General features: G+C 35.3%; 1 protein-coding gene across 3 annotated transcripts; it reads right to left on the bottom strand.

Moving 5' to 3' along the window:
• Positions 1-952: 952 nt before the first annotated feature.
• CDH18 (cadherin 18) lies at positions 953-156771 on the bottom strand. Of its 3 annotated transcripts, none has more exons than XM_065752086.1 (11): positions 156544-156771; positions 119795-120089; positions 110947-111066; positions 60842-61009; positions 50912-51099; positions 43378-43631; positions 30446-30582; positions 18974-19095; positions 14369-14486; positions 3223-3474; positions 953-1639 (listed from the first exon to the last, which is right to left on the bottom strand). In XM_065752086.1, the coding sequence occupies exons 1-11, from the start codon at positions 156769-156771 to the stop codon at positions 1149-1151; spliced, it is 2373 nt and encodes a 790-aa protein (XP_065608158.1). In that variant the 3' UTR covers positions 953-1148. The 3 variants fall into 3 exon arrangements, with proteins under 3 accessions (XP_065608158.1, XP_065608159.1, XP_065608161.1); XM_065752087.1 differs by having other exon boundaries at positions 953-1651; XM_065752089.1 differs by lacking the exons at positions 110947-111066; positions 119795-120089; positions 156544-156771 and adding an exon at positions 56174-56180 and having other exon boundaries at positions 50912-51088; positions 60838-60998.
• Positions 156772-288358: the final 131587 nt, after the last annotated feature.

Here is a 288358-nt window from a genome sequence, read left to right on the forward strand (position 1 = left end):
CCATATGTTTGAAATTGGGAGAAAAAGAGCCTGTTCTGCTTAGATAGAAATTACTCTGTGAGAAATTAAATATCTATACATTGAACTGAAAAGAAAAAATATGATCATTTTCATCACCTTAATTCTTCTCTGTTCCAGTGAATTACCAGCAGCTCTGTTTTGCTTTTAGACACACACAGAAATAGACACATTATGGTTAAGAGCTCTGTCGTAAGGAGACTGTTGTAACTCCTGGATTAAGATCAGTGAAAGACTTCAAAAGCTCTATCTACTGATGTAAGTGAAGCACGGTGAACCAAGCAACTGCATACTTCAATGGTGCTGCCATTCTTGTTTTTACTGAAAGAATCTATGCTTCATCTGCTTGGCTGCATAAAGAGCACTTCAGACCCATTCCATTTACATGAATGATGTTCCTATAAAAAGATGCATGCACACTGAAAGCAACAGTTCCTCTGGAGTGGGTCTGGAGTTATGGTCTAGAGCCATGTTTGCACTGACAGCTAATGATGCTCCCCTCTGCTAACTGGTTAGGGATAAAAAGACTATGAGGGACATAATGAAATGACATTTTCACATTGCAACCTGCTAATTCAAACAGATTAAACCATCAAAGGACCATTTATTTTAGAGGACAGGTGTGGATTATCCCTGCTGTTAAAGGAAAATGACTCCTAGACTTCTCACTGATAGTAAACCCCATTAGCTACTTCACATTGGAATCACAAAGCCTAGAGTACGGCTAGCACGGCAACCTTAAAACCATTTGCAAATCCTTTGTTCTTCCATTAGCTATCTTCCTAAACAGGCATGATCAGAAACATACTGTAGCTTGGAGACATTAAGCATATTGCAATAAAAGTGTCATTGCCCGGCTTTACTTTAGGTACTGTTATGGATACGGTACCACAGACTTTATTGAGCAATTAAAAATATACACAAGGGACAATTGTTTCTTTTTCTGTATTTTTTTTCAAAATTTTACTTTCTTCCAATTGGAGAACCCAGTTTCAAATATGAAAAGGGCACTTGTTCTACAGTAACTGTGCACAACTTGCTCAGTTCCAAGTACTGTATTCATCTGCTGTTACCATTGCTGTCGTTCTATCTCCAGCTGTTTAGGAACTTCTCTGTTCTGGGAATTACAGCTAAGTTGTTCTTTCTGATTCTATTTCCCCATAGAGTTCAGCTAGCTTCTTGAACTCAGGACCCCAGTCTCCAAGGTAATTATAATCCTGGTCAGATTGTGTTGTGACTGAATCCAGAGAGCTGATAGATCCAGCTTCTGATCTATGACCCTCATAGGCATATGTCTGTAAGGAGTCATACGGGGGCACGCTGGGGTCCAAATCAGCCTCTGCAAGTCTTTGTTTAATGAACTCCTGAACATTTATACTGTCAAGGCTTGAAGAGGGATGATGCCTGGTTGCAGGCTTAACTTCAGGGCGGACATCCCTCCGATATTTTAGCTCTTCTGCAGCTGATGGATTACGTAGTGCTGTGATATCAAATGCTTCTGTGTCTTCTTCTCCACCACCCTCATCGTCGTATGTCACAACATTTTCTCGGACATCTTCTTCTGAAATGATCAAGGGCTCCTTCTTGCTACGTCTTAGAGTGATGAAAAGGACCACAATCGCTAAAGAGAAAACTGCAGATATTAGATTAGGTTTAAAGTTTACAGTTGAAGTAAGAAGACATATGCTTTAGAAACAGTAGCTACTAAGTCATGAATACAGAATAGAAATACTTTCAGTCTAGTATTTGTACTCTGATTTTACTGAGCTTGATAACATCAAGCACATACCTAATTTGGAAGAGAGCGTTATTAGGGTCACAAAGTGAACAGTACATTTTTGTGCAATGTTATATGAAATTACATGAACAAAGATTACTTTATGTCCAGAAAGTACTCATGAAAATTCTACACTGTTGTGTTTCGACATATCAACATGCCAAAAAACAACAAATAGAGACCACACACAATTAAGGAGAAAGTCAATAATGCTACTATAAAAGTACAAATGTCCAACACAGCCTTGTATTCCAAAAGGATCAGTAAAGGACACATTTCTATTTACTTTGCAGGAATACCGAAGGTTTCTTAAACCAATAATTAAATCCACTTGTTAAGATTACTATGGATCTCATATAGGACACAGAAAAGGATAATATACTAGCAGTTAGATGAGAAATGAGTAGCTAAGGTTGACATTGTTCAGAAGCATTGTTAAAGGTTTTCAGAAGTTCGTTAAGACTAATATTCAACATATATAATTAAAATGTACAAATTATTTTTCTCTTATAAATGTTCAATCTTGTATAAAATACTAGATTAAAAACTAAATGTATTACTATGCATTTTATTTTATTTTTTCAGAAAGAAGTTCTTAAGGAAGATGTGATAGTAGGATAGGAGTACTTTTTAGAAAATGTAGAATCTTAAAAAAAAAAATCCTCAAAATGCCCTGTGTGAGTCACAGTGTGATTCTTATTATTTCCTCTCCATCTCTACCAGAGTTCAGAGAGGCACCTGAATGGATATATTCATCCATTTCATCATCATTCATACAGAGATATGTACCCAGCACGTTTTGCCTTTGCCACAAAAAAAAATATTAACTAATTGGTAGCATTCAATTAGGCCTGGGTAGAAAATGAACAAACAAAAAAAATATATAAATTAAAAAAAATAATAAATACAGCTCTTGTAAGAATGTAAGGACATCTATCTACCGGAGCCATCATATTGTCTCATGTGTCCCTTGCCCGAGGAGTATGTTGGGCATTGCTATCAGTTCATCCCACAAAGGTAATTAATGGCTTTTGCATTGTGCTAATGGTGTTTCTTACAGTGTAATGCATTTCAAAAAGCTTTCCTCATCATCTCTTTTCTATCATTTTTTGCACTGCATGGAATTAGTCAGTGCTTTTTTGAAATCTTTTCAAATTACAGAAAAATGATCTGCAGTGCTAATTACTTGATAACCTCTGCAAAAATATTTCTAGTGAATTTCAGATATTCATGAATGTGCTTTAAAGGATTTTTTTCCTATTAATTTTAGCTGAACCTTTCCCCTCTAATCACAGCTATGTGTTTCTAATTACCTCCTACTACCAGGCAGCTTCTGGTTCAAAAACATATCATATTAAAAATTGCTGCCCTGTCACATTCAGAGAGCCAGCAGAAGATGGCAGTACTTAATATCAAAAATGACTTACCAAGAAGAATGACAACACAGAGCAGGATTGCTATTAAAGCTCCTGTACTCAAGCCAGCTGAGGAGAGGAAAGCTTCAGCATGGCATGTTCTCACGCGTCCATCTCTCTCACATGCACAAACCCTAATAGTGAGTGTACTGCTGCTGCTGAGAGGGGGCACTCCACCATCAGAAATCAAAATTGGGAGGTAATAGATATCTTGAGTGGTTCGACTGTATCTCCTTCGTCTTGTCAGGATGCTGGCTGTGTTATCTACATTATGATAAAAAAGAACAGAATCAGATGCAAAATGAAAAATATTATTGACTGTTCATTTCCTATCTAGCAGAAGTACTGGACATTTTAATATTCCACAATCCTAATCTGTGATAATGCACAATCTAGATTAAAATTGAGTAAGTAGCATTTCTGGTCAAAGAAGGAAAAAGAGGAGGCAGAAGAATGTAACTAGAACAAAATAATTAAGCCTTATTCAAGCTTGTGTATTAAAGTCAGTGGATTTTGACAAACATTTTGAACCCAGATTGGAAGTGCTTTAATCCCATGATAAACTGTTGAGAATATATGGACACTTGTAGATGTGAATACCTGGAATTCTGCAAATCTCTGTTGTGGAATTTATACACAACAAGAAATACTTTGTAATCTCAAAGTAATATTTAAATATCTCTACTGGAAAGTTGAAATTCAATTTTCATACGTTACTGTTTGTGATAGATTTCATAGATTAACTGAGCTTTCAGAAAATATCTGAAAGGACTCCTGCAGTAGGAAGAAGAGAGAGGTGGAAGAGAAGGGAAAGGGGAGCTGCAGAGAGTGCAGATACTAGATATTTTAAACTGATGAAGATATAGGTAGATAAGGATGAGAGAGAAAGTGATGCAAAATTTTGTCACTGTTACGTTCATCTGGCATGTATTACAGCAAATGGGAATACTAAAGCCTACTACATGTGCCTTGCAAGAGCATTTATCAGCACTAGTTGGGATGGTAAACTGCCACCCATATTCCTTCACATCCAATAAACCTAAGGAGCATAAAGAGAATGCAGGAGAAGAAATGCTTTGATAATATACAGTTACATCTTAATTTCAAACATGTAATATTTCATTTCAGTTTGTTGCCACCTCTTTAAAAGAATGGGCCTTTGAACAAGAGTCTACAAATAAAGCAAACAAAACTAGAGACTGTGAGATACTGTAAGTGTGAGGGGATCTAGAGAGACACCATGACCAAGAAGCAGGAAGAGAAGTTAGTAGAAAAGAGCTCTCCTCTCATGCCACTTGCACGTGATGTGGATTCCCAATGGCAGGTTTGTAGTTCTAAAGTTTTTTAAAAACAACATAGAGGTGATAAGTGCAAAAAAAATTCTGTATTTTTCTTCCTATTACAAAAACAAACAAACAAACAAACAAAAAGAGCACAGAAAACTTATTTTCCATCACCACTGTAGATACAGCACTAAAAGGGCTTCTCATAAATTATGAAAAAAAGAAGTCTGGCGCACTTTGTGAAAATTTAGTGTGACATTACATCTAATGTGTTATATTCCAGTCCATAAGACTGCTTATTTTCTGCACAGGTATTTGAACAGAGGAGTTAGCTTCAATCTATGTTGGATGCAAAATCTATACCAGGTGATTATTTTTCATGACACATCTTCTGTCAAGCTCTGTACCAAACTTTAGAACATTAATTTAAAGCCAACTCTCTATATTTTATTTTCGTGAATCGCCCAATAATAGTACTGATAAGATCTGTTAGTGTAGCCCACAGGCATAATATCATAGAATATTTGGTGACAGCTTTCACATGAGAAATACGTATGAAGTAGGAATTACCCAAGGTCACAAGGGAGCTAGGCTGCTGACCCAAAAACTGCAAAATATCACATTCTCCTGCATTGAAGCTGATTAGTTATCACAACATTGTGGAAATAATATTTGCAAGAGTTTATAATATATCTTTGATATATTCAAATGGCATAATAAAAATATTTTCAATAGCCAGCAGAAGACGTTTAACAGAGTTGATGAGAAAAAAAAAGTAAATCACTTTTAATATGGGCTTATGAAAATGATTCCTGTATAACTGAAATCTTATGATATGCAGAAGTATTTATTTTATAAACATTTTGTTAAACTTTAACACTACTCCATATTACTTAATCTGGGCCTAGGAAATCCTATTCAAAATGCTCCTGATATTCTCAGCAACACTGAAATTTTTAATTATCATATTGATAAGAAATAAATTATTCTGCACCTAGACTACGGAGTGAATTGTTTTGTTTTATAAATGAGTCAAGTGAAAGAAGAAATCATACTTGATAACATAAAAACTCAGACTGCATTTATTTGATAAGGAAAATTCTTCCCTAAAGCAGAGTGAGCAGTGGTCTTCAGTCCATAATTACAGTCTCTGTCCACCCAGAGAGATCTTACTTGGTTTTCTGATTTAATTTTAAAATACAGGGAAAAATGTAATTTAAGAAAATTGAACTAACTTGTTCTTTGCTACAAGTGTGGTCTATGCTTGATTAAATGCAATTCCTGTACAATCAAAGTAATATATTTTTAAATGCTCCCCCAAAAACCCAAATAATGTTATGGAGCACAGATTGCAGGTGGATTACCTAGATGGCTTTTGAATTTTCAGCACATATATTGGTAAAAACAGAGAGTAAAGTAAGCTGTTTCAACTTTCAGCTACCTAATATTACATTAAAAAATTATATATTTTTTGTTTAATATATATAATATCTTTTCCATTTGCCACTTTCTCCAATTTTTTTAGACCTAGATTGTCAGTCCCTCAGCCCCAGATTCCCTAACAGTTCTGGAAGCATGGATAACAGTCTTCCAAGATTCAAACAGAATACAAAATGACCTTCATTTTTTTGGTCCATCAGCTGCCAAAGCAGTGGCAGATTAGACTCTGGACAGAGACCAAGCATAGAAAAAACAAAACAAAACAAAACAACAAAAAAAAAGCAACCACATAAGTTTGTGATTAATTGGGAATTTCCAATTAATGCATACTTTGCATAAAAAATAATGTAGTCTTTATACACACAAAGTATTGATTGCTGCTTCTGCCTTTCCATATTCAGGAAGAAACTCTTCATCCTCTTCATCATCTTCCTCACATATACGATAGACTTTACTAACTTTCTGGTTGTTCAGTACCCAATTTATAACTCCTTCTTCCTTGAAATGAACCTTGTTATAGCTTATCAGCAAAGCTCCTCTCTAACAATTTCTTTTTTTATCTCTGTCATGGTTCCATGGTTTTTCATTGTTATTCCACATCATGAAATCATGCAGTGCATGGGAAGTAAAAGTGTTAATGCTGCAGTCCCATGGACTGTCAATATACTTCATCTATTTTGGTCTCCTCATCTCAGAAAAGAAGAATTAATTAAAACTCCTGGAAGATTTTGTTTTTCCATTTCCATTTTCCACTTGGAGGGAAAGATAAAACAGACTGGAAATCAAGAGACTTCCCTTCTTTGCTCCCTGGTTGTTTACACCCACAGAATTAGAGTAAGGACTTTGGTTTTGGAAACTCTACTTTTCTCATTTTGTTTGGTTTATTAGCCTCAATTCCAATTACATTGTATTATATAATTATTTTGTGTAATCTCACATTCTGCTACTATATTTAGTTGGTTTTTTTTTCTTAGCTTGTTGCCTCCATTATCATTAATCCAAGCCCATCTCACTACCTTTTCCCTTCCTCCCCCCCCCTTTCCCAGGACATGGGTACATGGGTCCCTTCGCCCCCTTGTCACAGAACCTAGGCTTAACCAGGATGAACTGGACAATCTTCAGTGCTTTGCAGACTGTTAAAAAAACAAGGCTGGGGAGCAAGCGAATATCAGAAGAGTGATCATTCACACTGCTGACTTTTAGCACTCTCCATGGGATGCTGTTGTTTGGGTCAGCTAAGAGTATCTTACATAAAAACCCAACCTAAGGTTCTCATGTGCACCAAGGACCTTCCCAGCAGGCAATGTGGATGTGAGTGCACCAGTTTGCCTTGTGGTGAAAAAGGAAAAAATGAAGAACATTTCCTAACTCCCACCTGACTCTCCCCAGATGCAGACCCATGACATTTCCTTGGGCCCTGTCACTGTCACCAAAGAGCAACCCTGTGTTACACTCTTTAGCATGTAGTTTCTTTTCATGTTATGGTAATACTGTTCTGTTTGGCTGCAATACAGCTTTCATATTATTTCATAATCTCATTAAAAAAAACAAACAAACACAAAAAACAAAAAAAACAGCAACAAAAAAAACAGAAAAAAAAAAACCCACCCATAATAATGAGATCTACTCTCCATTGGGTCCAGAAGTACAAGGACAACTACTATGCAGTGTTCACAGTAAAACTGTGCTATTAAGCTTCACTGCAAGAAAACGGGCCTAGATTTTATTTTAAGTTACACTTCTTAATGTTTTTTCCTCCTCAGCACCAATACTGCTACAATAAACTAAAGCCTGCTCATCTAGAATTCCCCCTGAAGTCATCAGAGAGGCCCACCACTCCCATGTGCACATTTTAGGGCACATACTATCAACAGGAAGAGAAAGAAATTTCAAAAAATTTTTGAGGAGAATTATATTTCAAGTTGCAACAAATAAGAAAATGACAATCATACAACAAAGTTATCCAGAACTAATACTTTGAAAACCTAAGGATGTGTTCAAGCACTTAGCTTAAAACTTAATTTCCTAGTTCCATATCCATAAGCTGTGCATTAACATCTGTCATGTCTTGCATTCTTGAAGAAAAAATTCTTAGATCTTACTCTCCTAACTTCAAAAGTTGACAGCAAAAGTTACTATGAAGAGTAAGAACAATATTTCATTTCTGCTTAGAACTTTACATTATTTTTGTTACAGTTTACAAGCCCTGAAGACTTCAGTTCAGCTACCTTGTCCATTTACTCAAGAAAATTCTACAAATTTGGAGAAGTAAATCTTCCTGGGCCTGTAGCCAAAGGAGGCCCAGTATTCAAATTTGAACAGGAAAGCAAAAACTTCTCCTTCGCTCTCGCTGGTACAGATCTGAAAAAGAGTGAGTAAATCAATATTACCTTATACCTATAGAGGTAATTATGAAAATACAGGCTGAAAAACATCACTGACTTAGTATATTAAAAAAAAAAAAAAGAGAATTCCTGATCAGGAAATATTTCAGTCACTGATAACTAAAAAAATTTGTTCAAGTTTAGCCAAAGTGCATTACCAACTACATCCAGGCAGTCTGATGTTCTAAGCATTCATCTTTTATTGAATTGTTTATATTCTGTATTAAAAACTATTGGAGGACCCATTGAGATGGCAAGTAGGACAAGACAGGTCATGACATGACATAAGAAATCCCACAAAGAAAACTAAAGGCAGCCCAGTACTAAGATAAATGTCAATCTAGGAAAGAGCATACTGAGAGAAGTAAAACAAATTACTTTGCTATATCAACAAAATTAGTTGGAAAGAGGGTATTTTCCATTGAGAAATTTCTTTGGTAGCTGAAAACTTGTACAACAGCCATACAGGGAACAGCAGTACTAGTGTGCTTGGAACTATAGATCTGATTCTTCTAGGCCTGGAAATAAAGTTATTTTTCTCTATAGATTTAAACTGTGAACTTTGCCCTTAGAAGCTGGATAAGAACTAGGATTTGCTGAAGATGAAAGGGCTGGCTGCTAAGGGAAAATTAACAGCAACATGGGGAAAGAAAGAATCGTTTGCTTCACTGTGGTGCATGCTGCCCCAGTGCATGACCACTAAGTCTTCTCACATTTAGGCTGTTACTTTGCAAACACAGCAAGTTAGAACATAAGATTCCTCTCCAGTGGATTTGAGGTTACAGATGGGAAATTCTGCATGGCTGTAACACAGCGCCTCTTCACGCTCTGAAGATGTGACAGTTTGTTAAGCCAGATTGCACACTGCAGGCAAGATTGTTACCACATTCCTCTTTCCATTATCTCTGTCTTTTCTTGTAGAGTTTCTGAACAAAGAAAAGACAGAAAGGCATAGGAAAATCAAAGAAGCTGAAATACAATGGTAACACCAAGGAAGGTGAGTATTTGGAGCACTTTGGAGAATACAAATCTATTTATTATTCACAATTTAGAGTTTCTTTGACACATTATATATTACAGGCAAGCACAAGAGAAATGGAAATTAATAAACAGAGTAAAACCTTGTTTATAGATTAAGACGTTTTAATTTTCAGTTACGAATGTTTTAAGTCATAATTAATAAAACACAAAAAAGATAGACTGGAATGAGAGGCACTTCTAAATTGAGATCATGCAATTCATTTATCTGAGACTATACTGGTAGGCATTTCTTTTCCATTTCTTTACTGATAACTCCTGAAAGTGCCTTTCTGTTTTTTATTGTTTAAAAAAATCAAGACACCAGGAGGTAGCAGCACTGAAGAAGAAGGCACATAGAACCTGTACACTATGAACTAACTTGTCTCCTGGGTCAATCTTAGAACCAATTTCTTTTAATCAAAAAAAGGTTGAAGATGTTCACAGATCTGAGGAAAAAAATCCCTTTTTACCATCGTATGTTGACTGTGTGATAACTGCTTCCTAGGATGGCACTGAACCTGTTTATAGTGACAGATGTTCTACAGATTGTGCTTGCGGTTATCATGCATAATGCTAATTTTGCGCTATACTATTTGTCTTTTCTACATGATTCTCCTACAGTTACAGCTTCTCTTCTTTACAGGATGATACTTCATTGAAGGGCAGTAAGAACATACACTATTATAGAACTTGAAAGAGCATGCCATATCTTTGACATAAATGAAGGAAATAATTTCATAGATGTTTCCCTTTTATGCTGGGTAGCAAAAAGTAGGATTCAACCTGACTTTTAAGCCACTTCAGATGTCCTAGAGTGGCATGGTGTTAAGATCTTCCTAAATAACAGTCATGCAAGGTAAAACTGATTCTTTTTTTACCAAGTTTTGATCTCCAACATAGAAAAAACAGTAATTTGCATCACAGTCATGGTGGATGAATGCATTACAAATTTCATCTTATTCAGATACTGTAGAGTTACCTAGATCTTACCCAAAAGCATTTCACTTATGTGGATATTAAAATAACTTGTGACCACAACGTTACCGAACATTAACAAAAAACAACCTCCGAAGAGTCAGAATTAGATCAGCCCACCTTTGTCTCAGTTCCATAACATTCCCCATGACTGGGCAACTTTCCAAAAGCTAAATGTTTGGGAAAATTGGGCAGATGGGAAAAAATAAAACTGCTTTTTTTTTTTTTTTTTGGGGGGGGAGCAGGGAATTGAAACCTGTGTCCTGAAGAAATAAAAGGAAAGCAGAAAAATATCCTAAAAAAAACAATCCTAAGAATTCTGTGTTGCCCTTCCTTGAAAGTAAGGTGAACTTTGTCTTGCTTTGTCAAGAGAATGTACAAATCTTACTGGCAGTTTGGGTGAATTTGTACAGTCTGCACACAACCTTACTGTCCAAGAAATTTACAAGACCTATTGGAGCATCCATTATAGACTGTATGTCTTGTGAAAAACATACCACCAGCAAAGCATTGCTTTATAGTGCATAAAATTATAAGTGCTCTCCGGCACCAAAGGGATCTGTCCTCTGTAGATTCAATATTTTGCTAATTCCCTTAAAAGTGTGGTGTTCAAGGCCAGGTTGGTTTGGGATTTGGATAACCTGATTTAGTGGAAGGTACCCCTGCCCATGGCAGAGGAGATAGAAGGTCCCTTCCAACCCAAATGATTAGAGCTCTAAAATTCTATAAACAGCTCTGCTCAGACGAGGCTCTTTCACCATAATGCCCAGGCAAATTTTAAATTGGACTTGAAGTAGCTGATATTTTTGATGAGGCAAAAACTCTAAATTTAAGGCACTACTCAAAAATGATCAGGATTTCAAAATTATCTACTGTAATGTTGTAAAAATCAATGTCAGAAGAACATGTACAACAAATAACTCAGGTAAGTAGTATTCATACTGTAAGATAAAAGCACTTCCAAATTAAACAACAATTTGGTTGTTCAGGTTTTAATAGAAACTGCAACACTTCCCTTGACAGAATGAATTGTAAACAGCCCTGCTTTCATTAAAAAGCCATCATAAAGTACAATTCTCAAACAAAGAGGCTTGTTTCCTGGGTTTGCTTTCTAAAATTGCAGACTTCAGGGAATGATTACAACCTAATGCATTTTCTTTGTACAGCAAAGAAATTTTATTGCCATTCTTGTTTGTCTTGCTTACATGGGTATGGATACTGCATCATTTTGCTAGCTGTCTTCTTGCTCACACTCACTCTTTTTTTTTTTTTCTCTCTCTGAATTGTCAAAACATAAAAAACTTCAGCCAGTATCAAAGAATGTACTATAGCATAAGGTAGTCAGTAGGGAAAAGTATCATATTCAGTCATTGTTTTCTTTCCTTTAAGATGAAAATCATAAACACCAACAGAGTCCAAAAGGTGATCCAATCAATTCTTAGGTTCAGGTAGACTGCATATTTGATATAGCTCGATATCCTCTTCTATGGGTTATAGCTTCTGTATTTTGAGGGGTGTACTCAAGAGCCGGAGCTTTAAAACTACAGATTGTTAATGAGTAAAGGCTCAAGCTTAGGCTCAAGAGATATAACTTTACTTGGTCATACAATCAATTGTATGGACTGACAGTTAAATATCTATTTCCTATGCAGAAACAATGGTATAGTACTAATCTGAATCATACACATGTTGAGATTGAATATGCAGGCATGTAGGAACAAAATAGGAAATGTTATGTTTGTGTAACTCTTCTACATTTCAGTTAAGGTTTATTAACGTGTTAAAATGTGTTGGATGTGTTAAAATTTAAGGATCTAATTTGCTACTGTAGTCTTTTATCTTGTAGCTGTTCTGGTAATGGAGTAGAACAGAACATTCATGAAGTAATGCACTGTAGCTCAAGAGCAGTATTCTGTTGTTTAGGGTGGTGAAAGCAAGAGAAGAAAATATCTCCTGAGATTTTTGTGAAATTAATCATTAGTCCTGAAAAAATAAAAAGAGAGGATGATCTGATCCAAAGAAGTCTGTAACAGAAATACAGCTTTGCATTCACAGGAAAAGCTATTACTGATCACCACTTGAAGGGAGTGTATAAACAGGAGGGGGAATGATTGTTCACATGGGTTGACAGTGAGAGGACCAGAGGAAATGGTTTTAAACTAAGACAGGTTAGATACTGGGAGGAAGTTTTTCACTCAGAGGGTGGTGACACACTGGAACAGGTTGCCCAGAGAGGTTGTGGATGTTCCATCCCTGGAGGCATTCAAGGCAAGGCTGGATGGGGCTTTGACCTGCCCACAGCAGTGGGCATTGAAACTAAATGATCTTTGAGGTCCTTTTCAACCCAAGCCATTCTATGATTCTATGATTTCAATATGACTGAGCTTTTGTTTTTCAGCATTTTGCAAAACACTGAAAATGCTCTTAAGGCAATTGCTGACAAATTTCTACACAAACCAAGCCAAACCAAACCAAAATCAATTCCTAGAATCCCAGCCTGTATTGGAGTACTAAATGCAGAAATAAAATAGCCAACTTGAAAAAAAACCATAAAAAATACTTCTGCCCAGCATTTCTCAGCTTTTTCCTGGAATGCAAAACAATAGAAATTAAATTTCTGAATAGAGATAGGCGATATATAAGACAAGTGTGAATAGAAAATAACTGGTTATTTTGAATTTACTGTATAAATTTTACTTGTATTGTACAAGTATTTTATTACAGAGAAAGGTTTGCCCAAAAGGGCAGTTCTTAAACAACAGACTAAAGTGGTTATATGTTGAGTAAAACTGTACCAATTCTTTAGTTTCAAAGTTTTCTGGTGGTTTATCAAGTTGGATTTCTTGCTAGGATTTAAGCTAAAATGTCTTTGCACTGAAGTATATACAAACTGGAAGTATTTGGAGTTTCTGTTTGTCTAGTAGTTTTATGTGAAATGTTGCAGGAAATGCATACTTACTTTTTATCTCCTTAGGTGAAATAAAACCCAATTTTAATAATTTTCTAATATTGATAGCTTTATTATTTTCTGTGCTAAAAACAGTTACACACTGGAACAGATTCCTGAGGGAGATTATGCAGTCTCTCTTCCTGAAAAGTTTCAAAAACAGGTCAAAATATCTTTGAAGAATAGTTTAAACATCATGTATATTTTCTATGTACAGTGATGGAGTTAATGCTTCTCAGTCATGACAGATGTGCAGTGTTCTGTAAGACCGCAGGAAGTATCCCATGGTATTATTGCAGAAACACAACTACAGTAAAGCCAACAACCACATATTTCCACACACATGTATGAACAAAAGCAAACAATACACTCCCACACTAAAAAACCCCAGAGGAAAGCAACAGACAACCACTTTAAGTCTAATCTCATTTTCAATAGAGTGCAAAATGGAAACAATTATGTAAATTGTATAGTTGATTTTTCTTTGGTTGGCTTATTTTGTTTACATTATTTATTTATTTATTGAAAGGCTAGATGGTTCTTTGATGCAAGAAAATTTCAGAAACATTCAGCTAGATGACTCTCAAGGCACCTATTTGGTGCACCCATTGTGTACCTAGAAAGTATTGAATGTAGATTTTAACTGCACCTTATGAGGTAGGGCATGAAAAGGTAGACTACCATTCAGGATACACTGAAAGACCTACTCTTGGTATCATATTCATAAATGCTAGCAAAAATTAAACTTTTTATTCACCTTGAATTCTTAGTTCCTCCCTTAAGGAAGGCAATAACCTTGAAAGTAAAACCTTGAAAGTTGGCACTGCCTACCAAGAAACAGATAAAAATGTCAACACATTTCTAATTAATCCACTTTCTAAAACCATTTGTGAATGTATGAGCTACAAATGCTAAAATGAATAAAGGAAAAAGAATTTCTGATATTTCATGTTTTGCAGTATGTTGTAATGTCTTTGATATTAATCAATTTGATGATGACATATTAATTTTTCCCTTTTGTCAACAAATGCATGGAAATAGTTCTGCTAAATGAGACATCCCAGACAAAACAGAGATCCATTTTGTACAGAACTGTGTGTTTGAGTTACCTTCATTGTCCCTTAGAGTAAAGTTGGGATTCAAAGAAAGCCCTTCATCAAGAGAAAAATGGAATCTGGCCCCATTTGCAGAGTTATCTTTGTCAGTTGCAGTGATGGTCTGAATTACCTGAAATAAAAATTAACAGTAAAAGTCTGAAATTTGAACTTGACCTCAATGTTACCTGACCTTAGCAGAATGATCAAATTTTGCTTATTTTAATTTTCTACTTGACTGCTGCTAAATTCAACAGATTATATGACTGGGTCATTAACTTGATTTTTCTAGCGTGAAATGTTCAAAAGATAGATAAAAGCATCTAAAGCACCTACACTTTCCAACATTCAAATATGGTACAGGTGAAAATCCTGGTATGGAGATTTTCATCATCTGTGTTGCTTCCTTCTTACCTTTAGAATTACACTTTTGCCTAAACTTTCATTTCTATAGAGTCTAAATTCAAGCTGAACCAGAACGGTCTATCCAGTGCACCATATTGCTTGACAACTTATACAATGAGACGTAATTTAGTATTAGGAAAAGCAACCTTTTAAGAAAAAAGGCAAGCTCTCTTTAAAATTCTAGATAAGAATCAGTTTTAAAATTGTCAGATAACAGAAAATGGAAAACAGCCACTACTCCTGGGTACAGTTTGGTTTGCCCCAAAGGAATAGAATTAGACGTAGTAACTATGTGCAGGAGAGGTATTATTGAAAGGTAAGACCTTTACCTCCAAAAGCCCTGACGATTTTTAAAATTTACTTTCAACTAAACTGAGCTAAGCTTTGGGAATGTGTGACCAAGCAATATTTCTAACTCTGCTTTCATTTTTGTGCTGGGCCTGGAAGCTCAAGTGATAAAATAGAATTTAATAAAAATTGGTCTTGTGATATATCCACTGAAGCCCACATAGAGTGCTGCACAGAGCTGATAGATATCCTGAGGGAAATGTAAAAGCGGGAGGGAGAAGGGCTCCTTTCATGAGAATTTTTCTGTTCAGTGTTCATCTGCAGTCTGTCTGGACTGAACCTGAAGCATAAACAGTGTGGGCTCCAGAGGGTTGATCTATTTTAAAATAAAAAGACAGCACACAGTTCTCTAACTCCATTCATGTACAAGTAGCAAAACAAATACATTTTAAAGCCAATAGACTACAATAATAATTCTACTGAACATATACAAGAAAGTATATTCTACAGACTACGCTTTTTTTAAACAATTAGCAGAACTACTGAAAACTGCCTAGAATTTTTTCTCACAGTATTTTTTAATTGATCTATAGAAGAATAAGATCAAATTGAAATGTTGATAATCATGAAGTTTGCCAAAGTCATGACAATACAGGTGAAAACATTAAGTAATAGCTACTCTCTCCTACATTTTGAAAAGATGCACATGAAACTGAAATAAGTACCATGCAAAAGTAGTCAAATTTATCTATCTTATATACGTATTTTAAGTTAATCTTGAAAAGTTATGAGAAAAGCAAGACAAAAACAGAAGTTGATGTAAGAATATTTTCAAGACAATCAGTTTCCATTATTACTCAAATACTAAAAATACAGACATATGCAATTCATATATAGCTGCAATAAACTCAGATCAAATCTTAAAACAATGTGAACTGTTAAATACTACTCATAACTCATATGTATTCTTTATCAGTGAAAGATATGTCACTTAGCTATGTACTTTCAGGTTTTATTTGAAGGCCTACTAGATCAACTTTTGTCCCGTTGTCCTCTCTGAAATGAAATGTTGCATGATATTTTACAGAATCTGGCTTCAGGAATATTCCCTTTTGCGACAAAGACGCTTTTGATCAAGACCTCACTAACAGAAGACTAAAAATAATGAATAATATTCATTAAAATCCAGCAGTCTATGTATTTTCTTAGACATGGAAATTTGAGTATCCCCTGAATACAGCAACATACATAAAAAGTACAATATCACATGATACCGAAACCATGCTTTTCCAAATGGAAAATGGACACTGTATGTGTAATGGGACAGGTCAAAATAGCATCAGAACGATTCTGGAAAGAAAAAGGGCCGTGTTCCTTCAGAAAAGCTCTTGATTTCCAAGGAACAGATTTTGACAATAGTCTTCTAGAGGTGAAGAACAGCAATGTGCATCCATTTGACATCCGAATGTACTCTGGTCCCTTTTCTAATTAATAGGCCAACTAATTATTAGCCCACTAACAGATGTAAACATGCACCTCATCAGAGCTGCTGATTAAAATAAAAATGTAGACAGAGAAATTCAACTTCTGTTAACCTCACTGACAGTACTAAAGAGATTAAACCAAAAGGTTACACCATTTTTTTAAAAGTTGATCAGAAGAGAAAGAATTTTGGTAATGAAGGAGAACTAGTTGAAAAGGACAGATAGCAGGTATTTCCTGTTCAGATGCTTTTCAGAACTGAATCAATACACAAGAAAATATACATTAAATACACATATGGCCAACTTACAGCAGAGGCATACCTTGCCATCTATAATTCACTTCCTTTCACTATCAGAAATACCAGTGTCCAGGACAAGGTAGCTCTTCTTGGCAGCACAATGTTTATACACCCTGATTCTGAAAAAATGTGCGTATGTGCACATGTGCATGTGTGTTACATACAGTAATAAATGGTGTCAGGGAAATGACATTTCATTACTACTAAAACTTTTTTTTTATTCCTATCCTGAAAAACACCCAGAAATAATTTTATTTTTTTTTTACATTAACATGACTAGTAGACCTTGTAAGCATTCAGAAAACTGATAATTCACCCCTGCGCTTTCCATAACAAAGCATTTAATTTGCTCTCATTTTCTTAAAATTAATAAAATGAGTCTCACCTGAAACAAAGGAGAATTTCTAATAGTACCTCATGGAAAATTATAAAATTTCATTCTCCTCTATCAGCTATATTTCACAATCATACAGAAAATGAGTGTATTTCTAGAACTCAGGGTTCTCCAACTCTGTATAACATCTGTGGTCAAATCACAACTGTTTTAATTACTTTAATATGTGAAATCTCTTCAGCTTCATCTGGAAGCTGTTGAAGATACAGAATTTAGTTTCTCTGTAAGTGACCACTAAAGGAGAAAAACTATCACTTCATTGTGGAAATTATCATCTTCTCAAAAACATTTTTGAAATGCTTTAGGGGGGTTCATTAATGTACATTTTCTTAAGTTTTATTATTATTGTTTTGGAAAGTAAATACATTGAGCCATGGCAAGAAAAAGAATCAGGAGTCAGATTCTGTCTTTGATTTCTCTCTGTAGATGCCTTTTCTGAAGATAAATAAGTAAACGCAAAAAGACTGCAAATGACAAGCAATCAGTATATTTTGTACATAATAAATTCAAAATAGATATGCTAGCACAAATGCCTTCAATGGCTAGGCAGCTTATCTCCTTACTGCTGAGGAAAGAAACAAGGTCTCATACAGGATGGGACAGGGCTTCAGCCCAACTTCAAGTATCAGTCAAGTAGCGGTACCTGGTAGTATCTGACTTGTATTTTAGTGATATGTTGTACTACTCATTCTTACCAAATGAAGGATAGTTCAGAATAAATGCTGTCTTTATAGCAACTCAAAACTATTCACCTGGACACATTTTCTAGCACAGGGAAAGTTGTTTAATTCTGCAATCTTTGCTTATTTGTTATTCTTTAATGTTTGTTGTCCATTGACATTTCCCTAAAACAGAGAGCAAAATCTTCTGAGTAAGGGAAAGGTACTTTTGTATCTTTTTCTTGTTGTTGTTTTCATGTTTTTATTTTGTTTTGTTTCATTTTTACAGCCCAAGGATGTTGCAATGTCTTCTGAAGCCTAGTTGTATTCTGCATATAAAAGTCAGAGTATGTCACATAAGGGCATGATGCAAGCTCACAGTTCCAACCTATAAGCTATGTAATAATGCATAACTGGCATAAAGATCTGTGTAACAACTCAGTCTATGCAAAAAAGGCACTTCTGGTAAAAAATAAAATCTTAGTAAAGTTGTCAAATCATGGACCACAATGTCATCCATCAACCATGGAGCAGTAGCTGGAAAGTAATTGTTTCTTAGTCTGAGTTGCAACCTTCCCTCTCCTCATAGTTGTGGAAGAGCTGTTCAGCATGTTTTGCATAAAGACACTTCACAAACAGGTTCACCCTCACTGTGACTTTCCATCAGAACCCTTCTGAGCAACCAAACATGCAAAAAGTGAGGACAGCAGCCAGAGTAATCAGTCATTCCACTGAATTATATTTTAAACCTTTCTCCCACATGGCACTCAGTGAGAGCTGTTAAATCTGCTTCATCAATTTGTTATGGGATAGTGGCTTTTTGAATTCCATCTGACAAGATTAAAGTTTTTGCATTGTATTTTCTTGAAATAACAAGGAAAGTACCTTGAATGAATTCCCAATCTTCTGCATTTATTTTAAGACAGTTAAAATACAGACTAATACATTTAAAAAGTTGGGTCAAATGTGATACATGAAAATGAAATCAGGAAGAAATATGGTGTGTGGCCAAAGTTAACTTTTAACACATGTAGCATTAATACATAAAGTAATTCTTCTTTCTCACTGAAGAAAAGATAACTGTGAGTTACCTGACCAGGCTTTGCATTCTCACAGACAACTACGTCATACTCTCTGGCAAGCTCCGGAGGGTTGTCATTGACATCTAGGATTCTAATGCCTACTGGAACATGGCTCACTAGCCCAGGATTGTCTGAAAAATACACAAAGGGTATTTATATATATTCAATATTCACATAATTAATTATATAATACATAGAATTTTCAATACTACACAGCAATATATTCAATATTATACAATATTGAATACTATATAGATATTATTTTACAAATATAATTCAAATTATATTATTTATTCAATATTTAGTGACTTCCTCAATTAAAACATGATTTCTTAACACAGTAACCGGATGAGAACTGGATACAGTTGCAAAACTTTAGGAAGCAAGATAATAAAAGATGCCTCTTGCTGTGTGAGGTAGATATTGGTGGAATGGCAGCAGAGGCAGAACCTTCTCAACAATACTCCATTACATTTTGTTGCCAAGTGACAGATAGTAGCAGAGTGTCAGCCTGACAAAATAACATCAGACATGGAAGTATGGATGAAGCAAAAATGTATCACTGAATTCTTCCGTGCAGAAATAACTGCACCCACTGATATTCATTGATACTTGCTGAATGTTTCTGTAGACCAAACAGGGCATGTGGGTACAGTGAGGCAGTGGTTTTCAGCAACATGAAAGAGAAGACACATTCCAGATGTCCATGCATAGCCATCACACCACAAAATGAAGAGTGTTTCCATCAGCTCATCCATGAAAATCAGTGGATTACAACCAGGGAATTGTGTATGGAGCTGAACATTGGTTCCAACGTATTGGAAATGATGGTGATAACATTAGAATAACAATATTTGTGTCAGGTGGTCCCATGAATGCTCACATGGGAACAAAAACAACACCATAAGTTTGTCAGGATCTACTGAACCAATAAAAAGCTAAAGGTGACAGTCTGCTGAATGATATAATTACCAGTGATGAGACATGATGTCACCACTACAAGACAGAGTCAAAATGGAGTGCATGGAGTGGTGACATGTGAAATCCCCGTCAAAAAAGTTCAAGATGCTGCCCTCAGCATGTAAAATGATGTGTGCTGTTTTTTAGATAGGAAAGGAGTGATCCTTCTGGATTTCCTGGAAAGTGGACAAACCATCAACTCTGATCACTTAATAACAACACTGTCTAACCTGAAGGCTCGAGCTTCCAGAGTCAGGCCAAGAGGAAAACAACTTTTCTCTTGCCACGTGATAACACCAGGCCCCATAACAGTGTAAAGACCATGGAATACAATGCCAATCTTGTTTGGATTGTCCTACAACAATGTGGACATAGCAGCTGTGAAACAGTTGGTCACCCCTGCTAGTGCAGATTTTTATGACTGTGGCAAGCAAACTCTTGTTTATCGCTGGTGAAAATGCATAGCTAATGATGGTGACCATGTTGAACAATAATGGTTTGTAGCTGAGAATTTGCTCTATCAAATTGTGCTATTGTGCTCTTTGCAGCAGTTGTAGTCTCCATGGAAATAAGCAGAAGGCATTACTTTCATAGTAACATATGTAAAATTCAGAAATAATATAGAAATAGAAGCGTATAGGTTTACATAAACTATTCCTAAAGCAGATTCAAACTTCCCCACTAGTTATCATGTTGTTACACATAGAAGACAACGAGTCTTGTATATTCTGTGAAAATCCAGCATCAGTGACACATTAGTTGGAAAATAACTAATGTTGTCTTAGTATATGATCTATAATTCAAAAAGAGATTATTTGCAAGAACCAGAATTGATTTTTTTTTCCAGTGAAAAAACGCTTTCTGTGTTAAGTTGGGGAAAAATAAGAGTCTTGATCCATCATTCTTTTGTTCTTACTACTATGTGTCGAGACATTTATATTTGGTTAAAAGAATTATATATTGAGAATATTTCAAAATTAGTAGCAATATATCTTCCAAAGCCTGTGTAAGTATCTACCTTTTAGATAACAAACTTCATTTTGCTTTTCACCAATTAAACTATCAACAGAAGAAAGTGAAGTCAATCATTCACACAAAATAAGTTAGAAAAATGGTGTCTTACAGATGTATTTTTTTAACGTGCATGTTTTAATGTACATGTTCATGTGAAAGAAAAAGAAGCAGAAACATTAAGGGTCCAAAGTTCACCTGTCCTGGTTATTTCTATCTATATTTACCCGCATTATGTTTCCATCCAAAAAAAGAGTATGTAAAATGCTTCAGATTTTTTCATGCCTTTGAGGGCATTTGCTCAGAATTCTAAAAACCCCTTCATTAGTTTAGACATATATAGATTCAAAACCACCAGAATATTTGAGAACATTGGAGATTATTTTGACAAAGTGAGAGATATATCCTTGTATGTTTTCATCTGGGATATTAGTCACAGAGCCTGGGGTTTGAAAGTTCTTTTCAGATTTTTCATATTCTCTTCTTGATTAATATGACTGTTTGCATGATGATTTTCATTCACTTTTGGAAATTAGTCATCCATCCCCACAAAAAGGGAAAAGGAGGGAAATCAAAATAATAAACAGAAAAAGAAGACTTAATTTGGATAAGATAGGAACCTACCTCATTGTCATTCCCAATTAACATTAGTATTAAAAGTTATAATAGATTCAGAAGAGTTATAAACTCTCCAATTCTATTTTCTTGCTGTGAAAGCTCAGTTGCAAAATTAGGAATAAGTTTAAAATATGGTACTTTAGTAGTCTAGAGGAGTGTTTGAATGCTGTGAATATACAAAGGGAAAGTGAAGAACTACTGGCTGTTTGCTATGCAGTTGGATGAAAGAAACCATCCATCTCAAATTATGAAAGAAAGAAAAGCAACCTTCTCTCCAGGACTCCCTTCGAACTTAAGAGAATTAAATGAAAAGATGTTTGGGTCCTTCCTTGGAGGTAGGCTTTAAGATTGTGTGGAACAGCACAGTAGAAAGCAATAAAGATTGAGTACTTGTTAATGCTCAATAGTTTAGAAAATATTTTAGGTAGCTTGTTCTGTCAATGCTAACAGACAAAAAAATTACAAAAAATTCTATAATCACAATTACAGGATATGATATTGAATAATAGATGCTCTTATCTGTAGGTTATCAAAATGTTCTTGAGCCTGGGATGCTCTAACCCACAGTCTGTGAAGTATAGAATGATATAATCAAAGAATCATTAAGGTTGGAAAAAACTCTAGAATTGCCTAGTCTGACCATTAACCCCTTATCACCGGGTCCAACAAACCATGTCCCCAAACACCTCACCTTTCCTATTCTTGAAAACCGCCAGGGATGGTGACTCCACCACCTTACTGAGCTGTTTTTTCCAATGCATTACCACTTTCCAAGAATAAACTTTCACTAATACCCAACCTGAATCTCCCCTGGTGCAACTTAATGCCATTCCCTCTCATCCTGTACCTGTTAACTAGGGTAAGATGCTGATCTCTACCTTGCTACAATCACCTTCCAGGTAGCTGTAGAGAGCTATAAGGTCTTTCCTGTGACTCCTCTTCTCCAGAATAAATAATTTCAGGCATATGAACTAGAAAGAGTTATAAATTACAGCAAAGATATGAATTAGGCAAAGGAAGAGCACACAAAAGAATAATACATAGATCAAAGGCAGATATTATAGTAAAGGGTTAAGGAAGAAAAATACATTTAGGAGTGGCTTCATAAGATTTAGAGAAAGAAATGAATATTTTAATATTAGAGAAAGTCTGAAGAATTTGCCAGAAGGAAAAAGGATTTGTGACAACTAGATAATCATAGAATCTCAGCTGAAAGGGACCTCTGCAGGTCATTGGTCTAGTCCTCAGTTCAAAGCAGCGCCATCTTCAAAGCTAGAAGAGGAGATAATAGATCTAATAGTAAGGAGAAAAGAAATCAGGAAGACCACAGGACAAAAGATAACAGAAAAAGAAAAGTGTTCTGTTGATCTGGCATGTTTGGAATATTCACTGAGGAAAGAAAATCAAATGTTTTAGTCCAAAGCGTCCTGTCTGGCAACAGATAGGTAAATTCTTTTGTTTAAGTACAGTACATCCTAACTCTTTCCCAATCTTTAACTGTGCCCTCCTGTACACGTCACTACTTTCCAGTGCGTCTTCCTCCAGTCTGTTGAATTGCATTACTTTCACTGATATTTCACAGAGATTCAGAGAGTTGTTTTTTTGTTTGTTTGTTTGTTTTGTCTTACTTGTCTTATCTTTCTGGAAGTAGTTATCTTACAGGATCCCTGACCTTTGCAAGCATATTTCCATACTAACAGCCTACCTATTACAAAATGCTAATACAGAAAAGTATTAACACCACTTTCCACAATGGTCTTGAAGTTTGTCAGATTGTGTATACTACATCAATGTGTATAAGAGATGATAACATGGCTTATAAGGCAGGGAGAGAATAAGAACAAATTGACAAGGTCCTTATGAGCAGGTTGTATTTTGGTTTTTATTATTACAAAATATTTACTTTATTACAAAACAAATATAAATTACAGTCTTTTGCAGGTGTGCAGTTCACCTGCTATCCCCAAAACAACTGATAAATGATCCCTTTTTTATTAATTAGTCAAATGTATTGCAGTAGTTTGGCAGATTTCCAGTTTTGAGATAATCAGTGCCGACATATATTTCAGGCATGTGCATTACAAAACAACCAAATACATTCTGTACTCTATTAGCATTATGCCTCAAGAGTAGACTTTTCAACATGAATGCTCACTGTTTTAAGGGATAACTGAAGCAGAAACATTGTTCTGATTCACCTATGTCAGGGGCTTGTTTTCTTATGCTTGAGATTTTTCCCAGAATAAATTGTTCTTCTGCCAGTATATTAAAAAACTCATACAGCGATCAGTTCCATTGAGTATCAGTGCTTCAGCCAGGGAGTTCTCTCTGAAGCTCTAGAATTCCTTATCAACAGCCAATATGGAAGCCTAAATCTTCTCCCCAGTTTATTTGTGTGGGAAAACTAAAAATCCCATTTGAGAACAAAGCTGTTTTTTAATACAGCTTCTGTTGTCTCAGATTACTTTTTCAGATTAACAAAATTTCCATGAGCTTTAGGAAGATAAATTCAACTTGAGTGACATTAACAGTTCTGATGTCAATAATCTTGTGTTATTATTTATTTATTTGTTTTGTTTGTGTGCGTGAAGTTTCAATGGTATAGTTTTGCACTAATTATGAAAGTTGAGTGAACAATTTAACACAGAATAAGCATGAACTATTTTTACAAAGTAAAGAACTTGGTGAAAAAAATATTTTTCCACCTTTTCATGATCTAGCACATAAATCTTCACCTAAATTAGTTTTATGATGAATGTTCATGCTTTATCATGATTAGCATTAAATATCAGCAATAACGTTTTCTTCTCATTTTGACAGCTTTTCAAGACCTATGATGCAAACTAATATTTGGGAAGTTCAACCAGCTATCTTTTCTGGTACTTTTCAAAGAGAAGTAAAAGGTGCAAATCTCACCTACAAGTACTGATTAGTTTTGACAGAATATAGATCTAGGATGGATGAAATATATTAAGCAGAATTAAAATAATAAAAGAATGCTTTATATGTAAGTGAGAGGAATATTCAAAAAATATGAGTTTAGTTCAGAGTGGTGACAGTAGTAGAAGTAGTAAAAAAAGCAATAACAAAAAAAAAGTAATAACAGCACTGCAGCAGACTTAAACATTCAGTGCTCTCAATCTGGCTACTCCCTCTGCCTTATTGCAAGCAAAAATCTGCATCTCATTGACAATACTAGTGCTTACCTCCTGAGTAGACCAGGGCACCACAAACTGCACTGGTTCTGTGGCCAGTAGTGGGTCCATTTCGGGATTCTGGTACTGCTTTGCAAAGCCCTGAAGGGGAAAATGCCAGATGACCCCAAATACTGTCTCTTCTTCAGAGACCCCTTTGGTAACTACCATCATCAGGATCATTTACCATCATTTATCATAGCCCAGGGAAGCAGCTGAATGAACTGTTGTAAATGCAAACCCAAGTGGAACAACAAGGGAGGTTAGAAAGAGCCATAGCCTATACCATCTTCAGATGATGTTGTACAAATACCAACTATCTTTCCACAAAGAAACATAGGAAAATAAAATACATCTTGCCTATGATGCAATGACTAAACAGGGAAATAAGCATTGAACCTAGCATTCGAGGAATCACTTGTTGAGCAGGATGGAGAACTAACTGCCTCAAGACAATTGTTTTTATAAAGAGTTTTGTGCCAACTTTACTTATTGTATAAGAATGCAATGGCAGATTCTGCTTCAAACAGGATTATTATAATTTCATGGTCCATTGGTAGGCAGCTTACCAAGGCTGGAAATAAACTGGGTCACTGGAGAATACTAGCAGAGTGCTGGAATAGTGTCTAGATCTCGCCATTAAAAAGATGATAGTTTGTTACTACTTCATCAGCAAAATAGTCTTAGAACACAGATCTTGTATTTTTTAAAATCTACTTTAACTTGGTCTTCTTCTAGGGGAAAATCTTTGGCAGATTCTCTTTCTCAGAAAATTAAAAAAAGAAAGTAAATGTTATCAGTATCAAAACTCCTTCTGAGTTCCAACTGAACTAGCTGGCAGAATGGAAGTGAATTAAAAATGAAGAATAAGTGTGATATTTTTTCTTGAGTCATGGGAATTTGTGGGAAGTGCTAGCCTTAAGGTAGCACTAGAAGGTCTGGCTTTGTAACGCATATAATAACAAAGACAGCAAAAGAATACATAAGAAAAAATGCCTTTACTGATGTCAAACTAAATGTGTTCTTTTCATTATTTATACATACTTCATTTTGCCAAAAATAAAAAAAAAAAAATTAAAAAAGGTTGTCAAGAAAAAAGTATGGACCAGAATTCACTCTTAAAAAATCTACGTTCACTTTAAGGAAAAATTCATTTTGAGGAAACCCTAAGACAAAGCTAGCAGCAAACGCACTTGTATTAAACAGAGTCACCTTGCTGTCCACCAGATATAGAAAGTTAGGAGATTACATCACTTTGCTCTGACTTATATTACTTTCTGTTAGATCCTGAAAAGATTTCAATTTATTTTTATTATCATTATTATACAATTTTTTTTACACAAAGTATTAAAACTATTCTTGGTTATGGAAAAATGGTAAAGTGAGAAAATAAAATGTCACCAATTCTTGCTCTTTTCTAATTCTTTCAATGCTATGTGCCAGGAAGATATTACTCCATAGATTTAGTTCCTTCAGGCAGTACATATGTTGTTTTCATGTGTTTCAAAACAAAAAGAAGAAAAAATTTGTCGTTTTTTTTTATTTTTATTTTTTTCGGCTTTTCATTTTACTTCTTGTAATATAAATCAATGCACTTTAAATAGTGTTAACAGATTAATTCTGTTTGTTTTACTCCTTCACTCCATCTTCCATTCTCATTCCCTATATGACTGTTAACATCATGTGAATGCAAGATCTAGTAGCTGTTTTTGTCTATTAAGAAGATATTGGACATGCTTAGCTTAGTTGTTATAATTAATACCTAAAAGGACTTTCTTTATGCAGTCTATCTTGCAGTACTTCCAAGTATAAATTTGTACTGAAAGATATTCTTGCTTTATTTCTCAAACCAAGCAATTTTATAATTCTTTCAATTGTCACTGTTTGTTTCCATAGCTGTAAGCGCTGCTTCTTGGGTACGAAGGCTTCAAAAATATTATGATTTGCACTTGTTTGCATCACACGCTGCTGGGAAGAGCCAAAAGGGAAAAGACAAGGACCTTGTGACTTGACAACAGTTTTATCTTTCCCTCTAAATTGAAAACAAAACAAAACAAAAAACAAACAAACAAAAACCCCACAAAGTTACTCAAAGTCCTCTGGGGTACACAGTTCTTCTTTTCTGAGAACTAGGAACCTGGAAGTTTGGAAGTCCATGGAACTGGAGCATTAACTCTTTAACTCCCAGTGTCTTACACGATGTTATGATGTGGAATAACGATAACAAAAAATCACAAAACCACAACAGAACTGTATCTAGCACTAGAGATATAATTTTAAAGTGTTGAGCAGAGTGGAAGGGTTACCTCTCTTGACCAGCTGGCAGTACACTTACACATGCAGAGAAGGATGCTGTTTGCTACCTTTGCCTCAAGAGAGCACTGCTGAATCATATTCAACTTGTTGTCTGCCAGGATGCTCAGTGGGGTCCTTTTCTGAAAAATTGCTCTCCAAAGAGAGTGCCCTCCATATGCACCGGTGCATAGGGTTACTCCACTTGAAGTGCTGGATTCTACATTTCCTTTTATTGAAATTCATAAAGTTCCTGTTCATTCTTTTCTCCAGACAACATGTTGAGTTCCTTCTGGATTGCAGCACAACCCTCCATTGTATCAGCCATTCCTCCAGCTTTGTGTCATTTGTGCACTTGCTGAGTGCACTCTGTCCCATTAACTAGGTCATTAATGAAGAGATTAAACAGTACTGCATCCATTATTGGCCCCTGTGGTACTCCACTAATAACTGGTCTCTGGCTACACTTCAGGCTGCTCATCTCTTTTCAGCTCTCAATTTCAGACAGTTTTCAGTAAAATTCACTGCTCATTTATCTAAGACATACTTCTGTATGTCTTGTTCTTGTGTGAATTCATCTCAATCTTTCTTAATTTTTACTGTGTGCGTTACTCAGTAATCTCAATCACCTGTTCCTCATTTTGTGTGTGCTATCATTACAATAACTTCTAGTTGACACATCACAAACTACTCCTTAAAATAGCTTAACCTTAGCTCATTCCGCTGTCAAAGGAACAACCATTCACTAAGGCGATACTTCTTTTATCTAATTTAGTCTTTCATCAGTTATAAAATTATGTTCTCTTACTCTGTATTTTCCTATTTCTACTACTTATGTCAAACACTTGATCAAAAGTCTTTAATTGAGACAAGTAAATTCTATCCCCTTTCTTTCAAATACTATTTTATAAACTTTTTCAAAGAATTCTAAGCTAATGAAACACGGCTAATTTTAATTGAAACCCTATTTTTAAATGCTACTACCAACAACTTTTAGCCCTTTTCCCTCACTACAAACACAGTCAGTAGAAACTTCAGTATAAAATATTGTATTGTTTTAACATCTTTCTTGTCCTCTAATGCCACAAGATTTCAGGAAGTACTTGTACTGAAACAATCAAAGAAACAACATTGATCATGTGCTTTGAACACCAAAATCCCAGTTTTCATTCACCACATGCTGCTGTGGAAGAGTAATGCATGTCAAAGATGATAAAAGACTGTCCCATTTCACTAGCTGTGAACTCTGCTGTGCTTTAGACAGCATCTATGCAAGCAGAAAATTCACCATTCATTACACTAACATTACTTTCAAAGAGGAGAGTAGAAGTTCCACCAATTTCACAAAGGCCATTTGAGCAATGTAGAATGCATTTGACTCAGTAAGTCTTACAGAGAAAGCAAAACTCTTCCTAAGAGTTCAGAAACAAAGTAAGAAACGTGGCTATCACAGACTTGAGGCTACAAATACAGTCTTGATGCTGAATTTCCTTCACATAAAATAAGCACAGCTACATGTAGATTATCCATAAGGATTGTCAGTGAAGTTTGGTGTTGAGTAAAGAAGAAAACACTTCAAGAATCTAACTATAACAGTAATGTTATTTCAACAGAGCAACTCTCATTTTTGAGGCAGAACAATCTTTCTGGGCTTTCCAGATTCTACAGTGCTCTTGATTAAGTAAATTGCTTCAGAAAGATATAAATGCCTTCCACTACATCAGACAAACTCAAAGATTGCCTCTCAGACAGCCAATGCACATTTTGGTCACAGTGCTACGTCTCTTTTTCAACCCTAGTCTTAGTTCTGACATGCTTTGTGGAGGGAACTGAAAATGAATGTCATAAAAGAATGTAGATATGTAATAGGTAGCGCTTACAATTTTGGGCCTTCATGCTGTATGCACAAAATATGTTCCTCCTTCAATCATATATCCAATTACTGATTTCACAGTGGAGTTGGAAGGTTGTGTCAGTGTTATAATTTTCAAGTAACTTTACATAAGAACATGTCAAAGAAGTAGGACAAAGAAAGTTTATATCCTACTTAGGCTGCCTTTTAGTCTGTCTGCTATCCATTTCTTCCACTCTGTTCTCTCATATTTTTCACAACTGAATTGCTATCCAAAATGACAGTACAGATTTACTTATCTTCCCAATCCCCACTTTAACACTACAAAAGGCAATGGAAGGGAAAGACTTGTGTTTTCCCATAGCAAGTAGCACCTTAAATGGAGAATTCTAAGCAGGCTTCCTTACCAAAAAAAAAAGTAAAAAATAAAAAAAAAATTAAAAAGTTACTTCATCCTCATTATCCATTCAGTTAACTTTTAGATATAATTTTCTTCAGCATAAGTGCAATACCACTCACTAGACTATGTGAAATAAATAGTATAAAAAATACATTTCAGTATAATGCTATTGAATTTGATTCCTGCAAAACAATATTTGGATGGTTTCCATTTGTGTTGGTGACACTTGTTAAAGGCAAAAAAATGTAGATAGTTATCTGGCAATGATGGAATACACTGAAGAAAACAAAAAAAAAAAAAAAAAAAAGGAAAGAATATAAACAGATTCTCATAGTTTTGATCAAAATCTATTTCCATTGAAAAGTGGCATCACTAAGAGTACTCAGAAAGTCTGGATTTACTGATACCACATGGGACTTTTTTTTTCATTTGGTTGGTCAGGTTTTTTCCTCTGAAACTTTGACTGTGTCAAAGTACGTACCCTGAAATGGAAAGGTTAATCTTTATTTCTTTAAACTGTCCCTGCCTCATGTAAAAATATTAATCTGGGATATTTATTTAGACATTTCTGACAATTTCAATAATTTTTTGAGGCAGTGGAAATTCATCACACTTTGAGGCCTTTTAAATGTAGTGGGAAGTATTTTTTGCCTCTGCCTGTTAAAAGGCCAGATAAGCACAATGACAATGAGCAACTACTAGATAGCTGTCAGAAATAAATTAATATTGGCATATTTGACAAACATAAACAGTAGTTACAAGAAGAAAGGATTGATTTCTCAGACAGCACTATACACTAGTGTCTTCTGAGATACATAAAAGTAAGATACACAGACAGGGCAAGCTATTTATTTTAGGCCTTTCAAGGCCCACACTATTCCTGTGTAATCAAGTCCTTCTATCACACACAGAAAAACACGGTAAACTTCCATAGGTGGACTCACACAGGCTTGAGGGGTTTTGTTGTTATTTGTTAGTTGTTCTGTGGAATTAAGGAAGTTACACAGACACAGAAAGTTCACCATTATTGTTATCATTAAAAAAGTAGCTTTGTTAAAAAAGAACCTAACACTTCAAGATAGTGTTCCTTAAAAGTAAAATCTTAATATTTTCCTTTCTTTTTTTTAATACTCTGTGCCACGCATATTATTTACCTATCTCAGAAGCAGCCACCGTGATGTTGTACCAAGATGTTTCCTCTCTGTCAAAGATCTTGGCTGTTTTAATGGTTCCAGTATTAGCATCAATGGTGAAATATCTATCTTCTTCAGTGTTATGATCAATGAAATATCTAAGGAGAAATAAAATAGTAAATATATACTCATTGTAAAAAGTATGATCCAAGGTAATAGAAAGCTACATAAGAATACTTCTTTCAGTCTTTCAAAGACCATGGAGATTTAAGAAAACATCCTAAGAAAAATTCCTTATTATGGAGATGCCTGTAGTATCATTGTCTTTCTCTCCTTTCATAATACTATTTGATCTTTTGATATATAATAAGATTTCCACTATGAGTCACAAATACATAAATTAATAACAGATGATATTTTAGACAGCAGTGCACATTTCTCTCAAAAGACACTAAACACATTTACTTTGATTATAACATATGATGGAAAGGCAGATAAGAAAGCAAGAAAAATATTACTCTGCTTAAACAGCCTGCTCAGTCCCAGTACCAGTTTTGAAGCATGTCTTTTTGACATAAGGCATTTTAAACATGAATATTACTAGAAGCATAAACAGCTGATTCCCAGAGCTGCTGTTGACATTGGCCTAGAAGCAGGCCTCCATAGCTTCCTTGGCTTCTGGGCACTTTGCCTAACAGAGAAAGTAAAAACCTTTAAGTGAGTAATGGAAGCAGATGAGAACACAAAAGAAGAGATTGACATTTTTTTCACAAATTTTCTAACAAATGGATCAATTGCACACTCCTGTTAAATCTTCTTTTAGACCAGATGAAAAAATAAGGAAAAGACAGAGATTTTATATACCATAACTGTTTTTCTTGATAATTTGCCAGTCTTGCTTTCATTCTGAGATATTTTTAATACAAGGAAGCTACATATAGATTAAAATGATTTATTTGACCCATCCAACTGCTCTTATTTCTACATCACCAATAGTAATTGCCAGCTAATAAAAAGAGCTGTGTACATAAAGGCTACAAAGCTCAAAAAATTAAAAATAACTTCCTCTCATAATGTACTTATTTAGACTATTTACTGAAATGGAAAACAAACAAGCAAGTAAACATTTGGATGGATGATTCAACAAAACAAGATAAGTCTTGTTAAAAAGCAAAGGAAATAAAGCACTGAAGGAGGAGGCAGCAATTTGAATGAATCACCTTAACTGTTCAAAGGACAGCTAAGAGTGGAAAAGTCAGCTAGGATGTGATGACTTAGGTTAGATTTTCCCTATTAGAGAGAAACTGAACCAACTCTTCTAGCTGCAAGAAATATTTTACATATGCTTACAGTAGGCTGGTTTGGGTTGAGGCATTCAGGTTTTGTCTTTCCACATTTCCTGTATTTTCAAGAATTAAAAATATAAAGACCAGGCATTGGAAATCAGATCAGATCAAACCAGGCTAGAAAATCTTTCCTTTTGGCCTCATTGCATCATTCCTCTCACCATCCTGAAGATTGAAACAACCCCCATAAGATCACGGGCGTTGTCTGAGCAACAGGAGACCTTTATGTTCCTCTGGAACAAAAATTTAATTACTATCTTCTATCTAAATCAACTCAGAACCCGTGACACATCAACTACCAACACTTGGGAACACCTCATTATAAAACATTTCAAAAGTACTCAGTGATGAGACTTAAGATGTAGAAGATAGCAGCGGAAGTTGCTTCAAGCAGAAAAAAGAGATTCAAAATGTCTCCACATTAGAAGTAAACTGGCAAGATCTTGAATATGTAGGAGATGGGGGAATTACTTTTGAAGAATTCAAGTCAGGAAGTACTCTTCCAGATAACATTATTTAATCAATGTGTCCTAAATTGGATGGAAAAAAAAATCAAAGCAAGTAACATAGCTAGAAAAGAATAATAATAGTAATAAAATGATATATTACTAATTGCTGAACCACAGAGCTTGTTTCAGACACACTTTAGAAAGTTGATATGCTTAGTAAACTCAAGAGATAAATTAAAAGTAAATTATTGACAGTCGCTGATCATGACAAACTAAATGTTACAGATATCCAAGCAAATCTGTGTTGCTTTCAAGGAATATTGAAATTTACTGTTAAATTTGCAAAACAAACAAAAAGACCTTCACAGCTATCCTCTTGGCATTATTTTATCTAGCAGTATTGGTCCAAGCTACTATGCACTGGGAATCAGGATTTGCTTTTGAGTTTCAGAACATTTGATTTTACCTGCGTTTCTGCTGCTCTTAGGCTGCCATGAGAAAGAACTGCGCAGAGTTGATCCACTCTGAACAGGATCTGCAGGTTCTTCAAGCAGTAACTTGCTACGGAAATGTTTTGAAAGATTGTTCCAATGTCAGTGGAAAAGTTTTACTTCCCATGCAGAAAGATAGCCCTGCCTTTTCCTAACTACAAAGAAACTTTGTAGCCAGAGTGGAATCAAACTCTTGAAAGTACATACAGCTGCCATGCTTGGCACAGAGCTGTGCTCGGATTTGAAGTTTATCCAGAAGATGCATGCTTCAACTGGATCAGTGCCTTCCAGCCTTATACTTTATACTTGGCAATGAAGACAACCTGACAAATTTTTGGAGCATGTTCAATGTACTATTGTTAAGGCAGAAATAATGAACGTCTAGTTGTGTTCAGCAAGATGGACAGCGCATGCATACACAAACATCTTTTACAGGAGGAACTGGAATGCTGACAGAAGAAGGATAGGAAGAATAACTGTCCCCCAGATAATTTTCCTAGAGACCTCAGCAAGACACTTTACTGTCACAGTTGTCTGTCAGGTATGTGGTGATAAAATTTAATTCCTTCTCACTGACTTCAGCCTTGTTCCTGACTCTAGAGGTCTCCTGAAAATTACATGAATTATTTGCTGGAAAACAAAACAAAACAAAATTTTCACTGAGCTATTCTTATGGAATATTCTTAGTCAAAAAGAAAAATAACATAAAATAATAATACATGAATCTTGTCTCTGCAAGTGTTTACTACTGTAGGCAATGTTCACTTATTACCATCAGAGTTACTACTCTGAGAGGCAATATTGTGCTAATAACCATAAAAAAGTAGGAGCATTTGCAGACATTGGCTTAAAAATAGACATAATGTCTAATTGGGATTAATGCAAAAAAAAAAAATTAAATTAAAAAAAAATACGAATACACTGCTGCTTTTGTGCGTGTCTGGTTCACAATCACAACAAATTATTACTTTTCCCTCTATGAGGAAATAGCAGAACCAAAAAGAACAAGTATCTCTATCAGATACGAAGCTTATGTAGAAAAACAGAAGCTCAACTCTGCTATGAACTGTGACTCCCTAACACACCATTTTCATAGACATATAACAAAACATTGTCTTAGTTCTTGAAATATGAACAGTTTTTTTTTCTAAACGATGTACTTAAATGTATTCTATAGAAGCTGAAAGCTCAGTATTTGATGAATAATTTAAATTGCACTTTCTATGTCATAGAAATAAAACAATTCTGAGATGACTTATTCAGTAACACTTTCATTTCCAGTGACAACAGAAAAATAAATATATGTTACCAATTTATCCACAGTAGCACATTCTGTTCACATTCTAACTTTTTCATATAGTTACAGCATACTAAAACATCTAGAGCTCAACGGAATTTTTCTTAATCATGTATAAGTAGTGCATAACAGTGGCCCAGTCTTAGGATTTCTTATGATGTCATTTTCCCCCATTAATCCATACTCTTCTTAGATACTGCTTTCTATATCATGTCTAAAGCAGCCATTTGCACTACTGGGGCTCCCATCCTTCACGTATGTCTGTGTGATACAAGTTATAAATGACATTCCCAAAGAGCAAAGGAACTAAGAATATTAATATAAAGCTCTACTCCCAAATGCCCTGAAAATATTTTGTAGGATAAACACCCTTCATAGAGCCACTCATTCCTATCACATGTAAGAGGACATTTAGAACGTTTCATTGTATTTATAAAACACAACATTTTATGGCTTTATATAATATTAACCACTCAGTTATCCGTGTCCTGATTTTGGCTTGGATAGGGTTAATTTTCTTCCTAGTAGCTGGTATGGTGATAAAGGTTTTTTTTAGATTGCAATGAGCTATAGTGCAAGTTTAGATCTTCCAAGTTATGTCAAAAGTAAATTTGCATCATGACTGTGCAACTCACTATTCTTTCTTATCCATTTAGAATGCATACATTTAAAATATGAATTTATAATATTCAGTTTGCATATTTATTTAAAGACATTTACTCATGACAGTGCTGTGTGAATCAGCATACTTATAACTAAGAACTTGACACATCTGAGTTGCAAGGCACATGTCAATAATGAGACTTAATAACAAGATGTGCTCAGGTAAACAGCTCTCAATAAACTGTTTACTTCCAGATCAGCAATAGAAAGCCCTCTTTAAAAAATTACATTTAAAATGATTATGAACACAGAAAACCTACTTATTAGACCCAGTTCCCAAAGAGTGTCTGAAGGAAATTAAATTTCAATACTACAAGCAATGGTAAATTCAACATGTATCACCTATTTTTTAGGCAAAATCAATGAATGGAAAGGCATTACCAGCCTCCTTATTCCTGCTTCTGACCAAACTCCCAGCTTCTGTGACTTCACATCTTTTAGTGAAACAGCAGTTCAGTGAGGATAGACAGTCCCACTTTTATAAAATAATAATAATAATAATAATAATAATAATAATAATAATAATAGTATTAACTTTTTTAAAAATCAAAAGTGAATTAGGAAATAAAGATAAATTTATGTGCAAGATGGCCTTAGGCACTCTTGACATATAAAGTAGTTTTCATTTTAAAGTAGTTGGGTTCTAATAGTACAGAGAATGCTTGAACATGAAGAAGGTTCTAAAAGATGCCAAAGGAGTTTAATGATAATTACTGAGCTTTTTAGAAGGGTTTCCAAAGTTAAAACTCCTTTTTCATAATCTAACTAAATTATTCAGCTTTGAAATAACATTAAAATCTGTTAGGTGACTGAAAAATAAGTGGTACAGTCTGTTAAAATTCCAGTGTCCTTCCAGTTGTTATGTTTTATAGTAAAACCTTGAATTTGAGATTTTAAAGAATGTTTCGAGCTTTTGACTTGTCTTTTTTTTGTTGTTTTTGTCATTAAACAAGTCTAAGACATTCCTTCATTATGCTATTACTATTTATCACTAGAATTTAAAAAGAGTAAACAAGAACTCCTTTAGAAATTTCTACCCTGACTACAAACCTCTCAGTTCCGATTAACTTCCAAAATCACATTTCAGGCAGCTTTGGATTTGCAGTTCAGAACACCACTTCGAGCTTGTATACAGAGTTATATCTAACAGTCAGCTCTCTAGTAACAACAGAAATTGGTTACAAAGAACCATCTACAAAAATTAGTGGGAATACTAGCCAAAATGATCACTCATACCATGTAAACACTATTAGAAATCAAATACTGTTACAAAGAAGTCTGTTGGGCTGGTTAAAAATGTTAGTGAATAATCTCTCAGAAGGAAGATAGCCAGATTCAAAGGACAGAGAATTTAAAAACAAACAAAAAAAATACGTGAGGGGCAACTACACATTCTATGAGAGGTATACCGGGAAGAAAAGCAAGGAAACTGACTGGCTGCAGCTCTCTGTTTTTGAGTAGCTGGAAAGCCTCAGGAAGTGTCCCATGGTGGTCCTTAACTCCAGTACATGGCCTTCATCTTCTGTCTCCCTCCTGGCAGCAGCACTGCCAGTGGACCTTGAAGACAACTGAGGCGGTGGGAAGGCAGTCTGCCTGTTGCTACACTTGTCTTGTACCACACTGCCTTCCTTCCAGGGACGGTCTATATCTCCATATTTCAAACAAACTTCTCCGGGAGAGAAAAAAAAATTGGGAAGTGTGACACAGCAGTCGTCTGCCAAAACAGCAAGTAACCAATTTTCTCCCTGCAGCATGCCTGGTAAATTAAGGAGACATTAAGATGTTCCAGAGTTCTTCAGCACCTTCAGCTGCGCTTTCCAGTTGTGAAAATGAAACACATTTTGAAGAGAGCTTGGAGAAGATGATTTCTCTGTTTACCATTCTTCACTAATTTCAGATAGGCATAGCATGACTTTGAAGAGAACACTGCTCCTCTCGCAGTGCTTGCAGGATGTGCTGTTCCCACTGAGTTAGCTCGGGTGCTGGCTGCCAGCTGATCAGCAGTACCTTGACATCTCCTGCCCAACAGTCCCGGCTCACCTCTTGTATTGAAATCTGTGCTTGGCAGATGTGACAGAGCCTTCCTTCTCCTCGTCCCAGGAAGGTGAGGTAGCAGGTCCCAGGAGGTGTGGGGGTTGCTGCTTCCCTCCCAGCCAAGCCTCTGAGTGGCAGCTGCTGCTGGTTTGCATTTCATGCAGAAGTTGGCTCCCGGCTGCTGCTCCCATTCCCGTTGCCTGAGCACTGCTGGCACACTGCTCACCTTGGACACTGGAAACCAGGAATGCTGTTCACTTGAAGGAAATGAGACATTTCTGTACTGCCATCTTTTCTAGCTGACAATTTCTGTCTACATGTGCTAAAACTAGTTATCATCTTTCCTAGCTAATTCTGCCAGTAAATGTAGGCTAAGAACATCCCACACTCTCAGAGGCATAATTCAGAAGTCAAATCAAGATGAAAGTTTTTCTTCTTTTCCCGACTCTATGAATTTCTTCAGAGGATTTCAACTGTCCAACTGTATTTTTAATAGATGTGTTGACGGTAGAACTGTTGCATCACAGTTTATTTTTATTCAGAGAGATTAACAGAGATTCTGACTCCAATGTTGCCAAGAAATAAAGTGCAGTCAGTGTTATATGATAATCACTTTTTGTTCCCAGACCTTTACCATCTAAATAAAGGAATTCTACTTACATATCATTATTTTTTTCTGAGCCATGCTAAAGAGCAAACCAAATAAAAACAACATAAATATTTTTATATGTATTTATGGGAGGTGAATGGCACCTACCAAAAGACTTCATTACAGAGATTATCAGATATAAAGGCCAACTCCAACAAACATAAAAAAACTCTTAAATATCGTGGGCACTCTGAAGCCAGTGGAAATTATACTTAAATCAATCAATCAAACAAACAAACAAAAAAAGCTGATGCCTTGAAATGAAAACTCAGGCTCTCAGGCATGGTATAAGGATGTTCTGTCAGTTTTTCTATCACAGATTTAAGTAAGGGATGGAGCTGGTTCTGGTTGCTATAAGATGTTGATCACCATCCTGAACTGGATGTTTCCCAGAGAGAACAGCTGTCAGAACAGCTTACCAGCTCCGGCACAGAGAGGTAGATGTTTTTGTTAGCCAAATTTGTTTTGGGGATGGCAGCAGCGCCATTTCATGGGAAAGTGGGAGGCCTGGGACATGCAGCTTGACAAGAATCAAAAATAAATTGAGGCCTCAGGGAAAAAGTCAGCAACAGACATCCAACCTCAACACTATAAAGGTATGTTTTAAAATGGCTGCTCCCTGTGAAGACTGATAGAGAATCAGAAGAAACTGGAGAAAAAATCTGCTCCAGCTTCAACTGTTTAAAAAAGGATGTTCTTGGTCTATTTTGATTTACATATGCTCTTGAGGAATAATAATACTGAAGGAATATAGAAAGCAAATGAGTGAAGAAGGAGGTGAGATGAAGGAGGTCACAGCTCATCTCTGCTAGCTGCAAGGCATTCACATACTCTAGAAAGATACCATAGTATCTCTGTAGGTGTTGGTCACAGGATCGTAACAGAGTCATGCCTTGAGGACTTGAGCAAAGAGGTGCCTCCCTCCACAAGCTCAGGGACAGCAAGATCTGGGGAGATGCTTCCCCTTTGGGCATACGAGGAAGGGCTGGTCACTGTACCAAGTGACACTGTTCACAGCACGCTGCCTTAAGTATAGCTAACAAAGCATCCTGTGTGCAGGATATAAAACAGCAAACTGACTTTATTCAACTCACAGTACATCTAAATGACAAGACACATGAATGCAAAAAGATAAAGAGGATTCTTATATTTTCCAGCAGGAGATAGGTCTTATCCTTTCTTCCTAGTGACAGTAAAGGAATGGAATAGAAACTGATACTGATCTCATAGGACAGGAGGAAAATAAATTGAAAAATATAATTTTCATTTTCTATGTCCCCAGTCCCATCACATGGCTGAGAGAGCATTTCCTTCCAGTAAACATGCCAATATTGCACAATCAAAATTTGAGTGAATGGCTGAATCAGAATTTTACATTTTATCCCAACTCCAGTAAATATAAACTTCACAGCAGAAAAATACAATATAAACTGAATCCTCTGCAACATCTTTATGCCTTTCTTCTATTTTTAACACAAAACAAAACAGTCTGACATTCACAAAAACAAAAAGGTCTTTTCTGATTTTGTGCGGGTTAGTTTTGTTTAATACTTCATTTTCATTCTTTCATTATCAGTTGGCTAAATCTGCATTTCCTGGACTTAAATAAATGGTTTTCAATGATGCTAAGTTTTGTTTTGTTTTTCTCTGCTTATTACTTATTTTTTGGCAGTAGTGACAAGAGAACAGAGAAGAAAGTTAATTTTCAAGTGACATTAGAAAGTCAGTAAGATTACTCCAGTTTCCTATAGCTAATCAATTTCAGCCCCAGCTAATAAAATTCATTATAACAAGGTAAGATTGCAGAGTGGCCAGGGTCCAACATGAAAATGATTAGAATTTCAATGTATTAATATAACAAGACCTAATACATTGCTTCTGTAATAGTACAACTTATTTCTCATAAACTACCCTTATCAGGATGTAATCAATGTTAAATAAGACATTCAGTTCCTTTTAAGACAGTATCAGCCTGTGATAAAGTTAATATGAGAGAATTTGCCCGTCATTCAATTATTTTCACTGTTATATCAGAGTTCAAGAAAGTTTTGTCTTGAAAGTATGCCTTTACTCTTTTCTGACCCATTAACTTGAAGGGGGTTTGGGGAATGGCAGCAATGGCAGCAATGTTATCTTTCTGAAAAGCATTCCACTGAAAATAGAGCAGATGCAATCGGAAAGCTCCAAGGAATGTTGTGAGCATGCACTGTGGCCAGACAGAATCACTATCTAAATATCACCTATAGAAAGATGGCAGGGTTTCAACCAGCACAACTGCAGCCCTGAGGCAGTATTAGCAGCCTAGGGCTGCTCCCATTGCACATATGCATCCTGCCAATTAAAAGCTTTTTCACCTCTAATCTCCACAGAATTCTTCTGTGTATGGCTTCAGGAAGAAGAAAGATTACATGTAAGTAAGTACGGGGAGATTTAAAATGAATGATATATTGAAATAAAATGACAATAACTGAATTTAATCTTTATCCATTCTTTCATGTTATATTGGCACCTTTATAGACTTGCTTGCACATCAGATATTATATAAGTGTTTTACATAACCCTGATTTTTAAAAGCAATAAAATATTTTTTGTTTTGAAAGTAGACTACCTGACACATATGTAATCAGACTGTAATTGAATAATTAATTGTAATTAATTGAATAATTACAATTTCGGATATTTTCTATTGATATAGAAGACAAATGGTTATTTTTCAAACCACTTGTTAAAAGTAATATATGATGAGGTTTCTATATCTGTCTTTCTTGTGATGAGTATGACTGTTTACTCAGTAGAATAATAATCTTACATTTCAAAATATATAACTTCAAAGGAGTTTCATTGAAAATGCATTTCTATTTATGCAAATAAAATATTCACTTAAAAATCCTTTAAAACTGTCAAACTCTCAATCAGATAACGTCTGAATAAAATAAATCAATAATAGCTACTGTTTATATTACAGAGGTTCTTTTGTCAGGATTGGAAAAGTTAAACAGTAGTACAAGGACTGGCTCCAAGTTAGGGCCCTCTGAGATGACTTGGTTCAGGAGCAAGATGAAATTACTGGGATGAAATCCCGGTGAGAAAACAAGAAAAAGTCTTCCAACTCTTCACCACTGATAACAACAGAGGTCCTTTTTTTTTGTTATTGTTGTTGTTTTAGCTTCAGTAATTAAAATTTAAAAGGATTTCCCTTCAGCATTGTTAATTACTGTAACTACTCCTCTCACCATTATTCTAGTTATACGAATCATTCCAGCCACCAAAACAAAGTGTTAGATAAATGGGGAGTTAATAAATCACAGTACCATATCTCTTTTAGCAGACGGACAACAGAGAACTGATATGGCTGAAACTGTGTGTAATGCTTTATCAGACTCACACACAGTAATGAGCACCCATACAAAGCAGAAAGGATGCAGAAGTGGATCAGAAAAAACTGTGAAGCAAAGTTCTGTAGCTGTCCTGTAGACTTACAGCATTCGAAAACGCATTCAATTCATTTGGCTGAGGAAACATTATTCCATGCAGATCAGCTGTTCAAATTTCACTCTCTAGCTATCTTCTGTGGAGACGATATGATCTGTGGTTTCACATATTGAATCTTTCTGTCTTTTAATTCTAAAACAACTTTTTTTCTTTTTATAAATGAACTTGGAACTGTGCAGGTGTAAAGGAAAAAATGTGATCTCTCAGAATCATTGGAGTTTAGTTGAACAGTGAAAGAGACTTGCAAACTGGCACAGGACATAAAGGTATTGCACACACACTTCTTAGAAAAACCACCTCCTCAAGGCCTACCTTCAGGATCTGCCTCCAGCCAAGCACTAGTTCAGTCCAGCCAATCTGCCCGGCCCTGGGCTGGTGACATGTCACATTATTACATGTTGTGGATATTTGAGCTGCTAAGAACTGTCACATCCTCTCCAACATGTAACTGAGGGCAGATTCCTTTCAGAAGCAAACAATTCAGTACGTTCTGCTAACACTTCATATATTTTCCCAATTCAACAGAAGAGATGGAAGGGAAGGCACAAAAATGGGCAGAAAACAGGGAAAAAAATCAACTAATTTATTGAAATGATACAGTTATTTAGTGTTCTGGCCTCAATTATTAGTTACATATTTCTATTTGGGAAAATAAAAGCCCAATCACAGAAGTAAAATATTTGGAAATTCCAGTTCCTCTTCCTACAGAGTACTTCCTCTTTGACCAAAAAAATCTATTTCTGCCCTTCCCAGACATTAACTGCAACTTTCCTGTCACCATTATTGTCTTTTCTAGACAAAAATTTAAACGGCCACAGATGGCTAAATTATGGTAGAACCAGACAGATCTGCACTTCTCCTTTCTACTTCCAATCAACTGCAACTACTGGTCTGGCAGTGTTAGCTCCTGTTTCAGAATTATACTATTAGAACTACAGGCACTTAGGAGTTGTTTTTAGTCGTATTTTCTAATTTGTGTTACGATTTGGATACAAATAATAGAGTGCTGATTTTTCAAAGGCAATAACTTTCCACTAAGAGATTGTATATATTGATTTTCTGACACTAAGCATTTTGAATCTTCAAACAATTCACACAAGAGAACCATAAAAACCTGATTATTTCATTGTTCTGCAAAAAATGTTTCAACCTACCAAAACTACCACACATATCCAGCAGATTTCACCTCAGTCAGGAGACTAAAATGCCCAATTAACTTCTGAAGCACTATTTTCCTGAGTATATTCTCATACGATGAGAATGAGTATATTCTCATACGATTTCCACAAAGGCTAGACTATTTTGTAGGAGTGTCCTCAAATACATATTCATGAATACTTTTTTTCCTCAAGTGTTTTAAATCTGGTACCATACACAAGACAAATATTTCTCCATTGTTCACGAAATTCTCACATGGTATTTCAGTTTAGAAAGTAAGTTATCCTGCAAATAAAGCAAGTAAATTATGTTATCAGATTACAGGGGAAAATATGCAACTGAAAACTTTCTTCTAAACTGGTAATGAATTCAAGCCTTACTTCCAGGGCAGTCAAGATTAAATCGATATGCACTTAAATTTAGAAGAAGCCATATTATCATCCATATGCATATTTTTGGCATCAATATTTTTCCAAACTTGCTATGGGGGAATTTCCATTATGATTTCAGTTCCTTAGTTCAAATCAAGACTTATTTCCAACCCAGTTCTGTTGCTATATGAACTATTTCATCCTGGGCAATACAGAATTCTTCCTTTTTTTTCTTTTTCTTTAGTGAGAATATTTTCTTTAAGAATAAATTTCATTAAGAGGCTATCAAAAAATCACCTTCCAATTACTCTACATTTTTATTTAGTTTTCAAATGATACATCCGGTATTACAAGAGCTTACAACTCAGCACTTTTAATTGCACCAAATCTTGCAATTAGAGATAGCCTGAGATAAGTTTAGCAGTGTCAGTGTTATTTAATTTTTTCATTATGCTACTAAAACTGTAGTATATAAGAAAATAATGTCTTCCTCTAGAAATATAATTTTGCAGCAAATATACTGCATGACTGTTAGGAAAAAAGCACCTAAAACAGCTCCTGTCTTGCACAAGCAAGTGTGGGAGGAGTGCAAAGCTCTATCACAATATCTGCATGAGTGACAGGAAAATCAGCATTGAGATCATGAACTGATTTATAATGTGTGGTACAAGACTCACTGGCATCAGGACAGTAAAGTACATAATTTTACATTATGCGTAAACATGCACTGGTCTTGTTTAGTGGTTTGCTTGGAGAAGTACTGCTGACATATGAGTACACATACATTTCTGCTCAGATTGATGGCTAAATGATGACTTTATGTAAAGCAACAAAATGTTCAGTTTACATTATTAAATCAAATCCACATAGGCAGACCATAACACTACGATTCCAACATATTTTTTCCTTGTGTGTACTAAAACAAAATAAACTGTTTCACATAACCTAGATCTCATTGAACATTTAGCAGGTGGAATTCAATCTAATATAACTTGTACTATACCTCACTAAACTGTTGGCAGTGTCAGGATCTTGTGCTGTTACAGAGCCAACAGCTGTCCCGATCTTCGCATTTTCATAAACTTCCATGACATAGGAAGGCATAGCAAAGAGCGGAGGTTCATCCACATCACCAACTATGATCTTCAGCATTGTTACATCTTTGAATGGTCCCAAGTGCGAAAAGCGGAAATCAAGATGAGTATTTGCTCCTTCTATATTAAGTGTATAGGATTTCTTTTTTTCATAGTTGAGCGGCTGTTGGCAGAAAAAAGTATTTATCATTACAATTCTGTGCTTCAGTTTAGCCTGGTAGCTAACTATATCTTTTCAGTTTAGTTTGGTAGGAGGTTACTAGGAAGGGACAACTGTCTGTGATATTTTCACAGTCACTGACATACACTGTAAGTAGAAGGCTATACATGGAGCAGGATGGTTCAGGTTCTCTCTCCAACAAAATTTTTTTCAGGGTACCAATTCTGACTCAGGGTTCAGACTGAATATCAGTTTCTTCTTCTGTGATAATGCAGTTTCTGGATTTAATCACTCTTCAAATTTTAGTGGTCATCACTAGATGTTTAAAAAGTATTCCAAATTAAATTCATATCTCCAATTAATATGTTCATTAGACAGTGGTGGGGTTTTGGAATTATTTTCACAGAATCGTAGAATTGTAGGGATTGAAAGGGAACTCTAGAGATCATCTAGTTCAATCCCCATGCCAAAGCAGCTCCCTAGACCAGGCTGCACAGGTAGGCATCCAGATGGGACTTGAATGTCTCCCGAGAAGGAGACTCCACCACCTCTTTGTGCAGCCTGTGCCAGTGCTCCATCACACTTACTGTGAAGAAGTTCTGAAAACACATTTGTGCAGAATTTCTTACATTTCAGTTTGTGGCCATTTCCTTTCATCCTATCACCACACACTGCTGAGAAGAGTCTAGCCTTATCCCTGCGCCTCCTGCACCTTAGATATTTATAGACATGGATCAGACACCCTCTGAGTCTTCTTTTTTCAAGGCTGAACAGACCCAGGTTCCTCAGCCTTACCTCATAAGGGGCGTTTCACACCCTTCATCATCTTCATAGCTCCCCACTGGACTCTTTCGAGGAGATCCCTGTCTTTTTTATAAAGGGAAGCCCAGAACTTGGGCTTATACCTATAGTCTAGACCATTTTCTTTTAAATTCTTTACCAGCAGCAACAAGAGAGACAACTCTTCATGCTGTCTTACTATGTGCTGCCTCACTGCACATGGATTAAACAGCCATAAATGGAAAGAATGTTTGCAGCTGTAGACTAGCCTTCTACAGGGCCTAATGTTCAAATAAAATCTGACAGAAAACAAATCCCTGTTTTTATCGTCCACCAGAAGTGCTATTGCCTCTTTAGTCTTACCTTTATTATTAAAATCATTAATTAATTTTATTAATTAAAATTATTAATTAAGGTTTTAAAATCAATAGATTTTCACTAGAAAGAACTCCCTACTAGAAAGAAGTTGGTTTGACTCATGTATCACATAGCACTTCCTTTCTTAGGAGCAGTATTTTTAATTAGCTATTTACATGTCAAAATTTAATATATCTCATTCTTTTACAGCTTTCCTAATCTTCTGAAATGTTTTAGGCTTACTAAGAGACAAATGATGGCTTTGCAGATCATGAAGATGAAATTCACATATGCAGATTCAGCTGGACCCTGTTAAATAATAAGCTTTGTAGACCATATTTTGTAACAGTGACGTTGAAATTACCATTAAAATCAGAAGCATGAACTGGCTAATAGTCTTCACTTTTTGTGCAATACAGGAAGTTGTGCAACCTTTTACTGCGGTTAGAACCAGTCTGAGCTCACAGGATGGACCATGACACACCCAATGACCAACTCTTCCAGTGTTAGATAGTTATGTAGTGGGGGGAGACTGAGAGGATATTTAAATAAACGTTGCATCAGCAGACACAGAAGTGTGTTTTTAACACAAAGAGGACCTCAGTTGTTTTGAACTGTTTTCTTTCATGTCATTAAAATAATTTTCTACTTTTCAAGGCTAGTCAATCAGAAACTTACTGTAAGATGTTACCCTTTCCATATATTGTCTGCTAGTGTTTCTTACTGAAATGGCTACAGAAAATAGATTTTCCTTTTAGATGAATTAAACACCTTAAGATATTGATCTCAAAACCAATAATAAATAGCAAAAAGTATATTATGTGACGGGTCGCACAAACTCTACTTGCAATAGTTTATAACCTGAGAGACCAAATTTTTTTTGGCTTTGCAGAGAAGGATAAATGTGTAAATGAAGAACTATACTTGTACCACACTGACCATAGGGACTAAATGCAATGATGAGGACAATACTAGCATGAGAAGAGCCTGAGAGAGCTGCCATAAAAAAGGCACTTTGGACCACAGCTATTTAAATGTACAAGTATCAAGAACATTCCCTGTTGTAATTTTTGAACTTTTATCAGTGTCTGTCCGCAATTACATAAAGTTCAGCAAGTTTCCAGGAGTCAGATAGACCCAAGAGGCTATAAAGAATGCCAAGTGATCATTCATCAGTCTCAAGAAAATATGCCAGTCAAGGCAATCACTGAATCGACTTCAAAGCTTAACACTGTTATATTTTAAATGCACTCATATGAGTACATTTAAATGTCGATGAAAGGTTTTACCGGTTTACAAACTTCTGCCTCAGTCAATATACAAAGAAGGTAGTTAATATATATTGCTATGCTGAGCAAAGCAGATAGTTTGTACAGATATGTGCTACCATTAAATTTCAAACAGTTTCAGAACACAGCATAACACTGAAATTATTTGCACATTCGCATAATACTATTTTACAATAGAAATATAGATCTCACTAGAAAAATAGATCTCAAAATATTATACAAAGTAAATGTATATTCTTCTCTTCTAACTCCATCACCATGTTATAGCCCACACCAAATAAGATCATGATATAACACTGGAATCCCAACAAGTAACAATTCTGGCATGACAGAATTCCATTAAAACCAATACTGCGTGGACCCAAAGACTTACTGAACAGAAATCAATAGAAGGGTTAAAGCCATTGATCAATGATAAACTCTTATTTCCTATCACTCTAGAGTTCAAAATTAATACTTTAGTCAAGAATTAAGAGAAACTCCATGTGTGATTTGTCAGTGTATACTTTGTAGATAAAATCTATAGTAAATTTGACTGTTGATATTTAAGAAATATAGCTGGTCAGGATTTCTATACGTTATATATTTATTTGATTTCTCCTCTTTCTGTTGAAGAAAAACAATTTAATTCTCTTATCAATTATAGGAAACGAAAAATGTCTCATACTTTCTCATCTCACTTTCTTCATTATACAAATAAAAATATTAAAAGCTTGGAAATTTACCACTATGTGACAATTTTTTTGTGTGAAGAAAATCAGAGCTAAAATTACAACTCTTAACAACTCAATTCATACAGAAATATATCTCATAAACACAATTCCGTATATTCTATACAATTTTAATTCTCTAAAATTCTGTACCCTGAATTTAGATATCATCCATTTATTTATATTGTATTACGGTTATGAACAAGTATAATATTAAATAATGATTTGCACTTCCTTGTAGCATATATACTCTAAGATTAAACATATTTAAAATTAGGATGGCAAATTTTAAATAGGAGATTTTGGAAAATAAAATTTATACTGGTAATATTTGGATTAAGTTGTACAGGAGTATTATTTTACCTGAAAAAACACTAGGCATAATACAGACTCTAATGTCTTGTTTTCTCTTATGTAGTTATTAAATTGGACAATACTAATGCTATTTATTTAGAAGTACAAGAATAATTCAGATAATCGGAAAAAGCTGACATTTCAAGGAGCCTAAGGTTCTCAAACTCCTGTATAATGATTCACAGAGGTAAAATAAAATAAAAATACTACTTTCAACATTCTGAATATACGAAAAAATACTACATTCAACATCTTGGAGACAAGATACACACTGAACAATAGACTACTATTAACAGGGGTCCCAATTAGTACTGATTTTTTGTTTTTGCTTGTTTTCTCCTGAGAAGTAAGAAAACTTTTAAACAAAGCAAGTCTGATTCTACGTATTTGAATAACTCACTGGTACTTTTTATTGTATATTTAATAAAATATTCAACAACTGAAATCTGTTTGCAATTTGAATGTACATAATTTTATTTTGTTGGAATACTGCTTAAAACACTGTATTAAAACTGACATTTTACATTTACAGCTTGTTTAATGCTGTGCTAAAAAGTTTGCTTATCTACTGTTTCATGTAATCTGTGCTGTTCAGCAGTAGAAGGTTGGCTTTGTTTCTTTTTTGTTTGTTTTGCTTTTCTTTTTTATTTGATATATTAATAACAAAATTTGGTTTTAAATATCTGAACTACTGCAATTTGGTAAGAGTTTTGGCATAAAAATAGTAAATACAGATTATTAGCATTACTAAGAAATTATTTCTACTGCCCCATCAGATTTACAGAAGGGTTCATTTATCTACAACTAATCACACTGAAAGATGTGGTTCTGTTCTTTCTGCCCCCTTTCTCTCCCCAAAAGAAACAAATACTCAAATGTAAATTGGAAACATATTCACTCAATGTGTAAAGCAGTCCTCATTAAACTCATGGAGAAGCCTTGCATTTCGGCCACCTATCTCAGACATCAGCTGCAGCTATAAAATTAGAGATTCCACCCTTGTACTAACTCAAAATCTATGTAATAATTTCTGTACTTACTTAAAAATTGTCAAAAACTTAAGATCATTACCTCTTTCCTAAAAATAAAACATAACATTTAAATTTCAGGTGGACTTAAACAGAATTTTTGTTCACGTTACTTTTTTTCTCAAAGAATAGTATATATTTAAGACAATTACCTGCACAAATTTAGTATGTATTCAGCTGTTATTCAGATTTTTCAGTATTTTTCAGCCCAATCGAAATTACTACATGTAGCCCAAGTAAACACTCACAGGACTAACTGGAAATAAATGTTAATTAGAATGAAATATACATCCATAATACCAGAGTCCAAAAGGGAATAATAGAATTTCATGAAAAGTGAATAGCTATTTCTTAAGATTTCTGGTCTCACTATATAAATATAAAAGATACTTGGGTTGTTGAGACTGTTGTTTTTTTTCCTTTTTCTTTTTTTTCCTGTGAAATCTAAATGATCCTTGCCGATCAGCATAGTCTGATCACACTTCTCCAGATGTCACAACAGCGGAGAATGTGCTGACTCTGAAGGATACAGGCAAGTTATGGATTTCATTGTATTTTGTTAAGGTTTTTCCAGTCTCCCACTTAAACACAGAATTGAATGAGGCATGTATATGGGTCATGGAGGCAATGAGAAATCTGATTTTTGCATTAGAACCTCAAACAAGAGAAACTTTATAATGATCTAAGGAAAACTTCAGATATAGAGTCACAATAGTACATTTCCTTCTGGCTTTTCTGATGTGTCTAACATATATTCTTCCAGAAAAGTATTAGAAAGAGGACAAATCACTTTGTTCTACTGTTGTCATTGGCATTTGGTGTACAAAACCAATCCTATTCTTAGTGGAGATTATTTGTTTCAGATAGATTATTAAATTCACTTAACTTCAAAAACAATCTAAGTGAAAAGTAAATATAGTGCACATTATAAACAATACTTATTAAACTGCATACAAAGTCTGAGGGAAAAAAACCAAAATTTAAAATATGAGATTACCTTTCTGTACTGTACTCTTCAGGGAAATAGTAAGGTTTTTGTTTTTTGTTTTGTTTCTTTGTTTTTCTGAGGAACAGAACTATTCCACACCAGCCTCTGAATTGTTAAGTGCTACATTTGTGTCCAGCTGACATTAAATACTAACCCAGTAAAATGTACCCTTTCTTGTCGTGATGAGAATGGGACACAAATTACTGTCATGTGTACGTAAAGGAAACATATGCTTGTGTCATATTCTAAAACACAGTGATATGTCTATCAACAGCACTAAGAAATGAGATTTTACACATTTGATGTATGGACTCCTTTGTTCTGTTGCAAATTCCTCCTTTTTTCTTAATGTTCTTAATATGCATCTCTTGTGTGTAATGAACAATAGGCATGGTGAACTTTTAAGCAGAGAACAATGCTCATTGTGAGGAAGCAATAACAGATTATAGCATTACCTCCATCAAGGTTGCCATAAATTTCATTGATTTATAACAGTTAAGAGCTTTATTTTTATGGCCAAAAGGCTAAAATACACCAAATTAAAGCTTTTTACGATTCTGAGAGAGAAAGAAACAATTTTTAAATCATTATAAATGATGAAAATAACATTTATTCCCATTACAAATGTATGCATATGTATCAGACGTAAAAGAAACCCAACATTCATTACAATATTTTTATTTATTTATTTGCTGTTTTCTCACAGTTCCTCTTTCAGAGGTTCTGGTTTTCATTCATCCTAGCTTTAGTCAGGAGCAGAATATATATACGCTAAATGCAAATGTAAATAAACTTCTATTTTTTAGGGCACATGAATATAATCAATGCCTAAAAACAGTAACAACAAAGCCATGTGAGAATTGCTAATTAATGTCTTAGTCAAAATGAAAAAAAAAAAACAAGAAAGGATTTCCCCATGTTGGAAATGTTCTGAAAATAAATAAATAATAACTCAACTTTCTGCCCTATTATAAAAGTAAATTTAAGTGTAACCATAGAAAATTAGCAGAACTATGCAAATACTTCAGGAAATATTCTCTATGAACTCATTTCAAAGAGTTTAATACACAGATGAAATTATCTGTGGAATTATATTTGGGTATGGAATTCAGTTAAGAATGAACTTAAATGGCAAGAACATTTTATGAACAGTAGTCTAAATATACAAATTAAAATGCAGGAAATTCACATATATGGCAACAGTGTGATGGTTAGGACACTAAAGTTTTGAGTCTTTGTAAGTTAATGTCTGTACTATACAATGCACAATACTTGACACGATAGCCAGCTAGCAAGAAATTTAAGCAATAAAAGTATACATAAACTTAAGTATACATTCATTTCCATAGGTAATCTTTCCATATCAAATTTCATGCAGTTCAGTATAACTTAAATCCAAATTTCAATTTTCTTTTTTTTCAAGGAAATTTAATGAGTAAAACCTCAGCAAGATTAAAATAATTTTAATAAACAATTCACTTACAAATGCTAGTTATGACCATTTAAAAGAAAATAAAATTTAAAACAAGCAAAACAACAACAACAAAAATACAAAATATATAAATGCATCTGTCCTTGAATTTTTTTCTCCCTGCATTCTCTGCAAAAGTTTAAGGTGTTCTAGCAAGCACTACAGATATGCCTACACAGCTGAAGTTAAAGGTACAATAGAGAAACATAGTAAAACAAATATCTTAATTACAGCACCTGCTTATTTGACATTCAACATAACATTTTTAATGACATGCGCTGGGAACTTTTAATGTCTGCTGCTTACCTTCTTCAGGGAAAGAATTCCTTCCCGTGTTTCTTTGTCAGTGGATATGGAGAACACCCCAGCACCATCACCATTTATAATTGTGTACTTCATGTCAGCATTTGAGCCAGTGTCTGCATCATTTGCCTTGATTTTGCCAACTGCTGATCCAACCTGAGCTGATTCAGGGACATAGAGCTGATAATGTTCTGAGGGAAAAAAATAAATAAATAAAAAAAATAAAAAACAACTCAGACATTTTGTAGCCAAAATAAATTAAAGAACCATTATGTGCCTAATGCATGTCTATGAAAATGGGACATTACTTCATATGGAAAGTTGACAAATAAACCTATGAGCTTATTTATATTCCCCAAAGAATCCAAATGCAAACTCTTTCATAGGATACTTTAACTCAAAATCCAAATGACCTAATGCAGTGTCTGTTTTGGTTTTTTTTACAGCTCTTTTTGCTTCTCATCACATACCACAGAAATTAACCCTGAAGTTTACTTACAGGATTTTTACAGCATTTTTAAAAGTCAATATATATATATTTATATCTTCATTAATTTGCCATCAAAGGAATAAGTTCAGGAACACTTTTCTACTGGAAAAAACTTTGTATACCGTATTAACAATTTGTTTTCCTGAAATTTGATCAGCTGTCTTAGTAACTTTGTATCAACATTTTTTTTTTTTCAACAGAAAAATGTAATGAATTCCTAATGCTTTACCATTATTGCCCCTTTGAACACATTTTTCCCTTGGTATCCAAAGTAAAGGAAAATGAACATAATGGATATATAAATGAATTACAGAATAGTGTCTATAAAAAACACCATAACAACTTTCAGTGTTTTTATGTTAATCATTGGAAAATAAATTCTTTGGATGATAAATTTCTTAACTGCCAGTATCATTTTGGATTAAATTTTATGACAGGTACAAAGTTGCCATTGTAACACAAAGGTGCTAAAAGGAGAAAAAAGTCATATATAGCCAAGATGCAATTATGTAAAACTCAATTTCAATCTGAAACTAGGCCAGTGAAATGGCTTAAAGACATTTTATCCAGTAATATTAGCACTGTAACACAGCAGGGATGTTGAAGTCATGTTTTTTCAATAGAAGGTATCCACATACAAAAAAAAACTCCACAAATCTCTCTTTTATGACCCTTTTAACCATCTAGAGTTTGCATCACATGTCAACCTTCAACACAGACAAAAATGGCAGAAAGTCAACTTCAGTTACTATATATCTTCTGAAACTCTAGAACTTCTTCTAACTTAAAGCATTCTGCAATACTGACTGCAACAGTGAAACACTGAGGCACTAGAGACTGGATCAGAATATTCTAAATAACAAAGCTAACACATTGTTACAATTTACTGGGTTTAAACCAGATAATATTACCGCAGATGTGTTTCAGTAAGCAAATAGAAAGGCGAGTTTTAAAATGAATCCAGAGACTCTGTGATTTTATGACTACACGTGCATTACGGCAGAAAAACACTGATCAGTGAAGAAGAAACCTACAAATCTACAGAAGTTTCAACTGCAAAGGGAATGAGAAAAAAAAAAGAAAAAAAAAGAAAAGAGGAAAGAAAAGAGAAGAAAGAAAAGAGAAGAAAGAAAAGAGAAGAAAAGGAGAAGAGAAGAGAAGAGAAGAGAAGAGAAGAGAAGAGAAGAGAAGAGAAGAGAAGAGAAGAGAAGAGAAGAGAAGAGAAGAGAAGAGAAGAGAAAAGAAAATACCAAATCAACTAAATCTCAAGGGAAACAAGAAATCTCCAGCAGGATAACCGAAAAATTTAAACTTACCACACCAATTATAAAATGGCAACTCTCATGCAATGAGAAAATTTCTGCTCAGTTGTTGATTCAATTAAAATGCACAGCAGGTTCTTTGATATGCATATACAAGCCATCCTCACTAATTTTTATATAAATGCACTTCACTGAATTCTACTGCAGTGTTTCATGCATATAGATGACATTTTCACACTGCTAGTTGCTTTACTTTGCACATAAAATTATAGTGATGAGACGGGATTCATTTTGGAATTCGCTTATTGTTAAAAAAGTAAAATAAAATCAAAAATTAACACCCCCCCTCTCTCAAAACAAACAAACAAACAAACAAACAAAAAACAAACAAGAAATGCTATCTTTTGACACTTTATCTCTCTGAGACTAATGTATTCCAAAAAAGAAAAGAGTAAGGCCATACGGATTATGTTACATAACCAAGACACTTCAGCAACTGGGAGTGTTATATTCCATATGATAGGGTGAACTAATTAGAGACTTCCAAACAGTCAAGCTAGTTCAAACATATCCACACAACACTACACTTTGCTTTATAATCATACTCTAAGTGTTAGCCATCTGTTTCAGAAAACCATGTTACTGATACCGACTTCAAACATTCTGAAATTCTAAGTTCTCATGTAAAATAAGCATCTGGAATCACTCACTCATTAGTTACCTGTCAGTATTTGTAGAATGGAAATGTTTTGAAACAAACAAACAAATAAATAAATAAAAAATGGAATTAAAACAGATGAAAATTAAAACTGCTGGATTATGAAGTCAGAAAAGACAATTTAACCACTGCTTCACATAGACAGCTTGAATGTATGTCATACTGAAGTGAGCCACTTGATAATTACAAACAATATTATCTAAAAACAACACAGAACAGGTTAAGATTCAGCAAGATGAAGGTAAGATATATAAAAAAGTAAATTTTAACCACAGGTGGAAATCAGAAACGTTCTTTCTAATCACTAAATAGTTGCAAACTAACTGGAGAGTAGAGGAATGAACCAGTGTCATAACAACATTTCCTTGGGCATGAGCTACATTCTGATAGTGCAAGTCAAAACAAAAGGTTTGTGGGATGAGTATACCACGAATTCATGATTCGTTACCACAAGCTATGAGCCTATATCAGTTCCTTTAAAAAAATAAAAAATTAAAACTGCTAAGGATCAGACCCTGCTCTGTATCAAAACTGTTTCAAAAAACCTGCCTGTGTTGAACAGATTGTTCCCACACTCCTAGCATCAGAGGCTTCCAGCAGTTTCTATAAAGAAGGAATTTCAAAGAGTCTTGGGGATATTCTATGATGCTTTAGGAGGCCTTCTTGGTGGCTTGTAGATAATGATTCTGAAGTGGCTGATTTGGTTCCTCGTTTTAATGTCAATGTTCAGACAGATGCATTCACATGGATCATTAATTTAACACTATTATCCTTTTAATGTATTGTAAAGGATAGTCACACTACTACACAAGGCTTTAATCTATGCTAATTAAAACACTGTTCAAATACAGCAAGAGATTTCTTTCAATAAACTATATGGTTTATCTGTCATTACAGTACAGAAACAACTTATTGATTTGTAAAATGATTTACTTCCCACTTCAGTTTGCCTACAGGCAACCTTTAATAACGTTTTACTCTCAGAAATACTATTTATTTGTCTGAATCTCTTAAAAAAAGTAATATAACAGTATATACAGCAACTCAACAAGTACATTATTCATTCTATTTATTAATCAATTTTCCTGATAAATATGAACTACCTTTCTAGTTTGTAATGTTCTGTGGAACAGTTCAAGAATAACCTCCTTTAATAAAGGAAGGGAGGACAGACATAATACTGGGCTGCCAGAAAAAAATAAGTAAATATTTGGCCTGATGCTATTTGTTTATCCAAGGTACAGTTTGAATAAGGTTTATTGTTTGTTGGTAGTGGAGGTTCTTTTTTTTAATTCCTGGCATTAGCACAGCCTGGATTCTACTCTCATTTGGGCTTAACTTCATGAAAAGCATGAAAATTAAGGTACCTCTGAAGAACATCCCTTAAAATTGTGCAGTCTTATTTCCATTTCTCCACTGAGTATACAAACAAGAACTTGCTTAACTCTCCAAACCATTAATGCCTCAAACATGAAAATGACTTCAGAGTATTTCATAATGTTTTTGTTGATTATGTATGTATGACACATGTATTGCATAATCTATCTTGTATACAGAAATCCCCATATACGATACCTCTGAAGTGAAATAAAAAAAAAAGCAGTGCTAGCTTTTAGATATAAAGTTGTGGCACATAGTTGGCATTAAAGCTCACCATACTGAACTTATATTCTCCACAAATATTTAACCAGACTTTGATGTAAACATACTTCTACCCCACCCAAGATTCCTTTTATATTTGAAGTCTATAAAAATGTGTTGTCAAATTTCATGAATTCTTGTTAGAGGAGAATTTTATAAAAACAGTTAACTGAAATTGTTCTCTAGCTTTAGGAGAGAAGCAAAATAATTGTTAGCACCAGAATTATGCCATGTGACTATAATGCAAATATGTACTACATCCAATTTTAATAGCTAATCCCAAATTTTCATAGTAAATCCTAAAATGTGCATTCCCCATGTTTGTGTTGTCAGAATTTTACAGTAACCTGAAACACAGTCCTACCAGCAACCTTATCAAAATAAAATCTTGCTACTTTTCTTTCATTTTGCAAAGAACTAAAAATCTAATTTATGTAGACACCATTGTGCTTTCAAAAGCACATGTTGAATTACTGTTTATGTCTTATCAACACTAAAACTTAAACTTCTAGGTTATAAGCATTTACTTCTAGTGTTTTTTTTTTTAGTATCAAAGTTCACCTGTTATTTATGACTACTTAAGTAATACATTAAAATATTCTAGATTAAGCTGAGATTAGCATGTTGGGAAAGAATACATTTATGCAGAAAAATTTCAGTATTAACAGAGATATTAACAATATCTAAATATTAACATAGCAAAATGGAAGCCTTAGTTTTTCTCATGAGACGCTACCTGTTAAATCTTCTTGTAATGATTTAATTTACAAAACAGAATTAAAATAAAAGAAGCTACATTTGATTTCAACCTGTCTCAAGCCTAAAATAAATCAATACAGCTGTGTTTCTCTACCACCTACAAATACATACTTTTCTCTATGAAGTGTACAGAAAGAACTTAATCTTCCATTGAGAGATTAATAATGGTCTTCTAGAAGACTGATCATGCACATCAGGCTACTTGAGTACACCACTTATACAAAGAGCTGTTTCTGCACCTGATTTTGTTTAAATTATAGGAAAGAAGAGTGTTCTTTAAATATTAGACAGGAAAATACAATCAAATGCATTTTACCATTTAGATTTCTTTAAAGATGGAAAATGCATGGAAAAATGTTGGTAATGTCAAGACTTGAAGCTTTCTTGAACAAAACATGTAAACTATGACTTTTAAAAAACATGCCTCGAATTATGAACCACCTGGAAAGAAGTGCTAAATATGGTACTACAAAAAGCTCATGTGTGGAACATAGAAATAAGAAATTTCTTCTCTCTTGTAACTAGTGATAGGACGAAAGGGAATGGCTTCAAGTTGCGCTAGGGGTGATTCAGACTGAATGTTAGGAAATACTTCTTGGAAAGAGTGGTCAGGTGCTGGAATGGGCTGCCCAGGGAGGTGGTAGAGTTACGGACCCTGGAGGTACTCAAGGAACATTTAGACATTGTGTTGAGGAACGTGGTTTAGTGAGAATGACTGGAGACAGGTGGACAGTTGGACTGGATGATCTTGTAGGTCTTTTCCAACTTTGGTGATTCTATGATAATACTCTCTGGACACCAATTCATTGCTGGACTCAACATTAGGGATGCCATTCAAAGACGACTTGATAAACTTGAAAAGGTGGGCCCTTGTGAAACTAATGTAGTTCAATAAAGCAAAGTGAAAGGTTTTGCACTTGGTCTGAGGCAATCTCAGATATATATACAAACTGGGAGAAGAACTCATCAAGAGTAGCCCTGCAGAGAAGGACTTAGGGATTCTGGCAGACGAAAAACTCAACATGAGCCAGCAGTACGTGCTTGTAACTCGAAAAGCCAATGGTATCCTGGGTTCCATCAGAAGAGGGATGGCCAGCAGGGCAAGAGAAGTTGTTTGTCCCTTTTTATTCTGTCCCCATGAGGCCCCAGCTGGAGTACTGTGTCCAAGTCTGGGTCCCTCAGCATAGGAAATGTATGCATGTCTTGGAAAGGGTCCAGAGAAGGGCCATAAATATGATCCAAGGGTTAGAGCACCTCTCCTATGAAGATAGGCTGAAGGAACTAGGCTTGTTCAGCCTGGAAAAAAAGAAGGTTGTGGACAGACCTCATTGCAGCCTTCCAATATTTAAAAGAAGTTTATAAACATGAGATAAATCAACTTTTTTCATTGATAGATAGTAACAGAACAAGAGAATGGCTTTAAACTAAAGAAAGTGAGATTTAGTTTAGATTTCACAGGGAAGTGTCATACTGAGAGAGTAGTGAGATGCTGGAACAGGCTGCACAGAGAGGTGTTGGATGCCATGTCCCTGGAAGTGTTTAAGGCCAAATTTGATGGGACTTTGAGGAACCTGATCTAGTATTTGATCTAGTAGCTGACAACCTTGCCAGTGGCAGAGAAGTTAGAACTTGATGATCCTTGAGTTTCCTTCCAACCCAAGCTATTCTATAATTCTGTGATTCTGATTCCATGATTCTATGTTATAAAATGACACTGTAAAAAAAAATGAGGTAAAACAAATTTTGCATATACATAATTTCACATTATTTTTATAGACTGCTATGACATGATGAAGCTTCAACAATCAAGCTTTATAAAAATGGTTTCTTTCATGAGTTATTCTTAAATTCCACCTATATCCTAAAGAACAGAGTTAGATTTATGAAAGAAGAAAATCTACAAATGGAGAATCAGGAAGTCATTTTCTTGTAAAACTGGGCTGAAGACGTAATACTACATATTTCCTACACACTAACAGGACTGTAGTCATTAGCATTTGATGTACAAAACATGTCAGTGGAAGCATATGCCTAGTGTGATGATCTTGATGCAATCAGAATGTATTCATCCTAAAGAAAGCAAAACATGTCGAATCTATTCATCCTAAGCAAGACCAAAGAGAATTAACAAAATAAAGTATACAGAAAATTCTTATGTAAATCAAGTTTGATGACACTGTGTCATCAGTAGACAAACATTTATTAACGGATTACTGAAGTAGATTCATGACTACGAAATTTGTGCCTTCAACTATTAGCTGAATGGGTCCATCAATGCTAAAACTAACAAGAATTGAGTGATGCTGATTATTGAAAAGACCTTCCCATGCAGAATGCTGTCTGCCAGCTTACATTACATAGCTAGTTCATGTATAAATAGACTCTCTAAAAAAAAAAAAGAAAAAATAAAGAAACTTGTGGTGATAAAGGAAGAATAAATTAGAATTGTACAAGTGCAATAAGTAGTTGAAGAGCAAAATGCATTTGAAGATTCAGTTCATGATTCTGATGAAGTCACAATCTCTTGCCTACTTCTGACAAATAACACCCTGTTTTGCAAACAGAATTTTTCAGATATGAATCTTATCTTACCAGATATTATTATAATAATCTTATCAGAGATTACTATTACCATCTATTCATTTCTATTTCAGAACTGCAATCATCACACTGATAAGTTTACGCAGAAAAGTCTTGTAAACTTCATAATTTTTTGTTATTTTGGAACACTGTAGTTCTTTCACTAGTAATTTCTTTGAAAGAAAAACAGCTATATTTTGAATGAGTACAGAAAAAATAAAGTAAATCCATATAAACACATATATATACATATATATTTCAAGTTTTAATTAGTTTTTTCAGGGAGTTTATTTACAAAGGACAAAATCTAGCATACCTTAGTCCATATGCAGGAACAGTTATCTACACGACCAGAAAGACAGACCTTTTAAACTAACAGAAACACCAATCAGACATGCTTCCTTGCTTGAACTGAAGTAAAATATTCCTACAGTTACAGTCAGATTCATAACTCACAAGTACGGCAACAGAAAAAAAGAAAACTAACCAAAAGAGAATCTGTGGTTTGGCTGAGTCTCTGCATGTCCCAAGATTTATACACTTGAAACATATAGTTTTTGTTAGTACTTCCCTTGAGTTAAATTCTGAATGTGACAAACCTCAGTAAGTGTCATTTAGTATTCCATCTAATAAGGAAATTGAAGATAAATTTAACTGAAAAACATACGAATAAAGGAGAAGAAAAATAAACAATGACGTTATTTTTATTACGGTAACATTCATGCATTATTGCAATAATTCATGATGGTAAAATGGGCTAATTTTAGACAATGTGTGCTTTGATTCTTTATTACTAACATACAGCTTCCCTTCTTTTATAACAGCTTTCATCTACACTCATTGACAAGAAGTAGAAAAGTAATGTTACAATCAAAGTTGTGGTACGCTAGTTCTGTGTAAGGAAAGATAAATGTTTGTAACCAACAATAGCTGTTTCAGGATTAATATTTTCTGGTAAAAAATGATACATGTAAAAACACAGGGTTTTTACCCTGTTTTATTAAATAATGTTTTTTCTCTAAAAGAGAAATTCTGTTTTGTAGTTTTTGAAAATATTTTATGCAATTACTGTATTTCCTTAAATCGTATAGAAGATAATCTGAAGATTTTATATTTCCTCAATTTCTTATAAAATACTAATACAAATTAAGAAATATGTGTTCTAATATACACTTCTGCACGTCAGCTTGCCAAAACTTTCTGCTCAAAATAAAAGGGACCAGACACAGGGATCCACTTGTTCCTGAATTTGCAGAAAACCTAGGACTCTTTCTGTACTTTAACAAATTTATTTTATTTGACCAGAGATTATGGTCTTCCTTCTGTCTTTCCAAAAGTTTGAAATTACTAAACAGAGCTCAGAGCATGACAATTTTGTGAAAACTAAAACCAAATATACTTTATTGAACGTTGTTTTCAAAAGCCTCGCATGTGTGTGCACACTTGCAAGGCACCAAAAAAACCCACTCTTTTCTAACACTTTTAATGAGCTTTCTTACAGCTTATCCACATTTTACATAATGTGTACTGCCAGGGAACTTTGTTTTTCCCTGGAGCTTTTTGATCTCGTCTATTGTTTATAAATTTCCTCATTCAAATAGCGTAATGTATTTCCCAGTGGATGCACCTACAGCTACAATTCCATTATGTTATACAAGGGCTCATGCAGTGTCTGAGTCCAGATTACAACATTCTTGTTGGCCCTGAGCCAATCGGCAAAGGGAGTAGGTTTTGCTATGCAATTTCATTCTGCCAGACTTTCAAATAAGTTGTCAACCAAATTCTGAGTACTTACCTGGCCCCAGATATTGTGTCAGATCAGTGTACACAAACTATCTGGATAAAAAAACGAGCTTCCTATTAGTGTTCACACCGAGATTTTCTAATGAGAGTACTCTGCCATATACTTTTACATACATGAATACAAGACTATTCAGTTTGACATAAACACTGACAAATCATTTAACTCAGAGAAGGACAGACTTCGCTGTAGTTCATCAATTGTGAACAGCTTAGGTTTTGATTGTCCATAATATAAAAAGTGATCTTAAGAGTTTGCAAGAGTTCAGAAAAGGAGACAGAAGAAGGAAAATGATATATGTATATGGAAACAGCCAAACGCATGACAGAACTGAACTTTGAATGTGTTACTTTTTGGGTTTTTTTGTACCATGGATTAACAGAAAAGACTGGATAACAACCCACGTGCTACAAGAGTATTTACTTGTCTCTCATCTCTCTCAGTGTTTAATTGAAAGAAATCTTCATTGGTTCCAGTATTTCAGTTGTGCCATACCTGTGCTTCATATGAAATCAGGAGATAATTTAAACAATTAGGAAAAACAGTATTGGTGAAATCATACACTTCCTCAGTTGCCTTTTCCCCATGAATTTGAATTTTAATTGATTTCACTAATAGCTTCCTAATTCACTGATAATCAACACAATTTTCAAAACAAAATTTATACTGAAAATGTACATACTCTGAGGAAACCTGGGTGGATTGTCGTTGACATCAGTGAGTGTGATATTTACTGTTGTTGACCCTGACAGCCCTCCGACCTGCCCAGCCATATCTTTGGCTTGAATGACAACGGAATAATGCTCTCTGGCTTCCCTGTCCATGTTATGCAAGGCAGTCCTGATGACTCCTGTGGTGGAAAGAAAACAAACAAAAGAAAAGTAAAATGAGGATTAGCTTGTTCTAGCAAAGGGAAATGCTAAGCATAACTGTTCTTTTCAGGAAAGGTGGAAGAATGTAAGATTTTTTTTGTGGAAACACAAAGCTTCTCTGTAATCCAAATAAGCTGGGTTTAGCTGATATTCATGGTTAAAAGCCAACTGGTTGCCTCCTGTGTGTAAAAAAATAACGAATAATGGATTATATACAGAGATGTTTGAGAGTGTTTTTGAGTGCAAAAATGCCAGATGTTAGCTGGTCAACTTGTTTGAGAATACAAAAATAAAAATAAAAAAAAAACAACTACACAAAACCTACATAGGTTGCTCTGAAAGTAATGCCTTCTATTTGTTTCCATGAAAATTTCAATAAAAAGTACAATAGTTCCACCTGACAGAGCAAATTATCGGCTACAAAACACTGTTTTCCAACACAGTCATCACCAGTAGCTATAAATTTTTTGCCAGCAATGAACAAAAGCATGTATGCTGCCCTTGCAAAAATCAGCTCAAGCAGAGGTGAACTACTGTTGTTGCTGCTGAAATGTACTACCCAGTGCCTCACTGTGTTCACATCCACAGTCTGGTCTCCAACAATGTTCAGAAAGCATTGATGAATGTCAATGGCAGCCATTTTTTCCACAGGGAGGATTTCAATGGCACACCATTGCTTCATATGCACTCCCATGTCAGTTGCCATTTCACATGGCAACAAAATATAATGGGATATTGGTGGGTAGGTTTGACTTCTACTGTCATACCACCAACATCTAACTCTGACACTGTGGGCCAACACAGATAGAAGGCATCACTTCTGGATCAGCTCTCATATTTAAGAACAAATATATTAGCATATTAAAAAAAAAAATTATTCCAACATTCCTAAAATGCACTATCTCAGTTACAATAACTGTTTAAATACCTACTTAATACTACTAGCAATTGAGAATTCATACTTCAGAGGAGAAGCCCCAGATTCCTATCTTTTAAATAAAAGTTAGTTTTGGAATAAAGCCACTTACCTTTTAAAAGTACTCCAAACGTATACTTTCTTAACTTATTAATCATGCACACTTATCTTCGTAAGTGTAAATTATTTAATAATTCTATGTGAAGTGAAAGATAAGGTTTATTGTTTTCACTACTGTACAGAGAGAAAAGTAAAACTGAGTAAGACAAAAATTCTATTTATCTTTATGCATCACAACCAGAAATTTATCTTAACATTCAGTTTGCACAAGCAAAGATTACAATAACAGAGTAACAGTCAACGCTGTGGGTTCGTTCCAGTGTTGGTATATCTTTAGTTCACACTGATGTCTGTAAATTGTAATTTATTTCATCACAGACTGACAGAAACTTCATGGAGTTCAATAAATGTAAATGTCAAGTGCTTTGAGAGGGAAGGACTAAGGCGAGGCCCCACCAGTCCATGCTCTGGATAGATCAGCTGGAAAATGCAATTGAAAAAAGGCAGTTGTAAGAAAATTCAGGTTTCTAAAGTACTCAATCGCTGCTGATTACTTAAAATTCCCCAAAGGTTTCAGCATCTGGAAATGTTTTGATTTAACCTGGCAGGAGCTCAGCACCAGCTGCTTGCTCACTCCCCCCTCCTAGAGAAATTGAAATAAAAAGCTACTTACTGAGAAGTTAAAAGAAAAAAATAATAGTATTAGTAATTATAATAGTTTATATATCCAAACAAAGTGATGCACAATTCAATTGCTCACTACCTGCCTACTAATGCCCAGCCAGACCCTGAGCAGCAGCTGTAGCACATTCCCATGGCCTATTTGCTACTATTTTATAGTTTATTTTTCATGATGTCATCTAGTATGCACTAACTCTTTGGCCAGTTTAGGTCAGCTGTCCTGGTTCTCTCTCCTCAAAGCTCCTTGTGCTCCCTCAGCCCCCCTCCCCATCAGGATATCACAAGAAGTTGAAATATATTTGGCTTTGTGCAGCCATTGCTCAGCAACACCTAAAACATCAGTGTGTTACGAACACTGTCCTTCTCCCAAAGCCAAAACATAGCATCAAGCGAGATAACAAAGAAAAACTCAACAACGTCACAAAATTTAAACCAGGACAGATGGGACAGTGCAAGTATTTCCCTTAAATTATAAAAACAAGTGAGGAAAACAAACAAACAAATGTATTTAGCTGTAATGATCTGAAATTAATCACACCTTATTGGTTGACTCTTCCAAAGCAAACAAAAGTTTCATATTCAGTTTATAACTGAGTATTTATTTTCAACAAAATCAATCATAGAATCCTTAGAGTTGTAGGGGACCACTGAATGCCATCTAGTCCAACTCCCCTACAATGAACAGGGACATCCACAGCTAGATCAGACTGCCCGGGGCCTTACTCAACCTCATCCATCCTCAGCTTGAAAGTCTCCAAGGATAGAGTATCAACCAATAAGCTTCACAAAATCTGATCCTACCGCACTGGAATTTTATTTTGCAAAAAGAAATGTAAACTTAAAACAAGTTACTTTTGAGGTAGCAATTGCCCCTGAATTTCAGTGTATTTGGTTAAAAGCTAATACAGCACACAAGAAGGCAGAAAGTTCACGCTAAAGAGGGACGTCTGCCTATCTAAAACTGCAAGCCAAGAATTTGAAGAAGAAAACTGTCACAGGCCTTATAAATTTAAATATATTTTGAGTCTGGTATTGTTAGGCACTACTTATACCCTGTTAACAGGCTACTTCTTGGCTATGCTTCCAGTATTTATTTATCTTTATTAAAAAGGGAAATCAAGAATAAAAATTAAGATGTATTCATCATTACAGAAACTCCCGCATACTGTTTCTGGTATTAAGGAAAGACTTTTGACAGTTGCATTAAAAACTGCATACACGATGTGGAAGTTTAGATCATGAAGCAGAGTTGTGGACACAGCTCTGGATCTTTTGACTACCTAGTCTAGTCATACGAATTTCCATCTTAAACTATGTGAGATCTGCTTTCCCACATGGAAGGCTACTCCAGGACACATTTTTTCCTCAAACTTGTCTGAATTTATACACCTCTAAATCATAGCATTTTTTGTTGTTTTATTCTTTTCCTTGATAATTTCTTGTCTTGAATTGTACATTTCTCAATTTGAGTTTATCATTCTTGACCATTAATGACCAGATACTTCCTTGCATTACAGGTCAGATTTTATAACCACAGTTACCAATTACAGCTTATATTTTCATTTCATTTTTCAGATTGCACACACGGGTGGTTTACCTAAGACAAGAGCTTCTCAGGACTTTCTTCACCAGTGATATTTCTAAATTAATGAGACCAGAGTTATTGTGTTCCTATAATTAACCCTGTAGCATGGTGTTTCATTACGTTCTTCTTGCTCTTGACATCAAAGACAAAGTTCTTACTCTTTCCTCACAACTCCCAAATATTTTTTGGCATAAAAAGATTTCCTAATAACAGTCATCCATTTATCCTCCGAAGATCAGACAAAATTGACCAAGAACATTATAGTGTCAAGCTCTTAAAAAAAAGATTGAAGTCTACTATTCTGGATGTCTTCTTTCCTTTTACCCAACACACTGATTTGAGAAAGAACAGAAAATATTTTTATTTTTGTAAGTTTTATTTCATTCTCTAATCAGACTCTCCAAATCCATTTTTAATAGTTTACTACAGAAATCAAGATATTTTAGTCAAGTGCAGACAATTATTAAGAAAATGTCTGCCACAATCAAGTGTTTAATTGTGCATTTATTGAAGTTTTAATTATATTCTTACCTGACAGTGTGATGCACTTGAAGTAATTTAACTTATTGCTTTTATGTAAGAACTTACTTCAGGTTCAATAACCAATGTACAAATTTAGTCAGCTTTATCTTACAGCCTATTCCTGGAAGATATGCAAATAGAACTTTAGCTCAAAGGTTTTCTACCTAGTGAAAAATAAATAAATAAATAAGATAAAATGCTTTAATGACAATCTAATTTGTCATGTACAATTAAGGGGGTTTTTTTTGTTTGTTTGTATGTTTGTTGTTTTTTTGTATTTGAAAATATCCATCATACTGTCACATCCTGCTATCAGATGAGATTTTCTGAAGGGTCAATAGATCTTACTGGATCTATTATGCTCTTGTTTATATTTGTCTGTCTTCTCATAAACATAGCCACTAAACTGACTGTGTAACTTTTACTAATTACTGAGAAAAGAGAAATGCTACAGATGGCAATTTCATGAGTATTACTCTTATTTTTCAAACAAAAATATCTAATTTTATACTTGTGTTGATTTAAGCTATGTAGCTAGCTTTTCATTTTGACTTAATGTTCTGAATAAATTATATATACTAACACACATTTCAAAATCTAGTACTATTCTACCTTGAGAGAAATTGACATATTCCCTTTATGAGAATGAAGCAGGACTATTGTGGGTTTTGACTTTCAATTTATTATTAGTGATTAAACCCTCTTCATAAATCTTAATAAATAACAGCCTGAATTTAGAAAGTAAAAAAAATCTTCTGCCAAAGCCTCCCAAATTAAGGAACTGGAAGAGATCTTCACTGATTGAGCAGAACATACACCAATTTATGTGGCAAATGCAAGGATGCCAAATGTAATCATAGCATCTTCCACTATTTTCATAATGTATAACATAATCAAATGAATTAAATTAAGAATCTGCTGCCATGCTGCATGCCAGCAATCACAGAAGAAACACAAATCTGCCACACAGAATTGCTGCAAATCAAAGGAATATATAATATAGAAATACCATAGCAACTGGCCACCCTCTATTTGAGCAAGAAGCTGTTATTCTTTCTCTTGTCAATACTTAAAGCATATGCATATAGCTTCCAAATTTGTCACTTCTGATCAATTAGAATTGTTCAGATTTTCTGAAAAAAAGTAAATTTTTTCTCAGCATCTGGTAAGCTGGTTGAATCAGGACTCTACCATTAGGAATGTTTTACCACTGAAATGCTGTACATGTTCCATTGACTTCAGAGCACTGCTATTTCCAAATCACTGCCCTTTGGAAAGGTATTTACTGGATTTAGCAGTATTGGATTGCTGGTTTATTCCACTCCGATTATAGTTATTCGTGCAAACATTAACTCTTCCCTTTGGCTCAGAAACCTACATTAAAGTTATCAGCTAATACAGCATTGAAATAAAACCAACATTTTGGTGCAAATCTCAGTATCTAATAATATAAATGATTAGCCTGCTGCACTGACATTTCTATGCTGCCTTCATACTCAAATTCTTTCATCAAACCTAGGCCTGGCGTGACTCTATATGGCTATAAAGATAGGGGGATATTTTATTTCATTTTTCTGTTGAAACAGCTCAAACACAGCTCTCTAGGCCTAATGACTTCTGTGCAGTAAACTTGAGTTTATAGCACATCTCCAGTGGTAGTTGGTAAGTTGTCTGGCAGTAAACTGAAGTCTGGTGTATAATTATTTGTGTTTCTGTTTTGTAGCAAGAAAGAGTTAAACTCGATGAGTAAAATGGGTTGATAACATAGTATATTGAAGATAGTAATGTTTCTTTTTAACAGAAAAATGAAGATGGAACAGAATGAGATGCTCCTACCATAATAATGATACACAAAAATATCGACTCATTAAATTTTGTTGGGAACAGTATGACGTGAAGCATCAATTCTGTAAATGTTTCCAAGTTCAAGGGAACATCTTAGAATTGTAGAATCAAATATATCTCCACTGGTTGCCATCAATGTTCAAAAGGTTCAGTGTCAATGGCAGCCATTTTTTCCACAGGGAGTATTTCAATAGCATACCATTGCTCCATACACACTCCCATATCAGATGCCATTTTGTGAAACTGCCCCTCGGTTGCCATGTTTCACATTGCAACAAAATGTAATGGAATATTGGTGGGAAGGTCTGAATTCTACTGTCATATCACCAGCATCTGTCTCTGACATTTTGGGCTGGCACAATAAGATAGAAGACATCACTTTGGGAGCAGCTGACATATAACAGGTTACTTCAATTGTTTAATGTCATTTTGCTGGGATTGAATTAGTGGTTCTTCCATGGCTCTGAAGAAAGATATAGTTAGAAGTAAACAGGTCTCAACAGTCATTTTTTTAACTTCAAGAATATAGCAGTCAAATTCTGATGTGTTCTTGTTAAAGCAGTATGGATGTGTGTTAGGTAAAGCAGCCCTAGGCAATTCTTTTCCTTTTCTGAAAAAGAAGTTTTGGATTTTTTGACAACTTAGTTAAAATACATATTCAAAACTGAACAGTAGTCTAGGGAAAAAAAACAGAACAAACAAACAACAAAAATAAAACCACACCAAAACAACAAAAGCAAAGCCAGGAGAAAAAAGAAAAAGAAAAGAATGATGATTGCTGAAAGCCCGTGATTAGTTAATATTGCCTGTGTAATGGAATACTTACATTATTATGCCCAAGATAACTGCATATCAAAATAAATATATCCTGATACAGGTATACAAAACAACTAATGTATCACTTTAATGTTGTTTGGTTATTCAAACTTTCTCCATTACAGATTACTTGTCATGTTGACAAGCATAAGGATCAAGCATATGATGTGTACATGAACATAAGGAAAGGGCAAAAAACACTGTAAAGGTGGGAAATTATTCATTAAGGGTGATTTCTTCACAATGTGAACTTGGGGTTGCATTTAATCCGTTAAAGACCTTATGACACTTGAGAAGAACAAAACAATTATGTAGAAAGGGGATGCTTCAGTAACTGCTGAACACAGCAGATGGGAATTAAGTACTAAAACCTTCTGAAAGGAAATCCCATTTGACAAGAAAGAGCTTAGAATTACGTGAAGACTGATTGCTTATATTCACCAGCTTTGAAATACCACTATCTTAGAAAAGAAATAGTGTTTATGACTAGTATCAAACACCGCTTCTTTTAATATGCCTACATGTCCACATACACGAAAATCTTTTTAATTTGTAGTTCGAATGAAATGACAACAACAGAGAGCTCAAGGTTAAAAACACCAACATTTCACTCATAATCCACAGATCCTCCATAACAGAAAGGAAAATCGATTGAATCACAGACATTACTTTATATTTCTCATCTATTATAATTAAATTAGACTTCCATGCAAATTTAACTTTTTGTCTTTAAGAAGCATATGAGAATGTATCTAAATAATTTGAGATAATTAACATAGTTGCCCATGAAGTTGAATAATATTGTGATTTCTTTTCAAGCAAGTCACCTTGATAAAGAGGGACAAGGAGACAATGATTATTAGCCTGACAAAAAAGCTTTTGAATAAGGTCAAAATAGCATCCAGCTAATTAAAATCTGAATGCAGCCACACAGTCTTGGAAAAAATCCACATTGAACAGAATTTCATATGCTGACTAATTTAATTACTATTGACAGACAGCGTCTAGGTTTATAATTCAGATTGTCTGTTAGTAAGAAAGCTTGCTTAGCCAACAGACCAAGGTTTTACATGACTGTGCTTTTTTTCTACTCTTGACACTTACTCATGACATACCCATGAGCATGACAATCTCAATGCATAACTGTCCCATATGTAGACTGTTAAGAACCTTATAGCAATATAGCTTAATTTATATGTAGGAATAAGGTACTTAGATTTTGACATTATAAATAAGCATACTTAAATGCTGACTAAACTTCAAGAGCAAGTGAAATACAGTGAGACTGATGTCAATGTGGGAACGAAAGAAGATTTTCATTTATAACCTAGGTACTCAAATAACAATGAAAATAATTATGCTCCATGTGATGTTATTGTGGCCTTGCAAGCTAATGACTATTCAAATAAAAACCACCAAATTTAATTATCAGCAAAATAAAATCAGCAAAAATTGTTCAACTTAAAAATTTAGCACAACTGAATGTAACCATCTATACATTTAAAACTACATACATACATATAAGTGAAAATGATTACATATATGATTAATAGAAGGAAAAATCTTAGAACCAAAATTTAACTTATATTTTCTGAAAGAAAAACAAAAAACCTCATCTTAAAAAAAAGGAACACTGAAATCTTAGTACTTACAAAGTTCCAATCTATTGAAAAATCAAAGTTCAAACTCCACATAGAAGAAATGTGTAAGACAGAATGCTGACTAAAGAACAACGGGAGTTAATAGATATTTTTAATGCTGAAAATGTGCAAACAGCGCATTTTCCACAACTTTTTTTTGCACGTATAAAATAGAATGATTTTATATATACAAAATTTAAAGATACGCTATATTAAAACTTCTGATACGCATGTGCACAAATGTTATTTCCTTTCTTAGACCTAATACTCACAGAATCTTTGCCTATTAGGTGACATAAATGGTAGTTATTTACTTCTGTTGCAATTCAGTTGGGATGCATTTATCTGAGAGTTAGATACTGATTTGGTCTGAGTAAAGACAAATCTCCACCTAGAGGCATAATAAATCATATAGTTGGCTGAGAATAGTAGTCTGTGTAGTTCCATTGCTATGAGTGCACTGCTATCGAGAAAACAACTACTGAATTAGTGAAGTGCTGCAGTATGTTGAAAAGAGACACCCTCACACTGAAGTGAACTGAAAAAGCATCAAAATAATCACACAAAATACAGATATGATTGCTTCATGACAACACACAGATTTAAAAAGTTGTGTTTCCGATTTGACTGAATACATTATTGTGCAAGGTGATCACCCTCTGCCTGAATATAAATATTGAAAACACTTCTATGTTAAAACTGAAGTTTGCCTGCAATTGAAATGATTCTGCATTGAGATAAAGCAAAAATCTGAAAATACAAAAGTCTCCCCTTAAATACTCTTACTGAATACTAACACTTCTGGGAATAACTTCAGATGTACTTAGTCTTCAGCTTTGGGAAAGCCAGGACTTTGCTGCAGATCCCATTTAGATTCAAGAAAGCAACTTTATTAACCAAGTCACAGACACCACAGTTTTATGCAAACTTCTATGCTAAGTGCTGGAAAATAAACAAATAAACAGAAGTAAAAATAAATAAAATCATCTTTCTTCTTCCTACCTGCCATTTTCATCCACAGTTACTGAAAAAATGTAATAGCTTTCACAAGATACGTTCCAATTTCTGTTATTTCTTTGAGAAGATAATAAAGCCTATCAACTTAGAACTTGATTTATTTGATCAACTGGCAATCAGCTTTATAAACTGCACTGATCTACGTGACGTCTTCAGATGAACACATGTATATATTTGCAAAACAAAGGCATAAGTATGCCTTTTAAAGCTCAATGTAGATAAATTAAAATACACAGATTCAACTAAAGATTATCAAGCCTGAGTAACTGGTATGTATCTTTTAAGTGCTTCACACTTTATACAGTTTGACTGTATTTTGTCAGCTTAACATATTACAGTATTTCAAACCTGCACTGAATCAGCATTAGCCATTTAAATATTTGACAAAATGCAATCTTGAATAAAGATGAAGATGTGAAATTCAAATTTTTACAGACAAATATTTGGGAAGATGTGGAAAAAAAATGAAACAATTGCTGGAAATTTCCACCGACCTTTCAAAAATAAGATTTTCCTAAGACTGATACCTTGAATGAGTTTATTTGTCTGCGTAATTTATTTGTGATCTCACAGGCAATAGAACAGATAAGCAGCAGTGCTATGAAGTTTTTTTTCCTTCTCTATTATTATTTGAAGAAGAATTATATCCTTCGCAAATGTTTGCCTCATGCAGGCCTGGAATGAACAAAAATGGGGATGTTAATATTATCTAACTGTCCTTTCCACAAGAATTAAGATTTCCTAAAATTGTATCTATTTTCTCATTTCTTTTTAATGAATCCACAGTACAGTAATATAGAGAAAAGATAATAGGATAACATAATAATAGATGAACCATTTAGAATGAAGTCAGTGACTGTTTAGCAAATGTATGTTCTAAGTAGTGACAGGAATTAATATGCCAAACTAAAACGGAGATTCAGAGCAGTATACCAGTTTTTGCTCTATATATTATTCGCCATGTTACTTTAATCAAAAGAAGCACTGAAACATATCATTTTCCTGGAGTTTTCTTTGTATATGCTTGCAGAGGAAGACTCCTCTAAACTCCACCTACAATGGTAAGCTTCCAATGTAGCTCAGTTCTCCAGAGTGACCGTAGGTAATATGAAAATATATCAAAAGCAACTTAAATGTACTTACATATATGGTAACTGGTAAGTAAATAAATGTTTTAAGAAGAGCATTTCATTTCATGTACCAAGTTAGAACCTGTAAAAATCAATGGGATCAGGTCAGCCATAGTAAATCCTAATTCAAGTGGACAGCAGCTTTCCTTGCACAGAAAATGCAGCAATTATGATTTGCCATGTTTGGAATGGTAAAGTGTTTTTCTTGTCTGCTCTTCTTAAGATCTTAACACATACATAGAATGAAGATACATAGAATGAAGCAGGAGCTCACATTGTTGATCTCAATCTAGTGTAAATCCACACACTTCAAATAAAGATAATGCAGCTGCAATGATCTACAACAATAAATAATCTTATCTTTTATTTTTAGTTGAAAAAGCTTATTACTATGATTAGGGCTAAGTTGTCAACACAGTACTCTAGTTGATGAATTTTCACACTTCACCTATTAATAGCAAGAGGAGCAGATGTTAGTGAAGGTTGCCATTATGAGAAAGCTCCTGAAAAGCTGGCCAAAAATGGAATTTTTTTAATCCTATTATGTTAATACCATTATGTTTTCTGCATGCCTATTTGGGCCATTACCTTTCTCTTAGGCAGTTCAATTAACTTCTCTTTACTTCTACTCACAATCATACATTTTCTTTCACGTTTGTATTTAAGACAGTAAGGAATTTTACCATTCTGTGGTATCAGAGAGAACTCGGTGCACCTGAGATCTGCTACAGCCACAAAATGGTGCTTGAATACACAACATGCAATAATTATCAAAAAAGACTTTATAAGCAATGTATTTCTGCTGATGAAGTGCATCTTTTGAGACAAGCTGTAAATAAACCAACACTAAGAGTGTAACTGGAAGAAAGCTCAGTTACTATAAATCATCCTGAATGTAGAAAATTAAAAAGGTTTATGTTGGGAAATGTCTATGAAGTACAGTTTATTTCCTGGATATAGTGTAGTTAGTTGCAGGAAAGTTAGTTGCTGTAACATTCAGGAAAGTGAAAATTCAAATGAATCATATATATTTTAAGTATTTCAGACTTGAATAAATGACATCTAAATTCTGCTGCATTTAAGAAGTTTGGCTGGATATGTTACAAAACTTAACTTCCAATATATATTTGTCTAGAAAATTGCAATGGTGCTGCTTCAGCACTGGTAGAGGTTGAATATTTAAGTCCGCAATACCTTCTTAGTTTTGAGTAAGACTTTTAGTACACTTGAAAAAGCCAGTTTTACTGAGGAACATTTTCCTATGCATAGGACAGTTGTCAGCTTGACCTCAGAGAACAGAGTATCCTAAGAAATCCTTTTTAATACTTCCCAAACTTAGTAAGAGGCAGCATTCTAAGTGTTAAAGTCTGAAGAGTAAAACTCAAAACATATTTTGACATGCATAAAACTTTTGCATTGTGATCCATTACAGTTATAGAATATCACTTAGATTGTTTATGAACTGTTTTACAAAAACCATTTACAAGAAGATTGGAGAACAGACTTTTATAACCCTTTCTAGAAGATATCATTTATCAAATGGCAAATGGCACACAAATCCTCAGAATCTTAAGAAAATTTAATGGGATACACATACATAGTTTGCAAAGGACACAACTATATCACTCTGCTTTGAATGTATTAATATATTTTTCAAGAACAATTTTCTAAAAGCTGTCTCCAAGCATTAGATCTTCTATTTTTTGCTCCCACCACTATGAAATCCCTGCAAAATAGTTTTCCTTACACAATAGCAAGACAATGTAGATAAAACCAGTAATTTCCAAGCATAAATGTCTGAAAACAGTCATTTAAAAACATAGCCTCAAAATAAATGTGCCCACTTATATCTGAGAAATCATACCTAACACTAGGCAATGATATTTCAAAATACTGACTACACCATTAGTTCCCTGTATCTAAAAGATTGATTTACAGCAGAATACAAGTCACAGGATTAAAGAGTCTGTTTACTATATAAAGCATGGGAAAATTAATAGCGTTTATACACCTTACTACAGAAAATAAAATAACTGAGGGTTCCATCATTTATTATGCCGTATCTTGGATGATGTTACCATTTAGGACCATCTGATACTCTTAGTAACTATATTTACAGTTTGTGACAGCATGGTTAATAATACTTAAATGGTTAGAATAAACTTAGTAGCATAGTCCAAGCATTCCAATTATGGCCACCTTCTCACTTAATGTCATGTGAAAATCATTAACTGGGACTACCCCCATCCAGAGGACTGACTGCGTGCCCACAACACCTAGTCCTGTGCAGAGCACTAGATGAACAAAATACAGTCCTCCTTATTCTATGTAAGTGTTCCTGGAAACTTTAAGAACTATTTGAAGCAAAGAGTAAAAGACACTTGTATATAACAGTCCCACATAAACACTACAACATTATAAATTCAGCTGTAAAGATGGCATGTTCATTTTCTATTGTAAGGCTCCTGTTATTATGAAGAATATAAAAAGATTGACTTGTCAAATCTGGGCATTCTTCATTAAATCTATCCTCTGAAACTGTACTAAGAACATTTTATAATTAGAGATCTGTTTACTGAGTGTAATATTTAAAGAGACACAAGCAGCAAACAGTGAGAAAATACAGTGAGAACTGAACCTCATCTCAAACTCCAAAGAGCTTAAGTTTTTTTCCCTTTACACGTCATATTTAAAAGGCTGAATTCCAGAGCTCCATTTTTATCCTTTCACGTACAGTGATACACAGGTTGAAGCCCTGGTTTCAGAAATATTTGAGTCCTAGTCAATCACTACATTAAGATTTTTCTCTCCTGACAGTCAGTGTTCTGACTGTCCAGCTATCCGCTTGCATAGAACACAATAATATGAAAATTATCTGCCTCTTAAGACCGCACTCAAGGATCCCTGTGGTCTCTGACATTAAACACAAATTTCTTATGCAAAAGCATGCCAATCCTGTAATTTATCAGAGGAAAAACATGATTCCCAGCAGCTGTACACTGGAAGATAGCCCCCAAGCATGAAATATAACAAATAATTTAAACCACTTAACAAGAGTCTTTACCTGAACGTTATGCAATTTTATTTTAAATATCTTCCTCGCTAACTTTTAAATGGCTAGAAAAATATCAGTGACTGTGGTAATGTTGCTGTTTGACAGGACTTGGTATAGCAGTGCATGCATTAAATAGTATAAAATGCAAACACTGCATATTTGAAAACAGAAGGTAAACTGAGCCCGGCTTGGCAAGTCCTCCTTTGGAAAGAAACTTCATAAGATACATACCAGAGAATTCTTTATTTACTGTGCATGAGTGACTGTCATTTTATTTTATCAGTTCATTTTTTATTTTTTAATTACTAGTCCTGTCATTATAAGCTATGCAACAGCTTTTTGACGTGCACTACACTTTCTGTGGAGGAAATTTGACCACTTTTAATGATGCAAACAATATATTATTTTACTATGTCTATATTTTAAAGGATGGTACCAATCAAATTGTGCAGCCTGGTGCACTAGAAGTGTTTATACAAATGACAGAAAAAGTTATTTCGCTGTCTTTCAGCTTTACTGTGAGCAATTATAAGTAACAAGAGGTCATCAGTGAACAGCACATTCAAGAACACAGCAAGTCTCATGAAATACTCTGATATTATGAAATACTTTATTACAGATATTCCTTCATAAAAAAACCTCTTATTTAGATTTTATTGCATCGTGCTACAAATATTTTTTGCGCTGTTAAGAAGGAATACTAGGTATACTGGCTTAAATTTTGGGTAATCCTTTGTGAATTCAGGACCTTGAGGATCACTTCCAACTCAGGTATGCTATGACTTTATGTCTTTGAGAAAAAAAAGAAAAAAAATTTCATCTGTCTTGTGAGCTAAGGAGAAAGCATTCTACAGAGAAAATCACCATGGCAGCAATGAAAACAAGATGAACTCTATCATCCCTATAATACAAATTGACCAGCTGGAATTATTCTCTTGCATATAGATGAACATAATCGAGTACTAGTTTCAAACATCAAGCCTTTCTGCCAGAAAGGTATCTACCCAAGTATAAAGTAAAAGAATGAAAGAGAAACAATGCAGGAGGAGCTATGTTTTCTTGTCCTGTGAAGGATAAACTATATTTGAAACACTCTCAACACACATTTGCCTACCATACTTTAAAGCTAGCTAAGAAAGCTGGCATTTCTTAATGAGGAAAATTCTTTTTGTCCTTTAATAATTCTTTTAAAATTTTCTTTAATATATATCCTGAATCTTACCAGTTAAAGTACAAATTCACAATTATTATTTTTTGCCTATTTTCTTAAAACAATTTCAAGGAAATACAAATGGGCTAGATTATGTATCATCATTTTTTTTTGTTTTGTTTTCCCTAGGCAGAGATTCAGTTAGTATTTTTATAATCAGAATCCACCTTTAAGACAAGTATCTTAAAAATAAATTTGTATACAAGCATGCTACCAAAGGATAGTACTATCTTCTCTTTTTTTCTCCATTTTAAACATTTCTAATGACAATAAAGACTAATTTGCTTTTTTTTAAATTATTTAGCACTGTGTCAGCTTTATCTATATTTCATGCTTTTCTCAGTAGTGATAACTGAGAAGAGTTAACTGTATCACACACTACATTCTAACATAAGGCTGTTGAGCAACACTGAAATCATTTTCCAAGCCATTAGGTGCATTCCCCACCTAAAAGACTTGTATGTTGATAATAGAATAGAGATTATTCAAATAAGTACATGCAGGTGGGAACTTGTAAAATGACGCTGCAAGTATAATAGATTTTCAGCCATCACTTATAATACTCTCTTTGAATGCAATGCTTGTTTTTGGTAAATTTCTCCTGTGCAGCTGGCATATCTCTACCCCACAATAACAGAGCACTTGGAGAGCCAAAAGAAGGAAACTGGATTCTGGTTGAACAAACTGAATTTCACAGAGAATTCTGGAGAGAATGGAAGGAGGAGACATAACATTTTTCAGAGCCAAATGATACAGTTTCTCTGGTATAAACAATATGACTATGTTTACATGAATAAGGAACTCTCAACTAGAAATAACAATCATTTGTTTCTCGATAAGTTGTGGCTTTGTGCCATTATCTCTATTCAACCATGCAGTGTTTCAAAACACATAAAAGAAATAAAATGTCTTGACATATACTTATGAAAAAAGGAATCAGGAGAGCTCAACTGTGGTTACGGCCAAAATGAGTAGCAAAAAATCCTCAAATCCTTAACTCTTCTGATGCATTTTCAACGCCTGTCCATTCAACTCTTTAAAATCTATGATTTTCCAAAACCTAACAGGTTCACAATTCATATGCAAAAAACTATAATGGTTGTTTGCAATAGATACTGCAGCAAATGAAATGACAGTGTTGTACAGAAACCTTAGATTCAAGCTTCCAAAACAACCCTTCCAATGTGTAAATGTTAGAAGTCAAATTGTCTTGAATTATTGTAGCCAGAATACCCTCATTTGATACTACATATTTCTAGTTTATTATGCTTTTTACAAGGAGCACAGCTAAATAACTCTATAAAAGAACATTGACTGCTGAAGTTCCTAAACTAATCTGATACCCATTACACTATTTGTACTATTTTTCCTAAGCCTCATATTTAAATCACAGACGATCCTGAATCACAGCACAACCTGGTTACAATTTCTGAACAGTCTGCCATGCTCAGAAGTTCTGTCCTATGTGCAGGTATTCCATACTTATCAAAGGAAAGATAATCTAGTTACAGTAGATCAAAAGAACTGCAATTTGTTTCAGCACACAGAACAAAATGCCAGCTAATTCACAGTTCATGCTGTGAACTAGGAAGATGATACTGCCTGTCTTAAAACTTGAAGGCATTTTGATTGCAAATATTTATTACATAGGTTGCTCTAAAAGCAGTACCTCCAATTTATTACCACAGAATCTACATCTGCTACAAAACAACAGCACTATTAAAGTGCCATTAAAGCTATTAAAAAATACGAAGTCTTTAATTTTTGTGCTCACATATCTTCCACCGGGCTTTTAATCTTTTTTGAAAAATCATGAAATCAGGAAAGAGTGTAAGACTGATGAATAAATTTGTAGAAATGTATTTAAAATATCCACATGAATCAAATAGGAAAGAAGTAGGAAGCAAATTAGGCGAGCAGGGACATTGCACACTGAACTGGCATTATAAATGTCCAGGGGTTTCTCTATTTCAAGCAACTAATCCACAGAATGCTTTAAAATACTGACTGAGAGAATTGTGTAAAACTTAATGGAAACAAACAAATAAACAAACAAAAACCCTAGCAACAAAATGAAATTCCGAAATGTGCAGTCCCATGCATCACATAGAATGTTCTTAATGAAAATTAAGAAATTAAAGGGAAAGGACAGCCTTAACTTTGTTTTCCTTAACATTTCCCACTGAAGTTTCATTCTCATCTTCATGCAAACGTTTAGGAACTGTGAATCAAATAATTACAATGCTGTTACAATCTGACGGTGAAAAGAACACACAGAATGCATTACTTAAATATAAGGTTTTAAGTCACAGGCCTGTGTTGGTAACAGTCCAAGACAAATCTCAATTTTTGGCTAAAATATGTCATTCTTCAGTGCCACAAGTTTGCGTTTTATTTATAGGAAAAGCTCTTGCTAGTTTCACGTATGATCTCCTATTTATTTTGCATTTAAACAGCTGCCATGTTATATTTCTCAATAGCTTTTCACAAATATTACCATAGTTCTCCTTCAGGAAACATGAAATTAATTCCTGTTCCTTAAACTACAATTGAAAAACACAAATGGAACTGTCATTTGTTCTGTCTGGTTCAGAAAAAAAAGTTACTTTTTGAAGGCATAGAGGTGATTCTATCTTTCTTCTGCAAACCTTCAAGCTTATTCTCAACCATAGAAATACACTGTCTAGCTAATAACATCATGACAGTTGTGAAACCAGATGCAGAGATAAAACATAACGTTATTTATAATTAGTTATTAATCATTTCCTTAGTTACTGGTACTATTATTTCATGTATGCTGAAGGGACATGGTAAAATAGGACCCTGATTATGGCTTCTGACATAATCTCTGTTACATCTCAAGTATATTTTGGAACTGTATCTCTTTGTCTGGAAAAGCCTGAAAGAGCAAAATATTTCCTCATCCAGAGTTACAATGAAAGCAAAACAACCTCAAGAATATGCTAGAGATGGCAAATATTGAAGAAGTTTGTTTTACTAATGCTAAATCCTTTTCATTTGAGTGGAATTCTCACAAATATTAAAAATGTTTTTGGAAGGCTTTTTTTATTTGTTTAATAAAACAATATTGTTTTGATAGCAGTCATCTAGGCTTTTTTAGCAAGAATTTATTTTCTAACAGAATCGTGTTCAGCAGTCATGTAAAACTGTACATATTTAAAAGCATAAAGAGGAATATCTTGAGTCACAAAATTCTTATTTTTATACATTGATATTTTTATATCTTGACTTGATGAGAAAAATACACATCTGTTAAACTAAAATGTCTCAATAGTGAAATTTCCCACTGGACATGAATGTTGGCAGCTTTACAGTTTTTACTACTGTTCAATTATCATGTGTGCCTTTCAGTGTGGCTGCCTAGAAGGTGGCAGATTTAATTTGTATTGTTATTTTTTGTTAAAAGCCTCTGATAGCATAGCTCCTAGTTATCTGTCAAACTTCCTTCTTGAGTCTTGGCCTGCTATGTTATGCTTATATAAAATTACTCATTACAGATCATAGCTAAATCTACTTCAAAGCAAGCAATTTTATCTATACTGTTGTATTAGCACAGATTTGTGCAATTCACCCTCCTATGGCTTCCATTTCGCCTTCCCTTTCTCCATCTTACAATTGTAACTATTTTCCAGATGTACCACAAGTTGTTCACTTCTTAATAAACTTTCCCTGCCAGTGAAAGTGTCCTGTTTTGCTTAGCTTTTAGGCATTTTGGTGAAGCAGTAGGAACAAGTTGCTAAGAAGTACTTCTCTTCCTAGAGATGTGATAAAAGAGAATTTGCATTGGAACACACTGTGTTGGAGAAATTATATATAACCAGATTTTAGCTCTGCAGCTATCTTACCATAGTCTCTCATAACAAATACACTTTATAATCACTGGTTCAAGGCACAGTTAAAAGAAAAGTTTGTGCAAGAACCTCAGTGATTCTACTGGGAAAAAAATTCAAGTTAAAGTGCATAGATCTACAAGTATATAAATGTGGAACAAATGTAACAAAACACAAATTCAAGGATTGCATGAGCTCACTGCAGAATTGGTCAAGAAGTGCATTACGAATGCAGAACAAGTCTTCCCTGATCAACTTAACTACAGTCTGTGGAAATTAACCCATGTCCATATTTGAAGTGGTAAGAGACTTGCTAAACCATCCAATTGTGACATGGTGGTAACTTTCAGCAACACCTGGCTTTATTTTTACTTTCCTTGCTTACATGTAGTTGGTAGAAACTATCAGAGTACTTTTAAACAGTAATTGCCTCATGATAATTACTGGAATCTGAAGGAAGACTAACAGAATTCAGTGTTTTCCCCATCTCTCATGAGAATCAGTGACAACAGAACACTCTTTTTTCTTACAATATAGGGACAGGCGTGAAGGGATTGAATGTACTGGGTAAAGGTCAGATCACACTGCAAGAAAAAATACTGTTTTAAACCAGCTGGAAGTCAGCATTGTAGCTCAAACTGCTCTGTGCATGTTTGTGAGAGAAAAGAACGAATAAGGACTCAATGCAGAAATTCTGTTCATTGGTCACTACAGCACAAGTTTATGGGACTGAATTCCTGAGCAAGAAAAATTCTGTATCGGTTTCAATAACATATCACATTCTAAATAGATACTGTATCTTTGTGAGTTATTACATGCATTATTTGCAAAAAAATATTCAATACACACTACCTGTTAATAACTGATAAACAATGCTTACATTAACACTACACAGAAAGCAAACTATTTTTAATTTGATTATACCTGGTTTCACAATGCCTCTTAAAAATGAAAAACATTAAAAATATTTATATTTCCCTCATCTACAGTCTGATTTTCCTCCTTGGACACTAATGCACTTAATCGAAAATCAAGTAAGCTGAACAAAGGCAGACAAAGGCTGATACATTCATCATACTAATTATGTATTGCATGGTATGTTTCTTCCATCAAGTGCTTCCTACGTATTTGATATAAACCTTTCAAATCAAAAAGAACAAAAATGAAAACAAGTCTGTAAGCCATGCTACATGATTGAGAGCATCACTTATCCTAGTGTCACTGAACTACAAAATCAATTAATGTCTTCTATCGTCTTCAGAAAGCGCTATCTAACAGTCAGGCTACAAAAACTACACTAGATATTCCAGAAAGCAATTTCTTCTTCCATTTAGGATTAGGATGTAGGTAAATTGACCCTTTCTCTGTATGCTCACACTGTAAGGGAACAGGTCACTTTTCTTATGCAAACTTTTCAAAAACGTTCTGAATGACATGATAAGATGAATCACGGTGTAATTTAAATTCTGGCTCAGGAACTTATGAAGGAACATTTAACTGAAATGTAATTTCTATGTAAAGTAACTTTCAGTAGATGCATTAGTACATTATATAATTTACACAGTGGAACTGACCTTGCTTCCAAATGGATCTAAAAAATAAAAAATAAAAATCAACCTAGACAATGTTTTCTTGAATAAACAAATCTGCACTGCTATTTCATTACCATATTCAGTATCTGTTTTCTCTGTTTCAATTCCCCAAATAAGAGTAATCATCTCAGTGTCAAGATATTTCATTCCTTCTTCACAGAATTTCCCCAAATTCATCTGACAGTATATCCAAGCTTCACAGTACTGACATCTTTCTAACAATAAACCCTTCCCCCTTTCCACTGTCTGCTAGGAAATAAAATGTATTTCCTAAGATAAGTGGAAGAGGATTAGTATTATGGCTGAAAAAAAAAAAAAAAACTGCCTAGAAGAAAACAGAGCTCTTTCTTTCCTGCTCTCACTGTAGCATTAGACACAACTTTGTTCTGAACATGAGGGTACTTCTATTTACTTTGCAATTTTGTCAGAAGACCTTTTCTTACCTGTTTCTGAATGAAAGTCAAGCAGTTCATCTTTAGCTGCAACACTTCATAATGTAGGTACTGACAGTCAGAAAGAATTTCTTGCTTTCATTCACCATTTCAGATAGCTGAGTTATCTAAGATAGCATTCACTAGCTTGAATTAACATTTGGAGTTTAAATCTGGCAATTTCCAGTAGGAGACCTTTGCCTGAAAGCTGCACAAATCACATGTGGTTTTGCTGATGCACATAAACTGCTGCAAAGCCTCTTTATGTATAAACTTTCCTTCTGTGACAACAGATCTATGACAGCAATCTGCTGTTTACATGACACAGACCAGTATTATGTTGTGAGTAGGGAGAAATAAGAAATCTGCACAGTTTTCTCTGCCTTTCTTTCTCTCCAGCAGGGTCTATGCATTTCCTTCCTGCAAGAAAGAAAATGTCTTGAAGGTCAGTCTATGTCATTATGCTTCTATTAGTAACACATTCACAGGTGATGTTCTTCAACATTTAACCTATCTTAAACAAAAAGAATGAAATACCACTGATTGATTTCCTATTTTGGTAATTAGGGCAAGGCATAGAAATATAATCAGTTTCTCCTCCTGGGTGGCTAAATACTCCATTTGGGATCAGCTTTAACATATGATCCACTCACTTTTTCTACGTTTAAATTCAAAGCATAATATAACACAATTTTTGCATGAAGAAATAAACTAGTCTACTTTTGGCTGGCTATTTTTTAAAGGACATCACCTAAGCTGTGAAAAACTAAGGCATTCCATGACTAAATATCCTGACGTGGCTCAAAAATACATAGTACCTAAATAGTTATACACAAGTACGAATTTAGCAGATAAAAAAAACACAGAGTAGATTTCACAGTTCTTTACATAATACTTGTTTTAAATGTGTCATTTGTGCATTCAGTGCAGTTTTTCCTTGTGTAGATAGTACATCACTAACCCTGTAATTGAATGTTTTTAAAGCCAAAACAAAAATTAAATTTTGGCAATATTAGACAGTCTTTAAAAAGTCTGAGAGGAAAAAGGTACAAGATCCAATGGAGTTACAATGTTCCAATTTTCCTAACCTCAAAATAAGCAATAGCTTATGAGAATCTTTCATTCCTCCTCCATTCTCCTTCCTTTTGTCTCAGGGGCCACATAAAACTGTGACCATGCTGCTAGCTAAAAGAGCTTGGGTACAACTTCAGGTGTCTGCCAGAAAAAGGATGTTTCTGAATGACATATAGTATTCCCAAGCTTCAAGGGTACATTGGGTTTCTCTGCAGTAGTGAATATTTATATAGAGGATTTTGCTGCAGTGGAACAGGGAGGGAAATACTGCTATGACTCTTTTTGCTGAATTTTTATATTGTGACAAAAATTATATTTATTATTCCAAAAGAAGCAGTAAAACAAATAATGCACCTGGATTTACACACAAGATCTTTAGACAAGATTCACTTCAGCACCAATCATTCTTACATGAAAGTCATCTACATTCCATTTAAAGCTACTGTACCTATTCTTCATATACATACATGTACACAAGCTGCAACATACTTATTTTACCCCGACATTTTTAAGTACCTTCCATAAATCTTCACCTAGGCACAAAACTGTGAAATGGCAAGTGTGAATTTCATGCAAGAATTATAATAAAATTCTTAATTCTTTTGTGCATTTTGTGATTATCTGCAGGTATGCAAAAGAAAAGGATGTGCAAAGAATGCAGCTGACTGCCTAAGTATGACGTGGATGCCACCCACATCAACAGTTGCCAGTTAACTCTATTCTTAGTACAAATACCATCCAAGTCACATTCATGTCAAGTTGTTTCTTGGGGAGACAAATGAAGTACTGCATTGATCTTCTTGCTTAGAGGGAAATAATGCCCTTCAGGTTTTGTTTGTTTTTAAAATAAACTGACACAACATGATACTTAAAGGAAATACTTGCCAATCTAGCAAAGATTCAATCTTTTAAGAACTGCACCATACATTCAAAACTCAGAATGAATTCTTCAAAGAGATATCCACATGAAAAACCAAGCTACATACCTGAGCCTAAATTCTTTCACTGTAAAGGATCAATAACTCAGACAGAAAAATACCCTGCTTTCCTTTTGCTAATGAGGGTCTAATGGATGCACAGAAAATTAGCAATCTCATGGTGAAAGAGTACTGGACGCATTGTTCATTTTTCTACCATGCAGATGGATGAACATTATTTTATTACAGTAAACACAAAGTGTTACTGGGTGAGTGGAAACAAACTCAGATTTATAAACTGTTAAAAAAATGTCTATTAATAGAATAATCTGATTTTTCTTAGAAATCATACAATCAAATATTTATGTAGCCATACCATATAACTGAAGATACAGACTCTAGAGACACAACTAATCTTAGAATGACCCTTGTTTCTATCTTATTTATCAACACAATAAGATCAGTAACATGATAGGTTGACAGCTTCAGAATCTATGCAGTAACAAACCTGAGTTTTTTCAAATCTTAAAAAAAACTGCAGTGAAATCACTCATACTGTGAATAGCAAAAACACTTGCTTATTCTGAGTATACATTCTAGGCATTTCTTAAAACAGATCAAATAAGCCTGGAGAAGCTAAGGTATTCAATGTGTCATTACACTTACAAGTAGCCCATTTCTCATGTTGCCATTTCCTGCAGTGCTTCATTCTTAAGAAAAGTACATACAGCAATGCCACTTGTACTCGTAGAATTTAATCCACTAATGTATATATTACTATATGTTCAGTATTTTCCTCTTAGAAGAAGAAACAATAGAAGAAATAATTTTAAAATGTTATCCTGTAATCTGTTCATGAACTTTGCACTTAATCTTGCTTTCCTATTCATGTTATTATTGTATTAGGAGATAAATTTAAACAAGTTTATCCAAATGTCAGTTGAAAACATTGCTGAACATTCAGCACAAGACATACATGTGCTCTCTGAAGTTTTCCCATTGGGGCTCTTGTCTTTCACGCGTTTGGAGTTCAGTTATCTCCTATCAACAAAGTTACTCTCAAGGCACTGGTTGGCTTGCACTGCAGTTTCCCACCAGCATTACTTTGTGATTGGACTAATAGAGCTCTGAAAGTTTGCTCTCCCTGCTGGAAGCAGCCCTTTTGAGCTTGGACTTCCTTGTTCTGGATTCACAGCCCAGTCTGCCCACAGTCCCAGCCACACAACACTACTCCATCCACAGTCTCATAGGATCCCATGCTCTCAGGTGCAAACTCACAAACCCAGGGACCTCATGTCAAGCATTCTTACCAGGCATTATTTAAATTGGTGTTATAACCTTCAATGGTAAGTATTCTCAAATCATCATAGGCAAGCTATTCCACTAAGTAGTTGTTCAGTGGCTAGAATTTTTTTTTAGTGTCTTTTATTTTTTTTCCCCATATTTTTTGAAAATTTTGAAGTTATTTCAATAAAGGAATGCATTTGCTTCCTCAGTCACTTTTTTCCTTCTGACCAAACAGAGAGTTGTTTTAATATTTCTTTTCAAACCATTCTTCCCAAAAGTCCTTATAGTTCTTTTATTTTTTTCTGGATCAACATTGTCTCTTTAGTAGCAGTTGAGATGTAGTAGTAGAGAAACACACATACATATATCACATATATAACAAAATTTCAGAAAACAAAAGCTGTCTCAACTAGTAGGAAAAAAAAAATTAATCAGAGCAGAACTGTAAGATATGATAAAATAATTATGAACTGAAGGAGCTGAAAGTTCTACCGATTAATTCATCTGAGCGTGAAAGAGTAGATTTTAAGCTTTTAAACTTTTTTTCCCTTGGCATTGCTAATGGGCATTTCTTAAAGCCTTTCCAAAGATGACACTCTTCTAAGTAAAACAAGCAAATGTTGAAGAGGCAAGAAACTTACATGGCTAAATTATAAATTAGATCATTTAGTTTGATTACCATCTAGGTCATGTAAAAATTCATAACACTGAGGAAAGTTTTGTATTCAACTTCTAGAAAAGTTGAAGAAAAAAAAGAAACAGATTTGTTTGCTGAAACAGTTTATAAACAATGGCAAGCTGAAGACCAATATTATCCATTGAAGAATGCTTTCAAAGTTATTCAGTGAAAAATAATTCATTATTATCAAGCAGTAAAAAATAAATAAACAATCACGACTGAGGTTTATGAGCTATCTCCAACATGAAACTGAAGAAAAAAAACAAATGTTTTCTTTACAAACATTGTTTATGTTTCCTTAAGAAATTCTGAAGTGGTAAATACTACTCAAATTAGTGAAGTAAAAATATATCTGATATTCAAACACAGCAAGGACCACAGCATGACAAAACCAAACAGATTTCCCTTTTATCTATTAACAGGGCTTCAGGGCATTTGCGAGTTCATCTCATTTAACTTTATATAACTGCAATAGTTTATCCTGATCTGCTCATCTTAATTTTTTTCCTAACCAATTAAGAGAACTACATACTTCCAGGATGCTTTAGACCTTTCAGTGAGACCAGAAAGAAGAAAAGTTGAATAAACTGTTTGACAAAACCTCCTCTAATACTGAAGCAATAGAATGTGATTTATTTCTTTTTCTGTTGCACAGAATGCACTATTTTCAATTACCTATCCAGGAGATGGGTTCTGTATAGGTCCACATGGGACAGGGAGATTTTAGTTGCCTCCAGCATCTGAGACTGAAAGGTTGAAAACTGAAGTCTACAGGAGTATCGCAGAACAATTTATCTTCCATAGCTGTAATAGACAGGCTTATAGAAGCCTACACAGTAGAAGACACTTACCTGAGAAAATGAGATCTAAACTACTGGTCAGAGCCACTCTGCAGACGAAGTTGCTTTGCACTTATGCAGGATGATCTAAGAATAATCCTGCAGCTGAAGGGAACTTCAAAGATAAAAAGAGATGGTGATGGCAGATGATGGCAGTTGAAAGATTATTACTCACACAGATAATGAAGCTTTTGACATTTAAGAAGAAATATTAACTTATCTACCAAAAGTAAAGGTAGTAGGTCTTCTAAGATGTCCAGAAAAATAGGAAGTAAGGGAGAGAGGTCAATTGGTGTAATTAATGTTGCAATCTGTGAAAAGTGCAGGAGTAATATTCTGGGAGTTGTCTTCAAGAGAAGGGGACTAGGTTTCCATGACCTCCATGGAAAACTACCAGGTTCACATATAATGCCTGATATGAGGGCAGAGATTTCCACCCTCAATAGGTGGATAAGAATTTGTCAGAATAGGAACTGGAAAGCCTTCAGTAACAAGAGAAGCCTGGACAAAATGTTCAGGCTACACTTCAATCATGATGGAGCCAGGCAGTTGGCAACAAAAAGGTAACTGAAAAGCTTTTAAGCTAGCAATGGGATAAAAGTTGACAGAGACAAAAAAAAAAAAAAGTCTTGTTCACTCTGTTGCAAATCACAGGGGAGAAACAGCTATCATTTACTGTGACTCTGAAAAGGCCAAGGGGTAAACAAATAGAACAGTAACATCAAATATCAGAAAAGCACCTCAAATGACGTACATCACCACCAGCAGCTGTAATAGATTCTAATGAAAGCTCACAAAACTAGCCAGAAATAGGTATAGAAATGTAAAGTAATGCATTCAGGGAAAATTACATAAAATATATCAATCCAAAATGGCAGTTGCAACTAAGAAAAACAGAGTTTGTAGTCATTGTTAACAGTTCCAGATCACTGGCACAATGACAATTACAAAGTTCAACAAAAAGCTACACAGACTAAGAGAGTTATTAGGAACAAGATGGAGGACAACATTTTGCCACTCTAAGATTTGAGTACTGAGAGAGATTCTGATCTTAGAACACACGTTAGAACACTCTGAGGTACAGAGGACAAGTAAAGTCAGGGTTTGGTGTGGTTCTTTTATGAGTGTCTAGAAACGTGAACAGTTTTTGGTCTATTGAGTAAGAATTGCAGGAAGACAAGACAGTTTATTTTCTAGATATTCTCTATACTTGCCGATCTAGAAAACCAGCAAGTCAGGGGATTTTGCTGTGTAAAGATATAATGCTACCCATTGCTCTTTTAATAGCTTTATTTACACAACTATTCAGTATTTCTTTCTCAGACAAAGGAGTGTAAAGTGAAATCTCACAGTCAATATGTGACTGGAAACTCTACTGGGTAATAAAATCCAAGGCAAGTTAAATGTAGAACTTTTTATTCACCAAATCCAACAATGGTAGAATTGAGGTCAGCTGACAAAACTTGCAAGAGAGGCTGATTTAAACCAGAAAGTACTTCCTTAAAAATGCAGGTTATTACAGGATAGTATTTTATTACAGGATAGTATTAGCAGGATCAAAAAAGTATTAGATAACTCATGGGCAATAGATTTACAAATGGATAGCGTTGAAATTAGGGAAGGTGTTGTCTCCCTACATCCTTAATACAACAGCTGTAGATGCTACAAAAGTTTCAGGGGAGCAGACTTGCCAACAGTTTATGGGCTGGTTTGGTCTGGTTCTGTGATGACTGGGGTGGAGGGTCACATGGACCCACACCCCAAGGAAAGGGGAAAGGGAAAAGGCACATGGGCCTACAAACAAAACAGCAGCAACAATCTGAAGAGGAAAGCTATTTTACTAAATAAGATATTGGAATGCAAAGTAACACAATATAATACAATATAACTGAACTTGAAGCTAATAAATCAAATAAAATGAGCAAGAGAGTGTATGGAAAAAAAACTGAAGGCTTTATGCTAAACATTGAGGTAAGACAGCTAGCAAGCACCCACTACTAGGTCAATCCAAAAGGGAAGAGCCTGTTTCTTGAGACATACAAACAGTTTTTAATCTTTACCTCTGAGTGGAAAACAGAAAAAGGCAAAGCAATGCAAAGTACTTTGGGGACTTCTATAGTTCTTCTCTTCTGAGATAGGTATACCCAAAGCTATCAATGATCCACAGAGCTGGAGCATTAACTCTTTTAACTCTCACTGCTCTAAATGATGTAATGATGTGGAATACCAATAACAGAAATCATAAAACCATGACAAGACTGTGCTCTCTCTAAACAGCATTTCCCCCATAACGTTGTCAAAGGCAGAATACCACCTATGTAGACCACTGTGTTAACACAGCAAGCTTTTGCTTTATCCTGATTTTCTAAAACTTCTGAGCTTGATAGTATTTATTGAAAGTCATGTAGTTTTTGTATTTTCCACCCTCTCAATCAACACAAAATATATTACAGAAGTTAGAAATAAAATTTTACACTGGATTCCTTTTTAAACCATCAATATAACTGTTTTTTAATCACTTAATGGTAATCTCATCAAAGGTATATTACATTGATTATTTATGAAGTATTTGTCCATGGACCTCTGCCAACTTCTTGTAAATTTATTGCTCCAAATCTTAATTATAGCTCTATTATTTTGAACAAGATTTATGTCAGGATGAAAAGCCTGAAAGTAACTATGACATACTCTTTAAAATATCAGCACAATAACTTTCTTCTGGTCTTCTGAAATTTTTCCGTTTAAACATATTTAAGAAGACAGTATGAACACACAAGCAGGCAGAGAGGTAGTCCTGATACATGTTTAAAAAAAGCACTACCATATCCTTTGTTTAGCATGCACAGCAGCTTCTGCTAGGTCCTGGGGTCTCATTACCCCTCACTCTTAAACTTATCCTGCATTAATGTTTTGTATATTCTTGAATGCTATTAAAAACAAGTAAAAAATAAATTCTCAGGGCTATTTTTAGTATTTCATTTTTTCCAGTGTATCTAGAAAAGGTCTACTTTGCTATCCTAAGCTTCGTTTTCCTTACTTTACTTATAGTAGCTTTTCTACTATTTGCAAACATGAGTCTATCTATGTGAATCTTCTTTTTCTTTCTGTAAATATTTTTTTTGCATTATAAATATTTAATCAGCAGTTCCATGTCCTACTACTTTGACCATGCATTATGAATAGCCAGTAATATTTCTTAGTCATCTACTTCCAACTTAAAGATGTAACCTCCTACTAAGTTTTAAAGCATGCTAGTTCTTACTGAATAGGTTACTATACAGTTTTGTTTCCTGAACCCGTTTTACATAAAATGTTAAAATTTTAATAAATTGTCAAAGAATTATCTCAGTAAGTTTACCGTTCTCAGAATCTATTTAAGACTGTTTTATTCATGTCTTCATTGAAAAAATCAAATAAAATATATCCAATAAAAGATAGGCTTAGGTCTTAAAGAGAAGTTCTGTTCTAATAAAAGATGTCACCTGAGGCTGAAGGCAAGAGTGGCATTGATTTTGAGTTGCATTCACTCAGGAACCCAAAATATTTTTATGCTTTGCAGTACTGTAAACAGTAGTAATGTCTTACAAAGAAATACACATATATACACAAAAAGACAAGAACCGAAGAGCTCTATGTCACACATGGGGAAAGAAAGGGCAGAATTCTGGAAACAGAGAACAGGATCTGCAGAATCGATTTGATCTAACGATTTCCCCTGGGCAGCTACAACTGGTGAAGTGATATGCCAGCAAAATTGCTTTCCAGAAGAAGCAGCAGCTGGTGCAGGAATAGATGAGAATAAAAGCAGAGCACAAAATTAAAATAAATACAGCAGGGTGATTATGCAGAGTTTAAACACAGCAAAGAAATATGGATTCAGTTAAATGGATTAGCTTAATTTGTACACTCGTATTTAAGTTGCCACTCTGTCAATAATTAACTCAAAAGACAACAAACAGCTTAGTCAGAAATAAATGAATTTCGCTAGAGGTGAAAGTCAGGGTATAATTGAATAAAAAAATATAAACAGTATTCCTTCTTTCTATTCTTTTATTTTACATATATATATATAAATAAAAGGATAGAAAGAAAATATAAATATATAAAAACATATATAAGTGCATTAAAATCATACTTTTCAGGACATTTAAATCATTTCTGACACCAGGAAAAACTACAAGCATAACTTGAAACAGCACTTCTCTTGCAGGAAAATCATAGGATTCTGCGGTTCAGAAAATGGACTAATGACAAAGTTAAGAAACACTGCAAATTGGATCAGTCAATGCATGCTTGTACTACAACAAATAAGGAATAGTTTACGATGATTTCAAGTACTGAATTCTTCATCAGGGTAGAATGAAGAAGCCTTTATTATGCTTTTAAAATATTATCAATACATCTTAAACATATGACAGAACATCTCTCTTATTCCTGAAATGCAAATCTGCTTTCTTTCTTTCATCTCAATAGATCACACAGGATGCCTTATTGACATCCAGAGATTGGAAGCCAGTTGGTTATTCAAACATCAGTACGACTATTCTGGTTCACATCAACTGAGCATTCAGGCATTACCATCAACAAGAACTGCCAAAGGGAAAACACTCAGCCTATTCTCTTTGGACATATTTACTTGTTTGCTTTTATTTTTGCTTTGTTTCTCTCCTTTCTCGTCTCCCTCACTTTATTTTTTTTTTTCCTTTTTGGTAATATGAGTTGTCTTACAGCACAGCCACAACAGACAATTACAGAATATCTGAAAATATGAGGAATAAGTCATTCCAATCACCAATAAAGCTGTCAAAAACTATACTACCACTATAATTGTAAATGCATAACTTCATATTTATTAAACAACACACTAATCTAAACAAGATAATTTAATATTCTCAAAACCTAAGAAAAACATGATCCTGCACAGCTGCATGTGGATTACTATTCTTGTATCTTGCATCTAGTTTTCAATTTAAACCAAGTGAGAAATCAAATGGGGTACTGTGGAGGAAAGTATTAAAAGCACTATGAAGGAAGTGTGAAAGGAAATAACCTCCAAGTGGTCTCTCTTCTGTAGTATCCTTTATAGTCTGCTCTCCTGACACTTTCCATTGACTATCATAATTTACTTTTTCTTCCAGTAGGTTTGACATCCCAGCTTTACCAAACATGTTTTTGTTTTGAATGGTCTATCTAACAGGGCAGATTGTCTGAAGAAATATATTATGTGAGAATATATGTTTAAGAAACAGTACTGTGAGAAGTGATGAGTATTATCCCTTAGAAATTTTATTTTATAAATACATATAACATATATATATATATTATCCCTCAGTACTTCCATTAAGGAAGTATGGCAAATATAGTGCAAAAATAAATTAATGACTCTTTCAAGATTGAAAGCTATAAAAACAAGAAAATTAAGAACATTTGCAGTTCTATATCATGATATACATGTAAATAAGATATATATGTAAGTTCTGTAAAAGTCTACATTTTTCTCTTTCTAGTAAATATCTGATAGATTAATAGAGTTTGCATTCTTTTCAGCTCTTGAATTGTTCCCACCAAATTGATTATTTTGAATTCCATTAACTTAACTGTATATTCCTTTTGTTTAAAAAAAGAATATGGTGTATAGTCACTGTAAAAACAACAGAAAGTTCCATACTAGGGACAGGGTTTCAACTGAAGTATTTTATGTCAAACTTTCTTTCTTAGCACATATCATTCTATAGCACTGGTATAACCACAGAGATAAGGAAAGTGTAAAAATATTAAAGCAAGCACAATGTGTGGCAGTAAAAAAAGGGATCTTGACAAAATGCTAACGTGGAACCTAAATACTTCAAATGGCCATCTGAATTGAAAACATGGTTATTTGTAATTCTACAATAAATACTGCCCTATAATGGGGTTAACAGAAGTTTCTTTATATATATACTCCATGTATTTGCAAACACTGTAAGAAAACACAAAACCTAAGAGGTTTTAAATATCCTCTCTGGTCACAGCAAGCCTCTTTACTGGTATACTATGAGACAGATATGACTGCATGAAACATTTAATAACTGAGATGACTATATTTTCATTCTAAATAGACTGCCCAAAAATGCAGAAGACTGTATAATAACAGCATATGTTCTTGAGGGTACATTACTCAGTGTAACAAATCCCCTATTCCAAGAACAGTTTATTTACAGGGAGAAAAAAACAAACACCTTTTTTCTTCAATATAAAATTATTTAATAAGTCGTTAAATAAAGTGATTAGCAGTAGGATGGAAGCAGATAATAGATTAGAGAGAGAAACATTGTAATGCCCAACGAAGATGATTACCCAGAAAGTAGCACTGTCTAAAACCAATGCTCTGAACCAGGCCGTAGGGTGAACACCCCAAAAGAATAGTACCCACACAAAATAATGAAGGTGAACAGTATACTTTTGTATGGCTTATCCACATGATATAAAGACAACCAGTAAATTAGGAAAAGCTTACCTGAAACTCCACAGGGGAGGGAACTCCAACCAGAGACCCTACCCCAGTGGTAGTCAGCCCTCACGTGGGGTCTGGGAGTGGTGGAGCCAGACTCCACCCCTTCTGGTCACACAGTGCATTGCCTTCACCTGTGCTCCTGCAGCTGACTCAGTGCTCGCCTCAGGTGATCAATCAGTGGTTCAGGCTGTGATTCAACAGTTCCCATACACAGGCAGAAAAGGAATGACATGGCTATTTCCTTGTCACTGACTACATCATTTTCTTCCCTATTAAAACTCTTTTTTACTCTGCGTGGGCCACTGCATGAGTCAGTGTGGTAGTAGAAGAAAACTCTAATGCATAAGGTCAAAACATAAATAAAAAAAGTTGGCTACATTTAATTCTTGCTACTTTAGGCTTGCCTGGGCTACACTGAGTAAAGAGGAACTGTCCTGAGCCACATATAATATACATAATAAATATAATACAGTTAATGTATATAAGTAGCAAAACTTGTTTTTTTTTATTAAAACATTAAAAAAGTGGGCTACAAAAACATAAAACTAGTAGGTTGGACATGTATGCAAATGAAAACAGTATCAATGAGAGACTGGGGCATGGGTAGACAGAGGATGTTCTCAGGTTCAACCAATACCTGGTGTAAAGGAAAAGCACACAGTTTAAACATAAACTAAGAAGCATCAAAATAATAATATCATGCCACTTCATTCATCCTTCTCAGTCTTTTAAGCAGCAAATAAATTCCAGTAAAAAAAAACTTTTAAGATAAATTAATTTCAAAATAAGTATATTAAAACAAAATACTTTACAATGTCTATACCAAATACTTACATTGAAGAAAATTTTCTTTCACATATAGCAGGAACAATCTTTTGCTCCTGGTTACTGAAATCCAATTTTTTAAACATAAGTGCAGTTAAACAATAATAACCCAGCCACATATGTGGCATTCTTCATATAATAAGATTAAATGGAATATATCAAACCCCATCTCCTATTTAAAATGAATGACAAAAACCATCATCTTTTAGCTCTGTAAATTTAGATTTCAATTTCTCTATTTCTTACTATGAATGCATCAAAATAACATACTTTGTTTTCACTGGCTTTAAAGAAATGATTGAACAAAAGTATCTACTTTTTTTCAGTTACGTCTTCAATGAAAGACACTAATAAAAAAAAACATTTTGATATAATTTTTTCCATGTGCCACCCATCTAACCTGGCCAACAAGATAAACAAGTCTTCTCAGAACTTTATCAACACTGAAAGGAATAATATTTTTCAAGACCAGTCACAATGTCTTGTGGTTTTAATGACTGCACTCTCATCTGATAAAATTCTAAGGAGCTAAATGGAACCATGTAATCTATTAAAGTGAAAAAAAGTTAAGTTTTCTTCTTTTATAATTAGCTGCAAGTGATATGTTTCAACATAAAGAAAAAAAAACGTAGCTACATCAAACAAAGAACAAATAACATTTCAGTTGCTACTGAGAAGGTAATTAGGCTGACAACTATAACAGCACACATTCAGTCAGCTTCTTTTCTACATTATTTTCTGCATCACTTAATACTTAAACTACAATAACTCAATTTTGTATTATTTAAGATTTACAATGAGGTCAACAAAATGATAATTCATACAGCCATGTACCACTATGAAACTTGTTCTCCTTTATAGTAATGCTATTTTCACATTAGTGAGGCTGGGATCCAAAACTGATGTTGAGAGAATGGAAATTGAAAATATTCTAGAGTCAAAAGAAAACCCCTCAATATTTTTATCGTATTTTTATTTTCTATGGATATAGTTATGTATATATTGGACCTATTGCAGAATATATTTCAGAATATACATTTTATTATCTATTTAGCAATAAAGTATTAACTTTACTTAGAGCCACGTTTCATTTCCACATGATAAGAAAAAAATGCAGATATACATTAGTTTGAAAAAAATAATCTAAACTATGCATGCACCCATTCATCTAATTGCTAGGAAGGCAACAGATCATCCTAACGTATCTACAGGAAACTGAACTGTTATTCTGAACCACTACAGTATGGTGTCCAGATGTGGAATATGTAAAAAGATAAACAGCACTTCAAATGTAAGTCATTTTGCTTCCATATCATAAAGCACTATCATTTTGGATGAAAAAAGGAAAAAAACTCAGTCTCACTCTGTCTGTCTGTCTGTCTCTGTCTCTCTCTCTCTCTATATATATATATGTATATAAGAAGGGGGAAAAAAAAAGGAAAAAAGGAAAAAAAAAAAGGGAGGGGAAGGATTAAAAGGTATGTGCTATTCTGCTATTCCATTTGCTATTCCATTTATCAAAAGTGGGAGAAAGCAGTTCTGTGGAATACATCTCGAGCCCCCAAATTAGGTATGTGGTACTTACATAGGATTTGACGTGAGATGTATGTGCATGTCTGAAAGAAGAAATGATTCTACTCTGACTTCTACTAGCACAATACTCAGTGTCTGTCAGTATGAACGCACACACCAGAACAATGAAGTTTCTTCATGAACATACAATGAGAGCAGTTAAAATCACTGAGGATCTCACAGCTTCGCAGCAAAATGGAAGATTCTCATCACGGTACCAGATATCAATACCAAACATGTTTTATGTGATGTAAAAATAATTTGGAAAAAGTTCAGACATAAAATTGGCATCTTTGCAGTGTTTAGATAAGAAATAGTTAAGTGGGAAACTAAAGGCACAGGTATTTCCATATTAAACTACACCCACCCCCACCTCCCAAAAAACAAAAACAAACAACAACAACAACAAGCAAACAAACAAAAAACCCTGAAAATTTGTATTTTTACTTGTTCTTCAGTTCTTCATTGTTACTATTAGATTTGTAAGACTACCAAACATCTGTTGACCTCATTAAGATAAAGCCAAAAAAGTCAGAGTCTCAAGTTCAAATGACCTTCTATTAATGTAAAACATGAATTACAACGACGACAGCTAATACAATAATTTATTGGAACATATGTACCATGAATAATTAACAGCGAGTACTGTAAAATCAGCAACCACTGTTAGTTTTTCTTTCTTTTTTTTCAAAAATAACATTTTTCACTTGATGCAAAAACAAAACAAAACATGAAATCAATAGTAAGTGAGAATGATGATGTGCAAACACATTTTCCAAGAAATCAATAATCAGAATCTTTTGAAAATGTCAGATGAAGTCTCAACCTGGTTAAGATGTCATTTACGCAACCTACTGTAACATCAAATCACACCAAAATATTTCATGAACTTTTGAGATGAAAAAGTATGTAAGCCTTCAGAAATAAAGAGACAAAGAAAAATGCATGTTAAGTCCAGCTAAAGTTCAGAATGTATAAAGTTAGGATTATTAATAGCAGAAGGTGGGAATTCTTGTTTAAATTGCTCAAACAAAATGTATCGAAATTGTCCACAACAATGCATGTGGAAGAATGCATTAAAATGATGGGTATAAATAACATGGATGGTTCAAAACAGAACTAGAAATAAAGAAGGTTTCATGGACCAAATCACATTATAAAGCCAGCGAAACAGTTTCTACTCAGATATGAACACAAAAAGTCTGAATTCTGACTATTTATCAAGTGTACTTACAGTCACCAGAGTATGAGAGAATCCTAGAAAAAAAGATACTGGAGTATTTTATATCTGATATTACCCACACCCCACCATACGTTCTTTAGTGTGGAAACATAGAAACAGGAACAATAGTTTTGGCTCCAGTGTTCTTTTTCTTGTGTATCAGATTTGACAGGCAAGAATTTTGTAAAAGTACATGGTAAAAAATGAAAAGAAGAATAAATACAAAAGAAATGAAAAAGAGAATATAGATTTCAAAGAAACATATTGCTTACATAAATAGAGTCCTAAGGGAAGGTGTCTCCAGACAAATTATAGCTGGTATAATGAAATAATTCAATTCCACCTCAGAACAGATCTTCATTCATGATATCATTTCATCTTGCCTAGGCTAATGTAGTAATTTATTTCACGGCTTCTTAAAATCCCATTTTTTGAAGCAGGCAGCTGAAATATAGACAGTTCATATTTGTCCCCTAGATAATTCTCATTCTTCTTCAAGATTACATTCAAAATAGGTTTTGTTCTTGCAAACCTGAAAATAATAGCTTTCCCACTTTCCCAAACAATAGCTTTCCTAATACTTGTTCCTTCTACCTTCCCATTTGCTGAAATCTCTCTTTATTCTTTAATTTTACTTATAATGTCATGTTCTACCCTACTGAAATAGCTTTACTTGCTTCTGCACCTCATAACTTCTTAGTTTTATATACAAATGCAAAATATTGAAAAGACACAACATGGTCTCCTTGGAGCCTTCTGTTCTCCAGGCCTTTTTTTCCATAGGAGAGGTGCTCCAATTCTCTTATCATCATTCTGTGTTCCTCTGGACTCTCTTCAAAAGCTCCATGTCTTTCTTTTGCTGGGGACCCTAGGCTTGAACAGAATACTGCAAGTGGGGCCTGGGAAGAGGAGAGGGACACAATCAACTCCAGAGCCCTTCTGGCCATCCTTCTTTTGGTGCAGCCTTGGACACAAGTTGTCACACTGCTGGCTCCTGCTCAGCTTTTTATCCACCAGTACTCCATCAAAGGAACGTGGACAGGCTGAGGAAGTGGGATCATGAGGACCAAATGAGATTCAATGAGTCCAAGTGCAAGGTGCTGCACTTGGGCCAGGCCAAGTCCAAGTATTTATACAAAATGGGAAAAGAACTCATTGAGAGTAGCCCTGAAAAAGTGGAGGAGGACTTGGGTGGGTCCTGGGGGAACAAAAAGCTGGACATGAGCTAGCAGTGTGTGCTTGCAGCCCAGGAGGCCAAATATGTGCATTAAAAAGGGGTAGCCAGCAGGGAGAGGTAGGTGATTGTCCCCCTCTAGTCAGCTCTTGTGAGGAGCTGACTAGAGGGGGACAATCACCTACCTCCAGAATTCCATCTGGAGTTCTGTATCCAGGTCTGGGGCCCCCAGCACAAGAAAGACACAGAGCTCTTGGAGTGCGACCAGAGGAGGGACACTAAAATGATAACAGGGCTGGAGCACCTCTCTTATGAAGAATGGATGAGGGAACTGGGCTTGTTGATAGATTCATAGATACATTAGGTTGGAAAGGACCTACAAGATCACCTAGTCCAACCATCCTCCTATCACCATCCCTACCCACTAAGCTACTAAATCAAATCCCTTAGCACCTCATCTAAACACTTCTTGAATAGTGCTAGGGATGGTGCCTCAACCACCTCCCTAGGCAGGCCATTCCAGTGCCTGACCACTCTTTCAGAGAAAAAAATTTTCCTCAAATCTAATCTAAATCTTCCCTGGCGCAACTTGTGGCCATTCTCTCTTGTCCTGTCATTAGCTACCTGGAAGAAGAGGCCGACCCCCTCCTCACCACAACCCCCCTTCAGGAAGTGGTTTACCTCAAAGAAGAGATGGCTCTAGGGAAACCTCACTGTGGCCTTCTTCCTGTACTTGAAGGGAACATATCAACAGGAGGGAGAAGGACTGTTTACATGGGTTGATAGTGATGGGACAAGCAGGAATGGTTTTAAACTACGGTAGGGGAGATTTAGGTTGGATGTTAGGAGGAAATCTTTCACTCGGAGGGTGGTGACTCACTGGAACAGGGTGCCCAGAGAGGTTGTGGATGCCCCATTCCTGGAGGCATCAAAGATGAGGCTCTGGGCAGCCTGGTCTACTGGTTGGAGACCCTGTCCATGGGAGGTTGAAACTAGATGATCTTTGAGGTCCTTTTCAACCCAGGCCATTTTATGATTCTACGATTCCATGACTTCCAAGTTCTTCTCCACAGTGCTGCTTTCAGTGAGTTCTTATCCCACTCTGTACACATATCTGGGATTGCCATGACACAGGTGCAGCACACTTTGCACTTGAGCTTATTGAAACTCATACAGCTCAAGTTGGTTCACTTCTTAAGTCTACGTCCCTTCTTTCTGTCATATCAACTGCACCAATCAGCTTAGCGTCACTGCCAAACGTGTTGAGGGTACGCTCAATGCCACTATGTAAGTCATTGATAAAGATGTCAAAGAGCACCAGTTCCAAGAAGAACCTCTGGGGGACATCAGTCATCACTGGCCTTCACCTAGACAAATTGTTTCCAGGTGGATCTGTTCTAAGATCTTCCTGGGATCTCTGATCTGTAGATCCCAAGGTCTTCCTTTCCACACCTCTTATAAACTGTAGTGATGTTTCCCTTCTTCCCAGTCACCAAGCAAAAAGTGATAAGATAGTGGGGAACTGTTTTAAACTTAAAAATGGGAGATTTAGATTAGATGTTAGAAGTAAAGTCTTTACTCAGGTGGTGAGTAAAGAGCATGGTGAGACACTGCCACAGGCCGCCCAGAGAAGCTATGGATGCCCCATTCCTGGATGTGTTCAAGGCCAGGGTGATGATTTGGGCAGCCTGATCCAGTGGGTGGCAGCCCTGTCTGTGGTAAGGGGCTGCAACTAGAGGACAGATAAAATAATTTCCAAACCAAGCCATTTGTTAAAAAATGTTCCATCTCCTATTTGTAATGAAGAAAGAAAACTTAAATTCTTTTGCAAAGCATAAAAACATTTATCTCCTTCTCCTGGAAAGACAAAGGCTGAGAATACATATGGAGGGAATGAATTCATATACGTTAGTCTCCAAACTGCAAGAGTTTTAAATCTTATGAAGAGTTCTTGGTACTACATCCACATTTTAAAAAGACTGTTACTACTCCAAAAACTGTTCACAAATCAAGGAACATAAACTGTTAAACTAACTGGAAATTGACTGCCTAAATTGATAAGCAATAAACCAAAGGAGGTTCATTCAAATGAGAAAATGCTAGCTTGCTTTAAAATTTCCAGTAGAAATTGTTTTTCAAAGACAAATGCAGCTTCTATAAATTGTTGTTTTGTTTGGGGGAGCAGTTTGTTGGTCAGAAAAAAATTCCTCCTCTTCACTTTTTCAGCATGTAGAATTCTTAACTAACAATAATTTAATGAAAAAAACATTGTGGCTATCAATATGAACAGTTTTCAGAAATTAGAGGCTTGATGTTCAATCAGAGGTGTATTATTTCATTATTTCCTAACTGACACTTTGAAGCTACCAAACACATTCATGACAATCGCATTCTGATTCAGAACACATTAAAAGGGTAATTTTTCAATCTTTCTTATAAGACAGCTATTCAAAGCACTAATTAGATATTTTTAGTTAAAACTAGATTGACAGCAAAAAATCACTCCATAAAAGCCCTTTAAATAGGTAATGATGTGATATTTTGAAAGAGGTTGGAAAAATATGGATTTTTTTCTTCAAATCCACTTAAAGTGCAAAGGAATTTATCTTGTTTTTTCCTATCTATTGTTCTTTCTGGTGGAAAAAAGAAGAAATCAAACCTTCAATTCAGTCACATAAAGAATAAAAATACAGTTAGCGCCTATGCCGTTGCCTTAATTTAAAATTCAATACTGAAATGTTGGATTTCAGAAGCTTAATACGAATTCCACTGAAACATTTCAATGAAAATGAAACATTTCAAATTAACAGATTTCAAGGAAGTTTTACTAAACTGCACTATCTCTAAGTCACAGAAGTAGTCCATCACAGGCCAGTGGAAGATAGCAATGCCATTCCATTACATTCTGTACTAAATTATGGTCCTCTTGGAACAGCAACACAGTTACATACATAGAAAGCTGTGATTGTAAAATTAAATCTAAACAAAACTGATTTGGAGGGGAAGGTCAGAAGTGAGACGAAACCAGATGACACTGTAATGTCACTCAAGCACTATGATGATTACCATCAGATAGGAGACTCCCCTTCTGCCATGAAAAGTAGGACTGGGGATGCTCAAACAGACTTTCCATCCATATTATATACTGATGTCTCAGTGTTAATGTTGCAAGATACTGGCTAGCACAAGGAAGTGCTAATGTGTGTCTCTTTACACCTAGGCTAGGCAAAAAGGAAGTCATTTTCTATTCTGTTCTTTGCATATTAGACAGAAGCTATTAGCTGAGCATGCCTACAGCTGTAGAGAATCCCATTCAAAGGCTGTCACCTGCTCTCTTTACAAATCTCAGCATATCTGAGGTAGCCTTGCTTGCTCAGGAGGATGAGAAGCAGGTATGTGGGCAGGTAACAATGTTGTTAGAATATAGTGGAGTGCCCTTCCTTAGAAATAAATCACACAAAACCTGGAGATAGCCCAAGGTATGAAGTGAAATGAACTAGGTAAGGCACCACAGAGGCAAGTGCTCTAACATGCCTGAGCCATGGACAGCATACACTTCAAAAGTACCGCAAATGCTGTGAGCATCAAAAAAGCCACCTCTCTAGGTATTATTCTGGGCCCCAAATTGGTAATTTGTTTTTTCTCCCCTCTATATATAGAGCAATATATGCTGCAATTCATACAATATATAAAGAAAAGCAATCTGTCATACATCAAAAAGATTCTTATCAAAAGAAATTAATAGTAATGCAGTAAAAAAGTTAAGGTGGACTAATAAAATCCTAACATTCAACGTGAGTTCACAAACATTGCTCCTTGTTTACCTATAACTTCTCATACTTTCAAACACTGGTACACTTATAGGAAAAATGAAATTTTCACTAAGTTCTTTTAAGTAAAATGTGTGTCCTAAGAGAAAATGTAAAAGAAATTCATTTTTTTGTTTGTTACTCTGCTTCTGCCTAGAAACATGTGTCAGCAGCTATGTGAACCATATTTAATTTCAAGGCCTTGAAATTCACCCTGAGGACTGCTGAGGAAAAGAAAGGATCTTCAGAGTCGAAAGAGGGAAGTAATAAAAACATAGTACCATTGTAGCTGTCATCTGGAAACAGTTATTAGTTTCATCTCAATCCAAAATGAGTAAAAAACCCACAGTGAATGCCCAGAGAGGTTAAAGCACTCCTAAACTCTGTCCAGAGTTGCTGTTAAAAGGAGCACAAAACTCCTGCAAAGCGGGGAACTGAAAGGAATCACATTCAAAAGAAAGATATCCATGGGTCCTTCAACTCTTGGTTTATTTATCCAGACAAATACAGTCAGTGCCCTATTCCACTTTTTTTTTATTGTATATTTCAAAAGAAGATAAGTAGTAATGGGTATCTGATACACAGACCGGTGAAAATTACCATCCCTGGACGTCACTCCTATGAGAAACAATAAATTAATTGCCCCTCATACCTACAAAGGGCAATATATCCTGAAAGAAGCATATAGATGGCAAGTATGTATCAACTATCTGTTCAAAGCTACATTCAAAAAGTCACAATTACTTAAGATTTATTTTTCCACAAGCCTTTCTCTGAAAAGTAACTCCAGAAATGTATGCTTTAAACTTTTTAAAAATTATTAGATATCGATTTTTTGTGCAATCATTTTGTGCCAGCAGTCCAGGTTAAAAGAAATCTACTTAGAAGAGCTTAATCATGGAAATACTGTTATACATATATATGTGAAATGAAGTGAATAGATAGAATTTTACAAGAATAATGAATATTGATAAATTATGTCAGGAAAGAGTGCTTTAAAAATAATGTCAAATTCAACCATACTACTTACGTAAGATTACTTTGCCCTTGTTGCTATTTTTTGACTTATTACTATGTCAGCTGAACACGGAGATGGTGCATCAAAACAAAACAAACACATCTACATGCTGATTAAGAACCTAATGTTTTATATATTTTAAAGTAAAATTTTGTAAAATAAAATTATTAGTACGTACACTTGTAGAATACCACCTTTTTGGTGGTTAGAAAACGAATATTTTTCCTTTTTTTTTTTTTTTTTTTAAAAACCTTCTTTCATCTTACGTGATAGTTTAGATGTGATAAATTAGAAATATATAGAATAAATCACTATGGCATTGATAACATAAATAATTTGCTGATACCCCTTAATGTGTAATATTGTTTTTACTACTACAGTGTATCTTGCAACTGTTGCTTTGCCAGAGCATTATGAAACTCTTGCCAAATTATCTGAGCCATTTCCAGAAAGATTTATGTTGTCATTTATGAAAACTGTTTCAGAATCAGTAAATGCAATTGTTGACATATACCACCTATACCACTGAGAATCTCTTAGAGATGATATCACATCTGAATTAAATAAAGTTATTCACACAAAATATCCAGAATAGCCACTAAATGTGAGAACAAAGTTCTACCAGAACAAACCAAAGAAGCACAAAAAATAACCAGAAAACACAGGCTGAGATACTCCTGCTTTTCCTAATTTAAAAGTTCTTCTCTTTTTTCCTTTTCCTCCAAGGTTCAAAACAAGTTAGATATTTAGCACAACGACCATCCATTTGGAAACTAAGGGCTTCCTACAACAAAGAATACTGTATTGAAGCTTAAGTAGCAATGATTAGCTAAGTAAACACACTGGTGTGCTCTTTCAGTTACTTAGGTACTTTTTACAGAACATTATGAGTGAGGTGAACAAACGATATTAACTTTTTTGAAGAACTAATTACAAATAGATTAAAGCTAAGACTTGAGAAATACAATTATGGGAAAGGATCTGCATTATGTTACCAGTTCTTGCTATTTCACATTGTAGGCAAGCATCTGAAGAAAATCTAATCATAAATATACTTCAAGAGGAAACAGCTGATAGGTCCCTCATTTTATTTTCATCCTTTCTCAAGTGAGGCCAACCTTGCATCATGGTTGATACATAAGGAATTACAGCACTTTTTGCCAGAGCACTTTTAGATGCAATCTATTGATCTACAATGTTTCTCAAAAGAACAGTCTGAGAGAGAGCAAAACCTCATTTAATCTACACTTTTCCCTTAGGACTGCACTCCTGATGGCTATATCTGCTTCTGGGAGCGTAAGAGCTTTACTAAATTCCAGGGAGGCTTCAACTCCTACAACTTCCCCAATGTTACAGATGCAATCGAATTTTTCCTTGCAAATAGTGTAAACTTCATCTCACAATACTATATAACTGAAATATTGGTAGATTCATGGACCAGCAAAGTAAAAAGGAAGAGGAACAGCATATTTTAATGCTGTAATCATAATCACAAATATTATTCAAAATATTCAGAGCCTATCCACAATGTTAAGTTTACTGTGCAGCTTCTGTTAATGTTTATGTTGTGGTTCAGCCCTGAAGGCAGCACAGCACCACACAGCTAATTATTCACTCCCATCCCACTGGGACAGGGAAGAGCAACTGAAAAGTCACTGACAGCATGTAAGCACTGCTCATCAAGAACTACAACATCAGTGTACAATCAACACTTTTTTTTTTTTTGTTCTATAACCAAAATATGGCATTATACCAACCATCTTGAAGACAATTATAACAGCTGAAACCAGAAAGCATGGCAAAGATAGGAAAGCACGGAGTACTGCAGGGTTTGGAAATACACCCCAAGGCAAGCCCAGAAAATATGGACCCAACATAAGGGAAAACAGACAATTCTATGGTCAGATTTTATGTTTCTCCTTTACACCGGCATTGACCTTGCAAGTGATACTAAGCAGAATATTGACAGGAGGATAACTGCTGACATACAGCTGATAAAGGTCAAATTTCGCAGACAGATCAAAGTTCTGCTGATGGTTTATGAAAGTGGTTTCTCTTATCCTTCCTATTCAGATAGGAATTGAATTACAGACGTCCTCCAGATGTCATCTTTGTTATTATATTTCAAAACTGTGATAAAATTAGTTCATAGATACCTTGTTATTTTTGTCCAATTGATACACAGCTTCTGTTAATTCACTTTTCTTAGGAAGTATCTCAACAGCAGTTGATTTTTTTTGCTGGAAAATATGTCTTGAAAAGCACTGCCTTTATACATAATCTTAGAAAAAGTATTTTTTCCATACCAGAAATGCTCCAGTCCCATTGATTGTTGATAGTTCCAGATATACCTGTCTCAGAAGAGAAGAAGAACTACGTACCCCAGAGGACTTTGTTACTTTGCATTCTTCCATTTTCCATTCAGAGGGAAAGATAAAACTGTTGTCTCTTTCCCTTTTGGCTCATCTCAGCAGCATGTGAGCTCCCTAGCCATCTTGCCTTCAGCAACAGAGTAAGATTTTTGGTTTTTGGACACTCATTTCATTTGATTTATTAGCTTCAATTCCAATTAAACTGTATTATATTGTGTTACTACGCACTCTGATATCTTACTTAGTAAATTAGCTTTCCTCCTCAGGTCATTGCTGCTGTTTTGTTTTTAGGCCCACCTCCTTACCCTTTCCCCATTTTCTCTTCCCCTTTCCTGGGGCCTGGGTCTGTGGGTCCCCCCAGACCCAGTCATCATGGAACTGAGTTGAACCAGCCCATAAGCAGTTGATAGTGCTTCATAAAAATCAGTGTTTGTATACAACTACTGAAGGAAACAGTATTTTTTATCAACTATACAGGCCTAACTTCTTTTTTTACAGATCTACCACCACTGCCTTTTTCTTGCCTCCAGTTTGAAGTAAATGTAATTTCTCAAAGTAAGAGAGATAAAAATTTGAACTTACTCATGCTAATTACTGAAGCAAAAGTATTATTAACACAATGCATTTGTTAAAAAAATCATAAAATAGAGATATAAGAAATTCATTCTTTTAATAAATATATAACCAGGCATTTTACCATTATCAAACCAGGAGGTCCAGGATAAGTACCTCAGTATTGCTCCCTCTTGTTTGAATTACCACTGAAAAATTTCACTGCCACTCTTTACCTGCATTTCTGAAATTATCATCCTCAATAATACCAATACTGACAACTAATTGTGAAAAGGAAAACTGAACTGAAAAACAGAGCATGGATCATAAAGCAGCGCTGTGTATGAATAAGGGATCCCAGTGCTTTGCTCTAAATCTTCATTTCTATCCTCAAGTCAAAAAAATAAGGTGGACTGACTCAGTGCCCTAGTAATTTTTTCCTCTAGAAACAGCTAGAACTAGGACTCTATTGTCTAGAAAATGACACCTATTAGAACAATTAAAGCAATAAAGTCACTGCTTAATTTCATAGCATTACAGATTGATCTGTGAAGTACTGCTAGCAAGTGGACTGAAACTTGGGCAAAGTCTTTAAAGAGAGAGTACAGTGCATTAATCTTCTGAGTCAGTGTCCTGGCTTTCATCCCAGCTTAGCCAAAAATTACATTAATGTAGAAGTAGTTTTAGGGTGAAATCTTATTAATTCCTACTCCTTTGAGTTAAACACAGTCTATCAAACATGCACACACTGTTTTGATAGGATATTAGCTTTCCTTATTTAAAAACAGAGAAGTATTTGTTTGTATCTCTGTTGTGAAAAGTTCAAAGAGGTAGAAACATCTGTTCATAGTATTAATCGTCTTCTGGCATAAAAGATATTTTACAGACAATAACAAAAGAACCCTGTACTCACACCAATATCGTCACCTTTTGCAAATGATACAGCGTAGTATTTTAGACCTTCAGAAAACAAAATAAAACAGCATGACGTTATCCTCAGTACATCTGAAAAGACATGAATGTCTAGAAGCATAGAAAAGCAAGCTTAATAATCATAAACCTCAGGGAACCTTATATGATAGCCCATAGGACAAACATAAAAACACAACCTGGTAATGGCGTGCAGACAGCGTTTTTACAACTATGAAAAAGACTGTAAAAGATAAGGCAACAGACTCCAAGCCTACATAACCCTGTACGTGTCTCACTGCTTTTGCAGTGACTTAAAACCCGGACAAACAAATAAGAATTGTTCTTCACCTGGCATTACAGGAAACTGGGCATTAATGCATATATTAGGAATCTGCAGAGTTAGTGTAACTTCATGAATATTCCTTTAGACCAAAGGCGCTTGGATTATGTAAGACACTTATATGGTCCCATAAGGCCATAAAAATGATATTGGTGGATCTGAATGTGAAACAGATAAACACAGAACTCTCCAGTTTCAGTTAGAAATCTACAGTGTACCAACCTGTATATATGTAGGGGACCACTAATCCTAATGGACTTACTCATTTTAAACAAATGTCACCAAGACGTATGTTTAAACTAAAAAAGTATGATTCTTTTTTCTGCCAGAAATAGCAATGCTCATTAAAGTAAACTGCACAATTTGATTTCTGAAATGATTTTATTACCTAGTATGGTTATTCTGCTAAACCACATAAAGTGCACTCTTCCTTCTTGGACTGTTCATCTACACAATTCTTTTAATTTAAGATATCTTTAAATGAAGTAATGAGGTAGATCTTTAGTCCTTAAATCCATAATTATTACCTCACTATGAAAGTAACTTAATTTTAATTTAACTTAAACATATTTCACCAATTAACTTTGTTATGTTGTACACAGCTATATCAATATTAAAGCTGTAAATAACTCCATAGACTAAAAGGCTACCTTATTGTTTCCCTGAAAGAATTTGTATACACTTGCACACTTAAAATTATGCTGCACAGATTATAATGCCACAAAATATGCCAGTCCCACATGAATTTTATCAAGAAATTTTAAAACAGATAAGAACAGTTATAATTGAGGACAAAGGTCTAGAACTTCAAAGCTGGCTCATTTGGTGCTTATATGAGCCTATATGCACATAACCCTATATACATAATCTTTGCAAAAACACTCAGGATCTAGACCTTCACTTCTCTTCCATCAGCTTTGTTAACATGTACTTATCTATAAAAATTCAGCAGAATATTTTGCAGGAATTGAGGAGGAAAATAAATGGAAACCATAGGCTATCCCAGATAATTACTGATTACATAGCTTATTACTATTATATAACACAGTTAATTACTAAACATAATAAGCTCAAACACGAAACATTTCCTAGAAAACCACTTGAATTCAAAGCATTTTTCAAATCTTAAATTTCTTGTTATACGTGGACAGTAGTGCTGACATCCATAGTTGTAACTATAACTTTCTACCAATAGAAATGTATAATTATTCCTTTCCAAAGCGGAGGGCTAATCAGACAAAACAAACAGACTGCTCAGGAAGAAGACTGGCTTAGCTGGAAATACACACACATAGTCAACACAGATCCCTCTTGTATCCCTCCTTAGGCCAATAGGTTACTCCTGGGTCCCAGTTTCACAGTCATTGGCACTAGGACACACCCAGGCAAACCCTCGGTCAATCTGCAGATCTCACAATTGCTCTGGAGCTGGTCTGGACCTCTTGGCTCCTCCAACAGCCAACTTTTGAACTCTCTATTCTCTCCAGCATCTCACCCATACTTTTGAGCACGCAGATATCTGGCAACCAAGCTACTTATCCTAGTGGCTGGCCAGTCCAGCCTGATGCTCAGGAGGGACAGCACACTGACATACATGCCTACACAATATGCACACAATCGACACTTTCCACTAGTTGACACTACAGACACAAGGGCCTCTATGACCCAAGGTCCAACTCCTTTTGCTGGCACTTAAACCTCCACACACACATGCACGGAGACAGAAAGTCCTTTCGCTCAGTAAAATAAGAAGAGCATAAAATATGATGCAGGATAGATTGCACTTATGAAGCGCAGAACACAGCCAAACAATGGTACTGAGCAAGATCCTGTTTGCGCACAGCTGGTCCCTTTCATCCTCTCTTCCTGTTATTCTCACTTGCTTTTCCCTCCCTACTCTGTCTCAGTCTCTCCCTTTAGCTGCCTATGGTCTTACCTTTAAACATGCCAAAATAAATCTAGTGCACTACTACAATGCTTTTCCCTGCATCCCATGTATTCCATACCCTGCAGGCAGTAACTCCTTTCACTCAAAGGGTGACTGAGACAGCCTCTTCTGTTGACCCCTCCTGATGGGTTTCAACCCTGGGCTATGGGGCTAAAGGATCATGGAGAAGCCCAGTCTTGATTCCCCAAATGGGGAATTACTTGGGCCTAAATCCCTCGCTACTGCATCTCTGTGTTCCTTTAGGTGTGTGGAAATGAGCCTTTTATCAGATAATCTAACAAAAACTTGTGGCAGGAACACAATATTTTTCAATTTGTAACTTTGAGCATTTTAGATTATGAATGTCCATTAAGCTATTTTGAATTAAGCTAATAAAAATCCATAATTTTGAAGTGATTGGATAGTTGTTCAGTAGCAAGATCAAGTAGCACTAAGTTAGAAGCAGATCGATTCTTAAGATTAGTATTCACATTATAGCTATGAACATCTTGATGTATGCATGTAATAGCTTCAAGAAGCTTTACTGATAGCCATTAGAAATTCTTGAACTTCATAAAAGTTACATTCAAATATGAAAAATGAGACTTTTCCCATTCTCTCTTTTTCCTTGCTAAGGATTTTCTACTCCTTCCTTGTAAGGAAAACTTGCATATGTCACTATAAATTCAGAAAAGTTACAGAGAAAATATAATTAAGATGGAAGTAAACTACTGAAGCCTTCAGGAAAAATATGTCACAGAAATGCTGGCAGATTCAGATAAGTGATGTTTTCAGAAAATCTGTGGTTTATAAAACAAAAATTAAACATGAAAATTTATAGTGAAAAACTCTATTCCTCAAGACTTTCCCATCATTTCCAATATTGTACTTCTTCCCATTATATAATACCAAATTAAATTAACTGCTATTCTGGAATAAAACAAGACAAAACACAACACAACATAAATCAAAAAGTCTCTCCCATTTTTTCACTGCTTCACTGTCTACTTACTTCATATGGTATTTATTCTGTCCCATACACACATTCTAATAGAATTAGGAATCAAAAACATTTTCGTATTCTGTACACATTAAAAACAATTTAAGTTCATAGATGTTATTAAATCTCTCTCAAAGCCTAAGGCTTTCCAATGAAAACATACTTCCATCTGCTTTCTTTATAACAGAAACAAATAGTGACATACTATTATCTTCTTTTATGATACAGACCTGGTACTGAAAACACCGATTATGATTCTCCATTGACTAAATAACTGTTCCAGACTACAAGTTTCACACCACTGCCTCAGAGTGACAAAAGAGAAGCAAAAAGGTAGGCCAAAGTTGTATTTCTAAGTAGAAGAAGGGCAAAGAGAGCTTCAGTACCATCCATTTGCAACATGTACCCCAGCATGCTTTTCACCTGTGTCTGCTCATACTCTGCAGGCTAAGGTGTGCACCAGCAGTCATTTCTGGCACACAGTATGAACAGGATTGCATTAAGTTTGCTCCCAAGCACTTTATATAACCCCTGTCAGGCCTTACATGTTTAGGCCTTTCTAAGATAAGTTCAGAAATTTATAGAATAAGTTAGGTCAAGAGACATCTTGGAGTCATCTAGTCCAGCCTCCTACTCAAAGAAGGTGTAACCCAAAAGCCATCTTAGGTATTACAGACACATTTCTCTTGAACTGAAGCAAGTGCATGCCTCCAAAATCCACAGAGACTAACACATGTGACAATTAAATGTAAAAAAAATTACAATAGAAACAATTTATACTACACTTTCTTAACTTCAGCACTATTTTCTTCCATATGTGAAGAGTAGGGATTGCGAAAGATAAGTAGAAAAAATTTATTTGATATGGAAAGGGAAAGACAGTTTAAAAGTTCAGATGAAAAATGACCTTTCTAAAGTTTTAATTGTTTAACATTAAGGGCTATAAAAACACTCTAAAAAAAGTGCCATAATATTTATACTTAAGATAATGGTCTTCAGAAAATAAAAAATTATTAATCTGCAGCTCCAAAGGAAATTTCTTCTGGTGATGCAAGAGTGTGAGCATACATAATTTAGCTCATTCTACTTCTTGAATCAGAGAATACAATTTCAGCACAATGGCAAAACAGTAGTTTTATAAATACAAAAATGATATTAATTTATTATGGGATATGTATTGAGGCACATAATAATCCTCCTAAGCCAATCCTTCAGGCAAAACAAAGCATTTAAAATCATAATGTATTTGGCACACTTGAGTCATTTCCTAAACAGAGGCTTGAAAAGATGGAAAAGTGCTATTCCACTTTTGCTGAATGGCTCATATCATGGCATAATGAAGAATTAATTCAGTACCCGGTTGGCTCATTTTAGTACTCAGTGAAACATAACAACTATCAAATTTTGTTAAAGCCAAAAGTAGGATATAACAGGAATTAAAGAAAAAAATTTCCACCTACCAACATATTTTCAACACTGGATTCCTTCTACCAAACTTGGTTAACTGTAACATGCTGACCAAATCACGCAGACAGATAGGTAGAACACTCACCTGTTTTAGGGTCAACAGAGAAATATGGCTGTCCCTGAAGAATACTGTATACTACTCTTGCACTGTTTCCATATGTAGGGTCATCTGCATCTGTTGCTGTCACCTGTAGAACAGATGTACCTGTATATACAGGAAAATAGAAGTTAATTGATAATACATATAATTTTATGGCAAATAAGAATATATTCAGGTGCATTTCTAAAACTTTTGCATACCTTATACTCTAAAACTGTGAGGTCAACAGCATTCCCTCTGTATTATTATTATTAGTAGTATTAATTACTAACGGAATTAGCATTAGTATATAGGTTACTCTGAAACTAACGTGTCCTATTTATTTCCATGGAGCTACAACAGATACAAAGAGCACAATAACACTACTTCATAGAGCAAATTCTCAGCTACAAAATACTGTTTTTCAACACTGCCACCACCGCTAGCTATGCATTTTAGCCAATGATGAACAAGAGTCTGCATGCCATGCTTGTAAAAATCTACACCAGCAGAGGTCACCCAGTGTCACTTGCACTACACACAGCCTCAGTGTGCTCACATCTACTACCTGCTATCTCATAAACATTCAGCAATTGCTTTATGAATGTCAATAGAGGCTTTTTTTTTTTTTCTTTTTCCCTGCAAGGAGGAATTTAATTCCACATCTTTGCTTTATATGCACTTCCATGTCAGGAAAATATGAAATTTCAAGCACTACTTTTGGAGCAGTCTTCAGTATTAGTATTGGTAAACGGGAGCTGGTTTGGCCTAGAGGCTGGAGTGCTCACCCAGTGCCAGTCTCAGATACCAAAGGATGTGGTTCTGTGTTTAGAGTGGCGAGTCACTGCAACAGGTTACCCAGACATCTTGTGGATGTCTCATCCCTGAAGGTGTAAAAGTCCAGGTTGTATGGTATGGGGTCCTGGTCCCCATTAGGTTGATCTAGTGCTTGATTTATTGGTTGGCAACTCTGCCCACGGTAAGGGGATGGAACTAGATATTTATCAAGGTCCCTTCCAACCCACGCCATTCTATGATTCTTATTCATTCTCTGATGACGATGACTACATTCTATTTTTATACTCACGTGAAAAAAAATTTCTCATTCTCCCTACACGTATTGATTACACATGTATGAACATACATAATAACTGCACCATATATATTTGTGTTTGTTCACACATACATATCCTATATCTGAATATTACTGGAGAGTCTTTAACAACTCATGTTCACAGACTACAGGATTATCATCATTTGCAGCACAAATTACTGCTGAAGTGCATATTTAAAATTATTCTCATAAACACCCCCAAATAAATAAAAGACAACAAAGGAATAATAATAATAATTTAAAAAATCAAGCTATCAGAAGGCATCTAAGAACTGTAAAACAAATCATTACGTAAGAGTTGATGTAATTCCATCGATGAACGTAATATTAGGAAAGAAAATAGATAAGGAGTTTAAAAAGCAAACATTTGTCTGCAGCTAATAGATACTACTAGAAAAAATTATAATCACAATTTCTATCACATCATTAAGTGGGATAACATACCAGGTATATGTTTTAGAACATAAAAAGCAGAAGTTTTGCATAGATAAAATGAAGATAAATGATTTTAAGTTTACTGTATTTTTCAAGACATTTAACGATGAATAATTTTTTCTACGTTTGCCCAACACTTAAAAAAATCAGTAAATTAAAGTTATTTGAGGTTCTGTCTTCATCTCATATGCATATTCTTCTATAGACACAACTTTCAAGAGACTCTTTAGGTTTAGTATTAAAATAGAGGAAAGGAAATAACAGCACAGGCTGCTCCCCTGTAATTCTGAAAATGACTTCCCAGATAAATTAGCCATGGAGGCATCACTTGCACTTTGGGGTGTTCAATTTCACACTTCAGTTCTGAGGAGAAGTATGTTTTTGACTTAAATCCCTTGATCTCCCTCATTGTATTTTGATTTGCCTCATGGAAGTTTCAGAGCATGTGAATTAGATTCTTTCCAATTAAACTAAACCAGAAGACATGCAGTAGCAGCATGGCTGATTTACCCTGACTGCCAGGAGGCATTTGGTCTCAGAAAGCAGACTAGAGCTAATCAGAAAGGTTTCTCAAGAACATATGGTAGGAACATGAGATCCAAGTTACACAGTTTCAACTATTTTATTTCATAGGTCAGTTTCCAATGCAAATAACTATTTGTTAATGTAAAAATGATTTTTATATAGATGTATATATACATGAAATTATTTTTATATTAATTCCCAGTGTACACTGGGAACAGAAATACTTAAAATCATTGGTTCTCACTTTAAATACAGCAAAGCAAGCATTCAAATCTTTGGAGATATGTACTTATTGCTGTTTCAGAAAGTATTCCTTCAATCATGCAATACTAACTTGGACACAGAAAGATTCTTTTTGTGTCTGTACTGAAGCTTCAGTAAAAGGTACAGTAAACGTATCTGCATACTTAAATAAAGTACCTTGTGATTTCTGAAACAGCCCAAATGTTGCAGTAGTAAAAAGAATACACTCATGAATATGAAAGCATGACAACTGTTATAAAATCGAGAGGAATCTAGTAGGCTGCTTATAGTTAAGAGTTAATGGTAAAATTAACTAAATCACTGAGTACATTAAACACAAAGTAAAAATTTTCTCAGAATATTCTAGGAGCCTATTCAGATGTATTTATTTGTTACCTCAGCATAAGAATTCATGCAAACAACAGGTTACCTGAAATGAGGGTTTTTACACCCTTTAATACAGCTCATCTGCTATGAGGATGTACTATTGTAGCTCAGCTGTTGTATTCAGTGGTGAAGATTAATTATTACTTATAGACTTATTTATGGCTTTATTTTATGCTGGAATCTTACTTATGGGATTTTTAAACATTACTGGTTACTGATGCACATTGATTTTATTCTTTTTAACTGCATACAACAAAAGAAATTCTTCTAATGGGTAGTCACCTACCAGCCTTTTTTTTTTTTTTTTTTAAACCAGATTGGTGGGGAACTTTTAAACCCCTTTATGTAGAGATTTTCCAGCTTTGAGAAGCAAGTTTCTACAGCTGCCCACCTTTCCCACAAGTTGTCTATCCATTTGCTCTTATTCGTAGAATTCTTGAAATTCAAAATAGACTTTGGAATGGACAAACTTAGCTATTTCAGATACTAAAAATACAAGAAAGAGATTTAACGTTTAATGGCACTATCACTCCTCACATCCTTCTTTCCTTATTTTAAAAGATAGGGAATTAAATCTGAATGCTTGTGTTGCTCGTTGGTGCAGGACAAAGAAAGAAGACTAAAGAAAGGAGATATTTCGCATGAGCAGCTGGCAGGTCATTTTAGCATGAATGGAAAACTATTACACCTTAAATTCCGGCTAAGTGATTTTGTAATACTTACATATCTCTCCCCTAGCAAACACCCGATAATAGCAATTTCGTATTGAATAGTGGGAAAGTGTTCTATTTACATCTGAAAGAACGCTTATAATGCTAGGTTTTAAACCACCACCCCGACTTTCAAGAACAGTGCGAAGTAGCCCCTCAGGAGATAACTTTTCCGCGGTACTATGCAAACATTTCACTATATAAAGCAAGTACGCTCAGTGTCTTACAGGTTATACCTATCCTGGTCTGCTGTCTAACTACTGTTTAATTTGTTGAGCACAGAGGAAACAGTGCGGAAAACTGTAGGTTAGAATGCCTTGCAGGAAAAAGTGGTTAAAAGTGCATCTTTTCCTTCCAGTTATTCCTTCAAAGTTAACATCATTTAGCTCATCAAAATGATAAATCACGATCTTGAATGCATTTACACCATTCAGAAACAGCACCAGTTTTTGTTGCTGAGCTATATGTAGAAACAATGCGTAATGGACAATATAGATGGAAAAGAATACAGTACAACTGAGATGCCATTTTCAATGTTAAACATTCTGAAGAAAATAATGTAATACAAAAAATAAGCAACTAATTTCCCTGGAGACTTCAGAACAGATACAAACATTGGACCCAGAGGCATACCTTCCATACTTTCTTCACTAATGTACTGTGAAACTGCCTGTCAAGGAAAACTCAAAAATTCTGCTACGAAAGCATTTTGACACTCCACTTAGGCAATAAAAAAGAATTCTTTTCCCGAGAGTGGAAGCTCTGCTTATTCAGAGTACAATTACCATTCCACATGATTTCCCTCTACAATTTAGAGGTTATATATTGGGAATTCCATTTTCTTAGCTAACATTTTATTCTGTAAAATACATCTGCATGCTCTGAACACCACTCTGTTAGCTCTTCCTTTTGTCTATTATCAAATATATCATTCCATTTGGGAAATCAAATTGTAGTTTTATATCAAAATCTTTTGTTTTTATTTTTGTTAGTATCTTTGCAATAAAAAGGTTTAAATATCAAGTAAAAGCTGAAGGGAAATACTTCAACCTGTCTCGCTGAAGATAAATTTTTAATGTTTAATGAGGTAGTTCAATAAAACATGTCTGTTGAAAATGCAAATCAGTATGCAGGACTTTCCATATTTTGCTGTACTGTTAAAAATTCAAATGGATCAATACTGAAAAAAAGTCAAAGAAGTGAAAATAAGGTGAAGTTTAATGAACACAGGGATTTCCTGACTAACTGAACTAATCCCTAAGATAGTATTAAATCAGAAATAAGCCAACATGTTTTTGTTTCACTCTAAAAATTTTTTCACATTAGAAAAAAAATGTATTTCACCAGAAAATGAATTCTTGGAATCCAGTGACTATAATACTGATCCAAGATCACACTGTAAATAACTCTCAGTTTTTTTCAAGTCAGTTACCTTTATTTGAAGACAAATCAAAACTACAAGAAGTAAACATTTCTGATACATATCATATTTATGAACACCATCAACAGTGCCTTTTGAATTAACTGAAATCATTACTATCTCATATTACAATTCCCTGGGAAGAAGTTCAGAAATGCCCAGTGTGCCTATTAATTGCTTAAATAGGATGTATTGGGAATACTCTTCTTACGCACGAAACTCAACACTAGAAAAGTTGATATGCAAAATTTCATTCATTTTGAAGCTTCATAGAAATGAGCACACGGCTTTTACTGACGAAAATGAAAAGGAAATAGAATTAACAGTCTTTCACAAACCATTAAGCAGAGCACAACTGTAGCTCATGGTAGAAGAAATCATTTCAGAAAGAAACACTGTCTCTTCAGCCAACCTTAAGAAAAGAGATTCAATGAAGGCAAGGGATAAGTGTTTTGTTTTTTTTTTCTCAGCTCTTTCTGTGCAAGAGATAAAGAATAAATAACATGTTCGTTCTGCATGACTGTGAATACTGTGATCTAATATTTGGCAAATAGTTTGAAAAAAAGAACTTTACTGTACTCATCGGTGACTTAAAAATGTAAAAACAAAAAAAGTAGAACAAGAAAGGAAAACAGAAAGGTACAGCTTGTGGGAAAAATATCAGGTAACTTCTTGAGGACAGACAGCAATCTGCTGTGGCAAGTAAGCACTAGATATCAAAAAATATCACCCAACATTTTGCATGAATGTTACAGAGATGGTAATATTCAAAGCTCTTTACAGGTCCATGTAAATAAAAATGGAAGGATTTTTTTTAAGGAGTGATGATTCCCTAGGAACTCATAAAATAACATGATGTTAAGTCACACATAGACTCCCCAGCTTAAAGCTCATGCTAATTTTAGACTGAATGAAAACAGCATAAGGATGGTTCTCTATTATTTGACAGAAAGAATATATACCATGGAAGCCCTAATAGCACTACTCTGGATTCCAGAGACTGCAAGCAAGAACTTGTATACAATATGCAGTAGAGTATAAAACTCAATAAATGGAAAAGAATGAAAAAAATAAATAAATCACAAAGAAAATATAATGCATACCCATGGCAGATTGCATGTATGAAAGGATATGAAAACTCTGTTTAATTCATACAACAAGGAAGCTTTGTGGAACAGGTTGTTGACCTCGGGTACAACCAGTGAAGTATTTAATTTATAAAACAGAACATTAGTGCTCTATCTTATCATTAAAATTTCCTTGGTTTATCATAATCCACTCTGATTTGTAACCCAAAATGCCATCCTAGACTAACTTTTATAACTGCTCTTTGGAAAAGTTGTACTGTAATACTTAATTTTGTAGTCCTCTGAATCTATGACAAACATCTAAATAAGAATATTTTGAGGTGACAAAACATATGTATCTATAAATAGACCAAGCAAATAAAAAATAATTACATTGGCAGCTCTTGACTTGGAGGATAACACTAACTTACTTTCCTCTCTGTCCTCTCAGCCAGTAAATAAGTCTTCCACAAACAAAAAAGAAAATATTCACTTAATTTAAATTGTCTTCTTTAAAGACAAAGGAAACTTGAGAAAAGTGAAGACAGAAAGGAAACTCACTGTTCAAAGAAGAAAATTCACAAAAGGGAAGTTAAAAGCCAATATAGGAATAATAATGAAAGACGAGAGAAGGAAATAAAAGGAGATCAAAGAAAGCAGCTTCTTTTATACGTTCTTGCTGTAAAAAGAACTACAGGAAGAATAGGCTCAGAATTATCCATGGCTGAGAGGAGACATCTGAAATAGCATACAGTGTGGGTGGACTGGGGAAGAGGACTGGAAAAGGATAAAAATTCTACAAGAAGCTAAGAATGAAGTGTTAGATTAAGACAATTATCATGCAGAGAGGTAAGTATTTTTCAGATCATATACAGTGGACATTTTAAGAAGAAAATCAATGAACTTTTCCCACATTTCAGGGAAGTGGAAGTGACAGAAAGAATAAACTGGCAGTAATGACAGCAAGAAGAACGAGAGAGGAGAAAATGTTATAAACTTATAATACATGACATTTGGCGAACTTCAGAGTCCATTTAATATAGTCTGATTTTAAATGTTTTTTTTCTATCTTTCATGAATTTTTGTTTATATATTATCTACTTTATCTAAAATTAATTTCACTTAGGACAAAGAATCTACCAATTTAAAAATCAGTCTGTTTCTAATCTGTCACAAAACTGAACTCCATGGTTCAGAAATAATATTTAATATATTTTGGTCTTCCTAGAATTGGATTACTACATTTGCAAATGAATCAAATGCCACAGTCCACTTGTACATTCATGAAATTAAACATTGATGTGGAATATATTAGCTTTGTTTTACATATCTGTAATGTAGGTTGAGATTTTGAACTGTCTAGTCTCTCCATGTATTTCTTCATATACCAGGAAATTAAACTCCTTATACACGCAGACTAAACTTCCTTCATTGCATAGTAAGGTATGTCTGAACTCAGCATAATAATGTCATGTGGTACATGAGAATATGTACCAAATGCAAATTCCTATTTTAAACTTATTTTCACTTATGTGCACTTGGAAAGGTACTCTCCCACCCAAAATAACATTAACAAGACAAAGCATCCGAATCTCAAGTCTGAAAGAAACAACTTTTGCTATTTTTCGAGCTATTCTTATGAATTGTCATCATCATTCGTAGTAATTAAACTGTTGCAAAGCATTAAGATTCAGTGACAATAATCATGCTTATATGTAGTACTGAATCTTCTTATACGAGTTGAGTAACTACATGTATTTGGGTATTTTCCCCTTTTGACTCCATAATTGTACATTGCAGAAGTTTAAAGCCTATTATCTGCATTTCTGACAAAAAGCAAGGAGAGAAGAGTATACATATATAAACATAGATAAATATATATGTATTTATACACATACATACATATATATTCAGTTGGGAAAGTTAGACACATCTGACATCTTGGAATCAAAGTTAGTTCCTTTGATGGAGTGTGTAGGTATTTTGGTGGTCAGGGTAAGGTGTGTATTCATGAGATAATGATCTGTACTTTCCATTCATTAATGAATACAGTACACTTGCTTGACTAAGACAGGTTGAATGTCATGACCACTCTTTAAAAACATCTATTACAAAAGCTGTATTTGTATGTCTGTCCTAAACTAATTATGTATATTTGATATCGAGATCCTAAAGTTATAATGAATTTCACAACAGCAGAGAAGCAATAAAGAAAACTGACTGTATAATAAGGTACATTAAAAAATAGGACTATCTGAATTACATTTCTAACATGGAAGAAAACAATCACCAATACTTATTTTGTACTGTCCACATTACAGAAACTTAAGGGTAAAGATATGAGGGTATGGTGTAGAACAATCTTCTCCAAAAGAGTAGTCAGGTGCTGGAATAGGCTGCCCAGGGAGGTGGTGGAGTCACTGAACCTGAAGGTATTCAAGGAACATTTAAACATTGTGTTGAGGAACATGGATTATTGAGAACAACTGGTGATAGATGGACGATTGGATTGGATGATCTTTAGGTCTTTTCCAGCCTCAGTGATTCTATGATTAATCTAGAGAACTATTGTTACTTCTACGGATTGCATATACTGCTTTTGTAAACATAAAATAATGAAATAAACAGTGCAGTTGAATAAGGAAATACAAATATATCTTTTTTCTAGAATGCAAATTACAGCTCGCCTAGGAGCACAATGGAACATGTATCATAAACCATTCAAGAATAAGGGTGACTCTCCTTTACAGTTAGCATATACACTTACTGTTTTCTCAATATGGAAGTTGTTAGTAACATACAAGATTTCAGTTGGTGCCTTCTTATCACCTCTTCTAAACTGTAATATTTTTCACATACAGTCAATGATGCAATAAAGTGTCATAACATTGTCACAAAATGTAGCTTTTTTTTTATTAAAAGACTGCTGAATAGAATAACTTGTTTTCCTTACCCATTTCAGACATCTCTGGTACAGTAACAATGTATGGTCCATCTGTAAATTTTGGTGCATTGTCATTGATATCCTGTACTTTGATAATAAATTCAGATTCAGGCTCAAGTGGCTTGTTTGTCCTTCTATCAATAGCTTGGGCATGAAGCACATAATGTGTCTTCTGTTCTCGATCTAGGCTTTTGGTTGAATGGATGTCTCCCGTTGTGTCATCAATAATAAATATAGTTCCTGCTCCTTCTCCAGTAAGAATGTATTTGACTGATCCATCACCTTTGTCGGAATTGGAGTGCAGCTGTAGAATACATACACATAAAATCACATAAAATGACTTAAGTTTCACAAAGGGTTATTGTACAGAAGATAAAAATTATAATATCACTGTTAACACTGCTCTGCCTAGTTTTTAACCTCAACTCTTGCTATAATTCCTCATGCACTATTACTGACAAAGCAACTATTTTACTCAGGGTCACTTCCAAGTCAGTATAGTTCATTCTTTTGTTTGAGATTTCTGAGGTACCATGCTCATTCTAGAGAAGTTTCCTGAATCAATAACATTCTAATAAATGAGGTACTTTTACTTTGCTTTGGTTTTAATCCTTTAAGTACCTAACTTAACAAACTCAATGATAGAAACACAGCCTTGAGCATCAAGTCTGAAGCAGTCATACTGAGGATTAAGTATGTTCGAATGACTGTAACTCAGTCCCATCACCTACACTATCTCCTACAGCCCAGGGACAGCATCACTTACCATTGTCATGTGTCAGAAACAGGTGCCTGTCCGGGATTTCACTACCCCTCCATAAACGTTAGCCATTTCTTCCCGTTTTTGCCTCATTTGCATGCATTTATACTATTTACAATGAAATAATTCTACCATTTGCACTGATCCTAGTGCATACACTGTGCTACAAAATATATGTAAAATATAATACACCACTACTTACATAGAGCAAAACTTCTAATTAAGTGAAAAATCCTGAAAAAAAAAATATCAAGTGCCTTGATATATTATTGAAAAATAAAAAAAAACAGTCATCCATCCAGCTCAGCCCTTCTAACTTGATTCTAATGAATTGCCCACTTAGATGTAAAATGAATGTGTTCTCTAAGAGGGAAGGATGATTTTTTTTTGTCAGGCTAAGAATCTTTTGGTTTGTTTTTTAATTCAAAATGTATTTTTTGAGATATACAATAAAAACAAAGGATAATGCTGAAACGAACAGCCTCAGCTATAGTACAGATATATAGAGCTGCTAAAATTAGAAAATTCCTCTTCTGATTTAAGTGCACATTCTTATTCTTATATGATTATCCTTACCATCTCCCAGTATCTGCAAAGTGGCATTACTAACTTTCTAAGCACAATCTGAGTCAAGCACAAACAGAACACCAATTATTACCATCAATTGATGTTGCACAAGGTGTCAATTTCTAGATTTTCTATAGTGAGTTCATAAACTATGAATAGAGAAAAAGAAAAACTTCAGGAGGTTCAAACAAATCATAAAAGATGGAGATTCTGCTATTTTCTTACTCCTTATCTTTTAGTCAGGTCTTTGTCTCGATTTTAAAATGAACAAACTTTCTATTTACATAAGGAGTATGCATATGAGGCTTGATGACATTTCCCATCTTGTCTGTGTTAAAACTACCGAGTTATGGTGACACAAAATTTATATCGCGTCTTCTAAGATGCCAGATGATGGAAACATCCAGTAAAAGTAAAAACATCACATCAGCAGACAGAAATTTTAGCCTATCTTCAGTAAATTAATTATACTTTTAACAGTCACAAGCAGATCCAACTGAATAACCAAACCAAAAAAGTGCCACACCTGTGGATCTATTTTATTCAAAAAAAAAAAAAAAAAGCAAAGGAATGCATCTGTTTGTCTAGCTTTGTGTTTAAAGGACAGCAGAACAGACCTCCACCTTTCATAGTGAGTAGTGATAAGTAAAACTCTAGTTATAAAGCATTACTGCATTCTGTGTATATTGAGTAATGCACCCAAATTAAAATGCTAGGGATTCAAACTTCATAGGAAACCAAAACGTTCTCTGAAAAGAATTCTTAAAATCAAGAGCAGAAGGTATTTTGGCATCCAAGATCTGATTTGCTGTTATTCTAATTTTTCTGATAATCAGATTATTATTATTATTAATTTTTTTTGGTAGCAGGCTCCTTTTCGTTGTAAGTATTCATACTAGAGAAAGTTAACATTTGGCTCAGAAAGATTGCTTAATTTATGCAAAAACAACGAGAAAATGACAATTTTTCTGGGGTTATTAAGCAGGAGGGAACTCAAAACTACTGATAAAGACCAGAAAAAACCTCCATCCTAACTTGGTCATACAAAAAAAAAAAACAAAAAAACAACAACAACAAAAAAAACATTCAGGCGTACCATGTAGCAGTTCCTATACAAACTCATGTATTCATAACTGGAATTATGAAATCATGAATCAATTAAGAAAACAGTTCCATAAACAGCAAGGAAACTGACAAGATAAGGAACAGCTACAGAATTTAAGAAATAAGCTTTCTTAAAAAATCCAAAATACCAATCTAGATAAAACACTCAAACACCATACAGCAGAAAAGCATATTCAGTTATTCGCTATGATAGTATGAAATGCATGGAAGATTAGAAAAATTAACAACATCAGATTTTTTTTTTTGTTGAACAGAAATAAATATTTAACTCAAAATCAGTGGAGAAAATGCAGGTACATACTGAGTCAACAGCTTTTATGTCGAAATCAAAGTAAGAAACAGAAAAGATCTTTAGTTGATTGCTTGGCCAAAAAAATTATATATTCTCACAAAATGTCATGTTGCCCAACAAACAATCAAAATATTAAAAATGTAGGGAAGAATGCACAAGGGCTGCTCTGAAAGTAATATCTTCTACTTTATTATGTTTGTCCACAATATCACCAACATCCACCTCTGATATAGCAGCAGCAACTGAACCTTCCACCAATATTCAGTTAGATATTACTGTCATGTAACATGTGGCAGCAGAGAGGTAGTCTGATAGAAGGGTATCTGACAAAGAAGTGAATATGGAATAAAGGTGTGTCATTGAATCCCTTCACATAGAAAAAATTGCAGCCATAGACATTCATCAAAGCTTTCTGAACATCAGTGGATACCAAGCAGTGGATGTGAGCACAGCAAGGTGCTGGGAGGTGTGTTTCAGTACAGGCAACAGTTGGTCACCCTTGCTGATGCATTTTCTGACTAGCACAGCATACAGGCTCTTGTTCTTGGCTGGCATAAATACACAGCTAATGATGATGACTGTATTGAAAAAAAATTGTCTTTTGTAGCAGAGATTTTTATTTTCTCCTAACAAACAACATTTTTGTGCTCTTAGTATCAATTGAAGTTTCCAGAAATAAATAAAAGGCATTACTTTACTTCTATAGCAACATATAGTTTGAAAGGCTGCATTTCTACAGTTAAGTCTCTCCTGATTTATGAAAGACAGCAAGGAAGCAAAATCCTAGCTGGATGACTGTGGACTCCTTCTACTCAGGACTGCTCTGTTTGACAGGTGGAAACTGCAGAGCAGCACAGACTCAGCGTACCATGTTCTGTTCATCAGTTCAGACATTACTTATGTGACCTTAGGGAAGTCATCTTACTTCAGATTCTGTCATGGTTTTATGATTTTTGGTATTGGTATTCCACATCATAACATCATGTAGCGCATGATCATGATTCCTAGAAAGAATGTGGTCATTTTGCTTCCGTGAGATGTCACCACGCCTGTCAACAGCTACCACAGGAGCACATGCACACTAGTGGCTGAGATACTAACACACTTTAATAACGTAAATAAATAGTTCAGATACACAGAAGATGCAACACTGTTTTTCTCACGTTGTGACAGGATGACCCAATGAAAAGCACAGCAATGATAGCAAAGTCCTATTTTGAGACAACAAGTCAGGACTTGCTCAAATACAGCAGCCATGGAAACAGAAACAAAGGAAATAACTTGCTTACCCTTAGAAGGCCTCAGGTAAGCAGAGATCTCCAACAAGATACGCTTGTCACCACTGCCAACCCTTAAATGAGGTTTGAGGAGGGGTGGATCCTAACTCCACCCCTTCTGGTCACTCCGGTGCGTTGCATGCACCTGAGCTCCCCTGGGTTGGCCCTGCCTTCCCACCAGGTGCTCAAACACTGGTTCATGCCATGACTTAGCATTTTTGCTACTTAGCACCTTTGCTACTCAGTCAGAGCTAGAAAGCTGGAACGTTAAAGGAGTCTCTTAATTTAAGAAGAAATACAAACACATCTCAAACTGAATCACGATGCTGAGACAATAATGAACATGTTTGAAAAAAAAACCACGATAGATATGTCACACAATTACAGTACAAGTATGTGATGATTATTTACTGACTTTTCATTTCAAGTTTAAAATTGCCGCTAAAAGTATCTTTTTTTTCCCCTTCTGAAGTAGCTTCAACTTACTTCCTAAAGCATTCTCACCTTAGATCTGTTCTACAATGATCTTAAAAACAAGCTGTTAACCAGTAGAAACTAACACAGTTTGGACTCACTACCAGATTTCCCTGTTCTTGTCTAGGCCCAAGCCCACATGCCAGCCCTCAGGGAGGCTGTAGTGGGCCTGGGCCCCATCTCTCCACAGCCCTGACCTATCTCTTCATGGTCCCTGCCCAGCCAGGCTCACTTGCACGGCCCAGCTTTGGTCTATCCCTGTCCCTAGGGAGGTGTGTGGTCCCTGGAGCTGGGATTGTCCCAGTACTCTGGTGCCTGCCTGGTCCATCTGGGGATACCCCATATTCTAGATTTTTTTTTGGTTCTGGGTGTTGCCTCACTCTACTGCTCTGATAGCACCACCTCCAATCCACCAACATCCAGTCTGTGCAGGGTTTTCTTGTGAAAAGCAATTTCTATTTTATGTGATGTAGTGGCTTCTGGAAACATTACGCATCATTGCTTATTATGGTATATTCCTAATGAGAACATATATATTAAATATTCTCAGTCTGCCTACAACCAGAAGAAGCTAGAAGGTACTTTATTTTCATCCTGTTTGGTCTTGTTCCCATCTTTATTTCTCTGCACTGAAGAAACTGAAAATACTAGCTGAAGAGCATAACTGGAATGTCACCTTTATCAACTCAGTGAGCTCCACTCCTTGACATATTTAATAACAAGTTGGCTTCAGGATGATTTATGACGGTTCCTAAATCTTTAACTAGCCTGTATCAGCAGTGTGTGACTGATTTAACAGAGCAGCAAGCAAGGTGTCCTTGTTTTCTTAAGACTTAAACATTTCTCTTCCATAAGTCCAACTGAACATTCTATTCCTTTAGTATTTCTTCACGAATTGCAGAAAGAGAATATTTTCCAAAGGCATCATATGAAAAGATAAAACAAACTTTTCAGTTAATGAGTTTTCTTCAGATTTTTATATTAACTGTAATGCTACAAATCTTTAAATAGCTGTAATTTGCATATTGGCAGCTTTAAAATGAGTGAAGGTACGGTAGGCTTACTGCCCTATTACCACTACAGTTCATTGCTAAACTGCAGACACAAATGTTCAGGTACCTATGGCTTAACTACAGGCACTGTTCACCATGTATAATCTTTATACATCTTTTAACAAATTGCTTTATCTAATTCTCATTGACAACATACTTTAAAAAAGTTGCCTTAAAGAATTTGTCAGAAGTCAAATGACTGCACATAAGCAGAAACTAGTGGACAGTATAGAAGTGGGAACCAATGGGAAAGAAGCACACATATGAGCAATATAAAAATAACCCCAAACCATTCCAAAAAAACTGAGAAGGAAAACAATATCCTACTTCTGGTGGGATGTGGTATGCAACCAACTCCCACCCATCATCATGCTCCCCTGTGCTTGCATGTGGAAAAAGATGGCAATTAGAAATCAGGCATGGCCAGAAGAGTGATGAAGAAATTTGGTTAAGAGTCTGTTTATTAGTGATTTAACTGTAGGACCGTTCCCTCCCTTTCGCTTTAATAGAAGAATTCTGATTCTTGGTGTGTCAATGGGTGGGATTTTAGGTGGACTAGTAATTAATTTCTCAATATTTTAACCGCACTACCAATAAAATCTTGGACCTGGATATAAGATGCATGCTGTTCTGTTGAAAATGAAGTATTTTTAAGTGATTCCCAAAAGAATGCTAAATTGAAATCTGAAGCTGACCTGAAAATCAGGAACTGTTGCACTACTCTAATGGATTTAAACAGGGCAGAAATGGCTATGCATGTATAAATATAGAGTATTTTGAAGTGACTGTATATATTAACTTAAAACTTACTGTTGACAGACAATAAACAACAAGAATAACATACACATAATTCCAAAATCAAAACTTGACTTCAGGTAATGACACTGTCTGATTACATTGGCACCTTAAGTAGATGACATTGACTCATTTTGCCAGAGATTCAAAGGCTTTTGCAGAGAAGAATGCAATGATAAAACTTAGGAACACTCAATTTAATTTTATACTCTAGAGAAGAGTATGCTCTATTGATTGCAGATTCTTCTGTCTCCTCTTCCCCGCTCAGTTTCCAGCCAATTCTCCTTAACCTAGGCACATACTCTTTGTAAATCAAGCAGACTCTCTGTTTAGGTTGCATGTAACCAAGCCTCTATCCCTCTGCCAACATCACTTAAACTCTTACTCTAACAGTCTGTTTTTAAGCTTTCTATCTGCTCTGGATTTCTGCATAACAATTTATAATTTTCCTATGCTCTCCTTCACTGTCCATTTTATTTTTTTTTTAATTTTACACTTCCTAGTGCTTTTCTATCACTTCATATCTGGTCCTTAGCTTCCTATATCCCTAACTAAACTATTTTTATTTTTATTTTTATTTTATTTATTTGTTCAAATAGTCTGTAACCTTCCACTCTGGGTTACTTTTGTTAGTAGAAAGAGATTCTGCTAGATGACCACAGACAATTTAACAGTATAAAGCAGTTATTTGGTGACATTCAAATATATCTCCAAAAAATATGCATAAGATACATAATACAAAAGATATGTAGGATTTAATAAACTACTAGGCTTGGTATTGGCACACTCCAGCCTCCAAAAAACTCACAAAGCATCAAGCATTACTCAGGAGGGGAAGAATCAACTTCAGCTCCTCACCAGAATGAATTATGAATTTCTGATGAGTTACAATCTTTATCACGCCTCTCATTTGCTTTCCCACTCTAATTCTTTTGTTTTGGTTTGGTTTTTGTTTTTTACAAAATGGCATTTTTCTTCTTGTGTCATTGAACTACTAGCAGTCCCTAGTTCAACAGCTCAATAACCCTACTGCTACAGTTTTGCCTTCTTGAACTTATGCAGTTCAGCAGTCCTCCTCACAATCCTTCACAACTTGCTGACTTCTTCAACGGTACAAGGTTACAAAATGGGCCACATCACAGCTTGGCTGTGGATTACAAATAATTCAACCTGTGGAGGACGGAGGAAGATGATAAGCTCCATTCCTTCTCCTCAAATCGCCAGTTCTCTCTTTTGCAGCAGAATTCACAGTCTCTCTCCCTTGCTCGTCTCTCATGAGTTTTACTTTGAATCAAGAAATTCCTTCAACTTAGTATCCTGACTACACTCATTCTGCACTTCTAAAAATCACTGAACAATTTTAATTGAAAACAAGAAGGAAAAAAAAAATAGACCTTCATCCTAACAATTCCTCCCACCTCAAACACCTTTATAAAAGCGGGGGGGGGGGGGGGGGTGTAACGGGAAATAATAAGAAATGGGACAGCTATCCTGGCAGCTTGTGCTACCTTGTGTTAAGAAAAGTAATATTGAAGAACTGTGCACACAGAACGTGCCTGCAGTGAAGGCAGTGGAATTCAGCTGCCTGAAAATAGCTTAGAGCTGAAGTTATTATTTAGAATAATAATAATAAAAAAAAAACCCACATAAGATTAATTTAGCTATTCTGTGACATTTCACAACACTGAAAAAATATTGGTTCTATTTCCTATGGAAAAATATGAGCATTTATTATGATTACTGTTTATTATTTTCTAATTTTTTTTTATTTTCTGTTTTTTGAGCAGCACATTCTTTCAAGAAGAGCAGGAAAATTCCACATCCTCAATTCTGTTGTCACTGCCAATAAGTTTAACCAAATAATAAGAGAGCCCTGGCATAACACTACCAGGGAATTCTACCAATGCTTGCCTAACTCAGAGGAATAACAAAATTACACACAAACATAAGCTGTGAGCTCCTAACAAGGGACAGGAGAATATACAAAAAATAAAAAAACAGTAAGCCTGTTACTTTACTACTGCTTTGCAACATTACTTAATAATATAAAAATGCAGAGATGTATAAAGAATTGATGGTATAATACTAAAAATACTGAATACAAAATATTTCATTCTTCTAGTAAGAAGAGCTATCATGTTAGATTTCTTTGATGTTTATGTAGACACACCATGTAATTTAAAACAAATGATACAATAACATAGCAGTAGTAAAATATGCATACAAAATTATCCTGATTGGTGCATACTGCAAAACAAGAGTCTAGCCAATAGTACTGAAATTTTCATTAAGCCTCTGCAGTAAAAGCATCCTCAGATTTGTCACAGACTTGCTTCCTTTGGTCTGAGCTATAAGATATGTTTTAATGAAATATACTGCTGTGGGCAATGTCACACCTTTTGATGGAATTCTCAGGGGGAATCATTAGCCCCAAAGATAACTTGTATAATCCATACCATGACTTGAGAAGAAGCTATTCCATGCTTTTGCAAAACAAGAGGGAGAATACAGAACTGCAATTGCCTCTATCTGCTGAATAGGTTTTCTGATATAGAAAGAAATAAACGGGATTGCAATCATCCAGGAAAAACATAACACAAACAGTATTAACTTCACAGTACAACACTACAGCACACGAACATCTGTTTTGCAAGTTCTGAAGACTTGCTGCTGCGTTTAAGGGGGTACTTATGAAGGGAGAGTTGGCTGAGTAACAGTGAAAGTATACAGGTATATAAGTAAACATATCTTAAATAACAGCAGATGTACTAAAGCTGACAAAAGTGGTCAATATTACCTTCTATTTTCTCTCTGTACCAAAGGGCAACTCTAGTGAATTACATGAAAAATAGAAAATAGAATCTTCAAACAACACAAAACATATTTTTATGAAACTATTTTACTTTCTAAGAACACTATATATTTAAGGAAAAATGGAATCAGAAATTGTACTTGCATAAGGATAGTAACTCATACCTGCTTAAATCTTCACATGAACTCTCCTTACAGCAGTATTTCAGACTCCTACTTCAGACATCTTTTATTTGGATTAATAATATGATGGACAAAGAAATCACTATTTTTTCAAGACAGTAAGATTGTATTATGTGTTCATTGTATTATGCATTTCTTTTATAGGTTTTAAAGAGCTAGACAGACATCCTTTTTGCAGAACATGCTAACCATGTCTACTAAAAGTACATTATAATTATACAGATATTCTTGTTTGCAGGTCCCAGGGCTAAGTGACTGCAGTTCATCGAACTGCTACTCTAAAAAACATCTTTTTGTTGGTCTTATGCTTGGGTCTTATTTGAAAATGAAAACAACGTTATTTTCAAACAGATATCAAAACTTGACTCTGCATTCCCCAGTTCTGCTCTATAGCCAGGAGAATTGTTTCAGATTGGAGACATACTGCATTTAACCCATGGAACATTCATCAACTGTAGTGTTCAGGCACAATGGCAACTAGGTGTTAGTGTAAGATAAGTGGGTGTCTCTGTCATAGCATATTGCCTTTCTTTTCTACTAGCAATAGCCTTTGGTTGCAGAGCTTTTAATTTTCAAATCTCAAAGACTCATTGAAATACAAGTATAATTATCTGTGTTTCACAGATGAGTAATCTGGGTTCTCACACTTGAACTACCATATTTACCCAGAAATAAAAAACATATCAGACACAAAAAGCCCCGAATAAACTCCCACTTATCCAGCTGTGATATACTGGCAACACTAAATGCTCCAATTCTCAGAGAAAGCAAAAGGTATGAATTCAAAAAGCTATCAAACTATTCCTCAAGGACTATAGAATTTCAGAACGGTTAAAAACTTTTCCATGCCATCAATAAAGCATTATCAATAGAAAAGTCCATTAAATGCTGAGATATGAAAGAGTTTAAATTGTTACATTCTGTCAAGTAATTCTCAAGATCTAGGACAGTTTTCTTCTGTTTGTTTAATAGCCAAAATTCTTGCTTCAATTAATTTGAACAACTAATTAATGCCTCAGTCAATGCTATATTACTTCACTACATTCTGTCCTGGCAATGTACATTTTGTTGTTTGTTTTTTGTCACCTCCAGTGTTGCATTCCACAGAGCAGCATAGGGAAAGCATGCACTCTAGACACACATAGAATTGTCCTGATGTCAGTTTTCAGTATCTCCTCATCCACTGTCACCAAAAACTCATCCATATAGAAGGACCATTCATTTAACTAGATTTGAACTCAAAGGACTTGATGATACAGTGACACTAAAAGAAGCCCTAGCCATATGACAACACTACTGTGAGAAGACATTTTCAGTATGTGTTGTTCCTAAACTCCAACAAGAAGGTATGATGCCAATATACAGCACTTACAAAACTCTTGTCTCTCCTACATGTAGGTACAAGTACAAACCAAAAGTGCTTTCATTCAAAATACTACTTCCTTGTACAGAAAACAACTGATTTTCCTTACAATATGGAAGCACTGCTATGTTTGCAAGTGCCTTATTATTCAGCTACCCACTCACAGATGCAAACAGCTATGACCTCAACAGTGCAAAAAGTAGTCTTAGAATAGATGCTGATATCATAAATGTGCTTACCTGGAGAAGTAAAACCACTTTTATACAATAAATTGTTTTCTTAGGACATTGAAAAAGTCAAGGTTAGAAAAAAAGTTAAGTACACATATTCTTTGAAAACATAAGATGCTAGAGTTTAGGGTCTGGAATTTCAGCGAAGCAATAAAAAGCTATTCTTTACTGAAAAATGTAGCACATTTGAAGTAATTCGGAGTAAATATGCAGTTTCTAATTCCACATATTGTTTCTTTGGACAACCTACATGTTCTTGACCCTCATTTCTGGTGCTTTCCCAGTAAAGCTATTCTGATTGCAGAATATCTTATTTTCTCCTTATATGCACAAAGAGAGAATCAAACTCTGCTTTTCCCTTCCACATGCAGTACAGAGGGAAGAAAAAGGAATACACCTACTGTAAAAATGTCTTCTAAAAGACAATACATACATGCCCCCATTGAACAGGAACACCAACCTGGGGATTATTTCAGTTTTTCAAAAGAGAAAGAATTATTACTTCCTCAAAATTAATTAATTAAGTACTTCCCCCGATTAATTAATTCTATATTACATGATATCTGTTTAATTCCTTCTGATACTAATTGGGAGGGATGAAAACAGCTCACTGGAGCTGAAAGCTGTAAGTATAACAGTACTAAAATTCTTATGGAAAGTCTGATCAATTTGTTTGCTTGTTTGTCTGACAATGACACAGCAAATACAGTTCATTCTATGAATGATCTTAAAACAACATATTCAATTCAGAGCTCTGGAAAAATAAATCCAGTGTACCTACTTGATATTCTAAATCATTTGTTACTCTTTTGCTGCTCCAAAATAATATCATGAAGATAAAAATAAATGTGTGATTTTCTGATGTAGTATTCGTGAGCTCTATAAACTTAGCTAGAGAAAATTTTATGTCAGTAACTCAATTGCTTACTCAATTATAGAGTTTGATTAGAGAAAAAAAGTTAGGTGGGAAAGTTCAAGGAGAGATAATTAATTTACCAGCTTCCTTTCATCCTGTACTTCCAAATCTCTTTCACACATTTTTGATTTTGAAGTCTTTGAAGCTAATTTGCTAAGAAATTGGTAAGACTGTGGAAATAAAACAGGTCAGCTACTGTCCAATGGCTTCTATTTCAGGTGTAAAAACGTTGTTTCATTTTTCAGAAATGGAAAAGAACACTCTCCAAGAACTGCAGATATTATTGTTTCAGAAGGAATTCATTCAAATTTTTGTGAGCTACTTATAAATTAATTCTAAAGCGCTTTTCCAGGTTAAAAAAAAAAAAAGCACGTATTTTTAATTGTTTTGTCATTTTATTTGGTGTACACTGCTATATTTGTTACATGGTTTTTAAATATTGAAATGTGGTATGTCAACATAATCAGCGTATTGATTTATTGGAGTACTGATTCACTGCTTCTGCAGTATTTAACACTTTAAGTCATATTTTGGTTCTGAATTTGGAATGCCATTTGTCTCTTTAACAGCTTTTATTCTTATTGGTGGAATTCAGACTTGTAAAATGTATGTATGAATGAATGAATGAATAAATAAATAAATAAATAAATTGTTTATATATAGAGTTTCCATCACAAGTTTCACAAGTGATAGCTTTCTTTTACATCTCCTGTAAAGGAGAACACATTTTTTTCCTTTCAAACCTTTGCATTCCTGTCATTTTTCTTTCACTTAGTAGTACTTCTGCTTTTCACTGGAGGCAAAAAAGAACCACAAGATATGGGAATAGAACCCAGTACCATCATGACAAGGACATGTTTCTACAAGTTTCCTTAAAAGGTCACTATCATCACAACATCTGTTGATAACACAGAATACCAAGTTCGCTGCTTTTGATACCTCCATTGAATAACTCAGAGGGTTATCAGTATTCACAACAGCCATTTAACATTAGCCCTCTCCACAGATGAAAGTCATGTAATGAATACAACAAAAGTGGCAAAGTAGTCACAGTTGTTACAGTGATGACTATGCTTTTTCAAGTACAAATAGAAAACTGAGAATATATCAATTCCAGTGAACAGGAATATAAAGACATGCCTTCTATGAAGTGTGGTAAATGCCTTCTGAATTTCAAACTGATGTTAATTGGGCAATTTCAAGAATCTTATTTGCATACTTCATATTTCCATACTTCATAAAATCATTACCAAGGAGAAATAAAGTTTCTGAGCTAAAGGTTTTTTAATCAGGTAATTAAGTATTTTAATAAGGTAATGCCTACCAACAAGCACAGCTCTTCTTCAAAGAGGTAATGCGCTAACACTTCTGTACTCTTCCCAGAGTCATGATGACCTTTATCTTCCTATAAACATCTCTACTTTCCACAACTGCATAGTTTTCATGATAACTCAGAACAAAATCCACATTATTTAGACTTAGTTGAGGACAACTTTTGGACTATCAGAAGACACGTTCTGAAAATTATAACAAGTCAATTTGATACTGCAATTTATGACTGACTTGTGTTTTGACTTAACAATATTTGCATAGAGGCATTGTGCAATCTGTAACTGTTGGCAAGTTTTTACACCTTACAATGTCATTACGAGCCCCACATGGCATCTTTTCAGTACAGTACAGAGCATTTCCTTCCTTTCCTGGTCAATCATTCTCATTGTGAGCAACAATAATATTTAATGAGAAAAAAAAAACAATGCTAAACTTCTGCAACAACCAGAAAGACAAAGCCTTCTACAATGCCAGAAAATCATACAGATTCCAAATATTCTTGTGTTCCTGAGTTTCTGTCTTACATGTTTAATTGTTCTTGTGTTGAACCTATTAAATGTCTGTTTCTAAAATCAGCTGTAGTCTATCTATCTGTGTATATTGGGACATATAAGAAGAATCTGCAAACATCAATCAGGTATTAATATATGCTTTTATGTTTTTAGGCCCACCTCCCTACCTTTTCCCTTTTCTCCCCTTCCCCCTCTCCCAGGGCATGGGTTTGTGGGTCCCCTCATATTAGTCACAGAACCAGGACAAACTTGCCCATAAACCATTGATAAATATTCTGAGCAATATATTTTATATAAAAACTCCTTTATGTATTCAAAAATATGGAAGATGTGCTGAAGAACTGTAGCTCTGGATATACAAATTTTTACAAGTTAAATAAAACCTTCTCCTCTAAGTTCTACACCTCTCATCAAAAATATATGTTTCTTAGTGTACAGTGTAAAGTCACACATACTTGATATTTGAACTTCTTTTCATTTATCTGCAGGACAAATGTATCTAATCTGAATTATCCTGAATTTAGCGCTAAAAAGTGATTTAAGAAATACTTTCTAAAATTCACTTCGATTGTATTTAAGAGCAAGTATTTCAACAAATCATGTCAGAATCTCATTGACTTACTAAAACACACAGTAATATATTCTGCACATAACACCTGAGAGTAAAATCGTGTTTCTCATGATGCACTATCCTATATCCATGATATCTAATTCCAATAAGGAATATTAGGGTTTATTTTCTCTACATGTAAGGGATTGCAGACTTGCTGCTCCATTCACTGCTATCACTTAGTTGTTAAAATCTGACCTTTCTCCAGTATGAGTTTTCCAAGTACATGAAATGCCACAAACAGACTCTTCAACCTTTGATGCAGTATCTTTCTCTCCTTGGTATCTGTTATGTCTGTGTTGACATATCAATACAGATGCCATTTATCATGAACATTTCAGTGATATTTCTTCTCAGAGACTCTCTGACACATTCTCCCCTCTCAAAAAATGCTCAGGCAGAACAGCATTACCATCTCTAGAGATTCTGACTGCCAAGAAACTGGTGGGTACAAGTAATGTTTTAAAAAAGCATGTTTAAAATGATAGGAAAACGAATATAAAAAGCTAATTTCAGAACATAATTAGAATTTCAGCATGTAAAATAAAATATTTCTAGCAGTACAGGGAGGTGCCAAAAAAGAGTATCTACAGTCTCATTTTGATACACAGTTACTTCATTAACACATTTTCATAATGGAGCTCAGTTTAACTTACACTAGGAAGATGTTTCTGGAAGATGAATAACATTAATTTTCAGGAAAAAGAAATTGTAGCTTGGTACTTCAAACACCTCCTGAGTGCAAACTTTCACCTATTCATCCCAAAGTGAGTAAATCTTACTTGCATTACCTAAACCAGATTTATCCTATGTAAGGAGTAATATAGTGGGTTGTTATGTCCCGAACTAGTACAGTATAGCCTTAGCATCAGTTATTGGTAGCAAAGTAGACGGCTCTTTAGTCAGCAGGAAAGTAGATTTCATTTTGGTAGGAGTTAAACATTAAACATTTTTTTTCCTCCCAAGTGATCACTTTTAACATTATTCCATCAACTGGAATTAGCTTCCTCCCAACCTTAACAATTTTGTATCTTCACAACTAACAAAGGACAAGAAAAATGCTGGAAATGTAAATTTCACATCCTCCAATGGGTTGCTCAAGAAAATTCTGAAGAAAAACTGACAGGGACCACATCCTCCTTTCATTTAACATTAAAAAAATACATATTAGGCACAAATGTAGACTGTATAGAATTTCCTTTGTGAGCAGAAGAAGCAAACTGTCAGAATAAGCATTCAGCATCTCAACAGAAACTGGGGAAAAGAGGGAAGCTAAATAAGACTGTCTCAATGCTGTTTCTCAGTAAATGTCAGTGAGACACATTCGAGCTGTCATTGGAAAGTTATATCTATAAGTTCACGTAACTTCAAAGAAAAAAACAATACATACTGCAAATCAGGCATTGATCTGTTAGATTCTGATAATGCTAGCGCTGAAAGAGTTTTATTTTATTTTAGAGTGACTTTTTATTTGGCTCATGACTACTCCAGAAAGAAGCCATGTTAATTTTTTTGCAGATGTTTCTTATAACTTTTTGTGCAAAATTAGCTTTAAAACTAAATATTCTACCTAATTTTGTGTCTGATTTTCCCCAGAAATGAATTAAGTTAGAAATGGGAAATAAAGTAGTATGTTTTAACTATATTTATTTAAGTTTTATCATAATTAAAATAAATAAATAAACATATTTTTTGTTGTTTTTTAAATCATTCTAAGTGCTTATCCTTTCAAGTATCCAGTTGCCAGTCCAAATTCCACAAATGCTTAAGTTCTGTATAACAGAGAAGTACTTATTTACCTGAACTGGTTTCAGGATCATTTAATTGACTTTAATTGACACAATTATTTTCTTTTGAATTATGAAATGCAGAATACAATACTAATGGCCTTAGGATCAGACACCTAAACCTCATAGATAAAACTAGGGAATTATTAATAACAAATAGTTATTATTTGTTATCATATAGATTTTATTATAAATCAAAGCAAGCACCATTACAATGAATACTTTATATAAAATGAATTATAATATGCAAATACTAGATAATATCATAAAGGTAGAAAATTCCAATTTTAGAAGATTTCAGATTTCCAGTCAGTAGGAGCAAAAGAAAAAGGGGGGGGATCGGGGGGGGGGGGGGGGAGGGAAGTGGAGGGAGGAGAAGATGGAATAATAATCTCTTATGTCTGCTGTTAAGATGACCTGGAAAAAAGCATAAAGTTCTTATCTGATAGCTTTATTGCCTCTGAAGCACTTGGCATTTCTGGGAACCACTCACATTGACGTGGGTGTACAACCCCTTGCCATGTCACAGCAGCCCTATGCAAATACTTCTGTAGTAAAAGTAAGCCACCTACATAGAGATATTACAAAAGGAGAGCAACCTTCAGACCAAGGACTAAATTCAAACTGAAAGAGAAAGGAAAAGAAGGAGAAAATGTGTCCTATTTCAAGGATGAAGGCCTGTCCAGCTTATGGGTGATAATCACTTTGCTGTCAGCAGCACCTTGAAACATCATGTAGCTGAAATACCACTGAGGCACTAAGTTAATTCACACTGAGTCATGAAGGGAAGGATAATGTGATATTCAAAACATCAGATCCCTGTTACCTTACCAGTTGCTTGTACAGGTCTAGTTCCCCATCAGTCAAGTTGAGCTTGTAGCTGCACAGTGCCTGCAGGTGCAGGAGATCAAATGGAGAAGTTTTCTGATGTGAAGAGCTCAGTGGAATTACTTTTTTTGTGTGTTTCAGATACTGCCATCCTGCCTCTTGCCTTTCTTTTTTTCTTCCTTCCTTCACCCTGAACTCTCCTCCACATCCTAATCTGCAAGAACCATCTGTTTCTATGCTCCATACACATGACTGTTCCTTAAAGTCCATCTCCAGCTGCATTCACACTGAATGAAATGATATACTGTATGCCAAGGACATATGAAAATTTAAACTTCAGCCTGTAGTATTTTAAAATTTTGCTGAATGGGATGGAGAATTTCAGGAGCGTGATTGGCTGCAGAACTGTGAATGAATGGAAGATCATAGAAAGAGACATGGTAAATAAAGTGTATATTTGCATATATATCCCAGATGCAATCACGATCGCAAGTTGAGAATTAGAGCTTAGAAGTAAAAATACTTTAAAAAAAAAAGCAACAACTCATTTTACCTTTAATTTTGAACACAGAACTAAGACAATTTTCACAGTTCTACATATTATTCTGACGTAAAGACGAAAGTTTCTGCAGTCAGCTTAAAGCACACGATACAGTTATGATAACAACTTTGCAGAAAGACACTAGGGACACATACATTCAGTAAATACAAGTTCATATGCTATTTTTTTCCTCCATGGAAGTGTTTCTTTCACTATCATCCAGAAAATAAGCATTTGAAGAGAATACTTGCTCGTGAAATTCTCAGAATGCTCAAGGACAAGAAAAGCCTTGTGAAAACAGAATTCAATTTATTAATAAAAATCCAGAAAACAGTTTCACAGCCGAAAGTACATTGTGATCAGCACAGTTAGTTGCAGACTAATTGTGTGCCTTACAGTACTAATGCTATGAACTTGTCTTACAGTAGTAATGTTACAAGTTTACTTCTGCCAGTGTATTTTTACTATTTACACTGCACAAAAAATATCTTTTCTTACTAATTTAAAATAATTATTTTTCACGTTTCATTTGGTCTTAAAAGATGTCCTTGGGAAAAATGAAAGCCTGTGCAATGGAAACAGAATGTTACCTGACAATAAAAAAGCACATTTACTTCAAAAAAAACAAAAACAAAAACAAAAACCAGATGTGGTCACACTTAACTAGCAGTAAACATGTGCTATGTACGTGAATTCACCCAAAGAAATATTTTGAGCAAGTTTTCAATTTCACTTCAATTCAATTCAGTAACAGAAGATTTTGACCAAAGTAGTCTGGTCACAAACGTATTCTTCTTGCCACTACTCCATACAACCACTACCATTAATAATAATTATACTAACATTTTTTTTAGTATCATCCAACTGTCAATGGCCAGAAATGGAAATGTTCACCTGTTGCACTGTTAAAAATCAACTTTTTATTGTAATAATCTATAAATCTTATAGCTTATAATCTATAAATCTTATACAACACTTTCCTCCTCTTATCCAACCTAAAGTGCTCCCTTCACTCATTCACTTTTATAGACAATAAAAAATTTATTCTTCGCAGTAGAGGAGCAAATTATTTTCAAAGCTGTGCTTCTCTACCTGCTGCAAAAGAGGAAGAGAGGTGATATAAAACCTTAGCTGGTAAGGTAACTGAACTTGACTTTTGAAGTGTTAGCTATTTAAACTATAAACTTTGCTCTAGCTGTGTTGTCACACTCAAAAATACTACCTGCTTACTAACCCAAGATTGCTTTTGTTTTTGTTTTGTTTGTTAATGCTTTCTGAAGACAGGTTATGCACAAGCTGTATGGACTGTACTGTACCAGCACTCAAACATTTCATATACACTTAATAACTGTGCACTCATTTACACTAGCTGGTTGAATATCTCTAGCTAATTAGTTCTGAATATGACTTTTTTGAGATGATTTTAGTTATGATCCTCCAACATCCCCTCCATGTGCATGTTAGTTTGAGATTTAATAGAAAAATAACTCTGACGTGGGCAAGCAGTCAGATGAAAAAAAAAATGGAAAAAAAGAGGAAAAAAAGTCAGAGAGGGAAAGAAACTGAATGAATGAATGAATTAGATGGTGCAAAAGCGTACAGATTAAATGAGACAGAACAGATAAAAATCTGTCAGGAAAGATTTAGTCATAACTGTTCCCATCACGGACTACAGGTATGGAATGGATGATCTCTTGAGGTTTCTTCCTGACCTATGAAGCTGTGGCCTTTTAAAAAAGCATTTTAGCTACTTCATGTATAAATCATCTCCTCCTAATCTATGATCTTGCTTTGATTAAAGATAGGTAAACTAGTCCACTTCCATGAATAAATCATACTTTAACATTCAGGGTAAGCATTTATAAAGGTTTGGGAAAAGGTTTTATTTTTATTCAGGGAATCATTATTTCATTGCATGTCAGCAACATTTTATTTATCTGATGTGCAGGAGTACTGAAATACTATCACAATACATTTTCCTTGATGAAAACAAAATGCACAAAAAAATAAAAATAAAAAATAAAAATAACAAGCATCTTGTAAGAAAAGCTGCTCTTGCTCAATTTCTTAGGAGACATAAGGCTTTACAAATAAGCAGGTTGATATGTTTTCTTATGTTTCTTAAAACAGCTATTTATATTAATCTTCTATCACTAGAATAGGCTTACATACAAAAATAACGTAATCTTATCACTAATTCTTTCTTACTATTCAGAGCATTCATCATAAGTTAATTATTCTTCTATCTTAATAATATATAAACGTAACTGGACAATATTTTGCTTTATTCTGCACAAATTTTATCCACTACACAAGTTCATTATAAAAATTTCTTCACTTTTAGAAACAAGAGGGGATTTATTGAAGCAAGTTCTATAAATGGAGGAATGTAGAAATAAAATAACATGTTTTGAAAAAACCTTAAAAGGGTACATACACACTTGGGCACATATGCCCTCTTATATGTTGTCCATTATTCCAAAAAAGTGGTGAGTCCTCAAATACTTGGAGATCCTCCTTTGTAAAGGAGTTCCGCCTTTCCTCACTTTGTCATCCTTTTACACGTCATGTTTCCAACTCTGGCTGCCAATCTCATTAAGTTTTCTCGTGCATACTCACACCTTTTCCTTTCTCCAAGTTTTCCCTGACTTTAGCTCACCACTGCTCCAGTCATGTCCCTTCTTACTGTCCTGAGCTATGACAGACTTCAGCAGTACTGGAACTGACAAGAAAATCACTGTTGTCAGTGAACATAAATCACCCTGCACACCTGCAATGCTCTCTTTTGTTTTACGCTTGGCTCTGGATGTTGTCTCTCTCCACCATTCACTCTGACTTCAAACTACAGTCCACAGCCCCAGTGTCCAGCACTCCTCTTTAAAATGAAAACAAACAAACCTGGTAGACAGTTTAACTTATTTTAGCTTGAAATTATATACAAAATCAAAACAATCAAAAAAATTCTATATAACAAAAACTTTTCAAACAAAAGCCAACTGCAAATGTAGTATCTTCTCATTAGCTGAATGTTAACAAAGCATCACTGCAATGCTTAGAGGCCTTTCTGAGGTAAGTCATGGTCTGCAAAATTCCATGAAAGTACACATATTGATTACGATGAATCCAAAGCTTTTGCAGTTTCATTTCATTTGTCAAAGCTGCATCTAACAATTCACATTTACAGCTATTTGGCTTTAACTTGAAAGGCAACAAGAAAAATTACCTATCCCTAGATATAGGAATGGCACAGGAATTATAAAAAGTATACTGATATTCTGCATTCTGAAATGAATAATCCATTTTATTATTATAAGCAAGCATTATATTTAGCTTCGTAATTTAGACATGTCTCATATAACTAATGTAAAAGCCCAAGAATATTTATCTATATACCACAATAATACATGTTCCAAGAAGGATAGACCTGAAAAGATGACTCAAATAAGCCTTCAACACAGCTTCCAGCAAATAATGTAATATCCTCTTTAGACTCTTCTCTGCAGTGTATGGCAACAGGTCAAGGGGAAATGGCCACAAACTGAAGTGTAGGAAGTTCCGCACAAATGTGTGTGGGAACTTCTTCACAGTGCAGGTGACAGAGTGCTGGAACACACTACTCGGAGAGGTGGTGGAGTCTCCTCTGGAGACATTCAAAAGGCACCTGGACACCTACCTGTGCAACCTGGGCTAGGGAGCTGCTTTGGCCAGGGGACTGGACTAGATGATCTCTAGAGGTCCCCTTCCACCTCTACAATTCTGTGTGATTCTGTGTGTATGATCCTTAAGGGTAACCAAACAAGTTCACTGCAATGTCTGTAGTCTGGTTCCTCTGTACAGATGCCAACTGAAAAGCAGACACTTGGGTAAGTTCTTTTAATATCTGCACTTTCTGCTCCACACATGATATTTTTCCAATGGTTGCCAGAAGAGAAAGCAAGGTCCTCTTATGTCTTTTCATAACTACACACACTTTCCAAAGCATCCTACTAGAGAAAGCTGATTCATTATCTCTCCTCTGGAAAGGCTTCACAGACAAAAGTTTTAACCAGTTTGTGTCAGAAAATATTCAGAAGGTGCATCAAACAAACAGCAAGAACACACAGATCTCAAGATAAAACAATCTAAAAAAATTCTCCCTGATTCTCTATGGATGAAGCTGGATCTCTGAATACAATTTATGGAATAAATTTTGCCTCCTACATTAGCTGAGAAGCCAGTCTGTGAAATTCAGATTATCACCATGTTAGCATGGTTTGCTAGAGTTGCTCAGAAACTCAGTGTAAACACAAAACTCATTAATATGTTAATATGCTACTAGATTATATTAATTACCACATGAGATGCTATTCCTACTGTTTAGTAGGCTTCAGATCTTCAACTCTTCAATGTTTCTGTTCTGCTGAAGCAAGACAGCAGAGATAGGTATTGCTCTCTGTTCAATACCTAAACATAGGAAAAGATAAGGAAATGGGAGGAACAGAGTCCTCTTTTACACAGCTCAACTACTTGTTAATTATGGGCTTCAGTGGAGTGATGATCATTTCAAAGTACAAAAGAACTGTAGACACAATGACACAAGTAAGACTAAAAGTACCAAATACAATAATGAATTTCTGGAAAATATAAACTGCAATCCTCCAGTGAAATTTTAACTAGCTAAATTCCCAACTAAGGGAATTCAGATGAGTAAGAAACAGCAAGGAGAAAATACTTCTGCAGAATCTCAACACACTTGAAGAACGATTTGTCTCCACTTCTTTAGTGGTGCTTCTGATGGGGGAGGGATGTAGTAGTTGGAAAACAGTAACCAGTGGCTGGAAACAACCTGGTAGAAGGGGAAGAAAGAGTATATCAAATGAGAACTCAAGATAAAAGAGAATGGCTGACAAAATGGAGCACTGTTGCTCTCTTCTGTAAACTGACACAGTGGAAAGATTTCCATTCCTGAATTTACTTGAAAGGCAACAAGAGGTTGCCTTTCCGTAGACTTACATAAGGTAGATAACTTTTCTTGAGTAAAAAGTACTATCAATTTTTAAATTCTTCAGCTTAATAAACCATTATTGCACCCACAGATGTACTTAGGGCATTGCACTGATGAAAACAGTTACTGAATAGCAGTGAGTTTCAAATTTTCTTGAGGAAGGGAGGAAGGAAGGAAGGAAGGAAAGAGAGAGAAAGAGTATTGATTTTAAAGAGCAGAAATAGTTCTAGCCATTCTGAAGAAACCTTAATTTACAAAAGTGTCAACTGTGAAAGACAGAAAATTTACACATTCTCTCTGGAGTACCTGTGAGTCTTGACACTCTTGTATCACCTTTTCACCAAGGGATTTTTTTCATTATTGTCTGCTACAAAGAACTGACTGAGCAAAACAAGTGTTCTCCTATTGTCCTGGTTTCAGCTGTAAGAGAGTTGTTATTTTCTTCATAGTTTCTGGTATGATGCCATGTTTTGGCTTCAGGAGGAAAACAATGTTGATAACACACATGTTTCAGTTGTTGCTGAGTACTGTACAGAGATAAGGACAGTTCAGCTTCTTGTACTGTCATGCATGTTGAGGGTTGAGGGGGCACAAGAGCTGACAGGAGACAAACTGACCAAAGGATTATTCCATACCATAATATATCATGTGAAAAAAAAACCTATAAAACTGAAGGGTGGTGAGTGGGGTTGGGGGGGAGGGAGGGTTAGCTGCTGCTGAGGTACTGGCTGGGCATTGGTCAGAGGGTGGTGAGCAATTGTGAGTCACTTGCTTTGCAAATATATATATGTGCAAACACATTATAATTATCCTTACTATTATTTCCATTTTCCTTTTCTGTCTTAGTAAATATATTTTATTTCAACTTACAAGTTCTACACTTCCCCCCCTCCCCCCCCCCCCCCCCCCCCCCCCATCACACTGGGAGGGGGGAGTGAGTGGAAGGCTCTGTGCCACTAAGCTGCCTGCCAGGTTAAACCACAATGCTCCCTTACAAAATAAATTAGAAAATAAATAAATATGAATATCACATAGGCTGGAGCACTTCTGAGACATCCAGAAGAATGCCTGTTTACTGTGTCAGGATATGCCTTGTGAACTACCTAATTTCTGCTGAAATAGCAATGTCAGAAATAAGTATTAGCATTTATACTGCTGTTGGAAGTAATGGGTCCCACTTTCTTGGGCAACATAAGCAGTACATACTAATATCAGATTTCTTCAACGCTATAACAAAATAGACCAAAGAAAACCATAGCCATAGAACAGTTACTGTGTGTTACTACCAATATTGTATAATGCTACTTAATATTTCTCTTCCTGAAAGAACTAGGTATATTACTCTAACCCTTAAATTTGCAATAAAGTATATCCCCGCATGCTGCCTACTGAGCCATTTACATCTTTCTTCTACTATGAACTGCAGTAGTTAGTTGAAGTGGCAGTACTCCAAGGACACAGAAGGCTCTAATAAAAACTGTTACTCTCTTCAGTGGAGAAACTGATACATAATAGATGAAAGAGTATAGTTCAAGGTGAATGTTTATTACTAGCTTACAAACAGCTAGTTTGTAAGAAAGTGGCAAAATTGAGAACAGTTACCCAATTTTCACCACTGACAAGGTTTTTTTTTTTTCTTTTTCCTCAACTTAGACTGGGAGAATGCTGAGCCTCTGCTTTGGCTTTCCTACATAGAGTCTCCTCAATGGGATCTGTTTTTCAAGAAGTATTAAATATCTACCATCTTTACTCAGATAAACAAATAAAACCAATTTAAAAGCAAAAAAAATAGAATACCACCATTATTTGGAGCCGTGTGCAAAAAAAAAACAACAAAACTTTTTTCTTTTATTTTTACACAAAACATATTTGATTATATAAACAATGCTAGTATATATATTTCTGTTTTTAACTGGAATCCAAACCTTGATTTTACTAAATCCTTATAATTGCAGATTTAAACAAAAACAAACCTTGAATGAATCACTGTAAATAGCCAGTTTCCTCTAAATGTGAAAACTACCTGTAATGAATGTAAACCTTTTTGCTTGGAAAGAAACATTCAATTGATTTCAGACAGTGACAAGAAATGTGCAAACTACTTCTGTATAAACTGGAAAAGAGGACTTGCCGTGCTATTACAAACATGTAAAGGAATAGTTCTTCTTATCTAAGGAGGAAGCACGGACTGGCAATACTGAGTTCATCAGTAATACCCTCTGACACATTCAGATTTGGAATAATATTTAAAATGACATGAATGTTTGTGATGGGCAAAAGTGATTTTATCCAAAGTTTACCTACCTACAGTTACAGATTTGCAGCTCTGACATCTTAAATGAATGGATTTTCTATCAGACTGTGGCTTGCTCATCATCTTAGTGTGCTTTTTATCTGCTGAATTACCTCAGTTCATTATTGAGGGACTAATTAGGATTATTAGTACAATTTCACACAGAACTGCATTATTTTCTGTATTCTATTATTATTATTATTGTTATTATTTTATTGTGGATGACTTCTACTGCTTTTTAAGAAGAAAGCAAAATGAAGTGAAATACATTCCTGATTCACATTCCTCACACTACTTATGACTGCCTGGCCACTACCAAATTTGCTTTATTTCATCTCTTTTCAGTCAGAAGAGCTCTCCTTTACTCAGCTGTTCATCATTCAAGAACGTAAAGCAACCTCTTCCAATGAAAAATCCTCTATTCAGAAAGAAAATGAAACAAACAAACAAACAAAAAGAACAGCTGCAAATAGTCCCAGAATACAGACTGTTAATTATAAATGTGGAGTTTCTGGAATTCAAGTGACAGTTCAATACTTAGTACTTCTCATGCAGAAACAGTTCTATATTTTTGACCAATCTTGTAGCGCATCTCTTTAATTATTGTTGTTATTATTAATATTACTACTATTGTAAGACTGAGGAAAAGGAGAAGAAAATGAGATGTGTTATTTCTGTTTGAGATTAAGGTATATTCTGGATTGATACAGTAAACATATTTGGTTGGGTTATTTTTTTCCCTTTCTAATAATTCTGAATAGTCATTTTGCTCACTGGATTGTTCCTAAGCACAGAGCTGTGAAAGACAACAATGTTTTGTTCTCATGTCTCAAAGCTTGATTTCTAGGGCATTTTTTGAGATAAGACTCTGTCTTATCTAGGACATGAGTGGTGGGTGTCATGAGGCTGGCATCACTTTGTGGATAGTTTCACATTTAAAAGCTACTTTAGAATCCTGATGGTGATTATCTTTCTCTTGATTTCAACAAAGACTTCTCGCTTTTATTTCCTATCTCTTGTCTACCTCCCATCTTCCTTTCTCCATCTCCCTAAGCTGATAGAATTTGTAATAAACTGGTTGGGCTAGCATTTGACCCATTGTGTCTCAATCTCGCTGTTGGGTACACATATATCTAAAGAACCTGCTCTCCCTCTTTTAATTGGAGCAAGACAAGAGCTGACGGAGGCTTTTCAAGGAACGAATATGACCTTATAGTCTTGTTACTTAGAAATTACTGTCAACTCAGTTAAACCAGTTGCAGCTCATGTTCTATTGTACATTTATCTGTACTGAATTTCACTCTGTCTTATACTCCTTTGATGCATTTCTCTATGACTAGTGCTTCCAACTTTCTCAATAGTTTTGTGTAATTAATGCAAATTTTCACTTGACTAATCACTGTCTTACCTAAATACATTTTCTTAATATTAAATGGCATTGTTTTGCCCCAAATACAAGTTTTTTATTACTATTAATAACACTGAGAACACTGCACCTTTTGTTACTTGCATATCTACACATCAAGATAGTTTTACATGAGAATTTATTTACTAGAGTTACTGGTTTAGGCACTTCTCAGATCACTGCATTAAGTACATGTGATAATTACTGTTCACCTGTTGATTTGCTCCACAGCCTTTTGCACTGATGTCTCAGTTTGATGCTTCTCCTTTGATGCCTTCTTTATCAAATGACTGTGCTGTGTTTCTCAAGCTTTCCAGTAGTAATTTTTTAAGCAGTCTCAGCTTTTTTGCCATAACCTCACTTTGCTCTCTTTACACCCTTTATACGTTATCTTTTGGCACAACAATCCCTGACCATCATTCTCATTCTGATGTTTGTATGCTCGTCTGTTTGCTTTTCACTGCAAGCATTTTTGAAAATTTCTTCAACGTGTGTTTCTGTGATTATAATTAATGTAGAAGACATTTTAGCCTTTTCTGTTTCTCTCACCTGGTAACAATTGCAATTTAAACAATTTTTACCTGGTGTAGGGAACCTGCTTTGGCAGGGGTGTTGGACTCGATGATCTCTTGAGATCCTTTCCAACCCCTATGATTCTATGATTTAATTCTACCTTCCCTCTTCCTTTAGCCCTTTACATCTTTCTGGCAGGTGCTGTGCATTTGTTTTAAGCATTACTTAAGACCAAGACTAGCTTTTTTTGTTTTGTTTTGGCAATTTCATGACTAGTTTGCTTATTAAACTCTCATTTGTTACGGTTAAAGACTGTTTATACTGGGGTTATATCTCAATTTCAATGTAAAAAGTATCTTGTTTTCCAAGGAATAAGGGACGTCCTCCATTATTGCTGCATTTCTCCTACCTTTAGAAGCCTCAGCAAGTCACTGCAATTTGATATTCCTGTGAGCAGAGCAATAAGAATGTTCTTTGAGTTTTAACATTACATATAAATTGTCCATTAAGGTCTTTTTCATTTCATACATGGTAGGGTTGTGATTTGACTCAGTTTTCAGACAAGTATTCAAATATTAAGGGCGCATAAGCGGTACTCCTGTGAAATCCTACCAGTTCTAAAATCATATTATTGAATTGTATAACAAAAGGTATTGCTGTTTACTGATTTAAATATTAAGTCATAACGTGAAAGAAGCAATATAAATACATTTAAAAGAATCAAAGAAAAACAGACATTAACAACACATAAACAGATCTTGTGTCCCAACAGACTGCATATATGTTAATACTAAGCATTTCTATTTTGTAAACATATACATTAATCTTTTGAAACAAGCTTTCCTGATATAAAGCAAAACTTCTAATTCTGAATATTACTTGTTTGGTTATCAACATACTATCACAACACATAGTTCACTTACACCTTTGGACTAATATGAAAATATACCTTCAGTAGAACTATAATCGTTGGTGTGTGTTCTATGTAAGACTTTGAAAAGCTGTATTATTTGCAGTGATACCTCAAGTATTAAAATTCGGATTCACTGGAAGATACCAAAACAGAACAAATAAACAGACAGTAAATACAGGCAACTGAAAACAGAAGAGATAAGGGCATATAAATGCTTATGCTACATACTAAAAGCAAGGTTATATTTATGAATCCAAACTATCGTCTTTGGTGATTAAAGAATTATTTGCTTGTAAACTAATGCTAAGATTTCAAACTTTTGAAAGAGGAAAAAGGAGGATTTGATACAAATGCACACCATACTGGGTAGTATCCTACTTCACTGGAATGAGTCCTACAACAAACTCACCTGGCCCTCTTATTTCCCAGATCCTTTCAGTAGAGAAGCATCTTTGCAAGTGTCCATTCTATCTCCTGTTCTGAAAAGCTTTGTACAGGGAGCCTGGCTTTAAAAAAACCCATCTAAATTCTGGAGAGTATATACTTAAGCAAATTGACCCCGTATCCTAGGAATACAAAGACAACTTTAAAGACATTTTGTTCTAGCTCCAGATATGAAGATTTACCTCTGCTCAGGTTCCTGGCTTTAAATATTTGAGCATAATCTGAATATCACCTCATCACTTTCTTTCCAGACAAAGGTGTTTGTATTCTTTTCACTGTTATTTAAAGAACAACAAGAAAACCCAGCAAACATACAAGTTGCAGCTAATAATCTTCTGCTAAGAACTACTTAAATCAAAACTAATTTCTTGTCAAGAACTAAACAGAGCTAATCCTGAAAAGCAAAGGAAAAAAAATCTTTTATGTTTATAAACTGGCAATTTCCAGTATAATTATAAAATAGCTTTTGTATTTTAGAAAATAAATGTTTACAGAGGTGATTCATTTAGAAATTGATGACCATGATTTAAGTTTCACAGACTGTGTTCTATGATGAGATACAAAAGGAAAAGATGGAAGTTTAAATGCTAGATTCCTTACTTTTATTTCTTATTGTCTAAGAGAGTTTCATTCTCATTGAAAAATATGCTTATGGTTTAGACCACAGAAAATAAATTTTCAACATTTTATGTAATTCTTATAATTGTGATACAACAACTGAAAGAAGACATATAGTTAAAGTATCTAATAAATTGAAGAAGTTATAGCTTATAAGGGAATATATTCCAAATCAACATTCAGTGCTATAGATGACATACTACACAACCCTCTGCAAACTTCACTATGAGTCCTAGAACATTGCAGGCTCATATATCCAGCCACTTTGAGAGAAATTTTCAATAAGCTTCTGGACCTGAAACTCCTTTTAGAATATCTATCTCTCAGGTTACAAAATAATAATAATAATAAAACAAATCTTCCTGCTAAATTATGTTCTATATGGCTTCATTTTTCACATCGTTCTTAATAAAAAAAAGCAGAAAACAACTAACTACTGCTCATTTAGTTTGTATTTGTTCATCTAATTAGAATGATTGTCTTTTGCATTTTTTTATTGTAGTCAAGTAAAAAATTGTTTATTTTTTACTTCATCTAGGTTTTTAATCATGCAACAAGCATTTCTTTCACTGAACAAATAACCTATGTAAAAGTAACTTCTCAGATAACTTGATAAATTAGGCAAATGATGCAGCAACATATTTCAAAGGATGATATGTGAGGAAATTTATACAAGAAAATGAACATGAATTAATACTTCTCTAGCACTGAGAAAGTACTTGAGAAATAATTTAGATGTCAATTTATATTTGAATTAGCCAGCATATAATCAGCTTCATCACTTCCTGATTTAAGATTAACTGCTAAACATTCTTAAAAATGAAACCGACAAATTTCTTCATTGCCACAAGCCAGGAGTGCCTCTAACTTTTCAGTAGAAAGGGAAGACAAAATACAGTGGGAAAGCTCAGTCAACACAGACACCGGTTAGTTATTAATTTCGTGGAAAAAACAGACTAGTATTGGGGAAAATTAATATAATTTAGAGCCAAATAAAAAAGGACAGTGAGAAACAGAGAAAAATATTAAAATATCCCCCCCTCCCACACATCTCATTGGGTCTAGCCTCACCCCTCGTGTCCCTGACCCCTCCACCTCCTGATCCCATGCAGTACAGGGGGCTGGGGAGTGGGTCCAGTACCTGACAGCCCTTCTCTGCCTTCTCCTCCCTCCTCATACCATGCCCTGCTGCAGCTGGGCCTTCCCAAAGGCTGAGGGAAAGCCTCACTCCAGTGTGGCCCCCTGTCAGAGAATCATAGAATAGAATCAGATAATAATCAGGGCTGGAAAAAACCCACTAAGATCATGTCCAACCGTCATCCCATCTCCACCATGCCCACTAAATCATGTCCCTTAGTACCTCACCTATGCATTTCTTGAACAGCTCCAGGGACAGTGACTCTATCATCTCCCTGAGCAGCCTGTTCCAATCCATCACCACTGTTTCTGAGAAGAAAATTTTCCTAACATCCAACCTGAACCTCCCCTGGCACAGTTTGAGGCCATTACTTCTAGTCCTATCACTGTTTCCCTGAAAAGGAAGCTGATTCCTGCCTTGCCACAACCTCCGTTCAGGCAATTATTGACGGTGATAAATGTCTCCCCTGTGCCTCCTCTTCTCCAGAAAGAACAACCCTCAGCTGCTCCCCATAAGTCCCCTGCCAGCTCTGTTGCATGCTCCAGGGCCTCCATGTCTTTCTTGTAGTGAGGGGCCAACTGTACACAGTACTCAAGATGCAGCCTCACCAAAGCTGAGTACTGAAAGACAATCACCTCCCTGCTCTAGCTGGCTGTGCTGTTTCTGATATAAGCCAGGATGCCATTGGTGCTGGGTGCACCTGTAGCCTCTCGTGTCCTCCTCCTCTTCCCTGGGTGCAGACGGGCTGTTTCTCCTCCTGTTGGCAGCTGCGGGCAGCATCATGCCCTCTCTTCCTCAAGGTCTCCTGAAGTACCCATCCTTGGCTGCTGGACCCGGCCGTGCCCTGCACTGGGGCCACTGGAGCCAGCTGGAAACGGCACAGTCCAACATGGGGCAACCCTGGCCTTGCCTCACAGTGTGGTCCCACAGCCCCAGAGATGTCACCTGGACCCTCACTGTACAACTAATCTTACTGCCATAAAGAACCTGTTTTGTAATACAGTCATGAGGATGCCTTGCAATATTCAGGATGTGAACTAAAATTCCATATAAAACAACACAGAGTGCAAGTTCTTGCTTATTTTTAGTATGAAAAGCTTTGGGGTGGCAGGTCTTCGGGTAGCTTTTTGTAAAAAGCAAAAAATAAGGTAGCTGCTATCACGTAGGAAGTCACATATTACTAACTTTAGGTTATGTCATAGAGGTATGATGGAGAGGGGCCAATTCCTCTGTTTCTTGGTAAACCTGCTCCCTGAGCAACAGCGGGAGATGGAAAAAAAAAAAGACACTGTCTTGTCTGACCAATGTTGGCTTCCTGTTAACTTAAATGACACTGAACAAGATGCTATTTATCAGTATTAATGGTGACATGAATGAGGACCTGAGTAATCAGAGAGCAGAACGCCATAAACATGGGTACAAAGTCCCATTAAAGTTAGATGTTAGTGATCTGCACACAACAGAAAAAATGTAAAAGGGGGTCTGTGTGTGATATATATGTGTGTAAAGTAAAAAAGGCTCTATTAAAGTACATAACTCTAGTTTTCCAGTGTCAACATCTATAATCTCAGTCTCACAGACTCCTGGAGAGGTCCTCTGGAAGAAGCTGAAGACATCTCTCACCTTTAAATTGAATTAATATAGTTAAAAACCTGTGCTCAGATATTAACTCTATTGATTCAGTGTTGGTCCTCCTTCTAAGAATCTCTAGAAGAATTAAAAAGTAACAGTAGTGAAAATCTTTTTCACACCAAACACATTACATTTGTAATTTAAAAGTTTGCTGAGTTTAACTCTATTCCTTTTCATTACAACTTCTTTTCAACATAAGTAAATCTGAGTGTAAAAATTCTAAGAAGCAATCAAAGTCCATAAAATAACAGAAAAATGTTCATTCACACATTTATGTTTTTATTGCTACCATGCTTTTGCTAGACAGAGGAAAATTATTTTGACTAATGTTTTCATTTTTAAAAGGAGCATCTTAAACGGTAGAAAATTAGATGCACATTGTTCTGCATCTGTTTATGCCCTTCATACTAATTTTACAAAGGTATGACGATGGTTAGCAAGCCTTGTGCAAAATCTTTAGACTATAGCATTTAAACTTACCTTTTCATTATCTTTAAATTAAAATAAAACTACTTTTTAAATTAGACTGAATATTGGAACTGTTTGCTAATGTTTAAAATGATGAAACATCTCGTATGCTTTATTTATTTAAACCTCTGCCACTAAATGAAGCCATTTTAATTGTGAAACTCAGCTTTTGCTTCTTCCCTAGCATATATTCTGAAAGATACATTTTTCCCTTCCTGTCATTAAATCTGAGATGCAAAATTGTCTTGATCTGATCAGAGAAGACTAGATTCACTTTCCTGTACTAGGACTAGTTTCTTGCAATGACACATCATCATACCAACCTGAAAAGGATTTCTTAATAACAAGTTTTTTATGCAGTATTTCTGTTTTGAAGACTAAAATAACAAATTAATAGACCCATTAGCAGGGATGACTTTCCTCACCTAATTTACAGTAAAATGATTTCAGGACTTTTTAACAGCTGTTATATTCCGCTTCCCTTTCCTGTGTTCACACTCATTACCATCTGTTCCATTCTTCCTTACACTCCCCATCAAAACAAATCTGAAAATATTTTAATATTATAAGTAAAAAAATGAGTAAACTAAGAATAACTCTCACTTTCCCCCAAATTTAGAAACAACTGTTAAAAAACCTATACACAGTTGAATACTTGAAAAGCTGTTCCTGCCCTGGAGTGTACATTTGAAGTGGATTAAGAGGTATATATTTGATAATGCAAAGATCCAAAGGGTCTGCAGAGAAATCAAGTGTCAATCTTATTCATTACATTCTTGTGCAATTGCCTCTAATAGCATGATTCACTCAGATTCTAACCAATATTGATCTCCCCTTTTCCACTATATAATTTCTATTTATTTATTTATATTTACTTCTCCCCCCAAAGTCAAAAAACACAGTGAACGTCTAGTTACGAACTGCTTCCACTGCAACTTTTAAGTAATATCACAGGACTAGACGGCTATTCTGGAGACGAAGACATGCAAAATGAAAAATAATGTTACACACTGATATACTCTCTTTTCTCTCTTAAAATCGTTTGCTCTTTTGCTCTTCAATTTCTGATCTATGAACTATTTAACCTGGAAACATGGAGGAAATGCAAAGGAAATGCAATTTGTAGAATTGTTAGTTTGCAGCACTACAGCACAAGTTTCCTCAGGAGGGTCTTCGTTCTCCTGATCTGGTGAACAGAAGGATGATACCGGACCACCCATTAAGTGCTCTTACTAGTCCCTTTTTCATTACTCAGTCACGTTTTAATTAACATAGTTTTCACCTGGGAATGTCTCATGTTTTCTCTTGTAGCTGGAAGCTCAGTTATGTGGATTCAACTGCTTGGGACAAGGACATTTGCTCCCGGTTAATGAAATTTCTTCACTGCATGCATACACACAGAAATAAGCAGTCTGTCTGAATACTGTTAGATACTATTGATCTTAAGGAGTTTTCAAGAAAGCCTCCCAAAATAAGTCAGGATTGTAGGAAAAAGAAGTCACTGTGGTTTGAATGTCTAGAGATACCTTTTTAAGTACCAAAATGTTTTTGCATTTGTCTTTTAAAGGAAGCAAGCTACAAAACAATGAAGACTGATCCAAAAGGAAACAACAGAGAACTAGTTCAGTAATGCCAGTACCACAGAAAATATCTAAAATACACAAGAGGTTATTTTCTTATTTCTATCACAACCTAATTTTTCCAAGACCTGTGTTTTGCCATGTTCCTTGTTCCTATAAGATTCTCATACACTTCACAAATATGGAATAATTTTATACAGATTTTTAGTCTTTGAACTATATGTTTTCAACAGAAAAGAAGTAATGAGATATGAGATATGTTTGATATTAAAGTATAAAGATGACTTGTTGTCCTAACTTTTGATGTATAACAGATGATAGCAGTAAAATAATCCATAACCTTGACAGTCTTTTCTTGATAAGAATGAGAAACTTCACTATACTCATGGCAGGCCTGCCCTATTCTTGTCCTCAGAGTGCATTTCCATGACAATGACTGTAATCATTATAACAGCATTGTACACAATGACTCTGCTTTCTGTGATTCTGCTTTCAAACTGGGTATGAAAAATGTGAAAGGACGGATATCAAATGGCAAAACACTCACCAGTGAAGCAGAGAAGTCTACAAAATTAATAATTTGACAGAATTGATAAGGTGCTGCCACTGAATGGAAGCCTGGAATTTAGAGGCAACACTCACATTGCCTTCTTTCATAATCTAAGGGTTTTATCATGAAAATCTTTTATTCAATTAGACAGGTCAAATGAGGACTTGTGAGGTACGTATAATTAAATGCAACATCAACTGAGCAACCATTTTTTTTCAAAATGAAATCAACTCAAGCACAATGATTATTACTAAACATTATTATAACTAACATTACATCAGTCCCAGCCAGCCATTTCTTTTTCTTTCCAAATTAAAAATAAACGAAGCAATGTGATTGATCTTTGCAGTAAATCAGGTACCATCAGAACCATCACAGCATTATTTACCAAATATAAAATAGAGTATAGATGCTTCTATGTCCCACAAAGCTTCTGCAAAAATGAGTTTACAAATGTTGCAATGTACTCAGAGTAGAAAATTATATAGACCATAGGGAATTCTTACAGGAAAAGGAAGAAAAATATTGGTAAGTAGTGAGGAAGAAATGTCCTCAGATAAAGCATGTGCTTCTGACCACAAAGGATTAAACACAATCCTATTCATTGATCTTTATAAATGTAGCATTAATATAGAGGTCAGAGGATGAAAGTATACTTCTAACATTACCACAGCAACATAAAATTGAAAGGGATCATCCTATAGGTCACTAAATCCAGGTGTCCACTCTTTCATGTTTCAAAACGTTAACATAAAGACAAGCATGCTTTGAAATCCTTTCAGATCCTGCCACTCTTCCTATTAAGAGCCTCTTCTAGAATCTTGCTTATTTTCTTGTTTCCATCCTAAATTAACTCACTGTGAGCAAAAACTAACTTTTTTCAGGGATGAGCTGAATCAAATAGGTCTCTTTCCCCTGTGGTTTCCTCTGAAATGTATTTACATAGTATATACATACTCTGCTATTATTTTTGATGGTTATTATCCAAGCATATTTTACCTTCCACCACCACTCTAAACCATAATGTTGGATTTTCTGTACGTAGTTTCACAGGTAAATTCATTTTTCTTGGCCAAAATTAAAGACAGAAGTAAACACGTTAGCATTACTTTGTACAGCAGCTTTAATATTGTCTTTGTTTTTACTATGTTAGCTTTTGCAGCTTCAAATCATACTTACCTCATTTAAAATACAACAGTAGAAGCTATAATTTATCTGATGATCAGATCTTTCTCTTCCTCTGTCCCTTTCACTTGACGAATCAACAGTGCACAAGAGAAATCCATGATATTGTTCTACATGAGCCTTATTAGACTGTGGTCTTGATGTTTACTCTGTATCTCAAAGTACCAATATTCTTCCTGCAATCAAGCTCTATCCAGATAATCTTTTGATTCTCCTGCATAGTTCCACCTTGGCAAAATGTTCATGGAATATTTCTTCTGTTCCAAATTTATACATGAAAATGTTAATCAGACAAGCATGGTGTCTAGAGGAATATGCCCTCATCAGCTCATCTACCTTAAAAACCTTTATTTCAATGTAACCCATCATTTCCACTTAGAAACATTCTTCCCCAGCCTACATTTCCCACATGAATCCTAAAAACTTTCAATGTGCCAAGTACTTGGCATTTTTCTAAGGCTGGCCTAACAAAATAGGGTATTTTTCTGATTTTTGTGTTGACAGTATCTTACATACAAATGCTCCAGTTGCTATTTTGAGTTGAGATGATACTTTTCAAATTTGAAAGCCCTGGCTACCAGACATCTGTGATTTCAGGAGCTACTGGTTTCCTTGGATATTTTGCATATTCTAAAATACAGTCTTGAGGGCAAAATGAAGACAAAATGAAATAGTCCCAAAATTCCCCATGCTTTTCTCATTAAAGTAAAAAAGTACCTCAGTAAAGAGGTAAACCATCTTTACCTCTCATATTCAACATATTTCTCCAATTTCATTAAGGAAATAAAGATTATTCTAGATCATATAAGAAATTCTATCATTATGCTGACAGTGCTCAGAGGGAGAAAAACTCCATCTGTCATATGTCTTTCAGTAAAGCCAAATATATAATGATTTCTGTGTTGTTTTTTTTTTAGAGTAAATCTAAAACATAAATTACCTAGACAATATTACACATAATAAACTAGAATTCAGTTGGCTAACCTACAACTGCATCAGCATGAACATTATGCATGAAACTCACTGTGTAAATACAAAAATACAGGGCCTGTTGTTTCTACAGACTTCTTATGAATTGCAACAAGTAAATACCACCTGCATCTCATAAGAATGTCACAGAGAGATCTCCCTTTGAAAGAGTCCTTTTCCAACTTGCCCTTACATCCTGGAATTCATATGTTATTGAATCTAGATTGTATTTATTATATTCCCTGAAGTAGAACTGAACCTTATTTTGAAATACTCCAGAAAATTATTTAGTACTGACATATTCAAACATTATTCACTTAGGGGCCTACAGGATCCAATATAAGAGTATCAGCTGCACTCACTCCATGTCTATCTGAGCTCAGAAGAAATACTCTAACTTCATCCTTTTTACTTATTTTTTAATATTTCTGCTTATAATAAACACAGAAAGCATACCTAGGGGACTGGTAAGCTCACTGTGCCTGTATATAACAACATGAGAGGTGTTCATTTTTAAAATTAGGTGACATCTAAGGAGAAACTTGGTTTTCCTCTATCAGTGCCATGTTTCAGGGGATGGAAAAATTAAAACAAGAAGATAATGACCTTACCTTTCCTACATACTGAGGATCTGGTCCCATGTGTTCTTCTAAAACAAAGAACTGATTCCACACCCATCCACGCTTGGGACGATGATGTACTTCTGTTTCACCTTCTATATGTTTTGTTTGATTTCTAGTCACCTTGATGGAGCCATGATGAGCAGCTCCATAACACCTCTGCACAAAACAGAGACAAACTAGGACTGGGCAGATACAAGATGTACTTGTAATTCTCATTGTAGGATAAGGTTTCTGTTCAAAGTTTTCTTCCCCTTGTCTTTTTCAGCTGTAATCCTTTAAAAAGTTCTCGAGATGGAAAGTGAAGCCTGGTTCAGTAATACAGTCCAAAAAGGATTTTTCTGCTTGTTCATGGTTCAGCTGCCCATTGGGGGAAGCTCAAACTATATTTACATTATGAAAAGCTGACTGGAAAAATTGGTATTTCTTCTGAGGTCTTCACCACAGAGCTCCACAGACGACCATTTTCTATCTAATAGGGAAAGAAAAGAAAGCCACTTACTCATCACTAAAACCAGAAATTTTAAGATTATTGACCTTAGATTATACTCACAGCTGTATCAACCACTCTCTCAAAGGCTCTCACTGTAACTAAAATTTGACTCCTTTCTGTAAATTTGGTTTTTGATTGTTTTTATTAAAATACCTTAAGAATTAGCATTTTTTTTCCAAGCTACAAAGAGAATACACTTCATTAAAAACTCGATGACCTGAGCAAGTTAAATTGGAGATTACCTACAAGTAAGTCACTGATATATTCCAGCAGTTAAAAAAAAACAACAACACTGCTACAGTGTCATTAGACAGATAAGGACTGACAAATCATTTCAGGTAAGTTTTCAATCTTCCATACACTGCACAGAGATCCAACATGGTGAAAAATACCATGGCTATAATGGTTTTCAAATAAAGTCTCCAAAATGGGTTGAGGATTGTGAGTTAGTATTACAGCATACTGAAAAAGATATTCAGTCAAAACATGCATTTTTACTAATTGTCCTTTACTTAAATTCCAACCAGTATCATATCAGCATGTCATAAAATTAGATTATATTGACAGAAAATTCAGATACTGCTGTTCAAATGATTTTTATAGAAGCATCTAAGTTCACAGTCACAATACTTTCTCAGTTTCAAAAGAAAAATACAATCTTTTTTAAACAAAATAGTAAAATATGAAAATGTACGCTGAATTTGGTGTTGAATATAAAGTAAAATACCTCAGAAACAAATAAAATAGTTTTTTAAACTCAGATAAATAGTTACTCTGAGCAAAAAGTTTGATCACTTATCTGAATATATCAAGAATCAATCAATTTAGGAGACTCCAAACATGCAAATAAATCTAGAAAATAAATAAATAAATAAATAATTGAACCACTTTCCAATATTGGCTTTGTTTAGGTACAATGAAGTCATTCAAAGCCACGTGCAAACAGATGCAAACAGAAAGATACAGGAAAAGTCTGCTCACAATAAAAGAAGAGGACTTCAAGACTTTGCTGTGCATTAGAAATACCCGTTACTGACATATTTTCTATCACTATTACTCGTTTATTACACGGGGTTATTCTGAAGGAAGACCACTAGTCACCCGTGTCTGGGGAGGAGATGAAAAAGAAATTCAGTACAGTATTTTTTTACTGAAGAAAGAAATTCTTAGCATTCCATTTTACCCTGCTTTCTAATTCTTTGTCAATGTAATCACCCATCAAACACAACAAAGGCCAAGCCACTGATCTTTTAGAAGCCTCATATCCCATTTCAGAACAGATTTCATATAACAGCAATGTACTATAACCTGCTTAACATACAAATGTGACTTAATAGGAATTTTTCAGAGCTAAATGTTGTATGAAGTCATACGAGAGCGCATATCCAGACAATCCGAGTCACATTCGTTTCTAACTGTAACTTCCTCCTTGGTTTCCACACCTTTCTGCATTCCTTCCTTATTCTTGCTAGAAATCGGTTTTGCCTTGAGGAATGCAGTTTCCTAATAAAGATTCCTATATTCCTATATAGCAGATGAGCTACTTAAATAAATAGTTAAGTCATTGTTATATTTCAGGTATACATTAAATTAAGCGGTACCTTACAAAATTGTAAGGCTGCTATTTTATCTATTCAAGTATTATTTTTCTTCCTTTAGTTTCCATCTTGGGAAATGCTTGGGAGCAGTTTATAAGACTATCATCAGTGCACAATAATGTAAAAAATTGTATATAAGGTGCATTGAGATTTCTTAGAATGGCACATTTAAAATGTATTTGAAATCATTACTACTAAACTCTCCTTTATAAAAATTGTGAGGGTGATAGTGGTGGAAAACTCATATTTTCTAAAAGAATGAATATAAATGAGCACAGAGTATAGCAATAAATCAAGATTTACTATACAGATCTTTGTTTCTCACTCCTCTCTGAAGTCATCCACAGAGTAAATTCAAAAATACCAACATGGATCATGTAAACTGTGTTATATATATACAATTAGAACAAATAATAACAAAAAAAAAATGGAAATATTCAATGGATTTCTCTATCTCTTAAATGTCTGCTCTTCTTAGGCTTAACGTTAAGCATAAGAAAGTGAATTTACTTTGTTCTAAAAATCCTGTTATTTAATTTAATTCAGAGATTATTTGTTAAATAACATACCAAAAATTAAAATCTTAACTTTTTTATTCTGCATATCTTTTAAAACTGAATTGAGAAGGGGGAGGGGGGTGGGGGGGGGGCAGGGCGGGGAAGATGACTATAGAGTCTGTTTCCTGTTATAACCAGGAATTCAGGCTTCAAGAGTTACTGATTTGTGTTTGAAGCCTGGAGAATCATCATTTCCACATGAGAAGTTCAACAATTAAAAGAACAAGGATATGTAGTAAAGGTTCTTTGAAGTATTTTGGCCCTTGTAAACTTATACTAAAAGCAAAGCCTAATTAATGCTCAGTGTAAAGCTATTCTTAGTTACTCAGCATCCTTCTATTAAAGGTCTACTAGAAACATTCATTTAAGAATAAATAAACAAAACAAAACAATCTGCCATGAAGACAGCAAAGCTAGTCTGCAGGGGGCAAGTACAGACGGGAAGATCTGAAATGGATAATGAGGAAGTAGGAAATAGACAAAATATGAGCAACTGTAAAAGAACTGAACTTTCTGAAATGCTCTCATTTGCTGCCTTCACTCTCATACTGAGATGCTGACTGTTCAGTGCTCTTGTCTGTAGCTTCAGATTAAGTGTCCTGCTTTATGGATTTTGTTATAATGATGCATGCAGCTGCAAAGCAGTCTTCTGTTATTTCTTTCTCCTGGGAGCCCTGATGAAAATGAGTCGTATATCTCAAGAGACTGTCAGAATGAGTTAAAATTAAAATAAATAATTAAATACGATGAGGTGGGAGAGTCCTACCAGCACTGCTGAAAATCATTATGGGAGAGTAGTTACTGCTTAGTGTGGCAGCAAGCCTCAGTAATGAACTCCCAGGAAACCAGTAAAAGCACAGTGATGCAAAATGCGTATGCACCATAAGGAGATGCATCCTTAATAGAGGAGACTTGTCCTGAATCTCAGTGTTTCCTACCTGCTATAATCAAATTGACACGTATCTGAATTCATCTGAATGATTCATTTTTCTAAATGCACACACAGTGCAGCTCCACTTACTTTATTTTATTTTTACATCCCTCAGGAACTCTTTTCAGTCCCATTGTGATGCAGTGACAGTTAGTTACGGAACTTGTAATTAACTGCATTTCTCATTTACTTTCTGAATTCCCCCTTTGCACTCTACCCTCTAGGCTGTCCCCTGTCAGAACAAATTCTGACATTACCAAAATCTGAGTAACTTCGATAATATTATTTTAATACAAATAATCAGACAGGAAAATACTATTCTTCCTTTCGCATTTCCTCTGCTTAGTCTATTGACGATGTTACATACTTCACCACCACAGAAATAATTTTATATTGACCTGGAGATAAAAGAGAGAAAAATGAGCTAGTATTAAAATGAAAAATTTGTTAGTATTTTATCTTTTTGTAGAAGAGTTTCATAGATTGTCAACAGCATTTATACAGCAATCCAGTGGACATCTGACAACTAACAGGGGAAAAAAAAGAAAAAATTGCTGTTAGATGAAAGGAAATGGTTCATCAAGCTTATCTACAGCTGACCTTTGCTCTCTTTTGCTAAGCTATGGTAGAGCTGAGCTATTGGACTTTGCATTAGAAGAGGAAGAGCAACGTTTTTCTCAGCCAATATGATACAGAAAATTTATTATCTTGTCCCCTCATTGCATTTTATGTTGTAGGTATGTATATCAACATTAAAATAAACTAAAAAAAAAAAAAAAGAAAAAAGAAAAAATGTAATTATATGTTTTTAAAAAAAGCTTCAATGTTGTAACTCTGTATTGTCAGCTCTTTAAGACATTGGAAACTCAGCTACTTTTTCACTATAAGGAATAAAGAAATTTTCTTTCATTTGTGAAATAAATGCATGAAACACTGCTTTCCCAAATTATTTCTAAATTTACATGTAAAAACATATTACAGTTCTGAAAGTTCATATTTATTACCCTGGAACTCAATCATTTTCATGAAGAAACAGGGAGCTCATCTCTTTAAGACAACAACCCCCGCTCATGGGTCAACAGTGTCCAGGGTGTGAGTTTTTGTATCTCTTTCATGCTTTCAATGTAGTCCTTTGGTAGAGATCACTTCTACTCATTATAGAAAACAAACAAACAAAAGGCTCTCTTAAGCTTTATTTCATTTTGTAAATTATTTAACATGAACTATAAACATTTTTCTTTCATTTAAGGAAATAGTAATTCTGTTGTGGAGTATAAGGTGAGAAAAAAAAGAAGGATCAAAGAAAAACAAGAAATCAGATACTATAAAAAGATAAGTAACAAGAAAATTTAGAATAAGATAAAATAAGAACACTGAATAATTCACAGAAAAAATAAGAAAAGATAAAGAAGCAAACTGGAAGGTTCAACTGGAAAAAACTGCAGCTGTGAAAGCTTCTTCACAAAGCAATCAGAGACAATTTTTTCCTAAGATTTACGAGTGTGTATAAAATAACCACAAGCAATGCAATTCCTGTGGAATATAAGAAAGCCAGTTTACACAGTTCAAGAGGAAGACAAGTAAGGAAAACACTAACTGAAAACAAAAATCGTGAAACAAAATTCCACACAAAATATGCAAATCTGTGTACTGGTATGTTGAAATTGCCAATAGAAATGCAAAAAGTAGTATTTAATTCCCTTTTTACCTTACATATCAGAGAAACTTATCTTTCTGGGCATTCTATAATAGAATATAAAAACACACCATATAAATCCTTCAATTTAGAAAGCAAGTTGGTCCTCTGGAAAGTAAGCTATTATTCCACATGACAGAAACCTAATTTGACAGCACAGATACTGGTTGCAACCTGCCCTAATACTGTAATTAGATGTCCAAAATTAGACATTGCACAAGAATTAATAAATTACTCTTCCAATTTCTTAAAGTTAACAATAGCTGCTCTTAGTTTCAGAAAAAACACTAAAATTCTTTAAATTCATCAGATTATGTCAGATAATGTGATGCATTTTTCAGTAGTACACTGACTGACAGACATACATCACACAATTCCTACTTCAGACATTCCATTCTCCCAGCTGCCTCAGGCCTCCATAGAGAAGATATCAGAAGACTTGGTGAAATCTTCAGCCTTCAGCACAGATTTTTTTCCTATGTGCTCATAATCCAGACTATTCTCTAAATCTAAGTATCAAAATATTCTTCTCTCTCTAGTTCTTCCTTAATTCAAGGCAGAGATTATTCACAAATATCCTAGGTTTTTATTAATTGAAATGCCTTGTTTTACTAACTGAACATTTCCATTGCTGTAAATACACTATTAATGCTCTGTAAAGATAGCACACATATGCACACACAAAATAATAATAATAATAATAAAGCTCAGCTATCTCCTTGGGTTTAATTTGTGAAATTTGATTTGAAATATTAGATTTGAAATATTTTGTATTTCCAAGGTTTAACAAAACTATGTTTTTGGTTTTGTTCATAGTTCTATTATAGTATTATTTTAGACAATTAATACCTCAAAGTTCAACACAGCTCAAATGTATTTCTAGCACAACAATTTGTTCTAATCTTTTCCTTTTTATTTCAGCACACTAACTATACCTTGAGACTGAAAAGGAAAAAGAAATAGCACAGAGTCTTTTGGAGAAAAGTCTGTCTACACTTTTCCTTGACTTTCCTGACTAGTATTAAAATAGTTTGCAGTCCATATTTCCTATTAGCCTAGCAGGCCTTAATAGAAATACCTAACTGGTTAGAACAGGTGCATCATTTAAACTAGCTGAGTCATAAAACTGAATAGATAAGGTATGAATAAAAACTTCACAGATAGAAAAGGTCTCACATGCCTTACAGAAAGAGATACGTGACCTGGAATTCACATTTTCTTTATGAAAATAAGTTTGAAATAAAGCCTAGGAGCACCTGCAATTAAAAGAGAGCAGAAATCTTCAGTTACTGCAAGCACCTCTGTGAAGAACTGCTAACACCATGGTTACCTTTGATAAAACAGATTATACACATATATCTAGATGGACTTCCTGAGGGAACAAAGAGCCCACTGGTGCTAACTAAGAGCAGATGAAGAAGAACTGATAACATATAAGCTAGAACAGTTTTATGAGATTGACAGTCATTAAAAATGTTTCAGTATCTACTGAACAGTTGTTGCTTTTTTTTTTTTTTAATAAAACATGAATTCGAGATTGTTTTATGCCAAAGGCTCAATACAGCAACTTTAGTTAAAAGAATTTATAGAAACCAATAAAGATTTGTGACGGAAATATTCACTTCTGCATTGACGTGTAGCTGATCATCAAATGCAAGCTTTCATGGATTCCTGAATGGACAGCATCAACAGAGGAATTACTTGAAAAAAGTAAATTCAACCACATCATAGCTTGGTAGCTAATCCAGCACATTATATGGCAAAAGATTGAGCTTTCACATGGCCCCAGAAAGTTTTGAGGCCCAGCGTGATACACACACATAAAAGAAGAGGTTTTTTAACAGGAAAAATTTCGTCTTTTAACAGGAAAAATGAATCAACAACAAAAGCTGCATCAACTAACCAGCCAAACAACAAAAGAATTTGGTGTCCAATCCTTTCATTTTGACTCTGCTTCCATCAGGTTCCTCTTGTTTGTTGGTTTGTTTGATTTTACACATAAACTATCCAAGCTCCTTAACAAAACCCATAACAATGCAGGAAAACCATGGGAATCAGCACGGAAATAAAGTTATATTATTGTAAAAGGAATTTAAAAGTGCATCTGATTGACACTTTGGTTAGATGATACAAAAGATTAGATGTGACCTCAACACTGCCATTAACAGTGAATAGCTCCAGCGAGCAGTAGCTATAGAGATCATTTAAAAGACTCATTCATTTTGAAAATATGTTTAGAAGAGTTATTAAAAGACATTTTATATGAATGGGTAAAGGAAAGCATTAAACACTACAAACTAATGCATTTGTTACCCTGCTGGTAAATGCATTTTACGAAAGAGTGCAAATGGGCAGAGAAACACATTGTCTTTCTTGAACAAAGGACGATACACAAAGTTTGTAAACAAAACAGGAACAGTACTTAATTTGTGAACAGCTGTACACATAGACAGTGCAATTAACACCTATGTTGGTTAGAGGAAATAAAACATTAAAACGTGATTAAGGGATTCAAAACCTGTCCTCAGCTGGCACACAAAACTTTTTTTATGTAAAATAAGCAAGCACATAGCAACTTTAGGGTAACAGTGCTCTGCCACAATGAACAACTGTAGAAATTCTTTTTCCAACTAGACAATGCTACTGGCAAAACCAAAACACAATAACAACACAATCAGTCAGGTAAAACCCAGCCACTGTTTCTATAACTGTAATTGCATACACAGTGGAGCTAGCCTTTTCCTGCTGTGAAAGAAACAACTGTGAAACAGAGAAAGATGAATCACAAGTCTGACTCACACCTTCCTCTTGTCTCAGAGACCAAACCACCTACAATTATATCGTGTATGTAGCCAGGAAAAAATAAATGCAAGATAGCACAAAGATCCTTTTATATTTTATATAAAGCAGCAGAGCCTTTTCTTATGTTTTGTTTCCCTTCCTGAGAAACTTGCTAGCAGAATAAAGATTTCAACCATTTCCTGAGTCATTTCTTCCATCTATAAAGGTCAGGTCACTCAGTCAGGGAGGAAAGCAAATATATGAGGTTCTGATGATCAATTATCCAGTTTAAATAGGAAGAACAGTGTATTTGTGTATAATCCACAGGTACTGCTTATTATAAGAAATTATTTCTCAAAGATGAACAGCGAGAGCTCATTAGGGTAGTATGATAACATTCCAAATGACTGGTAAAACAAAAGGAAAAGGAAGGGAAGTCCAGTGTAAATATTGGAAAGAATTAAAGACATTTACCTCCCATAGCTTGCTACAAGTTCAGCACTGTGTGCTGGAAAATCTTAAAATAGTGTAATTTTTTATATATTTTGTTATCAAAATTATGGGCTATAATGCATACAATGCACATAACTTTCTTAGAAGAATGATAGATATCTCATTGTGTACACAAACCTGGAACTCAGAGTTTTAGAGAAAAATATTAAGTGACCTACCCTTATAATTCAAATCTTACTCTTGATGCCTGAATTTTGAAAATCTTCTTTGAGTATGCCAAGAGGGGTGATTGCTCTGTGAGAATCACACTTAAAATGTTTCAAAATATATTTTAATATAGAAAAAATTATTCATTTTTAGTGGAAGATTTTTCTCTTTTTTTTTTCTGAATCAAAATACAAACTCTCACTACCATTTCTGAAATAATATACTTTTTTAGGAACTTAACAACACAGGAAGAAAGCCAGAACTTCTTTAAAAATCATTTTTAACATTATTTGTCAATGTCCATCATAATTATGACCAAATTTGCCCATTTTTCTTATGGTAGATTCAAATGACACAACTCTGATTCTTACTCTGTTCATATATTTTGAAGTTGTAGATGTTATGGGAGTAAAAGCTCACAGTAAGAACAAAAAGAAACTGTCATAGCTACATAAACAAAGTAGAATTTATGAGCAGCTGATAAAATATTTCAGTGTTCAGAATGTCCTGTTAATCTGCACAGTAAACTTTTTTGTGAAATCAGCAAGTAGTTACCAAGTTTGGGCAATTAGCAGCATCTGTTTTGGTCAGTTACTGGCAAAGGAATAAAATATGTCAAGATCATCTTTCTTACTTTTTGTAACAGTAATATGAATTCTATTTCAGGTTTGAATTTTTGAGTGTCATGTGAAATCAGAGCAAATTGCTAGTGGCTTCAATGAATGTACCAAATAAGTCTTTATCTACTGATTTGACAATGCCCTGACATCACATGTATAATCATACAAAACTGAAATCAAGAACAACCTTTGGGCATAACCTGATTCAACCTGCTGTGCAAAGCAGGGTCAGCTTCTAGGTTGCACACAACTATACAGCATAGCTATAGGAAAGGAAAAGAGGGATGTGTTCTGGCCTGGGATTAAGCTACCTGAACAAGAGGTCACATGCCACTGAGTGCGACAAAAAACTTGCTGGACACAAAAGATTATAAAAATATAAGAAGTTACAGAGAAAGAACAGTTGGATCTCAAGAGACACGAAAAGCAGCTGAACATCACAGACACTGAAGAAGAGTATGGGGTACACTTGGAGAGAAAATACACTAAAGTCCACACTGACCAGGTAACCATCTCAGTACCACTTTGTAAAGTTGAGACTACCAAGGAAACACTATCAGAAATACTGAATTTGGATGCAATCCAAATTAAACAACAACAACAACAAGGCAGAAGTCACACCAAAATAAAAATTGAAATAAAATCTTCTGCAGAAGTAAAACATTGAGGGATAGGAAGCTGGAGAGAAGCCCTGGTAGACAGCAAGCCGAATGTGAGCCAGCAGTGTGCTCTGGCAGCCCAAAGGGCCAACTGTACACTGGGGTGCACCAGGCAAAGCACTGCCAGCCAGGAGTGGGAAGAGTTGTCTCACTCTGCTCTGTGCAGCCTCACCCTCAGCACTGTGGACAGTTTGGGTGCCACAATGCAAGAAGGACATAAAACTATGAGTGAGTGTCCAAAGAAAAGCTACAAAGATCAGGAATAGTCTAGACAATCTAGCAAGATGTGTGTAGCTTTACTTCGGAAAAGGCCCAATGCCATTCCATCAGACCCTGTGGCTGTCACCTGACAGCAGCCCCTCCACTCTCTGTAAAGAGCTGCAGCTGCCATGCCTCCCTCAGCTCCTCTGCTCTAGGCTAAGCAAACCCGGGGGCTTGTTTCACTGCTTAGTCACATCCCCAAGCAGATCTTGATACACTCCAGTTATTGTATAAGCAGCAACTCCACTGTCCCATCTAGCTGGCCTGTCTTTCCTAAAAAGTACATAGAGGTCCATGGCAGCATTCCAGCCATGGGAGCTGTCCCACAATGGCTCTGTGATGACAGTGAGATCATGGCCTTGCAATTGTACATAGATCTCTAGTTCTTCCTGTTTACTTCCCATGCTGCATGCATTGGTATACAGGCAATTCAGACAAGGAAAAGAAGCAGAGGATGCAGGTTTCCCAACAAGGATGCAAGAGGATCCCCCTGCAACTATACACACCCTTGAGGTGGCCAGACTTCTGGTTGACCACAGCAGGCAGCTAAGGAACATCTGTCACTGTCTTTGTTGTCCTGGTTTATTCCGCAGTCAGTTGCAATCTTGTGAGCATTTCCATTTTGGATCCCACCATTCAGTTTAAAGCCTATATCACTAGGTTAGGTTAGCTAGCAAAAAGTTCTTCCTGTCTTTTCTAGACAGTTGGATCGCATCCCTCTCTAAAAGGTTACAATCTTCATAGAACACCCCATGGTCATAAAAACCAAACCCTCATGTCAGCACCTGCCACATAACTAGAAGTTGATATGCATTATACATCTATTTCTGTCTTCCTCCCTTTCCTCCAGCTGGCAAAACTGATTAAAAGATAACTTGAGCATCATTTTTTTTCACCTGAATTCCCAGGGCTTTATAGTCTTTTTTGATTCTGCCCATGTTCTGTCTTCCAGTGTCATTCATGCAGGAGCTGGACACAGTAATCCTTGTGAGTCCCTTGCAAGTCAAAATATTTTGCGATTCTGTAATCTCTGATTCTATTACCCATGAATTCAATGTTGTAGATAGGGAATCATTTTAAAATAAACAAAAGTAAATAACAGTTATTGGCAGTTCCAAGGTTTCTCGTGTTGATAATAGTAATAAACATCACAAGTAAAGAGAAAGAAAAGCTAAGGCGATATGCATGTACATAATGAGGTAATGGCCTTAAGTTGTGCCAAAGAAAGTGTGAGCTGGATACCACTCTGAAATAGTGATGCATTGGAACAGGCTGCCCACAGAAGTGGTAGAGTCCCTGCAGGTGTTCAAGTAAAGGAAAAATGTAGCCCTGAGGGACATGGTTGAGTAGGCATGGTGACAATGGGTTGATGGTTGGACTAGATGATCTTAGAGGTCTTTTCTGACATTAATGATTCAACCATTCTATGTTAAGACTAAATTTGTATTTATAAACATGTCTTTTTGACATCACATTTTTACTGAGATTTCTTTAAGTCAGTGACTTTTCCCATGACATTATTTCTGCTAAACATACTATAACCATTGTCAACACACAATATTACTGCTATTATGTTGATTTCTTCCCATCTCTCTGAAAATGTTTTCTGTTTATATGGTAAGTCTAGATTCCTCATCGACTGTACTGATCCTTTCATGACGCTTAGCTTCCTCTATTCTCTTGAAATGTACATAATGTGTATTTCTTTCATTATTATTATCTTTGCAACCTCTTTTTTCACACTTCCAGCTTAGCTAGCTAAACCACCATGGTTATCAATTTATCACTTCCATCATTAAATGTGTTAAGTTCAATTTTAGACTGACTTTCTTATAAATACTGAGTTCCCCAATGAGTATGTCACAACTTTCTCAAACTTATCTATAGTAAAATACATTATCTCTTAAATGCAAGCCGTATAACTCAGCAACTCATTTTGCAAAATATTAATATGTCAGAACTGATATACAAAGCAATCACATTACAAATTACAAATGCAGCTTTGCCCAGATGGATGAATGAAAGGGATACAGATAAAAATGCACGTGCTAGGGCGTATGCACTTAGGAAGTGTCAATCTAAAGGTAACAGCAACAATAATAACAATAAAAGGAAGAAGAAAATTACTCTAATTTGGTGTTGGGAATTTCTACGTGTAATTGCTGTTGGAAATACAGAAATATTATTGTGAAATACTTTGGATATCTTGACAAGAAAAGTCTCTAGCAATTAGAAAAACACTTCTTCCAAAAGGCTGGCTTGACAGGTGAGTAAATGTAGATCTTCATGTCAGATTTTAAATATTCTTATATCTTGAAAGAAATCAGAATTATGTTTATAGCATTTTTATTGCTCCTTTGTAATACAAGTGAACACAAGCATCAGACTTTTACTTAAAGTTTTCACCCTATAGCCAAAGTTGATTAGAAGAATGATTTTTATTTTTTTACTATCTGATTTTTGAAGAAATTGCTTATGTTGGAGGATTCCCCAAGCCCACATAATTAGATTTTCTACATATGATGTCAACAAGAAAATCCAGTCATTTATGCTTTAAAAGACAAAACTTCTGTATGGTAGCATAGTCAATATGGTGTTGCCATGTCAGACATCAAAAAATTCCAGAATATTAAAAGAAAACATTTTCCAACGTTTTCTAACTTACTTTATTGCAAATTCTGAGAGACATCACATACTAAATTCAGGTGAAATCCAAACAAGAGAATTACCTGAAAAAGATCTCTGAATGACTTCAGAAAAGATGTACAGAAATGACTGAGGTATTGCATGTAATTTTACTTAAATTCATCATTTTTTAGCTCTAAAGATAAATAAACGTTTTATACAGCAGACAATTTTTATGTACTCGTTTGTAATACTCTTCAAATCTCTAAAGGTGTTAAATATACTAGTTCCACTAAATTGCTATAGACTTAGTACATAGAACTTCAGTACGCTGTTATGAAAATTCTAGCTTCCATTCTTGTCCAATTACTTTCCAGGAACAGATAAGAAGGTAGATAAATTGAGGTTGAATGTCAAAGCCATAACATGAGCAAATCCTCAGGAACAGAAGGGGGATGTGAAATAAGGTTAAGCAGTAGGATCACATCTTAAGTTCTGATTGTGCAAACAAAAAAAGACCTACTTAACTTTAAACCTATTAATGAAAAGCTCATTGAAGCTAATGGGATTGTTTGCTTAAGTCTAAGCTTTAAACTTAACTTTTTAAAGATCAGGTCACAGGCATTTTAATGGGGGACCTAGAGGATGAGCTACTGTGAATAAATATTACATAATAAAGAATACCAGGTAAATTTAAGAATGTAGCATTCAGTTTAAAAATATGTTTTTCTTCCATTATCATAGTAATAATAATCTAAAAATAAGTAAAACATTATAAGATCATTTTTATATTGTTTATAAATAATAACAATGGTATTTGATATTAGGCTTTATAGTGAGGGTTGAAAATCCTCAAGAAATTACTCACAGGGTGCATAAAAGTTTTAAGTTTAAAACAAAAAAAAAATATTATATTGAATTCTTTGTATCCAGTGGACAACTCCCTAACTTATATGCATTTTGGAGCTCAGCTTTGTTTCTGTAAGTGAACGGGATGTAAGTTTAGCATGTTCCCATAAATTAATATTCATCCAGCGTCATTAAAAGAACACCTACTACAGTCATGACTGAACATCCAGAAGAGCTACCCTCCCCACTTTAAGAAGGAATGTACTTCATAGAAAAGATCAGTTTCTGAGAAAAATCTATCTCAGTCTCATTTTGAGCCTTATGCTGCTTACAACTACACTGTTTCCACAGTACACCACTCAAACAAGGTGAAAAGTGGCAGACCTAACATGCAACATGAGAAATACCTGGGAAGGGTGATGAACAAGCCTTAATAAACTATATCCTATTTATGGAAATACTCATTCAACAGTTAGTAAAGAGAACATCGTTTAATGAGGAATACAACAATCTAAAAATAAACTTACATGAGTAACAGCTTCCAGAGATGTATAATGAGACCTGGAATATTTACTATTAAAACAGTCAAGAGAAACAAAACCACATTTATTTTAGTAGTATTATCACTATCCAGTCAATCAAAGTGAGATTCAAGCTATTATAGGCTGTTTGTAGTCTTGCATTTTGGTGTTCTGTGTTTCCTCACTGCTTACCTTTATGTTACTTTAAAAAAAAATTACTAAGAGGAATACTTAAACCTCTACATATTTTAGCACGGACCTATTACTAGTAGGAAAGGTTAGTATTGTAGGCAAAACAATTAGAAAACCTTCATCACAGACTTTTGATAATTCAAAGCAGGCTTCAGGACAAAAAAGTAGTATCAAGAAAGTAAGTATAAAAACACGATTAGAGAAGCTTAAAAACATAATAAAAGTTTGTGATTGTGAAATGGTGCAGATGTAGTAGTTTTAAGGCAACTTCAGGTCTAAGGACAAAACAGTGCAATAGTCTGAAGTAACTGATCAAACACAAGATTAAAAGACAGAGGCATGCTATGAGCATCTTAAAAACCCAATAAAATGGCTAGTTGAATAAAAGCCAGTAAAGCAAGGGTGCTCCATCCCAAATCTCAGTCTAACCTGAAGAAATAGCAGTTAAACATTCTGGGCTGCTCTCTGTCAAAGTGGAAGAAAAAAATATGTTTATTTCACTTCCTACATATCATCATGCATTTCTAATGCAATTTTTGCAATTTCTAAACAGTAGTATTATGTTGCTGGAATTACACATTTCTTGAGACTGAGCAGACTCTGTAAAGGATACACATCAGATTTAAGCAACATTGAATAGTATTAAGCTCTCATGCATACCCTTTCCATGAAAATGAAGTATTCTTATGTGATTATTTTATTAACAGAGATTTCTTATGCATTAAAAGATAAACAGACTCATAAAAAGATACATATACAAACAACCATGCAAATATTCAGTAAAGAATGTCACATTCAGCAACTAATCCAAAACTAACAATCAATAGTAAGATTCTGTAAGAAAATGATAGTTCTAAATCAACCCCGATGGCTGAAAAGAGTAATTCTAGGAGATCTGCTCCAAAGGAAATTCTTCCTATTGTATTACATTTGCCTATGACATCGGAGTAGGATGTTAGTGGTATGGCAGAAGAGGTTGAACATTCTCACCAATTTCCATTACATTTTGCTGCCCCATGACAGATGGCAGCAGTGGGGCAGTCAGACAGAATGGTGTCTGACATAAAAGTGCAGATGAAGGAAAGGTGTGAAACTTCATGTGGAAAAAATCGCATCCATTGATACTCACTGACTCACTTGCTGAATGTTTATAGAGATCAAAGAGTGGATGTGAGCACAGTGAAAGGTGGGTAGTGTGTTTCAGCACTGGTGGCAGCAACAGTGGATCAACTCTGCTAGTGCAGATTTTTATGACTGCAGCTTATACACTCTTGTTCGTTGCTGATGAAAATGCATACCTAATCGTGGTGATTATTTTGAAAAATAGTGTCTTAGAGCTGAGAATTAGCTCTATCAGATAATGCTTCTGCACTCTTCTTATCTGTTCTAGTTTCGACAGAAATAAATAGAAGGCATTACTTTCAGAGCAACCTACATATTTTACAATGTTTTACCTTAAAAACAGACAGCAAAAACTGACAATCATCCACTCTACTTCTCCTAAGTAGAACCTACAGAGCCTACTAGTATAAGGCACATTGTTTAGAAACTGGTACATTTTAAGTGTTACATTACAAATTTCTATAGTAAGCGTTAGCTTACTACACTACTTACATTAGCTTTTGTAACAACTAACCTAAAACTTTCTACAGCCTTTTATGAATAAAGATATTCTTCTGCACAGTTAATCATATCAATGGAGATGAAATAACAAAAAGGAATTCAGTATCAGATTACATTTTAAAGATTATTTTGGTTTCCATTTGGGAAAAGGATTTAAATGAGATTTATTCTGGTCTGAATCTGCAGTGTTAGCTTCTGCATATGTTAATTGTGTTTATTAGCACAGAATCCAAGCTTTCACTTAGTAAAATATGCCTCACTTGGTTATTTTTCAGATCTAACCTTTCAAAATCTGAATTTCTATTTACTGTCAAAACTTAGAAGAAATGGTTGAATCAAATAATAAAAGAGAATTAAAGTGAAGAAAAAAAGTGAGTAGGAATTAAAGATGTTAATCAGTCATCTGTTTCCCTGACGTATCCATTTCCATGAGTTCCTCTGTCTGTAAATGTAAAATATATGTAAGAGTAGTTATTACTTGTGAACAGAAGTTCTTGAACTCTGATAGCAAAGCAGTCAGCTTGGGCTGCACAGCATACACAAGAAACTGAAAATGGATACCCATACTGCCCTCAGAACAGTACACTACAGTGATACATATAAGCTCATTTTATCAAATCTTGTTTAAATGTGTCTGCACTATACCAAATATGTTGCCAGTCAGTGACATCTGCCTACATCAAAAACGTCAAGAACAAATCAATGCATTATTATGAGACAGAGTTCAACCTTGTTTATTTCAGCATGTATTTAAACAAGTGCCTGAGAAAGCTGTCTAACTACGAGGATATAAAAGTCTTAATGCATGAACGAGGGCATATGGTATGTAGATTTCCTATTTAAAACTTTTCAGTTATTAAACGATGGATATATACTATACATACTGTAACTATAACATGAACTAAAGATACATGTGGGTAGTAAATGCATTTTGCATATCCTATCAAAAGCAGTAATTCATTCATGTTAGGCATTATATGAAAACAAATGTGAAGTACTGATCCATCTCTATAATATTAAGTCAGTCATATTGTCTAGATATATCTTTTTATAGCATATATGTTTGATTTTCATGTGCCTTTTAGCTTTTTGTCATATGCATGTGAGAGAAAACTACTCCAATTCTGTCAATGTGTAAGTTTTGGCAAAGAAATATTATACTGCTGAGCAGAAAAAATATTGTAGTTTCCTATATTGTTATTATTATTTTCAACCTTTATCCCTCATTATTTTTATTTATGTGGACCGAAATTAACCAAAATCGTATCATTTTTATATAATTGGAGTATATACACTTATCCTAAAAAATATATAGTTTAATAAAAAAACAAAGGTTAATATCTTTATTTTTGCTTTACTAAAATCCCCTTGCTACTGAATATCTGTCTTCTGCTGATAGTAAAGATAAACATACTTCTTCATAGGCAAAGTCACACCCACTGATTGAGAATAAGGAAGTCATAGACAGAAGCAGATCCAACTCAACTGCTATAGCTTTAACTAACAGTGCTATGAAAACACGTACAGAAGACAACACTTTTTTCTTATTAAATTTTTACTACACTTTCACCAGGCAGAGAGAATACTGGACTCCAGAGGAGCTGACTACATACAATAGTGTTAAGACAGCTCACAAGGCATTGATCCTTTGATATGCACCAAAATAAATGACAGAAAGCAAATAATTCATGAGATAGTTGTAACTCCATTTCTATATGCAAACAGAAAATCTAATGCATCAAAAAAAATATAAAACAGCTGCTATACAGAACAACAACAGCTCATCTTCTCAAATAAGCAGAGTGACAGTTGTGTAGTAGTGGTGTCAGTATACTCCCACTCAGTACAAATATACAAACCATTAGAACAAAGCATTTATCTTTTCTCATATTTTCTTTTCTTTTTTTCCTTTTTTTTTCCCCATTGGTTTAACACTGTCAGAAATCACAAACCTTTTCATAGTCACTGTCCTGAACAGTCAATGTCACATTCAAATGTGTTCTGTTTTTGTTCTGAAAAAAATATTCTTTCTGGAATCAGAGGAGAAAACATCCTAGAGACCAACAACACGGGGACTCTTTCCCATATCTTAAAATCTTTAATAATGGAATAATTAGTGTCAAATGTATAGAAAAGTCATTAGGAAGCAAGTCTTCTGATCCAACTGGACTAGGCAGGATTTGTACTGGTAATCTAAAATCAGAATCTCTATTTCTAAGAATAAGGTCATCTGTAATCTTAATCTAAAAATTTAGTCAGTGCATTTAGAATTCATATATTCCTCATCATTTTTTTCCAATATGTTATTAAAAGCTTTGTTTTTACTTTTATCATTCTTATATTTCAATGACTACCATCTACCAAACAAACACAGGCAGTGATTTTTTAATACATTAGTGCAATTATACCCACAGGGAATTTTGTTTCCAGGTAACACTTCAAGCAGCACAACTACCAGCCACAGGAGATGCCCTATATTATTACAGTTATTCATAAAATATGTAGTATTTATTCGAAAACTCCAATCATCCATTATCAACCTACAACCCATGTAATTTGTGTGATGTGTCAAGTCCTTCATTCCTCTGTTCCTTTCTATCAAGGCAGTATTCATTATTCAGCAGTTAACATTTGCTTCCACCCAAAGCCCAATGAGATGGCAGGCAGGAGGTGTGCAGTCCCTCAGAGAAAGAGGTATTGATTCTAAGCTGAACAGATGGAGGAAGGTTGTGGGTAGGCAAGACAGATGATTTCCTCAACATAGCTCCAACAGCTACTGAAATATGCAGTCCACTTCCTCTGGCTTTCTCCTCATTCCCTGTCATCTCCCTTCAATCTAGCCCACTTAGTGGACAAAAAAAAAAACCCTTCAGCTTTTTGGCTGGGTTAGTTTTTCTCTGGATATTGTGCTGAGTTTGTTTCCCAAGGGTATGAATAAGTATCAGACTTGGTACCTCAAAGGAAAGAGGAAAACAGCTGGGAGGTGTATCTGGCAGCAATGAGTAAGCAGATTGGTTTGTCTCATTCTAATCTGCATCTTGGTTACATCCTCACAAAAAAAAACAACACTCCACATTCCTTCCAGCTACTCCAACAAGAGACAACATTGTTCCTCCGCTTTTGAAGCCTGCTGTTTATCCTGGAGTCAGGGACATCAGTGCATTCTCTTCTCTGCACTCACATATAAACAAATGGCATTACAGCATATTAAGGCAATGTCCAAAATTCCTAATGTATCTCTTACAACCTATCATTATGACCTTCTGTCTCAGATGCTTTCATACTTTCAATTCTAAGAAAAAGCATAAATTCAGTTTTCAAATTAATTTGCTGAAGATACTTTTAAAAACACAGTATTGGTGCAGAGTTTAATTTCTTATGTGACTGCTCTCAAGCAACAGCTTAAGTGCTTAATAAAGATGCAAATACATCTAAACATTTATGAGTTCAAGCTTCACACCTATCTGTGTTCTAGTTTAATTCCTCACATCATGTTACCAGATCTACCCAGTAAGCTTTGTTATTATACATTGCTTTCTTTTGCAGATATTTTCTCTTGGGAAGGAATAGAAAGCAGTTAACACCTGTACTTTGAAAAATCTGACATGATGCAAAAAACACTTAAATTAACAGAGAAGCACACAGCAAATAAAGCTGACAGACATTTACAATACAAAACAGAGTGGCATTTTTAGTAGCATGCAAGTATATATGACAGGCATATCTTTATTCAATTAGTTCCTAGTTTCCAAGGGCAGAGTTGTATGCACACATTCAAACTGCTTCCTCTAATTTTAGAGACTATGTTGAATATTTAAAACTACTTAGTATCCAAATCAATTTAACAGAATGCCACTTAACATACTTCTCACTTTCAGCTTTCAATAATTTACTCTGTATACTTCAACGCTGTGTACAATGTGATTCCTAAGTACACCCAAATAGATCTGCTGGTCTTTTTAAAATGTATTTCTGTTTCAAAATAGCTAGACTTACTTGTGTGCAAGAGATGCAGAGAATGAAATGACAGCATTTTTATATTCTTCTTAGTATTATAAAAGTTTCATACCAATCCATCTGCGTATCCTACTTACTTCTGCAGCTAAAATAGCAGGCAAAACAGGCACTTACTGTTCAGTGGTTACAGGGCACTTCTCAACTCCTTTTCCAAACAACTTGCCAAATCAAACCTACTGCCTCTTTAGCTGCAAACAAACAAACAAACAAACAAAAAAACATTTCAAGGAACTGAGGGAAACAAAAATGTCTTTCAGAAGAAGTAAAAAGCATGTGATATTAACCCTTAAACCTTTTCATCATAAAAGCTATTAATAATCTATGAGTGTGAAATCCCTTCACATGAATACAGTTAAAATATTCAGTAAGAAAAACAAAGCAAAACAGAAGCAGACAGATAACAAACATAAACGCAAAAGAAAACAAATCCACTGCTTTTGCTCTGGCTTAGTTTTCTAGCCTTTTACTACAGTGTGAACCATGAATATTTCAATAGTGAATTAAATTTTTCTAATTCCTTCTCCATTGGTCCACTGCATTCAAGAATTTGTGCTAGGGATTGTGCCTATCCCCATGTTAGTATCTATCACATCCTTTTATTTATTTTTGGTTCATTTAAAAATCCAAATATGTTGCCTTATGATGAGTGAGCTTCTCTGAACAAGGTTTGTATTTATTATTATTATTATTATTGTATTTTTTATCTTAAAGCTGGGAATTTCAATTGGTGAAAATGCAGTTGAAAAAAAGGCAGTTATATGAAACTTTCATTATCTGAACTACGCAATAGTTACTGCATTACTTAATATTCCCTAAAGGTATCAGTATCAGCAAGTGTTAGGGTTTAACCCAGCAAGAAGTTCAGCACCATAGCTGTTTGCTCACTCCACCCTCCCAGTGAGATGGAGGAGACAACACAAACACCAACAAAGTAGAACTTACGGGTTTAGATAAGAACTACTTACAAAGAGAAGGAAGAGAAAAGGAAAATAATAATAGTAGTGATAATATATGATAAGTAGGTTGCTCTAAAAGTAATGTCTCCTTATTTATTCCCATGGAAAACATAACTGATTCAAAGAGCATTGTACCTAGGAAAATGCTGCCCATACAGTGCCTCACTCATTGGTCCAAACAGATGGAAGTCAGAAGGCACTAAATCTGGACTCTACAGTAGTTGTGCTAGGACAGTCTGGCCAAGGTTGGCAATGTGCTCCACTGTCTTTAAACTTGTATGGAGCCTGGTGTTATTGTGTTGCAGTATAAAGCTTGTCCTCTTCTGTGGCCTGACTCCAGAAGTTTAGCTTTCAGACTAGCCAGCATCTCAGCTCACAAAGTAGCAATCAGAGCTGATGGTTTGTCTTTCACACCGCTGTCACCAGTGTTGAAACATACCATCCACCCCTCACTGTGCTCATATCCACTGTTTGGTCTCCACAAACGTTCAGCGAGTATCAGTGAATGTCAATGGGTGCAATTATTTCCACATTAAAACATTCAGGGATGCACCTTTGCTCCATACACATTTCCAGGTCAGACACCATTCTGTCTGACTGCCCCACTGCTGCCATCTGTCACGTGGCAACAAAATGTAATGGAATATTGGTGGGAAGGTTTGACCTCTTCTGCCATACCACTAACATCCTACCCCGATGTCATAGGCAAATATAATACAATAGGAAGCACTATGGAACAGGTTGCCCAGACACATTGTGGATGCTCCATCCCCAGAGAAATTCAAGGCAAGGCTTGATGTGTCTCTGGGCAGCCTGGTCAAGTGACTGGCAACCCTGCCCACAGCAGGGAGATTGAAACTAGATGATCTCAGAAGCCCTTTTCAACCCAGGCCATTCTACAATTCTATGATTCATTACCTTTGGAGCAGATCCCATAGAATTTATCTTTTCCATCATCGGGGTTGATTTAGAACTATTACTTTCTTACAGAATCTTACTATTCATTGTCATTAGCTTTGGATTAATCACTGAATGTGACATTCTTTACTGAATACTTGCATGGTTGTGTGTATATGTATTTTCTACGGTTAAACAGACCCTTTTAATGCGTAAGAAATCTCTGTTAATAAGATAATCACATAAGAACCCTTCACTTTCATGCAAAGGGGATGCATGAGATCTTAATAATAGTCAATGTTGCTTAAATCTGACGTGTTGTTTACAGTCAGCTTAGTCTCGAGAATTGTGTAATTCCAGGAATATAGTACTAATATTCATGTTTATAAATTATAAAAATCTTACATTAGAAACATTAGAAAACTCTGCTCAGTTTTATGTTTTTTTTCACATGATGTCACATCGTATGGAATATTCCTTTGGCCACTTTAAGTCAGATATCCCGGTTCTACCTCCTCCCAGCTCTTGTGCTGCTCCCTTAGCTCCTCACCAGCAGGACAGTGTGAGGAGATGAAAAATTGAAATGTCCTTGGCTCAGCACAGCACTGCTCAGCAACAGCTAAAACATGGGTATGTTATCAACATTGTTTTTCTCCTCAAGCCAAAACATAGCATCATACCAGACATGAAAAATAAAAAAAACAAAAAAAAATCCAACACTGTGCCACCTGAAACCAGGACATCATGCAATGCAGTGTTCACATCAGCCATTCGGTAGAGTTATTAACAATTGCAGTTCTAGCACAAATCAAATGTGCTGGAACTATTTCTATAACAGTAGCACAAAGAAGCATCTGCAAATTATAACAAGCCTCACTTACAAGACACCAGATAGCATCTTAGAAAATTAAAGTTTAAACAGTAATTCCAGAGCTAATGCATGTTAGAAAAATCATCGCATTTAAGTCAGTTTTTTTTTTTTTTTTATGAAGTATGCAAAACTCATCACAACTGAAAAGTGAAATAAGAATAGCTTGCTTTCTAAAAGAGGTCTGTGTTATTCTCAGAGTTCTCATCAGCACCAGGACCATTAACTAGCAAGTACTTGCTTTTAAATGACCACAACTAGCTCCTACATTCCTGTTTGACCAGAGCAGTAGGTGGTGATGGGAGAGTCTACAAGAAATCCCCCTGCTGTCCTCCGTGTGCCCACTCCTTACACACTGCTAGAAGACAGCCCCAGCACTGCACAGGTGAAAATGCATTGAAAATACTATTTTAAAGAGAAACGTGCTCTGAATGAAAATGGCCATAGCCACCGTCTTCTAAGTTGAAAAATGAGGCATGTCAAGCATTATGGGGTAAAACATACTTGAAAGCATGGATTAGGTGAAATGAGGTCTGAGCTACATCTGCCCACTCTAATTCTCTGTAGAGGAGAAGAGCAGATGAACCTCTGCCAACTTTTATGTCGCTGCAACACCATGAGGGCAGGAGACCAGCAGTGACAGCAAGCTGCCTAACAGCTGCTCATTGGCTTAAGATATGGAGAAGCCAAAAGCAACAGGCCCAAGGTGAGGGTCAAAGGCCTCTGCCTCAGTTATGTAGATGCCTACTGCCTTCTACATTCCAAAGAACGTTGTGCACCTTATGCATTAAAAGGGCTTGAATCAATGTTTTTTAAACATCTCTAAACTAAGTAAACTCTTCCTTCTGCAGTTTAGTATAACATACAACAAGGTGCATTTGAAAACCTATTTATTTACAGGTGATTTGGCAACAGGAAAAAAAAAGGTCTTTAAAAACAGATGTGTTTATGTTCTTGTACTGTAGCAAAATAAAACGTAACAGTTACTGGAACTACATTCATTTAAACCAAGTGCAGAACTCTTCAGCTCCTCAGAGTGACAGCACTGGACATGAGTTTGTATTTGTTTATGAACATAAGGATAGCTCCTGTGGGCTTTCTAGGCTGAAGTCTGTGATTTACTGGTTCTCTCTAAGGTGAAAATATGCTCCACAAATTCTGACATCAAACATAGTGAAGTTATTTATCTTGGTTTATTTTATTTAATCCATTATCTTGGATTATTACTAATCCAATAGTGTATACTATACACTGTAATACTAATGATATTGCTTATTCCTCTCAGTTCTCAAGCTTGGCTTCTTTATCCCACTTCCTTCTTCATTTTCTAAGAGTATTGATATTATTATTATTAAAAGTCTTTATTTCAACTACGGATATGACTGAGCTTTACCAATTGCATATTTCTTTTCTCATCCAGAAATAAAAAGACCGTTAGGTGATTTCATCAATATATAATATCCCTTAGAAACTTCTGAATGCTCTACAATCCTCCATATGTCCTTTGTACTGCTACAGTTTTTGGATAATCCTTAATGAATTATCAATTAACCATCTGCTTTGTGTTGCTATTAATATTTTCCCAATTGTTCTGTAGAAAATTACAGTATAGAATTACACATTCTATTACACTACATGAAATTATCGTTTTGGGTAACAGAATGACCCTAGATGATCATCTAGAAACCTAAAACATTTATGAAATGTGGGCATAGTAGAAAAAAATAATACATTTTCATTAATAGAAATACTTTCTGCACTTGCTGAGGAAAAACTACTTACATTTATATCAGGTCTGACAGTGACTGATAAGAAGGAACCTTTAGGAAACAAATCTAGGGAATCAAAGTGCAGAAAATGTCGGTTCTAGAATGGCTATTTAAAATATATTTATAAATTGATTCATAAAATGCATATTATTTATTATTACGAGGATGGAACAAACACTGTTATTCGTTTAATACTTGCCATTAAAACAAAATGAAATCCACCGTAGTACACCACCTGACCAAACATCAGAGAAGAGCATGGAATCAAAGCCTTCGCTTGAGCTGTTGGTGGTGTCATCCCTTATATGTCTCCAATAATTGCAGCAGGCTTACTGAAGGAACAGCCCAAAGCTTTGCAGACAGTGCAGAACACATGGAGCTAATCTTTGTAAACTGCAACACATTTCTGATCTGAGCAAGCCGTTAACTCATACTCCAACTGTGTCAACAAAAAAGCTTATGGCAGATTAAGAAAAGCAGCAAAGTTCAGCACTGTCTTCTAGGTCAAGCAAGTACAATACAAAAATAGCAACTTAAAATAATAAGATGTATTATCAATTATGCATAAAGTAAGGTTGTTTTGTTTTTTTTTTCATTTTCACTAATTCTTTCCTGAAGAAAATGCAGCAGCAGAAGATCATTAAGATCATTTGCCATTACTGAAGTTCAAGAATGGAAGCTTTCAGGTCTCTATTAGGTGCATGCATTCCCTAACGTGCTGTTCTTTCTATACTTAGCTGGAATCCAACTGAGCAAATAAGACTACATATGTAAGAGCAGGAGGAAATCAGCCTTTTAGTGCTACAGCTTTTCCCCACACTGACTGGGGAGAAAGAACATCTAACATAGAAAAAAATATATATAAAACATTCCAGATAATCTACGTACTAAGAATGTGTGTAACAGCTTTAAAAAAAAAAGAACCTGCAACACTGAGGTTTAGATGTAATCAACATTTGCTAAATACTTATGCCATAATATATAATCTGTAAAGTTCAAGAAGTAGGGAAAATAAATTAACTGATAAGCCACTTAACTCTCTTTTCAGCAGTGTTTACTCAGCATGAAAACAGAGCAAACAAAATTAGCTTAATAATGGGAACTAGCTCCATTACACGAGGATTCCCATGCAGCAAAGGCAGCAGTTCCAGGGAAAGCATCCTGTAACCCCCAGCCCAGTGTCTGCATTCCACTTACAAATCAGAAAAATCTGAAATCCTCTGGGTCTTTGTCACTTCCTATTATGACACAGAAGGAAGGGATGTCATGCAAAGGGACCTGGACAAGCTTGGGAAGTTAATCCATGTAAATCTAATGAGGTTCAAGAAAGACAAGTGCACGGTGATGCACTTGGGACTTGGTGATCTCGATTATGAGAACAGAATGGGAGAATAACTCATTGAGAGCAGCCCAATGGAAAAGGACCTGAGGGCCCAAGTTGATGATTAAAACCTGGACATGAGTCATCATTATGCTCTGGGGAGATCTCACTGTGGCTTTCCATTACTTAAAGGGAGCTAATAAACAGGAGAGAGAGCAACTTTTTACATAGAATCACAGAATGGCTTAGGTTGGAAGGGACCTTAAATACCACCCAGCCCAACCCCCTCCTGTGGGCAGGACTGCCTCCCACTGGATCAGGCTGCCTAGGACCCCATCCAACCTTGACTTTAGTGCCTTGAAGGATGGGGCACCCACAGCTTCTCTGGGCAGCCTGTGCCAGTGCTTCACAACCCTCTGAGTAGGGAATTTCTTTCCTAACATCTAACTCATATCTCCTCTTATTTTAAAACCATTCCCCCTCACCCTACCAATATCAGACCATGTAAAAAGTATGTCTCTCTCTTGCTTGAAAGCTTCTTACAAGTACTGAAAGGAAACAAGGCGACCCCTGAGTCTTTTCTTCTCCAAGTTAAACAAGCCAAACTCCCTCAGTCTGTCTTCATAAGAGAGGTGCTCCTCTGATCATCTTCCTGGCCCTCCTCCAGACCCGTTCTAACTGCTCTGCATTCTTCCTGTGCAGACATGGTCTGCTTGTGATAGGGCAAGTGGGAATGGTTTTAAACTAGAAGAGGGAACGTTCAGATTAGATGTTAAGGGCCTGTGTAAAATCTGCATCAATGACTTGGTGATAGGAAGAATATGCATCCTGGGATGGAAAAGCATTGCCAGCTCATCATGGGAGGCAATATTTCTCCGCATAACCTTGGTGAGATTCATCTAGAGCGCTTTGTCCACTTTTGGGCTATATAGTATAAAAGAGACCTAGACATACTGCAGCAAGTCCAGTGAGGGAAACTAACTCTGCTAGCCTGTCCCGTGTACAGTCTACTGCTTGTCATGCTAATATGGAAAGATAGGCAGATGATCTTTTTTCCTGCTGTTCTTTGGGTTTCTGTCATGTCTTCAAAGTTTTCAACTGACCAGAACTCTCTGGCAATTAATGCTAACATACATATAACGATTCATATAACTTCAAGAATCACCTTAGTTTTATCCTTCAAGAACCAGAACCAATGCTCACAATGATCAATGCTTTATCAGGATCTAAATGTATGCACTCTCTCAGTACAAAAATTGTAAACTAAATAGGCAGCCTACCTCCACAGTAAAAAAAAAAAACAAACCCTCTACTCAAACTTGTAGATAGGTCCTTGTTGGAAAATAGACTGCATGGTTGAACTGAATGACTTCCTCAGAAAACAGACATCAAAGTGTCCCACCAACAAAGGAATAGGTTTAAAGATTTGATACTTAAAAATACAATAAGTAATCCAACCAAAATCTTTCATTCTGTGTAAATTCTTCAGAATCAAAAATCCCAACATTATCCAGTACACATGCTAGGAATTTTTTTTAAAAAGACAACATATATCATGAACAATTACTGCTGTTTTCTTTGTACCTGTCACTGTATCTTCACATTACGTTTAAAGAGAAATATATATATATAAAAGAGGTCACCCAGTCTGCTATACGTCTGGTCTCCATGTAGTACTTTATCACTCAGTCATTCTACAAATATCTTTGCATCAGACACAATTTTGAAGTGCATGTTGTAGAATAGAATGTGTACAACTAAAGTAACAAAAGTTATCCTACAGCAAGATGTGAAAACCAAGAGCACTTGCTAAGTTTTGTGTGAATAGCTTGTGATCAAGTGTAAATGAAGGTTTGAGGCAAACAGAAAGAGTAAAACTCTGACTGCCACCTTGACACCATGAATATTAAACCAAGCAGCAACATTAACTACAACTGTTTTCATATAATGTATGTAAACTATAAATGATTTTAGCTGTGTGATCTACTTTCAGTGCTATAGAGAAACGCCAGTACTTACATTTTCCTGTTGGTTTTTTGTTTGTTTGTTTTAAGTTTAATTAGCAGCCACCAGATAACAACATATTCCTTAACTAAGTGTGTCCAAGTTCTATAGTCTGCATCTTGGAGCAGACTAACAAGAGCCCTGCAGCCACTCCTCATTCAGCCTGTTTGAGGCTGCAGTTGTTATTACAGGGCTAATGGAGACAGCAGTATCTTCTGGTGACTGCTGGTGATCTTGAGGGATCCTTGGGGGACAGAAAGATTCTGAGGTGCAAACTTAATCCTCTAGAGCTATAGGACTATAGCTGTGTTTGCCTGTTTAGTATTGAGGTGTGATGTTTGGATGATTTATAGTATATAAATGTATGAAAAAATACAACTTCACACTACCAGGACTAAACACAACCTACTTTTCTTGGGTTGCTAGTGAACGTGATTCAAGGATGCTTGCCAGTTCCTTTTAGGGTATAAAAATATTTTAAGAACTCTAACATGCTTCTGTAGGTGTTATTCAGTGTACTTCCACAGCCAGATTTGCTATCACCAGATCCATAGAGTAAGCATAAACATCTCTTAGAACTTCTATAAATCTTTGAAGTTTTGTTTCCCACATATGCAAATATTTTGTTTGGTTCCAAGCGCATCTAAATTAAAATTTCAAAGTGAAAACACAGACCTTCATTTGAAAAAGAGCATGTAAACTTCAACGTTCTATAGAGATAACTGAAACACGTGACGTACTAAAATGATGTCAACAGACCGATTCATTACTCTAGGCTATCTAACCTACCCTGCTTTTGCAAGAGAAGGGTAAAATTGTTTAAAGCAATAAAACTCTAAAAAATATGTATATTTTCCTGGAATATCACTGCTTGTAATACAATACTGTAAGGCACTGGCAATTAGTAAAGACTTATGCTATGATTTTTGCCTCGCCTATAATTTTTCTGATGCCAATTCCTACCATTATTCTTTCTGAATAAAACTAATTTAATCCCATATATAATTCAATTCTCCTCTTTCCACTTATATTCTCAGATGTATATAGAATCTGACTATGCCCGAAGAACAACATAAGGTGGGCAGATATATAAAAACATGACAGCCTAGCACTCATGTCAGTATATGAAGGACCCACATACACATGTAAAGTTAAAGCCTGAAATGACCATTGTTTTTCTGACCAGTGCTTTAATAAAACATGCACAATTGAGAAGTAATGAAGATCATGAAAAGAAGGTGTATTTTAAAATGATAACATGAAAAAAACCCATCAAGTATCTCTAAGTTTCTGAAGAGCCAATGAATGTAGTTTACAAAAGAGAGAACAGAAACGTGGGTGCAATGCAAAACAACAACAAAATGCTCTTAATGAAGGAGATAATATAGACATAAGGAAATTAATCTGTTCATAAATGGAGCGGCTTTCAAAACTCCACCAAACATCTGTCATATGTTGCTTTTTTGCTGTTGTGTTCGTCAAATCATTTCCCAACTGGAAAACAGGTTCAGAACAATGTTTTACTTTACTAAGTATTGAGTAAACAGAGAAAATGTGTTAGGAGAAATATATTCTGTGACTTTCTAAATATGAACACAAAGTCTCGTGGGGATGTGTTTTGTCTCTGGAGTAACAGAAGATGACAATGTATTAACTTCCAGATTTTTTTTTTTCATATTTGGCTTTGTTTTCTGCTGTATAAGTACTGATCATCAATACAGTGATGAATCTTAGTTTTATTTTTATCAGTCTTAGTTTTATTCCTATTCTTTTGACTTAGAAAGGTCATTACCTGTCGGAATACAATGAAGAAACCAATTTTCTTTGACGGCAGTAAGGAGATTTTACTAGAGAAGCCTAATCCTATAGAGAATACTTTGCCGAGACTTAGATTATTTATGTCAGAATGTAGCTTCTAAAGTCTGTATGTTGATAATTAAATTCTTGATTTCGCTTTCAGGTGCTATACAAAAAGCAGTTTCCAGTGGAGTATCAAGACCTACTCCAAAAATGCATATTTAGCCATAAAAATTGCTGCCTTGTCTTAATACAACTTTGCCCTCAGTACAAACTATAAAATCTTTTTATTTCTTCTTTTTTTTTTTCTCTTTCATTTTAAGTAGTATCTGGATGGGGATAGATAAGAACAATAAATAAAAAAATGGGTCGAGATTAGAGATAGTATCCTTGCAATTGGAAAATATCTATTTCCTTCCTATCTCAGAAACAGACATCTGTATTTTTTTGTTCCCCATCTGTAACCACCCTTGCCTACCTCAAAGATATGATATTCATACAATACTGATATTAAATGGGTACAATCTATATAATAAATAAGGAAAATATTACCAGCAGAATAGCATATAGCATTTTTAAGTAAAAGGTAAACATAACATACGGATTCACATTAAAATATGCTTACAGATGCTCTTTTCCAACACTAATAATCCAACGAGACATCTACAAACAATTTTTAAATACAAAAACAAATGTACTGAACAAAGAATTCATAAGATAAGTCATCTGAATGGCAAGAGAGATTTCACTAAGCTGGATAAGTCTTTTTTTTTCCCTTTTAAAACCATAATTTCTACTTTCCTTACAACAAGACCTGCTTTACTTCATAGAATTCAAAAAGTGGGAAAAAATTATTAACAGACATAGTCAAAGCAGTCTTTTTAAATTTTATCTGAAATGCACAAATACGCATTTGAGATATTTTATAGGAAAATTATATGAAAATGAAATATTTTCACTTTAGTCTATGTGGGAGGATAAAATCTTTTTAAAAAAGGCTATCTGTGATTTCTAAAGAACTGCTTTCTATGTGTACGTACAAACTGTACACCAAAAATCTCAAAATCCTTACATTTAAATTTCATATACAAACTTCATAATGCACAAAGAAAGGGCTATTCATATCAATTCAGGCTTGAAAAATTAGGAGAAAAGCTCTGAAGTAGTTTAAGACTGTTAACAAAGACTACTTTGTCACTGAATAACATTTAATAAGCTAAAGCTAAACATGCTTGGCTGCTGCACTAGAATAGACCTGAAGATCTACTAAGGAGATGGATTGGAAACTTTTTTTAATTTTTTTTTTTTTTTCAAAAAATAGAAATACATAATTTTCCCAATGCAAATTTTATCGTGGTTAGGACAGTGGTAACTACATAGGTATCCCCAATAATTAATGTACATTCTTAAGGAAAAGTAATAATTTAGAAATAATGTCAAATCTTCATAATACACGGTGGTCATGGTAACTTCATTTATATTATGCAGCAATCAACAATTTGTTTTCTGATATGTAAGTAATAGTCTGGAGCCTCTTCAGAGCCTTTAAACTTTATGAACAATTCACTCCCAAGCCTGATGAAAATAAGAAACACAAAGCTTGATCCAGCATCTCTTGTGCATCTAAGAATCTTCTTTAAGATCACTGAAAATCATCATACATTCCACATCAAGTCTAAGTGTAAAGCTTTATAGGTCAACAGAATAAACAAACTTTAATCTAAATTTCCCACATGGGTCAGATTCCAAAAGTATTCACCACTTGCACTAGAAACATAATTCTGTCTGATCCAGAAAAAACCTTTCCATTCTCCATATTAAATCCATGTCAGAGACAGCTGAACCCATCTCTCAGTGTAACTCAGAGATAGCTGTCCTGAATTCGTATAGCAGGATTTCTATATCTGTCACTAAAATTGCTCAGCAAAAGAACTCCATATTCTTCTTGCAAAAATCTGAAAGGTTCAGACAGAATGTAACGGACTTAGCATGATAAGAAAATCAACTGCCAAGCTTAAATCCTCCCATCAACAAACCGTAGATGATTACTGCAAAGTAGCTGAGTCAATAAATCACTTTTCATATTTGTGAAATAACCACGTTATACGAAGTTATTAGGGGATTTCCAGGTATACCAGCCCTAGTTGTCATGCCTGGAGGTCAATCAATTATGAATGCAAACTGTATATTGCAGAATACTGAACAGCAAGTATGTAAAATATAATTACTACTTGCTGCTTAATGTTATTTTAATACGCATATATATGAGACTAGATCTTGTTTCATCTATGCTTAATCTATGTCCATTCCACAGAGAGAATGTTCTAAGAAAAATTCCCTTCACTCATACTGCAACTAAGTTTCTTGGGCTTCAAAGTATTTATTTCCGCTCCAATATGTCATTATTTTCATGTGAAGCAAAGCATAGGCTGTCAAGCAAACATGCAAAATATGTAATTTTAGGCCCTTTTACAAAGAAACTTGTGAATAGGCCATCTTCCCAACAGATTTCCAACAAACAGCTAATGGGATGTAAAATTATAGCTATATGCTGTAAGACAGAGGATCAGTCAAGTCTTACAATGAAACTCACAGAAGGGTCACCTCCTCTGGTCCACGTCTAAGTAGGAAGCAACAACAACACACATCTATCAACATATCTCTGACTATAATTTTGACAGTCTTGATAGTAAAGCACCATAAGGTTTATCAGGATGCTGGTGATACTGCAGTTAACAATGTATAAAAATTTATGCCTCCATCACTTTAGTATGAAGAATTATCAGTGAAGTTCTATAAATACATCCTTATCTTAGCTGGCATACATATAGCTTATACTCCTATGCTGACATAATGTAAGTACACATCATTGTTCATGTACTTCAGTTACATTAGAAGAAAATCCATTTAATTTGCATAAAGCTATGAACGGCTGGAGACAAGGTACAGTATAATTGCTGCAGTTAAAAAGATAAATCTTATAAATCTTACTGAAAGTTGTTTGCTTTTCATAGTCATAGAAACCTTTAGTTTGTATTTGTTGTATCACTGAAACTCAGAATTCCTGGCAAATCAACAGCATCAGAATATTCTGTCCAGGTGAGAGTGCAACTCTCAGCTCAATGAATTTAAAACAAAATAAAAAAAAAAAAAAGAAATCCTTCTTTAAAATCCAAATCAATCTTAACTACCACCGAGGCTTTATTTATTTATATCCTTAGATAGTCATAAATTTTGACTAAGAGCAGAACATGTCTACTGCTACAATGCTTACTGCATTGTTTGGTTTTTAAGTATCACAGTTAAATGATAAAGCAATATTAAGACTCTGACTCTGCCCCCTGCTTCCAAAAAGGCATGAACTGTTTTAATGAAAATGCAGAACACGGTTTCTCCACTGAACAATGTTATTACATAACAAAAGCATTTGTCATGCAAAAAAGCTTTTAGCATTTGCTTTCCTTTAACAAATGTGTATAACAAAGAAGAAACAAAATGAAGAAACAAAAAAAAAAAAACAACACAAGAAATATCCACAAACCTAGCTCTTTGAGATTGGTCTTGCTTCCATTTATTTTAAGATTTCATAAATAATGAATAAAGAGTTTTTTTGTTTTTGTTTTAACAGTGATGTTCAGATAAACTCTAGAAACATCTGCAATGCTTATCCACAATACTCTGAATACAGTGTATTTCTAGAAATCAGAAGGGAAAATTCAGAAGCTCCAGAGAAGAGTTTTCCTATCTGCTTTTCCTCATTTTGGCCAGAAATATAATGCTGCATTTCTAAGTTCTGATTTAGTTTCTCAGAAATACAACCAAAGCTATATGTTCAAGAAATAAAAAAGATATTAAGATATAAAATATACTGAATATATGATTGCTCTCATTACTATTTTTTTTTTCAGACCAAAATTTCTCACATTCCAGCTTGTGTCCGTTGTGTTTTGCTTTATTGCCATGCCCTGCTGAGAAGAATCCAGTTCATCTTCTCTACACTCCCATTAAGTAGCTGAAGATAGCAGTAAGGTCTCCACATAACCTTATATTCTTAGGGATAAAAAGTACTTTTAACATCATCTCAGTAGCTTGTCTTTGAATTTGCTTCACTACATCAATGTACTGTCTGTCACAGTGTGCTCAAACTGTACACAGTACTACACGTGCAGTCTTAGAAGCGCTTAGCAGAAAAGAAAAATTACTCCCGTCAACCTGCCAACTACTTTCTTGTTCATGCATTGCAGAATACAGTTGGCTTTCTTTGCACAACTTTCTTCAGTAGGACTCCCATGACCTTTTCTGCAAAGATGCTTTCTGTCCTGCTGGCACTAAGCCTTTACTGCTGCATGATACATTATTCCACCCCCGATGCCAAGGCCTAACATTTGACTTCGCTGAGCTTCTGTCAGCTCATTTGCCCTGTCTGTAAATGTTCTGCAATCCACCTAATTTTCTAGGTCATTATTATAGACATTAAAACAGTACTTATCTTAGCTGCAGTTCTTGAAGGACACCAATATTCACTAGCCCCCCAGCTGAACTTCTAATCACTGATCATAACCTTAAGATCCTTATGGTTCAGTCAACCTTCACAGTCTGTATCTCATAAATATGACTGTAAGAATCACAGAATCACCAATGCTGGAAAAGACCTCCAAGATCATCCTGTCCAATTGTCCGCTTATCATCAATATTTCCCACTAAACCATGTCTCTCAGTACAACATCTAAATGTTTCTTAAACAACTCTAGAGACTGTGACCCCACTACCTCCCTCTGGCAGCCCATTCCAGTGCCTGACTACTCTTATGGTGAGTAATTTTTTCCTAACGTACCAACCAAATTTCCCCTAGCACAACTTGAGGCCATTTACTCCAGTCCTACTGCTAGTTATATGGGAAAAGAGGCAGACCACCACCTCACCACAACCTGCCTTTAGGGAGCTGTAGAGCAATAAGGTCTCCCCTGAGCCACCTGTCCTCCAGTCTACATAATCCCAGCTCCCTCAGCCTCTCCTCATTGTGCTCTAGAATTCTTACCAGCTGTGTTGCCCTTTTCAAACGCACCTCAGGGCCTCAATGTCTTTCTTGTAGCAAAGAACCCAAAACTGAACACAGTACTCAAGCTGCAGCCTCACCTGTTCTGAGTACAGAAGGATGACAACTTCCTTAGTCCTCCTGGCTCCTAACATAAGCCAGGATGCCATTGGCCTTCTTGGCAATCTGGGCACACAGCTGAGCATCTAACACCCCTACCTAGCTCTGTTTTCTCTATACAGGCCTCCACCCACTCTGCTCCAAGCCTGTAGTTACTTGGGGTTGTTGTAGCCAAAGCGCAAGACCTGGCACTTGGTCTTGATTAACTTGATCCCTTTTGCCTCAGCCCAGCTATCCAGCCTGTCCAGATCCCTTTGCAGGGCCTCACTACCCCCAGGCAGACTGACACTTCCAGCTAACTTGGTGTCATCTGCAAACTCACTGAGGATGCACTCAATCCCCTTATCCAGATCATCAATAATGATAGGGAGCAGGTCAGGCTCCCCACCTGATACCAATCCCTGTGGAACACCACTTGTGACTGGTCACCAGCTGGCTTTAACTCCATTCACCACCACAAAGTAATAAAACAGGATAAAGTGTTGAAAGTCTTGCTAAAATCAAGTTAAACAACTTCCCATTCATCACCCTTCAGAAAGGACACTTAGGTTGTTCAGCCATAGCTTGCCCTCATTAAATCAATACTCATTGTACACATTCACTGCTTTTTCTTTCATGTTTTCTGAAATAGCTTCTGAAAGGATTTGTTTAGGAGCTTGCTTAGGAACTTTCTGAGGTTGACCAGCCCCAAGTTACCTGACTTCTTCTTGAATATGACCATAGCTCTTGCCTTTCTCCAGTCTTCAGATATCTTCCTTGATCACAGTGTTTCAAAGATGGGAGCAGCCTCACAGGGACATTGGACAACTTCCTCAGTCCCCTCAGATTCAGCCTGTTTAGTCCCACAATGTTGGGTACGTTTAATTGACTTAAGAACTACCTAGCTCCATCCATGCCTGTAGAGAGTAATACCTGACACCCAGCCTCTTCTGGTAGGCTCAGGAACCACCTGGGTAATACCTCTGTAGGAGGCATCCAGGAAGCCCATCTCACCTTCCACGTTTGTGTGTTTTCTCATTTTATTAATGCTCAGTCAAGAGCCTCTTGCTCATCTATGCTGGTATTCAATCAGAATTGTGGTTTTCTGCACACCAGCGTGATCCACTGTAACTCTGATTAGGTTTTCCCTTAAGGTCAGAGACCCCCAGGCCCTTTAGTTCTCCAGTGCAGATCCCTATGGGATTCTTCCCAGAAGATACTGAAACAAGACAAAATTTGTTCCCCTGAAGTCCAGATTTGCATTCTATTTGTCTTAATAATTTTTTCTTTTAGAATTTTAAACTCTACAGTCACAGTCACTGCAATTAAATCTGCTGCTGACTTTCACATTTGTAGCTAATTCTGCCATTTCTGTGAATAATGGGTCTGCAGAGCACATGCTCTTATTGGTTTATTAATCATCTGGGTCAAGAAATTGCCTTCAACACATAACAGGAATCTCTCGTTTTGTTTGCACTTTGTCATGCCATGCTGCCCTTCCAGTAGATAACAAAGTTGTTTTAATCACCTATGTCATGACAATTCCTGAAGTTGTTCATCTATTTCCTCTGTTTGGTCAAATAATTTGAAGCAGATATCTAATGCTGTGTTACCCACATTAACCTGCCTCTGTGAGTCTTACAATGGCTCACCCCCTGCACTAATGCAAAGCTCTGCATGGATGAGCCATTCCTGTATCCAAAATTCTATAGTCACTTTTACATGCTTCTGCCACCATAAAATGGCACAGTGATCACTCTTTCTGGAAATAAATGTTTATGTACTAAGGAACTTGTCTGCACCTCAAGAACTGCTGCAGATTCCAATGCATTTTTGCAATTCAAGTTAATGAATTTAATCCTACAACTCTATAGGAATGATAACTTTAGTTTTGAGGTCTGTTTTCCTAGTACCTTAACATCCACAGATTATATACAACTCACATTTTATTTTTTGTCTTTCAATGGATCTCCCCCCCAAAAAAAAAAAGTCCTTTACAGCATTTTCCACATAAAATGAGCCAGCTAACATTTTATTTACAGATGTTAAGAGCTGCATACATTTGACATATTTATGTCTCATCCCATGTGTAAGTAAAAGATCTGTTCCAAATAACTACTCATTTCACCTAAACTGGTTTAATAAATCCTACCAGATACATCACTCATCTGAGTTAATTCATCTTTTAAATCTCATTACTGCACTTTGTTTCATTTATTCACGTTATCTTTGAGTGGCATGTAGATGGGCTGCTATAGAAATTTTAAAAAGACTGGATTTTTAAGAAAATATTTTTTAGTGTGTTTATATACAATTAGGAAGATACTTTAGGACTACTACATAGCAAAGAAAGAAATAATAAGCAGTAATAGATAAATAGACTGCTATATAATTACACTGTCTCACACTTCATGTCTATATATGCATTCTACTGTGAGAAATGTATACAGAAGAGTACTTTTTTATTCACTTTTATTTCATTTTACACATTAATTAAATATTGCTGATGCATTCAATCACAGAAAAATGACATCAAGAATAAATTCTGCTTTGATATTTCAAATCTAAGTAATTCTTATAGAAGCTTAATACCGATAGCCTTTACCACTAAACTACCAGAGGTCAGTTTCAAAGGAAAAAAAATGTTTGTTTAAATAATGTTTAAATATTTAAATAATGAATGTTGACTTCTTTTAATTTGCCTTCTGTGCCCAGAGGGTACAGTGAGATAATATTTTCAATCTTTCATATGTGCCAATGGAAGCAGAATCCTGCTGATTTTCTTTTTAAATTAAAGCTAGAATTCTAAAATAAATTGCTTGGTCCAGTAACTGCAATTTAAGAAAGCCCACAAAAAAAAAAATGAAGAAAAAGCCATTGATGGAATACTGTCCTCACACTTTCAGGAGGAGCTGACTAGCCTACAGGGCAAATGATTCTTCCAGAAAAAGTACTGTAAAATAATCATGAGAGCTAATCAGTGACAATAAGAGAAAAGTCTGTCAAAGAGAAAATAAGTTTCTATGGGGTGTATAAACACACTCCTCCTTTTTCTTCTTGCAATTGCTCTATTCTTAATTTGCTGTTCATTCATTTGTACAGCCTGGAATATTTTATCTCTGTATTTGCTATTTGTTTGTATTTCGCCTCTCATAATCAAGACCCTGGCCTCTTCTGTGGATCTGTATTTTAATGCTGTACAAACTATGGATCTACGGACTGGACTTTATGATGAGAGCAAGGACAGTCAATGTGGTCTGTTTTAACAGTGCACAAAATATACCATTTCAATGGGCAAGTCTACTCTGAATTCCAATCACATATCAGGTGAACTATACAGAGCTCTTCTTGGGGAATATTTAATACTCTCAAGGGTAACCTTAGTGGGTGAGAAGGACAAAGATCACAGCTGAGGAAGCTGCAGTGATTCAGGGGAAAGCGTGAGCTGGGGAGAGAAGGCTACCCTACAAGTTAGCTCCAATAAAGATAGCACTGTAACCAAGACAAAAAGAAAATTGGCTTTGCATGCTCATCAGTGTTTTTTTTTTTTTAATGGAACTTGTTAAAGACAGCCACAACCAAAACACCTCATGTTATTAAGTGAGACTACAGATCATTCTGCTCATTTAGAATGAACATAACTTGTATGACTTACATACATGGTAGAAAGCAATGTGCAATAATAAACTCATAGTAAGATAAAACAAAAATGATCTAATGCATACATTCCTTGAGAAAACTTGTTTACTTTTCAAAAAAATAAAGCTTCTCAGTCACCAGGTTATTATGCATTTCTTTACATATTTTTATATGTGGTTTGTTTTGGGCATCTATCTATTTATATGTATACATGTTAGCTATGTGATACATCAATTTTCATCTGTTTTCGATGTCAGATTATATTCTTATTCCTGCACACAGCACTAATTTCTACATCTTAAAATACCGTCTTCAGTGGTTACCTACTTCCTCCACACAGACAGAACAGACAGCGCAAGGTCACTGTGTCTAGGTTGGACTGCTCACATGCACGGTAAGAAATCCTGTTAGATTTCATAGTGAAATTACATTACATTTTTTTCCAACAGCAGTTCAGTTGGGACTGCAGCAGTGCATTTTATCTGCAGCAACTGACATTTAACTTAGCAGACACCCTGCTGTGGTTTTCACACTGGAAAACGTCAGACAGTGAAGGTTCTTCCTTGCTTCTGCTGCCAGGGTTTAGGGCTTAAAATCAAAACCCTGAATCGGTTCCTTTCATTGGAATCCATCTTACGCTGCTACAAACCTGTCCATCGTCATTCATTTCAAGAATCTGAACAAGCAACATAGAACCTTAAGCAATTTAATCAGTGACCCTTTCTATCAGGGCATGCTAGCCCTAAGTACAAAGGCAGTGTGGGGTAACACGTGGGATCTGTTTTATGCTAGTGTAAATCAAAGTCCAGCACAAAAGATCTTCCTTACCCTCAGGCCATTCGAACAAATCTTTCATGTGTGAAATGTAAATGAAGTAAACAAATTCAAGCAGAGGATCTGTCAGTCTCTGACACTACCCTTATTGCAAAAGGACTGGTATTAACCACGTCCTGTAAGAACGTCTCTGAAGGCTCCATGCTGGAGGTTTCTTGTTTGTTTGCTTATTTTCAAACCTCATCAAAAATAAAATAAGCTAATCACAGAAAAAACTGATTTCTCTTTACTAATGCTTTGGCTTTCACTGTATACAAATGCACATAACAATAATCACATACTGTCACTTAAATAGTGGCATGGAAAAAGGAAAAAAAAAAGTCAATAAATAAGGGTCTGACTATGAGACTCAGGCTCCTACAAATATCAGTAACACTCCTCATGCCTCAATATCATAATTATTTCCACATGATTTTAGATACAAGTGAGGAACTTCAAACTCTGAACAATCAATTAAGTCAAAATGGAAGAGGTTTGGTTCCTGTGATGGTTCTGCCAAAAAGGGACAAGCACCTCTTTACTGAAGGAGAAGAGCAGCAACAAGGCTACCAAGGTAACAGCTGGGGTTTTGATGACTGCAATACAAGGAAAAAGTGGTTGGGTTTTTTTTCTCCTTTCAGAATCATCCCTTTCTGTCTCTGTCTGTCTCTCTCTATACATATATATACAGATACATGCATATAGCTCAATCAAGCTAACTAATGAACTCAGAGCTCTTGTATGAAGCTGAACTGTGCAGACAACTTCAGCTTTTGGTTGAAAATGACATTTGGATTCTACTGTCTTGTTATCTGCAAATTTTAGACTGTAATTCTTTTGCTTTCACCGCCTGAATGGCAAAGAACGTAACTTACATGTAAGCCTTTAACATAAATAAAACTTTTGCACATACATACACATAATGTAAGATTAATTTTGGAGGAGTTTCTTTTTTTTTATACCATCTCAGTCTTTCTCTGAGATCTCTGTCTTTCTTATCTGTTCTGCAATATTTCAGATTCAATTTTAACTATAAAGTCTTAGAAGATCCTGAAAAGAAGCCCAAAGGAGCTCTACTGTTTTGACTATGAAACAGAACATTCATAACTGACATACATTGTTACAACTGAATCATATTAGAATGCTTTTGTAATGGAATGTCTAAATTATATAAAATGCGTCTTTGACTATACCTATATCTGAAAAGCAAATGCCTTACTTTAAAATTGCTTCAAGGCATATGAAAATGAATTTTATTAGTTGTATTTAACAAAAGATATGAAATATGAAAAAAATGTTTTCAATTGTTGTAACTACATTTTCTAGAAATACTTACTTTGTTCAAAACCAATCTTTTCCCAAGTTTTGGCCACTTGAAGTTGCAAAAAAAAAATAAATATATATATATACATATATATATATATAATCTAATAATAAACCTGAAAATTAAAAAAGTACCATAAAAAGCAGAAAGTAGTATTAAATAACAGTAAACAAATGCACCTTATGCTGGGAATGCCCCTCACCTGGAGTCATAGAATACATACTAATAACTTAGTAGCTAATTTTTTAGCAAGCTTATATTTATTTATGCATTAGTGCATGACAAGTCATATTATTTTTCAAAATACATATCCATGAAGATGCAAATAAAGGCAGCTTAATAATACAAGGTATTGTAATATAAGTAGTATAAATAAAATTAATCGTAACATTTAAAGAGTAAAAATTGCAAAGTAAAACTCACTTCAATAAAAGACAAAGAAGAAAAAAATATATAATTTTCCTTATTTATGCACGCATGTGTCACTATGCTGACATATGTAAAGCTACATAGATTATGATCAAACATATTTTTAAATCAAATTGTAACATGAAATTACAAGATGTAACATTCAGAATGCTATTAACCATTTTACTTCTAAGAGATAGAATTGGCCGTAAAGCTTTGATGCATTTGTAGTTTTAAGGCAGGCAGTAAGGAAACACTGCTTTTTCAATGTGTGACTAGCATTAACATTAAGCAGCTCTACTCCACTTTGGGATTTTGATGGTAATTGGAGCACCCTATCAGAACCCACACTGCTCAGTGCTCCAAAATGAATGACTGAACTGGATGAACGCCAGGAGCTTAAGGTATCTGTTTTCAATCTTCATAATTAGTGACAAGGCATGAACTGTATACTTAAAAGAGTGAAAACATTCCTGCACTGAATCTTAGTATGCAAAAATCATCCTTCTGAATAATCTTCATGGCTGTGATCTGGAAAGATGTATAGAACCAGCTCAGTCTGACTGAATGCATTAACTCCTGTAATATAATAGGAATAGAATTATAATATTTTATGATGGCTCTGAAGATAAGGTGTCTCGGCTATTTTATGAACAGGATGCAGAAAGGAACAATCCATTTGTTCAAGGTACCCAGTTAATTGTGGAAAAAACTTTCCTCAGAATAGAACAGATTTTACAGAACTCATTTAGAAGGCAGATTTATTATATAACTCTGATACATTCCATATTTTCTGAAATATTAATTACATGTGGCACTGCATTCTCTTTTCCCACTCCATTTTGATCCCCCTCTGCCCCCCCCCCAAAAAAAGTATGTATTTTATACTCTTGCATTGTTTGTGAAAAAGTGTACATATGTAATAGCTAGAATGCCAAGATTCTCTTTTTTTTTTAACTTAAAGTAATGAATTTGACTTTTCTCTCAAATTACACCTCATAGGTTGCAACTGCCTATCTTGAAGATGACACACGGCCATCAAACATTTGTTTTTTACTGGTTGCCATGGAAATGAAGTGGAAAGTTCATTCCATAGTCCTTTCTGTTTGTTCTCTTTGTTCTATTTTAATAGGAAAATTGGTTATCACAAGCACTTTGTGAGCTATTTTTCTTTCAGATGGTCATAGCAAGCAACCTCCAGAGAGAGCTTTTCTATTCCCCTATTTCAGCATGTCTCATCTACTTACCTTGAACAATACAGATGCTATAACCAAGACTATTCTTAAATGTCTCTGTCAGAATTCTGATTACTTTAATGACCCAGATATAAATATTAAATCAGCCTAATAATCACACGCACCTTCATATTGTGTTCTTTTGCTAAGAACTTTCTATGCGTTCCTTTCTTTTTACCCACTGAAACTTCTGAACTACTTTCACTATTCTGCCTTTAACACACTGTACAACATAGCATTCATTTCTGACTTCATGTAAAGCAACCAACAACTACTGAAGTCAATCTGGGCAAGTATACCTATGGATTCTTCTCATAACAGCACGGAGAGAAACTGAGAGTTTTATAATGCTTTCAGAATGACAGATGAAAAACAAAGCAAAACTAAACAACAAAATAAAACAAAACAAAACAAAAATGCATAATTCCTTTGTTTTCTGAAGAACAAAGGGTAGTCCAATAGAACTATGATGGTAATAGATACATAAATGAATTCATAAACTGGGGAAGAATCTGATCAAAATTCCTTTCCTTTAATATCTGTTAGTTACTGAAAACTTGCAAGATGCACAAGATGTCAAAATGACAGGAGGTAAAACCTTTGGAAGCATTAATTTCAACACTGGAAGTTCAGAAAGGTATTTTTTCACAACCGGCTACCAAATACAGAATATATTTACTAAGGAGAGCTGAATATCACTTTATAGTACTGGGAAATGGCACACATACACACAATAACCCCTCAGCATCAAGACGGGCATCAAAACATTAAGATAGCAAACCTACAATGAGATTCAGAGAAATTTATGATCTTTTAACTGAGACACAGAATATGGAAAACGAAAGTGTGGCTAGTATATTATATCCAAATTATTTTCAAATGCCTTAAATTTGGATGTCAAACGCAACAGCAGAGTAATAACATAGCATTCAGGATCACATTTCACTCTGGGGCACAATTTGAGTCCTGTGGAGAAACCTGAGGAGACCTGACCTGCAGAGATATATTGTAATCCTTCAGTTGTGCTTCAAGCTGGGATTTGGACAAACTCACTGACTGAGCAGAGGCTGCTATCCCTATACAGGACAATTAGGGTGTCCAATCCTGCAATTTTGCTGCTTCTCTAGGAGCAGATGTGTAAGACGAAAGAATAGTCTGGCTACTGATTCCAATTGCCTTCAATTGAAGACTAAATTTTATTGTAGTTATTCATGTGGTCTCCATTTTCATAACATCAGAGTACCTTTTGGATCAGAAAATTGAATACAAAATTCATAGCGCCTCAACTTATTAGAGCATCTTTCCCTTCATCAAGCAGGCTAGAAGCAATATGGAGTGTTTAACTGCATGGTTCCTTCTCTGCTCGCTGTATCAGCAAGTAAACGTACAGAGAAAAGAAGAGAAAATAGTCTGAATTATTATCTGAGCTGGAATAAATTACTTGCTCTGTATAGCAAAGGAAGAGCAGGTGTTCTTTTTGGAGCAGAGAAGTATGCTCTGGTGTGAGCTTAATAAGTTAAGCGGACACTACTGAGACAGGCTGAAGATTTCAATGGTAATGCACCAACTACCAAGAACTCTGTTTATCTTAAATTCTCCAAGTACTTGTATCATGTTTGTCAAGGCTATTTAATTTAAAGCAACTCTTCAGGAACCAGAACCACAAGTAGCAAAAATCCATAACTACATGGGCAGCAGCAGAGTTACATGGCTACCAGCTTAGCATGTGTAAATCAAAATGATAATAAAAGCCTTAAAAATGTATTTGATCTGTTGCTACTTCTTTAGCAAGAAAAAAAATGTGGAGCAATACAGAGATTTGCTGAACAAATAAGACTCATAGAAAATCATATTAGTAGTGTAAACTTGATAGAAAATGAATAAATTCTGCTGAATGGTTTCTGTATTCTTGTACAATACAGTATGCTCTTAATACATAATGAACAGCCTTAATAGCAGGCAACTGTAAAAAGTTTTGAATGAAATTACCTTTATCTAATGATTTATTTCAAAAAAGCAGATTATTTTCACTGTTTATATTCTGATTAAATACTCAGTTGGCATGATTTAGATTATATTGTTCATTGATCTATCATTTTTCAATGTACTTTTAAAAACTGTGAATAAATATGTACATTTCCTTACGTATACAGGAAAGTTATTTTACTACTTATTTTTACTATTTATGCAGTCATTCCAGATTCTGCTGCTAAAGGCTCAAACGAACATGTGAATAACCCCTTACTGATACTGCTTATTCCAGAAGACAGTCAGGTTCACTTTGATGACCCTAACCATACCACCAAAACTTCAAACAGAACTTTCACAGACAGATTTAATATGCTTATTACACAGATTTTAAATTGCATTTTCTTCTCTGTGAGTTCCAAAGGAGAAAAAAATAGATATTTTTTTCCATGATAATCTATACTAAAATAATAAGTCTATATTCACCCAAAATATGGATGAAAATTATTCTATACACTGGGGGTATCAGTTATATCCTCATCTTAAGAGATGAAATACAATTTTTACTGTGAACAAACGTAGCTATGAAACAAGTAGTGTCATATCAAAGTTTTTAACAGTTTATTTTAGACATTTAAAGATCACTTCATAAACATGCTGAAGTAAACGCTTTCCTATTTCTACTTTCAGAAGAGTGAAAAGGTTTCAAGTGCTATCAACAATCCTTCTGTCTCACAATCTGATATAGTTGTGAACAGTAAACTTACTGTGAATACACCTTCTAACAGTGCATGATTTCCTTGCCAGCAGACAAGAGAGCTTCTGAGGGATGCCTTACCTACAGTTAGAAACATGTACTATATTGCATTTCATACACGTTTAATATTAGATGATGTACTCTTGTGATATTTTAAGACTTCATCAACATATGCAATGCCCATGACATATTGGTACTGTCAAACACTGAAGACACGCTACCATATGTTCTCAGAGCTCCTCAAGTCACAATAAGTTATCAGAGATCAAAACAGACAAAACATCATGATAGTAAGCTGATACCTCTGTTCTACCTGTCCAAACAGTCAGGGAGAAGACACAGTGAATTAAAACACGAAACTAATGATTTTCTAAGTAAATATAATGACTCTAAAAACGTCTCTAAAATGCATCACACAGTTGATAAATGCTTATGTTCTCAAGACCTTAGTTCTGTTTTCTTTTCCCCCAAATACATTTTTTACTAAATGCTTTTCAAAAGAGCATCATTTCTTGAGTAGGAAACAAGATATTTTCATGCGACATTAAGTTGCCATTACAAAGAAGTACACAACTCCTTTCACATTTCACAAGTATAAACTTTTTCTTAACAAATACAAAATATATTTAGCTATCTTTAAATATTTCGTCTGGAAAGATGATTAAGAAATAACTATTCTTTAAATGACAGTAAATAACATTTCCAAAGTACAGGCTGGAAAAAAGGCTTTTAACCTTTAATATACTTGAAAAAAATTATAATCTGTGGGTGAAAATAAAGTTTATAATTTTTACTTTATTTAGGTACCCAGTTTTAGAGAGTATATAGAAGATAACAGGACAAATTAAATCCCACAAAGCATATTCATTTTTGTCTATGTTTGCTCAGGATAGGTCCACCTACTTAGTGTAGTAGATTTGTTGTAAGAAATTAGACAAAACAAAATATTTCACTGTCAAGCTGCAAAATTTGTTGCCATTTTGAGCATTAAGAATCACCATAATACTCGAATACGTACCAGCAATATATTTAGCATGGTGCCTGCAAATAAGCTTATTGGTTTATATAAATTACACTTGAGAAGGAAGGAAGAAAAACCAGTCTACCAGCTAACCAAAGTACAGAAGTCAACACTGTTACAGCCCCTCAACAAAATACACAGTTCATTATCCCTTTACAGTTTTATCTTGGTGACAGAGTACAGATGATCCATCGAAGACACCTTCCACGGACTTGGCTGTAGAAATAATATTTTTTATTTAGGCCACTTGAATAAACAAAGTTAATACTTTTGGTTAGATTGGATTGTCCAACAATTGCTGATAAAGCAACGCAATGGTTTACCAGATGGTATACAGGGCCACAGGACTAAACTTTTATTTTTGTTTTTCTCCATATATCGATCGGGTTTACAAAAGAAAGCAGAAAAAAATTGTATCATATCTATTGATAGATACAGGGTATCACTTTGCAAAGCCAAAGTTGAAGGTACTCTCACAACCCTCAAAACACATAAGTAAAATACAGAGTAACAAGGACATCTTTTATTCAAAGTTTCCATTCCCTTAAAGCACAGGTCACTTATGGCTGAAGTAATTGTTGTTAAATACAGTGAAAACCAAGAAGGAAAAATTATACATGCTTGAATATAAAATATAAATCACTCTCTCTTTCTTCCTTACACTGAGTAATAGCTTATTTAATGTAAATACATCAGAATCACCACCATTAGGCTATTCACTGAAAAGCTTAAATTTTCACCATAGAGAGTTTCCTGGTTCTCTACTTTTCGTACAAGATTAACAATCATGAAGTTTACATGTAACAAACTTTAGACTCAGTAACTAGTGAGGAAGACAAAATGAAAACAGCATTAATGTTGGGTATGTTGTATAAATGAAATGGCATGGCGTGAGAGATGGAAGGTTTTGAAACAACTGCTAAATGATCCAAGACCTTAAATACTGTTATCAAAAGGCAAGTAGCGAGTGCTCAAACACATAACATTACTGTACCAGACCACTGAAAAATGCTTTTTCTGTGTTATGGATGGAACTGTCTCACTTTCAAGACAAGACCATCACCATGACAACAGGCAGCAGGCTAAATACACGGTCCGAGGAGGAAGCCCTGTGGCGACATGACAATCTTGCTCTGTCCTAAACTGCCATTTACTACATAAATTTTGTCTGCAATGGTATTTATGGAGTACATGCTGACAATGAACTTCATAAATCTAGCAGGTATAAAAGGATGCTTGGAGAGGCTTTGAGATTCTGACACTTTGGAACTTCTAGACAAGTGCTCTCACAGATTGAGGATCGCCCCGTTCACTGGACCGATACTGGAAACCAGGCTGGTGACTTTCTCCCTCCTCCCTCTCCATTTCCCTTTTCGTTCTTCCAGATAAAGTTGTAGAGTAAAGCAAGGCTCAGTTTGATTTCTTATGAATTTGCATCATTTAACAGAACAGCTTAGGCAGATATAATTGTAAGAGTGTCAATACTTTTAGGTTAACTGTAGTGCAAAGATTCTCATTAAAATTGATGACTGTGTTTGGAGTCTGAGCGTCAGTTTCACCTTAATTTAATGTGGGAGCTTTGCAAATCTGGTCACTGCTTCCTCACTTCATGGACAAGACATGACAATAATCCTTTGTAAACTTGAAAGTTTTTTAAAGTCTGATATTCTTACATAGACTCATACTAATGCATTGTAAATATTCATTTGCTGAAAGAATCCAGAGAATATATGTCCTATAAAGAATAAAATTCCAGTTCTTTATGTCAGAGTTTCTTCCATTTTCACCAGTAACTGCATTTGAATATAAACACAAAACAATATTAACAAGTAGATAAATCCACTCCCTGTAAATACCCACATACAAACTCTACTGTGCTATTTTATTTCTCATCCTAGACTCAGAGCAAGTTTGTTGTCAGAGCTTGATTCTTGGAACTATCTTTTTTTACTTGCTAGTTGTCCTGTGAATTGCACTACCCTAGCATGCCTAATCCTCCGCCTTCTACTTAAACACATCTGCCACTCCCATGTTGAACAAACTAATAACACCAAGCTACCTTTAAGCTTTGGGTCACTTTTGTTAGGACTTCAGTAAGGGACTATGAGACAAAGACATTCACTAACACATTCTGGCAATAGCTGTGTGCAGTACATACTGTCAGGACATCATGAAGTCACTAAACTACATAAAAACAGAATATTTGCAGATAGCTGTACTGAACAACAGCTGCAGAAGCATCATCTTTTGTTCGTATCTAAGAACAAAATAATTTAAAATTGTTCAAGTAATTAATCCCAGAAGAATGTGTTATAAATAATGGTTTGACAATAAACTGGCATTCTATTTGATGAAAATAATGTTCTCCTGACATTATTTTCTATAAGCTCCTAATATCCTTGATTTAACTGTCCATAAATTGTCATCCTTCTGACAGTTTCTTCCTCCTACATGCAACTATCACTCTCTTCACCTGTAGTCAAAGATTAAAGCAATTCTACTCTCATTAAATGCTGAGATTCTTTCTGCAGTTGTAGAATACATCCTTATCATGTTCTCATACAGGGAGATTCTAATACACACATAATTATCACATTTCTCACATGTACTCACAGAGTACTCACAGAAACAAAACAAGAAAATAATCATAAAAATCCTCCAGAAGTTTCAATAGAGACTGAAAGCCAAAGAACAAAACCTGCTTTCAGATTTACAGGCAATTCAGAAATAGCTCCATCACTCTGGTGGTGCATACCAGTACAACACTCAATAGCATATAGCCCAGAATTGAGTCAGAAAATAAATTCCTTGTAAAAGACTTTCCACTGGAATGTTTGTAAAAATTGAATTATTATTTAGTATGCATATATATTATAATAAAAACAACAAAAGTGCATCTTTTAAAAGTTCTTTAAACCATAATCCATTTTAAAGACTTCCTAGTATTACTTTTGATACAATCAGCAACTTATTTCATTAACAGCTGTAAAAAGAAATGCATGTCATAACAGTATAAGCTCAGAAATATACAGTTTTGTCATATAAACAAAGTCAAAATAACTAAAGTACTTTCCTGACTGTGGGATAGTTAGTAGAAGGTGTTATCACACAGCAGTCTTTCCCTTAGAAACAGTACTTATTTTTGTAAAATTTATAGAAAACTTTGTATCTTTGAGACTTCTAACCATCTGTGGAAATTGGCAAGAGATGGCCAACGGTTAAAAAACTTGTTAGTTGTGGAGGAGAGCGGGATAACACATACACACACAGACAGTATGTATTATTAAACTGTGTTCCTTTACTTCACATTCTGAAGCAGTGTACTAACGTCAGAGATATTTAAATAGACATCATGGATTGCCATGCCATTACAGTGTCTCAGGTTTTGAATCTATCTGATCAGAATGAGATCCAGAACATTTAATACAACACATATGAATACTAAACACACAACTAAACTTTAGAATATTAAATCTAAAACAGACAGGAATACTTCTGGTTACAATCTTAAAGGATGCATTTAACTATGGCATTCCTTTTTCTATTTTGGAGCTTACAAAAACAATATATTTTCCAACATACACAAATTTCTGAAGCAATACATGAAATCAGTAAGTACTCTGAATTTTCACTATGTAAAATATGCAAATAACTTTGTATCTGTTCATTCTAAATGACAGTGTGTCCAAATGCAACATGAAGGTGAACTGACTTTCAGAAGTGAGACTGAGAATGGCTAGTACCAACAGTCTGCTACCCTACCAGTAAAAGATCTGATCACGACCTTTAATATGCACAAATTGCTTCAAATAAACAACATTATGGGACATCTAGAAAATACATATGCAAGCTTTTGCCAAGAAACAAGTTCACCTTGTCGAATAATTGCTATCTGAAATTTTATTTCAGATACTGCGAAAGAGTTGAACAACTGGTATCATCTACATTACTTTGTTCATTAGCCAGTGTAGACACATTAGATTTCACACAGCTGTGTCAATGAACAGTACACTCTAATTCAAGGTACAATTATGCCCTAGATGTTGGAATTTTCCATATTCCAGATAACTTGATTGAGAAATGTCTCCTTTTATGGTGTGGAATCACACAGAATTCAACATTAATATAATACATGACAAATTCTTTTGCTCTTTAACCACTAGGACAAATGTAAGATCACAGTATAAAGGGATTAACATTCCTTTTTTGGAAACAACGAAATATACTATAAGCACATGGCATATCTTTGCTGACAGCACCATTTTATATTAAAAGAGCAAACAATAACTAGAATGGGATCATTTAAAAGTTGTGAAGAACTTCAGGTTTTTAAGTACACGAGTTACTCCTCATAATTCAAAAATGCGTAATTATGAGCCATGTAGCAACTTGGTACTATCAGACTATTCAGTTTAGGTATATTGTCAGGAATACTGGGTTTAATTAGTATTTGGAAGGATATTACAATTTTCCTTTTCAAATACCAATTTGATTATAATTTGTTTGCTGTTTGGAATAAACTCTGTACAGAGTCATATTTAAAAAACATGCAGAAATAGCAACTAATGCAGAGTTCTTTTAATAAACACTCTAAATCATTTCAATGTTACTCTTCCATTTTATGCCTATGAAAACCAATGTAATTTGAAGAGCTCGTTTGCCAGAGAGTCTTCTTGCATCTTTTTCATACACACATATTTGTCATGATCACAAACTTTTCATATGAAAAAAGAAAAAAAAAACCTCAACTATGAGGAAAATAACATGGTACTTCAAATGAAAAATCTTCTGAAAATCATTTCCTCCCCAGAGTTGATCACTATCAGGACAAAACACAAAGCTCTTTTCCCAAGCATAGCAGACAGAGAATGGGGAAAAGCACCTTTGAAAAAGTGAAAATTAAGTGCTTTTATTAAGAAGTACTCTGCTATTTACTCCCCAGTAATGACTCTGTACTATACAATAATGCATTTATTGCAAAATAAATATGGTATTTTTTCATAATTCACTCGCATTTCAAGTCTGTCCCTCAGCTGTTACACAGAGGCAACAAAATGAGGAAACATTTTTCTATTAACTATAAACAAAACAAAACTAAACTTACACCATCACCTCAGCCAATTCTCTCAGTAATACAAAGATCTGCAATCTTCTGCCTGATTTTAACATCTTTCATAGTGGACACTTTTCACATGCTCCTACCCCTTGTTAGATCACAGAAAGAAAGCTGATTTCTCTTTCTTCATTTCACTTAGAATTTCCCTTCCTCTACTTATTCTCTTCAATTGAGCAACATTACATTCAACCTCTATCTTAATATCTGTTTAAAGTCAACCCCTGTTCCCCAGTTGCTGAATTTCTAAATAAATCTCTCCTTTATTTTCATGCTAAAAGTGCAATACTTAAGTATTGTACTGATAAACATGTTTTATTTTCTGTTACTCATAAGTCTGCCAACAATATTTGCTGTCCACAGCAACCATGCTACTGATTTGGACTCACTTATAAATTTTATCTCAAATCCAGGAGAATTAGAATGTTTGCGGTTGTGTACTAAAAATGCTGATTATAATATCAAAATAAAATGAAAGAATCCAAAAGGGTTTTTTTTGTTTGGTTTTTATTTTCTATTTATTTATTTATTTCTTTATGAGATTGTGTTTTATTTTCCTTGGAAAAGAGAAACTAATGAAGGTGTCAATATAGCACACAGAAATGAGAGTATTAAGAAATGACCTGTAAAGCTTCTCCTAGGTCACTTTACAAAGTTTCAGATTTTGAAAGATCTTATTAGTAGTACCATGGCTACTGATGAATAGCGACACCATTGGCTGTCTGCTCAGTAATTTTAATACTAAGAGTGTGAGACCAAATTACTATAAACTTAACAGCAATTACGAATGACTTCATTATGAACTGTGTTTCACAACTTTATAAAAGAAAACATTTTTCTTAACTCTATGAAAACATGTTTACTGAGTAATGTGCTCTACAGCATGAAAAACTTAACCGACTGAAAGACTTCAAATATGTGTGCAAATATTTTCAGCTTTATAAATTCCACAGGAAGTCTACCTGAAAAGGAATGCTAAAAACCGCTAACATCACATCCCCATCACTGCTATGTGAAAGCACAGCACAAAGGTACTGATGCAGTCTGTGGAAGGTACATTTGAATTCTTTCCAGATAGCCAATAGCAAGTATTTGTGGTTCTTCTCTGATCTCACCAGCAGGTCGAACCTCAGCACTGTAGAGGCCACATCCTGAGAGAGCTGGATTAAGTTCTGGGCTCTCCAGAACAGGAGTGTTTGGGAGATACTAAAGAGAATCCAAAGGAGGGCCACAAATATATTAAAGTGATAGAGCTATCCATAACACAAATAGAAGATGAGAATTAGAGTGGAGATGAGAAAGCTCAAGGAAGGGGGATCTTATTTATGCATATAAATATCCCAAGAGAGGGAATGAAGAAGACCCAGGCTCTTCTGACTAATGTTTGGTGAGAGAACAAAATGCAACAGGCACAAACTGAAACATGGGAAATTTCAAACAAACAAATGAAAATACTTCTTGATTGCGAAGGTCGAACAGGATACCCAGTGAGGTTGCACAGATTCCATCTGTGGATTTATGCCAAGCCCCTGGCAGTGGGCTTCATTAGATGATCTGCAGAGGTTCCTACCAACCCAAAACACTCACTGATTCTGTTGTTCTATTTATAGGCAGCTACACACAAAAACACACAAGTAATATTAAAACAGCAAATTAGACTACAGTGAGCTATAACACACGTCGATTACAACAAAGACTTCTTTTTATTCTGTTAATACCATGGCCAGCCTCATGCATTATCCTAAACATGGAGGTGATGATATCATAATTGAATATATAAAAGATAACAATGGCCATGAAGCAAAAGATAAAAAAAAATAATTCATTTCTTATGAGTTAGTTGAATATTGGAGAAAGTACAGATGCAAGTACATTCACACATAGAGTGTATGAATGAAATTTTGTAGAGGTTTCTTCTGTCCCTACTACCCCTTTACATGGTTCAAAGTAATAATGAGCCAATGTTTAGAAATATGTAGTAAAAAAAAAAAAAGATGAAGAAGAAGAAAAACTATGTTTATTTAGTCTTATTAAAATCCAGAGGAGAGATTTCTTAGTTCTGTTGGCACATTTCAGAAGTATTTCAAGCCTCACTGATAAGGTTTTAGAAGTGCACATCTGCACAATACTTAACTGCATGACAGATAAAGAAAACACAAACAACAGCTCCTCACAGTGAGCTCTAAGTAATTAATTAGCTCACATCTTTAATATAATTAGCCTCCTTCACATTATGGAGCAGTTGTACTGAGACCAATGAGTACTACTCCAATCTAAAAGGAAAAGAACAATCACTCTGATCAGCCTTACTCTTCATAAGAGAAACACTGATAAGGAAAAGTAGAACCTATCACATCAAGGAACCCATAAATTTTTAGAGTCTGACAAAATTCTCCCTGTAGGTTCTACCAGCTCCTACATTTCAAATTCACACTTGCAGCTGTTCTCCTGTCTCTTTAGAAGACTTAGAATGCATTTTTATCATGTGAATGTAAAATCTGATTTACAGCTTGGGCAGCAAGGGAAAGTAATAAAACAAAGGAACACACTACATCAAATGGAGTGGGTGAGCACTGAAGATGGTCAGAATTGTGGCTGGATATATCTGAGATTTTGTATGACTAGACAAATATTCTATTTAACATAAATATCATCTATGAATCAACAGTTCCACAGATGAAATTCTATGCTGTTTTTGACATAATTTAACACCACCTCTTATTACTGTACCAAGCAAAAACAGCAGAGAGGTTCAGAAGTTTAAGATTCCATGCAAATTTTACACTGTTGAGCTGCATAAATCAACACGCCCCAGACTTTTCTGATCATGGACATACTCATTTTCAATTACAGTTTTACTAGTCAGAAGGGACAAGAAAATTCCACACCATTTCCATGACTAACACTTTCAAGCATGTGAATCTATAATAAAAGCTTTATGTTGTAGCAATTTTATTATAAAGCCACTTCAAAGCTGACCAGTTTCTTCTCTCAAAGAGAAGAAATACATCAAGTAAAACAGCTTGTTTAGATTACTGCTTATGGGCATACTTGCCCAAGTGGACACTTGCTAAGTTATCACAGGAGTGAAAGTTCTCATTTATTTTCTGTCCTTATACATATACAGAAATAGTGTGCATCTCAGACACCATATTGCAGTAAGAACAGATAAAGAATGACATGTAATGTCAACACCTTTCCATACGGTTTTTGCCAGAAAAAGACTTTATTTATATTTATGGAAAGTATACACAGACTAGATTATTCTTCAGCACTGGCAATCAACAAGGCTGAGAAAAGCTATGTGCTTTACACATCTTTCATCATAATTACTGGAAGAACCTGTTGACAATATGTAAGATAATGAGGTAACAAGGAGAATAAAAGCTATTATAGAAAGAAAAGATTTAAGGCATACCAAAAATGGGTTTCAGAAACCCAAATATGTAAACAAACAGGCAATGGTTAATCAAGATGACTGTTTTATACACTACTATCTTTTTGCACAGGTTAGTTTCAAAGCACAAAATTCAAATGTAACTTAGAACTTCAGAAGATACTTTTTTATTTTAAATCAGATGAAGTAACATAAGAACACATGAGTTCAAGAACACATGAAATACAAAACCAGAAATAGATTATTTGCAGCAAATTTTAAACATAACAAACAAATCATCACACTTTTGAGAAAGTGTCAACCACAATTTCTTTTATACTCTGTGTTTTATACTCTGGCTAGCAACATACTTGCAAAACAGGTAATTAATTAGAAAACAACAAATTGAATTTACATGGATATCCTTTCCCAACTTTGACTAGTAAATTATCTCATAATATAAAATGTTTCTCACTCTTCAGAAATGAAGGTAAGGTGCAACTTGAAACCTTTCTGTGGCTTTAGCAATATGAAGTAGATAGTTGAAATCCAAAAGAACTCTTATTTATGACTTACATTCAACCAGAGAGTTAGAAAACATCATGAACTACAGCTGTTCACAGCAGTAAATATCAAACATCCAAAAACCTTCATTACATAAATGAAGACTGCTTTTCCTTCCATATCAAGGTTAATTTATCTGACAGAACGAATCCATACAATGAACCAACAGTGCATAAGATTGCAGAAGTGTAGACATACGCTACTGAATCACATCACAGCAGCGTGAAACCAACAGCTGAAAGTTCTGAGGTATCTTTCAACTCAAGCCATTCTATGATTCTATGAAAACGAAGAGCTTTTGTATAAAAGACCAGTGCTACACTGGTTCTAGATTCAGGTTTTTTTTTCCCTGTACAATGGTGAATAAAATGATACAGTTTCTATATACTTCCAGTTCAAATTTTAACCAGTTGAAGCAATCGAAATAGGCAACACTTCAGAACACCAGTGGGCCAGTAAGAGGAAGTCAAGAGATCTAATTTCACACTTGTATCAGAAAATAGTTTATAGAATGCCAGTCTTGCAAACCAGAAGCAACAGATAATTAACCACTGAAATACCTGTCGATTTAACAGTAGATGTAATGAAGATTTTTATCAATTTCAATAAGTAACTATGAAATAAAAATACAGCTCTGACTTGAAAATCAAGATGATGAATTCCCCAATGCTGTACAAAGTTACTTATTTAAAAATATCTAACTCATTTAGAATGGAAATTATCTTTATTTTAATTCCTTAATGAGAACCTTTGTAAATCTTAAACTCGGTGCTAGGTGTTACTTATTTAAAAATACAACTTTAAGACCTGTGACAAAATAATCACACAGCTGGGCCAAATCCCAGTTTCCAACTCTCTTTACTACCTTTATCACCAAGCACTGGTCTCTGACTAGCTACCATAATAAAGGATGAGACTTACAATTGGAAAATTATCTTTGTAATAATTAAATGTGGAACAGAACTTATCATGAATATAAAACATGAATTTCATTCATTTTTTCTGAAAATACCTACATGTTTCTTACATTTGTTTTTCTATTTTAATACATGCATTTCATAGAGTTAATCAGGAAATAAGTAACATAATGAGTTTTTCTTTGGAAAAGATTTTCATAGCAGGTCCTATGTTCTACTCAAATTCTAACACAATATTAGAATGTGATGCCAAAGGTTTATTCCTTATGAGATGGGTTATTTTTTTCAGTTATGATTCAACAGCACAAAAAAACAAAGCCAGGTAGAAACAGCAGCCAGTTCCTGAGATAATTACTGAGTCTCATTTGCTACAAAAAAAATTCTATGCCTGCATAAAATTGCTTCTTTGCAGTAGTGTGAACACTGAGAACAGTTTTATTTTATTACTTTGTTACAGTTACAGTGCAATACAATTAATAGCATAAATAATTAATAATTAATAAATAATAGCATAAATAATACAATTAATAGCATTTCTTTTCTAGGTTATTGGTTCAGGTTTTTGAGACAATTTTTTTTTTAATTGTTGTTCTTCACACAGTATTGTATTTCAGGAACTTTGAATTTTCTTCTATGCTAGACTTGAGAAATTGTTTTTTTTTTTTTCAAAATATCCTGGATCCCTAGAATATCAAAATACACCCCATACAAACTAGTACTGGTTCAAGTGCTGGCAGAATGAGTTATACTGCTGTTAGCCCTCTCTGACCAAACAATGACATCTGAGAAATTTGGTATTGGTTTAGGAACTGGAAGCTTCTACATAAATGTAAAAAGCTAACTCTCAGTTTCAAATATTTAGGCATGCTGTTGAGGATTTTGCCACAAACCTTTGCATCCTTTGCATCAATGGAAAGCATGCTTTTTTTGTCTGCTAATATTTGTATACAAGCTCTGAAACCAATGCACATGAAGTCTTTTACCTTTAAAAATTCTATAAAACACACTGAAAATCTCTACTTGTGTTAATCTGCAATCGCTCTGAGCCCAAGACAACACTCCTAGCAAATCACGTTTCTTTTTTTCGTTATTGTTTATGATTTTTTAATTAAAAAAAAAAAAAAAGTTCTCTCTCACACACACACAAACAGTTATCTTAAAAGAGATTGTAAAAAATGCCCTTGTAAAAAAATGTTTGCTCTCTATGACAAGGCTGAATCTGAACTACAGCCAGCTGACTAGCTACAGGCTCTTGCTATAAGCTACACTCAACTCCTTAGACAACACCCTGTCACGGGGGAGTACTGGTAGTTCCCACAGCCAAAATGCACTCTGGAGTTAGGCTCAACAGACCTAATTTATTTCAAAGGTCAACTCCTGAAAACAGCTTTTATCCTACCCAGAAGACATTTTGGTATCTTGACATTTTTTTCACTCTTTGGCATTACTTTAAGCATTGCTTCCCCACTTTGGATGTTGCTTTGTCAGACAAGACTAGCCTACAACAGTAATCAGACACCTCAGAACTCGGGATAATAGAAAAGGAAAAATGTCTTCTAAAGATATAATGACAAAAAGATCTCCCTGGAAAATAATCAAAGATTTCCACATTATTTTTCCACAAGTTTTAGTTGTTAAATCACCTGCAGACCAAACTCATCCATCTGATAAGAAAATATGACCTTCCACTCTGTACGACTTTTATCATCATGCTTTATGGATACTTTTACAGATTAAACAACTGAATCTTCCCATTTCATGTCAAATATGTCACATACATTCTAAGGAAAGAAGCAAACAGCACTGAGTCCTTCTCAATTTTCTCTTTTCTCTTTCAGCCTTTGCCCCCTACATACCAGCAGGTTACCTGATTCTGATTCTCTACACATTTATTGAGCATTATAAGCCTAGCTGTCTCATCACTGGAATGCAGTCAGTCACAGTATAGTAAGTTAAACACCTGTGAAAGCACAGATCAGAACAAAGCCCCCTCTGAAAGTATCAACAGGGCTCTGACACCAGACAAGCATGCTCAGTAGCCACTTTTAGATTTCCTTTATAAATTTTCCTGTTAGGAAACTTTATGCGACATGTATATTAAACTTTCTGTGATTAAAGTAACTGCAAAACATCTGTGTTGTGAAAAGCTGCAAACTAAGTGTAAACATGCAGTGCTGTAGTTAACTAAGGTAGCTACACTGTAGAATTGGTCTTCTCTAGTAGTCTCCTACAGTTTTGTCAGTTCCAACCAATTTCACTGTCAGTATTCACTGACAAAATTAATGAAAGTAGAACAGTCTCTAAAAACAGTTCAATATGTAGGCCATAACCTTATTTTTCCTTATATAACTAGGCTGTATACTGAGCTACAAACCCACCTTTATTTCACTGTTTAATGAGTTGACACAAGGCCTATTAGAACGTAGAATTACAGAACGGCCTGGGTTGAAAAGGACCTCAAAAGATCATCTAGTTTCAACCCCCCTGCCATGGACAGGGTTGCCAGTCACTAGACCAGGCTGCCCAGAGACACATCCAGCCTTGCCTTGAATGCCTCCAGGGATGGGGCTTCCACAACCTCTCTGGGCAACCTGTTCCAGTGCATCACCACCTTCTGAGTGAAAAACTTCCTCCTAATATCTAACCTATATCTCCTCTGTCTTAAAGCCATTCTCTCTTGTCCTATCACTATCAATCTATGCAAACAGTCATTCATCTTCCTGTTTATACACTCCCTTCAAGTGCTGGAAGGCCACAATGAGGTCTCCCCAGAGACTCGTCTCCAAGCTAAACAAGCCTGGTTCCCTCAACCTTTCTTCATAGGAGAGGTGCTCCAGCCTTCTAAAAACTTTAGTGGCCCTCCTCTGGACCTGTTCCAAGAGTTCTGAGTCTTTCTTGTGCTGGGGGCCTGGATGCAGTACTCCAGATGGGACCTTGTAAGAGCTGAGTAGAGGGGGACAATCACCTCCCTCCCATTGCTGGCCATCCCAGCCCAGGATGCAGTCAGCCTTCTGGACTGCATGCTGGCTCACGTCCAGCTTCTCGTCCACCAGGATAAGACATACATAGGAAATATATATGGGAATTTATACCACTCCATGGATCTCTAACAAATCATTTGACAAATTAAGAATGTAAATAAAAAGAGCTCTTGTTAATTAAAATTAAAATAATAATTAAAAAAATCTAGTGCGTGCAGTGCCTGTCTTTCCACTTGCTTCTTCTAGGAGTTTACCACAAAGTCTTTATATGAACAAAATAATCCCACAGATACATGCAAACATATATCCAACTAGATTTACACTCCTAACTTCCTGTATTTGCATTTCAGAAAAGTATCCCGTATTGCCCTGTGCAACAGTATTAGAAAAAAATAATGAATACTAGGGTAATATTTGGCTGAAAAAAAAAATCACCAAAAAACCACACACCTTAGACACTTCAACAGTTGTACCACCTGCAGGCCTAAATCATGACTTCTGACAGTAACAACACACGTCTACAGGTACTAGGAAATACTTGCAAGAATTTGAAAAAAAGAACAACTGTCAGCAGAGAGATTACTGCTCAGGTTCACAACACAATTCTGAGTCACGCTATAGTGTGCAATAGTTTTGACTTGACTAATGCTGCATCAGGCATTAATCAGCAAGATTTCTGGCTCATTATCTTCAGTTAAGTTAATATAAGTTAATTTTAGTGAGTCCCGCGTAGTGAGCAGGATTCGTTCCCCCATTCCTTAAGTTAAAATTAGGTGTTTAAAATAAAAACTAATTTCACACAGAGGTGTTACTGCCCACTTGCTCACAGGATAAAAATATATTGCTACAAGTAAGAAAACTTGCATTTGGGAACAAATACAGCATGAAAAGATGCAAAAGCGAAGGTCTAGAAAAAAAACATTTTTATCACTAAACCAGTGTCATATCTTGCTAGTTTTCCACTCACCTTTTAACACTTCTAAAACTACATAGTTGTTACCAGATATTTTTCTGGCTGACAGAAAGCTAAGTGCAAAAGTTAGCATCCATGACCTGCCCCAGTTGTGCACTAACATCAACTTTATATTGCTGCCTTCTCAGACCATTAACAACATACACAGCCATTCCTGGCGCCAGTCAAAATGTCTAGTGCTAGACTACATCTTGCTTTTAAATGCAGCATATTTGACAGAATGAAGTTAAGGAGAGGCTACAGGTGCAATTCTACAGCCAGACAGGAAAACATCAGAACTTTTTGCAGGATGTGGTAATGAGGAGCTGAGGTAGCATTAAGCTGTAAGCTTTTCACCAAGGTCAGCTGTCATTAAGACAGCACTTCAGACCACATAATGAGAGAAAGAAGACACAATCACATAGAAAGGCATAGAATCACAGAATCGTAGGGGTTGGAAGGGACCTCTAGAGATCATCGAGTCCAACCCCCTGCCAAAGCAGGTTTCCCTACCACAAACACAAAAGCAACTATTACTGGAGATTGGCGATAGTCAATACAACTATATAGATATGTCTTATGGAACTAAAAAAGGAACAAAACTCCTTCATTTTCTAAGATATCTTACATTTATGAAATATCCAAAACATGAAAAATACTAGATCTGAAGAATTATCACAGGACAAGTGGGGACATTTAACAAAACTATATCCTCGCAGGATAGGACATATTCCATGAGTAGCCATATTCATATAGGAAAGCAACTGATACGATGCTCTCGCTGAGCTCAGTGACATTTAAAGTTTGCTACACAAGCCAGAAGGTGCTGTGATTAAAGTCCATTAAGGAAACAGTTCAGGTAACTGTATATTGGATCTGCCCAATTCTTTCCCTTCCTTGGCCATCTTATAGCTACAAGAAACTCCAGTGCTTTTGAGCTGAACACACACAAAACCTGCCCCTAAGTGTTCATTTGATGTCAGGTCCCACACTCCTAGAGGGGAAAATCAGATTGTGGCTTAGCCCATTTGGACGTGTACCTAACCAATACTGATCAATAAATTCAAGAAAACTTCTCCTACACTACAAGTAAATATGGTTCTGCTGCAGTTGACTAAGGAAACACTGAATTTACCTTGCTTATTTGACTCCAGACCAGCGCCCTAGAGAGCAGGCTTTATCTCTCCTCTCTGCTTTTTCAAAAACTAAAAATGCTTCTCTGCTCATTTCGCAATGCCTACACATGAGAAAAAGGATTTTACAGAGATGTCACGGGAAGTAATTGTTTAATTTAGCTACTTTTCAATAACTATATTATAAGGTATTTGAAGGCCTAGTTCTGTCTACAAGATCATAAATTTCAGAAGAGAATATCAAAGGCATTTGATAACAACATCACCACATTGCTAACTCTGCATCTTTAACCTCTCAAATTATAAAAAAGACAAGTAGTCACTAATAAACACCAGAGATATACTACCTTTTCTTTTTCCACTGTCAGCAATCGGTAATAAATTCAACTACATGACACATTGGTTTAATGGAAAAGAAAGAAAGAAATAAGAGTGAAGTACTTACTTTCATAATTTCTGTCTGGGCAGGACACCCTCTTATTTATTTTCCAGAAGAAAAATCTAAAATACTCTCTCTTAAATACATACATATATTTTATATATACACACACACACGCACATTTTCAGAGGTGTATGGGAGAAATAGAAGGGTCTAGTCAATATTGTAGCAACAGCAGAAACGATAAAGTATTTTTGCTGCTTCTAAGAAAAAGGTTTGTTTTTTTTTTTTAACTATTTCGAAGCAGCTGGCCAGAGCTGGCAGTTGAACTCAATTACATCTCTGTCAGGTGCCATCTGATAAATTCTATACTGTATAAGAGAAGATAAATATAGTAGCTCATGCAAATCATAAAAGAAAGTAATCTCACCAAGCAGACAAACAAATACATCGTATTATCCTTCCTGCAAAGGATTACAAGTAATGAAAAAGATAGTATCTTAGCTAATATAATGTCCACAATGTTTTCTAAGTCCATTTATGGGAGACCTGTTTTTACCACACTGCTTAGCAACTGCTTTGGGGAGATGATAATATGTTTTTTTGAGACTTCTCCCAGGGTTGAACAATGTGCAACACTTGTGCTACACATGTAGTATTTACTTCAGATTATCAAATGCAGCTGCATCACATACTGGGAAAACATAAAATACCCCAAAGTGAAGCAGCAGACTCAGTACTTCAGGGTAGCTGCTGCATCCTTTTGTTTAATGCCAGCTAGGCCCCAAATCACTGAGAAAATTACTACGGATTTGTATTTGCTGTTAGGTCATATTATAAATTAACATTCTCAATCATTCTGGGATGTAGTATGATTTCTTTAAAAACTCAGAGAAGTCAGAAGAAGGTCTTAAAAGACTCTTCTACTTAAGAGGCTAATTTTATAATTAAGCTATTGTTTTATTTTATTTATTTATTTTTAAGCATATAAAGAAGCTTTTTCTCATTGTTACTTTCTAGAACATTCTGTTGAGTTCATCTGAATAATTTCACTGCCTAAGGCTTCTTCTCAGACACGGCTTCACAGTCAAACAGATCTTTGGTCTTACTGGTAAACAGACTCCATCTTCTGTATCTTACCCTAAGATGCCATAAATGCTCTGCTTTACCCTCACAAATTCTCCTTCTTTAGCTTCAGGGACTTCAAATGCTACAAATCAATTCTGCTTCTGCCATGAGAACAAGCAAGCACTATTTACCCTTCCTGTGGCTCAAGTTCTTGAATTTTTCTGTTCAATAATGCTCTCATCACAAACACTCTTAACTCTCCATGAAAAAACAGATTTCTTGGAGAAGACAGCTTGACTTCATAAACAGTGCAAAAGAAAACATACCCTCAAAGAGCAAGCCATTCAACCTTTAGGAACTTTAGGAAAGCAATTATAACCACTCTCTTCCCCTGTGATGAAAGGAGGCCTGCCCAGTATTCACTTATGTTTAGAGAAGACACTATCATCCAAGATGACGAGTAACAAACAGAATCCATATTATATTGTAACACTGGGCATTTTTTTTGTTTTGTAATGTGACAAAGAATTGAATAAAACTATAAAAGAAGTGCATAAAACTATTTTGATCATTTTGCCCACTTCATCGTTCCAATTTACTCATATTTTTCAAGATTGTTCTTTTCCTATTTTCCTTTATGATGCATTATTTCAAAATGAAATCAGCCTTTTATCAATTTGTTTTTTTTTAATATGAACATAACATCATTTTGTAACTTACTGTCTCTAGTACTGAAATTTTCCTCTGAAAATATCTATATTGTACATGCATAGCCTTCAAATTAGCAAAATAAATACTTATTACTTTCCTATGCCAAGAATATTAAAGCACAGTGCTAAAGATATAGACTTAAATTTTACATCTAGAAATCATTACATAACTCCACTGAACTCAGCAGGTCATTTTTGAAAACAGCAAATGAAAAAGTAAACAATAACCAAAAGTAAGGCTGCTGAACAGAATACAAAGGCAAAATTTAGGTTGAAAGAGACTTTTGTGACCTCCCTCTTGTTTAAAGAGACTGCAAAGTAGACAGAGTAGCCTAGGACTGCCAGACTCCAGGCTGCAGTGTTGACCTGGGTCATACCAAACCAGGTGTAGGACTTCAAGTGAGCTGCATGTGTGAGTAGTATTGAAAAGGAGTTTGAAGACAGACAGTCCTATCCTAAGGAATTTAATCCTATAACAGATGAGAAGTAGATGAGGCAGGATGAAGAGCAACTAAAGGTAAGTAAATAAAAATTAGGACAAATAGAAGTTTTGAACAGGATTCTGATGGAACATAGAGACAATAGCAAATTTGAGAATTCAGGCTTAAGGTGTGGTAGAGATAACAGAGATGCTAATCCAGGCATGGGTGATAAATAAACCAAGAGTATTTCGGAGGGCTGCCCGGACACGAGGCATAAGAACAGAAGATAGATTGAAAGCAAAATAAAATTATGTCCAACCTTAGGCATGTAGTTCATCTCTTGATTCAAGTGTTTTATTTTTTTTCCCATTTCTGAGATTTCAATTAGGCAACATCAAAGACACTACAAGACACACAAAAAGTCTTCAAAAGAAAAAGTAGTACTGTAGTCTGTCAGAGCTACCTGACAAGGGAAAGTTCAATAATCCTTTACTGCACCTGAGCAACAAGAAGTGAAAAATATAAGCTTAGAATATAAGTAATGTAAAGAAATAGGTATGTGCCTGAAAGGAAATCTCAAATTCATCATGCTAGGCTTTCAAAGACAAACTTTAAAGAAAATGGAGGGAGCTGAAAATACCTATTCATTCTGCTTGTGAGAAAAACGAATTTCTCATGCCTTCAGGCAGTAGAGAGTTATGTGGTCTTTTGAACAGAAAAAGTGCAAACTGTAGAGGATCAGAATGAATAAATGTTAAGATGCCAGTCTGACAGGGCTTTTGGGAATCTACTCAATAACAATATTTTTGAGATGTTTCACATAGGAATGGTGTGTTTGTTATAGTTATTTACACCTCACAGAGTAAGCTAATAAAAATGAAAAGATGTGTTTATGCGTGAAGGAACAAAGACAAACCCAAAAGAAATATCTGCATGAGAACACATAAAAGGTGTACCAGTCACTTTAAGGTAAGCTGAAAAAAGAGCAAACAAACCAAAAATACTTGGAAACTTTTACTAGACCAGATTGTAAAAAAAAATGATTAATGCTTTCCACTTAGTATCTTTCAAGCATTGAAAGATTAGCTTGGTTAGTAGGGCTCTTTCTCTCAATGTATGGAAAGACTTGAAATGCAAGATTCATTGAGTCCTTATTGCAAGAAGAAGCCTCTTTATCATGAAAAGGCAGAGGTAAGTAATTCCATGGAGGAAGTTTCCTACCATTGTGGCTGTTGCAGTTAGGGCGAGGGTAGCATCCAATATCTGAAAATGAGATTTAAAAAGAAAATGTCACGAGGAATCCCTGATGTCCACTCTGCTGCAAAGACCCCTGTTTATTGGAGTAGAATAATGGAGTAGCTGTGGAGAAGAAGTAGAAAAGGTCGGCATGAGGAAGTTAATATCAAAAGGCCTCATCTCCACTGCAAAAACTCTTCTGTTCTATTTGAAGGAGTTCTAGTTAAAAAAAAAAAAATTTGGCCTAGACAGAGTGCACTTTGAGGTTTTCATCCACACTGATATGCAAATATATTTTGCCCTGATAACCCAAAATTAAGCATCTGATAGCTATAATTCCCAGGATCTAATGTATTACTCATAGCATCCTAAAATGATTTGTAAATACTGATTATTTGGTCTAAGCTTGTAATCTTCAAGAGTAAGATACCTACTGCATAAGCAGCTTACAATATATAAAGTTCCTTATAATATCTGCTGATTGAAACAACATGTACAAAAAGCCAACAAGACCACATATCCTCTAAGATCAAATTAAGTTCCACACCTAACTCAAACCCAGAGAAAGAAAGAAATCAACTTCATAATGTGACAAACTGTAAAATTAACTATATATTCTTAGAAAAAGAAGAAAGATAAGGAGGCATCAAGAAGCTGACTCTAATTGACACCCTTAGTTCAATAATCTGTAATAATACTTCAAGAGCACAAAAAAAGAACAGGTTTAACCATGTTCTTTTTGTGCATCATATAAAAAAAAAATTCTTCAATCTCTTCCTTAAATGACACTTCTACTACTTTATTGAATTCTTTATTTCATACCTTTTATCCTTTCCTATCTGCTTTTTTTACTCAATTGCTAAAATTACTCAGCAAAATTGCACATCACCTATACAGAACCTCCTTTCACTGCATGAGATACATGGGAGACAAGAACTTAAAAGGCCAGTCATTACAGGGAGTTCATAAGCTATGTTTTTCTGCAGACAAAATATGTTCAACGGACATATAGCAAGGATGGGGCAAAACTGCATTCAAACTATTTATTTAAAATATGTTTCTTCAGCTGACTGAAGTTCATCTTTGTTCTAAATATAACATTCTCCAATGCATGGTATGTTACGGGCCAAAATGAAACAATGAACTTGGACTTTTAATATACCTACAGCTAAAACTAAACTGAAGTAAAAATATAGAATGTTCCTATTTAGGTAAAAAATTACCTAAACAAGTAGTTAACACACAAACATAAGAAAATACAAAAACATAGACAAAGTCATGGAGAACTAGAAGGCAAAACCTCTGCAAGATCATGATTGCTCCATCCTAAGCAGCACTGGAGGCCAAGGCTCCCCCAACTGAGAGTGGTAATGTTGGGCATGCTGGGTCTCGACAGGAATATATATCTCAGTAAACACTGTAATGTTCTAGCCAGGAGAAGGTGAGCCTTATTAGTCAATAAGTAACTGATGAATATACATAAAATCCTGTTTTCAAGTCCCAGGGGATGGTAATAGGTATTCAAATAAAAATGACACAGCAGAGGAAGAGTTACAGAAAGTAAAAATACAGTTTGATTAACTATCTATCAGTTTAGGTTTGCTGATACTGAAGTTTTTAAATTAAGAAAGTGAAGATGGCCTTCAGGTTTCATAAAACATAAACAACTCTGCTACAGAGCGAAATCACTTTTAATTTTTTAGGCTCGAATGTTGCTAAAACATAAGCTGGTTGTGTAACAACATTGGGAGATGATAGAGAAGAACAAAACGTTTACCTTTAGGGCTAATGCTCTATATGGACACTTCAGGAATGTCATTATCAAAAGCTTTGGTGACTCAGCAAGATCACCAGCAATCAACAAAGATTCGCTAGACAGGCTGAAAGGCTTAAGACAGCATCTACAAACCAGTTTGTATGGAATTTAGTTTCTAGTTCTTCTTTTCCTCATCACAATGTCAAGGATCCTCAGCAGACAAAAGCCAATTCTATTTAATAGCTGAAGTATTTAGATTATAGATGCCACAAACATTCTTGGATATTTATTATTATTTTCCAAAAGGCATAAACCCAAATCTTCAAGTTTCAAATTTGGATGGAGTTACATATCAAAACATGTTATTTTGTGAACTTTAGTTTTAATGAACAAAATAAAGTCACAAAATATTTGCAAGCTTTACTTTTATGCAGGATTCCTTTGATAATACCACTTCTCTTTCACATGGTCTGAAATTCAAATACACAGCATGAGAAACATCCATGACTTTGGTCTTTTACAAAGTTAGGAAAAATAATATCCTATTTATAAAAGCAAATTTAAAGCTATGTGTTGCAGAGAAGTATATGCACACAAGTCACACATTGCATAACACATCTATTAAAACGAGCCACGTGTACAGGGATGATCTTCAGTTCTGTTCTGCAGGGTAGTCACAACACATTAAAATATAATAAGCTCCAAAATGAATAGAGCAAGTGCTCATTATAAAGTAATGAGCACTAATTATCACACAATGGTTGTGTGGAGTAAACTCACTGCATTTCAAGAACATGATTCCTTTTTAGTTTAGTTTAACATACATGGGGGTACTCCAGTCTCAGTGCAGAGGTAGGAAACAGGCAGACATCTTCACATGTTGTAATATATCCAAACAAATGCTACTGTAATGTGTAACACAAACCAGACTGACTTCTGTAACACAGCGGGCATTAGCAGTTTTGCGAAATCAGTTCTTGCCCAGCTTTAATATAGTCTGAAACAGGCTTAAGCTTCTTAGTCTTCAAGTCACAATACAAGGCTTACAAAGACAACAAAGTTTTTCCTGTTGGAATTGACTGAGAAAGATTTACAAACCTGCTGAATATGTTTCTAGAAGGCTTCTTTTCAAAGGCAGGTAAAAAGAGACATGCCTACAGTCATCTTTTCCACTCATCTGCCACATAGCCAAAGAAAAAATTACCTAAACAAAGGGGCCTTGTCTATCCTTGCACATATACAGCCTGTTGCTTCCCTCATTTTCACTGCATTAGACACAGAATTTGCCAAATCTTCATATAAAATGATATCTTGCAGAAAATAAAGCCAGGAAAAAAAAAAAAAAGTATCTATAAAAAAGCAGCAACTTGTTGGATGAGTCACCTTAAATTTTCCACAATGCTATCTTAGTTCTCTAGATCCTGTTCTCCAAAGAAATACATGCAGCTATAGCCACCTAATTAAGAGGCCAAGAGGTCTCCTACATTATTTTTATCACCTCTAGCGTAAAACATGGTTAGTAATTGCGTGCAGCATTTTGGTTGGACTTGAGGAACACAAAGGCCTTCTTCAATCCTATATCCATCCATCAGGACCATTCCTGCTCCACCAAGAACAGTCCTATCCTAGCAGCAAGCCAAGATGTGGCTGCTTGCCACTGGATCCACCCCCCACACACAGCACACAAAGCCTCTGCCCATGCTGATGTCCTGCTCAGCCAGCACTGGGTCAGAGGCTGCCGCTGCTGAAGGCCATCCCATCTGCTGAGGGCAGAGGAGGGCAGGGCTGCCTCCTGCTGCCCATACCATGCCCTGTGGCAGCCCTGGGCACCCCAAAACCTTCAAACATATCATAGCTGACTTGAGAATACGCAGAGAAGCAAATAAATCCAGCTTGTGTAGGGAACACTACACCTAGCATGAATCAATCGTGCCGTGAACACTTTACAGACTTTATCTGATAGTGAGAGAAGTTCAACCAGCTAGAAATGTTGAGAATCACTTGAAAACATGTACTTGCTTACAGGCTGCCTTACTGCTTCTCAAAATCACTTATAAGAGTTTCTAATGAGAAGCTCCACTGGATTTCAAAACAAAACAAATGAGAATAGCAACAAACCCTACAGTTCTTCAGCAGTTTCCTCAAAGCAGTCCAAGATGCTACACAATTTAATACAAACAATTCAGACAAACAAAAAAACAACAAAGAAAAAGAATAAAACAACTAATGGCCAAGCAAAAGCCACACTGCAAAATGAACTTATCGTTTTATACTTTCTGTCATGCAAATAAAAAAATATTTAAGATCTCTCTAGGCTGAATAGGCAAGATAGTAACTCTAAGCTCAAATTCCCTAATACAAATGCAAGAAATCATGCTCTAATGAATGGCAAATACATAATAAATATTCTTCATCACCAAAGTGTGTGGAAATTGCATACAATAAACGATGTGTAGCAATTTTTTACGACTCCAGAAAGAAGGCTTATTATTTATTAGAAAGAACAAAATGTAAAACATAAAAGAAATAGGGATTGAGTACTGTAATCCAGATGTAAATTAGTTTCCTTTTTATTTTTAAATATTGGCAGTTCCCATAGGCAGTTAATAGCTGCCATGCTACGATGCTGCTCATATGCCCTAGTTTTATTTCAATTCTCTTGAAAGCCAACATTTTACACTTGGAAGAGTCAGCAGTTCCCTGGTGCTAATACTATATATCAGCATTAAAAATACCTTCTTACAGCCAAATGAAATCTTTCTCACTACTGAAAAAAAACTAAAGGAGCTAGTTCTCTTTTAGCTGAGACTTTTTTTCCCTCAAATATATGCAATAACATGTATATGCACTCCATCACCCCCAGAATTAACAGCCAAGATTTCTCCGTCCTGCCACCATTACAGAACTACTAAAATTGCTGTTAACTGTAGAAAGGCTCTCTACTAAAGGACTTTACAAGGACTTACACTTTACAAACAGTATGTGATTTACTGGGGTAAGGTCTCAGACTCAGTTCTGAATATCTTAAAAACATGCCAGACTACTATGGAGATGGTCTCCGTGTTGCTCATGTTTTGTTTTGCTTTTAATTTTTTCTTCTATCAGTTTGAGTATGACTAATAGCACAACATGTCAGAGAGTTCATAACCAAATCCTAGTCAGATAACTACTCACTCAAATTCCAAATGATACCTTAAGCCTCATTCTAACAACTACCCTAGAAAGAAAGGAAAGAACAAAACACTTACATGTAAGCAAGACATATATTGATAGCAAAGGGCATTTGATAATCTCTTGGACAACAAGATTCTCATTCATAGCTCTCCCACCCTACAAATTGTGAATTAAACAGAATTCAAATTCATATGTAAAACTAACTCTTGTGCAACAATATATATTAGATTAAGTGATCTAATCATAGAATATTATTCAAAATAAATCATTTAATGTAATTATGGAAATGCACATTTCCATCTGTGAAAATAAGCAGATGGGTCAAAGAATAGCTCATCATGGATAATGTGATCAGGACCTTTTATATGCTTTTAAACAAAACCAAGCTGTTTCATTTTGTTTTTATTTTTGGAGAAAAAAGCTGATGTTCATTCCTCTGTGTCCTCTCAAAGAATATGGAGGTGTTTGCATATCCATACATGAATCCATAAATGTGGGTGTAAGGACTCAATAACTATTAATACAGAGCAGCATGCACTGTGAAATACCAGAAAAGGTAGTCAACAAAACAGCAAATTGTTTGTTTCCAACAGGAATAATGCAAGATGGGCAGGCAGCATTTATACCCCCTACACCTAGATATGTACTTTGGTTCAAGCTACCTGTTAACACCAGCAGGGAAGGCGGGCTTCTTCACACAAACCCAAACACCCAAGAATAAAACCCCACCACAAACCATGCAGAACCTGAAGCTAATTTGCAGTGTCAGGTCCACTGCACCCTGCGAAGGGAGAGCTGGAGGAGGACATAGCAGACATGTTCTGCCTCTGGCAGGCCTTCTGAGGAGCAGCAGGCCCCGCCACTGGCCTCCCATCTGCTGTATCAACACAACATGACCAATTGCTCTTGGAAACTACTCTCAGGGTTTAATCTCATAGCCTGTACAGTACTACACATTTGGATAAAATTGCTGTATATCACAGACTACGCCCATCTTTGTGAGTGTCAAACAACAATCCATTTTGTATCACAAACTGGCTAACTAGCCCCTATTACTTAAACTACCATCATAAAAGAAAAAAAAAACCAAAACCTTTTCTTGACTCATTACTACTTTAATTATCTCACAAGCCTACAAGCTCTAAACCAACCACAGTGGGTTTTAAAATAGAAGATATCTCAACACCAAACAAAAAATTTCACCAAACCCTACAGTCCCAAGGTAGAAATGCAACCAGAACCTGAGCTGGTTTGAGTACTTTTAATACAACACCACATAAACATCCTTTAAAATTGCCCGTGTAAGCACTAATTAAATTGTACTGAAACTTAAGCAAAGTGGAGTCAGGATGGGAAATATATCTGTGACCTAAATATATACCACCTTGCAAGATTATTTGTTTAAAAGAAGCAAGCAGGTTACAAAAGAATGGGGAGTCAGGCTTTTAATGTAAAAAGAAAAAAAAAGTCACCAACAACAACAAAAAAAAAAAGCAAACAACTCAGGAAGCTGCTAAATATATTTTCATTATACAAGGACTGCAGATGTGCAAACATCACCAAATTGTTTGTCCCTTACATAAAGAGCCAAAAAAATAATGGTACACTGTTTAAAGCACCTCAACATCAGCAGTTTGTCTCTGGTTTTGGACAAAAAACAGTACTTATTCTGTCAGCCCTCCTTCTTCCTTAAGGGAGACATGATTTTTTGGCTCCCACTTGAGGAGCTTCTTAAAAATTCTATGTCAGTTCCTGAATTTAACTTCTGAATTCCATGTAACTTCTTTAGCTGGAAATGGAAGGCAAAACTGTGTTTATAATGGAAACTGACTTAAAGAGTAATGAACACACCAACACTGCAGCATTAGGATGTGCAGTGTTCCTTTAAAACAATATTGCTCAATGTTTGTTCTGTAGTTATCACATCAGCACTCTTTTTACACATTTCTGAGTGCTGTTCATTCTATACATTACTGAGTGTTTCAGGGACTTATCTAAGACTGCCTATCAGGTAAGTCATGATACCAAAGCAGCACATTCTGATTTATCACTAGGCTATGCTCTCTTTAAACTAGAACACTGCTGACCAAGGAAAAGGTTTCCTACTGTAATCTCAGAACAAATACTAGTGAGACTTATGTGCTGGATTACATAAATCTTTATAGGCAATTTTGATTTTTTCACATTATTTATGCTTATGACCTTTGCATATAAACTTCTTTCCTCTGGAAGAAGATGAACTGAATCTCCTCCATGAATAGAATCAATTTACATTGATTTTTTTTCTCCCCTTGTGTGTTTCCTCCCTTTCTGTCATACCAGCTGCCACCTTTATTTTACATTGTCTACAAGCAAGCTGTGACACAATGGGTCACGATGTCCAATTTAGCTCAGGCCCGCATTTCAGGCAGATCTTCCAGAGCTAACTAGCTGTTATCTGTCTGAGCAGGAGCTCATGTTCATCTGCATGGAAAAGATGACTCACTGGTATTTAGCTGGTTTGATTCAATCTGATAGCATTGATAATTTTCAGCACTACTTGCTGTAACAGAACTGTAGTTCTTAACTGGAGCAGGAGCTTCTAGACACGGCAGAGGATCTTTCATACCCTTCAAACTGAATTTATCAGATCGCGATCTCAGTTGAAGTCTTCCCTACAATCAGGTTTAGAACTAACAACTCACATTTCAAAGGTGTTTATTTCTAGATGCTGGCAAATTCCAAGTTCTTATCAAAAACAGTAAATAAAGTAAAGCAGAGTTCAGAGACAAAATGATTGTTTTTAAATAATTCTGTAATTTCTTTCAGACTTTCACACTGTTTCCTGAAGGTTATAACGTGTTGTGCATCACAGGGATGTCAGTACTGGCACAAGAACAGCTGTATCTCTACCACACACACACACACTCACTCACATAGTTTGGATGTTGAAGACACTTCTCCCAGGTTGCTTTATAACACCGCTCGTGTTCACCAGAACTGGTTCCTAAGTCCTAGCACAGCATGCACGAACAGAGGCAATGAGTTACAGTCTCTGCATTGCAGGGCAAAAACACTATACAACAATATTTAGGAAGCAAAGAATTAAACTGCCTTGGGAATTAAACTGGCTAAAGTATAAAAACTTCTGCTGGTGTTTTATCTTACTAGCAGGGTCAGCACAATGATCCTGGCAAAGCTTTATGGGATTCTTAGTACAGACAAGTGGACAGAATTTAATTTTGAACCTCATCTGGAAATGGTTCAGTCAGCAACACAGTGCCCCCTAAGCCATGCTTATGTACTGGATCTATTCCTTGTTAAAGGCAAGAGTGTTGTCTGAGAGACTGCCTCTTCTAGAGAGAGCACAAAAGAGAGTGGGTTAGAGGGTTTTTTGTTGTTGTTGTTGTTGCTGTTGTTTTGGTTTTTTTTTTCCCCCTGCTTGTTTGTATTTCAGGTAGAAATGTCTATTACAATAGAATCTAATAGAATTGTCTATTCTATTAGATTACTAGTTTTAGTCTATTATTCTAGTCTATTAGATTATTAGGTAGGATTACTAGTAATTTTAACTAGATACAGAAGAAAACTATTGTACTACTTCCATAGGTCCACATCAAAAAAAAGAGCAACACCTTGCTTTGCATTAGCTAGCTATAATTTACGAAGTCTTCTTTAGAAAAGTCTGAAATGAAATATGCTGCAACGGGCAGTGAACTAATCAGGGAAGCCTTAGGGTTATTTCCATAAATCAGACTCCTTACCTATAAAGCTGAGCAAAACACCAAACATATGTTAAACTTCGAAGTAATATTTCCCCGAAGGTAAACATTTACTATTATCCAGGAGGAGCACAACTACTGCAGAAGGACGGCTTCAGTGTTTTCACACAACTGTATGTGATTGACTGCAGCACAGGAGTAAAGCTCTGGAAACACAGGAGCTATGGTCAGTGCCTTGGAATGAAAAATAAAAGCTGATTCTATCATCTGTGCTAACCTGAAGTCATAATTTTACTTGTGCTCTCTATCATAGTTCATTTGATCATGAAAAACTAATGGGGTATCGATGCTCGTGAAATTGGTTTTCTCCTAACCCCTAATTTGAATGATGAACTACGTTAAAACATAAGAAATGCTCAAACTGCTTTACAACGACCAGCTCAGAAAAATACATACAGGGGGATACATTTACCACATCTCATTGGCTTCTGTACCCTCTCCACTCTGTATCTGGCTACGCACGTACATAACACAGACTCTCACGCACACATACACACAGATGTACAGGACTACTTTGGCTTCAAAGATTCACGCTATTCACACTGAGCTTGTGGAAGGCTCCTGGCTTGCAGAAACACTCTGTTCCACACCACTGGCAGTGCAATTGGGGAAAACGTAGGGTGAACAAAAGGCACACGGTGGTTTCTGCTCACTAATAAGGATACCATGGGGGTGGACTGAGAGGAGAAGAGGAGATTCATTTCTGGCTGTGCATTATTTACAGTGCCCTTTACACAAAGTAAAGTTGGGTCACTGCTTAAGCTTTAACAAACAGCTCAAGGTACAGACATTCTTGCTGCAATTTCAGCCCTTGGTTATCACACAGTATTACAGTTATGGGAGTGAAAAGGAAAAAAAAATAATAATAACCGAAATTGCTATTCATAGATCAAGTTCTTCACGTACAGTCTCACATAACATGCTATCTGAGCAGCAAGGCACGCAGATGTGAGTTGAGCTGAAGAATCTGCCCGCGATCGCCATTCAATCCCATTTGCACATCACCCCTGAAGTTAAACGGCAGAACGGCAGGTACTACGGACACAGACACACACACACACAGACACACACACACACCCCGCGGCTTCCTCCCTCTACCTGTATTTCGACAGCTCCCCTTCCAGTCGCCTCGGAGAAACGCGATTCAAACACGCCACAGGGCTAAAGCGTGCGCAGCGGCAACTTCAAGACAAGACACACCGCAGAGGTCGCGGACCCGCCGCGATAGCGTTTCCGCACCTCACGCTTTGCGCTGCCGCGCAGCCCGCCGCCTCCGCACCCCGCAGCCCTCCCCGCCGCAGGCCGCCCGCCCTCGCTCTCTCCCGCCCCGCTCCGCTCCGCCGTCCCTGCCCGCCGCACGTACCGGTACGAGGGGCGCAGCGCCGCGCGGCTTCGCCCGGCATCGGCGCAGGTGCCCGGAGCGAAGCACCCTTCGTGCCGGAACGCCGAACCCACGCAGGGTGGGGAGGGCCGGGCCGGCAGATGGGGCGGGAGTGCACGGAGGGAGCGCGCGGCTCGGCCCCGGCGTGGCAATAAATCCTCGTATTTCTGTGCAAAGCCGTCACAGGCTGCTAAGCGTTCGGCTGCCGCCTCGTCCGTCAGCGAGCCACGTTGCCTCGCTGGCTGCGGGACTCGGGGGGAGGGATGTCCTCTAACCCTCGCTCCAGCCCCTCTGGGGCTCGGAGGTTCCCTCTCATCCCCCTCCAGGTCAGCTCCACGCGTGTCGGGGTTCCCTGTCTGTCAGCACTCACATCGCTGCTCTGTAAGCTGGCAAATAATTCGAGTCCTTTTGGGCTGGGCTGCCTGAGGCAAAAGTCACTCCAGTATCTGGAGCTCGTGTAACAGCTTTACTCCAAACCTACCTTATTTGGAATTAAGATTAATGGCACTCTCCTGATTGAGGTTTTCAGGCGTGGAGTAAACACGTGTCAGACCCTGCTTATCCAACCTACTAAGACTAGTGCATTGAAAACATAATTAACATGTAAAAAAAGCCCTGGCACGTTCCCTCCTGGCAGAGAGGAGTCCTGCTTCCAGCCAGCAGGACGAGCGCTCTGGGCGTGCTCAGCTGCCACAGCCCTGGCAGAGAGAAAGGTCACCAAATTCAGCAGGGGAAAGGAGCATCCCGAGTGCAAACGGACAGCAGCACCTGAAGTGTGAACGATCGGGACAGGAGAAGGGCTGAAAAGAGTGCTTCTATCATGTGAAATAATTGGAACAAAAACTGTTACACCAGATCAGATGGAAAGCACAACGCTGCTCACTGATTGCTCAAATCAAAGATGGGATAAAATCCAATGCTGGATTTCAGGAACTTTTCAAACAAAAGCACTCTTAACTGCCCATACATTGAACATAATTTTGCAAGCAGGGCTGGGACTGGTGGCAAGAGGCAGACAGGTATTTGAATGGGGAGAGGTAAGCCCTGAGAAGAAGCAAAAAAGAAACTGCTTCCATTTGCTATTTATACATCCTCTGGCTTGCAACTGCAGCATGTATGAATCAATGCTTTAATACACAATCTTCAGAATGTTCTCTCCTGTGTCACTTCTTTTTGATTTTGCATAGCTCCCAGCTCAGATCTCGTGATCTGGGGGATGGGGTGCCTTCATCCAAATGCTCATTCTGTGTTACTTCACAGTGAGGGAAGCAACTTTCACATCTCTTTGCCAGGGAGGTGGTTAGGTTAGTAGCAGTGAAGGAAAAGGGTGGAACAATGACAACGCTGTTAAAGTCCATACAATTTAACTTAAATTCACCCCAAGGCACCCTCCAAAAATGCTCTCCTCACTGCCTCAAGTGAGAGAGGGAAAACAGCCTACTAGCCACTTGGTGACATACAATTGTCATGGAACAACTGAAGGTGAGGAATGAAAACAAAACATTTTGTTTTACGTCTTTTTCAGCTAATAAATAAATATGAATATGCACCAGATAGTCAGACATAACTCACAACTTATTTGTTTCTGCAATAAGCAGTATGACAAGCAGAGGGAAGTCTTGATGCTTCAGAAAAGCTCTTCGAAGGTGAGAATCTACGCAGTTCTTTCTTCTTGTGTATGTGTATATGTATGTGTAATAAACACATACATATGCATTCATATCTAGGTATTTCTAAGATTTCTCTCAGGTAGGAGCAAAGAATATCAGCATAAAGAGATTGTGAGCAGTACTGCAGGGTAATTTGATACAAAATGGCCAGAGATGTTCTTCACAGCTTAAAATTTCTGCACCATTTCACTCTTAGTGAACTCTGGCACTTCTCTCAAGCCAATATTTTAATACTAAATATTAAAGTTTGGTGTTATTAATGTTAGACCACTTATTTTACTGGTACAAATGTTAACAGAGTCTAAATTTGTCATGGGAAAAATGCCTTGTGAACTGCAAAATGAAGTTATTGTCTGGAACTGAACCAGTAATGCTGAAAAAATTCCAGGGGAATTTGAGTATAATGCGTGGAATCAGTATTCACACAGGTTCACCTAACAAGTCAGTGGACTCACAGTTTCATCCACAGAGCAAAACAAAAACTTTTGTACCCTGCAGTCAGGAAACTCCTTCCCCACAGCTGAGAGCTCGTGGCAGTAGTTACAGAGTGGGTGGTGAGGAAAGTGGGTAATTTCATACCTTCAAGCTTGTGGATTTTTACATGTTTTGGAACAATAAAGAAATGTAGATGAACTAGTTATGTAGTAGAACTTACAGCTGTACCATGAACTAATAAGTTTCTACAGATTAAATAAAAATTAAAAAAAATAAAAATAAAAAAGAGCTTTTGGAGCTGTTTGTCTTTGTTAGATAAGAAGCTCCAGTTAATCATTTATAGGATATGCCTGCAAAACCAATCTCTCTTTGTTGGTGGCTTAATATGCTAAACAAGTATTGATCATCCTGCAGGTAACTGCTAAAAACTGATCATTCAGCTAACATTCAACCAGTTATATAAAGACTCGGTGGTTCATTAATAAATCAGGTAATGAAAAAATCCCAGTCGTGTATAGATTACAAATTTCCTGTACCCTAGCTACATTAAGAATGTTCAGATCATATTGCAATAATATTACTAAGTTCAGCCCTACTCCTTCTCTTAGGCACATGTGCTCTAATAGCTGCAGTCAAGAAAAAAAACAGCACAGCTTCTGTCAAGAACCTCCCATCACACACTCAGAACAGTTATACCAATAGTTCTCATGTTCTTGTTCTAAGGCATCAGGAATACCCCTGCTAACTCTAACCCCAGCAGAAACTTTCCAGTCCTACAAAAGCAATTACATACTTCTTCCCTTTTTCCTACAATGAAAAGGCTAAAAAAATATATATTCTCCCAGTGCATGCCATCAACTTATAATGCAAGCAAAGGAATAGCACCACCCCTGAAAACAAATATCAGTTACTACTGGCTGTGTAATAGCTTGTTGTATTTTCTTTGTGATTAAATTACATCATTATTTCTGTTCTCAGCTGCAGTGCATAAGAATCAGTCACAACAATATGTCTGAAAACAGTGACACTTCCTCACACCACTATTTTTCTTCCTATTTAATAAACACTTCTGATTCAAACAGAGCTACTAATAGATAGCCTTCTGAGTATACTGCATGAGGAGATAAATTTTCTTAAAAGTTTGTATGTGCTTTACTGTGATAGGTCTCTAGAAACGACAACCCAAAACACTCAATAACTGCAGTTAACAATTGGTTTTAAAGAGCATAAAAGCAAAAGTTGTCAAGGAAGATAACATAAATTATTGTGTATCATTTGATGATGTCTCACAATCTAATGATAACTGACTTGACATACGTAAAAGAGGACCCAAGTAATAAAGCATAAAAAAAACCTACAAACAAAACTAAATTTGAAATCAAACAGAATATTGTTACTTCTCTATCTTTGCATATCTTAACAAAATCTGTGTCCAAATTGATCACAGCAGTCAACATTTTCATTTTCATGCAAACAGCGTTTTCTGATATAACTGATGGGATAGAAATTTTTAACTTTGTTGAGTGGGTGAAGACAAAACTGAGCCATCTTCATGCTCTGTAGAGATCTCAGATCATGCCTGCTGTATATTATGACTTGATTTTTTAATCTGGTAACGTGCACAAATGTTCAGAGGGAATAGGGCTAAAACAATTCCATTTGTCTACAGTCTCTGAATATTCTTTAAGCCATATATATCCTTTGTAACATTAAAATAGCTGATAAGAAAAAGTATATTTTTTAATCCAGGTTAGCAAATGCTACACTATACTAATCACAGAGGGAATGGCAATGCTGCTGATACTGCCTTGGCTCCTTCTACACTAAGCATCACTGGAGTATTTTCTAATAAAACAACAACAGCTGTTCCTAGATATATGATGCCAATAACAGTTGCCAGTCACAGAAAACTTACAATAATACAGTCATTTGCCTTTAGTATTTCATTAAATGACAGGTAAAACGTACTGACAGAACTTGGAGGAAACAACATAATACCTGGCCTTTTCCTACCTGTTACCATAAAATTCTGAGCTAATCAGTCCCTCTCCAAATGCAGAAAAGCACAGATGGTACATAAAGGGCAGCAGGAACAGTGCAGTGATTCAGCCCCAAGTCTCAGCCTCATAACACCATGGGAAGTAGGAGAAAGAAGACTCAGCTAAAGACATTGAAATGATTGACTCAGACATCAGTTGACCTTTCTGCCCATCATGTTGAATTTCACACTAATGTATATACAGTGGACACCATTCAATCACCAAACTCACTTAATTGGGATGTTTCCCAGGAGACCAGTATAGCAATATAGCTTGGTAACAGCATATTCAGCAATGACCACTGTGAAATGGGATGCTCCCTGATAACTCTATGGGGTTTATATGTAACAGGCAACATTTTCATAAATTTAAACCTAAGAAAACCAGTCTTTAGTTTTTTGAAACTAATAAAGGCAAAAAATAATCATTTTTCCCTAACAGGCTGACATTAAATCCTCACAGATTAATTTTCTTTCTAGATTGGAGCAAATGGTAACTTAGATGCCTTATTTTTTACACAGTGTATGAGCTGATTACAAGAATGTCTGATTTCAGGTTACGAATATTATATTTGGTTGAACTTTGTGGCTTTTACAACCATCCTTCCCAGCCATAATAGGATCTTTAATAAATTTTTTCTTAAAGGTAGGAAAATACATATAGGCAAAATCTGGGACAGCCTGAAGACAGATCTTCTTGATATCACTCTAAATTATTTCTGGGACATTCTTATCTTTATTGCGATAAAAAAATTTCTTCTCATGCACTCTACATTCAGTAGGCTCAGAGCAGATAAAAAAGAGAATTCTAAAATCAGAACTTCAAAAATGAGAATTATAAAATGTTACAAGTTGATGGTGTGATTACTGTTGAAGTGAGAATATCCTTTCCACTAAAACCAAAATGCTGAAATACACAGGAGCTGAGTGGACTTAAGAAGTGGATTTTTTTATTATTATTTTTTTTTTATGTAGAAGTTTCTATAGGATGTTGGAGTCCTCACTTGGTTTATTTTGTTCCTCTTCTTGCAAATATGAAAATGCAGTCTGATTTTCTTTGCTCAACAACTTACAGGATCAACAACTCCGAAATGTAAAACACATTCACAGGATCACTGAGATCAGAAAGAACCTTTGGTGATCATCTAGTCCAGTAACGCTCAGTGCCATGTCCAGCACAACCCTGAATGCCACCAACAATAGAGACTCCATAACCTTGCTGAGTAACCTGTTCCAGTACTTGAGTACCCTCATGCTGACAGAGTTTTTATTGTGCTTAAACAAAACCGTTGGTGCTTATTGCTTCATGCCTTGTCCGTGTGCACATTTTCCACCCTCCATCAGATATTCATTACTGGCAATACTCCCCTAGAATCTTCTCCAGGCCAAACTGTACCATATCTGCCATCTCTGCTTTGCCGGACATGATGTATACTCTCATTCCCTAATCTTCTTCATGGAGTGAATATCACAATGGCTGAAGCAATGGATGACCTTTGACCTGCTGCTGATGCTCCTTCCAAAACAACTCAGGGTGCTCTTGGCCTTCTTTTCTACAAGGGGACAAATTTGCACTATATTTGTAGTGATTTTACTTTGCGATTATATTGATCTGTAATACAGGACCAAAGCTGGATTTTGAAAACCACTGAGCTCTTTTGCAGAGATCTCAGTTGCCAAATCATCACAGCTTGCGGGACAACTGTATTTAGTACAGGGTTGTAGAGTCAATTAGTATCTAATCCCAGTGCTTCCATTAACTAGATTAACCTAGTTTCTGATTAGATCATGAAAAAGAATAAATCCAAGCAGATTTCTGAAAAAGGAATTAAGAGGAAGAAAAACAAAAGACAAACTTCTTGGACACTTCTACCGTCTAAAAGCTGAGGTTTACAGCATTATAATTTAGAAGTGTCCATCAACAAAACAAAATTAAAGCATATTCTTCAGAGGTAGTCTTACAGTACTGTAGCTGATGAAGAATCCCCCCTACCAAGGGCTACCGTGCAGGCGCAGCATGCTCAAACATACTACATGTCCTAAGATTCCAGACCTGCTACTAGCATGTCTCTCTCTCTGATATGCTGATATCAAGTGGGAAATTATGAGATTTTACAGAGGATTTTGACACTGTAGTGGAGATAAAAGTGTGATATCGCTGAGGTAGAAGCTCTTCCACCTTATCCTCTACCAGCCAGACAATGAGAGAGTTGAAGAAATGGAAACAATGTTCAAGAACCAGACTGATGATTATTCTCTGTGTTTTACTTGAAGAAGCACTCCAGTTCTACCAATCAACCACATGCTTCCTTTTAGGAAATGTCATTGACTGCCATTTATTTAGATTTAGAAACAAACAAACAAACAAAAAACGCAAATAACAAACCCCTCCTAGAATGTTTCTTAGGAAGTGCTCTTCTTGTCCTATTTTCAGCTTGCTACAATTTGTTAGAATTAATAAAAATAAAAAATTTCACTAGTATATTTTGTTCCAGAGGCCAAATAAGCAATGAGAAATAACCTCATGCTAGATGATGGCAAACAGTGAAGCAGACACATTTGCTTTTTTTCCTCAAGCATAAACAGAACATAGAATTTCTCTGACTAATAAATTTACTTTCATTTTAATTAAAACAGAACATTTAGTTAGATTTCCTCTGTGCTGTCAAAGAATTAAATAGATAAATGGCTAGCAGGGGAAAAAATGACAACATATTCTTTAGTGCCCCAATTGTAAACATAATCGATTGCTACCCATCTGTTCACAAAAGGTGTTTTGGAAAGAGACATCATATGAAGCCTTATTTCCTGTAAAAAGCCTTACTAAAGTACTTAGCTTTTGATCATGTAACTTCCAAAATGAAAGAAGCTTTTCGCAAAGTGGAATCTGCCAGTTCTCTTTCTATGTATCTTTAGATAAACTGTCATTATTGGTTTACTCTTCAAATTCTTTCTACTATTAAATCAAAACTACTGAAGAGTGGCTCCCTATCACAATGTCAAGTACGCAGATTCTAACCAAGATTGAAACTATCACGTAAGAATCACAGAATGGCTTGAATTGGAAGGTACTCCCAATGATCACCTAATTCCAATCCTCCTACCTTAATCTGGGGCATCTTTTGCTACTAGAACAGACTACTCACAGCCCTGTCCAACCTGATTTTGATACCCCCTTCCAGTGATATAACATCCACAATTTCTCTCCCAGTGTCTCAACACTCTCATTATAAAAAAAATAAATCTTCCTTACATCCAGTTCAGGGTCATGTAAAAGAAAAGGAAAAAGACCACTCCTTTTCTGTAGTATGCCCAGGAAAATAATATTTTTTCTTTAAAGAATCCAGGAAATTAATAACCAATCATTTTTTTAATAGTTTATGTACTTCTCTACTTGGAAATATTAATTTATTAATGAAATGTTCTATTCTTCTTTTCGCTCATTCTCTCAGACTTAGGGTTATGTAGTTAAAACTAGAGAAATACATAATAGGTCAGGTTGCATCCTGTGATATATGTGGGATGAATGCCATCATTATTCTCTGCTATCTTCCAATCTGTTCATCTTCCCAAAAAAAAAAAGCAAGAAGAAAGAACTGCAGAGCCACAAGTGGTCAGTCTTATCATAAAAACCCTTCCAAATTTGTACAGCAAATCCTCCTGGAAATAATTTCCAAGGTCTTGGAATGAATTAATTAATTAATAAATAGACAAATAAATAAATAAATAAATAGTATAAAGCTGTCTGGCAAGTTTGTATTTATCAAGAGTAAATCCTGCTTGTCCAATTCGTCTTCTATGATGGAACATAGACAAAGATAACAGTGCTGACCACATCCCTTGATTTTAGTAGAGTCTTTTAGTCTAGCTTTCTGCAGTACCCTTTTAGCCAAACTATGGAGTATTGGACTGGGTAGGCCACAAGGTAGAAGAAATCTGACTGGAGCATAAGTCTGATTCCAGGAATGTGTTTGTCAAATGTTGATACCAGTCCAGATACTTACTATCATCTTCATCAACAATATGAATAGTGAGTCAGAATGTAAGTTGAAAGACATCAGATTGGAGGGAGTGATTAATGCGGGGGAGGGATGGGGTGGCATTCAGAAAAGTGATCTAGGAAATGGCATCAGAGATAGTCTGGATGCTGAAGGATGTGACGTGTAGCGAAGCTGTGGAAGCAGTGTGTCTGCTTGCCTAGAAAAGAATCACAGAATCACAGAATTGTAGGGGTTGGAAGGGACCTCTAGAGATCATGTAGTCCAACCCCCTGCCAAAGCAGCTCCCTAGCCCAGGTTGCACAGGTAGGCATCCAGGCGGGTCTGGAACATCTCCAGAGAAGGAAACTCCACCACCTCTCTGTGCAGCTGTGCCACTGCTCCATTACTGCACTGTGAAGAAGTTCCCACGCAGTGCAATATAACTTCCTATGCTTCAGTTTGTGGCCATTTCCCCTTGTCCTATCATCACACATCACTGAGAAGAGTCCAGCCTCATCCCTTTGCCTCCCACTCCTTACTAGATTTTAGAAAGAGAAGTTACAGCACAAAGCTAGTGGCAGAAGCAGCAGAATCAACAGCGCCAAGCTCTCATGCAAGATGCTCACAGCAATATGATAGGGGACAATGTGCACAAGTGGCAATAGTGAAACATTCCCACTGGATAGAAGGAGGCAGTTTTTCACAGTGTAGAAGGCTAAGCACTGGGACAGGCTCCTCAGACAGGTGCTACATACTTCTGAAGAGCCTTGAGGAGGGCTTTTAATCTAAATTGTTCCCTCAATCTTTCAAACAAAGCTGGACATCTTAAAAACAGAGTAGTTCTTTCATTTTAATTACCTATGTAGACAAACATAGAAGAAATACTTTTCCAGATAGGCAAATGCAATACATCTGAACTCAAGAGAGTTACACAAAAAATGAGTTTCATATTTCTTTTCTCATGAGAAAGTCTAATCTCAATTGGCTCAGCTAAAGACAATAAAGTCAAATTTTCAGTTTTATAGGATCAGGAGTGAGAAAGGAAAAATGTATTTATTAATAAAATGCTGTGATTCTGTGAAAAGGGACAGACTGCTATATGCATGCACAACACTGATCTATTTGCAAAGTAGTATTTTTATAGTATTATTTCTGTGCATCAGAAAAACATGATGAAGACACACACACACAAACAAACATTTAAAATGTTAAAGTTGATCTTTAAAGAATGTTAAAACAGAAATATCTACAGCATATTTTTTTCGAAGCTAGAATCTTATTATTTCTTTCCAGTCCTTTATAGTGGAAGGCTACAGATTATTAATAATCCTTTTTTGTTTTCTTTTGTTTTGTTCTTCCAATTGCTTCAATAATAGTAGTAGTTCATTGCCGTAAATGAAAACTCAGCATATAGTGTGCGTGTACTTATGCAACAAACATTACATTGCTTGAAGATGATTGTTGTAACACAATATAGAGACTGTTTCATGTTCAGATGGCTCAAGATAATAGTTTCCATAATTTTCATCTAACATTCATTTGATATCGACTTTAGTTGAATGCTATACTGTACCACATTTGAAAATATTTGTTGCACTGGCACTTAGTGGAATCAGTACATCATCATGACTCAAAGGAATGTGAAAAATACTGAACTCCAGCATTATTCTGTTTTGTGTCAATGCAGTATCAGTTTTAATAAATAGATATTATTAAATTTCAACACAAATATTAATGCATTTTGTGGTTTGTTTCCATAGCCATGACCTAAGTCCTTTAACATGTATTTAATTAATAATGTATTATCTTATTTCATGGCTCATACTTTTGCACATGCTTTTGAACAAACCCCATCAATTTTAAAAGCTTCCTAAGTACCACCACAGTTGAAAATTAAACTACTTGTCAGCTGAAGTTAAAATTATCAACACACTGCTCTTACCTTTACAGAAATGCAAGCCCAAGTAGCATACTACAGAATACACTCTTTCCTAAACAGGGCAGAACACAAACTTCTCTGTCTGGAAACAGCAGAAAAGTTCTCTAAGATCCTCACACTACTGGGAAAAAGAAGAAGGATCCAGAGGCAGAATGCTCAGGTGGCCAGAGGTGTCAGCTGCAAAACTCAACTGCAGAGTAGCAGCAGGCAGTCAGGAACTGTCAGAACTGCAGATATCAGTCTGAGGCTAGGGTGGATACATACTAGCTAAAGATGCTGGAAGACAGCTGTTTCCAGTTATGAGCAACAGTTCATACTTGTTTTCTCTTGTCATTTCCTAGCCAAAGCTCTGCCTCCTGTAGGTAAGGTTGGCTCTATGATTCATCTGTTAACATGCAAAAAAATGTGAGTAAACCCTTGCGGGGTCCAGCGAGCCCAGCAGCACAACAGAACAGAGGAAGATACAATCCTCTTCACCTCAGAAGGGCAAGCAGCATGGGGACAGCTCTGAAGGCAACAGTATTCATATGAACATGTGTAAAAAATTGTTTGTTGACTCCTAAGATGCAGAACATCTCCTAATGCCAGGGATATAAATATATAGCAGTTGTGACAATTATTATTTTTATAGATTGAAATCTTATGGATTCATCTCAGAGATTCCACCATTTTTTCTTGCATCTAAGTAACATCTAATATGTGGCTCTTAAGTAAACTAAAAATCTCTTTTGAAAGTAATACTTTTCTCAGCCTAAGATCAAAAAATCCCTTTGTAACGCACTGTAGGTTTCGATGTATTTTAAGCAGTAGCTGTCTTTTCAACCAGAACATTTTCTATTAAGAGTATCATGTTGAACTAATGTTTTGAGTGAGAGGCTCCAGAGACAGCGTGATTAAAATGTTCTTAATTGACAGTGTTTAAAAGAACAAAAACATACGGGAATGATTACGGAGATTACACTCACAGCTTGCCTGATAAATTGGATATAACTGCCAATGTAGAAGTTAAGAAATAAAATGTTTAGTCAGCGTCAAAGTCATCATTCTCAAATTCTACGACAAGTTCCCTCCTGCTTCATAGCTGGCAGCTGAAATATGCAAGAACTTAAAAACAGTTTTCTTTCCTTCTTATAGAGACAATCTGCAGTTAAACTCTTTAAAATCAGTTTCTTTCTTTCCTGCGATTAAGGAAGAAGGCAAAGCAAATTGCAAAAAATTCCAGTGATGGAGTTACTATTTCTATAAATGAAGCACAGCACATGGCTATGATTTGTATCAGTCTTAAGTTTTACATTTTGTTTTGGCAATAAAACCAATGACACTGGTTGAGGACACTGACATTGATAGTCATGGGGCATCAACCACCTCTCCAGGTAGCCTGTTCCAGTGTCTGACTACCACTATGATAGACATTTTTCCTACTGTCCAGTCTGAGCCTCTGCTGCTGCATGTTTTTGCTATTCCCTCATGTTCTGTCATTGCTGAGTTGGAGCAGACCCTGGCACCTCACTCTGCTTCCCCTCTTCAGAGAGCAATGAAGTTGCCTTTCAGCCTCCTCTTCTCCAAACAACAATATCAGGCTAGTCCCTGGATTCTGCAAAGATCCATGTGTAGAATCTAATTAGAGTAAGCAGCTTATCAGCTTCCAAGATTACAGTGGACTAAATTGGATCTCTGTGTGTTTTCAGGATCTTTGAAATGTCACTACTGACTTGCTTGCAATTGTTCATTTTAGGTACAGTTTAGATTGTACAAATGTTATCATATTCTTGAACCACTGTCATCACTATTTCTCAGTGAAAATACAATTTCAGATAAATCATCTGTGACAGAAATAATAGTTTTTGTTCACATATCTATTTCCAATAATCTTAAGACAATAATCAATACCTTGTACGGCAGCAATATGAAAAATCATTTAGCAATAAACACTGGAGTACACTAAAATAATTTCTGTTAAATGTTTAAGAAACTCAAGATCAGGTCCCATAGCACATTCACAGAGTAGCTCCACAGCATGTTCAGTTCTCCATTAACTTCGCTAAAATGCCAGTAATCTCATGAAGAGTTCACCAACTCTTTACTTCACAAGTAGATTTAAGTCAACTGGTTTGAATTATGTCAACATGATGAATTACACAAAGAACTCGTTAATAGGACCTTTATAACATGCAAAGATATATTGAATGAGACTTGGGGATTAAATTCTGGTACTATCAAGAAATTTCATTATTGTTTCCTCTTATTTACATTACAACTAATGGTCATCCAGCAGTTAGATCACTAAGCAAGATGGCAAGACAATTTGATGATTATTATAAGAAAGACAGAACAGCACTGATGTATTCTGCATATGATCTGGATATAAAATATCCATGCTATGGTGGTGTATTTGTGTGTGTGAAAAATATTACAGAGCTCTGCATGTTCTAGGAGTAAACGGCCATCAGTCAACGTAGGATGTGTCTTTGCATATATATACATACATGTTTACATATATATATATACACTTATGACTGCTGAAACAGGAAAAAGATATCTGGAGACCACATTCATTAAGGTATGTAGATATTCTCACACAAGAGTTTCACTGAAAAGAGTTCAAGGGAACATCTCCATCTCCTCTGTCAAAGGATCTTAAACTATATAAGATGTTTGATGTGTTGATTTTATTATTATTATTACTAACTGTAAAATCTAAGCTCAAACTGGTAGTTTGAACTTCTTGCTACCTTCTCTGGTTTTCTTTCATAAAACCACAGAAAATATTTCTAGATTCCCCCCTCTGCAATTTCTATGTCTTTCAAGTACCTCATACTGTGAGATTGTCCATAATATACAAAAAGATTCCTGTTGGGGAAATCACAGAAGTAGCAAATCTCTCCATCTCTCAGGATTTGCTACTTTTTCTTATTCCTGTCTCACTCCAAGAGTTGAAACAGATATGCTGTGATATATTGGTATTTTATTCCCTTGAAAAATTATCTTGTTCAATTCCCTAGCCCTTTTTTATAATGGCTTCTTTTTGACAGAAAGAATGAAACCTTATTTTCAAGTGTTTTTTGTCTGCCACTAGCTCTTATGGCATAGTGGAATACTCCATATGCTCTCACCATTAAAATTTCATATATATCTTTTGGATTTTATGCTTTTAACAGGTGTTAAATAAAGTTAGGTTCACAGTTTTCAGAAATTATTTTTATTCAAACTACCTCCCTGTTTGTTTTAAAAGACATTTTAAGATGATATATTTTTTCTGTGTTTTTATTTTCTGTTCTTTCGTGTTTTCATTTTTTCCTTTGTTCTCAGTATAGGAAAAATACAAATTTCCAAGTATTTACTGTTTTTTGCATGTGGCCATTTCTTTTGTATTGACATTTGCTCTCATATTTGTAAATTCACATAGTAATTTCTTATAATTTTTTTTGCATGGCTGGTACATTTTGTTTAACCCATTTCTCCTGTCTAAGACTGCCTTATTCCTCAGAAATCAAGAAAAGACCTCTTTGTGCTAAGGAAGCTGTCTCTGAATAAAATTTTTACTTTGAATTTCATACCTATGCTCTTCCTTTTCAAAGGAATGGGTAGATTAAAACGTTTAAATAAAAGGATTCTGTCCCTTTTCCCTCTTTATAATTTGTTCTTCAAACAATTATTGCTTAGTACCAAAACACTTTTCAGCCTGTGCTGAAAAGCAGAAAACTGTGTCTGACAACTCTGTTTCTCAAATACAGTGTTCCTTTCTACTACCAGAGTTGAGCTGATTTTCTGTGTCCTGTACAGAGCTTTCTTGAGAATTGATGGGAGACCATAAAGCAAACTACTGCTTTCATTACATTGCACTTCAAACGCAAGATGTATTTCTTCAGCTGCATCTTCTTGAACATAAACATAAACTTTAATTTACTTGTACATTTCTACACAAAGTAGTACATCATACACATGCTTCCAAGATAATGGACAAGAAAACAGCAAGAAAGACTGCTATCCCTGACATAAGTGCAAGCTAATGCAGAAGTAACTGTTTGTGAAATTGGTTTAGGACTACTGGTCTCTGGAAAAAGTTACCACAGTTTCTGTACTGGAAAGGCACAGAATATCAAATAAACTGTTTTAAGGGAAATAACTGCCTGATGAATTAAGACATTATACACATTTAATTTAAAGGGAAATAAGAAAATTTGTTTAGGATGATCTAAGGAGATATAAATGGAACAGTAAGCCACATATCAAACATTATCAAATAAACAAATAAACAGAAAAGCCAGTAACCTACAAAACCATCATCAACACAGTAGAACATGGAGATTTTGCCTAGGGAGGTGGTTGAGGCACCATCCCTAGCGCTGTTCAAGAAGTGTTTAGATGAGGTGCTAAAGGATTTAATTTAGTAGTTGGGTAGAGATAGTGATAGGAGGATGGTTGGACTAGATGATCTTATAGGTCCTTTCCAACCTTATGAACTTATGAACTTATGAACTTATGAGATCCCAGCCCCATTTAACATTATTTTACTGTTTCCATTGCAACTGACCACTCCAGCTTGGATAAAGGAAAAAAAAGTTTACTATGTGTGAAACAATCCAATTTAAATGTATTAACTGAGAAATGCAACCTCTGCCACTGGGACTTATCCTGTTCTCCAAGAGACAAGTACACAGCAGACATTTTGAGGTATTTAGTATCCCTTCTCTTCTAAGTATAAACTTAGTTCATTGCTTAAAAAAAAAAAAAAAAAAAAAAAGGGGGGAAAAGGGGGGGGGGGAGGAGGTTTAAGTATTTATTTAAATGCTTCATTTAACAAGCAAATCTACCTGAAATTTCTTTGGCAAAACGAATCTTCACTAACAACTACCTATGCTTAATAGAAGGTAGATGAAACAATACTATACTGGTCAGTTAGAAGTACTTTTATAAATAGAGCCTCCTTCCTGTGCCACCAAACCACTGGAGCCCAAGGTTACATTCATCTACAGCATTATTTCTGTTTGTCACAAAAATCACCCATTCTCATCCCACCTGATGTTCCATTTTTGAACTTCAATAATCAGAATTAGACACTAAATATTGTCCTCTTCCAGAACAGTCTCAGCAGGAATTATGTGATATATTTCTGTTTCCTTCCCTGAAATGTATCTTCCTTCTTTCTTAAATATGAGGCAAAAATTCCAGTAGGTATCTCATTTGCTACCGCTAAATGCTATCAGTTCCTGATGCTCCCTAATTCTCACATTTTCACAGAATTTTCATATCACTACTCCTATTCAGTCTCTACTTCTTACTTCCTTCATTTCTATCAGCGCTCATCCATAAGTTTTTCCTTAAAATGCCACTGCTTTCTCTCTTCATTGCACATAATGTTGAAAACCTGAAATTTAATCAAGATTAGTGTACAGGTTTCCATACATCAACTGAAAAGCCAATATAGAAGTTATTTTACAGTAGGCATCTGTCAACATTCCTTGCATGCACTAATGATTAGTATAGTATTTACTGCATTGGGGCAAGTAGGGCACAGACAAGTAAAGCAGCATGTAGTTACAATGGTCAAGGTGCTTAAAGTTAGGTAAGTGAAAAGGAGTAAGCTTGAACCTGATTGTTAGAGGTAAAACCCTAATTAGGAGTTCATTATCCGTATGCTCTCCTCTCCCTGCTGATCTGATGCTAAGAAACTTTAGAACTATACATGCTCTGACAAACAGCTGTAATTTTGTTTCAATGTGGTTATTTCCCAGTCACTCTTCTCAGGACCCCTGACTCCTGCTTAATTAACTGCCAGGGAAGTTGTCAGTTACTTTTCACTCTTTGTATATAATCCAGATTAGGGAAATGTGATCGTTATACATATATTGTTATACAATATGTATAGAAAACATATATACAATGTATACGTATGTATACAAACCTAATCAACACACAGAAGGTTATTTATTTAACAGAAGGTTATTTATTATAGAAGGGGATATTTATTCACAAAACATCAGAAAGCAGGCATTCCTTCTCACCCAGCTCTTGAATAGAATCTTCCCATGGTGTGAATTTCACATGATCTGATAGGAAACATGAAAAACAGCATTGTTTCTTTTAGGAAAAATACTTTCTCTTCTAACAGACTACTGGAATATTTTAAGCAGAAAGCCTTTCCAGTAGAGAAAGCATAGAAAAGGAAAAAAACACCAATTTTTGGCACTAGAGAAGTGAACTATATTTTAGTGATATTGTTGTAATGACTACAGATGGTGTCCCACACACTTAGGCAAGTAAACAGAAAAGCACAACAGGAAGCAACAAAGAGTGACGAGTGCAGAGGCAATAAATGCGCACCAAACTTTATACTCTTGACTATGGTATGGCTACCCTGTATATCTGCATTGCCACAAGCCAGCAGAACTCACCAGATCACCTAATCTGACCTGGTACAAATGGACGGGCAGTGATTTCAGGATGAAGCAGGAGACTGAGCTCCTGTGCAACAGAGCACAGCAGGGACAGCTCTGGGCCCCACCATGAGCTCAAGGAATTCACAGTGGAGGCAGTGGATTAGATATGCTTGGGTGACCCATGAGGGCAATCCATATTCTGAGCTGAAGGAGAACACAGCTACTTATCACTCCCTCAAGGCTCCTTTCACAAGATGAGATGAAATAAAATTATATTTGCTTTCCAGCTGTAAATCTGCTTATTATTGTGATCCTGGCTGTGTGAGAAAGATACATCAGTCAGATAGGTAAACAGAGGATTTCCCATACTGTTTCAGAATACTGGACCAACACTACTCCATGTCCCATATTCAGATCAAGATAAATCACAAAAAGGCTTATATTAATGCTCAGACAAATATGTTTTTCAGTGGTTGTGCTTAGGAAGCCAAACCTCCCTGAGCCCAGCAAAAAACTGTCAAAAGCCCTGAAGCCTAGGAAAGCAAGGATGGTGCTCTTATATAATGAAAACTGAAAGCATTATGATGAACATGTGGAGGCTGAGTAGAATGATCCTGTTTTCCTCTCAGCTTTTGAAGAATGATTAGAGTAACACAAGTTCTAAGGTTAGAAGGATAAATAGTACTACCCAAACAAACCACATCTACTATTCAATCTGAAAAGCCTCACCATAAAAAATTAAAAAAAAAAAAAACCTAAAAAAAAAAACCAACAAAAGCAAAAACTCACATTACATCTGACTGTAATAAAGTACTGATATGCTTTCTTTTTCCTTTGTTTATCACTTCAGTTACGTTAATTATCCTTACAGACAGAATGGTAGTAAAATTGTGATTTTTGGTAAAATTTTTAAAGTATATTGTTACACTTTTAACACCAGGACTAAAAAAAAAATCAGCTATCTTGTCTACGGGTGAAATAAACTGAACTCTTCAATTCTCACTTCAGAAGACTAATTTTTCTCATCTTGGATAATTCTTCTGCCACCTTATCAACAGTACTGAGTAGTTCTCCTCTCATCTTCATAGCAACAAAAGCAATCTGAGCTATGTACAGTATTCTACCAGTGGCTTTTCAGTGTGTAAAGAAACAGAAGATCATTTCTCTTTTCTTCTCCTTGGCCCCACTCCTACACAGTCAAGGTCCAATTCAGACTTTTATTTTTACATAACAAGGTACTGAAAATTTCCTGCTAAGACCATTTTCTGTAAAGATTCATTAGCACTTTCCTGACAGAGTATTGTAAAAAAAAAATCTGCCATCATAAAATAACTTAATCTTGCAGTATTAAAATTCTTTCTGTTGAATTACTATAATTTCATTAGAGGATAGAAGATCAGTCTAAAAGTAGTCTTTCTTTCCTCATAATTTATTATATTAACAATATACATTTCATTTGCATATTGTCCTAGTTTCTTTTGAGCTGCAAAATACCAGTGTAAGATTAACTGCAAAGCAAAATGATCCAGATATCTAATACGAATTATTACCTTGTTCCTTAGGTGGATTTCATGGTCTGAAATCACCACTTTCAGGAAAAACTTTTGTTATTTCTGTTTTGAATCTGCATAATATATGAAAATAACTCTATATAAAATAAGATTGCTTGAATATACATATTGGTAGTAGAGTAAATAACGTAGAGAGTTATGACTGTACAGTATCAACCCACACAAGTTACTTGATCAGATTTTCAGCCTAAGTATAGACTTAAGACTATACAAATCTTGAAGATTTATTCCTTTCTACGGACTACATCTTTTACTCTCAAGTATTCAGTTTTATTTAGAAAATTAACAACAGAGGCTCAACATTCCTAACATTTCTGAAGGACACATCACCTCAATTTTATCACATGCTCTTCTTCTGATTATTCTAACATTAGGTAGTATGAAGTAAGCAGTCATATGTGAAAAAGGAGGCCTATGCTTCTCTTCAAATACATTTCTGTCCAAAAGTGTGAAGAAGAGAGACTATCTAATACTGACTACCCTACAGAGCATTTACAGAATCTAAGCAGACTCAAAGTTTCATTTGGTACCTCCAGTATCAGAGCAGTAAGGAACGATTTAATTTCAATATTTAGTCAGGGAAGAAGAACAGCCATCAGTACAAAGATGAGAAAGACACTTATAAGTGGAGTAAATTCCTCTTCTATCTGAAGATATCTTGTATCCAATAGATATTCTAGTCTGAAAATACACAGTGTGATATTTTAGAAGAGCCATCATATAAAGTTGTGAACAGAGTTTTATAGTGATTTTGAAGTGGGTAAATAAACAGTGTAATTAGCATATTTTATGATAAATTTTATGAATGGCACATTATTGAATAGATAAATTATGAAGTTGAACTTTGCATATATATAAATGCTACCTCCAGGTAAAATATGTTTAGATCAGGGATTCATTTCATAAACTCTTTCTTCCATTGGCTCATGAAATTACTGCAAAAGCTGTATGGAGAGATGTAAGAAGCCAAAAAGAATATCACACTGAAATCAAGAAGCTGTCCTTCATGCTATTCAGAGAAAGAAAAGCATTCCAAATGCAAAGAGTTCTGTCACCTTTTCCAGTGAAGTCCAGTTAAGTCTTCCTGGATACGGAAAGTTAGAGTGGATTGAAATACAAGGTCTAAGTAACCCATTTCAGACTGTCTATAAAAAAATGGTGTACATATATTCTTTTGGAGGATTCTAGACATGTTGGTCAGCTGAAAAGATAAGACTATACTTATTCAGTAAGAGGAACTGCAAACCTGTGTTGTTTTAGTTAAACACAACATTTTATCCAAATGTTTGTTCCACAGAAAATAATGTTTTTTTGTTTGTTTGCTTTATACAAAAATTTCTATATCATAGTGCTTTGAGCTCTGAGGTAGAAACCTGAGAGTGCATCAAGTGTGCATCAAGTATAAATGTATCAAGGGAATGTTAAATGTAAAACACAAAATCAGAATATTCTTAACTTCTTTGTTAATGTATCAATCACAGAGACTGAAGTAACTCATTATTAAGATGTGGGGCTTTTACAAATACTATGAATCTCAGTGCAGACTTACTGGATAAAAGTAATTTTGCTTATATCTGAGATTCGTTGGAAGACTCTTTCTTCCATTGGTTCCCAAAGCTAACTGGAAAAGTCTAAGAGCTCTTAGAAGGTCTAAGAACAGGAAATAAAATTTAATGAAGTCAAAAGGTTATCTCCTCTGCTAGTGAGAGAAAAAAAACAACAACTTATTTTTCATACATTCAACTTTGATTTTATGATCCAAAAATTCTTTACCTTTCATGACATTTCTATGCTTTTTATTTTTTTATTATTATTATTTTTAAACACAAAATCTAGCAACATTAGATGGCTTCAGGGCCCTTTAAACTCCCTAGTTTCACTGTACCAATATAGTGGCTGAATTTTTATTTTCATCTTTTTCGTTGACGTGAAAAAGCAATAGAGGGCAGACTAATTACCTCTCAGCACAGGTACAGGATGGTTGTTATATATTGCTAAGTACCAGATGGTAGCTGGCTTTGTAGACAAGTGAGAAGCTATTAGCAGCCTTGGTTTCCTAAACAGCACACAGGCTAACTATGTCTACGCAGTCTAGTTTTGTACAAGCAGTAACACTAGGATTCAAATGTTCTCATTTGAGTCAAAAAGAGAAAAGATACACTTAAATATGTGTAAATTCTGCACTATGCTTTAAATAAATTCTTCTGACCCATGCAGGGAATAACAGTCTACTAGACAGTCACTTCAGGATTAAAAAAATATGAAATCGTTCTTAAAACAAGTAATGACAGTGATATACTTCCCTATTTAAAAAGTATGGTTGTTCTCACATTATTCTTTTTTTTTTTTCAAACATGTCAAAGAGAATTACACTGTAAAAGGAAGAGGGTCCAAATATAATAATAACACACATCTTTGTTTTTAAAACCAGAGGGTCTCTGTCCAGTCCAAGTTGTGAATCTGAGCCAGTTTAATTCCTAACAATGTTATTCATCCTCTTCCTCTCCCAGATTCCTGTACGCTCATCCTTCTGCTACCTTGGAAATGTAGGAACTGGTTGAGGAAAAAGTTTAATGTGTTATCTGATAGTAAAAAGTCCAGCTACTACAACAGTAAACACACAATAGTTTAGGAAAAGATTGTGTGTGTCGTCTTCAGTTACTGTACTCTGGATTGATTTGGATTGTGTTCTATGTCAAAATACAGCTAAATACAGAATCACAGAACTGTAGGTGTTGGAAGGGACCTCTAGAGATCATGTAGTCCAACCCCCATGCCAAAGCAGCTCCCTAGCCCAGGTTGCACAGGTAGGCGTCCAGACAGGTCTTGAATGTCTCCAGAGGAGGAGACTACATCACCTCTCTGGGCAGCCTGTGCCAGTGCTCCATCACCCTAATTGTGAAGAAGTTCCCATGCACATTTGTGTGAACTTCCTATGCATCAGTTTGTGGCCATTTCCCCTTGTCCTATTACCACACACCACTGAGAAGAGTCCTGTCTCGTCTCTTTGCCTCCCGCACCTCAGATATTTATAGATATTTATATAGATATGTAGATATTGATATTTATATCCCCGCTGAGTCTTCTTTTTACAAGGCTGAACAGACCCAGGTCTCTTAGTCTTTCCCCATAAAAGAGGTGCTCCAGGCTCTTTATCATCTTCGTGGCCCTCTGCTGCACCCTTTTGAGGACATCTCTGTCCTAAACAATGAAGCACATTTGTATTTTATCAGTTTGCTACTAACATGCCGAAACAAAGGTTTCATTTGAAAAAGATTGTGATAGCATGTTACAATTGTTATACAATTTTCCAATTTTCTTTTATGAGGCAAGATTCTTCTGGTTTCTAACAGCTCATCAGATAATCCCTTAGAAATAACAGAAGCAAAGTATAGCCAAAGTAAATATTAATTTAGAACTAAATCCAAATGGAATAATGACTGTCTTTTATGTATTCATTTGGTTAAAAACCTATGCATTATCTAATGGTCATACTACTTAATTACGTGAAAATAGAAGCTGTAAAATCTGCCTAAGTTGTGGGTAAATATTGTACTGGAGTAGAAATGAAATAAAAAAGAAAAAGAAAAAGAAAGGGCAATGAAAGTGCTGAAGCTCATCTAAACAGCAGTAGTTCACAATCAGAGAAAACAATAAAGCATATAACCCCAATTATCCAGAAATCTAAAGGGACACAAGAAAACTTGAGATAATTGGAAAAGCCAGCTGGCAGGCTTCTAAGTCCCTTGATCCCAAACACAGAGTTCACACTTATTAACAGCCTCTCCTTCTCTCAGGGTTCCAAAACTCATTGAAAGGAGTTGCACTCAGCTCCAGAGTGCATGCCTTGAAGTGAGGATCAAATTCAGGCATTAGGACTTCAGCACATAAATATCTCCATGTTCATGTCTGCACAGTCTAAACTTAACGTTCTAGAGTAAACTATGAAAAACAGACCTGCTTCCTACATCTTCTTAAAACCTTCAAGATTAGGAATTTGACAAGGTCAGCAAATGGCAGAGTTTGGGAAGTGAGAGAATGGCAAGGAATTACAGCTGGAATTGCAGCATCATGTTTAAGTCAGTATTATTTCTGACCATGACTAATCTAAGATTGCATTCCTAGACTCTGTGGCCAAAACAGATTAACTACAATTAAATATTTACACAAATAAATCAGTTTTCCGGGGTGCCAAGAAACCACTGATACTGAATGTATGTTTGTAAGATCTCTATATCCACATGGTCTCATCATTACAGACCTCCATGTATCAACATTTGAACAATGTTCTTCCAACCCAGAAAGCTTTGCCAGTTTGGTTCTGAACATAAGGAACAAGATAGAAGAACACAGAAGGGTGAAGCAAGTACCTAAAGGTCCAAAAGGAAACAGATAAATCAATTCTATAGATCCCTCAGCAAGCTTACTAGCTGCTAAATATTCATTTTTAGCAAAACATGCTCAGAAACTCCAAAGAGAGACAGATAAATCCACCTAACAGAAAGTTGTAAACAGTTGCCGAAGTTGTGTTAGGCAAAAACTAACAAGCAAATAAATACTTCTGTTTAAAATATAACCAGCCCTGAGTATTACCTTTCCGCTACCTTGGGTAAACAACCACTGTTTTTCCAATGTATCTGCAAGGGTTGCTACAAAAGTAATGCCTCCTATCTTATTGTGTTGTCCTGTGATGTCAGAGACAGATGTTGATGGTATGGTGGTAGAGGTTGAACCTTTCTGACAAAATTATATTACATTTCGTTGCCTTGTGACGAATGGCAACAGAGGCACAATCTGACACATCTGTCTGACATAGAAGTGCATAAGATGCAAAGGTGTGGAATTTAAATCCTCCATGCAGAAAAAGTAGCACTCACTGACACTCATTAATACTTTCTGAACTTTTATGGAGAACAGACAGTGGCTGTGAGCACAGTGAATGAGTGGTGCATTTACGCCGTGGCATTAGCAGGTCATCTCTGCTGGTGCAGATTTTTTAAGAGTGCATCATACAAGCTCTTGCTCATCACAGTTGAAAACACATAGACAATAGGAATGATTGTTAAAAAATAGTGCTTTGTAGCTGAGAATTTGCTCTATCATATAGTGTTATTATGCTCTTCACATCTGCTGAAGTTTCTGTGGAATTAGGAAGCATTTCTTTTGGAGCTAACAATGTATAAAGAGATTTTACTGAACTCTGTTTCAATGTTGGTGGTCTCCTGCTCAATGGAATTCTGCAAGAAAAAGCCTTTTACCTCTTGGAGGAAAGGTAGGGCTTTAGTGTTCCTCAGATATTATCCAGAATCAATTTAATGTTAAGCTTCTCATACTCTGACTGATAACTTTTGATTTTTAGCTGAGGGAAAAAACAGAATCAAATATTTAACATGATCAATAACCATGCAAGTTATTTCATGTTCCTAAATTAGGAAGAGGTTTTTAATCCATAGGAATTTATTATACAAAAATACATTGATGTCTATCAAATTTGCTGTATGCACATTCAGTAAACGAAATATCAATATACACTTTACTATGCCACTCAGTTATTCTGTAAACTATTGAGAAAAAAATTCTTCCCTTCACATAAAGATGTAAGTTATATACTTTCATAGGTTTATGGTGAGAAGATCAGTGGCATATGGCAGTGAGACTGAGGATTTAGAAGAGGTTGCAGAACTGTAGTGGAAATTAATGGGCTGATAACATTCAGCTCAGTGGTTGAAACTGTAGATATATCTCTATATCTCCTTCCCAGATTTTCTTGTCCAGTAAGTGTACATCCCATACGAGGAAATGAAAAATCAAGCTATTTTACCCGAGTTCGCTCCCCGGAATTCTTGAGATCAACACCAGGCAATTGCCATTTTATTTCCTAAAATCATGGCTTACTTAAGCAAATTTATGACATAGAATTCAAAACTCTGATTCCCTTCTCACAATTTCTTTCTCAAAACTACTAAAGTCCAAACTGGATAATGTGAATTTGGAAAGCATTTAAAGGAATTAAAAGAATTTTCTAAGCATCTGTGTCTGAAACAACACAAGAAAGTGGATGGGAAGTAAGACTGCACTAAAAAGTATATTTTAAAAGAATGATGCATTGTCTATGAGGTTCATGCTCAGTTCTCTTAGGCACAACAGCATTGAGAAGTAGCACTGTCAGAGGGTAAGTACTGGAGAGTAAGAGCAGCAAGTAGAAGCCATGTTGCCTCTGCTTGCACATAAACTTCTTCACTGATCTGATGTCTTCGGGGATGGCTAAAACTTACCTGTGCTAAATACTGCAGAGGACTACTTCAGGGTATTGTTTTGTTTTTAATGTGAACATCAAATACATTTTAAGATGCAAATTTTCTGAATCAAACTACAGGCAACAATCTTTTTCTTACTGCATGACCAGGTCACTGTCAATGTTAAGTGAATTAAGTACATAATTTATTAAATGGTCTCTCTGAGGACTGCAGTCTGTCTAAACAGGTTCCGTCTGCCATCACTATTTTGAAGAGATTACAGACATTAATCTTTTTCTTTCTTTCATCCTCCTGTTCAAGACTATTCATGGAATCAATTTTATAGCTATCATTCACTCGCTCTTTTTATATGGGAAACTGAAGAGGTTTTTATTCCCAGGATGAAAAATCCTGGTTTCACAATTCCTACCTCCTAAGTACTACAGGAAAGAATCCTCCAAACACTTTGTGGGTGCCTTGTATTGACTGCGTCATTTGGAAGTGGCTTATTGCTGAAGATTGAGGTTCATACTTAATCCCTAGCTTTTACTCTAGTCAATTCTTAAAAGCAAATGATAGTCCTTACTCTGAAAGCTAGATCCAGTGGAACTACTCTTGCAAGCAATAGATTTTGCACTAAGCCTTACTGACACTGACACTAGTAACATTCAGATAAATATAAAGACAGTGCAATGCAGAGAGCTGTTTTGATGCAAATAGCTCTTACAGGACGCAAATAATACAATCACCACTGAACCAAAAATTAGGACAGATATTTATTACTGGTTTTTACTTCTCAGAGATTACTCCAGTCTTGCTGCCAAACATGAGGAACTTTGCTGATTCTTGCCCAAGTAGAAGCATGCTGAGGTCAGCAGCTGGCAAGAGGAAGAGAAGGAAGAGAAATGCACTGACTCAGTGCACACCCTTGACTCCACTTAGGGGGCCACAAAGGAGGGATAGCACTGACTTTCGCTGCCAAACTCCCACTCATTGCCTTTGAACATCTTTTCTTTTAGAAAGCAAAAAGACAAGTTCACATCACTGATCCGTTATCTAATGTCTCAAAGAAGGAAATAGACTTTTGACATTAATAGAGGTGAAAACAGGCGCATGGTTTGAATATAACTCTTCAGTTTCTTGGTACGAACTCAAGCTTAAAAGCATGTACATAAACCCATATGCCATTTTCAGAAGTGCAGAGTACCATTCATGTTTCCAGATAAAACTATGTATCAGAAAAGAAAGATCTCGAAAGAGGAAGCTTAAATACATATTGGTGTATTTATTTACAATATTGGGTGTAAAACTCATTGCTTACAGGTTTTGAAAATTTCCTCAGCAATTTTTAAATAACAGAAGCAAACCCAGAGCTGAGGAAGGAGGACTGAGGAAGCTGCCTTCGGGCTCTGTTTTACTTCTTTCTTTGGGCTTCCACATGGCAACAGTTATAATTCTGCTTACAAATGGGACAGAACCAGCCCTGCAGACTCAATCAAAATCTGCGTAGAGTCCTGATGCTTGCAGCACCAACACACTTCTGATGTTTAGGAACTCCTCCCAGGCCAATCCCCAATCTCATCAGGTCATGAAGTGAAGTTTAGTTGTGAGAAGGTCCTAGGACTGAGTAAAGAGTCTTTGCCAAATACAAAACCACATATTCTGCTTCCCTCACAGACAGCCTACCTTAATTGTTTTGCTCTTCCTGATCTAATGATAGCAAAATTTGAAATTTCTTGACAGGTTGTTTTCATATTCAAACAAGTGTAACAAAAACTACTGATTAAGAAAAAGTGAAATAATCTTCTTTCTGTTTTTTTTTTCTTCCTTCCCTGAAGAGATGCAAAGACAGTGAAATTAGTACTTGATTTGACAGTGTATTTTAAGGTCAAAAAAAAAAAAAAAGTTCATATCTACCCATTGATTGCCCAAGGCAGCATTAAAGATGAGCCAGTCAAGCAGAATAATGACAATGTTCTTATTATGCCCTAAATAAGACAAAACTATCTCTGTAATCACTACATTCATTGTTTCTCTACTCCTTAACCCTTGTGAATGTCACGGCGTTATCTGGTATTCTGCTGGGAAGGAGATTTTCTTATGAGGGTGCTAGGAAAGTAGAGTTGTGGGTTTTCTTTTTATTATTAAGAAGTGAAATAAAACAATCTTTAAAAGGGCATTCTGACAGAAAAGTAAAAAAAGAAAATAAAAAAGAAAATATCTTCAAATCTGTAGCTTGTCAATTATATAGAGACTGTTAAACGGTATTCTTATGCTTTGGTCAGTAGGCCAGCATGTAACTGAACGTTGCATGCAGCCATATACATTTGTGTCTTTACATAATATTAAATGATTATTGTCATGAAGTAGTTTTTCCTTTAGGCAAACGATGGCTTTTTATTTCTTGTTCAGCTCTCCTGAAGAGGAATATCCTCTAATTCCTATGATCAAAACCAAGCTACTTCTTTCCAAGTACCAAGTATTCATAGGCCCAATTCAATCTCAACTAGAGCCAACAACACGCTTCCCTGATTGTTTGTTGTTGCTGTTTCTCTGACAAGCCTTTTTATGTTGCTAAGTATACAACTCTTTACCACTACTTTCACATCCACGTGCTAGGTGTGTGAAAATAATGTTGCTGTATATAATTAGAACCCTGGTGTAAAAGGGATGAGGTATTCGAAAGCACTGTAACTTACAGTGCTGGGAACTGCTAAACTTCATAGAATTTGCATGGAGACAGCCTATCTTTTAAATTAAGATCCCAATTCCCCTTATTGTTAATTTCTTTGTGAGAAGCTGACTTGCAGGAGTCATGTCCTCACACCTCTCTCCTGCTCATTTCATGGCACTCCGCTACTCCTTTCTGCCCCCTTCACCCAGTAAGTGCAGCCCCTATTTCTAAAACACTAAACCTAGCTTGTCTTGTTTCAACTAAATGTAGCAGTCTTTTGGCACTTAGCGGAATTTTTATAATACCAGTATTATGAAATATCAAATGGTATTATTCATCATTACTAAGAGCTTCTTTCTGAAACAGAGTGAAATTTTACAGATATTTTCAAGTGTGAAAAAGGAATGTTGATTAGCAAAAGGCTTTAGATATTAATGGTCTACTTTCAGAATGAATGAGAATACCAAATTGAAAGCAAACACTGCCTATCAGTTTAATTCAACCAATCTTGCCTGCTGACTTTTCTCTTCCTTCTAGCTCTCTGTTTTCTTGCTTCATTTCACTACTAGTAGCTATCCTTGCATAGCTTAAATATTACTACTTCAGGAATAGTTCCCAGTACAATGCCCTATGCTCTGATATCAGCTCCACCCAACAGCTCCATGTGGTAAAACCAAATTCAATTACATTTACTTATTCTGTGGTAATTCCTTATGTGGGAGCTATGGTCAATATTAGTCCATCTTTTACCAAATGCAGTGAGCATGCCTGCCCTTTAGATGTCCTGTGTTGCCAATTGATATGAGCCATACTTTAGTGATGCTTTCAATGACTTGTTAGGTGACAGATCTAGTGCAGTACTGCTGAAAATGAGAAAAAGCAAACATGACTGCAGTTGCCTTTGACTAAGATCCCTTGAATTTTTTAAATATTTGGGGCCATTCCTTAAAAGAAAAATTTGGTTACTGCTAGATGCCTGTTCAAGCACTGAATTGCTTTCACTCTTCACTTACGTAACACTACTGTGACAACTCTAATTCCTTACCTAGAAAAGCTACCCATGCTTATTTTCTTTTAGTTCAATTAAGCAGCTGGAAACAAGAAACCATTGCACTTAAACCTTATGCAAGACATGTGCTTTAGTGACCCTGCATGAGCTTGAGAGAATGCCTAAAGCAAGATCTTTCTTTTGCCAGAAGGAACATTCTTGTAGGTAGGATGAACTAGTTATGCTGTATCCTATGCAGACTGCCTGATTTTTCTCATTATCTTTCTGTTTATTTATAATATCAACTAACAAGAGTATTCTGGTGGATATTTCCCAGGCCAAAGATACTGATTAAGAATAGGGAAAAAGATTAAAGAGCATATGCTCCAGGCTTGGCAGAAAAAGAACAAAAAATGTCATTGCAGGTGTCAACCTTGATTCCAAAAGTTTTAAGATGTTCACAGAACTTTGTACCAATCACAACCTCTAAAAACAGTCTGCTGGCTCAATTTCTCAGATATTAGATCATATATCAATGTCACTATTTCATGAATACATAGTAAAGCTCTGCATCATTAACCATTTGTACTTTGAGAACAAAATTTAGTCCTGATCATGGCAGAAATTTGTAAGAAAGGAAATTTAAAATCCCACATATTATCCTAAAAAATCTACTCAAGAATCCTTCTAAAGAGGGAACTGTATTTTTCTGTATGGTTTATTAAAAAAAAACAAAAACAAACAAACAAAAAAAAACAGTCATCACAATTGTCAAATAACAGAAATTATAACAAATAGGACATAACTGATAGCAAAGGAATTATTAGCAAAAACAATTAATAAAGTCTACCACAAGTTATTCCCTTAATTCCACATACCAGTAGATGTACAGATTTATTTAATCAGATTAAATAAATACTCAAATGTTGGGATGTTAAATGATAAAATTACAGAATAAATGAGCCTTCTTTGAACGGACCAATCAAGCTGATTTAATATCTTTTATGTAAAGTTGATAATCAGGCACTCTTCATATTAAAATAAATAATAAAAAAGAAATAATTATGAGGAACAGTAGAATTTATACAACTATGCATATTAAAATTACAAATAAACTTTACAAAACATCATTCTTTAAAAGAATATATCTTCTATGTAATACTAATCTCATAGTGGCTTGTAAAGATATTACAAATTAAATTTATTTGAATTTTTCACCCAGTGTAGTTTTTTTTTTTAATCAAAAGGAAGGTTTTTTTTAATGTTTAAAAACTGGATAGCTCATAAGAGAGTAAGTAAATAAATAAATAAATCAGTGTATTCCCTTTTGAGACACAGTAATAGTTTCCTGTAAGAATACTATCAAGTTTGGGTCTCCCACTACAAGAAAGACATCAAGGCCATGAAACATTTCCAGAAGAGGGAAAGAAAGATGGTGAGGGGTCTGGAGCACAAGTTGTAAGTGGCTGAAGGAGCTGGGATTGTTTAGTCTGGAGAAAAGGAGGCTCAGGGGAGGCCTCAGACCTTACATCTCTCTCTGCAACTGCCTGAAAGGAGACTGGCAAGGTAGAGGTCAGCCTCTTCTGCATAACTAGTAATAGGACTATAGGGAGTGTCCTGAAGTTACACCAGGAGAGGTTCAAGTTGGGTATTAGGAAAAATGTATTCTCAGAAACAGTGGTCAGGTATTTAAACAGACTGTCCAGGGAGGTGGTACAGTCACCATCCTTAGAGGAATTTAAACACGTAGATGAGGTACTAGAGAAGATGATTTAGTGTGAAAATATTGGTGGTAGCTGGACAGTTGGACTAGATAATCTTGGAGTTCTTCTCCAACCTTGGTGATACTATGATTCTAAAGGAGCAATACTGGAATAAACTTTAATGTATGTTGATTCAATAAACAGCAGCATCCCAAATTCTGGATGCAGTGTCGCAACTGCAAAATTAAGCATTAGATGTGAAATATGCTTTTAATTATTCACATTTTGAACCTCTCAAATGCTCTTCAGAAATGTCAGAAGGTTAAAACGGCATGGTGAGTTCTGAACTTCAAGTTGGAGTCATTTAAACTGCTTAGAACTCTAAGACATCTCCACAGTCTATCCACTCTCAACTCAGTAAACTAAATTCCCACTCCCCTGTGAGAAAAGATGAAAATGAAATACAATATTAACAATAACATTAATATCAATATACTTATATTCCAGATAAAATACACTGATTATTACTCTAAGTTGTAATTTGATAGCTTAATGTAGATGTTCAGGATTTAGAAAAATCCTTTCCTGCAGCTCCATAGACACACACAGGGTTTTTCCAGGCAAGGAAACTCTTTGGACTCTCTACAACTGTCAGGCACTTCTTGGTACCAGCTCTTTCTCTTTTCTTGCATAACAGACAGTATCTGAGCCATGGTGACCTAGTTTGCAGAAACAATTGAGAAAAATAAAAATAAAAGCAATCATTCTGAGGGGCAATAGGGCTTAACTTATTTTCAGTGCAGCTTTTTAAAGCATTCCCTCATGGTGGCAGAGGAGTAGCAGTGGCAGCAATAAGTAAAGCAATGCAAGAATAAGTGTGAGGGAAACAGAAGAGTAAATCATCTGTTTTCAACAGCAGCCACTGTTCGATGCTCAGTTATATTGTAGAAGAACAGCAGTGAATGGACAAGTACCAAGAGATATAGAAACAAGTGTGGAGAAGAAATTCCTCATTTTATCTGTCGTGCTTTTACTACATAATTCTGCCACACTTTAGCATATATTTCTTCAATTTTTCAGGAGTAGGCTGACACATCTTTTTATTAGTCATTTAATTATAGTTTTACTAATTGTCCTAGTATTAAGAAAATAATTTTGTCTATATTACTGTTTAATTACTTCAGGCTACATAAATTTTAATGCTCTGAATATTGAAGCATGTGTTTAACTGTCTTGAAGATCTTATATGAGGTGTTTTATACAATACTTCAATACTTTACTTCATTTTTACAATAAATTTAATAATATTCCATACAAAGAACAAAGGATGTCAGTATATTTGCTCAGAAGCAGCTGCTACTTGTGAAGAGAGAATAAACAGACTTGGACTCCTCAGGTTGGTGTTACTCATGGGAAGCACAACCAAGGGTTTCCAGCTCATGAATGTGGTAGATAAACTGAATGCATAACTGCTGTTCTCCAAATTCTGACAAAGCAGAAGTAGGTGTTTCCCAACAAATTGAAAGGAGATAGCTTGGAGCAGATAAAAATCATACCTACTTCTTCACACATCAGATGCTAAGTGGCTGAAATTTGTTGCTGTGGTAGTAAGCAGTATCAGAAAGCTCAAACTGGAAAATGGGTTGCACGTGCATAGACTGTTACATTCCAGGGTAAATTTTAAATAAGGGGTTCCTATCCACTATAAAACTGAAGCTGTCTTTGAAGCAACTGATTTGCTAAAAATCGCAGTTGAATCCTTACTATCCTCTAGTTCTAAATTTTGTCCTAACACATCAACAAATCTAATACTCACTTTCAAATTCTCATTCAAACATATTTCCCCAAATTCCTTCCACCTAAGAACACATGAAAATTGCCAAGTTTTCTTCACCAAGGATACTTTTTTCAGTCTTATAGAAGTACTCAGAAATGTTGACACTGTTTTCCTAAGGCAGAATCATTACTATTCTTTCTTAGAATAAATGTCTAATTTTGTAAATGCAAGTTATTAATCAATAGTGAAGAGAATGTGGTAAGATTAAACTCAATGAAAAAAAAAAAACAACCAACAAACAACAACGAAGTGCTCTGAAATCTACTTGTAATGACTCTAAAACATGTTTTCAAAGATGACAGCACTGAAAGCCAAGGGTGTAACACAAGTCTGCACTACAAAATTTACACACACACAAATAATCATCATCATGTTCCATTCTGACATAAATGACAAAGAAGGATGAGAGAGATACTAGCCATTTGGTAATTATGTTTTTCTTACAAGGTCTAATGAGCAAAATATCTAACACACGTGAACATTCCTAAACTGTTTTTCTTAGTGGGTATCACATATTTTCTGTGTATTTTCAATGTATAAAATTTTACAGAAGTAAAAATTCTAACACCTGATTACTATCCAGTGCTACTCCAGCATACTGAATTATTTTTTTCTAGCTATAAGCAAGTCCTTTGACAACAACATCTTTAAAGGAATTTCACAACTATTTGGAGTACTTAGCCCAACCATACTAATTTAGCCCTGACAGAATTTTCAACATGGTATAAGAGCAGAAATTCCAACAATGTAGTTTCTTTGTTTTCTTCAGTCTCTGGATTATGAATGTACCTGTTGAAAGTTGTATTTTCATCATCCTACTTCCCCAGTGATTTGTGAGACTATCTATCCAAATCTGTATATCTCAAGTACTCTGCTATGGGCTAAGAATTATTTCTGTGGCTAATCCTTGGCACTATTTTACAGAATACAACTCTCGCATGAATCGCAACATGTTAATTTCTATGAAACCATAGAAACTATAACAATCAAACTGTCATAATTAGTGCTTATGAGATGGAAGTTATCACTACAAATAATTGTTGACTTGTTGAACCTTCTTTCTATACGTTTTTTCTTCTAATCTATTCCTGTGCTGCAGAGAACTGTGCTAAGGAAAGTAGGCTGCAAAACCATAAAACCTGAAGATATAAAGGCCAGAAAATACAAGTGAAGCAGGCAGCATTCTTCTTAATAATAAGGTAAATACACAAAGAAATATCTGTCTCCTTTAGTTTGTCTCCCAAGAAAACAGTAGCATCAATAACTGCATAGTGGAAATGGAAATATTTTTCTCTCTATTACACCTCCATTAATTTACTGGGCCAATATAGGAAAAAACAATGACAAAATTTTTACAGGCAAATTCAGACACACAATTTCCTATACAGCCTACCTGCTGAATCAGTTGCAATTTTTCAAAAAAAAGAAAATAAAAAAGAATGGCAAAAATATACTAAATTATAATACATAGTAAAAACAAACAAACAAACAAACAAACCTTGAAGTTCATTTTAACCGCTCTCTTGGTATTAAATAATTATACTCAGAAATGTTTTAAAAGATTCAAGATCAGTCACTGACATAAAGGCTTGTTCTTTAAGAAGTATCCATTATATTGCCTCAGATATCTTCAGATTTGTTGCTTCTTTTAAATAATGAACAAATTGTACATCAGCAATCTGACACACTAAACTGATATAAAACCAAACACTTTTGAAAGTTTAATAACATCTTGCAGAATTTTTCAATGAAATCAAGAACATTGACTTATGATTCACTGGTCAATACCTGCTCTTACTGAGATTTAAATGCAAGTTATTCAGTTTCCCTCAATGCAATAATTCTGTCAAGTTCATAAGAATATAACAGGAATTAGAAAAAAAATCGTCAAAGTGATGTCTCTAAATTGGTACTAGGGTAACAGAATTAGAATGTGATCTTAGTGGATTATGATCAACCCACCCATCTTTGAAAAAAAAAAATAATCCTACACAATGTAATAAGCATGAATCTAATATGATCTGAACGGAGTGTAGTGAACTTCAGCATCCATTTCCTTCCATCTCTCCTGGACACACACAAATCTAATTTTTAAATGACAACTGGTAATAAATCTCTGTTGAAGTAGGAGCTCCTGTCACGATAACCTTTCTCTCAGGAGATTATATGAATAATGCCAGGAAGTAGTATTTGCTTGAACATAAAGCAATGATGCCAGTGGTAACATATGCCTTCTTTTCTTATGGTCTTCAAAATTCTAACTGTTCATATCCTGTGATTAAATTATAACTGTAAATCTACATCTGAATATGCGAACCTGATATTTATGACAGGTTTATAATTTCCCATCATGCACATGTCACGAGGATTGCTCAGCAAAATTACCTTCTTCATCAGAGGACCAAAATTATACGTTGCAACAAATTCCTACTTATCAGGACCCTGAGGGTACCACCTTTATCACCCTGACTGGTCTCACCAGGGAACTCTATGCAAGTCCCTAATGCACATGTGGTCTGGGGGCACTCAGCTCTCACCTTTTGCTAGACTGTTTGTGGGATCCCTCTCCCCAAAAGTTTGCTCTGCTCCTTCAGCTCAGACACCCTACTGGCAAAAGTCTAGTCTGGCCTCAGTGGGGGCCATCTCAGCTCCTCTACCTTCAGGAAACAGCCCCAGCTACCATGCTGGGGCAATATGGAACTGGCCAACTTATCAGCATAGTTCATTTAACCATTGTCTCACAACATATTTAACTTTTGCTAATAAAATGGTGATTATGCTTCATATTATCAATAAGACTATTCTCGATTTTGAAGATTCATACTCAAATTTTGTTTAAAAAAATCAGAGAAAGGAAGGAAACTATACAATATTTTTATAATCTGATTTGTTAAAATATGCCTTTAATCCTCACTTTACATAAAGTAGATGAAGTAAAATGCAGAAAAGTCTCATTTTTAAGGCCTTTGAAATTGCCAAAGAGATTTCCATTTATTTTCACACAAATCCAATACTTAAAAAACATTGTAAGCTATTGGTAACCTTGTGCAAATGTGCACTGAAGTGTCTTAATGAAAATTGCAAATGTATACAAGGTTAGTTAGTATCTTAGAATATTTTTGTAAATGTGTATTAATAGTTTAAGTGCATTTACTGCCTAGAATCAAAACATTTTTTATGACACTGAATACTTTTTGTGAAATAAAAACACTTTAAGATTTGTCAAACCTGCCAACTCCATATATACTGCTTTCACATGTTACAGATTTTAATATCACCTTACGGAAAAGGTTAATAAAGCCAATAAAATCATTGTAAACATTTTTATTCCATAATGAAATAAATTTGATTGAGTGAAATGTAAATTTTCTGGAACTTATCAGAAACTGAAGGAGAAGGGAGAAAATCGACATAAGAGTTCAAGTTTGATTTTACTGTACGTTGAACAAACACTCTCAAGATCCTTGCGGTTCTTTGGGCACTTTAGTGGAAGGAAGAGTGTTGAGATCAATCTGTTGAAGATTCTGGCTTCAACTTCCCAGGACGAATTCCTAGTGCAATCAGACTCCAAGTGAAGAGTCTACAGTACTGACTATGGACAGATTGACAACAGTGAAAGTAAAAATAATGTATCTGCAGAAAAGATCAAGGACTAAGAAGACAAAGGAAACATTATGCAAAAGATGTATATATTCACTGTGATGCTTCCATTTTTGGGTGAGGACAGAAAGGAAACAACTTCATTTCCACTCACTGATGAAGAAATACATGTAAGATTTTAGGAAAAGATGTTTTATCACCTACTGTTCATTTCACAGATGTTGTGAGTGTCTTAGGACTTTCTTTATAGACATGCATCTCTAGGATACCAGCAACTGTAAGATTATGGTAAGATGAGCATATGAAAATGCCCTGGATAACTATAAAATAATATTATGTGATAATGGCAAGGTATGTGTCTGCTGGCACAAGCAAAAACTAGATATCTAGTTGCCAGTTCTAAACAACTAAAGGAAGCCCATCACTCTAGCAGCTGAAAAAATTCCATTAAGTGATAGCTACTACCATCTTGTAAAACTCATGCATCTTTATCCCTCTTCAATTCACTCAAATGTCTGAAAGTCAAGCTGTTCAGTAACTGTGTGGGAATATCATAGGAATCATGAAAACTAAAATCTTCAACAGAACAGTATTGAAAAAAAAATATTACAGAATAAATCAGTTTCAGGCTGGATGGAAACTGGGACACAATTTTCACACAATCACTAGGTGCAGAAAATCATAAAAAATAGGTTGGAAGGTACCTCAGCAAGTCCAATACCCTCCAGTTAAACTGATGTAAAATGAACATAGTAAAATGAAATTGGGAAACACATAGCATTTAGACTTGCATTTAGCAAATACTTTATTCCACAGAATGAAAATAAAGATGTAAAGTTCATCTTGCTAATAGAATCAGAAACTAAACTTCTTCCCTACATGCACACTATGTCAAGCAAATACATATTTATCTCAGTAACTTGTTAATGCGGAGTATAAAAGTAGACAATGCACTGCACTGTGCATCTTAATCAGAATCAAACAAGGAAAGTAGAACTGGCTCTTCCTCGATGTACCAGAGCTAGCTAAGCAGAGGTAGGTAACCCCACAAGATATGACATTTCAGATCTTCAAGATTTAGTCATAGTTTCCATCAAAGACTATGTCTGAATTCAGACACAGTTCCTAAATAAAATTAAATGAGAGCAATTCAGTGATTAATGGAAAGTTTATTTCTATAACCAAAAGCATAAATTAAGAAGATTCACTCACTAATAAGTGGAATTACACTGAATGCCAGCGCCTAAAACTCACATCAAGCTTAACTGAACATCTTGAAGTAGTTAATGCTTTAGTGTACTTATTATATTTCTATTCATTGGAGTTCTGAAATATGGCAAGTTCTAATATGTTGGCTCTGTTATACTTCCAAGCTTAAATCATTCACTGAAGAATCACCTACTGCTACTCAATAATGCCCTTTAAAACAAGATCAAAAACCATTACTAAATGCAAATCCCCTCCCCCCCTCCTTCCCCGTTTTTATTTTTTTTTTCTTTTAATTAAATGAAAAGTCTTGATGAAGTTGAGGAAAAACACTTAAGATGCTTTAGGAAGAAGGTTTAAAATTATAAACATCAGTCAAGCACTATTTCCATTCCTCAGAATAATGTTACTGAGAACAGAAACATCTTAAGAGATTTGTTTCTTTATAATACGTCAATACCAACTGGATGCAACATAAAAAAAATTAGAACACTTATTTTACAGTGTTCTAAACAGTTGCTGAGAATCTAAAAAGCTTGGGAAAAAAATAAAAAAATCCCACCAAGAAAACCACACAACTGAAATTGTCATTACTGCGTTCATAAAGAAAATTGAATTCAAGCTAATGTTAGAAGAAACACAAAAGAGAAAATTTAGATGTTATTATTTGCTAGCAAATGAATCACTGTTATAGTACATATTAGAATTGCTAGTTTCAGCATTATAACAAATTTCTGCATTCCAAAGCAGCAAAACACATTATTTACAAATAAAACAAACACAATCTATAACCTTTCCTTTTCAAATTAGTCAAGACAATATGTCTACATAAAAATAACTGAAGATCTATCTGTCATTTTATTTAATTCTGAAGATTAAACAGAGAGATTTGATGGTGTTTGTGAGAAAAACATTCAGTAAGTGATAACATCAAAGAGGGCTAACTTCTACTAACAGCCATTTGCATCTATAGTTGAAGGACTTAGCTGTGTTGATAACAAGCAATAGTATCAAAGTAGATCTAGTCATTGCAAAAAAGGTCAGTGAGAAGATATTCATGTTAAATAGATAAACACAAAGCCAGAAAATCTCTGTCCCTAGCATTTTATTGCAATGTACTTGTAGAATGTCTCATGATCAGTACACGGTCAAAGGCTACAAAATGTTTTAGGAGTCCCTTTACTGAACTGAGTCACTGGCTTGTTGGTCAAAGTTAATGTCTTTTCAAACTCCTGTATCCAGGAAACAGAACTAAAGCTTTCTCAAATTAAACATAATTTGTGATTATAAAGGACTTTGAATTCTAAAATCAGAGCTATCTTCTATGGTAATTTAACAACAGCATGATTATGGTAGGAAAAAAGTGGGAACTGAACATTCAATAATGTTATAAAAATGAAATATTTCTTTCAACATTTATGCAAATTTATTGCAGACTGCATGTTGTATTTTTAATTAAGATCTAAGCTCCCTGCTTGGAAGATAACAGATACTGTTTGTATTACAAAGTGGAATAGATGGAGACCACAGAGTGAAACACCACAATCTCTACAGAGTACAGACCACCTTTTAAGTGATCTACTTCTAACCTTGTCCTGTGAATGATGTGATATAAAATAACTAAAAAACACGGTGCAATGTGCTTATAGAACACATCTTCCACCTAGTCACTCTTTGAGAAAAAAACATGTTGAAAATGCTCAGTGATGCAAAATCAAGAATGATAGCTGTTAAAGACAGATCTTCAAACACGCTCCAGCAAATATTTTTCTTAAGACTGAAAGGTGACATTTCAGAATAAACATATTTAAACCTTATCAGATTTGTAAATTGAGGATGGTGATTTCATGTGCTGACTTCTGTGTGTCTTTAAATGAAGCTCAAATCTTTGAAAAAACAGTCTGATACATACTTTGTCTTTTTTTTTTAACTGACTGAATCCTGACTAAAAGTAGCTAAAAGTAACAGATAATTGTTATAATAAACAAATAAAACTACATATCTTTTTTTTTTCTGACAATGCTTTATTAAATAATACATTTCTTCATTTTTATATAAAATTTTAAACTTTGAATGTTTAAAACAAAAATGTGAGTTTAAAACAAAAATGTGAGCATTAGTCATTTCTGTGTCTGAACACCTAAGAAAATTTATAATTACAAAAAACACATCACTTCGTACTAAACTATCACTACATGCATACTTAAGTTTTAAACAAGAGAGTGAAAATGTTTAAATGCTATGACATTGACTAATGTCATGCATGGCTTGAAGATTTTCTGTTCCGTTCCTCTGAAGAATATATTTGATATATATAAAGTCAATTTATTTAACAAACCTCAATAAAATATGAAGAAATGTTTAAAGTTTCTTCCCATATCATAGTTATCACGTTAATAAAGACAGCTAGGTTTTTGCAAATGTGGGACATGTGAATATTATCTAAGGTCAAAAATGTGTACCACACAATAAAAAAAATGTTGAAAATTTGGCTTAAGATAGTGTTTTTATGACATTTTTATTATGGTATTTTTTTTTTTTTCAATAGAAGTTAAAACTTATTCTAAGCCATAAAAATTGAAGTCTACATTACAGGAAATTCTCACTCAATTCATCACGTAACTTTAACTCTTAATAAACTGACCTTAAATTCACAGAGTGGAAACCTGGATTGTATGCTAATAATACACACATCAGAATAGTCCTGAGAAGCTTCAGATAAAAATTACCTTATGAAAATTAAATTCCAAAGTCCTCTAGATTCTTAAATGCAAAAGAATAATTCACGTTGCAATTTAGCTGAGATCTATTTTTCATTTCCCAATCCAATCAATTTTTCCAAGAGCGACTTCAGAAGCATTTTCATTTCCTGAGTTATATGGTCTTGCATCCACATAGTTATACTTTGGTTTGTCTATAATAAACAAGAGTACCCAACTATGCACATTTCTAATTTTCAAGCATACAAAAATATAATAAATTCTGTACTTCATATCACAATTTTTACTGCTATGTATGAAAATGATGTTTTCACAAATGAAACAGTGCCATCTTGTGTATTTCTCTCTTGCGAAAATAGGAAGGCTCTTCTCTGGGGATGTTCAAGGGACTTTTTTCATATATTTGATTTTTATTTATTTTTTTATTATTCTTCACTAAGAACAATATAAGGTACTGAAGATAAAATCTGAAGTTAACTGAGGAGAATCATCGCTCAAACTACTCACAAATTTATTTTAAACTAACTAAATATCTTCTACTATAACATGCAAAATGAAACAGTTTTCAAATGAAAGACTACAGGAAAGGTAGATTTGTTTTTCTACAAACACGCTTTACTAATATCTGAAAGAAGAAACAGTATTGGCAGCCTGTAATAGATACTGTAAAAAGAAATGCTGAATATTTGTTGCGAGGAATTCTCTGTTAAAAAGAAAATTTGAGCATTTTTAGTGATTGATTCCCTGGTCCCTTGAGACATGAAGTCTCAAGAACCAGAGGCCCAGACACCTTAAGGGTGTGTATAGCACTTTCATCTCTCAAGAGAAACACACATCCTCTGCTCCTCTTTGTTCTCTGAAGTGCCAGTGTACCAGTGCATATAGCTTGGAGATTAAACATGAGGAACTAGAGATCTAAGAATAGTCAACTTAGATTCACCAAGGGGAAATTATGCTTGATGAATTTGGCAGCTTTCTATGAAATCATGACCAGATGGGTAGACAAGTGGACAGCAGTAGATGTTATGTACTTTGATTTCATCAAGACATTGTCCCCCATAACATACTCTTTAGAAAACATAGGAAGCATGGGATAGATGATTGGACAGTGAGGTGGATTGAGAACTGGTTGACTGGTAGATATCAGATGGATGATCTGTGTAGCAGAGTCCAGCAGGGGGCATGTAACTAGTGGTGCTCCCCAGGGTTCAGTCCTGGATCCAATCTTAATAACTTCACCTGTGACCTGAATGAAGGAATAGAATGCACCCTCAGAAAGTGGGATGGTGCTATTGAAGTTGAGAGCATTGGCTGGCACACCAGAAGGCTGTGTTGCCATTCAATGAGATCTGGGCAGGCTGGATAGTTGGGCAGGAAGGAACACTATGTGATTCAACAAGGGGAAGTGTAGAGTCCTACGCCTGTGGAGGAATAATCACACAAATCAGTTCAGCTAAGGAGCTAATCTGCTGGAAAAGAGCTCTGTAGAGAAAGACCAGGTTGTTCTGGTGGACAACAGGTAGACCATGATAGAGCAGTGTGTCCTTGTAGCCAAGAAATCAACGGTTTTACTGCAATGCATTAAAAAGAGTGCAGCTAGCAGATCGAGGGAGGTGATCCTTCTCCTTTGCTTTGCCCTGGTGAGGTCACATATGGAGTACTGTGTCAGGTTCTGGGCTTCTCGATTTGCAAAGACAGGGAACTTCTAAACAGAGTCCAGCAGAGGGTCACAAAGATGAGGGACCTGGGACTTAAGAAAAGACTGAACGGGTACCTTATTAATGCTTATAAATACATAGGGTGTCGAGAGGATGGGTTCAGCTCTTTTCAGTAGATCTCAGTGACAGAACAAGGGACAATCATCAAAAACTGGAACACAGGAAGTCCCTTAAAAACATGAGGTAAGCCCTACTTACTTTGAGGGTGACAGAGCACTGAAACAAACTGCCCAGAGATGTGAAGGCGCCTTCTCCAGAAAGATTTTTGTAACCCACCTGAGGTTTCTGTGCAACCTACTGTAGATAACATACTTTAGCAGGGGACTAGACTAGATAATCTCCAGAGGTCCCTTTCAACTCCTATGATTCCATGATACTAGACTGCAGTCTCTCTGCACAATTGTTTTAATTTAGTTTTGATGTACAGCTTTAAAAATACAATTGGTACAGTTTTAATCTACTTCTGCCCCACGTTCCTGTGTACCTCAGTAAGATCTCATTATATGGTCTTAAAAATATTGATGACCATAATTAAAATGAACAATGAAGTTTACAAAATTGTATTGACAATTTATAGATACTGCTAAAAGCACTTGGGTTATGAATCATAAATAATTAATAGGTACTATAGCATTCTACTGCCATATAAGAGTGAGAAAGTAAGAAGTGTAATTAACAGTAGATAGTTGCATTAATTTGAATGCTAAAGCAAACAAACAAATCCCAAACAAGAATATTCTGTTTGGCAAGCACCAATAAGGATACAGAGTAATTGATAGCTCTGGAGCATCTCTTGATGAAAGCTTTTGTAATTTAAAAGCTATGTAACAATATGAACTGTCTATAATTTGATAGACACGTGCACAAAACAGATGTTTTATCAGCTAAATCAATGCTGCATCTATTAAATTATTAATTCCCTCAGATTACTTCTAACTTTGCTTAGAAGAGATGGCTGAAGGATACTGCTGCTTACAGTACAAGCGCAATTCCAGCGATAAATATGAATATTCCTCATTCATTTCTTAAGTAATCTGATATACTGAAACCATTTAAACAAATTTTAGTATGCTCCAGCCTTTTTGTACCTTGACACAAATATTGCAAAGCTTTTAAAACAGTCATTTTTAGAAACAATGGATAAACACAATTACAGAGCCCTGTACTTAAGAAAGAATTAGAAATAAAAAGGCAATTATGAATCAAGTGATGTTTACATTAGGAATTAAAACTTAAAATCACAGATATAATCTCGAGAGTATTTCATGTAACTCAGCTTTCTGTACTGAAAATGATAGAAAAGTAACTTTCCTATTAAAAGAAAGCAGACAGCACATCTGGAAAAGCTTGCTTTTAAGTAAAATTTTTGAAGACAAAGCTTCAGCTGATTTTCTTAGAGTTCATGTGATAAGATATAAAAATAAGTCATTGAGATATAAAGGCCAGACAGGGAAAATGTGCAGACTACAGCACAGTCAACTCCACACCAATCCACTGTGTGATAAATCACATAAATTTTTCATATACAATAGGAAAAAAAAAACAACAAAAATATTGTGACGAACAGTCTCCCACTGTTATTTCTCAGCTTATGTAAATAAGTTCAGCGTGACATTATATTTTAAACATATAATGCAAAGAGCTTGCTTGGTTTGAATGCTTCTGATTGGAAGTCATAGAAATAAGAGTAATTCAGTTATCTGCAATGATCGATTTGACAAACATCAGGCATAAATTGAAAAGAAAGTAGGTTCTACTCCATTAGCATGTACTGCACTCAGATTTTAGTTAACCTGACATGAAATTGAGAGTTCCACACTATGGGTCTTAATGCACATCTTTTTCCGTATCAGTTGCAAAATAAGATACATCACAATAATAAGGTGACAATATTTTAAGCAAAGTGCATACATGCAGCAAGGTTCTCAAAATATAATAGTCTAATACTTTCCAACCTGCCCTTTGATGTAGGTTTTTGACCTTAATATCTGTTCTCTGATTTTACTAAAACTATATTTACTCATGACTAAATTACAATGAAAAATTAAACTGCTTTCTAAATAACTGCATTTTATATTTTATTATTTATTTATTACTATTTTACAAGTAGTCATGCACAAGTGGACATCTTCCGTGCACAGCTCATATGCAACCTTAGAGATCTTGTACCTGGGGCATTTGCTACTTAAATCATTGCATATTTATCAACAAAACAGTATCAGCCATTCTGTTGAAATGAATTGAAAATATTAAAATGTATTCACCATTTCTCAAAAGCTAGTTGTATCTTCATAACTTAATACTTTTCTTTCTTGTTTGGCAGTCATGAAATAAAGCTTGCTGACAGTATAACTTAATTTTGGTGTAAAATAAATTTATGTAATCTTTGATTTGTAAATAATTTACATATGCATCAAAATAATTAAATATTGTTCACAATTATATTTTAAATTGTTGTTTTATACCTTTCAAAATATAACAAGGAATTCCCATCCTGAAAATTTAAGCAACTTGCAAATAATCTGTACTGTACTGTTAAAATTAGACAAATTACACCGAGTTAAAAATAAGGGCATTACATCTGACTCTTCCATATTTTAGCTACTATACTTGTGTCATTTTACATATCTTACACAAAGAGCTGGGACAAGCTGGAAAGATGTGACAGTACAGACAGAAGAGAGACAGTGTAAGTTAATGGAACATATCCTTCCTTTAAACTGAATGGCAAATTATTTGCAGAATATCTTCTCAATACAATATAAGAATTTGAGCAATCAAGAGAAATTCTATACTTTCGACTAATTTACTACCTACACAGACCTACTGCATTCATTACTATGGCAAGCACCTATCCTTTCACACACTTTCTAGGTCTAATCTTCAGTAAAGGCAATTTTTTTTTTAAGAGAGTTTTCAGCAGGAGGTTAGTAGGAAGGAAGGGTAAAATATATTTTCCATGTAATGGAAATGTAATCTTCTTTTAGACACAGCATGCAAGTGCTGTGTTAACAAAACAGTGCTGCAGACATTCTAAAAACAGGTTGCAGCACAGATTGTCAATGAGCCACACATTTCAGATGAAAAGGTACAGTAACACTTAGGTCCACCTTACCTGAAGAACCGAAATACATAATCTCACCTGACAGTAGAATGATATCCAAGTCATATTCTACAATTTACTGATTCTGTTTTAACTTTTAGATTTAACTTACTAATAGTATAGTGAGGGTTCTTGGGCACAAGCCTTCAATTAGTACCAGAGGAAGCTGGGATTGTTCAGTCTAGAGAACAGGAGACTCAGGGGGGAATTTATCTCTCTACAACTTCCAGAAAGGAGGTTGTGGTGAGGTGAGGGTCAGCCTCTTCTATATAACTAGTGACATGACAAGGGGGAAATGGCTTCAAGTTGCACCAGATAAGGTTCTGTTTGGATGTGAGGAAATACTTCTTCTCCAAGAGAGTGGTCAGGGCCTGGAACAGACTGCTCAGGGTGGTGGAGTCAATGAGCCTAGAGTTGATCAAAAAACATTTCGATGTTGGACTGAGGGATATGACTGAGTGGGAAATATCAATGATAAGGGGATGGTTGGACTTGGATCATCTTACAGATTTTTTCCAATTTTGGTGATTTTATAATTATTTACTGTATTGGCTGTTAACATTGTGTATAGACAAAGTACTAAAATTATTTTGTAATTTTGAAATGCAAAGATCTGAAATTAATAGAACAACTCTCAAACTTTTAATAAACACTAAGACATTTGCTTAGTAATTGCTGTAATGTACTTCCAAATGCAACAATTAAGAAGGCTCAAGAAATTACAAGCAGAATAGTACTCAACTTTTCATATAAATAGGCTGCTTTGAAAACCATATCTTCCTTTTTATTATGTTGGCCTACGACATGAGAGGCGGATGTAAGTCATGGCAGTAGAGGATGAGCCTTCCCACCGATATTCCATTGCACTTTGTTGCTATGTGACAGATGGCAGCAGAGAGGCAGTCTGACAGAACAGTGGAGAGTGTATGAAGAAAAAATGTGGAAATTAATTCATCTGCATACGTTTATCAATGCAGGTTTATGGAGAACAAACAGATGTGATCACAATGAGGTGGTGGGTGGTGCATTTCTGCAGTGGTGATGGTGAAATGAAGAAAAAGCTGTAGTCTGGCTGGCCATGCAGATTTATATGAGTATGGCATGTAGGAAGATCTCATTCATCGTAGGCAAAAATGCATAACTGACAGTATGCATAGCTAAGTTTTAAAAGAAAAACAACTTCATTGTGTATCTGAGAACTTGCTCTTAAACAGTATTATTGTGCTATTTTCATCTATTGTAGTCTCTATGGAAATTATTTGGAGGTATTATTTTCAGAACAAAGTATGTACCTTTCTTTAGTATTAACATGTTTTTCCCCCTTCTAGAGTTCAGAACATCAAGAGGAAAGCTAGCAGGAAATCCTTCTGTGAACTAGTATTTATGACTCTACCATACCAATTTATATCCATTGTTATCTATCTTTAAGATGTACCACCATCTTAGATGTTTCAAAACCAGCACATAACTCCTTTAGAGTTTAGAGCAGTCATCCAAAATAGGACTTTTTTTTTTTTTTGAAATAGCAACAGCTCCTAATATTCATTGGTATAACAAGTGGAATGTGAATTATGTCTTAGAGGGAAAAAGATGTACACAAAGTAATAGTTCACCTGCAGTTACTTAAAAAAATGATAAACAACTACAAAAAGCAATTTCCAATAAGACTAGTAACAGATACAGCCTAGTTAGAATGGAAATTCAGTACTAAAATTTACTAGTCTTTCGTTATTACTTTACTACAAGAATACTGATTGAGTTTACCTTAACTTCAATATAATATTTTTTAATCAAGTTGAAAGTACTTTGTTTTGCATGTTTTCACTGTATTATATATCAATCAAGATAAGTATGCGAAAGCCCAGTGAACATAGATAAATGACCATAAACAATATGCTTCAAGAGTTATCAGTCACTGTAATTATTAAAGCGTGAGAAGGAAAAGTCTGAAAATAATGCAAATGCTTTGCTTCTGTTACCCAATCTTTTAAGCTCTCCAAGAGGAAGCTGACCTCTGCAAATCTACTAGATGTTACTGAAAAGCATGACAGTGAGAATATGAAGAATTTCAAAGTCCTCATTTCTGTTTTCTACTTTTCTATGTACATATCTTTAAAAATGATGGAGAATTCATATGTAAACCTAGTTGTCTGTTTTTTGTTTATTTGTTTGTTTACTTTTGCTAACAATAATCAGTCAATGTTATGATAGATTTGAACTGGCATTTTAAGGAGATTTTCATGAGATTTAAGCAGACCTTATGTACTACAGTCAAACATAACTGAGCCAGTATTTACTAGCTATGTACTATGTAATTCTAACTCATGGCATTTCATGGTATTAAACACATATTATAGTGAAATATTTAAGATTGAACTAGTCCTTAGAACAACAACAAAAATATACACAATTCAAAAAAAATGCACTGATTGTTTGAAGTGTATTTAAAATAAAAGTACTAAATACAATTGTAGATTATTATGATGTGTTTCAAACATCTTTGAAAAGTAAATTGAAACCATAATCACAGTAAGCCCTAGACTAGTACTTCTCTAACCTCAAGTAAGTGTCTTGTGCCCCAATCCAGGTTGGTAGGATATGTCACTGAGGCATATATTATGTCTTTCCTAAGATTACAGTTGAGACTTTATAATGAAGATAGTGACATAACTTAAGACTAGAGATGAATAAGCAAGAATCACAAATTTCTAAAACTATTTCTTAATAGAAAATCCTTTCTTTGATGAACTTGAAGAAAAACAAATTCCTACTCCTACAGATTTTTAAAACTGTCTTGAAACCTTAAATGAGATATCAACAAAACAAGCAAGAAAAATTTCATTCAGTTTTTGTATTAAAACAGGTTTTAGAAGCTCCAAAATATAAAAAGAAGCTAGAAATAATGCGTAAAAGAATCTGAAATGATGTAAATAAGAGATCTAAAGTCATCTATTCCTAATACCAATTGATGCCTGTCATTCTTTTAATATGCAATTTTATTCACTAAAGAAGAGTAAACTGGTGGTCAACTGCAACTCCAATGTGGATTTGTGAAATATTATAATTCATATCATTCTAAATACATGTTTCTCTTTCATCAATGCTTCTACCACTTTATCATCTTTGCATGCAAATTTATTGTGCATTTGGGGTTGGAATATTAAAATGAGCATTTCTAGTATAGCATAAAATTTTGGTACTGAAGAAGCTTCCAAGTACTAGAAAACAGAATGATTGTTCACCTGTTCCAATTTTGAAGAGGTATAAACTTTCTCAACTATGGCACTTCTTGTTCTGGGGGAAGTCTGTCCTGGCATTCTATTGAACATTTCATATCTGCAGTATGCCTCAGCAGTTATGCAAACATTAACATTTCACTATTCCAAACAATTGCTCATTAACAATTTTTTATTTGAAAGGCTGTATAAATTAACCTTAATTTATACATTTCCTGCTTAAGTCAAGGGACTGCTGGTACTGAAAGCACATAGTAGATAAAACTAGTGAAATACAGTATAACAGACTCATCCACTTATCAGGATCATGAAAGCCAATTTCAAAATTGAATGCAATCTAGTGCCATGAGCATTATCCTTTGCACGCTATCAACTACATTTCCAAAGCATACATTCTTGCTGCTTGAGCTATCTGTTGTCTCCTAGTACTGCTGCTGCAACAAGGCTATGGTCACACAGAGACCACCGTATCAGTCTCCCCATACCCTATGTGAGGGTGCCCTGAACAACATCCACAGATGGCTGAGCTGAAATGTAAGTAACCAGTGCATGTAATACCTGATGGAGAAAGCAGAAAGGAGTATGGAGCCAGGCTCTCCTCAGCAGTGCCCACTGACAGGACATCAGGAAACAGCCGCAAATTGAAATACAAGAAGTCTCTTTTAAAGATAATGTTTTACAGTAGGGGTGACTGAACACTAGAACACTTTGCAGAGCTCTCCATTTCCTTGGGAATACTTGGAATCTGCCTAGATGACCCCGGACAATCTGCTTTTGTCAACCCTGCTCTGCTTTTTCCATTAAACTTCCCTTCTTCCTTATATTCTTTACAAGTCCTTTGTGTTTTATTGTGACTATTAAAATTTGTCAGATTAGAATTCTTTGCACAGTCAGAACTCCTGAAGCAGTAGTAGGCAAACAGCTTCCAGATTAATTACAATACTAGAGGAGCTGTTCAAACCAGTGTAACAATGTTACAATCCTCCTCCAATACAAATCCCTTCAGCAGTCTTACAACATAACATCCTACGTGAAGAGCTATGAATTTTAGGCTTAATTATATAATTCTTTGGAAAAATAAGGCAAAAGCTTGTCAGTTAAGATTTGTCTTTAATCTTTCTTACCTCGTTAATGCAAGAAATAGAATGTCATTGTTTCAGAACTGAGTTATAAGGCAATAGCTCTTGGTAGGTTATTAACAAGGCTTTTGCCTTCTTACAGAAAATAATTTTCTTCTTTTTCTTACACTGAAAACCTTTTTAAGATTCAATGAATTGTTTGCAATTGAATGGTATTACACCTCAGCTCACCACTGCTTTGAAAACTGGCTAGTATTAAAACTATGGATCAGAGGAAAGCAGCATTTCAAATCAAAAGAAGGTGTCTGGTGAATGCTGCTGGAGTGTGTGCTAGGTCATGTTTTAATTAAATTCCTCATTACTGATCTGAAAAAGTGTATAAAGAGCATGCTAATGAGATTCATATATCTACAACGGAAGGTGTTGTGTAATCCAAACAACACAGAAGTCTGGAATGTGTGGGAGGAAAATCTCCCACCCTTGAACAGCAAAAGATTCCATTATCTGTCAGTTGTTATGTTTGTTTTTAAGTCAAGTCCATAGGTAAGATACTATAATATTTCTCGATCTCCATCAGAAGTGGGAAGATTTTCTAGTGAAAGATAGCCTGGAGACAGTGGTAGTGACCATTAGACAGGACTTCTCAGTACTGAGACATTCAGAGGTAAACTCAGCCCAGATCAGATCACAGTAAGGTGAGGATAGGATGTTCAGTCATAACGTATCTGAGACTGTTTGCACCCTAACAGTGTACTACTGTACAGAGATTGACCACCAATCAAAGAACCATTTAGAGCGGATAGAACTTCCAAGCATCCACCTGATTTAACCTCCACTACCCTCTTTACAACCTACACCACTGAAAATAAATCAACTATCCACCACAGTAACCAAAGGTAAGTAAAACTACTTGTATGCACGGTCCTGTGAGTATTGGCACATTATTACCTAACAGGTCATTTTAGAAAATTCAACAGAAATATTTTATTAAAAATGCAGTGGCCTGGGTTGAAAAGGTCATAAAAGATCATCTAGTTTCAGCCCCTCTGCCACGTATAGGGTGCACTGCTCAGCTTGGTGCCATCTGCAAACGAGGTGAGGGTGCACTTGATTCCATCATCTATGCCACTGATGACCACTGATGAAGATGTTGAAGAGGACCAGCCCTTAGGGGACATCACTTCTGACTGTCCTCCACCCAGACATAGAACTGTTGATCAGAGTCTTTTGGCTGCAACCTACCAGGCAGTTCTCAATCCATTAAACAGCCTGTCTTTCAAATCCATACCTCTCCAATTTAGATAGAAGGATGTGTATGTAGTAGAGGGAGAGTTTGAAGGAAGTAAGTAGTGATGCTTGTTTATATTAACTTAGGTGTCTACAGAAGATCTGTATAACTAACCCTCCATAATCAAAAAAAAACAACTGACATTGTGCTGATAACATTATTTGTATACTTCAGGGAGGTAGTTGTTTTTTTTGTTTTGTTCTTTTAATAAAGTCACTGATTTTGATGGCTACCATTATGTTCCATTCAACTCCAGTGGCATATGGCTGTTTGTTTGTGTGAATTGCTAGGACTACCTTTTAAAACTACCTTTATATTACTTTCACACTGCAATTTAAATTTAGTCAGACTACAGAATACAAAGCAAGTCACAAGTATTGAAGAGGGTACAGTCTGCAGTACTGTTTGTTTCTGATGCATTTTGGGTTGCTGAAGTTTTAGTATTTTGTGATGTTTCTTTCCAAAAGCAAGAAAAATGAAAATATTCTAAGGAAAACCCCTGTTCTGCTTAGCAAAACCACTTAAATTTTCAATACTACTCCATTATCAGAGAGCCTTTTGATTAACATGCCATTTTCAAGCTTATATTTTCATGGTATATCCTGGGACAAGATAACTGTCCCTCAATTTGGTCTTCTCCAATTAATATGAGATTAAATTAAATTAAAACTTAGCAACATGACAACTTTGATCATCTGCACCTGTTAAAATTTGATTTATTAAATAATCAGTTGCTGATAGACTCTCAGAAAAGACTGAATAATAATTTGAACAGTTTTGTTATTTCTCAAGTCCTCTGAGTTTTTTTTTTTTAATAGTGTGACTCTAGCAGTTCTAAACAAAGCAAATTTAAGCTTTGAATACTTGTTACTCATCTGACATCCATGGTTTTCAAGCAGCATTAAGGTTAAATGAAAGTTCACTTACGCTCTATTTTGCTTAATAAGTGCTCTCATAATTAAATGCAGATCCATGTAATTTAGTAGTAGAAAGAGAAACTCATCAGGATTCCTGATTAGGAAAAAAAACATTAATGGGACTGCATAGGTTATAGAGATTTACCTCATGTTTAAGTTAATTTAAGGTCAAATTATTCTCCACAAAGGAAAATTGCTTGAACTGTAGCTGACAAGAAATTTCAAAATTCATTTTCATTGTCTGTACACCAGAAGTAAGCATAAGTTTAATAAAGCAGTATAGTAAATAAAAAAATCCATAAAAATATAATGCCTTCATAATTATGTTTTCAGCAAGTTAAATGTGAATGTGTATACATTGAAAAAACTGGCATAGCTAACATGAGCTTTAGAATATTTCAAATTCTATTTTTTCCATTGGGAAATCCTAATGTGAACTGAATTAAAAGTTCTTCACTTAGTATCTGTTTGAAAACAGATAGCCTTTCATAAAACCATAGAACTACGGGGATTGGAAGGGACTTCTGAAAAGAAGATAGAGTCAAATTCCCCTGCTAAAGCATGTTTCCCACAGTAGGTTAAATAGGAAAGCATCCAGGCAGGTCTTCAGTACCTCCAGAGAAGGCAACTCCACAACATCCCTGTGCAGCTTGTTTCAGTGCTCTGACAGCCTCACAGTAAAGAAATACTTTTGGATGTTTGTATGCCCCAGTCTGTGCTCAGTGACTCTCTCCCCATTCTACTCCCCATCACCTCTCCCAGCCTGCTGGGCATACTCTTTTTAATGCACCCACAGATCTCATTGGCCTTCTTGGCCACTGCTGGCTCATGGCCAGCCTGTCATCCACCAGGGCATCCAGGCCCCTCTCCTCAGAGCTCCTCTCTAGCAGGTCATCACAGTCCCCAATCATTTCATAGGAGATCCACATCTTCCTTAGTCTTCATTTTACTGTTAACAAAGTTTATTAAAAAAAAAAAAAAAAACAAAACAAAAAAAAACAAAAAACCCACTTCCTTATTATCCTTTATCTCCTTTGCCAGATCCAATTCCAAGTTGGCTTTAGCCTTTCTTTTCACATCCCTGCAGGCTGTGACAACATTCTTATATTCTTCCCAAGCGGTCAGACCCTTCTTCCACATCTCATGGACCTTTCTTTTCCCCTTGAGTTTATGCATGAGCTCCTTGTTCATCCACAGAGGTCTCCTGCCACCCTCGCCCAACTTCTTACTCCCAGGAACACACCAATCCTGAGCTTGGAAGAAGCACTGTTTAAACGCTGACCAGCTCCCACAGATTCCCTTGCCTTCTAACACCCTAGCCTGTGGGATAGCTTAAAGAAGGTCCAGGAGGAGATAGAAGTCAGCTCTCCTGACATCCAGGGTAGCAATCCAACTTTCTGGTTTGCTTCTTCCACTCAAGATCTTGAACTCCACCATCTCATGATCGCTGCATCCCAAGGTGCCCCTAACCTTCACTTCCCTAACAAGCCCATCCTTCTAAGAACAAGATCCAGTAACTCCCTACTCCTCGTTGGCTCCTCCACCACCTGCATCAGAAAGTTACCTTCAACACGCTGAAGGAACCATCTGGAGCATGTGAGCCTGGCCATATTGCTCTCCCAGCAAATATCTGGATAACTGAAGTCTCCCATAGGAACTTGCACCTGAGAACATGAGGCTACTTACAGCCGCTCGTAGAAGGGGAAGGAAACCATCCAGAGGGAACTGGACAGGCTGGAGAAGTGGGTGATGTTAATCTAATGAAGTTCAACAAGGCCAAGTGAAAGATGTTTCACCCAGGCCAGGGCAATCTCAGGTACTTATACAGACTGAGGGAAAAACTCCTGCAGAGCTATCCTGCAGTAAAGGACCTAGGGGGTCCTGGTGGACAGGAAGCTGGACATGAGCCAACAGCATCCACACGTAGCCCAGAAGGCCAACTATATCCCAAGCTGCATGCCAAAAGGGGTGGCAAGCAGGGAGGGGGAGGTGATTCTCCCCCTCTGTTTAGCACTCATGAGGCCCCATTTGGAGTACTGAGTCCAGGCAAGGGGCCCCCAGCACAAGAAAGACACAGAGCTCTTGGAATGGATGCAGAGGAGAGGCGCTAAGATCAGAGGGCTGGAGCATCTCATATGAAAAATGCTTTAGCAAAGAGAGCTTGTTTAGATTGGAGAAGAGAAGGCTCCAAGGAGACCTCACTGTGGCCTTCCAGCACCTGAAGGGAACGTTTCAACAGGAGAAGGAATGACTACTTGCATAGGTTGATAGTGATAAGACAAGGTGGAATGGTTTTAAACTAAGGCAGAAGAGATTTAGGTTAGATGTTAGGAGGAAGTTTTTTACTCAGAGGGTGGTAACACACTGGAACAGATCATCCAGAAAGGTTGTGGATACCCCATCCCTAGAGGCATTCAAGGCAAGACTCAATGTGTCTCTCGGCAGCCTGGTCTAGTGACTGGCAAACCCCATCCACAGCAGAGGGGTTGAAACTAGGTGATCTCCGAGGTCCTTTTCAATCCAGACCATTCTACAATTTTATGATACACAGACTGCCAATCTTCTGCAGTTTTCAGGGTAGGGAAAGTAGAGACATGGGAAGGACTGTGTTTGAATTCCAGGCACAGCAAGAAGCAAGTTTGCAAACTAATGGAAAAGAACAACAAAAATAAATGGGTATGTAGTAAATAACCCTTTTCACAGTCATAAAAATTGACTATCCATCATTTTCTGTTAAGAACCTTACCTGTGATACAGTCACTTGAAAAACATTGAATGTTACTTGAAAACAGTAATAAATAAATTGCTGATAGAATTAAGATAGATGGATTTTTTTTCCCTTAGAATATTTCACTTGTAACTTTTAAGTCAGCTGCCAATTATTGGTGGATTACCAAGTTACTTGGGTTACAGAAATCATGTTTCTACAGAAAAACCTGTCTGAAGCCTTCAGTGAGTGCTATACTGAGGATGCTCATGTTTTTTCCTTATCTGTATTACTAACCTTCTGTTCCACACTTAAATCTTGTGTGTATTCTTCAAGCTTTTAAGAATGTGTTATTAACAATGCTTTTACTTAATCTGTATAAATCCACTCCAAATTGCCTTTGATAATAAGGCCATTCAGTCTCCCCAAAAAAGTGTGGTGTTTCAACCTCTGTCCCCACAGTCACAAACATATAATGTAAAAATAATCTGATAATACTAATGGGTAAAATATTTTTATTTTAAATGCTAGCTTAAAAAATCTGAAGTAAAAGCAACCTTTCATCCCACCAGCGATGATTCCATTAATATTTAATGAATGTTAATATTAACAGAATTATTCCTAAGGAATAATTCCCTATTGTGAAGCTTAGCAATTCACATTTGGATTGCAGGACCTTATAAACTGCCAATATTCAGCATAAATATTTTAGGAATTACACATCTACAAATGACAAAACAATATTAAACTATGCATATTGTTTCCTATTTTACATTCTGATGTACAAGGCTGACTACAAAAACAGTTACTTTTGTGTATATGGCTGCTTCTCCTGAAATCTGAGTTCCTGTTGAATTCAGAGAGACTAAGAAGAGGCATAAGAATTTGTGCAATAGGGTCACTGGTTTTCACTTTAAAAAGAACAACTACTTCACTGTTAACCACACAACAGCAGAGTTGAATGTGGCATGTCCTAATCCAGCCTCCATAAGAAGTTTTTAGGAACTAAAACGTGAAGAAGTAAAATTCTCTATGCACTCTGAAGAAGTATGACATAGGTGGAAAAGAAGATCCTTACTGGTACTATCCTAAAAATATGTAAAACTATTCATGCATATATCACTTGCTTCATTCAATTTAAAAACGTAATAAATTATTCAGTGAGCTTTTTAGCCTTTCTAAGCAACAAAAAAATGCTGAAAATATAGATAGCTCAGGACCTTAATGTAGGTGCTATTTAGGGATTATGCAATCACTCTGAAATACATGCTTACAAGAAAAAAGGAAAAACTCAATATGAAGGAAAAGCCTCATCCAGTGCAAAGGGCATTATCATTCACGGTGAGTCAAAAAACCTAAGATGCTATAACACTGTTGGCACATTTATTCTGGAGGGTTGTGCTGATGTGGGCCAAAGTGATCAACAAAAATACAATTAAGAAACATCAGGAGCTGTTCATGAGGGTTAAATACAAAAAAATACAGTCCTCACAGAGAGAGAAGAAAGATGGACTGATGAGGAAACTGGAGCTCAAGAAGTAGAGAAGATCAGTTTAAAAAAAAGATGGGAATCATCACTATAGAAGGCAGTTAAAAAAAAAAGAAACAAGTGCATATATGAAGAAGCACCTGCCTGAATGTATGTCTGCTTCCTTTATTTCCGAAGAATATTAGCACAAGGTCTCCTGATTAAAAAAGGTTTTCTAAGAGAAGAGTAAAACCACATCTGAGCAGACCAATTAGCGGCTGTCAAAGTACAAGTTCTTCCATTAGACCACACGTACTTCAAATGCAAGGGAAGGTGACAAGGAAGAGCAACGTATCTCCCTGTTCATAACAATATATCCAGGAAAGACATCAGGGTTCATATTGTTGCAAAATGGGCCTGTATTGTTCCATTCCTATAAGATTCAGAATTAAGTGGCATCTGTATAACTCCTGTGAAGATTACTTAAACTCTCATCTTAAAAGAAAAAATATACAAACATTTATATTATTTCATTACAACGCACAAAGCTTGGCACTTATCCCAGTTTTACCCACTGAGACTGCTGTATGGCTGGAAGTTCTGAACAGCAGTTGTCTCACAATCAAACTTCCACTTTCAATCTGAACTCTGGAAGCAGGTAGGATAAAACTTCTGGCTAATGACCAGCAAGATAAGTTTTCAAATGTTCTTAATACCTGCTTTTTCTAATATCAACAATTTCTATAAAAGACACTACTCAAACGCGTGCAGTTTAACAAGAATCTGTTTTGGAGAGTGTGTTTTATTTGAATTAAGTTCTGTTTTCTCTCCCTCTACTTGAGGAAAACAAGAGGTTTGATACATTCAAATCTACTACTGATCCACTAGCTAATGAAGATTTTCATCTTACTCTAAAGATAAGCACAAAAAGAGAGACTTAAGGGAAGAAAAATAATTCTGATGACTCTAGCCTTAATCAAATGGATGCAGTCACTTGCTTTAAATACTTGAGATACACTTAGCAGTTATTTTCTGCTTCTTCCCTTGTCAGATCAGATTCCAATAAGCCATTCATTTCATACCTCACAGTTTCTGCATCACTTTGGATTAGAGTTTGGACAAGTGCTATGCTTGCTATTAGTGTTTTTAAATACAAACTATATATTTGATTTTCATTTTGTTCAGAGGAGCGCAGTAGCAGGATTTCACAGGATATCCCTGCTATCTTCTATGTGTTAAGTTTCCTCTTTACAGAAATAACTTGAAAATCAATGCAGCTATAAAAAAATCATGTCAGCATGTTTCAAAAGGCTCAGAAATAAACAAATAGTTTTCAGCTGCTGAATCATCAAAATATTTCCACTGCCATTCATAATTTACCTGAAAATATGCAATAGTCAACTTGTTGATAAGTTACTTATTGCAGAGATATGCATGAGGGGTCTCCTTGTCTGCATTAATAAAAAGGAAGATGACAATTCTTTTACATTTGTGAGAAGTTATACTTCCAAATTTGAATAAACCTTACATAGTTATCATACACTAGAAAATGCAACAAGTTTTCTATTATTCTTACAGCCTACTACTGTCATTCCTAGAATTATGTTCCTCACAGCCCACTCTTCAGTAAACCTCCTCATGAGAGCCATTAGCCTCTCAATGTATATTGAGAAATAAATATTGAGAAAATAAATGTGAACTTCTTCAGTCTCATTGTCTAGCAACAAGTTATCCTATCATCCTAAAAGTAATGTTCTAAGGATGAAGTCCTTATTTTTAAAGTAGCCAACCTTTTAAATTAAAATCAGTTGTGTAAATCTCACCTCCAAAAAGTAAAATAAGGTCTGAAAAGTAGAAAAAAAGTCACAAAGTAGGAGGGATGCTCTGAGAACAAAGTAATAATTACGGCAACAACCTGATACAACTGGAGAGTACAGCAGCATCCTTGTAAAACATTTTACAAAGCTAAGTTTTTAACAACTGATGGGTTGCATAGTTTTCCTCAGAAATAAACCTGTTTACTCATTCTGAAACATAGCAGTTTTTGAACAAACAAGCACCGTTCTCATCTGTGCCTTTTGCTGCATTTCTATACACAGAAATTTCATAAGACAATCTTTTAGTCTCTCCATTTGATAATCTCTTTGAATTATATGTCATTTGGGCATTCATTGTATGTTCTCTTTATGCCAAGTTCTCTGTGCATTTGGTCAGGCACTATTATAGTCTCCGTATTGCATCTCATGTTTTTTGTGTTTTCTCCCCCTCACCAGTATTTCACCTTATTTTCCTGACTAGGAATTTGAAGTACACCATTGTTTCACTTTGTCTGCTCCCATCTCAGCCTAGTACTGTCATTGCTTCTTTAGATTAACAAACTTCATGTGTGGGTTGCA

This window comes from Cyrtonyx montezumae, unplaced genomic scaffold, assembly GCF_038088225.1.
Source record: "Cyrtonyx montezumae isolate F1298 unplaced genomic scaffold, pur_monq_1.0 scaffold_8, whole genome shotgun sequence".
Taxonomy (NCBI): domain Eukaryota; kingdom Metazoa; phylum Chordata; class Aves; order Galliformes; family Odontophoridae; genus Cyrtonyx; species Cyrtonyx montezumae.

What these genes read in the sequence shown, in the direction of transcription:
- CDH18 (XM_065752087.1), bottom strand. Translation starts at nt 156,771, where the DNA reads ATGAGAATTACAAGTACATCTTGTATCTGCCCAGTCCTAGTTTGTCTC. An exon ending in ATCCTCAGTATGTAGGAAAG is followed by an intron (nt 120,090 to 156,543) that starts GTAAGGTCATTA and finishes TGTATTCTACAG; the next exon opens with CTGCACTCCAATTCCGACAA. An exon ending in TCCACCCAGGTTTCCTCAGA is followed by an intron (nt 51,100 to 60,841) that starts GTATGTACATTT and finishes TTTTTCCCTCAG; the next exon opens with AACATTATCAGCTCTATGTC.